General features: G+C 44.2%; 8 protein-coding genes across 17 annotated transcripts; 2 read left to right on the plus strand and 6 right to left on the minus strand.

Moving 5' to 3' along the window:
* Positions 1-12,632: 12,632 nt before the first annotated feature.
* On the minus strand, positions 12,633-40,773 carry PARVG (parvin gamma). Its single transcript, XM_075859822.1, has 13 exons — positions 40,657-40,773; positions 39,288-39,353; positions 37,721-37,785; positions 36,290-36,392; positions 35,184-35,324; positions 29,494-29,609; positions 28,135-28,190; positions 26,330-26,349; positions 24,773-24,834; positions 24,041-24,109; positions 18,287-18,388; positions 14,807-14,879; positions 12,633-13,039 (listed from the first exon to the last, which is right to left on the minus strand). Exons 2-13 carry the CDS (start codon positions 39,346-39,348, stop codon positions 12,954-12,956), a joined length of 954 nt encoding a protein of 317 aa, XP_075715937.1. The 5' UTR covers positions 39,349-39,353; positions 40,657-40,773; the 3' UTR covers positions 12,633-12,953.
* A 2,786-nt stretch (positions 40,774-43,559) lies between these two features.
* On the minus strand, positions 43,560-78,413 carry PARVB (parvin beta). 3 transcript variants are annotated; one of them, XM_075855965.1, is made up of 13 exons: positions 78,224-78,413; positions 66,661-66,750; positions 63,114-63,184; positions 62,010-62,112; positions 60,802-60,942; positions 59,854-59,969; positions 57,736-57,794; positions 55,591-55,610; positions 54,246-54,307; positions 54,090-54,158; positions 52,647-52,748; positions 49,669-49,741; positions 43,560-46,872 (listed from the first exon to the last, which is right to left on the minus strand). In XM_075855965.1, the coding sequence occupies exons 1-13, from the start codon at positions 78,336-78,338 to the stop codon at positions 46,796-46,798; spliced, it is 1,098 nt and encodes a 365-aa protein (XP_075712080.1). In that variant the 5' UTR covers positions 78,339-78,413; the 3' UTR covers positions 43,560-46,795. The 3 variants fall into 3 exon arrangements, with proteins under 3 accessions (XP_075712080.1, XP_075712081.1, XP_075712083.1); XM_075855966.1 differs by lacking the exon at positions 78,224-78,413 and adding an exon at positions 69,513-69,805; XM_075855968.1 differs by lacking the exon at positions 78,224-78,413 and adding an exon at positions 67,856-67,916.
* A 3,474-nt stretch (positions 78,414-81,887) lies between these two features.
* Positions 81,888-89,210, plus strand: YARS2 (tyrosyl-tRNA synthetase 2). The gene is made up of 5 exons (XM_075855971.1): positions 81,888-82,761; positions 83,706-83,873; positions 85,928-86,083; positions 86,292-86,462; positions 88,848-89,210. The coding sequence occupies exons 1-5, from the start codon at positions 82,022-82,024 to the stop codon at positions 89,005-89,007; spliced, it is 1,395 nt and encodes a 464-aa protein (XP_075712086.1). The 5' UTR covers positions 81,888-82,021; the 3' UTR covers positions 89,008-89,210.
* On the minus strand, positions 87,928-94,615 carry CDPF1 (cysteine rich DPF motif domain containing 1). 3 transcript variants are annotated; one of them, XM_075855974.1, is made up of 4 exons: positions 94,583-94,615; positions 92,813-92,925; positions 90,404-90,515; positions 87,928-89,756 (listed from the first exon to the last, which is right to left on the minus strand). In XM_075855974.1, exons 2-4 carry the CDS (start codon positions 92,923-92,925, stop codon positions 89,640-89,642), a joined length of 342 nt encoding a protein of 113 aa, XP_075712089.1. In that variant the 5' UTR covers positions 94,583-94,615; the 3' UTR covers positions 87,928-89,639. The 3 variants fall into 3 exon arrangements, with proteins under 3 accessions (XP_075712089.1, XP_075712087.1, XP_075712088.1); XM_075855972.1 differs by lacking the exon at positions 94,583-94,615 and adding an exon at positions 94,081-94,165; XM_075855973.1 differs by lacking the exon at positions 94,583-94,615 and adding an exon at positions 94,050-94,106.
* TTC38 (tetratricopeptide repeat domain 38) lies at positions 94,107-113,131 on the plus strand. The gene is made up of 14 exons (XM_075855969.1): positions 94,107-94,245; positions 95,775-95,852; positions 100,639-100,720; positions 102,305-102,476; positions 103,314-103,487; positions 105,944-106,019; positions 106,688-106,807; positions 107,232-107,291; positions 108,027-108,065; positions 108,455-108,536; positions 109,147-109,312; positions 110,156-110,315; positions 110,949-111,022; positions 111,605-113,131. The coding sequence occupies exons 1-14, from the start codon at positions 94,216-94,218 to the stop codon at positions 111,696-111,698; spliced, it is 1,407 nt and encodes a 468-aa protein (XP_075712084.1). The 5' UTR covers positions 94,107-94,215; the 3' UTR covers positions 111,699-113,131.
* Positions 113,132-113,885: 754 nt separating this feature from the next.
* Positions 113,886-127,803, minus strand: SAMM50 (SAMM50 sorting and assembly machinery component). Its single transcript, XM_075855970.1, has 15 exons — positions 127,643-127,803; positions 126,774-126,884; positions 125,056-125,157; positions 124,891-124,978; positions 123,779-123,885; positions 122,994-123,124; positions 122,649-122,736; positions 122,369-122,497; positions 119,683-119,754; positions 118,965-119,051; positions 117,660-117,730; positions 117,159-117,226; positions 115,324-115,470; positions 115,005-115,146; positions 113,886-114,078 (listed from the first exon to the last, which is right to left on the minus strand). The coding sequence occupies exons 1-15, from the start codon at positions 127,661-127,663 to the stop codon at positions 114,033-114,035; spliced, it is 1,410 nt and encodes a 469-aa protein (XP_075712085.1). The 5' UTR covers positions 127,664-127,803; the 3' UTR covers positions 113,886-114,032.
* A 5,965-nt stretch (positions 127,804-133,768) lies between these two features.
* Positions 133,769-204,616, minus strand: PACSIN2 (protein kinase C and casein kinase substrate in neurons 2). Of its 5 annotated transcripts, XR_012882304.1 has the most exons (12): positions 204,540-204,616; positions 163,276-163,412; positions 155,192-155,348; positions 154,505-154,740; positions 153,255-153,410; positions 148,477-148,652; positions 146,432-146,552; positions 141,564-141,685; positions 140,507-140,614; positions 137,328-137,518; positions 136,090-136,313; positions 133,769-134,906 (listed from the first exon to the last, which is right to left on the minus strand). XR_012882304.1 is itself a non-coding variant. In XM_075855975.1 (11 exons), exons 2-11 carry the CDS (start codon positions 163,333-163,335, stop codon positions 136,201-136,203), a joined length of 1,440 nt encoding a protein of 479 aa, XP_075712090.1. In that variant the 5' UTR covers positions 163,336-163,412; positions 204,540-204,616; the 3' UTR covers positions 133,769-136,200. The 5 variants fall into 5 exon arrangements, 4 of the variants coding, with proteins under 4 accessions (XP_075712090.1, XP_075712092.1, XP_075712093.1 ...); XM_075855975.1 differs by having other exon boundaries at positions 133,769-136,313; XM_075855977.1 differs by lacking the exon at positions 204,540-204,616 and adding an exon at positions 178,364-178,596 and having other exon boundaries at positions 133,769-136,313.
* Positions 204,617-215,750: 11,134 nt separating this feature from the next.
* Positions 215,751-237,021, minus strand: TTLL1 (TTL family tubulin polyglutamylase complex subunit L1). Of its 2 annotated transcripts, none has more exons than XM_075855981.1 (10): positions 236,951-237,021; positions 235,039-235,155; positions 234,004-234,212; positions 231,863-232,043; positions 231,353-231,487; positions 230,220-230,328; positions 227,835-227,978; positions 223,671-223,757; positions 220,126-220,289; positions 215,751-217,292 (listed from the first exon to the last, which is right to left on the minus strand). In XM_075855981.1, the coding sequence occupies exons 2-10, from the start codon at positions 235,149-235,151 to the stop codon at positions 217,163-217,165; spliced, it is 1,272 nt and encodes a 423-aa protein (XP_075712096.1). In that variant the 5' UTR covers positions 235,152-235,155; positions 236,951-237,021; the 3' UTR covers positions 215,751-217,162. The 2 variants fall into 2 exon arrangements, with proteins under 2 accessions (XP_075712096.1, XP_075712095.1); XM_075855980.1 differs by having other exon boundaries at positions 217,211-217,292; positions 220,102-220,289; positions 236,951-237,019.
* Between the last annotated feature and the right edge of the window lie 9,218 nt (positions 237,022-246,239).

Raw genomic sequence — 246,239 nt, forward strand, 5'->3', positions numbered from 1 at the left:
CAGTTTTCCCAGAAACATATGGAGACCCTCTTTGTCTCCATATGAGAGAACCACTGCAAAGAATAGTCTTCACTCTAGAGAACCATTGGTGTATGGGCATTACACAGATACCCATCTATTTGAAGAGGCATCTTGTAGTACGTAATTCCTCCTTCAGAGTCTCGGTAGTGGTAATGATCATTTATCAAGTAATCGCAGAAGGTCCTATCAGAAGGACCCCACACAAATCCTTGTCGATGAGGGATCGGAAAGAGGTTGTCCACTAATATGATTTTTGTCAAGGAATCACTACTTGAGCAATTCCCCAGAGTGAATGTTTATGGAATTGCTATACGAGCAATTCCCCAAATGCAGCTGGTGCCTGTCTGGATCAAGCATACAAGTAAATCAGCTCCCTCAAGTCTGTCACCACTCTGGTCAGCAGAGTCTAAGGCTACTCTATAGTCTTCACCAGAGCCCACCGCAAGGCAGGTTGGATTTGGCTACATAGAACCAGGGTTGCTTTTACAGAATACGGTGTTGGACAGGAGGTGAACTGCAGACAATACCAGAAGAGATAACCAGACAAGCCAGAGGGGAAATCAGCATAGTTCTAAACCAGGAGATACTAAAAGTCCAAATTGGAGCAGAATGTCCAAGTCAGTGAGCAGAGGGAAATCCAAAGACAAAGCTGAGGTCCAGTTCAAAGAGTCCAAACAGTCAAGGTGATACAGGGAGCAACCAGGCGCTTGATCAGACACATGTATTCACAAGAAAATCACAAGCAACGATGAGAAAACTGAACAGATTCAAAATACTCCACCCTTGGCCTTGATAGGACGCAGACAGAGAAATTAGATTATTGGCTCTGCATCAAAAACCAGGGCCACCCAGAAGCTTGTCTACTAGTCATGACAACCTTAAAGTGATGGACGTTTCCTAACAATTCTATTGACCTTTACTTCTAGTCATGAGCTTCTATCTCATAACTAATGATTCAAACCTCACAATGGTTATGACTAGAGATGAGCGAACTTATGATAAGTTTGGTTCGGCTGGTTCGCCGAATTTCATGAAAAAGTTCGATTCGGACCGAACTTGTTCTGACCGAACCTGTAATTCAAGAAAGCCCATAAAAATCATGTATAAGGCCTCATGCACACGACCGTAAAAACTCCCGTCATTACGGGTCGTAATTACGACCCGAAATAACGGGCCCATAGACTTCTATCGGCCACGGGTACCTCCCCGTATGCTTACGAGAAGGTGCCCGTGCCGTTGAAAAAGATAGAACATGTCCTATTTCAGGCCGTAATAACGGCACGGGCAGCCCATAGAAGTCTATGGAGCTCCCGTAATGACGGGTGGCTACATGTGTGCACCCGGCATTACGGCAGCATTGCTAGGCGACGTCAGTAAATAGTCACTGTCCAGGGTGCTTAAAGAGTTAACTGATCGGCAGTAACTCTTTCAGCACCCTGGACAGTGAATTCCGATCACAATATAGAGCAACCTGTAAAAAAAAAAAAAAAAAAAAAAAAAGACGTTCGTACTTACCGAGAACTTCGTGCTTCTTCCTCCAGTCCGGCCTCTCGGCCGTTGCCTTGGTGACGCGTCCCTCTCGACATCCGGCCCGACATCCCTGGATGACGTTTCAGCCAATGTGACCGCTGCAGCCAATCACAGGCCAATCACAGGCCAATCACATGCTACAGCGGTCACATGGACTGTCGCGTCATCCAGGGATGTCGGGCTGGATGTCAAGAGAGGGACGCGTCACCGTTGCCATGGTGACGCGTCCCTCTTTCGGCATCCAGCCTGACCTCCCTGGATGACGCGGCAGTCCATGTGACCGCTGCAGCCTGGGATTGGCCTGTGATTGGCTGCAGCGGTCACTTGGACTGAATCATCATCCCGGGAGGTCGGACTGGAGGAAGAAGCAGGGAGTTCTCAGTAAGTAGGAACTTCTATTTTTTTTACACGTTGATGTATATTGTGATCGGAAGTCACTGTCCAGGGTGCTGAAACAGTTACTGCCGATCGTTTAACTCTTTCAGCACCCTGGACAGTGACTATCTCCTGACGTCGCGTACCGGAAAATCAGTGACTCATAAGGTGCCAGTCAGTCAGGGAATTTAGCCGGGTTCGGTCAAAACGTGTTAAGCCGAACCCGGTGAAGTTCGGATTGTCTGCGAACCGAACTTTTCACGATGTTCGTACCGAAACCGTGTTCGGTTGTCCCGGTTCGCTCATCTCTAGTTATGACCATTGCCTATGATACATGAGAACTTCAGCACAAGGTAGTCTTCAAGGTTTAGATATAGGTTTATATTTAGAGAAACACACCAGTAGAGGTTTCTAGGCAGGAGTCTTCAAGAGAAACTAATAAAGAGGACCACTGTTTCCGATAGTGTGGTGAGCATAGACATCAATCGATAGATCAAAGATTGATTTGACGTTTACTACACTACAGTAAAGTATTAGCTTCACTTCTAGAAGACTATGACCACTGTGTGTAGACCAGAGATATTGGCCAGGAGTAAGGGCATCAATAGAAGTGCCTATAGAGTTCATACCATGAAAAGGACCATGACCAAAACTTTCAGAAAACTTCTCACATGTCATAGTGAATGTCATAAGTTTTGGTCGGTGGGGGTCCGAGCACTGAGACCACCACCAATCGCTAAAACTAAGCTGCAGAAGTGCTCGGGTGAGCAGCTTAGTTTCTGATTGGTTTTTCTCAGAAAGCCAATGTAACGGTGTACAGGCCCATAGACTTTCTATTGAGTCTGTACACCTTTACATCGGCTTTCCGAAAAAAAGCCGATCAGAAACCAAGCGGATTAGCGCTTCTGCCGCTAAGTTTTAGCGATTGGTGGAGGTCTCAGCTGTCGGACCACCACCTTTCAATACTTCTGACATTTCACATGTCACTATCTCAGAAGTTTTCTGAAAGTTTAGTTACCTTTAAAGATGAATTGTCTCATATGATAGATCATCCCTATGCCTTGTAGATGTGAGCCCTGTTCTGTCTTCCTGCCTCGCTGGTAGTACTATAGAAAATGACTATATTTACCTCTGTACCTCTCTGTAATCCTAGAATCCTCCAGAATTTCCCTCAGCTAAAAATATAATTATTTTTAAGTTGTTGTAACAGCGGCACAAAGATTTGATGTTGTGCGGAATTATGACCCTGTCTCAGACGGAGTATGTTATTCTGAATTCTATCACGAAAACCAGATTACAGCGTTTCTGAGTCTACAAAGGGATTCTGGTATGTGAGGTTGTAAACCACTGGTTTATTGGATTTTGGTATTATTACAATCTGCTTTATTGTAGAAGCGGAGAAGATCCTAAGTGTGTAACATCACATCATGTATTTCTTGTTGCTCTATAGCACAAGAAACTGCATGAAAATATAGCCGTTCTAGAATTTTCTAAAAGGAAATACATTTTTATTGGAAAATCTCTAGCAGTAAGTGTTCAATTTCCCTGCAGCGCCACCTCAGGGGAAAATAAGCATTACACAGTGCCCATTCATATAAATTTATTGTCTGTGTGATGCAGGACAGGACAGGTCCTCCAGAGAGAGAGACGCTCTTTGTAACCACTCTCCATTCTGGTCAAGAAATGAGGATCTGTACAGAGGATGCCCATCTATTAACTCACAATTCCTTAAGTGGGTTTATCCAAATTGGTTTTCTAGACTGGACAACCCCATTTAGAGTAATTCCACCACCAGATCTAACACTTTCTAGTTCCTGCTCATATTTTTGGTCAAGTAGGTGGGACACTGACTACATTCACTTCTGGAGGTGATCATTCCTAATGCTCCAACTTTTTGGCCAAACTATGATGGTTAGATTTGATAAGATTCAGTAAAATTTTGTTCTTGTCCTGGTTCTTGGTCTACATGTATTTGCTAACTTGAAAAAAGATGTGGTTTAATGGTCTGTTCTCCAACACCAGATACAGTATGGTCACCATATTGATAAGGGTTAGCTTTCCAAATTTGGTATAAAAAAAATTTAAAAAGTTTCTACATCTTGGCAAGATCCGCTTTCGAATGGGTGGTTTTAAAAAAAGAAGCAGCTTCAGATGACTAATAGAAGACTATTCGAAGGAAAATGCAATACCATTGTAGCTACATTTACAAAAGGGGCAATAAGACCGCATCTGGATTCATCTTTGGTGTTGTTCCATCTGGAGTTACCCCAGAAACACTTCTCTAAAGGCAATTTTATATAATCATAACCCAGATTGCTATTTAAATGTAAAATTGTTATATCCCCAAACTCTGCTTGTAGCCCAGAGGAACGACTTGGGTTGACCCACTTATGAACGCAGGGTGGTCTCTTGACAAGAGCAAAAATAATGCATTTTTATTTTAACCAATGTGTATGAGAAAATGAGGCGGAGAAGAACATTCTCCAAATTTTCCTAAGTTAAGGATACAAAAATCTGCAAGCTATTAGTATAAAAAAAAATAAAGGGGGAAGCACTGCAAGAAAATTAAACTATAAAAACGGAAAATCCCTCTTGAAAAAGAACATAATTCCCGTATTGTGTGTATATTGGCCCAACGAGATGTATCACATCCTTCCCACAAAGCAGACACCGTCCAGGGTGCGGTGAAGACCTCAGAGCAAGTGCCTCTTTGGCGTTAATTTGGATGCATTTAAAAAATATGTACCTGGGGTTAGAACTTTAATTGGGTTTGTATTGGAGAAGCTGCATGAAGCTGGTTAGCCACGGGATCCTCTGAAGATTGCTGAGGAACATTTCTGTAGGCCGGAGCCAAAGAAAACATTCCCTCTTCTAACATATGAAACAACTGGTGTTATTATACATTTTTATACTTGTTGATCTTCTCCATATCTCTGATCCTTTTTATTATTTTTCAGATTTTATTCGGCATTGGACGAGTGTTCTGTCTGGAAGAGTATCATGATAATATCAGAAAAAGCTAGTTTGAATTTTTGAAGAAGGATCAGAATGGAAAATCATTTCATAACCAACCCAGATGGTCTACTCTCTAAACACTCCGACAGGGAGACAAGAAGAAGAAATTAATTTCTTAACCAGCAATTTGTCCTCCAGTTCTAGATACTGTCAACAGTCTTCAACTTTGGACCATCTGTCTCAAAGTGGTGGTGGCACGTATCAATGCACACCACCAATCTTTGAAGAGTATGATGGAGATAAGACCGTGTTACCCATACCCTGAAACATTTTTTGCTAAGTAATGGCCAGAAAACATGGTCAGACTGGCCCACCAAATAATTCCCCATTGGGCCATAATTCTGTCCCAACAACCCAATGGCCCATCAGAAGACAACCCTATCTGAGGCTCACTTTAGGATTAGATCACTTGCCGTCTGGGCTATACTGAGAGACTACCTAATGAATTATTACTATGGGAAACTCACTTATTTTCTAGAGTTACCCTTTAACCTCTACTAGTCATTTACCAGAGCAGATTAACCTGAGAAATCAAGGTGACAACCAATATGACTACCATTACATGTTGTCTTCCAGTGTTCCCGGATTCCTCAAACAAATCTGTCTAGCTATATGTCCTCTGCTTCCAGCCAATATTCCATAAGCTCATCATTTATGGTCTACAAATGACCACCTTGCCCCTCATACTCCAAAGAGATATATATGTGATTGGAAAGTGAATTACCTAAACGGTCAATATAGTCATCGGAGGCGGGGGCTCATTGGCAGCTTTAACTTCCCACCTTGATGGACAACATAAGTACCCATGATATGGAGTCCATGAAGAAGAGATGCCAACCCTAGGTAGGCCCTAAACCCATTGAGCAATGAAACCACCACATTTGTAAGTAGGTGGTGGGCAAATTGCCCATTTCTTCTACAAAGGATCAAAGTAAATGTGTACTAAGCTCTAAGGGAGATGTAATAGCCTGGGGGAAAGGGGCAAGGGCGAATTTTGACTTTTCCGATATATTTTTCTGGTCCCATTCCAGAGTTTACAAACATAGGAAGTTAACAATATAACATATACTGTAAGTCATATATTTTGGTGCCTTGGGGGTCATTTATAGGTTTTATAACTTTCTGTCTGACACTGATAGAGTTAACGGGGTAAATGGTCTTCCGATGGAAATGATTTGTAGGATCCTCGGAGATTCCTCCAGACCTAACACTTGAGAAACCCTAATGGCACCAAGCACAAAAACATAATCACATTCAGAAACTCCCGTCATTTTTAATACGTTTGGAGTAGAGAATTCCATATGTTTTCCAAGAGACGTAACGTGATCGTTTTTAACAGGGCTGTAAATGTCTCAAGTTTTCGAACTGATTTTTCAAGTTCTGAAGTAATATTAGATTGATGTGCCAGAAGCTCTGCTCTCCATTACTGGTCCTGCCAAAGAAAAGACCTCAGCTTTTTTTTTTCTAATCTCCTCAGCCAAAACCCATACACTGCGTCCAAGCAGTAATACCGTATACACACTGCACAGGGAAAACTTGGAAACCGTATCTTCTTAATGTACTTTGCAGACAGGGAGTGGATTGTATGGTATAGCTTCTACTATAGACAACAAAGGAACCCGATACGACACATGGTCAATAAAACAGGCCCTGCCGGCTACGTGATGAATAATGAGAAATTATTAAAAGATTATGTTTGTCTTTCAAATTAAGAAATATCACTACCATCTCGTGAAAATAACAGCTACTGCCGGCATGACTCCTATGCCATAAATGCACATGCCGGATATTGTCAACAGTCAATTGTTGTGGTTCTTAGAGCTGGTCCACATGTAGCGGAATTGAGGCGTTTGAAATTGAGCTGCGGTACAGAATTTTATTCCGCAGCATGTCAATTGTACTTGCGTAATTGATTATTTGCCCCATTGAATTCAATGGGGAGGTAAATCCTGCAAACAAATAGCAGTTGTTGCGTTTTTATTTTTTTATTTTTATACTGAACACACCATAAATGACGCTATAAATTTGTTATTACGGTCGCGACGATACCGAATGTGTATATTTTATGTATTGAGACTTTTATTTTATGATTTTAAAAAAACGGTAGTGCGTATTTTTTTTTTAAATTAATTTTTTTAACATTAATTTATTTTTACTTTCTTATTTTTAAACTTTAAATGGGTATTCCAGTTAGTCCCTGTTCACATCACCGCTCGTTTCCGCTGAGGGGTTCCGTCGGAGGTTTCCGTCGGGTTAACCCCTCAGCGGAAAGTCAAACGGAAACCTCAGCTTCCGTTTCCCTCACCATTGAACTCAATGGTGACGGAAACCTAGCTAATGGTTTCCATCTGTGACCGTTGTGACAGGGTTCCGTCGTGTTGACGGAATCAATAGCGCAGTCCACTGTTTGAGAACAGAGGTCCCGTATCCCTCGTTTGAACCGAGCGGCAGGTCGTTCATGCGCACTGCCGCTCCATTCATTCTCTATGGGAGCACTGGAGATAGGCGAGTACAGCATTTGGCTACTTCCAGCGCTGAGCCATGTATCTAATCCTATCATATGTGATTCTGTCTGCGGCCTGTATCTTAGCCTATCATGTGTGATACAGTCTGCTGGGGCCATGTATCTAAGCATATCATGTGTTTATGAAATTAATAAATCAAATGGACTGCATGGGGTCACCCAAATAATTCTCAACTAGTTCCTTCCTGGGCAACCTGGTGGCTGGTTTTCCCTGTTGGTCCACCTGTGTTTGGCAGTATGACTTAGCATAATAAGGGGGGCACTTTATTCCCTCTCCTCTTTGCATGGACCTAATTATTTCTCCTGCTATGGGACCTAAAGGAGGAGGGGCCCCACACAGGAGAAGCAGCCACACAGTCAATGAAAATGTCAAATTCTTTCTGCCTGTAGCCACCAGTAGAGGGAGTCCTTTGCACACATATGTATAGTATTGAGTTCAATGAAAACCATATAAATCTATATGTAGTGAGCGCCACCTAGTGGTGGCTGCAGGCAGAAAAACATTTTTCATTTCACTCACCACTATCCAAATTTTCATTGCTGCTCAAGTTAAAATATTTAAAATAGAATATAAAAGATGAACTGAGATTGGACGTGACCTCTGCAACATTTCTCTAGTAGAGCCCCGATGGCCTTAGAGGAACAGGAAAGATTGAAGCTTTTCATCGTCTTTACCAACCAAATAAATAAAGACTTCTGTTTCGTCAGACTGAATTTTAATATAATGGGTAACAGATGGGGACGTCGTCCTCTCTGGCATGTGTAGCGCTCCACATGTAAATGTCACTGGTCTATTTTTATTCCCTCAACACGTAAAATATCCTGGAGCAGCGCGAGGCGCAGGACTGTCTTTTGTCTGCGTTTCATGAACCATGAATGTGAAGTTGATTGTTGTAAGCGGCCCGAAGCCTTCTCCTAGATTATATGCTGCATTACCCAACAGAATTAAACATGATCTGTGCTGTCAGGTACTGGCACATTCTTAATGTTTTCAGAAAATTACCCCTACTGGTCGGGTTATCGGGACGTCAGAAATTCAGGAGGAAAAAAAATAAAAAAACTTATATGTGAAAAAGGGAAGACAAATAGGTGGAAAATGTATGCAAAAATTCTAACAAAAAAGTGGCGGAATCCAGGATTAGAAAAACATGGCGGCTTTCTTCCAAAACCAGCGCCACACTTGTCCATTGGTTGTGTCTGGTATTGCAGCTCAGGTTCGTGGAAGTGAATAGGGCTGAGCTGCAATACCACACACAACCTGTGAATTGGTGGGGAGCGGTTTTTGGTGGAAAGAATTTTTTTTTTCTAATCCTGGACAACCCCTTTAAGCACCTAGTAAGCTTTTGACTGAAGGGACCCCTTTAAGGGGATGTGTGGGGAGAGGCATTACCTTCATTGGGCTAAGGACACAAGCAAAGGCTGTCCTATCCCATGGCCACTCTATTGATCTTGCCTACAGCACACACAATTACACAATATATACCTTTTGAAGTGGAGCCAAGAGATAATCGGCAGGAGTGATGCTATATGGCATTTTTTCTTAAAACCCATGCATATCAACCTGCATTACTATAAAGATTTACATTCCTTCTCTGCAACTGCTCTGCCTGAATGTCCGTCTTCACTGTAGTTTTGACATTCTATTCATAAACCAGGAAGACGAGGAGCAACAACTCCGAAACAGTGCTGTCCACAGATGGGGTCTCTGGTTTGGCCTATCAACCAAAGTCATGTATCAATGCTCCATTGATTTACAGTGCAGTCACCTATAGGTGGCACTAGAGAGACAGTTTTCTACCTCGGGATGAATAATGGTAAAGATCTTCCCAAAATAGAAGATTGCTGCAGTAATAGTAGCACAGTATAATTTATTTCATCCAGTATCATTGGGACCGGATTATGAGATTTTATGGATTATCGGATGATCATAGAAAAGACTATAAAACTCATATGCAGAGTAGAGAACTTTCAGGAAAACAACCCAAACGCTGTCAAAACTAAATCTGCTGCTAGAATTATGTGAAATTCTGTTCTATATTGCAGTTCTATTCTGGAATTTTACAACTTTCTGGACTTCAAGCAGCCAGATTAAAAGAATCTCACAGTTAAATGGTAAAATATTATTTTTATTATTGCTTACTGCAATTCAGGGATGGAGTTTATGGAACTACTGTTATATTTGCATTGTGTGAACTTCGACTGCCTGCGTCCACCACTATGGGGAGCCCACTGCATATGGATTTACACAGAATGGAAAAAACAACATGCAGTGAGCTCCGCCTGGTGGTGATTGTAGGTCGTACTACAAAACGCAAGAGAAGTTGTACAGTGCCAGGCTTCCTCCTACAAAGGGCCCCAAAGCAGTGGCAAACCTCGACCATTTTTACCTATTTGTCTAACTTTGCTGATGACATCAGGGGCACAGGCAGGGGGGGGTTTCCAGTTGCCTGGAAACACCCTGTGACCAAGGCCGGAAGGCCCTTATATACTATAATACTCAATTGTATCTGTGTTCTTAGGACGCAGATACAATTGACAGCACTGGTGAGGCAAGGGTCAGTGCCCTACCATCAGTGCCCTTCCCCGCCTTTCAGCGATTTTCTTGCGATGCAGGCGGCGCAATGACTTCATCGCACTGCATGTGTCGTGCCGCATGAGCAGGCTTGATCAGTAGATGCCAGGTCTGCAACGCTGTAGGAGAGGACGGCGTTGAATGGGGAAAGGTGAGTGTTTAAGCGTGCGGCACTACCTACTATCCACAGGGAGCAGTGTGTGGCACTATCTACTGAGTGCACTGTGTGGCACTATTTACTGGGAGAACTGTATGACACTATCTACTGGGGGCACTGTGTGGCACTATCTACTGGGGGCACTGTGTGGCACGATCTACTGGGGGCACTGTGTGGCACGATCTACTGGGGGCACTGTGTGGCACGATCTACTGGGGGCACTGTGTGGCACGATCTACTGGGGGCACTGTGTGGCACGATCTACTGGGGGCACTGTGTGGCACGATCTACTGGGGGCACTGTGTGGCACGATCTACTGGGGGCACTGTGTGGCACGATCTACTGGGGGCACTGTGTGGCACGATCTACTGGGGGCACTGTGTGGCACGATCTACTGGGGGCACTGTGTGGCACGATCTACTGAGTGCACTGTGTGGCACGATCTACTGAGTGCACTGTGTGGCACGATCTACTGAGTGCACTGTGTGGCACGATCTACTGAGTGCACTGTGTGGCACGATCTACTGAGTGCACTGTGTGGCACGATCTACTGAGTGCACTGTGTGGCACGATCTACTGAGTGCACTGTGTGGCACGATCTACTGAGTGCACTGTGTGGCACCATCTACTGAGTGCACTGTGTGGCACTATCTACTGAGTGCACTGTGTGGCACCATCTACTGAGTGCACTGTGTGGCACCATCTACTGAGTGCACTGTGTGGCACCATCTACTGAGTGCACTGTGTGGCACTATCTACTGAGTGCACTGTGTGGCACTATCTACTGAGTGCACTGTGTGGCACTATCTACTGAGTGCACTGTGTGGCACTATCTACTGGGGGAACTGTGTGGCACTATCTACTGGGGGAACTGTGTGGCACTATCTACTGGTGGCACTGTGTGGCATATCTACTGGTGGCACTGTGTGGCATATCTACTGGGGCACTGTATGGCACTATCTACTGGGAGCACTGTGACACTATATACTGGGAGCACTGTGACACTATGTACTGGGAGCACTGTGTGGCACTGTCTACTGGGGGTGCATCTACTGGAAGCACTGGGTGGCACATCTACTGAGTGCACTGTGTGGCACTATTTACTGGGAGAACTGTATGACACCATCTACTGGGGGCACTGTGTGGCATATCTACTGGGAGCACTGTGTGGCATATCTACTGGGAGCACTCTTTGGCACTATCTACTGGGAGCACTCTTTGGCACTATCTACTGGGAGCACTCTTTGGCACTATCTACTGGGAGCACTCTTTGGCACTATCTACTGGGAGCACTCTTTGGCACTATCTACTGGGAGCACTCTTTGGCACTATCTACTGGGAGCACTCTTTGGCACTATCTACTGGGAGCACTCTTTGGCACTATCTACTGGGAGCACTCTTTGGCACTATCTACTGGGAGCACTCTTTGGCACTATCTACTGGGAGCACTCTTTGGCACTATCTACTGGGAGCACTCTTTGGCACTATCTACTGGGAGCACTCTTTGGCACTATCTACTGGGAGCACTCTTTGGCACTATCTACTGGGAGCACTCTTTGGCACTATCTACTGGGAGCACTCTTTGGCACTATCTACTGGGAGCACTCTTTGGCACTATCTACTGGGAGCACTCTTTGGCACTATCTACTGGGAGCACTCTTTGGCACTATCTACTGGGAGCACTCTTTGGCACTATCTACTGGAAGCACTCTTTGGCACTATCTACTGGGAGCACTATCTACTGGGAGCACTATCTACTGGGAGCACTATCTACTGGGAGCACTATCTACTGGGAGCACTATCTACTGGGAGCACTATCTACTGGGAGCACTATCTACTGGGAGCACTATCTACTGGGAGCACTATCTACTGGGAGCACTATCTACTGGGAGCACTATCTACTGGGAGCACTATCTACTGGGAGCACTATCTACTGGGAGCACTATGCGGCACTATGTACTGGGGGCACAGGGTTGCACATCTACTGGGGTACTTGGGCACTATCTACTGGGGGCACTGTGGCACTATCTACTGGGGCACTGGCACTATCTAACTATCTACAAGGGTCACTGAGGCACTATCTACAGGGGGTAGCGTGAGGCACTACCTACAGGGGACAGTGTCGAGCATTATCTACAAGGGGCAGTGTGGGGCACTATCTTCATGGGGCACTACCTACGCTGATTTTTATGCTGCCAGTAGTGGTCAGCACATATCCACTAGCCTAGCCATTTTTTTATTCGAGCTTGTAATATAGAGGGCTCGACTGGTGGATAAGTGCTGACCATTACAGGTAGCGTAAAAAACAGACGGTAGTGAGAGTGTAGCGGAAGTAACTTTGAAAAATATGCATTTGAATACGCCCCTTTAAAAATCCTGCATTTGCCCCTGGACATATATAAATATATATACAGCCGACGACAACATGCAAAGTTACACAGTTGGAAGAATAGATTTATTTTCTTGGTAATGCAGCATATTGAGAGGTTGCTCGCTGCGCAGCTGCGCTCCTACGTGGTTTAACAACAAAATATATTTTTATGTATCTGCTCCTTTCTGTTTAGGCTCCGGGACTGGAAGCGATAAACCAGCAGCTCCTTCATCACCCTGATAAAAACGTCTTTCCATCTCTTCAAGGGAAACATCATCAACTCCTGTGAGTTTTATTTTTAAAAAAATATATAAAAAAAATATATAAAAATAAAGTAAAAAGATCTCATGTGCGGCGTCGGGTGACGAGATTTTATCCAAATCCAACTTCAAGAAGGTTTTGAGCTTTTTTTATGTTTGAGGAACAGGCTGTACAAGACTCGTAGGGTGGATTTTAAATCTCCATTCACAATCTCTGGGGACAGGAAGAAAAGAAAGAAGAAAAAAAAATAATTAGGATAAAAAAAAAAAAGAGTTTTATAATTCAGAGGGATATGTGTATATTGTTAGAGGAGATCTTTTATAGGATTCTTAGCTATTTGTTAGCTACTAGTTTCTTTCCATTAAGGTTGTTCCATTAACCCCTTAATCCCCTGCACCAGAAATGTACGGCGCTAAAAGTCAGGGCCTAACGCCCAGCGTTGGATATTTACGGTGCGGCGGTCGCATTGGCACACTGGTTGTGCCTTTGATTGACAGCTGCCGCCCCGCGATACCAGGCACGATCAGAGAAAACCTTGATCCCAGTTGTGCCGCGATCAATAGGGATCACAGCTTCCTAAGCGAGGAGGGCTCTCTTTGGCCTGATCATCAGTCCCAGGGTTGACATTTTAAGGAACAGCCTTGGGCCTAACAAAGGCCCCCAGGGCTGTCCTGTGTGAATGTTGGACAAACCAATAATTTTTTAATTTAAAAAACTGTTCTTAAAGTTATAAATCCTAAAAAAGTATTCCCTTTATCATTCCAACCAATGAGACAAATGTAAAACAAATTTCAGGGTGTTTATTGAATGACAGAAAGAACAACAATGGCAAAATTAAAAAAATTGCGCATCCCGCTTTTTTCTTTTTTTTCTTTTTTGTAGAAATTGCACGCTAATTTTTATGTACTAAAAAAACTCTGAACTTCAAAGAACAAGACCTCACACAGCAACGTGATGGAAAAAAATATGCTGTGTCCCGAAGTCCAAAATTAGCAATTCTCTTAAGAGGTTAAAGTGAGCCTCCACCTTTAAAGCACAAGTCTCATAAGATGTCCATAAAGGGTTCAACGATAATTTGGGGGAGTTGTATGCTGTGCTTATCATCCAGCTAAAAAGGATATTTTGGAAAAGTAATATAGGCCGCTGTCTGGCAATTTGCTGCTTGCAGCCAATGAGCATTGCGGAGAAAATTCCCGTGAATTTGGAAGCGGACAGATAGACAATAGACCATATCATTGCAAATGTCCTGTTCATATGGATGACAGGCACGGTTTACAGGTTTTGACGGTAGTAATATGGACTATCATCTATTAGCCAGAACAGAGAACAGTTACAAAGACCACCTCTCACTATTGAGGACATGCATCACATGGACAGCCCACCCAACCCCTGTTACGCCTGGTGTGGAGGCCGCAGATTCCAGGCGGGGACTAGTGGAGTGAGGACCGCACAAATGCAGGCGGCTCTTTCTATTCTGTTTAATAGTAGTCAGCAGAGAAAGAGCTGCTCGGCTGTTTCTGGAAGTCCCATAGAGTAGAATAGTCCCCGCCTGGAATCTGTGGACAACGGTCGCCGCACCAGGAGTCACGGGGGGTTGGGTGACCCCCGTTCTTGATATAGAGGCAAGTCTCAGAGCCTGTGAATGTGCCATAAATGTCTAAGTTGGAAATACCCCTTGAGGGCAGGAACACACTAGGCGTAAACACTGCAGATTTTCTGCAACGTATTCCATTGCGGAAAATCCGTAGCATAATACAATACTGAGCCTCTGAACAAATCTCATCCATACACAGCGGAAAAAATCCGCCCAAAAAAAGTTCATCAATTTGCCTGTGCTGTGTTTTTTCGGACGGAATGCCCTGCAGGTACCTGGGCGGATACGCTGTATACTTTTACACAGTGTATGCGGCTAGTGTGTTCCTACCCTTAAGGTGTTAATGGGAATATCTGACCCACAGTCAAGTCACATCAGAACATCACCTGTAGGATTAACAGCGTTTTCTAATATCCCTCCATTCGTGAGAAGGTCCATGGCAAGTGAAACATTCTGAATCTGTGGAGAAAATACACATACAGAATATAACAACTATATAATATGTAAATGACACACAAACATTTCTTGTGCAGTTTACCCATGGCCCCAATATTCAAGGACCAATCCATAAATCAGCGATAGATCTGTAGATTTGTAGTTAGTCCGCCCATGCAGAGCCAGACTTAGGGGTGTGACCTGTGTGGAAACTTAATGGGGCACCACCTGCCTCAGCCCATGGGGAACCACCAAAGCTTGGAGCCCAAATCCATGATCAGGGCACCTCTATGATCAGTGGAATACAGGAAGAAGAAGCTGAACATGATCAGTCTGAGAAAGGTGTGTATGCAGCTGGACACCAGATATTCAACTCCTAACAAGGGAATGTGTCATTAGAAAATTACTTATTGTTTAAATCAATTTGGACGTTAAACATATTTTTTAAGAATGTTTTGTGACTTTTTTTTAAACATTTTCAATGTCATCTATAATTTAAAAAAATCCTCACATCATGCAGTTTTTACTCTGGCCACTGAGCCTCACAAGACAGATCCTTCCTGTTCTGTAGAGATCACTTCTCAGCAGCTATCTCATATAGTCACAGGCAGAATTACACTGACAGGTAACACCTTTATACAGATAGCAGAGGTTTCACCATTCATAATAGACTGACCCTTCCTGTTCAGTAGAAATTACTTCTCACCAATCATCTCATTATCATCACAGGCAAGATTACAATGACATGTAACACCTTTATACAGATAACACAGGATCCACCATTCATAATAGACTGATCTTTCCTGTTCTGTAGAGATCACTTCTAATCAGTCATCTCATTATCATCACTGGCAGGATTACACTGACAGGTAACACCTATGAATAGGTAACAGAATCCACCATTCACAATAGGTGATGGACACAGCTCTCCTCCAACCCCTCCCTGCACAATGACCTCTGCACAGGTCACAGAGCATGCCCGCAACACTCTCCCATAGAAGTCAATAAGTCATCTCCAGACTACAATTTCCTATGGTTTTCTCGGCAACATTTCTTACTCCAGTCGCAATCACATCCCCAAGATGTTATCACTTCAGTCGCCCTAATCATTATAATTACCGACTGGTATCAGTCACGTTGCTCAATCTGTTCCGTTCTCCAAAGATTGTGTAGACTCCTCCAGACAACGAGGTTCTACCGCCCTTCCCCCCCTTGCCTGATTATATGATTTGCAGTCAGGGAATGAGCGTCTGACAGCTTGATTTGAGGTTTGAGTTCCTCTATCAGCGCTGATAGACAGGAGGGAGCTGTGGAATATTTAGATCTGCACAAATGTTTTGATTTGAGCGACAGAATAAATAAAATGTTTGTTCGGGAAGGTTTTGAGTCAGGAGAATCACAGTCCCCGCCGGAGGCTCATGAATGTTTCATCAATCAGGTGGAAATATGTAATTTATGTAAATCTCCCTGAAGAAGTCATCGGCGCTGCACAGAGAGTTTGTCTCAGTTTGAAGCTGAAGTGTCGTTCCCATATGACAACCAACTGAAGGATTATTTGTATAGCGTTACCTAGACATGTGTTCAATGGCAAGGTGCGCATCAAGATGGTCAGGAAGGACGAGTCTATAATTGCCCCTTAAAGGGACCTGTCATTTTTTTTATTCTTTTTTTTTTAGACATTTTCACATGGTCTTAATAGACTTGTATTCACGCACATTGGTTCCGGTTGCCAGCAGAGCTCACAATCTATTTTCCCTCTGGGCCCATTTTAACAAAAAACCCATCAACTTGTCAGTCTGTTTTTACCATGCTGATAGAAAAACATGGCTGCTTTCATTCCGAAAAAGCACCACTCCTGTCCATGGGTTGTATTTGGTATTGCAGCTCAGCTCCATTCAAGTGAATGTGGGTTCAGTTGCAATACCACACACAACCTGTGGACAGGTGTGGCGCTGTTTTAAAAAAAAAAAAAAAAATTAGCCATGTTTATCTAATGCATTATGTAAGGAGAATAATCTGGGTTTCTCAAACTCCATGACTGCTTGGGTTGGGTTCCATAATGGGATTACATTTAAAGTTGAGCGGTGTTTTCTGTGTCATACACTACACCCCTATACAACCAAAAGTACCCCCAAAGCTGTGATCACAGCATGGGCATATTTTGAATATGCCCTACACAGACATGGCATTTACCCTGTCCAGCATTAAACAAGCAACACATTGATATGAATGGGCACAGTGTAATGCTTAATGTCCCCTGTGGTGGCGCTGTAGGGACATTAAACACCTAGTGCCAGTTTACCCTCAGATTACAGCTGATCTCTGGGGGTCCAAGCAGCCGGACACTTTGTGATCTGCAGATTGTCAAGGGACCCTTATAACAAGTAGAGATTGTCCAAAGCGGAGTACCCTTTTAAAGCAGCCAGCTGTCAGATAGTAACTAGAAATGTGATCAAGCCCTGGCACCCTCCAAGTGACAGCTTTTCTCTCCTCCCAGGAAGTCACCCCCGTTTTCAAAAATAATGTGATGCAATGTAGTCACGCGTATCGGCTTGTCTGGGTCTGTATTTCACGGGTAGCCGTTCCGTTCCGGACCGCCGTGGGGGTCACATGATCCACAGTATGACTCTCTCTATCCTACAGAGTCTGCTTTAGAAACCAGAAGTCGGGCTCTCGATTCAAGAGTATGAGAGTCTCCGGTGTGAGTGTCATAGACTTACCTTGATAGTTTGACCTCCGGTTGCTACAGTAGATGATGTAGGATACAGAGAGTCAGACTGAGGATCACGTGACCCAATGGCGGCCCGGAATGGAACGGCTACCCGTAATATACAGCTCCAGATAAACCGATCCACGTGACTAAATTGCACTACAATACTTTTGCAAATGAGGAAGGAGGCAAAAAAAGCCAGAGTGCTTCTTTAACCTTTACATGGTGCCCATTGAAATCAAGCAAACACATTCCTTTTAGCCGTTCTCCCCTCTGATAATAGATGAGGATCTTGAATAGGGGATCCTGTCTATTAACTCAAAATTCCTTAATAGGGTATTTGAAAATCGATTTTTTTTTTTGCCCTATGTTTTATATTTTCGGTATATTTATGCAAACTGAAACGGGCCTTTATCTTTGATATGTATTGGTAAAGATGTGGAAAGTTCTGTTAAACGCTGTTTACATGTTTGCTATGCTCTGAATGTGAATTTGTATTGTAATACGGTATGATGTCTAAAATCAATAAAAAAAAAGATATTTGAAAGAAAAAAAAATTTATTTATTTTTTTACATCAGAACGCCTCTTTAATGTGAAACCCCAACTCCAAAAACCTATTAAATAAATGTAAAAATGTGAAACCTGCAATTAAATAGTTTTTTTTATTTTGACAGCAGTTTACATACATAAAGATAACTAAAGTAAAAACGAGCATGGTACCTTGTTCTCGTGTGATGCGGGCGTCAGGGAGAATGTAGAGAGGTTTATAAAAAAGCCTTCAAGTTGTCCAATCAACAGCAGCAGAATGACCCCATCAGAAAACTATAGGAAGGATAATATAGGAGGCAGTATTTATTATTATTTATAGTACTTATATTCTTGAACATAGGGGGCAGTATTATAGTAGTTATATTCCTGTAAATAGGGGGCAGTATTATAGTAGTTATATTCTTGTATATAGGGGCAGTATTATAGTAGTTATATTCTTGTATATAGGGGCAGTATTATAGTAGTTATATTCTTGTATATATGGGGCAGTATTATAGTAGTTATATTCTTGTATATAGGAGCAGTATTATAGTAGTTATATTCTTGTATATAGGGGCAGTATTATAGTAGTTATATTCTTGTATATAGGGGCAGTATTATAGTAGTTATATTCTTGTATATATGGGGCAGTATTATAGTAGTTATATTCTTGTATATAGGAGCAGTATTATAGTAGTTATATTCTTGTATATAGGGGCAGTATTATAGTAGTTATATTCTTGTATATAGGGGGCAGTATTATAGTTGTTATATTCTTGTATATAGGAGGCAGTATTATAGTAGTTATATTCTTGTATATAGGGGGCAGTATTATAGTAGTTATATTCTTGTATATATGGGGCAGTATTATAGTAGTTATATTCTTGTATATATGGGGCAGTATTATAGTAGTTATATTCTTGTATAATGGGGCAGTATTATAGTAGTTATATTCTTGTATAAAGGGGCAGTATTATAGTAGTTATATTCTTGTATATAGGGGGCAGTATTATAGTAGTTATATTCCTGTATATAGGGGGCAGTATTATAGTAGTTATATTCTTGTATATAGGGGGCAGTATTATAGTAGTTATATTCTTGTATATAGGGGCAGTATTATTTATAGTACTTATATTCTTGTACATAGGGGGCAGTATTATAGTAGTTATATTCTTGTATATAGGGGGCAGTATTATAGTAGTTATATTCTTGTATATAGGGGGCAGTATTATAGTAGTTATATTATTGTACATAGGGGGCAGTATTATAGTAGTTATATTCTTGTATATAGGAGCAGTATTATAGTAGTTATATTCTTGTATATAGGAGGCAGTATTATAGTAGTTATATTCTTGTATATAGGGGCAGTATTATAGTAGTTATATTATTGTACATAGGGGGCAGTATTATAGTAGTTATATTCTTGTACATAGGGGGCAGTATTATAGTAGTTATATTCTTGTATATAGGGGGCAGTATTATAGTAGTTATATTCTTGTATATAGGAGGCAATATTATAGTAGTTATATTCTTGTATATAGGGGCAGTATTATAGTAGTTATATTCTTGTATATAGGAGGCAATATTATAGTAGTTATATTCTTGTATATACGGGCAGTATTATAGTAGTTATGTTCTTGTATATAGGGGCAGTATTATAGTAGTTATGTTCTTGTATATAGGGGGCAGTATTATAGTAGTTATATTCTTGTATATAGGAGGCAGTATTATAGTAGTTATATTCTTGTATATAGGGGCAGTATTATAGTAGTTATATTCTTGTACATAGGGGGCAGTATTATAGTAGTTATATTCTTGTACATAGGGGGCAGTATTATAGTAGTTATATTCTTGTATATAGGGGGCAGTATTATAGTAGTTATATTCTTGTACATAGGGGGCAGTATTATAGTAGTTATATTCTTGTATATAGGGGGCAGTATTATAGTAGTTATATTCTTGTATATAGGAGGCAATATTATAGTAGTTATATTCTTGTATATACGGGCAGTATTATAGTAGTTATGTTCTTGTATATAGGGGCAGTATTATAGTAGTTATGTTCTTGTATATAGGGGGCAGTATTATAGTAGTTATATTCTTGTATATAGGAGGCAGTATTATAGTAGTTATATTCTTGTATATAGGGGCAGTATTATAGTAGTTATATTCTTGTATATAGGGGGCAGTATTATAGTAGTTATATTCTTGTACATAGGGGGCAGTATTATAGTAGTTATATTCTTGTATATAGGGGCAGTATTATAGTAGTTATATTATTGTACATAGGGGGCAGTATTATAGTAGTTATATTCTTGTATATAGGGGCAGTATTATAGTAGTTATATTATTGTACATAGGGGGCAGTATTATAGTAGTTATATTCTTGTACATAGGGGGCAGTATTATAGTAGTTATATTCTTGTATATAGGGGGCAGTATTATAGTAGTTATATTCTTGTATATAGGGGGCAGTATTATAGTAGTTATATTCTTGCATATAGGAGCAGTATTATAGTAGTTATATTCTTGTATATAGGAGGCAGTATTATAGTAGTTATATTCTTGTATATAGGAGCAGTATTATAGTAGTTATATTCTTGTATATAGGAGCAGTATTATAGTAGTTATATTCTTGTATATAGGAGCAGTATTATAGTAGTTATATTCTTGTATATAGGGGCAGTATTATAGTAGTTATATTCTTGTATATAGGAGCAGTATTACAGTAGCTATATTCTTGTATATAGGGGCAGTATTATAGTAGTTCTATCCTTGTATATAGGAGGCAGTATTATAGTAGTTATATTCTTGTAAATAGGGGGAAGTATTATAGTAGTTATATTCTTGTATATAGGGGGCAGTATAATAGTACTTCTATTCTTGTATATAGGGGGCAATATTATAGTAGTTATATTCTAGTATATAGGAGGCAATATTATAGTAGTTATATTGTTGTATATAGGGGACAGTATTATAGTAGTTATTGTATATAGGAGGCAGTATTATAGTAGTTATATTCGTGTATATAGGAGCAGTATTATAGTAGTTATATTCTTGTATAAAGGGGCAGTATTATAGTAGTTATATTCTTGTATATAGGGGGCAGTATTATAGTAGTTATATTCCTGTATATAGGGGGCAGTATTATAGTAGTTATATTCTTGTATATAGGGGGCAGTATTATAGTAGTTATATTCCTGTATATAGGGGGCAGTATTATAGTAGTTATATTCCTGTATATAGGGGGCAGTATTATAGTAGTTATATTCTTGTATATAGGGGCAGTATTATAGTAGTTATATTCTTGTACATAGGGGGCAGTATTATAGTAGTTATATTCTTGTATATAGGAGGCAGTATTATAGTAGTTATATTCTTGTATATAGGAGGCAGTATTATAGTAGTTATATTCTTGTATATAGGAGCAGTATTATAGTAGTTATATTCTTGTAAATAAATGTGTCTATAGGGGCTCCATTTAAAATGTTGATCAGGCTTAATAATAAAAACTATAAATTTACGTTGGTCATCCACATTATACAATATAGAAATTCTCCACTTTGTAAGATACAACATTCTGCACTCACTTATCCCTTGAGCTTCTTATTATATACAACGTAGTTTGATCAATGAACTTCAAATATTTCCTGAAAGGTCCTGCAGGAAATGTTGTATAATTGATGGATTTCTCCCTTCTCTGAATTAATTAGTAATTTACTGAGATTTCATCTGCCAGGGACTTGGCCTTACTTTGAATTGAAATTGTTGGTAATTTTAATGCATTAGATATATTAAAGAAAGAAAATTGTTTACTGAATCATTATACCGTTTGATATCAGCACAAAGAATCTCTGAAGACACTCATTTATACTTGGACAATGTGTCCTGGACTGGATAGATTAAATAGAACAAATTAATGTTGGGGGTTGTTCGGGATTCTTCTAAAGGAATCTACTTTTTTCCAGAAACAGCGCCACTCTGGTCCATGGGCTGTGTCTGGTATTGCTGCTCACTCCCATACAAGGAGCGGAGCTGCACAGCCCATGGTCAAAAGGGGAGCTGTTCCCGGAAAAACAAGAAGACCCCTTTCTCTAAAGCCGGCAACCCCTTAAAAGACTGGATATTGCTCATTAAAAATATGAAGGTCCTAAAAAGCAGTTCCTCGATACTTATTATTGGAAGCGGGAATGTTCTGGTTATGGACTATTGCCCCATAAACTCATCAACAGAATACAGTCAACTGTTTACAGCAGTCTGTATTCTCATACCGCCCAACAGTCCTGTCTTTCACTGGACTGTCCCACAAATGGGACCACAAAGAGGTTGGGTCTTGTGCAGATTTGCATAAAAAGAGGTGTTTCCCAGAAGTAACTGGGTGGCGCTTTAAGGGTTAGTCAACACAGAGTTTTTTTGGCGCTGATTTTGACACGGAAACGGCGTCGAAATCAGAGCCAAAAAACTGCCGAAATCACCCCCCATTCATTTCAATTGAAGGTAGAGGCATTTGGACGCTCGCAGAAAAAATAAGCGGCATATACTATGTTTGGCACGGCAGATTTTTTTCTGCCTGCAAAAGACTGTGTGAACAGGGCCTATCAGGACATACCGAATGTATGTATTCTGTCTATAGGAAGACAAGCACAGGCTGCCCTAAAACAGCACGTGTCTATTGAAAGGCAGTGAAGTCAAGTGGCGGTAGAACAAAGTGTAATTCTATTTTAATAACGTCACAGTTGAGTAACTTTAAAATGACTGCCGCATTTGTGCTAATTTTCTCTATTCACATTTATAGTGGTTTTCAAAATTCTGCTGGTTGCCCTTGGAAACAGACAGCAGTTAAGCTCCACCCTGCTGTCAGACATGTGGCTTAAGAGCTGAACTCCCACAAGACACTACTATCTGATGTAGAAAGCAAATGAATGGAGAATCGTGCAACCATTTACACAGTGTGTATTGTAGACTAAAAATTGCAGTTATATACAACTTCCAATGAACATAAAGGAGTTCTCCTATGAACAACCCCTATCCACAGGATAGGGAAAAGGTTTCTGATCACAGGGGCCTCAATGCTGGGACCCCTACCACTCATAAGAACAGGGGACCCATGTCCCTTGTTTGAGCGGAACAATAGTCGGCCATTTGCCCTGCCACTTCATTCAACTCTATGGGAGTGATGGAGATAGCCGAGCGATATACTCTATGTCTGCCAGAGCTTATAGAATTTAATGGAGCGGCAATGCACATGCTCGACCATTGCTCTATTCAAACGGGTGACATGGGTCCCCAATTCTTGAGATTGGTGGGGGTCCCAGCATTCAGACACTTATCCCCTATCTTACGGATAAGGGATGTGTTGTTTCATGGGAGAACCCCTTTAATATTAAATATGTAGGCAGAAAGCTCCCTCTACTGGTGGCTGCAGGCGGACAGAATTTTACCATTTAACTATATGGCTTTACAGCAGATATGGATCTCTATGTCAGGAAAACTAGAACTACAACCCCTATAAAGATACTGAATATGATGATACTAATCGTCATAGAATTTTGGATCTAAAAATGAAGTCATATTAGAAGGTGGACTGTCACTTTATGTCCTGCCAATTTCCCTAACCCTGGGTTTTGCAGCAATTCAAGATTCAGCCTAAAACAACTCTATATAAATGAATGAGGTAGTTAGGCAGTTTATCCCTAGCAACCAGACTGCCTGACATATATAAACTTGGCACTGTGTTGACAGCAGAGAAGGACGAAGCAACTTGGCAGCCGCCATGTCATATCACTCCACATCTCAGGATGCTGTATTTATCAGATTTGTCTAAAAATAAGGTGGCATATCCCTTTAAATATTGAATTTATATAATTTTCTCATCAATGTTACAGAAAATTTGATGAGATTTGCAACCAGAAAAAATAAGATCAATAAAATACATTTACACTTTACCTGAGTGTCCAGATCTGTCACTGTCAGACTCAAGTTGACCAACATTTTATTCACAAAATTCAGTATTGCCTGAAAGTAAAGGGAGTCACATGACATCATTACGACTATTCCAACATATATTCTGCATTCTTCAATCGATGACGCTCATCAATGCCATATGCTGAAATATCACTTTGACGTGGCTGTCTTTAAGTGAATGGCCACCTTTTTCCACCATGTCACTTTTAGGTTTATCATTCTGTTCTGATGCATTTCTTAATATATTTTTATAGCAGTTGGAGCACAATTTTCTTAATATAGAGCTCAAAATTCCTAGGATTAAACATAGTTAAATGACAAAATTCGGTCTACCTACAGTCACCTCTAGAGGGAGCTTACTGCATACTGTTAATATATTGAACTCAATGATAAACCTGTATACAGTAAGCTCCCTCTAGTGGTAGTTGCAGGAAGTCAAAATGTTATCATTTCACTCTATGTCACCGCCGATGCAAAGGGAGAAATCAATCAGAATAGTATTTTGGAGCTGTTTAGATACAAATAATGAGGTTTAAGAGTGGGAATGTTCTTTAAAAGCTGAAGTCAAATGGGTCAATTGCTCAAATTTTGTCATTTTTTTGTGGGATCTACGATCATTAAACCTGCTGATTTTGGTTTGTTTTGCCATGTAATGGCAAAATTTACATTCTAATACATTGATCAATGAAAATAAATGGTGAGAAATAATTTTACCTCCTTAACATCATTTATTTTTTCCGGATTCATTTCAAAAAGTTGATCAAATCCATCCTTCTCTAGAAAAGAATAGAAAAAAAAAAGTGTTTTAGAAATCTTGCAGAATTCAATAGCAATAATAATTATAATGGAGGACTGCCGGAGGGGTCATGCAGAGTGTAAAAACAGTTTTTAATACCTTATTATCACTATATTATCAGTGCTAGAACTGTCAGACCCTTGGCCAACAGTTACTTTGTTCCTCTGTCCCCATGACAACACTTCCTGTCTGTGCTTTGACCTTGTTCAGCCTGGTCATAGGGACACATTAAATAGCTCCAAATAAGCATCTACATCATAATCGTGCACACATAGCTGCTACTACCCATTGTTACATTGCTGTAAATGGTGATTTAGATTCATATAATGTCCCCATGGTAACACTGTACAACCAGAACACAGGAACAAAGTGTTGTCATGGGGGACGCAGGAGCAGAGGAGCTGCAGGGAACAGGCCTCTAATTTCTAGTATTGATAACGTAAGCAAAAAAGTAAACTATAGAAATAAAGAATCATTAAAAAAAAAAACTCTGCAGATTCCCGTTATATCCTGTGTTTCAATTAATCGCCATTTTAAGATCTCTGATTGCTGTCAGTGAATTGAAATATTTAACATCCAGAGGCTGCCAACCTGTCCTGATCATGTCCAATGGACAAAGGTGCACAACCCGTTACTCATTAAGTGAGAACTCTGACACATTGTAACGAGTCACACACCTATGTCAGTTTGGCATGATGACTACTCTGCAGTAACATTCATCTAAGTCATAGCAGTGTATTCTATGTTAGTCTTGACTATTGTGTTGGCTAAAACACACCTGCTGTAGCACAAATCTCTCTACGGACCTGTTAGTTTGTTACAATGTAACAGTTTAGGTTAAATGTATCAGCCTGGAGCACAAGTTGTTGAGCTGCTCACATAGTAATTACCAGTTGTGAGAAATATTAAAGGCTGTACAAGTTTTTTTGTCTCCGGTTCTAAACAAGAATGTTCAAATTCACCGACAGCAAGCAGAGATTTTGAAAACAATGAAGAATTGAAACACAAAGTATATTAGAAAGTTGTGTAACTCTTCATTATACAACGATTAAGCTTACTTTACATAAAACTAGAATACCCCTTTAAATGACACATTCAGCTCTGCTATATCTGTACGGCAATAGAAGTTTGTCGAACTTGATACCTAAAAAAAATTACCACTCCTCTGTACCCTTTCTCAAAATTCTTGTCGCCTTCAACAGTCGGCATAGAGGCATGGCAGTCTGACAGTTTTAATGTTTTTTCTGCCATTTCTCACATCTGTGTCGATTATTGTTTATTCCGCTCCGTCCCGCTGCACCCAAAACTGCATTTTTTAGCATCCAACATCGTTGCCAAGGCAACCGTGGACCGGTCCAGCATCTCACAATGAGACGCTTCTCCTTCCTGCGGGGTCAATGCATTTAGCTTTATCCAATCCGGCCGCATGTAAGAAGAAGCAGCAGGGGCCATGAATTAAACATAATATCACTTACTGGGAGCTGCGTCTTCATCGCTGAAAGGAGCCGTGGGAACGCATTCAAATGCAAAATGTGTTTTAATGAAAAGAACAAACAAGTGGAAAATATAAGTCAACAGGTCACAAGCTGTAAACATCATTTTATTTCTGCTCTCCTGATACAGGTATCATGAAAACAACGGCAGGAGATGAAGCTGAAACCTCAAACCTTAAAATCACCTTGGTTCTACAGTCATCATAAGTAACATGTAGCATCTTTGTCATATATATATCTTTCGTATCTCTCCTGTTGTAGAGTGGAAACCGTCAACAAGTTGCTGTTGACTGATTTTTTTACTCTTTTTCCATGTATCTGTTTTGTAGCTTGAGTGCATAATGTTGCTCTGCTGTGGGTGGTTCTGATTGGCTAATAATCACCTTAAAAGCCCCCCTCATCCTACTTATTAACACATGACTAAACAAGGTACAAAGACGTACATCCCATCAGAAGGGGTGCAGCTATAAAGGGTGCAGAGGTAGGAGTTGAACCAGGGCACAGTGCCTGAGGGTGCCCAAACGCCCCTCTGGCACATAAGACACCAGTATTATAAATAGCATATGATAGGTGGGTGGCCCTATGACTGATTATGCATTAGGGCCCAGGAGCTACAAGCTACGCCTAATGGGAACAGATTGTATGGCCCCTTAGACTCCGCCTATCAATTAGGCCACACCTTACTCTGGTATGACCATTAAAGGGTTAATCACAAAGTGTCCCACAGCGATCAGCTTTAATCTGCGGAGAAACCTGACAGTTTGTATTCAATTTATCTGCAGCGCCACCACAGGGGAAATTAAGCATTACATTGTCTGCATTCATATCAATGTCTTGTCTGTGTAATACAGGACAGGACGGGTCTTCCAGAGCGAGAGAGACGCTCTTTATAACCGCTCTCTACTCTGGCCAAGAAATGAGGATCCTGAACACACAGAATTCTCTATTAGGGTGTATGAAAATAGTTTTTCTAAATTAGACTACCCCTTTAAAGGGGTTTTCCCATAAAAAAAATTATCTGACTGGTGGGGCAGTCCCATAGAAAGTGAATAGTTCTGTGGCTGAGCATGCGCAGTACCGCTCCATGAACATAGGGGATTCCGGGACGCTGGTTTTTGTGATCATTGGGGGTACCAGGGGTCAGACCCCAACTGATTTAACATTTATCATCTATTCTATGGATAGGTGATAAATTATGTTTATGGAGAGAGTACTTTATGGTGCACGTCTTACAAATCTAGCCCCCTGTCCCTCCCTGGGTGTCCTCCTCTCAGTCCAGCAGCAATGTGAGTGCGATAGATAGATAGAGATAGATAGATAGAGATAGATAGATAGATAGATAGAGATAGATAGATAGAGATAGATAGATAGATAGAGATAGATAGATAGATAGATAGATAGATAGATAGATAGATAGATAGATAGATAGATAGATAGATAGATAGATAGATAGATAGATAGATAGATAGATAGATAGATAGATAGATAGATAGATAGATAGATAGATAGATAGATAGATAGATAGATATGGCATAGATATGGCATAGATATGGCATAGATAGATAGATAGATATGGCATAGATATGGCATAGATAGATAGATAGATAGATAGATAGATAGATAGATAGATAGATAGATAGATAGATAGATAGATAGATAGATAGATAGATAGATAGATAGATAGATAGATAGATAGATAGATAGATAGATAGGATAGATAGATAGATAGATAGGATAGATAGATAGGATAGATAGATAGGATAGATAGATAGGATAGATATTCTCACCTGCTTCTAGTTACAAATTCAATAGCTTTTTCAGTCTTCACCCCGGTTTTTGTTGGCTATGATAATGGACAGAAAACATCAGACCATTCAGCCAAAGAAAATGTCAAATTTAATTGGCACAGGAAGAAAACGCTGTCGCCAGTGACACGCAGAATCCTTCCTAAAACATGACCTTTAAAGGATTGGTTAACTATCGTGGAAAAATAAGCTTGGTGTAATTTCCTAAACAACACAAGTTCTGAATGTTTTTAACTAAACAAATTTAAAGGGATATTCTCATCTCGGACATTTATGGCACATGCACAGGATATGCCATAAATGTCGGATAGATGCGGGTCTCACCTCTGGGTATCACACCTCTCCCTAGCACGGAGTCCCCTGACCCCCGTCCTACCTTCTCTTGGTTTCATTGCCCTCTCGGCGACTAAATGAGGAGGTGGTGGGGAGTACGGTAAAGTGAGCTCGCTGTGCTGCGCTATTTCTGGAAAAAAACAACTCACTGTTTCAACTGTTTAAAAAAAACATGGCTGCTTTCTTCCAAAAACATTACCACACCTGTACACAACTTGTGTAGGATAATGCAGCCCAACCGTATTTACTTTATTAATGCTGAGCTGCAATACCAGACACAACCCATGGAGAGGTGTGGCACCATTTCTTGAAGAAAGCAGCTATATTTTTCTAATCCTGTACAATCCCTGCAACCAAAGTCGTGGGCCCACTCACTATATATATATATATATATATATATATATATATATATATATATATATATATATATACACACACACACACACATATATAAATATACATATATACACACATACATACATATGCACACACACATACACATAAATATATATACACATACATCTATGCACACACATATATACATACATACATACATGCACACACACACATCTATGCACACACACACATACATACATCTATGCACACACACACACACACACATCTATGCACACACACACAAATATATACATATACATATATACACACGCACATACATATGCATATATATTTATATTCTAGAATAGAGAAGTTAAAAAACAAGAGTTAAAAACTGAAGCTACCACTAGGTGGAGCTAACTGCAGGTACAAAACTTTTATTGAACTCATTGGCAGCTGCATGAACTTGTATGCAATCAGCTCCCCCTAGTGGCGGCTGCAGGTAAAGGGAATTGTATAAATTCACCCAATGATCATATAAAGGAAAGAAACAGGATCAATTCACTCCCCACTCATTATAGGCCCCGTAGCAGTAGCGTAATTGCCTCTATGGTAGGTACGGAGTTGAAATGATCTAGTATGGTAGAAAAGGAGTAAAGTAATCCATCTTACCTCCATAACAATCACTTCTACAGACACATTGGGAGGAAGATGTAGACCAGGCTGAAAATGACGGGCGAGGGCAACAAGCAGATGTAGTGTGGCAAGAAGGTCCTTGCTGTGGATCACTGTTTGGAAGAAAGATCTGTAGATCACATGGTCTAAAATTTCTATGTCTTGTTGCAAAAGAAAGGCACATCTTAAAGGAGACCTGTCGCCTCTTATGAAATGTCTGTTTTAGTAAATACTTGTATTCCCCATGAAATAACAATTGGGGAACATCTCTTTTTAGAACTCTACATTGTGCCGTTCCTCTGTTATTCCTCCTAGAAATTTCTGAATAAATTGACAATTGGGTGTTACTAGTTAGGGGTGTGTCCTTACACAGACTGACACTGACCAATCAGTGCTGATGGAGTGAGACAGTGCAGGGACACGCCCCTTCGACAAAGAGAATGGTAACACCTAGTGGTCAATTTATTCATGAATTTCTAGGAGGAACAACAGAGGAACGGCACAACGCAGAGTTAAAAGAAAATATGTTCCAGTTATTTAATGGGAATTACAATTTTCTTAAAAAATAGACGTCAGGAGAGGTGATACGTCATATTTAAGGAAAAATCTATAAAGTATCGTAAGGTTGTGTTAGCAGCGCTATCTATTCAGTAATGGTGTCATTGTCTGCCTTCCCTTCCTTGTCTCATCTCTGATGACCGTCTCATAGTACATGATCTAGTGGTGAAGCTTATATACTGTATTTATCATAGTGGACAAGACATTTAAAAAATTCTATATGACGGGAAGTTTAAAGGGTTTTTCCACTATCACTGCTGTTTTTTATATAGCAGTAAGTGGTATGAGTGCTGCCAATTCATCCTTGATCTGAAGTCCTGGACAATCGGAGACAGGCTGGTTGCTAGAGACAACCAAGTCTTTCGTTGTTAAGATTTGTGTGCCTAGCAACCATTGTCCCATAGAGATCACCTGTTCGGCTTAGAGTGATTCTCCACCTTATATAATTTTTAGGTCCACAACTCCGTGCTGATTAATTTCTTAATATATCTGTATAGCAGTCTGAGCTTTGTTTTTCTGAGCTCCAAATCCTCAACATAGAGTTAAAAGATAACATTCCACTGCCTGCAGCCACCACTAGGGGGAGCTTACATTATACGGTGTTATTATTGAGTTCAATGTATAAGAGTATGCAATAAGCTCTTAAGCTCCCTCTAGTGGTGGCTGCAGGTAGTAGCATGTTATCTTTTAACTATATGCAGGGTATTTAGAACTCTGTATCAGGAAAACAAAGCTCAGATCGCTATAAATATATATTAAGAAATTAAACTACACAGAATGTACTGGTACTAGAAGGCCGGGTTCACACTTAGCGTAAATACTGCTGATTTTCCGCAACGTATTTCATTACGAAAAATCCCCAGTGTAATACAGTAGCAGCAGAGTGGATGTGTAAAAAATATGCCAAAAACCGTTCATAAATTGACCTGCGGTGCGTTTTTTTAAATTTGACAATGTAAATTGTATATGCGTAATCGCCACTTTCTGTTGTGGGTTTTCCCCATTGAATTCAACGGGAGGTAGAACCCGCTACAAATAGCAGATGTTGCGATTTTTCCGCTGCAAAAATCACAACTCAGGAAAAAAAAATAAAAAAATTATACTTACCCAGAACTCTCTGCTTCTGCGTCAAGCCCGGCCTCCAGGGATGACGTTTCATCCCATGTGGCCACTGCTGCCAATCACAGGCTGTGGCGGTCACATGGGATGAAACGTCATCCCAGGAGGCCGGGCTGCAGAACATCAGAGGAACGCGTCGCCGTGGCTACGGGTAAGTATAGAAATTGCGGTTTTTCGGCAGGAATTCCCTGCGGCATTCAGGGCGGATGCATTTACACAGCGTATCCGCCCTGTGTGAACATACCCTAAATGACGTGTGATCGTTGGGGGGCCAGTTACCGATTTTGCATTGGGACTCGAGCTTTACGTTACGCCTCTGAGTGAGAGGGAGGGAGGAGTGATTTGTATAATGTCCCGGCATTTGTTTAGCTATATGGATGATATTTTTGTCTTTCTTTCACAATATTTTTGAGTTGAAATTCGCTCTGGGCCTGACGTAGAGACTGCGCGGTTGTCAGGGAAACTATAATTATCTGAAGTTCCATTGTATAATATCCTCGCTCTTTTTTCCGCTCGGTGTGACGTGACGGCTCAGCGTTCACATTACTGGGTGAAGTGAGCCATCTGTTGATCTGGATTTCGATTCATCTTTCATCCGTCTTTCCGCAGTTACATGTTCATTTCTGCTCGTCTGGATTTGACAGAAGACATTTCACAGCATGTTCTGTCCAGCCGTCCTCACTACATCTCCCTCTACAACTTTTATATATAGGTCTGCACCTATTACTGTAAGAAGACGAGGAACCTAAACCTCGCTCTATAGAACGGTCGCCTCTCCTGACACGTCTGTTTTAGTAAATACTTGTATTCCCCATGAAATAACAATTCTGGAACATCTTTTCTCAGAACTCTGCGTGGTGCCGTTCCTCTGTTATTCCTCCTAGAAATGCATGAATAAGTTGACAACTGGGTGTGTCCATTCTCCTTGTCAAAGAGGCGTGTCCCTACACAGTCTCACTCTGTCAGCACTGATTGGACAATGTCAGTCGGTGGAGGGACTAGGGTTGTCACGATACCAGAATTTGGACTTCGCTACTGATACCTCGTGTAGCATTTCGATTTTCGATCCTTTGCCAACAGTAATAAAAAAAAATAAGCTCTTCCATTTTCTGAGGTGAGGCGCGAGGTGTGATGAAGTTTGAATGTGCCTCACGCTAATAGTAATTAACCCCATCATGTTTCTCAGTCATAATGGACAACATTGGGTTAATGTGTGAGGTACATGATGGGGTTAATTACTATTAATGTGAGGCACATGGAGGTTAAATTCATCACACCTCGCATCTCACATTAATATGTGAAAGAAAGACGTTTTTATTTTATTTTTTTATAGCGTACACATCATAAATGACGCAAAAAAAAATGTTGTGCGGGTTATTACGGCCGCGCCAATACCGAATATGTGAATATTTTATGTATTGAGACTTATTTTAATGTTTATTGTAAAAAATGTGTATGTGTATTTTTTTTTTATTTAACATTACTTTCGTTTTTTAACTTTTTTATTTTTAAACTTTAATGTACTGATATATAGCTATATTACAGTACATTAGCCTGTATACTGATAGTACACAGGAAGTTGTTAGGACATACCCAAGTATGCCCTAACAACAGGAAATATGGTCAGACAGCCCTGGGGTCCTTCAATGGACCCTGGGCTGTCTGCCCATATATGGTATGTCCCTCAATCGCGTCAAAGAGAAGCGTCACAGGGATTCCCTGTGACGCAATTCAAGGGGCATCTCACCTTCTCATTTACCCCTTGAATTCTGCAGTCCGTTTTGATCGCAGCATTCAGGGGAATAATGGTAGGAGATGAGAGGTTTCTCTCCTCTCTGCCGTTAGAGCGGGGCTACAGTCATTGCCCCGATCCTGACAACAAGTGCGACCTCGATCAGCTCGAGGTGATGCGGCCGGCGCTGCACTAATGAGCGGCTGCAGCAGCACTGAAGACAGAACATGGGGGTGTTTTGTAGTGCGCCCGCCATGTTTTGTCTTCAGTGCCGCCGCTCATTAGTGCAGCGCTGGTCGCATCACCTCATGCTGACTGCGCACACTTGTCAGGACTCAGGAGCAGGGCAATGACTATCACACAACCACAGCCGCGCTCTCATACATTCATGTGTTACAATGCTGAGCTGTGCGGCCACACAGCTTAGTATCGAAATACATCAATTAACGGTATCGAAACAGTATCAAAGTTTTGATGCATCATGCATCCCTAGTAGGGACACACCCCCAACCGGTAGCACCCAGTTTTCAATTCTTTTAGAAATTTCTAGGAGGAATAACAGAGGAACGGCACGAAGCAGAGTTCCAAGAAAATATGCTGTAGAATTGTTATTTCATGGGAAATACAGGTATTTACTAAAACAGACGTGTACGCCCTTCGCCCATCTATAGACGAGTTACGTACATTGATGTGGGCAGCTGTATACACGTAGCAAACGTACACATCAATGTATGGGGATTCTATGTAGGGGCAGCTGTATAGGTGTGCTTCTTCAGGACGGGTTGCCCATATAGGGCTGATCTCCAAGTTCTCAGGTTTGGGACTGAATTTTTAAATAAAGTAAATTGCAAAAATATTTAACACTTCGGGTTCAATACAATAAACAGTAAAGTCTAAAACCTTAGAGACCCTTTAATTAGAAATTGTGTAAGCGTCGGACCCCGGTGGGAGTCAGCATGTTATTTACTTGAGCATCTGCCAATGTATGTTATAAAACCCAAGCTATATACAGGATTTCATCTCCTGGTCTCTGTTTATTTCCGATATCGCTTTAATGTACTATTTTTTCTGGCAGGGGCCGACTCGCCATTTGTGCGCCAGCAATTAACGTGCGTTTACGTGGGCATCTGCTGGAATCCAATATACTGCGAGTTCATATTAAATATTATTACTGCAGTGAGGCTTTTTAGTTCTGTAAATGGAGAATTGAGGATCTCGTTGTGACAAGGCCGGAAAAATTTCCATTTGATACTTCTCGTCCATTTACTGCTTTTAGCCGTTCGATATTCAAGGAAAGAACAAACAGTTCTACCTCCGTAATAACATATTATAACCATTTCTCGGCTCAACTTCCAATGCAATTTCCCAAGAAAACTGGAGCACTTTGCTAAGACACAACATGCACTTCTTTAAAACTCCTTTTTTCAAAAAAATCCAAAAATTTAGAAGATAGATGGGCGGAATCTAAGGAGTCCTGAGATGAAAATTCAGTACTGTTCATAGAAAGAAATCCATTGAGATGCACAAAATATTCCTGTAATGAGTTGGGCTACATCCACAGGGTTTCCACTAACTTCCTGGGGGGGAGGGGGGGGGAATAAAAAAGTTGTGCAACGCAAGTCCAACATGTTCAACAATGTAATCTAGCCCTCGCCCTCGTGTGACGAGGCGTAGATACAGTGGCGTAACAATCACGTTCACAGGGGTTGCAATCAGAGGGGAATGGGGCCCACATAGGGCCCACCCCAGATCCCCTCAGGCTGTTTGTGCCGCCGTCAGGACAATGCAAGCAGAACGCTGCCTGGTGTCAAGACTTTGTATACGCCGCGGGACAGACCAGGTCTGATGTGGCAGCCTGAGGGGATCGGGGGGCGGGCCTCCTGTGGATAAGAGATGACGAAAGAACAGTGAGTTTTTATATAGATCTAGGGAAAGACTGAACTAGGGGGACGTCTAATCGGAGGGGAGGGTCCGGGACAGGGGCAGATTTACTATTCTAATTGAGCCAGAATACATAAGAGCCTTTAAACCATTTTTTTAGCAATTCAAAAAAACAAGGAATGCTTCAAAGTGCAGCTCAATGCGGATATCAGTGAGGGAGGAAGTAGCTAACTTCTCCTCCTATGTGCAATTCAATACAAATCAATATTACTGGTGGCCTGGGACATAACACCATGAAAACAATGGCAAGACATAAGATTTTTTTAAAGGACAAATGTACCCGCTGAGACACAGACCCTGTTTAATACTCTGAAAATCCATAGTAACTGGTACCTACAGTTGACGTCCCATTTTAGCTCGCTTTCCTCCAGCTGCAGACATGAGGACACAGCTTCCAGTATCACTCCCAGCTTCCGTCTCTGGTTAACAGTGGATAATGTGATTTCTTCCACTTCTATTGTGATGTTTGCAATTTTTTCTGTCAAGGTAAAGCATATATACAGTAGATTGTCAGATTTCCCATATGCTTCATCTACTTGAGATTCTGTATAAAAAAAAAAAATTTGAAAAAATTGGGGAAAGTTGACTTTCTGTGTAGCCCTTTATATCAGCTAGGGGCCACATTTTACCAGACACAGCCTATAGACAAGAGTGGCTCCGTTTATAAAAAAAAAAAAAAACACCTCTATTTCTAGTCCTGGAAATCCCCTTTAAGACATTCAACTTCGTAAAGTTATTAAAAACTATATTCAACAATTTCTTAGTTATACATGTTAGTGACAACCAATATGGCCACTGTTTTAGCTATTAGAGGAGTTGCCACATTGTGTTTGCAGCCTTTTTTTAGCGGGAAATGACCACATATAATATTTTTAATATTGATAGATGCATAAAATGTCCTTCCTGTGTATGGGTCTGTTGGGTGCAAGCATATCATATTAGCTTTTAAAGGGGTGCACCAAACAAAGACGTGTATGGCCTATCCAGATTAAATACTATACAATTTCCAATCAGTGGGGGTTCGACCATTGGGAACCCAACTGTTTGGGAGATCTAGGGTCTCAATTGAGGTACTTTTCATCCCACGCTCCAAAAAACATCCTGATGGGTTAATAGGCTTCCTATGAAATTGGCCACCATGTGAGACAACCTGGGACAACCTATGGGGGACAACCTGGGTCTAGCGTTGAAGAATAAGTCGGTGACTGTTATATAAAAGTGGGGGGGGGGGTGAAATCTCAAAAATACCATCTTACATGCGCCAGATAGAAAGTTAAAACTACAAATGTAGAAAAGCGGAATGTAGAGCGTATTTCGTACATGGCGAGCGTTCTTAGGATTCTACATGGTAAACAACCTGGAGATCTCAGCCAAGTCCTTCCTTTAATCTCTATCAACAGCTTGAGTGCTGGCAGACAATGAGACGGGGTAAAAATATCTTACGTAAAAGGTGATGAAGAATCAAACCATCAAAGAGATCCTCATCCAAGCTCTTCACCACGATATGTTCCTGCTTTAACTCATTGTTGATCCAGTCCATAAGAAACTGAGGAGTAGAATAGAAACGTGTGAATCGGATATAAGAAAACGGAAGAAAGTCAATACAAGTCAATGGGCAGTGCGATCTTCAGTTGGGGGGCGTCTCTATCTTACAAGTCACGCATCCCAAAAAATTTACGCAATTTGCCGCACCCAGAGAAAAAGTTTGAAGCGTCTGGCTATGACAGAAGGTCACATTGAAGATATTGCGTTTTCATTCCCGGCCATTGTGAGACCATGAAAGGTCGATCACTTTTTAATTATATTCCGGACAAATTGTTATGAATACATTTACATTTCATTTCCTAAAATTTCCATTGTCCCAATTCTACATCTTGTACTGATTAAATGAGTCTGAAATTAGCACATGGCTTGTGACTTCTCAGCCTCCCAAGAGCCATAACTTTTTTATTTTTCTATTGATCTAGCCTTTTTTTATTTTTTTTTGGGGCGAGTTGTAGGTTTTTAATAGCACCAATGAATGTACCATATAATGTACTGGGAAACGTAAAAACAAATATTTTGTGGGGTGGAATGGAAAAAAAACCCGTAATATCCCCATTATTTTTTGGGTTTCGTTTTTACGCTGTTCGCCATTTGGTAAAAATAACAGTTTAACTTTATTTTGTGGGTCAATAAGATTACAGCAATACCAAATTGAGATAGTTATTTTTATGTTTTACTACTTTTACAAAAGAACAGCTTTTTTTTCAAAAAATTGTTCTGTATTGACATATTTTGAGACTAAGAACTTTTTATTTTTCCGTCAATGGAGCAATGTGAGGGCTTGTTTTTCGTGAAGCAAGCTGTAGTTTTTATTGGTAGCATTTTCGGTTACATATTGATTGATCACTTTTTATTTTATTTTTTGGGGGGACCAAAAAAAGTGCAATACCCGGCATTGTGAATTTTTTTTCCTACGGCATTCGGCGTCATCTAAGTGGTTAAATGGCCGGGATCGGAGTTATATCTGACCCGGGCAATTAAAGCAGAGTGTCAGCTTTAAAATACAGCTGACCCCCGCAGCGTATGGAGCCAGTAAGCCCGCTCCATACAACCTTCCTCCCTCTATGACGTACATATGCAGTTCTTGGTCTTAAATGGGTTAAATACATACATTTCTGCAGGACAAGGCTGCCACTAGGGGGAGCAACCTGAATACAGGCTTATACAGATAGTATAAAGGTCAATGAGCACTTATAAATCTGTCTTCAGTTTGCGCCTCCTAGTCGTAGAACTTTGTTTGACAGAGCGCTCTATAGTGTCAAGTAAAAATTGATGAAATTGCTGAATATAGAGTAATATACATAAACGTACATAAAATACACAACATACCGTCTTCAGTCCCTGAAGCTTTGTGTCATTCTCCGAGCTGGTCTGTAGAATCTTTCGCGCTTCGCCTGCACACAGGTACCATTTTAATAATGGTGTTTACATGGTGGCCAATATGCGTCGATCAAGGTAGATATAGGCAAGTCACTATAATAATAATCTATACATCCAGGCCATGAGACAACATTATTGGTTATGGCTGTGCTGGTTATTATTAGCGGTTTTATCTCATGAGGTAAACGTGTACATAGTCGCTAAGACAGAGAAGTTCCTCCATTTACTTATTTTTTTAAAGGCTTTGCACCACACCCAAAAATACCCTAATATCCCGCTCTCGTCAGGTGTATTGCCTAGGGTAACATTTGACTCACATTCAAGGGCGTAACTATAGAGTGAGGGACCCCATGGCGAGGTGTTGAATGCAACATCCCCCCCCCCCCACATGAACACCCCAGATCAGACAAAAAAAAGCCTTTACTAGCTGCCCCTGGCTTTTCTCCATTGCTCGCCCCGAATCACAACAGGCTGCCACTTTAGGTCCCCGATCCATAGAAGGTCCTGATGTTGGACGTTCTGTTCGGTGTCGCATACAATGTCCTGTTGCTGCCCGGAGTCTGCTGAGACAGCCTGTGCGGTCCGAGGCCAGCACCCTTACCCTTTGGCCCAGTCGAACTTCCTACAATGACGATCCTTATGGTACTGCTCACAACTGCACCCTGACCACCTCCGGCTGTCTCCAACTCAAAAACATTTCATAGCTCACACAGAAGACTACCAAATGCTAGTACATACACTTATAATACCCCGGCTAGACTACAACAAGACCCTCCTTTGTGTCCTGCCATTAAGCAGACAAAGACCTCTCTAATCTATCCATAACTCTGCCGTACGACTCATCTATCTCTCCTCTCGTTCCTGCAATGCCACACTCCTCTGTCAGTCCCTCCTCTGGCTACTCATCAACCAAAAAAATCCAATACAAAATCCTCACTCTAACCTACAAAGCCCTATGCAATTCAGCTCCGTCCTACATTACACGCAACCCCCCGCTCTGCCAACAACAGCCCACGAGGGACAATACAGGTCTCCATGCTCTTGTGGCGATCAGAAGGTGTCACTCCCATCTAGTAGAAGGGTTGGAGGTTATACTCCTTCATTTCCAGGCCCGACTCCAGGGAGAGAACTGGTGTTGCCCAGCAGCCACTCTGGATTTTGGATTTCTTTATAGGAAACTCAAATTGTATGTCCTGCTGAAAATGGCAAATATTCCTTTAAAACTGGTGTCTCATTAATTTTCATTAGAGCCTCCTACACTCTCCAACCCTTTTCGGATACATATTTCATTAAATAGGATCGCTCAAACCCTTCTCTGACCACGTATACAAGCTCCGCCCCATAGACTTTGCCACAGATAGGCACACCCCCTGGACTTGTTTGCCCCCTAATTTTCAAGCAATCAGCTAAACAACTCACTAAAAACAGTATGGAAAGTTGATGAATTGAATACAAATAATTAACTAACATTGATTGTGATTCATAAAAACAGTGACAGGTGCCCTTTAAATATTACCTGAGGTTGTTGCATCAAATAGCGTTTGCTGGGAGTCTCCAGACTGTATTACTGAATCCATTTGGTCTGTTGGAGAACAGAGTACAAACAATTAGAATCATCTTTACTACAATCCGAGACACATTCAAAGGGGGTAATTTCTAAAAAAACTGATGTAGCCAATATTTTTTTGTAAAAATTACGAGACAATAGTAGGCTTGCTACATTTATATCGCGTGTAGATGGTACGTTTTACCAATCTTTCACTTCTAAGGCATGATTTTTATCAAAAGTGTACCCCAACAATAAGCTGATGCCAGCGTGTCTCGCTGCTGTGACCTCCAGTGATCAGCTGTAATCTATAGGGGAATCCAAGTATTTAATTCCTCTTCAGCACCACCACAGGGGAAATAAGGCATTACACAGTTCCCATTGAAATAAATGATCACGTAATGTAGTTGGGGTCCTCCACAGCAAAAGGAACTCTTAGTAACTACTCCCTGCTTTGACTTCTATATGAGGGTCCTAAATAGGGGACCCCCTTCTATTAACTTAGAATTGCCTACTAGGTTTGTTAAAGACGACCCCTTTAAATTGTTAATGAGACAATCAGGCCACATACAACACTAGAGCTGAAGACACAGCGATCAAGGGTCTAGGTCCAGTCAGCCTGGCATCACACTGGACAGCACATCCCCCATAGCTGTATTATTAACATACGGCTGCAGGGTTTATGGTGCACCATTTTTAACCAAAGTACATTATAATGTGCTTTTTTTTTTTTTTTTACAAACAAAAAGAGACAATGTATAGAAAAACAGAAAAATCCCAGAATGCCCCTACAAAGTGGTTGTAAAACCCTGTACGGTCTTTTGAATTGGTTAGGATGTGTTAATGTAGGGCCATCCATACAAACCATGCCTAGGTCCATGTTTGCTGTCAAATGATTGGTTGAGAACCCTAGGCCAAATCCAGAAATTTAAAGGGGTTGTCTGCGATAGAAGGATCTGGCAATGATAACCTTATCACAAGGTGTCCCGCTGCTGGGACTCCCGCCGAGTAGCTATAATCTGCTGGGGAATGTGGTATCAAGTTTAACATTTCCCTGCAGCAACCCCACAGGTCAAATGCAGCATTACACAGTGCAAGTTGAAATCAATGAACTATCCATGTAATGCACTGTGTGCCGGGTCCTCCAGAGCAAGAGATGCTTCTTTGCAGCCGCTCACCAATCCGGCCAATAGATCAGGGTCCTGAATGGAAGACCCTCCAATCTATTAACTCCCCGTTCCCTAACAGAGCATTTGAAAATTGGTTTTCTACACCAGACGACCCCATTAAGCGAATATAGTTCAGCCTATTCCCGGCTAAACCTTTGTACAAGTCTTACCTCACCGGTCAGGAAAGTCTACATCAATTACGGGACGAGACTTTTAAGCAGCTGGTGCGTCCACGTCAGGAGACAATGGATGTTTTTCCGTTAGTACGTAGCTGCAATATCTGTGAAATGGTGTGACCTGAATTAAAGCTTGGTGCAGCCCCGTCACTTCCTCATCCTGTGCTGCAAGCGTTTCCAGTGACAGCTAAACAAATTGTGGTTGAAGCAAGATCACAAAACTTCCCCCTTCAGATGTAAATGAGAAGTCACCAGCGCAAATCTGACTGACAAATATAAAAAATGTAGGGTCGAAAAAAAAAACAAAAAAAAACGTAAAATTCCTTTAATCTGGCATCCATGGGACCTCATAAGTGTCGGATTATCAACTCTTCTGCATTATCAGTGGTCGTAGTAAAACTACTTGTAAGAAATCGAGAACTTTCCGAAGGACAAGCGCAATATGAAATGCTGTCGCTTCAGAGAACTTTCCCAATTTGATGTCTCTGCTCATTCTTTTATTCTGGTTTTGAGAAAGTTACCGGATGCCGGACTTAAAGGAATTTCACCGTACTACGACTTTGTTCTATATGTGATACATGGGATTATGCACATCCAAGAAGTAATAAAAGTTTGGTCTGAGGGATTGTCTACTCTTGGGACCCTACATCTTATAGATTAGGTTAGAAGCCATGAGAACACGTCTTGTGGTGTTCATTAATGACTAAGGTCTTAGGAAGCCAATTAGACCATTTTAAAGGGAACCGGTCAACAAGATCATGATGCTCTGACCGCAAGCAGCTTGACGCAGGGACAGGTCTGCCGATCATAATCAGCTGCCACATTTTAAGAAGACACCGCTTTAAAAAAAAAAAAGTGTTGAGACCAGAGTTGCTACCTAAAAATACAGGCCAGGGTGTAGTCACACATGCATTTTTTTTTGCATTTTTGCCACTTAGGTCTGGGAGCCTTAGACAGACAATGGCTTACTGCAACTCGGACATTATCCTCCTCTGACCTCCGCTTTCAAGTCTTGGGGCTGCACATGAAGGCACAGGTCCGCTGCTAAATGTCTCTGTGTCTCCGCTACCTTGCCCGCTTCAATTTCATCGCCAGCGCTAATCCGCCACTTGACCTAGTCCTGACACTGCAGACATTTCTTGGGCTGGGCGGCCAGGCAATGGTACTTTCCAAATAGGAAGCAACACGAAATGCACACATTGTATTATGCAAAATTGCTGTTGCCGGTAAAAAAAATATATATGTGCTTCGCAGTCTAAATACTAGCTGGGCCGGTTTTTTACTGGCCGGGCAGCAACCCTGGTCGCGGATTGTGTTATATGCCGAGCTCGAGGAGAAGTGTCTGTTTGATCGCTCCCCACTGGGTCACTTCGATTGACAGGTCTCTCCCTATACACAAATAGGACAAGACCTGTCAATAATAGTGAGCCGGGCGTGGGAAGCCAAAGGGGTGACACCCAGCAGACACTTTTCCCTGAGCTTGGCACATAACACTGGCCGCGAACAAGTGTTGATGCCGTGTTGTCTCTAAAACATGCAGCCGATTAGGATTGTCGCACTTCTTATGGCACCATGATCTTGGTAAGAAGTCTCCATTAGACCAGCATGACACACACGAAATTAAGGAAATGCATCGGTCTTTTCTTTATACCTTTCCTCCCTTTTGGATCCACTTCTGTCTTTGGCTCAAAACACGAACCAAAAAACTGCATCAAAACTGTGTGTGTGATCCTGGCCTTAAAGAGTATGAGAGAAAACCGGAAAACCTGTAAAAAAAACACAGGGAAAACACACAGTAAAAGGACTCCTTCACTCGAGCGTTGAATACGTCCAGCCGTTGTTTCAACGGAGCGTGTGAAGGGTCCGTGAAAGAATAGGACATGTCCTATTTTTTTGCGCTTCACGCATCTCTCCATGGACTCTAGTCTATAGGGGATCCGTGATAACGCATGCCGCAAGGGTGCAGCACGGATGTGAAAAACTGCAGATTTTTACATCCGAGGTTTGCTACATTCGTGTGAATCCGGCCTAATGAATCACTTGTATGGGTTGCTTCATGAAGTGTTAAATAATTTATTTATTCCGCAAACTACGTCAAAGATGGACTGATGCTTGAAACGGAGCGCGCTCCTTGATGTGTGGCCGTTTTGCTGAGCCAAAGAAAGAAAAAAAAAATCTTAGGTTACCGCCAGTGTTACAAGATGTCACCTCTTACAGTTTATTCTAGAAGGTCACAGTCAACATGAAGTATATTCCCATTGTGCTGGGACTACTTATGGAGTCACTCTGATGGTGGAGTATCTGTCAATGTCAAATCTGGCAGCTTTAGATCTTCCTTACCTTTATGTTTTGTTTTTTTGTAACCTTTATTTACTGTGAAGTGTAGAAAAAAAAAATCTTGCTACATGGAGCCCGTCATCAAGCAGGCTACTATACAAATAACATACCACCTGAATATCTAAACTTTACATCAGCTACTCACATGTTAGGCCCCTGTCGCATCACATACGTCTCTTTTAGATTAAAAAAAAGGATCAGATCAAGGCACAGGGGAGAGGGGGAATAAAAAAAATATGGGCTTCCCCTCTCCCTTGTGCCGTAATGAGAATATTAAGCCGTTGATAAGACTATCACATTGACAGTCCGTTTACAACAGGACACCATTAGTATCCTAATCAAGACACAGGATAACAACAGAGCTGGCAAAAGCAGATTGCTGACGGTTTCCATCAGGATTATAAATTTGACGATCGAGCCGAATGTTAAAATTAAAAAAAAAAAAAAAAAAAAAGTGTGTGTGTATATATATATATATATATATATGAATGAGAGTCGCTTTACTAACCTTAGCTTATAACTGGTAAAAAAAAACAGCAACCACACAATTCTTATCCCAGAACGTTGTATTTTATTATACTTTATCATCAAAATTCCAGTGAATAAATACATGGACGCTAAATACAATCGGCAAGAAGATCCAACAGTGACATAAATCGCAAAACAGTAGTGGAAATAAAGGTGGATCCTCACGATGCGACATTTAACATATGGGTTTCCACCAGGCATACAGGTCCATTAGTAATACACTATAGCTATATAGTAGTTCCGGTTTCTTTGGTATAGATTAGCAAAACTGCTATTAATAATAAAATAGGCCATCCCAGTATTAGAGGAAAAACCTTTACAGACATTGACATACGAAAAATTCAAGTTTTATGTAAATTCGAGCATTTCTTAGTAATCGCTATTTCTAGAAAATAGGTTGACAACCAATATGGCCGCCCCAGTAGCCCAATTTAAAAAGGGGTTGGACAGGATAAAATAAAAAAAAAATCATGGCTGCTTTCTTCCAGGACCAGCGCCACACCTGTTTATGGGTTGTATCGAGTACTGCAGCTCAGGACCATTAAAACTAACGGGACTGAGCTGCAATACCACACACAACCTATAAAACGTGTGGCACTGTTTTTGGAAGTAGGCCAGGTGTTTCTAATCCTACACAACCCCATTAAGTGGTAATATGCTGGTCGTAACGGTGAGGAGGATGGGCGTCCTTGCAGTCTCCTCGCTTAGGATAAAGTCATTGGGGCAAATGTATTCAAACCGGTGCAAATGAAAAGTAAAGCAGGTACTCCTGGCAACCAATCAGCATACAGCTCTCATTTTTCAGTGGGCCTTTTGAGGATGAAAGAAGCAATCGGATTGGATGCTATAGGCACTAGTAGATTTGATACATTTCCCTTATTGAATTTTCTATCCACAAGGATGGGTACGGTTTCTTCCTTGGAATAAGTGGAGACCAGGAAAGATTAAAAAAAACCAAGCAGAGGTCAAAGAGACTATAGGTGAGACCGATGTGGGCGAGCGCCCCAGAACGGCCTAACGGGCCAGTCTTCCCGTAGCATTAGTCATGGCTTCTGTAGTGGCTTGCAGGGAGAGAGGGAAGAGCAAGTGTATAATGGCAGAAAATAGGGGTACAGCTACATTGGCCAGATGGGCAGGAGTGGTGCTGCTGAGGGTCCGGGCCAGGGGGGCAAAGTTAGATGGTGGCACAGCAGTGAGCAACGGTGCCATGTTCTCTTGGCAGTTATCACTCCCTTGCAAGCAGAAATGGAATTACTTAACTTTCTTTTAATTACAGGTGTATTGGCATTTTCCTATAAGTGACAAAGTGCAGCCATATTGGTAGTCTTTTTTGCTAAATTTGCCACCAAAACAAAAATATATATTTGCGTGATGAGAATGGAGTGGACATTTTGCTCTTTGAAGTGTCTGTCCACCTCCGCTCACAATTTTACAGTTCAAAAAGAGGATTTAACTGTACAAAAAGTTGAGTCACTTTGCAAATATATTAGTTATCTTGTACTGATTCGGAGTTACAGCCTGTATTATACTTGAGAGCTGCATTCACAACTGTGAAGGCTTCAGAGCTGAAATCTTCCAGCATTCCTTGTCTGCTCAATGTCTGCACATTGTTTGCTTTAGTGTTTGTACACCGTACAGTAATCCGACGAATGAAAAACTAACTGCCCCCCTGCATTAAAGGAGCTCAGCTAAACTTTTCTTGGTGTGTTGGGCAACCAGCTTGATGACTGTTTCCCATAACCAATTGTGCTGCTCTCCATACAAGGTAATGCTAAATATTTACAATTACTTTTTAGTATATCACCACTGTTCAATAAGGCTTGGCTTGGATACAGTTGCCTAAATCTGACATTACAACATGCCGCAATGGGCTAGTCAATCCAGTGGCATCAGTGCCTATAGTAGAAAATAGTAATGCTGGAGATAAATAAACCATACGGCTGTCATTTATATAGGGAATTAGTCAAAATATTACTCATAAGCGTATGTTCAAATGCGGAAATCTCTACGACAATTTTTTTGCATTATGTGCGTGGATTTCTGCAATTCCCATTCAGATGCATGGGACAATTTCCGAAATTCTTGCAACAAATCTTCTGCGTGTTAATATTCCCGAAAGGGGAGGATGATGGCACTACAGTGGAGTAATAGCCAGGACTAATGTAGTGATAACCATTTTTGGTGTCACTTCCCTTCCTCCTACATCCTAATAAAAGGGGTATGGAGGTCTAGCCCGCTCAAAGACCCGGAAATATCTAAATGCTTGTTTCCATATTTTTGTATGTGTGTGTATATATATATTATATTTTATTTTTTTTATTATGGATCCCGACATTGCATATATACCTAGAACATGGTGTACAAAATTCCCAAAAGCAGAATATAAAAAAGAAAAAGTTTGAATTTTTTTTTTTTTTTCCTCCGGCTTTAGTAGTCACCGGTCACAACGAGGACACGAAGTTTAAAATGACGGAGGAAAGGAAATTTATGTCGGACAGGAAGACTCATCACCGGCTAAGTAATATCAAGACAGCCGTTCAATTATTCAGCGGCCACGGATATTAACGTAACCTGAATGTCTCGACTGCTTTATTCTCTTTAGTAATCCAAATTGTGAAGAATTCAAGCAGACCGAAATAAGGTGCAGACCAGTGTTGACAAAAAACACATCAATGTTCAGTAGAGTTCATTTACTTACATAAAAAAAAATCCAAAATTTTAGCAGATACTTAACAGTGACCGATCTTAAGGGCCTTGAAACCCCCTGAGATGTTGGTCATTGGTAAGGAGTTTTTGCAGCCATTAATTCTTACTCTCATAGTTTAGTTGAGCTGGACGACGACTGCAGTTCCCAGCAAGCCCTAAAGCAATGTGGCTAGACTCCAGGGCAAAAAAAAAAAAAAGTTTTCAGATTTCCCAAGAAGGGCAAAATGGGGAATTCTCAGAATCAAAGCGCAACATTAGTGTACGATATAGTTACAGAATGGCATATCTTTAAATTTGGTGGGAATCCGGGTAGGCAAATTTCAGGGTGAAAAAGTCAGACCCAAAGGGGTAACACATTAAGGACTCATGCACACGGCCATAGCCATGTGCACGGCCCGTGATTAGGGCACGGAGGGCCGTGGAGTGACATCCGCGGGCCGTATAATGACTGGTCTTATTTTTTTTGCGGTCCAGGCTCCCGGAACCAATGCACGGCCTTACATGGGGAGGAGAAATAAAATAAAAAACACAGAAGGCAAGTGTTTTTTCTCCGGCCGGTGTCTCATTCAATGTTCTTGTACTTTGTAAACAGGTTGTATAACACTCTCATAGTGGACTTCAAATCCAGATTTACAATGTCTGCAAATAAATGAAAAAAAATAAATAAAAATAATTAGATTTCGTTTTTTTTAATATATATTAAAGTTGACAACGGTCATTTGGATACCAAGTTGCAAAAAGTTCACATATCCTTACCTGTGGGAATAGGAACTCCGGAGACATTTTTAGGGCAGACCAGGGGGGTGTAAATACATATTATTGAAGGAAGCATTTTAGTCCCCAAGATCTGCTCAGCTACAGCAAGGGAATGGGTCTGTTTAAATGGAGAGAACCTATAGACTAGAAATACTATAAATGCCAACTTCTGGAGCCCCATTGGCAGGACATGAATTCCAGCCCCCCAAATTCCCAGAAATGTCCACTTTTGGACATTTTTGCATAATCCCGCACCCTTTGAGGTCAGTTACACAGGATAATCCAGTGAGTAATGGGACAGTTGGGGGGGGGGGGAGCGAATATTTTAATATAAGGAGGACAAATCCTTTAAGGCCGCTAAGCAGACATTTGTGGACTACCAACCTAATATACTTTTTCCACTCAAATGATAGCATTATAAACGGTCATGAAATGACGTAATTACCAGTAAGAAAAATTTTGCACAAATTTTTTTAATAAAAATAAAATATTGTAACAATGTAGACTTCTTTACGGTAGGTTATTGCAACTTTAATGTTTCCCTAAGGCCCTATTCACACGACAGGGATAAATTGGCTGTGTGGTGGCCGTTTATTTAACGGTCGTCACAACAATAGAGCCTAAATGGGGCTATTCGCACGGATGATTTTTTGGACGTAAACCGTGCCGGCAAAAGATGGAACGTGCTATTTAGGGCCGCTCGGCTCCCATACAAGTCTATGGGGCAGTGTAAAGCACGGCCGTCACCTGAATTTACTCCGAGTGACAGCCGTGTCTTCTGCCGCTCGCTCTCTCCTCCACAGCGCAGAGTGCACGTGAGGAGGAGGAGGAGTTTTGCCATTTTGCTGTATTCAGGGGGGCAGTGAGGCGCCATCTACATGGGGGGCAGTGAGGCGCCGTCTACATGGGGGGCAGTGAGGCGCCGTCTACATGGGGGGCAGTGAGGCGCCATCTACATGGGGGGCAGTGAGGCGCCATCTACATGGGGGGCAGTGAGGCGCCATCTACATGGGGGGCAGTGAGGCGCCATCTACATGGGGGGCAGTGAGGCGCCATCTACATGGGGGGCAGTGAGGCGCCATCTACATGGGGGGCAGTGAGGCGCCATCTACATGGGGGGCTGTGAGGCGCCATCTACATGGGGGGCTGTGAGGCGCCATCTACATGGGGGGCTGTGAGGCGCCATCTACATGGGGGGCTGTGAGGCGCCATCTACATGGGGGGCTGTGAGGCACCATCTACATGGGGGGCTGTGAGGCACCATCTACATGGGGGGCTGTGAGGCGCCATCTACATGGGGGGCTGTGAGGCGCCATCTACATGGGGGGCTGTGAGGCGCCATCTACATGGGGGGCTGTGAGGCACCATCTACATGGGGGGCTGTGAGGCACCATCTACATGGGGGGCTGTGAGGCACCATCTACATGGGGGGCTGTGTGTTGCACTGTATAGCGGCACTGTGTAATTATCTACAGAGGGCAGTGTGTGGCATTATCTACAGAGGGCAGTGTGTGGCATTATCTACAGAGGGCAGTGTGTGGCATTAAATTCATATATATATATATATATATATATATATATATATATATGTTTGTTTGTTTTTTTACGTTTTTTTTTTAAACAGAAACCATTAATAAAAAAGGTTCAGAATATATATAATGAATATAAAAACACACACAAATCAAGCTGGATTTGTTGACAAGTTTAGAGAAAGTCAAGGCTATACCGGGAATATTTAGGTAACCCTGACAACAGATTGAACCAATCAGATTGTTGTAAATGTAGCGTCTCAAGGGAAAAAGGAAATGGAATTGTCAAGCTTTGTTGTGAAGAGCAAAGTCCATTATCACATCGATTCATAATCCTCGCCACCTCAGGGCAACGTGCAAAATCTGAATAATAACCCCAATTTAAAGAGCAATTTTATTCCAAGGCATGAAGCCACAAGAGGGACAGAATAATGACAGCCACCAAGACATATGGGGGAGGGGGATTACATTCTGGCCTTGTAAATGATCTTCAGCAAATTACTAAAAAGATCAAAACCGTTTGTCAGACGCCAGGATGTATGGCGCCTTTTCCTTTTACTACAAGATAACTAACAAAACTGGAGCAAAGGAAAAGTATTGCAGTTGCCCATAGCAACTAATCAAATGACTGCTTTCATTTCCCCAAGGACCTCTGAAAAATGAGAGCTGGAATCTGATTGGTTGCTATGGGCATCTGCTCAGTTTTTCATTGACATCACTGTGGGCAGCCACGTTGTTGACAGTTTTTATTCGACAAATGCTGCGGTTTTGCACAAGAATCACGTACTTAAAAGGGGGACTTCACCTAAATATGACATGCTAGGAGACTGAGGTCTGTTACCCCAAACCCAAAAGATTCCCAAAAACAAAAAAAAAGGGGCTGCCCTGCCCTCTAGATGGTCACCACACAGGGGAGTAGCTAGAGTTAGGTGAGGTAGCAGACGCACTTGGCGCTGGTCCCCGAAGGGGCCCAGTGGTCACTCTTCCATATAAGAAGACACCAGTGTTCTAAATGGCGCATGGTAGGGGGGGGGGGGACCAGGAGCTTCAAGCTACATCTCTGCGTCCGATAATCCAGAATATTTGATTCTACATCAGGTCTCATAGATGCTGGATTAAAGGAATTTCACTGTAATAAGGAGGTCCATACCTTCCGGCCTTGCTTTTGGCTTCTTGAGACCTCCATCCTGCATCAGTTCAAAGGCAAAAGTGACATTGTGGACCTGCAACGACAGATGTTTTTTTTTTACATAAAGTGGCCTACAAGTGTAATTGTGATTTCTCGGAACAGCGAAGATTGGAAAGGAATGTTGTGATTTAAAAAGAGTAAAAACATTCTATTCGCAGTTTTATTTGTTGCTAGGAGACCTTGGTAACAAATATGGCTGCCATAACATCTCCCACATAGGTTGTCACCCAGCTTTTCGAACAGCAAACCTACTTCGTTTTGCAGTGATCTATGCCGATCCCATATCAATGTAAAACTAGGTATTATGGAAAAGCTGGGTAGTGGATTTACATCCCAGGGTGCACAGATCGTCTCCTTAAATCCCACCAATCAAGTATTACACAACTTAGAGGGGTTGTCTGGTTTAGAAAACCCATTTTCCTACACCCAATTTAGGAATTCTGAGGTAATAGAGGGGGGTCCTCTGTTCAGGATACTCAGGTCTTGACCAGATTGGAGAGCGGTTACAAATAGCGTCCTCCTCTAGAGGGCCTGTCCTGTATTACACAGACAACCCATGGTTTTGTATTAACACTGTGTAATGCTTAATTTTCCCTGTGGTGGCGCTGCAGGGAAATTAAACACTTACTGCCAGGTTTCTTACAGGTGATCGCTGGGGGTCACAGCAGGGGAACACTTTTTGATTCGCTTATTGTCAAGGGACTCTTTCTAGTAGGGTTTGTCTACAGCAGATATTCCATTTAAGTCACGTATGGCTTTAAAATATGAAATAAAGCAGAACATTATGGTGCGGTTCTCACAACATCTAGCGTCCTCCCCATGTCCCTCTATTGGTGTCTTGCTGTTACCCGAACAGCCGTGTAACTACCTGCTGGGACGCCTTTTAGGCACAGGCCTACTATGCTGGGCCTATTGGTAAACGCGGCCCGGTTACACCTCTTGTGCAAGCTATAATGGCGGTCATATTCGTTGCTACCCAGCATATTATATATATGAATAACACTAAGGAATGGCTACATACAACTTGACTGGTGATTGGTTTTTTTTTTATTATTATTTTTTGTTTTTGTGTTTTAAAGGGGAAGCGCTATAAATATAAAGCAGCAAACTATCAAGAAGAAAAATACAAAAAAGTCAACATAAGAACAAAGACAATATAAAATATAATCGAAGACGCTGATGAGAAATCTTCGCCGTTCACCTCAATTAAAGATAAACATGTTATTTTCTTGCCAGCTTCCATTAACCAGCATTTCATATACCGCCGCTCGCTCTTAACGTGATGTTCTGATTAGGTAGTCACACACTGAATGTCACCATTGACAAATTAAAATGTCACCCTGTGATTTATGAAAGTTTGTTGCAGATTCGGAAGCATAAAGCAGCGGTTACGGGAAAATATTTCATTTACATATATAATTTGTTTTACATTTTTTAGAAGTGTTTCCAAAAGATGTGCAAATACGAAGTCAAGGAAATTGGCCTTTTGGTCCAGAATGTTTTATAGGTAATTATGAGCAATATCGCTAGAATCCACCTTAAATTTACCTTTAATTAGGGCATATGGACGTCATAGACGACCCCCATTAGCCCCTTCACCATCCCAAACTATCATGAATAGTATATAATATTTGGTATTATCCCTGGAGGTCTAGATTTTAACCCATAAGTAGCCTATACCACTGTAGATAATGGATATTAATATTAACCACTTCATTACCTTCGACCACCAGAGATACTGGGTGTTAACTGCGAACGCTAGACCACCAGGAAGTATAGAAATAAAGACCCTGTAACGAGCCATGCACCTGTGTGTCCATCACATGACCAAAACCGAATTGTATCCACGGGAAGCAAACCACGAACGTTCGTACTGAATAACAAGCAGAGATCTTGAAAACCGTGCGGAATTAAATACAGAAAGAAGATTGGAAAATGGTATAACTTTTAATTATACAAGAAATAACATTAATTTGCTCAAACCGGACAACCCCTTTAAATTTCACCCTTTATATAAAAATATTGTCCCGTCACACTATGTGCAGAAACTCTCTTCTGGTATTTCTATACTTCGCCGTCTATATTTAAACACCAATATATGTCCCTCCTAAAATGACCAAAGTGAGGGAAGGGGGTCAACCGTGACGCATGGCACTAATAGTTGTTACACCAGGCACTGTACAGTAAGTTAAAACTTATTCATCTACTGTATTACAGGAGCTCAGCTGAGCTGTTAGAAATGTGTTTGTTGGCAAGGTTGCTGACGGTTTCTAAAAACATCTAGCAGAATTGTGAATGCAGCTCTGGTGTAATGACGGGGTAAGGAGACAGACAGGTGAGCCCTAATCTACCCACCACTCAGTCTCTGCCTACTTGCACGGCCCATCCTAGGCGACGGCGTACAACTGGGCGACGGTCCCTACGCTGAATATGTGCATGAGAGAACAACAGACAAGGGTACACAGAAGCTAAGGGAAATGGGGCAGTTGCCCACGACAACACCGTGAGCAACAAGAGTAGTGAACGAGCCGAGTGAAACCAGGAGTGTACGAGGTACCAAACGCAGAGCAGGAGCGTAGTCAGTAAAGCCAGGGTCAAAATGAAGCGGAGGTCATAAGTAATAGCTGGAACAGCAGAGCCAGGAAAAAAGAGAGAATCACAGGCAAAGACAAGAAGCAAATGAAGGTATACATAGACCGAGGGCGGGAGCTAGAACCGTCTGACCAGGCTGTGATAGGTTCTTCCACTCCTCAGCCTACCAGCCTGAGTGGTAGCAGATCGAGTCACTTTATCAGACCTAGGAGCAGGTGCAGACTGATGACCAATGGGCGTCGACACAGAAGCTGTGTCTGGCAGATCCTTTGCATCTGGAGTGTGATACAGGGCTGCTGTAGCTAACAAATCAGGTAATACAGAGTTACTTCTTTATACTTGCTTACCTTCTGATCAAAATCTTCTGGCGTCAAGAAGAAGTTGTGTAGTGGCACAAAATAGTCTTCCAGTAGTCCCATAAGGAGGACTAGGTAGACACCATCTGCAAACTGGAGACAAAATTACATGAAACCCTTGAGAAACCTCAATACAAAAATCTATTCTTCTGCAGCACCAGCCCTCCTCTTCTCTACCAGATGACACCCATGGCTTTCCACAGCATGAAGATCCAATGGTACCCATTGACAATATAGCCTGTTGCTAGGCGGCCGTCCAAATATTTAGGTGCTTGCAGAAAATATTCTATAATGAATCTTTACAATGGGAAGCTACTTTTTATCCAGAAACAGCGCCCCTCTTTTCCAAGGGCTGTGTCTGGTATTGCAGTTCAAGTGAATGGGGCTGAGCTGTAATTACAAACATTGTTTGCATGCGGTTACACCAGAGGGTTAATGCGATATAGGGAAATGGTCTAAATAGATCTTCCCCCAACTCCACCATAAACAGTCCCATTTGGGTCAGCTGAAGGGGTATATCATTTTTATGGTGCGGGGCAGAATAAGCGTCACCCAGACTCATTTGCCACTGCTTATCTCAGAGGAAGCAATGGGATCTCACCCATCCAAACCAGCTGTCAGGGGTCACCATGGACAGGAGGTTATTGACAACAAAAATCCCATGACCATGGCCAGCTTAACCCCTTAAGAACCAAGTGTTTTGTTTTTTTTCCGTCAACACATTCCAAGAGTTCTAACTTTTTATATTCTCGTCGACAAAGCTGTATGAGGGCTTGATTTTTGCGGGCCGAGTTGTAATTTTTATCTGCCTCTGGCATGGCCTAATAGACAGGTGACTGTCAGACCTGGGGGCTTTGACAGGCCCCTTCCTCTGTCAAACTCCTTCGGCCTCGTGCACATGTCCTTGAAGTATTTACGATCAGTAAATACGGCAAGGACGGGTCACGGACTGTCATTTATGGGCCGTGCTCACATTATAAAGTACAGGAGCACGGTCCGTAAATGCAAAAAATAAAATAAAAAATAGGACGTCCTATTTTTCGCGGGTCATTTCTACGGCCCGGACACACACACTCGTAAATATACGAGAAGGTGTCTGTGGCCCATAAAAATGAATGGATCGGTATTTTTATCCGGAATTACGGATCCGTAATTGCACATAAAAATGACAGTCATGTGCATGAGGCCTTAGATATTGTGTCGCTATTGACAGCGGCATCTAAAGGGGTTAAAATGCCTGTATTGGAGGCAACGTGCCAGCCAATGGCTGTACAATTCTGTCCTATTTTATGCAGATATGTCATAAACGTCTGAAGCGGGAAAAGCCCTAGAAGTTAGAAATGGACTTTGAATCAGAGTTTGGGGGGGGTGGGACAGTTTAGCTTTGCGCCCCTCCCCCACCCATGGACCACATAGAAGTACGGCACACATCACCTGCGTATCCAGTTCTGTGACCTCCAGGTTCAGTTTGTTCAGATGTTTATTAACAAACGTGATCAGTGACTGTAAATTAAGGGAAGACGTCACGGGTCCGGTCATTATAACGTCACAGGCTACAAAGTATTAAACGTCAGAGGACAAAGCACAAACCTTCTTCACAACGCTCAGCTTATCCGGAGCATGGTCGAAGAGAGTGTCAAACGCGTCACGCTCTGAGAAGAGAAAAGAAGGATAGTCAGTATTTATCTCCATATAAACTGCATTTCTACTAGAATCTCACACTGTATGATGTAAGCAGCGGTATGTAAAGTTAAAGGATAAAGAGAACGTATCCTTATCGGGGGTTTGAATCTTTGTTTTCCTAAGACTGCGCTCCAAATCCCCTGTACAGACAGTTAAATTACTACATTTTGCCTTCCTGCAGCCACCACTAGGGGGAGCCTGCCTGCATACGGTTTTATTACTGCGCAACGTCCTGTATAAATCGTATGCAGTAAGCTCCCTCTAGTGGAGCTGCATTTAGATCTTGTCCTACGCAGCAAGTATAAGGCTCCGACCCCTATGAAGATTTATTATAAAAGCAATCAGCACCTAATGTTGGACCCATCACAACCACAGTCCATACATTTTTTACTTTGGTGGTTGACGTGATCTGCTCCTCCGTCTATTACTCCTATTTACATTTCTGTCTTCACTCAGGCTCAGCCCTGTCTTCAATAAGATAACGACATGAGTGGGCAGGTCACGTCTTCCTAAAATATTGACATACTTATCTCCTCAAACACTCTGTGCTGCTGCGGAACCCTGTTCCAGTCTAAAGCTTCCCTCTGGTCTACATTCCACTCACAACCTAGAACTATTGTGCATCATAAGCAGCCCCCCCATCCTCCTTTGCAATCACATAAGTCAACAGGTCACTCTGCCTCTTACAAAATCAGTAAAACTCCTCTCCTGAAATGCTCTGCACTGCTTCCACTTTCCTTTGTTTCATTCTTCACATGCAACATCAACATATGGGTGTTCTAATCTTGTGGGATATCCTTAAATAGTCTGTGCTGCTGCTGGTTGAACTTGATTGACATAGGTCTTTTTTTCAACTATGTAACGATGCTGCGGGTCCCTGCTTCTTCCACTATAAGCATGTGAATATCAGCGTAACCTGACGATTTGGCAGGACCGGCCAACCAGCTAATGTGGATGGAGGTGTACCGGCTCTTCTCAGACGGCAGATGTCGGGGGAGAGACGGGCTGGCATTCAATATGGCCGATCCTTCGTTCTCACGCGAGATAAAGCAGCTGTCCAAATGTATCTGGCAGCGGTTTATTCCCCTCTCCTCATTTAATACACACGCATGCTCAGCCGAGAGTCAGACCGACAGCAAGCGAAGGTGTATAGACAGCTTATAACCATCAGGGCATGCTGGGAGTTGTAGTTTCACATGTAGTAGTGTGCAGACAAACAAGACAAAGTTAAAAACATGAAGTTCTTACTTACCAAATTTTCCCATCATCATCCTATATGGAAAGATTCAGGGAGAAAAAAATATATATATATTATAATAATTCTTGTATCTGCCGGTCTATGTCTAATAATATTTCCACCATTAGTATTACTAGCGAGGAGTGAGTGGATCCACCAGACGTGCGGCGCAGCTACAAAGAAAGCTCCCGCCGCATATGCCGAACGTCTCCATAGAGTCCCATTCACACGGCGTACGCCAATAGAGTGTCCTTGTAGTATAAAAATATACAGTATATACCTTTTAAATAATTGAATACAAATTAGAAAAAAAAAAATATTAAAAAGTGTAACTAAACTTAAAAAAAAAAAAAAAAACTTGACATTTCATGGTGACATGAAGTTTTGATCGGTGGGGGTCCAAGCACTCAAGACCCCCAAAGAAGAAGGGCTCGTGTGAGCGCTGTGCGGGTTACTGATAATCTTTCCTCCGAGCGGTATTCGGGCTCTATAGAAAGTTTATTAATCCATACACCGCTCCGCGGAAAGCCGAGCAGAAACGAAGCAGCAGAGATCTCACCCGAGTGCTTCTGCCGCTTCGTTTTAGCGATCAGTGGGGTTCTCAGCGCTCGGACCCCCACCGATCAAAACTTCTGACACGTCACTATGAAATGTCAAAAGTTTAGTTACGCTTTAGGAAAATATTTCAAAAAATTATAATTATGTCAAAATATTTTGTCATTTTTTGGTCATTAATTTAAAATGTATATACTGTATATTTTTTAAAATTAATATATGGTGTTTATTATAGAGCATTTTTCCGTTTTTTAAATTGTATACATTTTTTCCATACAACCGTGTCGCGTTATTCTCCGCTCTTTGTATCTGCCGTTGGCCTGGGGGGTCCCACAGGGGGTAACCAACACAAAAAAAAAAATTGCTCTTTTCATTGTGACCGAACCCCATTACTATCAGAACGTCGGCCTCGTCTCTGCGAGTTAAATGCTTTGGGCATACAGCACGGTCTCTATAACAGAAGCAGCAACCTGTGGATGTCATGAGCCACCTCACGATCAGCCGCTCATTATTACCGAGCCTCGGCACGCTGGAGAGGAGTTAAAAAGCAATTATATTTTAGTCACGTCTCGGTGGTTCCGCTGTCTCATTTCGGGGCCATAATTTTCAGGTTGTCAGTCACGGCAAATCCCACATTATTTGTTGTATGTAAAAGACGAAGCCGATGAGAGGAAGAGAGATAGTCAGACTACCCTGTACCAGCAGTGGAACAGTTAAATATCAATTTTCCCTAGAATAAATTCAGTACAATTCCTTTAATCCGGCATAATAGGACCTGGTAGGCGCCGGATTGTAATGGAGAGTGTAAGGGTCTGTGTAAACGAGCGACGATCAACGTGACAGGTTGTTGATCTGCGATCGTTTGCTCTTTTCGCAAGCATCTATGGATGGGGACGAGCGCTCATTACTCCGATCGCTCATCCCCATACATTTCTATCATGGCGGCAGCGCGTCGTTGTTTACATAGGGAGAGGTGCTGCCGAAAACGATAATATTTCATGCTGCATAAACGATACGATCAGCCGATGAATGAGCGTTTACTCGTACATCGGCCAATCGCTGCCCTGTTTACACAGCCCTCATATGAAAGATCGTTTCCCGATAATTGGCCCGTATAAAAGGGCCTTAAAGAACCCTAAATAAAATGGAAACACAAAGTCTGCGACTAGAACAATAGGATCGATTTACATGGTGCGGCCATATGGTGGTTTTTGCCACTTTTGCGTAATTGCTGCAAAATGGCGCAGTTTTGTGAAAATCTCAGCAAATACTGCTATAAGACCACACTATGTAGATAGATAGATAGATAGATAGATAGATAGATAGATAGATAGATAGATAGATATAGATGCTTTGTGAAAGAATTAGGCTATGTTCACATCACGTTTTTTGCCTCCGACGTATACGCAGTGAAAAGCTCCCAACGTACACGTTAAACATAGACTGTGGCGGATGCCTAACCGCGGCATCCATCATTCATAGACTATAATGATGTCCGTTTAACGTACACATCAAGAAATCTATTGAAAGTCTCATGACGCCGATATAGTTATAGGCACTGGGTACATGTTAGGAGGCTGCACAGTAAAGGACATTGGAGCTCACTCTGTCGTGGTCGTCAGTTCTTCGGTCACATGATTCGTCTGCAGGAGGCCTTCTCGTTTCTGAAACACAAAGGCCGGACATTCAGTAACCATAATGTTATCATAATGAGATCAGACAAACGGGGTTAAAGGGGTATTCCAGCCACAAACATAAGGTGTTCCCGTCATTCCCATGGAGTTTAAATGGAACGGCACGGCGCAGGCTTGACTACTGCTCCATTGGAAGGTTTCCTTGTCATGGTCGCTCAAGTAGTCGGACCCCCGCCGTTCTAACATTTATCATATTTTTATAAATATTAGTGGATGATGTACCCCTTTAAACCCTTGGGAAGGCATACTTTTAGTTTTTTCATAATTTTTGGGATTTTGTTTTTACGGTGTTCACAGCGTGGTACAAATAACATGTTAATTCTACTCCGCGGGTCAATAAGATTACGGCAATACCAAATTTATATTTTTTTTTTTATGTTTTACCTCAAAAAGCTGGTGCCGGTAAAAGTGAAAAAAAAAAGAGATTACTCACCTTTTAAATCCCCCTGCCGCTCCAGCGCCGAAATTCCAGTGATCCTCGCCAGTCCTGCAGCGATGATGCCAAGTAAATCATTCATGTGACCGCTACAGTGAATGGAGGCCCATGATTGGCTACAACAGTCACATGAACGAAGTCTCGGCATCAGCGCTGGAGGACCAGTGGGGACCACCGGAAAATCGGCACTGGAGCAGCAGGAGAATTTAAAAGGTGAATAATCTTTTTATTTCATGACATTTTTTTTTTCTGTCTGGTCTGATCACGGGTCTTGAATGACAGGGGGCATAGAGTGTGGCACTATCTACAGGGGGTAATGTGTGGGGCACTATTTGTATGGGGCACAGCCTATAGCACTATTTTCAGGGGGCATAGCGTGTGGTACTATTTTTATGGAGCACTGTGTGTATGGGATACGATTCACGGAGAACAATGTGTGGGGGAGGAGCGACCGACATTCATCTAATGTGTATGGCCGCCTTTACTAAAAAGGCATTGAAAATCCACATGTAAAAATCACGCTCCATGTGAGGCCGTTCCCACTTTTTACACGTGTTAACATGGCCGGTATTTTTGGGTGGGGAAGTCGACAACCCGACTGTGACATGGAGGGGACATAGTGGTCACCAGTTACTTGATTTTTTATTTTTTTTTAAGAAAATAGCCGCTCTGCGGGGTCAAGGAGCCAAAAATAAAATAAATTCTAAATCACGAACAAGGTAAATAAAGAAAAAACGGAAGATCTTACGCAACAAGAACAGACTTTGGAAAGTAATGAATCTGTGACTAGACGATGACCAGTGAGAAAACAATTGAGAGCCAAAAAGCACAAGACATTTTCAATTGAAAACCAATTTTAAAAAGCAATTTAACTGCAGGAATTATTGGAAGATTGATCGATCGTGCCGACTGCCGCGGGATTGGACTAAGGATCCGCTTTGAAAAGAAAAATGTATTTTGGATATTTTAGCGTTGGCCTCTGCTGCCATCTAGTGGTCATTTAAGAGCATTGTCCATAGAAATTCTAATGCTATACAGAGCTATATAGGGGTAGTCCAGTCATAAGAAATTGATGGCCTATTCTTAGAACAGGCCACCAATATCGGATCGGTGGGGATCAGACTACCGACACCCCCACCAATCAGCTGTTTTGAAGGGGCCGTGGCACTCGTACGAGCACCGTTTCCCCTTCATTACTGGCACTGCTTGTACTGTGAATCGCCGACACACTTGTAGCAGCGGTTCACAGTATTACAGCCTTCAAGTAATTGGGAAAAGGCTCGAATACTGTGAAGTTAAAAATCAACAAATGTATGTATCCCAAATTCGTGCCAATAAAAATTACAACTAGTTTCGCAAAAAAAAATAAAAGAAATAAGCCAACATACAGTTAGGCCAACGGGAAAAAAATAAAAAAAGTTATGGTTTTTGTAATGTGGCAATGGAAAAAACAAACACATAACGCTCAGTCCTGAAGGCCCAAAACGGGCCGGTCCTTAAGGGGTTAAAGGCTATATTCTGGTTCTACTGCGGTCTCCACCGTGTGACACTCATTTGTTTACATCATGAAGCAGACATGTGCGGTCGTCTTACCTTTACCACCACCACTTGCACACAAACATGCTCAGGAAGTCTAATGGGAGCTCGGAAGTGCATGGCCAATGCTACTAGAAGGTGCAAAATGGCGACCAAGTTCTTTCCATGAATTGCTGCAGGCAAATAAATAGAGAATAAATTATTGTGCATAATACATTAAAATTAAAGTGTACCTAACCGTTCATGTGACTTTTCAGAATAAGCCGTCATTTCTGGCCATTATATGACTTGTATGCATTTATTTTTTTTAGCAGTTTTCGCCTCTGCAGACTTTAATTCCAATTCTCCGTTTCTCTCTGAGCTAGTAGGCGGAGCCTAACTGCTATCATGTCATCTATGCACTGCACACATAAAGAGGAGAATCCTGCTCTTCTATCTGTATCAATCACATACATATCATATAGCAGTAATGAGCAGTGTAGCTGTGAATCCAGCACTGGCGTGACATAACTCTTACTAGAAGCTGCAGCAGTGTCCATGTGTCTCGCACGCTTCTCCCTCCTCCCCTCTCCATAGACTTCTATGGGCAGCTATTACCTGATCCTTCAGTGAGCTGCTTTTGATAGAGACGGATTTAGCAGTAAATTCAAAATGGGTGAACATTTAGGAGATAAGTGGAAAGAGAAACAATTTTCTCTGATAAGATATATTACAAAAAGTTTCTTATATTTGCTTGTACAATTGATTTATGCAACGTTGGTTGAAAAGTTAGAGACCATAAAAATTCTTTAAAAAGGAACAGTAAATGTAGAAAAAAAAAAAAACAACTCAATCTCCCCCTCTTATTCTATCCGGTCTTGTATAAAAAAAACGGTGATAAATATATTTTTTAAAAAACTCTGTGTCCCAGGATTTCAGCCATTGTCCCCTCCCCCTTCTATAATCGTACTATACAATATGTAATATAATGTAATAGGATGATCGTCGCCACTCCTATCTGCTTACAATCAACGTTCCACCGTATCGCCCATCCCTGCGGTCTCAGAAACTCTTGTATATCATCCAGGATGGTCTGAAGCTTCTGTTTCTGCCCAATCTCAGACTGCGTGACCTCAGCAACGTTCAGTTTGCTGTTCGCCAGCTTTTCTGCAAATAAAGGGCAAAGCCATCAATATTTCTGTATAATTTTAAGGTTATGGGGTCTGCTTTGTTCCAGAAACAGCGCCACTCTTCTCTATGGGCTGTACCTAGGATTTCAGCTCAGTTCACTTAAATGGGTTTGAGCTGTAAAACCATTAACGGACAAGAGTGGCGCCGTTTCTGGAACAAAGCAGACAATTTTTCCTAATCTCATACAACCCATTTAATGCAGTGAGAAAACGGTCATACCGATGACATAACGATCACAGTTACCAGCCCACATTAACATGACTTTCAGACTATAGGCAACTCAAATCTCCTGCAGCGCCCCCACAGGGAATAACCATTATTTGCTAAAACCATAACACCTACCCTATTCCACTAAAGAGTTTGCCAGGAAGATCTGGCAAATTTTAATCTTCCCTGCAAGTTTTCTGGCACATTCATATATTACATGGACAGCACAGATTTCAATGGTCATTTGTAATGCTTTGTCTCTCCTGTGGGGGCGCTGCAGAATAATTAAACACTTGCTACTGGGTTTTCCCAAAGATTTCAGCTTATCTCCAGAAGAATAGTTTTAAGTCAGGGGACCCATACAAAAAAAGAATGGAGAACGAATGGAGAAACATAATTAAAAGCCATAATTCCATCCCAAACTACTAATTCCAGGTGTAAGACCCAATGAAATTAATTAAAGTTTCAGGAATAGATAATCCAATTTTTCATAGCAAGAACAGACCAAGTTTCAAAACGGAAAAAAAAAATCATGTTCTAAAATGGGAGGTGCTTGAAGCTTTATTGGGTGTTTCTGGTCAGATCGGGGACAGGTCCTAAATGACCCGCGAGTAGAGATTCAAATGTTACAAGCTTCGTTGGACGAAGCTAAAAAGTCCTATCTCCCCATCTATTCCTGGAGACTGTATCAGTGTATTGACACATTTCTGTCCATTGACTCCCATTTATTGCAGCAAATGTAAAGCAAACACACCCCGCTGCACTGACAATACAGAAAGTGCGTGTGCATGTGCGTGTGTGTCCCTTTCCATTGAAATCAGTCTACACTCAGTCACCTAGAAGCTTCTGCAAGACTTGTCCATCATAAAAATCTTCCTCCAGGTTCTTCACTATAATCCGATCCTCCACGAGAACCTCATTAATCCAGTCTATTAGGACCTGTGGATGCAAAAATAAGTTGTGGAAGGTGCATGCAAATTTGGGTACATCGATAAGAATAAAAAAAAAAAAAAAAAAAAAGATTTAAAAAAAAAAAAAAGTTATACAGAAAATGTAACATTGGTTATACACCTTCACCTTGTTTTCCTTTTCAGAACAATTCCAATTAGTTCAAAATTCTTACGCCAAAAGAAGTTTTAGGCTGGCCATACATTTCGTTAGCGGTTCTTCCCGACTTCCCCATACACACGCACGCTCTGCTCAGGTCTTATCTAGTAACCAACAAAAGGATCGGTCATGTTGAAATTCAATAAGCCCGACCCTTCTCTCCTCCATCTGCCTTTGGAGGAGAATTGGGACACAATAGATGGTCGGCCGGTCCCGCCACAATCGGCCAACATACGTCTAATGCTTACGGCCATCTTTAGGAGATGTCTAATTAGCGAATCAGAAACCACACTTTCCTGCTCATTTTCCATAAGGAGACTCAGTATTCCAGGCCGTCTCCATAGCCAATCTTAATCCTGATCTGTGCTGATGAGTTCAAAAGACAGAAACAGATTGGTCTATAAATGGGAGCCTCTGGTTAGCCAATATCCAAGTCAGGTGAAGACTTTCTATAAGATGATCTCACTAGCTAGCCCATGGTCATAAGTGTGAGCCAGGGCCCACACAGCCAATCAAAAGTCCAGAGAGGACTCTAATTATTAGGCTGTAATTAACCCATATGTGACCTGTAACAGCCTTTTGGGCCTAATGACCAGAGGCTTGAAGGGGTTTTGATGGCCTATCCTGAAGATAGGCCATCAATTTATTAGGCCTGGAAATCCCCTTTTACCTGAAGCTCCTGGGCCCCAATGCAAAATCTGTACCAGGACCTCCCTAACTACCACGTACCATGTCCAAGACTCCCCCTGGAGTAAGACATGGACTTATAAGGTAACCATTTTAGAGAGAGTTTCCTTCTTCTACAACACAGTATAAACATATATTGTTCTCACCTTTATAAGTTCCTTAAACTTTGGTTCTTCTTTGGAGTTTGGGTCGATCATGGTCCGTTCTTCATTCTCCTCTGTACGTACATAAGACAGAGAGTCAGTCAGAGACATGGCGGCCTCTTCCGATAAGGAGGATATACATGGATACGACAGGAAGGAGAAGAACTCAAAAAGTCTCCGGAAAATATTCATAGATCTCCAATGACCTTGAAGCCGATGCTGGGATCTATTTCTAGCCCTCAAGTTCCATAATGGAATATATTGGTAAAAACATATTTTAACCCCTTAATGACTAGGCTCTCTCATTCCAAGAGCTATAACTTTTTTATTTTTGCGGCGACATAGCTGTATAAGGTCTTGTTTTTTGCGCGACAAGTTGTAATTTCAATAGCACCATTTTGTGGTACATAGAATTTATTGATTAACTTTTATTAATTTTTTTTCGGGGGGTGGAGGGGGAGGGGGAGGGGGGGGAGTAGGAAACAAAAAAAAACAGCAATTTCGCCACTTTTTTTGCATCCTAAATTTACGCCATTTACCGTGTGGTATAAATAACTCAATAAACTTTATTCAGCGGGTTGTTCCGATTGCAACGATACCAAATTTATATAGATTTTGTATGTTTTACTACTTTTACACAGCGAAAACACTTTTTTCAAAATTATTTGTTTTTGCATCTCCATATTTGAAGAGCCGTAACTTTTTTATTGTTCTTGCAATGCAGTTGTATGAGGGCTTTTTTTTCAGGACAACTTGTAGTTTTTATTGGTACTATGTTGGAGTACATGCAATTTTTTGATCACTTTTTAATCACATGTGCAGGATGCCCAGAAAACAGTAAGTAATAATTGCATTTTTTTCTTTTATTTTTTTCGGCGTTCACCGAGCGGGTTAAATAATGTAATAGCTTTATAGTTGGGGTCGTTACGGACGCGGCGATACCAAATACGTGTAACTTTACTATTTTTTTTGTTTTTTCATAATAAGGCATTTTGTAAGGGGAGAAAGTAGGTTCTCATTTTTTTTACTTTGGAATTTTATTTATTATTATTAAACTTTTTTTACTAGTCCCACCAGAGGACTTCACTATGCGATCCTCCGATCGCTTTTATAATCCACCGTAATACTTCTGTATTGCAGTGTATTACTGTCTGTCCATGTAAAACGGACAGGCATCTGCTAGGCCATGCTTCTGGCATGGCCTAGCAGGCATTAACTAGAGGCAGACCTGGGGGCCTTTATTAGGCCCCCGGCTGCCAAGGATGACACTGGCACCCTGCGATCATATAACAGGGTGCCAGTGGGGTGAGAGGGAGCCCCTCCCTCCAAAACCACTCAGATGCAGCGCTCGCTATTGAGCGCCGCATCGGAGGGGGTTAAACAAGCGGGATCGATAAGGATATCGATCTCGCCCATTCAAGCAGGTCTGCTTCCAACCCTCCACTACCTCTGGTAGCGGAGAACAGGGAGATTTAACTGCTCCCGCTTTGTTTATTTATTCCGATGCAGCGCTGTAAAAAACACCACTGCATCGGAATAAAGCCCATTCGTGACAGCCGTAAAAACACTAATGGGCGGTCACCAACGGGTTAAAGGCCGCTTTGGTTTCTTGACAATAAGCTAAATCACAAAGTGTCCTTCTACTGGGACCCCCAGCAATCAGAACCCTGGCAGTAAGTGTTCAATTTCCCCTATAACTCCCCCAGCCCCTATAACCCTTCCTGGCCAGTCTATTACAGAGGGGACATTGTGATCACCGGTGATTATTTATCCATTGGGAAAGAATACCACCATTGACCAAAGTGATCCTTACGCACCCTGTGAAATCGGACATTGGGGGTTAACTGCAGTCACAATTGTCTGTTTGGTAGGTTTGCGGTCCAATAGATGCAGAGCTCCAAATCTCGAGCATAAAAGTAGAGGTAAATGATAACATTCTGGTTGTCTTCAACCACCACTAGGGGGCGCTTACGGTATACTAGGCCATTATTGAGTTCAATGTATCAGCAGAATGCAATAAGCCTTGCGGTGGCTGCAGGCATCCAGAAAGTTATTATTTACTTCCATGTCTATGCAGGGGATTTGGAGCATTATATTAAAAAAAAGGGAGCTCCAACCGCTATAAAGATATATTAAGAAATTAATTTTAGATTTTTTTTAAAATGGTGTTCAAGAGTGGACAGCCCCTTTAAAGTGAATGATGCAAAATAAATGCATAGGAAGCCAATATTTATATCCGCAGCCTGAATGTCATCAGTTTTGAAAGCGGAGAAGTCTCATGTAGTACTCAATTTTGCCACTAGAGGGGGGTGAAGTCCACTCAAAAAAAATTAATGCAGACTAGCTGCACAATTTCTTAACAAGTCACATGACACATATCCCGTTAAAATCATGAAAATGTCATGTGGTTTGGTTTATAAGAATCCTGTCCCTTTTTCCCTAAAAAAAATTCGATATTGTTTTGGATAAAAATTGCATATACACGCGTGTTATGTTGCTTTATGAGGGCGAGGGGAGGGGGGGGTCTTAGTAATCATACAATGAAAAGTTCTGCAACTTCCTAATATAATTTCCTCACAGTTTTCAAGAACTCTGTTTGCGGTCAGTGTAGGAAAATAGATTTTTTTTAATCCAAATGTTGACAATGTGATATCCACACAGGTACAAAGAGAGATCTGATCTGATACACTGATCTTTGAATCACATGATTAGCAATGTGAAAAACACTGCAGGTATTAAAAACATGCAAAAAATGGCATAAAAATAAATAAATAAAAAATCGTACCATTTTCCAAAATAACTTCCTTTTTTTCTATGCCTTTTTTTGTTCCTGTGTGTGAAGGAAGCCGGACTGCTTTCTTCTAGAAACAGCGCCAACCTTTTACACAGGCTGTGTGTGGTACTGCAATTTTCAAATGAACTGCAATACCAAATACAGCCTATGGAAAAGGTTGGTGCTGTTTGTGGTAGAATGCAGTAATTTTTTTCTAATCTCCTATAACCACCACATTTCATCAGAAAAATGCCCATAACTAAATATCAGTTTTACCTCGGTCGGTAACACGATATTTTTATAGGTTGAAAAATTACATATACGGTAAAAATGGCAACCATTCTTTGGAATTAGTGATACTGGAGCATCTTTCCTTAGAACTCTGCATTGTGCTGTTCCTCTGTTATTCCTCCTGGAAATGTATGAATAACTTGACTATTGGGTATTACCATTTCCCTGGTCAATGGGGCGAAGACTAATGCTGTCCAATCACTGTGGATAGCGCCAGTTAGTGGAAAAACCTAGTTCTCAATTTATTACTACATTTCCAGGAGGAATAACAGAGGAACAGTACAACCCAGAAAACAAGCTCCAGAATGGTTATTTCATTGGGAATGTAAATATTTACTACAACAGACGACATGTGATGACAGGAGAGGTTCTTTAAATCACTTAGGCCTAGTTCACATCTGCGTATAGGGCATGATGGAACTGAACACGTCACAGAAAATCTGGTAAATCTAGATAAAGAAGTGGTCTACTGTAATTATACTGTACCGAGTAGGGTATCCTCCGGGTGGATGTCAATGGTGCTGGGGGACATTGGGGCGTTAATAGCATTTCTGCCTTCATCCTGGAGATCACTCACTGCAGGGACAAACAAATGAAAAATCTTTATTACGAAGAAGACCACCATGAAGAATACACACTAAGGCCTCCCACGTGATATACGGTCCGCGTGTCGGCCGCATTTCCCAGACCGAATGCACCGCAGGGAGCCGGGCTCCTAGCATCATAGTTATGTACGACGCTAGGAGTCCCTGCCTCTCCGTGGAACTACTGTCCCATACTGAAAACATGATTACTGTACGGGACAGTTGTCCCGCAGCGAGGCAGGGTCTCCTAGCGTCCTAGATAACTATGATGCTAGGAGCCCGGCTCCTTGCGGTGCGTTCGGTCCGGGAAATACTGCCGACATATGGTCCGTATATCATGGCTGAACACGCTCGGGTGAATACGGCCTAAGGCTACACTCACACGAGCATGACAGATTTGCGCGCTAAGGGGGAGATTTACTATGCGAGTTGCGTCAACGTATCAAGTCGTGGCACAAAAATTAGTGACTTTTCAAGCTGCTTTGGCGATTTTTTTTAGAAAGAAAACAGTGCACGCAGCTACGCAGGAGAACGTGGCAATCAGCGGCCTGATATATTTGCGCCAATTTCTGGCCTAAATGATAGTAAATTATAGCGGAAATCTACGCGAGCTCATAGCTGGAGTAGATTTCAGTTTGTGGCCCCTGACAGACCAAGATGCACCAAATTTAATAAGAGGCTTACACCCCTTAAAATACGCCGCACCGCTTACTCCAGAGGGCTTCTGTTTACGACTGTCGTAGAAACGCCAGTCTTAGTAAATCCCACCAATGAGGGGTTAGGCCCCATGCACACAACCGTAGTGGTCATCCGTAATTACGGGGTAAATTATGGATCCAATCATTTCTATAGGCCACGGACACCCTTTCGTATATTTACAGGTGTGTCCCGCCGGTAGAAACGATCCGCTAAAATAGAGAACATTTCCTATTCTTGTCTGCAACTGCGTCATGGATTTGCACATAGAAGTCTATGGGCACTTCCGCAATTGCGGACGGCTATGGATGTGCATCCATATTTGCGGACAGTAAAAATCTTTACGGTTGTGAGCATAAGGCCTTAACCAGCAACACAGAGATGTAGCAGATATAACATACACCGGGGTCACCGAGCGCTGCTTTTCGAGACGGTGTCTACAGGGGGATGGTAGATGTTTACATAGGCTTCTCCACATGGAGGGGATAGATGCATAGATAGGTCAGAGTGCCCCGCACCCACATCGCCCACCACTATCGCATCATGTGCTGTCCGTGCGCCAGAAAGTGATATCTACGCCATTTCTAGCGTAAATTAGAATAAATGTCTCACTAAGTCCCGCCCACTTTGGCTTTTCACTGCATACAAATGTATACACTTCCAGTGAACTCCATAATAACAGTATGCAGTAACCTCCTCAGCTCCCCCTAGTGGAGGCTACAGACAACCAGAATCTTATCATTTGACGCTATGGCTGTGTGAAGGGAAGCAGTGGGAATCGTATTCGGAGTGAAATCTCTTTGAGACGACCACCCAAAAGGCCACAAAATACAATGGTCTTTGATGATGGTGGTCCTCTCAAAGGAAAATGTATACAGAATGCAAAATTGGGCCTCATTTATCGAAACGGTCTAACCGTAAACTGTTGCTGCTTATTGCAACCAATCATAGCCCAGCTTTTATTTCTTAAACTGCACTGGAAAAATGAAAGCAGCACTCTGATTGGTTGCTATGGGCAACAAGGACAGTTTTACTGTTAGACTATTTTGATAAATGAGGCCTAAGGGGGAGATTTAGCAAAGACAAAAGTGGAGTAGTTGCCCATAGAAACCAATCAGAGTCCACCTTTCATTTTCAGAGAACCTTTGAAAATGAAAGCATAGACCTGATTGGTTGCTATGAGCAACTACTCCATTTTTCCTTTGCACCAGTTTTGATCAATTTCCCCCAGTGCGTTTAATGCAGTCAGCAAACATGTACAATAAAAGGGTGAAACCCTCAAAATCACGTCAGTGACACCGCTTGCTTACAGCAGGCCGTACTGAATTGTAAAACCTTCCATAAATTTCCAGGATCTGCAGTGTATTGTCCTGCCTGGTCAGTCACCATCATGGTCCCCTAGAGATAGAGAGATGGTTGCTCCGTCCTCCCCACCACCATTAAGGCTACATGCACACATTGCGGAATTTGGTGCAGAAAATCTGCATCAAAACCGCAGGTAATTCCGCAAGTAAAATCCGCATCTACTAATGCGTTTTTCACGGTTTCATCATACAGCGTGACACTGAGTGCGTATAGGTTTGTAATATGGAACCGTACGGCCCGTTTCACACTTCAGTACTTTGGCGCCGATTTTGACGTCGGAATCAGTGCCAAGAAACCGTCTCCTATTGATTTCAATGAGAGGCGTTTTTCTTCCCCCCCCCCGAGCAGCTTTTATCCGCACGCGGAAAAAAAAAAAAAAAGTGTCATGTCATTTGTTGCCGCGGTTCTGCCTCTGACCTCCCATTGAAAGCAATGGGAGGCAGAAAGAGCACTTTTTGCTAAAATGCAGCGAAATACGCTGCGAAAAACACAGCAAGAAAGTGCAGGCAGGTCAAAGTCTGCCTCAAAATCCCTGAAGGAATGTTGAGGTAGATTTTTTTTCTGCCTGCAAAATCCCCCGTGTGAACAGGGCCTAACCGGTAAGCACAGGGCAAAGAATAGAAATACCAGAATACAACCGAAACTACGGCAGCCAATCATAACCAAGCATAACATTCACCGAACCCTCCAAACCTGTCTTTTCCCCCTTCTCTCCTGCCCCGGCGGCCTCCTTCCTGCGTTTCCTGCACAGCAGCCCGGACATGTTGGTCCCAGATTGGGGTCAGCAACGTAGAAGAAGAGGGACAGCAAGAAGCGTGGAGTAATAGACTGGAGCCGGGTTATTTCTGACAGGGTGACGAGGAGGCCTTGACAGGAGCTGGTCAGTTTGGAGGGGTCTGGACAGCTGAAACCCTGGCAGTAAAAGAGGAGCCGTCTCCAGCTCAGGGGGGCGTCTAATGACTGTTACCGGATGGGAAGTTAGGAAAAATAACGGGACGATGTCCTATGGAGCTGCAGGGACTGTGGAGGACTAGAGGGTTACAAGTAGGAAAGACGTACGGAGTCACTGGAGGTGCAGACAACGGTGCCAGGAGCGGTGCCAGGAGCGGTGCCAGCTGCTATGCAGTATAATTAGTGCAGTGCGGAGATGCTGTGGTCTGTGCCCAGGCTGCTAGCTACAAGCTCTTGTATCTCAGTTATATACCGGAAGACTGCCATGTACTTAGAGGTTGGTACAAGTGTCTTGCAAAAGTAGTTAACCCTTAAAAAGTCAGAAGAAACTGGTTGTTCCAGACCGTATGTTTTTTTGGAAACCAGTATGCACAGATGCGGAGTTCTTCCCAGACTGTGCGGTACATGTACGGAGCAATTATGGCGTGGACTCTGTAGCTGCGCCCGCATCATCACCCGGCTGTAACTAATAATTGCAATACTGGGCATTTACTCCTTAGATGTCATGGTCAATAGCAACCACGACATCTGAAGCCAGCCACACAAGCCAATGATCGGCCGCAATCATTCGTGATCGATCGATCAATCAATCATCCATGGGATTATTCGAAAGAATGATCCCATCTGCAACAATAGAGACTGAACTGGCCCATCAGAGGGTCGGTTTTATAAAAATCGGACTCCGAGGCTGGTGCAAAGCGGCAAATGATCCAACCTGGCCGATCACATTTTCGGACAGACAGAAAACCGCCATTAGCCTTTTGAAAACGATCGTTCCAGTTAATTGGCCAAAATCGGCCGAATGTCATCTCAAGTGTACGGCCATCGAAACCCTTTGTCACCCAATTTGCGATCACAGGATCCTGTAAGGCCTCATTCACACGAGCGTGAATCACGTCCGTGCACTGTGCGTCGAAACAACGCACAGCACACGGACGCATTGATTTCAATGGGGCTGCTCACACATGCGTGATTTTTAACGCAGCTAGAGTCCGCTGTGTAAAACTCACTGCATGTCCTATATTGGTGCGTTCTCACTCACTTACGCGCCCATTGAAGTCAATGGGTGCGTGAAAACCACTCACCGCACACGGATAGATATCAGTGTGCGGTACGTGATTTACGCATCAATTCAATTGAAAATAATACTTAAAAAAAACAAGATGTGCTTTGCGAGTGCGTGAATAACGCATGCCACTCGCAAAGCACTGACGCATAACGCAACACACAGACCCGATTCACGCGCGTGAATCTGATACGCCCGTGTGAAGAAGGCCTAAGAAGTCTCCCAAAGCTGCCATAACCGAGTCTCAATTAGGCCCTGTACATTAAAATACATACCTTAATAAAGTTTGGAAAGAAAAATTTAAAAAAAAAAGAAAAAAATTACAAAAAAGAAAAAAATATGTAAAAAACATTTTCCATTAAAAAATGTTTTATTGAAAAGGGAACAAAAAAAACACGTATTTACTATCGCCGTAATCATAATACACAATAGAATAAAGGCAAGATTTTATACAAGTTGGCGAAGGACGTAACCACTCTCACCCCACCCCCAAAAAATGGCAACGTTATGAGTGTAGGTATATTTGGTAAAATTTTGTAGGAACATTACTAACCACGAAACTGGGCCCCAAGCCCTTAGAAGGTTTATGAAACATAATGTGACTCACAGATGACGCCCCTACTCATGTAAGATGGCCCAACCAAGTCATCTCACAAGAATGGGTGTCTGCTGCTTCCTGCAATGTATCTTATAAACAGCAGGTGGCGCCCATGTTCAGAAATAGAGGACCATAAAAATGCTTCATCTTAAAGGGGTACTCCAAATTAATGTATGGCATATCCACTGGATTTGCCATTCATTCTTCACCGAAATGCAGCAGTCAAAAGGTGGAACCCGCACCTCTTAGCCACACGGTGACCTTTCGAATCTTTCTCCGCCTGAATGTGGTGGTCGAAGATGGGACCTGCATTTATCAGACATTTATGGACTATCCTGTGGAGATGCCATAAATGTCTGCGTTAGGAAAATCAGGTCTGTAACGATTGGCATGAAAAATAAGCAACAGGAATTATTTTTCTCTGCATTACATAACTTTATAGCAGAACTCTGTAAATACTCCTGAAATACTCTGTGCTGCTATGAGATTCTAATTCTTCCCCTCTGTCTCACAGCATCCATTCATCTCCTCAGATCAGGACTCTGTCACATGCAGCCTTGTGCTCACTAACAAATCACATGATTGGACAGGTCACTGCCTCCCACAAGATCAGCTTACAATTCTCCTAAAATACTCTGTGCTTCTAATGCTTTCATTCTTTTCCTATTCCCGTCCTCACATCATAACACTGCTCTAATCTCATGCAGCCCTGTCCTCAGACTGCCTTTCATACGATGAGCACTGTTCTCCCGAAATACTCTGTGCTGCTGAGACAATGCTTCTTCCACTATCAATGTATTAGCTCCTACCTGCTTCCATTTCCCTCTATCATAACACCGCCTTCATCATGAGAGGACGTCACTGCTTCAAGATCAGCACACTCCTCTCCTGAAATACTCTGCACTGCTCGGGACCATCTTATCCATCCACTATCCATCTGTGACCTCCCACTTGTTTCCAGACCGCTCCTCACAGGGCACTACCCATCACATGCAGCCCTTTAGTCATCAGAGGGGACAGATCACAAGATCAGCTCACTCCTCTCCTGAAATACTCTGTGCTGCGTCCCATTGACTAGTCCACTTAATCTGACAGCAGGGAAGAGAACTCTGTTCTAAAGAGCTTTCTAATCGCAAAAATAAGTATTTATTTAAAAACGATATTTACTTTCCTGTGGGCGATTCGGGGAATTTGACAGTACGAAAAGACCAAGTTCTCCAGTATTTATACAGCAGAAGTGACAATGCAAATAATGTGTCCATACTGCTTCCTGCCGATAGCTCATCTCACTGGAACATGCTAAGCAGGGGAAAAATGGCCGATCATTTTAAAGGGACACTGCACCTAAAGTCGGAGACTCACACAAACGTGGAGTGATAAGACGAGCTGCTCAGATCAGTCACACATCCGTATATAAAAAGGTCTCCAGGTACGAAAACCAGCTATACACAACGAGCGGCCTGCAAACAACATCTCCGATCTCAGCTTCTCATGGAGGGGTCATGTTTTTCTGTTTTTGAGAAGGCGGGCTGAGGGTTAAGAAAGCTCCCGACGTAAACGCTTAACGTGTCCATAGGGCTCCATTAGCACGATGGAGACCAAAGGAGATTCCTTTTGGCCTCCGTCGGGCTGGTATGTCGTTATACTTTTTTTTTTGGTAAATGGAATAACGTAGGAGACTACAGTATTTCATCCTGAAGGATATAATAAAAAAATAAATTATACTGCGCGGGATGTTTTTTTTTTTAAATTATTATTACATGGGAGCCTATGCGAGACTGGTGCCACTCTACGTCAAACGTATACCTCAGGGGACTTCCAGAGTCCTCAGAAAGAGAATCAGGTAGCACTCAGGTTGGGGAGTCCGGGCCTGTGGAAGCCCCTGACGTCACTGTCCATACATGGACAGTGATGTCAAAAGCTTTCAACTACGGAGTCCTTCTGATGCTCGGGCCGAAGATTGTGGAACTGGGGAAGCCTCTGACGTCCTTGTCCATATACGGACAGTGACGACAGGGTCTCCTCCATGAGCGGAATCCCCAGCGAAAGCATTGCCGACGGGAGTCCGTCATCTTAAAGCTCCCAACGTCACAGTCCATATATGAACAGTGACTTCAAGGGCTTTCCCAGGACTTGAATCCCCGGCGATTCTCAACATTATAGCTCCTGATAGTACTGTATGTGTGTGTGTATAATCTCCTATACATATTTTTATGTATTAGGCCTGTGCATGGAGCCTGTACACTGGAACAAGGTCTCTATGGTTCTGTTTTACAGAGACACCAAGTGCCGCCATATGGTGCCCTCATACAACACGGCATTGCTTCTAGGGGAGAATACCTCCGCAATACGGCATGCGAGGGAACATGAGACTATTTTATTTTCCTGGAGGACTCTGCATGTAAGTCTGTGAGAAAAAATAACCTCTATTAGCCACCTTATAAAGTTTGAGGTACAGTACAGGCCCGTAACAGCCTAAGGGCGCCCTATTACGGAACCGGACATCACTGATCTGCTATACGGCCGTGTGCATGAGGCCTAATTGAATGAAACGCTCAGATCTGTGAGATAATAGTTTTGTGTATAGGAATCTTTATATAGTTACAGCCGCTCATCCACCCAGCAATTTATAGGATCTCCCCTCCCTGCCCCCAGGACGCACATTCCTCACTCCCTGACAGGCAGTAACCCTTACTGTGCCGCTGCCCAAATACAAGCATGCACAGGTCAATATAACTCCCCAGCGTCACACACCACAACACACGGGTTTACCGTTTTTTCAGTATCTATAAGTAGTAAACATATTTGAGACCCTTTAAACGGGTAAGCCTACAAATCCAAGGACGTACACAGAAATCATAGGGCCCCATAGCAAAACTCAGTGTGTCCACATCATTTCACAATATATATATTTTAAGCGTACGAGGAGTGTTTTACGCAATTTGACATTTAGGAGCATAAAGTAACAAATAAATGTAATGTGGCTCTGGTGCATTGTGGTCCTAATAAAAGAGATAAAAGGATAAAAAAAAAAAATCAGGGGTCAGGCACCCCTTTTCTCTGGAGGCATTGGGGATGTCATAAAAGTCAATAGTCGAAGAAAAAAAAGCTTTAGACCCTGTTCACACAGTTTTTTTGCAGGTGGAAATATCGGCCTCAAAATTCCATCAGGTATTTTGAGGCATATTTTGACCTGCCTGCACACTGTTGGCCGCGTTTTTCAGCCGTGGTCATTGAGCGCAGCGGATAAAAACCGCTGCGAAAACGGCTTTCTCTGCCTCCCATTGATGTCAATGGGAGCTCAGAGACGGAAGTGGCCGAAGATAGGGCATGTCGCTTCATTTTCCAGCTTCTTTTTAACAGCTCGTGGAAAAAAAAACGCCTCCGATTGAAATCAATGGGAAGCGATTTCGGGCGTTTGGCGCGGTTTCCGAATCAAAAACAGCGCTAATATACTCTATGTGAACATACCCTTAAAATGGTATGTCCAGTTTAGAAGGCCCATTTTCATATATCTGAATAGGAAATTTGTAGCGAATAGAGGCGGGTGCCCTGTTTAGGATCCTCTTCTCTTTGCCACAATAGTTACATAGAGCGTCTCTCGCTCAGGAGGACCTGCCTGTCCTGCATTACACATTGATACGAATGGACACTATGTAATGCCTAATTTCCCCTGCGGTGGCGCTGCAGGGAAATTGAACACTAAAGCCTCATGCACAAACATGTTTCAGTACGGGACAGTATTCCCGCGGAGGCAAGGACACCTTGCGTCATACACAACTATGATACTAGGAGCCCGGCTCCCTGATCTGTGTTCGGTCTGGGACATGCGGTCCGTATATCACAGCCGTGTGCATGAGGACTTACTGCCAAGTTTCCCCACATATTATAGACGATCGATGGGGGTCCCAGCAGGATAAAACTTTGCGATCTGTTTATTAGCAAGGGACGTGGTGCAGGTGTGCAGTGAGGAGGATCTGGGGTTTCGGGACCCTGTTTCTCGCGATCGGTGGGGTTCCCAGTGATCAGACAATTATAACCTGTGGATAGGTGATAATTGTTGATTCTGGGACAACCCCTTTAAATGGGCCCAAATGCCCCTCTGCCACAGAAGACACGAGCATTATAAAAGGCCCATAGTAGGTTGGAGCTTCAAGTTACGCTATCAGACATTTATTACATATTCTGTAATATGGTTATACCCCTTTAATTAAGTCAACCCCATTACCTGTGTGCAATGTGGTCTCTTCCATGTGCTGTATACATTTGCATGTAGTGAGCTCCCTCTAGTGGTGCCTGTAGGCAGGCAGAAGCGTATCATTTAAATCTATGGCTGTGTGAAGTTAAGCAGTGGTTTTGGAGCTCCGATCCCTATTAAAAAATAATTCTGAAAACAGACGTCACCTGTACCCTGCATTTCCTGATTTTTACGTCATCATCCAAGGAAAGGACAATCTAGAAATAAACAGAGCAACATAAAATGGGCTAAAATATATGGAGCGCGGCGGGCCTTTCCGGAGCACAGGGACACTCGTATAGTAATAGAAGGGGATAAAAATGACACATGAGACAGGAAGGGACAGAACAAAGGAATCTAGATGGGGGGGGGGGGCGACGTTCTGCGAGATCTGAGCCGTGACATGTTCCAGTTCTCAGAAGTTACAGGAATCTCAGACTAGACTGTGCCCTGTGTGTAGAGCAGAGGAATACAGTCTGTTCTCTGTTGTCAGCCATTTCAGACTGCAAGAGGCTAAAAATGGCCATAGACATTCGATTTCGGCCAATAATAATCTAATGTCGGGGGGGACTACCCAGCAGACTACATAGACTTTGTGGGGAAATGGACATGTAGGGTGTGTGTCCCCCCATAGTGTCTCTTGCCTAAAGCTGTGAAATTTTGGCAATACGCGCGCTCGGCCGACAGCTATTCCTGGCCGAGCATTCGTTGTGTTTTCAGAGGGGAGAAAGGCGCTGCTAGACTCCTCTAGCAGCTGCTTATCTCCTATAGGAAAAAAAAAAAAAAAGGATCGGGCAAGCGTGTTGAAATGCCCGATCCTTCTTTCCATCGACATCTGCTGCCGGGGAAGTCGGGACATCCCCATACGCATTAAAAAGTCAGCTGGTCATGATGAAATCATGAATTGGTTAAAATGCTTTTTTTTATTTAAAAAAAAAAAAAAAGACACATTTAGCGCAATGTGTGATCCCATCTCAAGGGTACGGTCCCACGTAGCAGCGTCCGCAAACAATGGCCGCATGCGGGTGGCGGGGTTTTCAAACAGATTGTGGATATGCAGTACGGGTGTATTCACACATGCAGGTTTAAATCAGGTTGTTTTTTTCCGGCAATTCTTGAAGACAAAATCAGGTGTGGATCATAAAGGAAGAGAAAGTATAAGGATGTGTTCACACAGGGCGGATACGCTGCGTAAAAGTACACAGCGTATCCGTCCTGAAAGCCGTAGGGAATTCCGTAAAAAATAAAAAAAAATGCTCCAAATTGTGGTGACGTTTTCCAGGCGGAATCTCCGCTGGTGAAAAAATTAAAAAAAGTTTATACTTACCCCATTCTCCGTTTTGATAGCGATCAGATATTCTGTTCTCTGTCCAGGCCGGAATAGGAAGTACTAACAATTTTATTCATTTAAAAAAAAGGGTTGTTTTTTTTCTGAGTTGCGATTTTCGCATCGGAATCGCATCTTTTCCACGCAAAAATCGCAACATTTGCTGTTTTTTTGCGGGTTTTACCTCTCAATTGAGGAAAACCCACAACAGAAAACCAGCGATTCTGAAGCATAGATTGCTGTGGATTTAAAAAACGCTGCGCAGGACAATTTATGAAAAAATTTTCGGCTGATTTTTTTCAGATTCTACTTCTCCTCCTGGTTTTGGTTTAAAAAAAACTGCATAAAAAAAAAACCTGTACAAAACCTGCAGGTCTGAATACACCCCGGTTGCTTTCACACATGCCGGTTTTCTATGCAGCTTTTTAAACCACAACCAGAAGTGAATTAAAAAAATAAAAAAGAGAAGAGGAAAAAGTAGAAGATTTCCCCCCCCCCCCCCCCTTTATGATCCTCACCTGGCATTAAAATCCTACATCAGGTCTAGTCGCGCTGCCCCCGCTCCACCCTTTATATTTGGGTTATTTCGTTTTATTATCCTTGTACACGATACAACGCCGCTCTGTTGAGCAATATACGGCAATACCACTCAGACGTTGCGAACTCATTCATTTTTACCTTGATTTGGTACATTTTTCGTTACGGTTGCGTTTCTAACCGCAACGTCTGAATGGACCCTTACATCTCTGAATAGTAAGAGTAACACGGTTATAAAAGTTACAGCAGAAGAGATATATATATATATATATATATATATGGGCAACATTGGTACCTCCAGCGGCGGGAGTGCCGGCTTTGTAACGTAAGATGTCACCGCTGTCGCCGATTTCTTACAAGTTCACACTGATATCACATATACAGCAGCCTGTGCAGTTAACTCTATCCTGCCTGCCCTAAAAATCAGCACACGGGGGTCTCTGCAGCAACCATTAACCCCTAAAACACCCGTCAGTTCACAGCGACATATCAGACAGCCCGTGAACCCATTCCTGGGAGCCCCCTCAACAAAACTCCAGTGTCACCCCCTTGACTCCTTCCTGCCCAGCCCCACCGTAATGAGCTCAATTTCTTAACCCTTTCCCTCCTGTCATCAGAACAGTCTGACCCTCTCATCCCTTTAGTATTATACATGCACTGATGTAATAGGGTGACCCCCCCATCTCACCTTCTTTAGCTTTCTTCTTCCTGACCAGGGTGCCCCCCAGCTTGCCCAGGAAGGATTCATCTTTCTTCATCTTGTGGCTCTGCAGGGTGGGAGACCTGACGGGGGTGGCTGACATGTTCCCCCTGGATGTGTGAGTGAGGTGGGAGGTTTGTCCTCATGTGATAATGGGAGACAGGAAGAGGATGTGGTGAACCTCACACTTATCAGCCGCCAATGGAAGTGACTGGAGGGCTGGGCAGGGAGGGGAGGCTATCCTGGGGCTTGTGCTCAGCTACAAACCATGACCAGATTGATGTCGCCAGTGTGTGGGTATTACTACATTCCTGTGCGATGCGATGCTCTGTGCCTGTGCCCCCCCCCCCCCCCACACACCAACTCCAGGTGTAACAATGTAAAACCTGCAACAAATAGCCAAGTGTTGCGACTGTTTCTGGCAGAATGACAGCTTTTTCGTTGAAAAAATCGCAACGCTTGCGAATTGTTGTGGGTTTTACCCCCCCCCCCCATTGAATTAAAGGGGGGAAACCAGAAAAGCAACGAAAACGCAGCATAAATAGACATGCTGCGTATTTCAAATCTGCACCGCAGTCAATTTATGAACGTTTTCACTGCATTTTTTTTCAACGCGTGGGCATGAGATTTTATAAATCACTTTGCTGCTACTGTAAATGCTGCGGAATTTCCACACACAATTCCGTTGCGGAAATTCTGCAGAGTTTAAACTATGTGGGAACCCGGTCTTAGGCTGGGTTCCCATATAGCGTAAACGCAGCAGAATTTTTGGTTGATTTTCCATTGCGGGTTTTCCACATTGAATTCAATGGGCATGCAAAACCCGCAACGGAAAGCCAAGTGTTGCAAGTTTTGGAGGCGTAACCTCAAAAATCGCAACTCCGGAAAAAAAAATCATACTTACCCAGAACGACCTCCTCCTCCTCCTTCCTGCAGTCCGGCCTCTTGGGATGAAGTTTCATCCCATGTGACCGCTGCAGCCAATCACAGAATCACAGGCTGCAGGGTCACATGGCCTGCAACGTCATCGTAGGAGGCCGGACTACGCGCAGAGAAGACGGAGGGGGTAAGTATGAGCGCTTTCTTCCGCAGCGGAAATACCGTTTGAAAAACGGCACCACAACGTGGTGCGATTTTTCGTACTGAATGTACTGCGGGTTCCAGGTCGGACACGCTGCGTGATTTTTATCCGACCTTTGGGAACTTAGCCTAAGGGTGCATATAGGTGTGTTTCACCTATATAAAACCACACAGACGAAAACCGCATCGCCATTCACAGAAAAACCACATGTGTTTTGGCCACAACACATGTGGTTTTTCTGTGAATGGCGATGCGGTTTTCGAAGTCCTATGGAGAGGCTTATAGGAAAAACGCCATAGCCAGAGCATGCTGCGTTTGGGAAAAAACACCACTGAACGCAAAATTGCCTTAAAAATGCCACAAATCAAAACGCAGTTGTATGTAGCGCATTTTATATTTTACTATCGATTTAAAGGGGTTGTCCACTTTCTGAAAACGTATGACCTATCCACAGGATAGGTCATCAATATATGATCGGTGCGTGTCCGACATCCGGACTCTGCACCGATCTGCAACTCTGGCTGCCTCCGTGCACCGAATGTTTGGAACGGGATGCAGTAGTTGGAGCCGGAAGCAGATGGCGCCGTACATTGCATAGTGGCCGTTCGGCGGAACTGCAGCACGCCTCCTATTCACTTGAATAGGAGAAGAGCTGCAACACTGCAGCTTGGCCGCTATTCTTTGACCGGAGGCATCTGCTTCCGGCTCCAAAGCCGGAGTGCCGGATCGGTGCGGGGTCCGGATGTTGGACACGCACCAATCATATACTGATGACCTATCCGGTGGATAGGTCATACGTTTTCAGAAAGTGGACAACCCTGTTAATGTAATATTTGGCCACACTGTGGATTTTTTCCAGCAGTTTTAGTGTGAAGCTTTAATTGTGGCAGAGTTTATGTGCACCTGCGGATTTACAGCGGTTTTTACAGCGTTTCCGCTGCGTAAATGCTGTACAAACCGCGACAAAACTCAACTTAGCGTATTTTTTTGCAGAATTTCTGCTGCCTATTAAAGTCTCTGGCCCAAACACGCAGCATCTCCGCTGAGAATACGCAGCATATATTGACATGCTGCGGATTCTGCACGACTTTTCTGCGTATTTTTTTAGCGTGTGGCTGAGATTTGCTAAAACATATAACAAATACGTCATGTGAATGGGGCAAAAAAGTGTCATTTTCAAGCAATAGCAGCGCAACTTTTTTTTTTTTTTAAACGATCCAGTCCAGTGACAATTTGGTATCGCCATAATTGTAATTCACCCGCAGACTGCACTTTTGCTTCTGTCAAAAAAACTGAAAACTGGCGGACGGAGACAAACGGAAAGCAACTGAAACAAAAGAATTACAATTGAAATTAATGGTAATTCTAACGGAACCGCTGCTTTCCGTTTTATCTTTCGATCCTCTCTTCCTCTAACGGAAGAACGGTAAACGTATACTAACGCTAGTGTGAACTTGGCCTAAAGATAACATGTCGTTTTTACCGCACGGTGAACGCCTTGAAAATGAAACCCAAAAAGCAACGGAATCCGTTTTATTTCTATTTCAGCCCACAAAAAAAATTTCAGTTTCGCAGCTCATTATGTGGTACAATAAAAACGACAACTCGTCCCTGCAAAAAAACACGCCCTCATACCGCTGTATAGACAGAAAATAAAAGTTATGGCTATTGGAAGACGGGGAGGAAAAACGTCTGCAGCAGCAAGGGGATAGGCCGCATGCACGCGACGGAACAGTATTTTTAGTCAGTAAATACGGCACGAACGGGCCGCGGAGTGTCACCCGCATTTGCGGGCCATCCTCTCAGTAAGGCTATGTTCACGTTTACACCCCGAATTACGCCTGAAAACTCTGCGTGTGAACATACCCTAAAAAGTATATGAGCACGGTCCGTAAATGCGGAAAAATAGGACATGTCTTATTCTTCATGGGTCATTTCTACGGTCCGGACATATACCCATAAATATACGGGAAGGTGTTCATGGCCGATAGAAATTAATGGGCCGCTAATTTAAATTACGGTCGGGTGCATGAGGCCTTAATTTATCACTTTTTTTTTTTACACATTTCCAATAAAACCTGGAATTGTTTTTATCCAACACCATATTCTGTTAATGAATAAACGCACGCTGCGTTTCAGGATTCACTTCACCACTCCAGCCTATATGTGGATACGTCCACCATGTATGTACCATATTCTCCTAAGTACTCCTGGAAGTCGCCACTAGGGGGAGCTTGCTGCATATGAATTTATATTATATTATTGCCATTGACTTCAATGGACGCTATATAAATGTGTGTGTAGTGAGCTCCCCCTAGTGGCTACTGCTGCCATTGTTTATGTGAGTCAGTTTGTGAGCTCTTTACAATGTCATTCTGATGGCGTTGTTAGTGAAGGTACTTTAGCTGTCATTTTGAGGGTGTGGTCTGTATTTATAGGTGGGGTTTACATTGAAAAAATGATGCAAGAGGAGGAGCACAAGTATTGGTGATTTTTTTAATGTTACTGTTCCTTTAATACTCGTAGCGCCAATCTGCGGAACTCAAGCGGTTGTGAAACTACAAATCCCAGCATGCCCTAACAACCAAAGGTTTTATTACTCCAGTTATAAGCGGTCAGGGCATGCTGGGAATTGTAGTTTTAAAACAGCAGGAGGTTACTTGAGCATCTGACTTGTATCCCAGCAGCCCCCGCGCTCATACAAGATGGCGGCGCCCATTATACACGCTCTCCGGTCAATTTCGTGGCTGTACCGGCCTCACACCCGCTGTCTGTCAAGTCTCTCCGAGCCGTTGGTCTCCGGGACACGCCGGGGCCTCTTTAAGGACGTGTTTCCGGCTGAGACCGCCAGGCTCCAGCTCCCGGAGCTCCTGTCTGCCGGTCCTCAGACCGTGTACTGCGGCTTTGACCCCACGGCGGATTCGCTGCATGTGGGGAATCTTCTGGCCGTGCTGGGGCTCCTGCACTTCCACAGGGCCGGGCATCACGTCATCGCGGTGGTCGGAGGGGCCACTGCTCAGATCGGGGATCCCAGCGGGCGTAACCAAGAGAGGGAACCGCTGAGCCCGGAGCGGGTGGAGGAGAATGTGCGGGAGATCCGGGAGTCGCTGCACCGGATCTTTAGTAATCACGAGGTGCTGGTGAGCGGAGGGCGGCCCGGGGGGCGGGTGACGGTGCTGGATAACGCCGCCTGGTACCGGCAGCGCTCGGCGGTGGAGTTCCTGGCATCGGTGGGCAGACACTTCCGGATGGGCACAATGCTGAGCAGACACAGCGTCCAGAGCCGCCTGAGCTCCCCCGAGGGCATGAGCCTGGCAGAGTTCACCTACCAGGTCTTCCAGGCCTATGACTTCTACTACCTGAACCACAAACACGGCTGCAAGATCCAGCTGGGTGGCACCGACCAACTGGGCAACCTCATGTCCGGGCACGACTTCATTCAAAGGTGAATGCCAGTGTTATGCGGGCACTAGGGCTGTCGCCTCTCCTGACACGTCTGTTGTAGTAAATCCTTGTATTCCCCATGAAATAACAATTCTGGAGCATCTTTTCTTAGAACTTTGCGTGGTGCCATTCCTCTGTTATTCCTCCTAGAAATGTATGAATAAACTGACAATTGGGTGCAACCATTCCTTGTCAAAGGGGCGTGTCCCTACAGTCTCCATCTGTCAGCTCTGATTGGACAGTGTCAGTCTGTGTAGGGACACACCCTCAACTGGAAACACCCAGTTTATTCAGAGATTTCTAAGAGGAATAACAGAGGAACGGCACAATGTAGAGTTCTGAGAAAAGATCTAGAATTGTTGTTTCATGGGGAATGCAAGGATTTCCTATAACAGACGTGTCGGGAGAGGGGACAGGTTGTCTATGTTCACAGGATAATCCAGCTCTGGGAGCAGCAACACATGGAATCTGGAATAATCTCTAAAGGGGTTGTCTGCCTAGTACCCCCTTTCTCTACACCGCTCCCCATATAGTGAGCTGATCGCCATGAGTCTGGTCCTGGAGCTCCAACAATCAGCTGTGATCCCTATTTCTCCCTGCAGGGGGTGCTCATGTGCCTGGTACCGCAGCTCCCTGCCATATGTGTATAGGCTGCAGTACAAGGCGCTGTGCCTGTGCCAAACCCTTCATTGTATTGATCAGCTTGACCCCCAACAATCAAACCTTGAGGACCCCTCCCCGTTGGCAGTTCTGTAAATCTCCACTAGGGGGCACCACCAGAGAGAATTTGGATCAGTCCTGAGGTTGCCATGTCTAATAGATGGTGTTGTGCTGCGTCGCCCTGCGTACACCCCGCTCCGCACCTTCTCACCCCTGTTTAGGTATTATAATGTTTATTATAGAGACATTTATTCAGTATTTACTTTGTGTCTGTTTTGTGCGCAGAACAACGGGAGAAGACGTGTTCGGGATCATGTTGCCGCTTATCACAAACACCTCCGGGGATAAGCTGGGAAAGTCCGCTGGGAACGCCGTGTGGCTGAACAGAGGCCGGACGTCGCCATTTGAATTTTACCAATACTTTGTACGGCAGCAAGACCACAACGTGGAGAGGTAACGTGTGCGGGGGAGGGGGGCACAAATTCATAGATTGAACAATTGCTTTACTACCTAAAATACGTTAATCTGATCAGCTGCTTATCACTGTATAATTATCTCGTTTCGATTCTCCATTTATTAAGATCTGATTGCTGTCAATGAATGGACACATCCAGATGCTGTATGTACCTAAATATTCACAGCTGCGGGTTTGTTACAATTGTATCCAATCTAGACAATCCTCTGTCAGGTAAACAGCCTAAGGCCCTGTTCACAGTTTTTTGCAGGCACATCTGGAACTTTGAGGCACATTTTAACCTGCCTGCTCACCATTTGCTACATTTTTCGCTGCGTTTTTCGGCTGCGGGCAGAAAACCCAGTGAAAAACGCTTTCTTTGCCTCCCGTTGATTTCAATGGGAGGTCAGAGACAGAAACGCGGGAAGAAAGAGGGGTTTCGGATGTTTTTTTTTTTGCAACGTTTCCGCATCATAAACAGCGCCAAAAAAAACTCAGTGTGAACAGGGCCTAAGACTCAATACTGATATACTACCTGTGCTGATGCATTGTAGCAAATGATCAGGTCAGGAGAGAGATTTGTGCTGCTGTTAAGGTGTTTCGTCTAGAACAAGGGTCAGCAACCTTCGGCGGTCCAGCAGTTGTGAAACTACAACTCCCAGAATTCCCTGACAGCCAAAGCCTTGGTTATTCCAGCCGAAGGCTGTCAGGGAATGATGGGAGTTGTAGTTTTTCAACAGCTGTTGCAGATTCCTGGTCTAGAAGATGGGCTAGAGAGGATACAATTGTACCAAACCTCCAGCTATGAGCAGGATTCAATCTTTTTTTGGTTTTCAGCCTCTGCATGTGAATAAGAAAGTTCCTTATTCACTGACAGCAGGCAGAGAAGCAAAGTATGTTAGAAAGTTGCAGAAGTTTTCTTTATACATAAAGTAGAGATGAGCGAACCGATTCGGCATGAATTGCATTGGGTCCGAATTTCTCCTCATGTTTTGGATTTGGAAATCTAAAACTTTTGGGGTTCGCGGCGCGCAAGTCTTCAAAATAACGGCTTACAATTTTACAAATTGGAGATAAAAAGAGAGAAGGGAAGATTTAGAAAAAAAAAATACCATACTCGTGCTGTCCTGGTCTTCCTGCTGCCCTCCTGAGATGACGTTGTTTTGACTGCTGCAGCCTGTGATTGGCTCTTTTGATCACATGGGACAAAACTACATAATCTCAGGAGGCCGGCAGGGGCGCGTCGCTACGGAAGTGGAATCGCAAGTGTCTGGATCGTCCTGTCTGACTCTTGGATACAGTCCTAGAAGACATCAGAGTCAGACGGGACGATCAGGGGAATTTGCGATTCAAGGCAAATTATTTTTCGAATAGAATTTCAGGGCCTATTTAATAGAATTGGCCCCGAAATAAATTTTTGGGAAATTCGACTCCTCTAAAGTGCATGCAAATATATTGCTCAGAGCGAACGCTGGTGGAGCCGTTACTACAGAGCAGAGCGCTCCTTACATCTCATTTTGCACATATGATTGATTTAAAGGGATTGTCTCATGAAGATCGCCCCTGTCTATGCGCCTTATTACAGCACATGGATGTCCGAACAGAGAGCGACTCTCAATCTGTCATTTGACATCATCTCACCGCTTCCTTCTTTTGATTTACTGTCTGTACAACGAATACTTTGCTGCAGTGCATAGTGGGAAGCATAGCGTATAGGCCCCTTCATTTCACATTATCGCTATACGTTACACGTAAGCTGAGACCGATGCCCTAACAGTGGCCTGTGACATATGCATTCGTCACCCATAGGCTCCCACGTAAAAAAAAAACAAAAAAAAAAACGTGTGTGCGCGTGCGTGCATATAATTTTTTTTTTACGGGATCCCGTTGTATAGAATAGCACAACGTACTATGCTCTTCTATACCCCCCCCCCCCCCCCCCAAAATATAATAGAATAGTTGTGGGCAGAGCCTTAGTATGTAGGTGTCACCGAACGTCATCGATGTACCCAGATGTAGAATTTCAGTGTTTTTTGCTTCTTTTGTTCTTCAGGTTCCTAAAACTTTTCACTTTCCTCCCACTACCGGAGATCGGGCACATCATGGATCAGCATGCCAAGGAGCCAGAGAAACGGTTACCCCAGAAGAGACTGGCAGCAGAGGTGACTAAGCTCGTCCATGGCAAGGAAGGACTGGAGTCAGCCAAGAGGTGAGGTGCCAGCGTAATTCGTGGATCGTACCCGATTCTGGGCATTGAAAGGAGAATACATAGCGTGACTCCAGTATCTTCGATGCAAACCGGTTCCCATAAGGAAGTATTATACCCTTCATGCCATGTGCTATTACCCTATGGTGGGAAAACCCCTCATAATGTAGCTCAGCATTGTGTGGCTGTAATATCTGTCTTTCTCCACTAGGTGCACGCAGGCTCTGTATCACAGCAGCATTGACGCCCTGGCGGCCATGTCTGATCAAGAACTACAGGAAATCTTTCAGGGAGCCCCTTTTGCTGAACTTTTTCTGGAACCTGGCACTAGGGTGCTCGACGCCTGTCTTAAAGTGTCTGCCATCTCAGATGGTGCTCGCGGGTAGGTATTTAGAAGACAAAATGATGCCCCCTATTGGCAGTGTTTTATAAGGCCAGAAGGGAACTTGATTGCTGGGGTGATGAGCATGAAGTAGGTCCACCATGTGAGCGAATGGTGTATACCCGGATCTTCCAAGCAGATGTGGAGAACATCCCAAATCTGGGACCTACAATTATACTAGTCCTTCTCAATGAATTAGAATATCATCAATCATTAATTTATTTTAGTAATTCAATTCAAAATGTAAAACTCATATTCTATAGATTTATCACACACACACACACACACACACACACACACACACACACACATCTGTTTCCAGCAATTTTTTCTTTTACTGTTGATTATGGGAACAGTTACTGAAAACCGAAAACGGAGTCTTTCAGAAAATTATAATATTATATAAGCCCAATTTTAAGTGATTTTTAATACCGAAATGTTGGCCTATTGAAAAGTATGTCCAGTATCTGCCCTCAATACTTGGCCGTGGCTCCGACTCGGCATGAATTACTGCATCAATGCAGCGTGGCATGGAGGTGATCAGCCTGTGGCACTGCTGAGGGGTTATCAATGCGGCGTGGCATGGAGGTGATCAGCCTGTGGCACTGCTGAGGGGTTATCAATGCGGCGTGGCATGGAGGCGATCAGCCTGTGGCACTGCTGAGGTGTTATGGAAGCCCAGGTTGCTTTGATATCGGCCTTCAGCTCGTCTGCATTGTTGGGTCTGGTGTCTCATCTTCCTCTTGACAATACCCGGTAGATTCTCTATGGGGTTTAGGTCGGGTGGGTTTTCTGGCCAATCAAGCGCAGTGATACTGGGGTTATTACAACAGGTATTGGCACGTTTGGCAGTGTGGGCAGGTGCCAAGTCCTGCTGGAAAATGAAATCCGCATCTCCATAAAGCTGTCAGCAGAGGGAAGCATGAAGTGCTGAGAAATGTCCTGCTAGACGCTGCGCTGACTCTGGACTTGATATAACACAATGGACCAACACCATCAGATGACACGGCCCCCAAACCATCACTGACTGTGGAAACTTCACACTGGACCACAAGACACTTGGATTGACGCCTCTCCCCTCTTCCTCCAGACTCCGGGACCGAGATTTCCCAATGAAATGCAAAATTTACTTTCATCTGAGAACAGGACTCTGGACACTGAGCGACAGACCAGTCCTTGTAGAGGCTTAGGAAACCTTTGCAGGTGTTTTTTGTTGATTCGCTGATTAGAGTGTCACACAACGAGGTGACAATCTTCTACTTTTACCCAATATTCTCGTTTTCTGAGACACTAAATTTTGGGTTTTCATTAATGGTTACCATAATCATCAACATTAACAGAAAAAATGCTGGAAATAAATCCCCCTGTGTGGGTGTCAACTTCTATTGGCTTTATAGGGGCTGAAAAGACCACTCAAAATTTTTTAGGGGAGGAAACACTGTTTAGCTTAAATGCTAAGGACACCTTTGAAAAAAAATTTAAAATGTTTATTTGCTTCCCAAATGCAAAATTAAGAAACTTTCTAAATAGTCTTCGTTAAAAGCGTCCTCTTGTTTTGCTGCTGTAGTAAAGAGTGCCATTACTAGCCGCAACTATACCCAGGGCGCCAACTACAGGATTGACCCCTTGCCTGAACGACTCCGTGCCTGATGAAGGTCATAACGACCAAAACGTCGCACTAAGTCATTTGCATTTTTCAAATAACATCAACATTTTCTTACTACAACATAGTGTGCCGAATACTTTTGTTCATTACGATTGGGTTGGGACCTTATTTGTGCACCAGTTAAGTCTAGTGTGATCTGAACCACTACGTTTCTGTACGTAGCTGGTTGTCCTGCAAATTCTAACACATCTGACAGCATACGGCTCCTGTCCTCTACTCTCTCCTCTCATTGTTTGAGATACCAGGAGGAAGTGGGAGGTTGTACACAGCAGAGACGGAGGAGAGGACCCAGAGTCTGCAAGAGGAGAGATCACACAAGCATCCCCAGTGTACAGAGAGACCGCAGGGAATCCAGGGACACTCTGCTGGGAAAGGAAGGGGGAAATCACACTCCTCAGCATCAGGGACTAGAGATCCTTCATGGGCTCTAGTAGGTGAAAACAGTACAGGGATGAAGCTGTGCTAATATATGATAGCTAGTGATGACAGCAGCATCCTGGACACATAGCCCTCACATCCAGCATATGTTACTGGAAAGAATACATCCACATGAGAAAGGTCTGGTTTACAGGTTGTAAACTGAATCTCAGGGGTCTGAGAATGAATGAAAAGATGAAGATTGCAGCCTGCAACTTTTTTAACTCCTGTCAACCACCGACATAATTTTTTTCCATGTCAAAGGCGGCCGTAGTCCTTAATGTTTGACTTTTGCTTTTCAGCTTTGACATATTGAGCAACGGGGGAGTAAGCTTCAACCACACGAGAGTCACAAACCCAGACGAGGTCCTCGTAGTCGGCCAGCACATCCTCAGCAACGGACTGTCCCTCATCAAGGTCGGAAAGAAGAACTTCTACATTGTGAAGTGGCTGCACCTGTGAGAGCAGCCGTCTGAAGAGGACGGACATTACTCTCACTAAGTGAGACGTTGAGCTCTGTAGATAAGGGACAATTTCTCAGGATGGGTTTTTAATAAATAACTGTATCAGTTGGATATTACTCCAGAACTTTCTCCAGTCTTCACTCCCCTCCCCCAATACCTTAATGACCCAAACCTTTCAATAAATGTCTATGGATGTCGCTTTGCAGCTCAGGCCTTATTCCTTCACATACATTTAAAGGGGTTCTCCAGCTATAGCTCCTGACAAACCAGCGGAGCCCTATCACAAGGTGTCAGATTTTGGTTAACGACTATCTCCATTCAGCGGCAATTAAACTTGACAGATCTCTGCTGCTTTGATTTAAGAATACATTTAGCTGGATTTCCCCTTTAAGGGGCGGTGCATGACAGAGGTTCCAAGAGAATCCCTGTGTCATGCTCCGCCCACTCTGGTTCTGCATAAGGCAGGGCTGCAGTCTTGTCTGAAATGTTCCTATAAAGCTCCTTGTGTAACTAATACTACAGAATTGTCCATTGATGTAGAGAAGAGTAGGATGTCTCTTCTCCTAGACCTTCCTCGTAGAAGGTACACAGCGGTATTGATCCTCTTGTTCGGTCTGAGTTTTCCAGAGATCACTTAGCCTGGGCCTTCCTCTTATCCAAGTCCTGCTGAATCTCTAGAGGAAAAGCGTCCTTGTTCTTGGTGACACAGGGGAGACAGAACCTCTTTGAGTAGAAAAGGCTGCAGTCCTAAAAATGAAGAGAAGAAAGTGATTGACCGGCGTGGGACCATCCCTAGGATTCTCGAAGATAAATTAAGAGCACAGGAAGTGTTATCAGGGGGTTCACCTCGCAGTCCCCTGATAGGATTGATCCCATTTTGGAGAAAATTACTCAAAAATCTAATACAGGAAAATGAAGCCTTAACAAGGTTCATCTCACAGCTATATTGACAGGTGGGGTTAGGCCCCATTCACATCACTATTTTGGCCGGCGTTTAACGTATGCGCCGGGAATAGTGAACGGCTGGACATCCATGTATATCTTTGCAAGGACAATAGTGAATCACATCTTTCCTTAGCAGTATGAGCAGAAAAACATTTCTGTTTTTGCTTGGAAACCATTAACAAGCTGCTGTTTATGGATCTATTCTTATTATATGGCCTGGTTGGAAATATATAGATGTAACCACATAAGGTGAATGGGAAATATTACTTTCTTACTATATGGATTCGATATGGACTGGGGGGGGAAAAAAAAAACAGCCATGTGCCTCTTTCGGGCCTCAATGTGCTGCACATATAGAACGACTCCAGATTATCTTGGATTACTTGTTCTGATAATTTCCTGTGGTTTGTTTGCCCTCCGTATAGCTATAAATAACATGGATTATTTACCGTGCCGACACAGACCACCTGCTTACACAGGCTGCAGGGAGAGCCCAGAATCAGGAACTTTTCTTTGTCCGGAGCAAATGGATCCCTCATTACGTAGCATTCCTCCAAGAGGCTGTAAGGAAACGGGACATCGGTGAGAGTGGGTTTGCCTGTTATTCTCCTAAAAGATTTGGCTGCTTTAAATCCCTTTTTTTCTAGAAGGGTCCCCTGATAAACTGATCACAGGATATCCCGCTGCTGCGCCCCCCAGCAGTCCGCTGTAATCTGTAAGGAAACCTGGCAGGTAAGGCCTTATTCACACGGCCATGTTTGGTCCGTACAGGACAGTATTCCCGCGGGGAGGCAGGGACGCCCAGCGTCACACAACTATGATGCTAGGAGCGCGGCGCCCTGAACTGTGCTCAGTCCATGAAATCTATCCGACACGCGGTCCTTATCACGGAGCGAACACGTCCATGTGAATAAGGCTTAAATTGCAGCTAAATGTTAGATAAACTTCTGACGTCAGACGTTTTGATTGGTGGGGTTCCGACCACTGAGACCCCCACCAATCGCTAGAACGAAGCAGCTGAAGCGCACGTGTGAGGGCTCAGCCGCTTCGTGTCTGTTTAGACTTTTTACGGAAATAAGTGTATCGGTGTATGGACTCGATAGAAAGTCTATGAGCCCGTCCTCCGATACATCGGCTTTCCGGAAAAAGCCAAACAGACACGAAGCGGCTGAGCGCTCACACGATACCTTCAACTGCTTCATTCTAGCGATTGGCGGGGGTCTCCGTGCTCGGACCCCGACCAATCCAAACTTCTGACATGTCAGAAGTTTGTCAAATGTTTAGCTGCACTTTAAGGAATATTCACACGAGCGTGTGCGTTTTGCGCGCGTTGCACTTGCGTGTGTCATCAGTGTTGGCTGCGTGATTTTCACGCATATGCCATGCTTGTGACACGCGGTTTTGAAGTTTAGAAAATGAAGTGCTTTTATTTTTTTCTTTATCTACTGTTGCGCGACACATGGAGGTGCTTCCGTGTGCTGCGCGAAAAACGGTCAAGTATAGGACATTTCGTGAGTTTTACGCGGCGGACATACGCTGCGTGAACATCACGGACTGTCTGAACGGCCCATTGACTAACATAGGTCCGTGCGACGCGCGTGATTTTCACGCGTAAAACACGTTCGTGTGAATAAGGCCTAAGTGTTACATTTCTCTGTCTGCAGCGCCACCACAGGAGGAATGCAGCATTACACAGTCCAATCAATGGGATGTTCCGTGTAATGCATGGACATGCTGGGTCCTCCAGAGAGAGATTATCTTTGTAGCTCTCAATAAGGCCTCGTTTAGATGGTCGTAATGTGGCTGCATTTTAGCGTCCGTTTGACAGAGAACAGTCCGCGCTGAATGTCCCTTTACAGATTCTTTAAAACCCGGTTATTTGATTAACTGGAAATACCACATTTGTGTAACATTGGCTCTGTAGACTGTTTATCGGTTGCGTTCAACCTGTCAGGAACCGATGAACGGAAACCCGAACAAACTATCGCTTCAGTTTGTTGATTGATTTAAATGATAATGCTTCAGTTTGTGTTGTTCCGTAAAGTTTCAGTTTTTTCCACGGAAACCAAAGTACCGTCGACTGCGCTATTGTTTCTGTAAAAAACAAACTTCACGGAACGGAAAAACACAAACTGAAGCATTACCATTAAAATCAACGGAAATGCAAACTGAAGCCATATTTTCCGTTCATCGGTTCGGTTCCTATGACGGAAAGGATGAACGTTTCCATAATAAGTTTTCCAATTTTATTTGTGCCAAAAAACCACAAAAAACAGGGAAGGAAACCATCAGCAAGTTGCTGTATCTGTTATTCTTAGGACTAGTTTACACGGCAGATTTTGCATGACGGGTCCAGAAGCGGATCTCTCCCTCCTATCGACATTAATGGGAGGTTCGGGCGAAGATCGAGCATGACGCTTCTTTTCCCGCTAGCTAAAATAATCAGCGGGAAAAAGAAGCGTCCGACTCCCATTGAAATTAATGGGAGGTGGAATTTTGTGGCGGAATACACCGCAAAATTCCTCCACGTGAACATACCCTAATTGTTAGTCCCCATTAAATACACAATGGTGTCCTGGTGCAGCCCAGCTCATAATACATGATCAATTCAACTATATAGCATTGACAAGTCATCAAACTAGATCTGGTTGTGTATTCATAAGCGTAGGGCATTCATGGTGATGAACCGGGCTGTCCGGGGAATTCACACAATCCATAAATTAGAATGAACATAAAGCTATAATAAGATCTGTGAACAGCAGCAGTTAGCCTGCTTGTTGATGGTTTCCAGCTCACAAAAGTAGAATCACAAACACTGTAGAACTTCTTTTACCACCTTGTTATTCACTTTTACTTACATAATGGATTGTGTATTTGGTGGTTTCTGGCCAAAGTAAGTATACGGGACGGATAACTTGCAGAGCTGACATTCAAACAATCCCGTGGGATTCTGGGAGTCATCAAGGTCCATCTATACGTGGAAATAAAATAGATCTGTGCAAACAAATTATAACAAAACAGAGTGTGTAGTAATGTTTAGTGGTGTGTAATATAAAGTATTTACCGCGGGATCGCTATGGATGGAGCGCGGAGTACATGTCATTCGAAACTAACAACCGGGCATTGTAAGTTATACTGGGCACAGAAAGGGCATAGTACATATGAATGGGTAACTATATAGTAGCAGGCACTGCACATACAGAGCCCCCAACATACCACACAATCAATACACCATTCCTTCATCAGGCCGCTCACTGGAACTATGGACTGCGGCATCTAAGTGGTTAAACATCCGGGATCAGCGTTCTCTCGGATCCCGGCCGTTTGTATGAAATGTCAGCTGTAATTTATAGAGGACGCCCACGGCATTTTCACGAACCCATGGACTTCAATGGGCACTTAGGTGTGTGAAAAACTCAGCAATGTAGGACATGCAGTGAAAACTCACGCATGTGTGAACAGCCCCATTGAAATCAGAGATTTCCAATGCGCAGCACACGGACGTTATTCACGTTCGTGTGAATGGGGCCTTATAGGGTTTTTTTTTTTAGAGATGGGGCGTGCTCTATTGAGGCCTATGGGAAATAGCTGAGCGAGCGTGCTCACTTTCCCCACATCTCATAGACTTCAATAGAGAGTGTGCGCACGCACTCATGGCCAACTCTGCCACAAATAGAGGGCCAGGTACCCCTGTTTATATTCCAGTAGCTGCCAGCTGACATCCGGGGGAGCTGCCTCATGAATGGAGGTGATCCTAGGTGGACAAGCCCTTTAATAATCTCAGAGATATGTCAGTAGATTGTAAACATATACTGACAAAGCGTCCCATTCTCACTCACAGCAATAACGTACATGTGTTTGACTACCAAGGACATGTAGATGTAGCAGAGCTCAATTTGCTATTTGGCGTAAATCCTTGTGAAGTCAGGGTGCGCTATCAATGTCTTTACCGAGGACTGCAGCTAAAACTACTGCATCATCTTATCAGAGCGAGTTATCCCTGAAACAAACGATGCAACAAGTTCAGCTCTGCTACATCAGTGCATACAAAATAAAAATACATAACTCGTTAAGGTATCGCATAGATCACATTACATGGAGATGCGTTATTTGCTTTGCTTCCTACCCCACTGCTGCGCTCCTGACTCTTCCTGTATCAGATCTCCTCCTACTGTGGGGGAGGGCTTTAGTGAAGCACAAACAGATTATCTCCAGCTGCATTCAGTGCACACTACCAGACTACCTGCAAGTATTTATCAGCATGGCACCTGTAGGTCTGAAGGACTGTAAGGTAAGTCCATACCCGCCTGGCACCTCTGTGCCCCTTACTATATAGGCTGCACTTTTTAGGGCAAGAAATTGAACTGCTTCCTTCCCTGCGTGGAATTATCATTGTATATAATATAATGACCACGTTGGAAGGGGGCAAAGTTCACCTTTTGCTAACAGTCAAGTGCCATGCTCCTCTGCATATAATCTTGCGACACCCTAGGGTGTCCTCTCGCCCCATTACCCAGACTGGAAATCCGCAAGATGAAAGGCTCCCGGTCTAGCGGACTTGGTGTGATCACGTTTTTACAGGATTGCCAATTCCGCTGCAGGAGAAACGTGCGGCCGCCCTCACCTACCTTGATGATATTCGCTGAATATTGGGACTGCTTCAGTTTCAGAAGTTCTTTAAACTCTGCTGGTTGCTGTTGGAAACAGACATCAGTTTAGCTCCACCCTGCTGTCAGACATGTGACCTAACAGCTTAGCTCCATCATATGAGCTCCCGCAATGCCCTGTATATGCAAAGTTACTCCATGTTCTGTCCCTTATATAGGTCACGCCCCCCATCTTAACGCCCTTCATTACATAATCGTGACCGCCACAGTGCCGCCTCTTCCCACCTGAGACGGTCATGACCCCATTGGCGGTTCGGTGACGGCAGCAGGGACCGTTGTCACAGTAGCTGCCACTCGCTCAGACACTGGGGGGGATTTATTATTAATTGATTGTTAATAAACAATTCCTTGAAGTAAGACGCGATGCATTTATTAATCTCTTAATAAATGTGTTGCATCTTTTCGCTAACTGTCAGCCACAATTGTGACATAAGGACCGTGCGTCATCAATTTCCGGAACCAAGGTGGAGACCCGTGCCAGGACCCGAAACGGATTACCTCCGCTCCTCCGAATCACACAATTCCCCTTCCTCATACAATAAAAAATATATATCCTCCCCTTACTGCTCCCCTTCACCTCTCCCCACCAGGTGCCCTCAGCATGCCGCACTCATACATGGTCCTGACGCCGAGCAGCTTCGGGGCCTTATATGTGACGCAGCACTCAAGGTCATCGGTGGTGCGTCCCATACAATGTCCTGACGCTGCCTGTTTTCCGCCGCACGCTGAGGGGAGAAGAGGAGAGGTGAATATACATTTTTTTTTTTAATTGTCTGATGGGGAAGGGGAGGCATCTCTTTGGGGGATGGGGGTCTGTTTTGGGGTGCGGCACGGGCCACTACCTGAGCATTGAGCTGGCGTAGAATTTCCGCCAGTTATAAATATATAATTTGTTGGATCACACTGGTACGGCACCATTTTTTCCAAAAGTGACGAGTGCGTCGAAAAATTTACAAAAGTCGCAATTATTAATGCAAATTTGAACATTTGAGCCCATTGTGTCCATTTTCTGGTGTAGAAAGTCGACAAATTCACCCCAGTGTGTGCGCACACGTACCGTGCAGGTAGCCCGGGGGTCTCCCGGACATTGCGGGAGGTTGGGATAGAGTCGGATATAATTGGATGTAAGACTTGTATGTTTATCACCTCACAGGCCTGGCAGGATGCGGGGATGACTCTCTCCACTACCAGCAATGAAGCCTGTAAACTGTTTGACGCCACGTTATATCAGGTAACACGTGATCCTGGGCCTCTGATTATATTAATGTCACATGTGACTGAAATCCAGGCAAGAACCCCGGCAAAAACTGGTGCCCCCCGGCCGAACGTCACTATGAACCCCCGTTCAATAACCGCCAAAGTCCTGAATCTCCAAAAGACACTAAGGCCTCTTTCACACGACAGTGAAAAACGGCCATGTGATGGCCGTCCTTTTAACGGCTTTCACATGGCCGTTTTCAGAACAATGATATTCTATGGGTGCATTCACACGGCCGTTTTTTTAAAAATAGGACATGTCGTATTTTTGGCCGTTTTAACGGCCTGACGGCCCCCATAGGAGTCAATGGATCCGTTTTTAACGGCTGTCAATACATGTAAGGGTATGTTCACACGGCCTATTTACGGACGTAATTCGGGCGTTTTTGCCCCGAATTACGTCTGAAAATAGCGCCTCAATAGCGCTGACAAACATCTGCCCATTGAAAGCAATGGGCAGACGTTTGTCTGTTCACACGAGGTGTAATTTACGCGCCGCTGTCAAATGACGGCGCGTAAATAGACGCCCGCGTAGAAGAAGTGACCTGTCACTTCTTTGGCCGTAATTGGGGCCGTTATTCATTGACTCCAATGAATAGCAGCGCTAATTACGGCCGTAATTGACGCGGCGTTCAAGCGCCTGCACATGCCATTACGGCTGAAATTACGGGGATGTTTTCAGGCTGAAACATCCCCGTAATTTCAGCCGTAACGGACGCCCTCGTGTGCACATACCCTAACAACCGTTAAAAACGGATCTGTTACATGGGGATTGGCAAGGGAACTACTAGTTCCCTTGCTGGCTATCGTTGGCATACTCACGTTTGCGGCGCTTCTTCAGGTGTGGTCACTCGTCTGTGGTCACTGGGGTTTGAAGGCGCATCGATGACGTCATCGCCCCGTCACGCTGCCTTGCCAGATCCCGTGCAGACGAGTGACCACAAGTGAAGAAGAGGAGAGACGGTGCTGCTCTCGTGAGTATGTTGCATGATCTACAGGGAGGCTGGTGTGGCATCTACAGGGAGGCTGGTGTGGCATCTACAAGGAGGCTGGTGTGGCATCTACAGGGAGGCTGGTGTGGTATCTACAGGGAGGCTGGTGTGGTATCTACAGGGAGGCTGGTGTGGCATCTACAGGGAGGCTGGTGTGGCATCTACAGGGAGGCTGGTGTGGCACGATCTACAGGGAGGCTGGTGTGGCACGATCTACAGGGAGGCTGGTGTGGCACGATCTACAGGGAGGCTGGTGTGGCACGATCTACAGGGAGGCTGGTGTGGCACGATCTACAGGGAGGCTGGTGTGGCACGATCTACAGGGAGACTGGTGTGGCACGATCTACAGGGAGACTGGTGTGGCACGATCTACAGGGAGGCTGGTGTGGCACGATCTACAGGGAGGCTGGTGTGGCACGATCTACAGGGAGGCGTGTGGCATCATCTACAGGGAGGCGTGTGGCATCATCTACAGGGAGGCGTGTGGCATCATCTACAGGGAGGCGTGTGGCATCATCCACAGGGGGCGTGTGGCATCATATACAGGGGGCGTGTGGCATCATCTACAGGGGGCGTGTGGCATCATCTACAGGGGGCGTGTGGCATCATCTACAGGGGGCGTGTGGCATCATATACAGGGGGCGTGTGGCATCATATACAGGGGGCGTGTGGCATCATATACAGGGGGCGTGTGGCATCATATACAGGGGGCGTGTGGCATCATATACAGGGGGCGTGTGGCATCATATACAGGGAGGCTGTAAATAGTGTCTAGGTGAACATGTGACCTTCCTTTGGTTGTTTTCAGGGGGTAGGGACAAAAAAAGCCTGACCAATGAAATTCATCGGTTTTTTTAACGGCCATGAAAAACTGATGCAAAATGGATGTCAAACGGCCATTAAAAACGGACAGACGGACTTGAAATGGATGAAAATTTAGAGACACATTGATGCAAAATGGCCATGAAAAACTGACAGTTGATCAGTTTTAAATGGACATTTTTTTTCACTGTCGTGTGAATAAGGCCTAAATCGTCCGGGTCAGGAACTTCATCTGTAATCATATATTGCAGTGAAATAACCAGTTGTTTAGTAATTTATTTATTTTTTTTGTTGCTTTGGGGTACGAACACACACGGCGTGTTCTGGGCGGAGGCGCAGCGTATCCCCCCTGAACACAGCAGGGAATGCCGTCTGAAAAATCGCACCATGTTGCGGTGCGTTTTTCCAACGTAAAGCAGCGCCGGAAAAGTAAAAAAGACAAAACTTTCATACTTACCCCCCTCCCTCTTCTCTGCACGCAATCCTGGGATGACATTGCAAGCCATGTGACCGCTGCAGCCTGTGATTGGCGTGGTCACATGGGATGAAACGTCATCCCAGGAGGCCGGACTGGAGAAGAAGCAGGGAACTCTTGGTAACTATAACTTTATATATTTTTTTCTTACTTGCGATTTTTGCGGCGGAATCGCAACACACTCCACTTTGTTGCGGGTTTAAGCTCCCCATTGAATTCAATGGGAAAACCCGCAACTGAAGAGTTGTGATTTCGCAGCATTAATTGACATGTTGAAGCTGGAGAAACCGCACCGCAGGTCAATTTAAGTGCGTTTTTTTTTTTTCGGCTGCATTTTTCCGCAGTGGGGACGAGATTTGTTGAAATCCCACCCACATTGCTGCTACTGTAATACGCTGCAGTTGCGGAAAATCCGCAGTGTTTACACGCCGTGTGTTCGTACCCTAAAGGGGTTTTCTTAGATTTATCATCTACACACATCACAAGAACGGGGGTCCCGAACCCCCTCTTCCGCCTCACTGCTCGACTGCATCGAGGAGGACATTGATTCGAGCTGCGGCTCCATTCAAAGCGTATAGGAATCACGGAAACAGACGAGTGCTTTGAATGGAGCAGCAGTGCGAGTGCTCGACCGCAGCTCCAATCAATGTCCTCCTCGCTACGGTCGAGCAGTGAGGCAGAACAGGGGGTTCTGTTCTCGTGATCGGGATATGGGTAGATAAAGGGGTATTCCCAGAATTGACAATTAATAGCCTATACAAAGTACATTACCCAGCAGGGGGCGATAACGAGCACAGGAGAAAGCTCTTCCTAGGCTATGACCATCTTGCCTCTATCCTAGGGGTGTAAACTGAAGCTCCTGGGCCCCAGTGCAAAATATTTAACAGGGGCCCTCACCTATAATGTGCCATTTATAATACTGGGGTCTTCTTATGTGGTAAGGGGCCTTCAGGTCCCCTCAGGCACTAGTTACCGGGTGCAGCTGCATCTACTGCGGTACCCCCCGCCCTATCCTGAGGCATGCTGGGAGTTAATAGTGCACCTATCGTTTTTAAAATTGTATTTTAATCAATTTTCTGAAAATGTATTTTGTACTGTTTGCTGTATCATGAGTTTGTCTCCATGTGGAAACGCGTATAGTCACATGGTCTGGATCCTTCTCATAGGGCCCCAGGCGGCCAGGCCTACATCCCATGTCACTCTTGGGGCCCATGCTCAGGAACATATCACGCTCTATTTGGACAAGCCGTATATTTAGTGTCGTATCTCGTCCTCCGATCAAGAAAGCCCTTCCAAAAACAAAGCTAGGCTGTGTTCACACTAGGGCGAGATCGTAACTACCACATTCCTAGCTGCCTGCAGTCGCCACTAGGGGGAGCTCATGGATTTATACAACTAGTACTGGGTTCAGGATATATATATAAATGCATGTGCAGTGAGCTCCCCCTAGTGGCCACTATAGGAAGACAGAATTGTATTACTTACCTCTATGGCTGTGTGACAGATAGCAGGGGATTTGGAGCTCTGTATCATAAATACACAGCTATGACTCCTATTTGGTGTATTTCTGGGACCGCAAAATCTCAATTTGGTGTGAATTATCACGTTCTAATACGAGTAAGGAGACTCGGCAATATGGAGTTCACTGTAGGCTTTTCTGCCTGAACTATCAACTATTGAACTATAGTTACATGACCTTTCTACACTGACGTTGTGTCCATACTTACGTCACATCATGCGGCAGCCATTGAACAATACATTAAAGAAAAAATCATGAGTGAAAAGGGGCCCCCCATGACCTTTACTTCCCTGGGGCCCAGACCGTTATCAGTATTATGACGCAACACCGAAACTAAGCTTTAAAGGGGTTGTCCAGAATTAGAAATAAAAAAAATGGCTACTTCTAAAAAAAAAACAGCGCCACACCTATTCATGGGTTGTGTCTGGTATTGCAGCTCAGTTCCACTGAAATGGATGGGGCTGAGCTGCAATGCCACACACAACCCATGCACAAGGGTGGCGCTGTTTTGTGGAAGATTTTTTTTTTTCTAATCCTGGACAACCCCTTTAAGTCCTGTCTGATAAACGCAGGTAAAATCTGCGCTTAATATTGTGTTATTTGATGCGTTTAGGTGCAGATTTTACGTTTTGATGCGGATACAGGACTGATGATGGGGGCAGGGATTGTTCTGCATTCCCTGTTACTTTCTGGCTTAGAATGGCTGATAACAGGGAACAATAAATTGCAATCACCGGCAAAGTACACACAGATAAGACAGACTGTAGGTTTATTGTGTTTATTCGGAGCATTCACGCAGCCGGCTCCAGCGGAATCATTAGTCCTATAGGACGGAGGACACGTTTTTTTTTTTTGGGTAGCACTTATTCCGCTTTCGAAACCGGCACTAGAAAAATATTGTCTCGTTGCTATGGGTAACGACCGTATTTTTATATATTTTTTTTATATGTAGTATGTTACATGGACAAATGACAAAACAATGGGAGGAATTGAAGGATGTCTGAAGAAAATGAAAGACGCAGATCCAAATTTTGGTAGGAACCGATATATAATCATAGAACACACGATATAATGTTATTTAAAGGAACGCTCCACTTTTAAACCACAAGTTCTAACAATTCTAATCAACATGACTGTAAATACTTTTTCTTCTCCATTCAGGTCTAAAGATAATATAGCAATTCTGCTCATCTCCTGTTACAGGAGAGCAGAGCATTGTGGGAGCTGAAAGGACAGGTATATAGAGCTCAGCTGTTCAGTCACATGACTGACAGCAGGTGGAGCTAAACTGTTGTCTGTTTCCAAGAGCAACCAGCAGAACTCCCAAATCGGCTATGAATATGAATGGATGAATAAAATAACTCAAAAGTGGTGCAAAGTTACCAAATTTGTAATGTAGATTTAAAGGGGTTTTCCAGTTTCACATTTCCATTCACCTTCAGAAATAATAATTATTTTCTGGTCATATCGTTAATATAACTTTCACATAACCACATTAATAAAGCTTAATCTTTTGTATAATAAAAATGTATGCAGATTTCTCAAATACTTTATGTTTCAATCTCTCACCCTTTTCGAGAACTCTGCTTGTTGTCAATGAATGGCAACATTCTAGTTTACATCCAGATGCTGAACAGGTACAGATTTAATTCTTCTCACAGCTGAGTTTGCTATAATTCAGTCTAGACAGTGAGTTAAACATCTCAGCAGTGCAAATCCCTCTCCTGTCCTGATTGTTTGCTACAATGTATCAGGGCAGGTAAAATATATCAGCCTGGGGTGCAGGAGATCGTTTAGACTGGATACAATTTTAGCAAAAACTCAGCTATGAGAAGTATTAGGTCTGTGCAGGCGATACAGAGGTTGCGGTCGCACCGGGACCCTAAGCTCAAAAGTTCCCATTGTCCGGTATGAGGAGATCAGTACTGTAAACGAGGCGTCATAGTGGGGGGGGGGGGCCTTTAACCGATTTTATATTAGCGCCCAGGAGCTTCAAGTTACGCCTCTGGGTCTGTACAGGTTTTCAGCCTCTGGATATAAACTAGAATCATTTTCATTCAATGACAGCAAGCAGACGTATTTGAAAAATTTAAGGAATTGAAACACAAAGTGCAAAACTTTTCATTATACAATCATTCAATTTTATTTACATTAAACCGGAACACCCCTTGTTATGCAGTGATATAGAAGTGGAGTATCCCTGCTGCTCAGGAATCTGGGAAAGCTGGGTGACGTCACTGTAATATCTGCTCTAAGGCCTCCCACAAATGAGTGTGTTTGGTCGGTGATATACGGTCCATATGTCGGCAGTATTTCCCGGACAGAACGCACTGCAGGGAGCCGGGCTCCTAGCATCATAGTTATATACGACGCTAGGAGTCCCTGCCTCGCTGCAGGACAACTGTCCCGTACTGTAATCATGTTTTCAGTACGGGACAGTAGTTCCACGGAGAGGCAGGGACTCCTAGCATCGTACATAACTATGATTCTAGGAGCCCGGCTCCCTGCACTGTGTTCGGTCCTTGGAAATGCGGCCGAAATACGGACCGAACATGCTCGTGTGAATCCGGCCTAAGAGTCGTATTTCAGTCATTGATTTATTATCATTTCTTTTTTAGTAATGGGACATGTGATTTGTAATGGTTTGGAGCTGATCGGCACCGGTCGTTCACCATTCATCGATAAGGAGTTTGAGAAGGAATTGAAAGTGATGTCAGATTTAGCGAAGACTCAGCCCCTGACCGAACGAGAACGGATACACGTTGCTGCACTTGAGACTTTTGCCAAAGGGTAACACCACTTTATCATTCATTTTATTTTCTGCTGCTTCTTCATATTCTCCATTCACAACTAAAGCTGCATTCAGAATTCCGTTAGCTTCTCCCGGAGTCTGATCATATCTCTCCCAGCAGTCCCTGCTGATTCAGCGTCTGTAGAGCGCACATTCTGCTCTCACATGGTGTAAGATGTCGTTTTTACAGCAGGCGCTGCCAGGATGGCGTCAGCACCAAACTAACCTGGGCAGATGCAGGGACCTCTTGGCTTAGGGGTATATGGCGGGTAAACATACCCTATGCTTTTCAAGACAAGGGTGGGGTAAACAGGGGGCTCATTGTGACCCTGTCACCAAGACCTACCTATACCTGGAGCCATGTAATTTTTCTGTATAACTGGGAAATGGCCCAAGACCCCTCCTGATATTCCTCCTGGAAGAGTGTGTGTGTGTGTATATATATATATATATATATATATATATATATATATATATATATATAAAATTGGATGTTACCTTTCGTGAATAGGGTGTGTCCCTACAGTCTGAAACTGTCCAATCAGTGCTGACTATGTCAGTGAGCAGTCCCAATTGACAAGGAGAAAGGTAACATCCAGTTCTCGATTTATTCATGCATTTCCAGGAGGAACAATGGAGGGATAGCACAATGCAAAGTTCTAAGTAAATGGTTGTTATTTCATGGGGAACATAAGTATTTACCAAAACAGATATATCAGGAGAGATGAGGTTCACTGTAAAGCAAGGGGGCGCTTCTATACATCTTTATGTAGATTTGTATTTGTGGTTTTAAAAATATTCCATTCTGTTTTTTCTTTTTTATGTCTTATGTGTAGAAACTTTCCAAAGACATTGGACATGTGGGAGCAGATCTTACAGGATCACCCCTTAGACTTGCTGGCTTTAAAACTCGCCCATGATTCCTATTTTTACCTTGGACAACAAACCCAGATGAGAGATTCCGTCTCCCGCGTTCTTCCATATTGGACTCCGCGTACTCCTCTGAGTAGGTCTGTCAGCATAACACGTACTCGCCTACTTTTAAGGCCTTATTCACACGGACGTGTCCGTTTTGCGCGCGCAAAAAAACGCGTTTTGTGCGTGCAAAAGGTCCGTATGTCATCATCATATGGTGCGCGGCTGAGTGATTTTCGCGCAGCCGCCATCATTATGACACTCTGTTTTTATGTTTACAAACAGAAAGGCACGTGGTGCTTTTCTGTTTTCATTCATTTATTTTACTACTGTTGCGCGAATCACGCGCGGCACCCGGAAGTGCTTCCGTGTGCCGCGCGTGATTCGCACGCACCCATTGACTTCAATGGGTGCGTGTTGCGCAAAACACGGCCAAATATAGGACATATCGTGCGTTTTACGCAGCGGACGCACGCTGCGTGAAATTCACTGACCGTCTGAACGGCCCCATTCATTAACCGCGGTCCGCAAAACTACTGATCCGATGCGGTCCATTTGCCCGCAAAAAAAACGTTTGTTGTGCATCCGTGTGCCATCAGGATTCACAGATCCGCAACAAAAAAATTAGTCACCAGCTCAGTCAAGCCACAAATCCAGACGTAACATAACTTGTCCCGAGTTTTTGCGCCCCCACACACACGGATCCGTGAAAACCACAGTCGTGTGCATGGGGCCATAGAAATGAATGGGTCCACAATTTATACGCGAAAATGTGGATAAATTGAGGACGCAAAAGCACGGTCGTGTTCATGAGGCCAAGTTAGCACGTTCTGGATCCAATGCAAGTGATGGGGGGGGGGGGGTATTTAACCTCATTCACATGCAGCAGAACGTTGCAGATTTTAAAATCCACAACATGTTTATTATTTGCACGGATTCCGCACAGAAAAGACGCGGATTAGCCCCTTTAAATTACAATGGGACTAATCCGCGTTCTGATCCTTTGGCACATCCGCAGCATAAATCTAATTTTCAGCCTCAGATGTGAACATAAGTGTCTCCTATAATCGCTCCATCAGATTGACCCCGTGCCTTAAAATGCACTTAAAGAGGCTCTGTCACCAGATTTTGCAACCCCTATCTGCTATTGCAGCAGATCGGCGCTGCAATGTAGATTACAGTAACGTTTTTATTTTTAAAAAAACAAGCATTTTTGGCCAAGTTATGACCATTTTTGTATTTATGCAAATGAGGCTTGCAAAAGTCCAAGTGGGCGTGTTTAAAAGTAAAAGTCCAAGTGGGCGTGTATTATGTGCGTACATCGGGGCGTGTTTACTACTTTTACTAGCTCTGGGCGTTCTGACGAGAAGTATCATCCACTTCTCTCCACAACGCCCAGCTTCTGCCAGATCACGCTGTGACGTCACTCACAGGTCCTGCATCGTGTCAGACGAGCGAGGACACATCGGCACCAGAGGCTACAGATGATTCTGCAGCAGCATCAGCGTTTGCAGGTAAGTAGCTACATCGACTTACCTGCAAACGCCGATGCTGCTGCAGAATCATCTGTAGCCTCTGGTGCCGATGTGTCCTCGCTCGTCCGACACGATGCAGGACCTGTGAGTGACGTCACAGCGTGATCTCTGGAGAACACGGCTGTGTCTGCACTGCCAGAAGCTGGGCGTTCTGAAGAGAAGTGGATGATACTTCTCATCAGAACGCCCAGCTAGTAAAAGTAGTAAACACGCCCCGATGTACGCACATAATACACGCCCAGTTGGACTTTTACTTTTAAACACGCCCAGTTGTACTTTTGCAAGCCTCATTTGCATAACTACAAAAATGGTCATAACTTGGCCAAAAATGCTCGTTTTTTTAAAATAAAAACGTTACTGTAATCTACATTGCAGCGCCGATCTGCTGCAATAGGAGATAGGGGTTGCAAAATCTGGTGACAGATCCTCTTTAAATGGCACCAAATATTTGGTCTAAAATAAGCCAAACTAGAGGTGGCTCAAGAAAAAGTGTCCAGCAAGATGTGCCAAATTTATCATACCGTTTGATAAATTTGGCGCATCTTCTGCCCGCCTGGTCTACTTTTTAAGATGTCTAATAATAAATATGCCCCAATGTGTGCAATATAAATACATATGCAGCTAGCTCCCCCTAGTGGCGGCTGCCAGTGGAGACTTTCGTTGCCGGGAGTCCTGGTGATCTTTCTTATTTGAGAGTATCGTGACATTACATTTCAAATAAACTTGTCCTACAAGACCCGTTAGTACGATATTTCGAGCTTCCTTAATGTTACAGAAGATATTTGTTGTTAACCACCCATAATTATGATGAAAAAAACACTTCGCTCGGGGAATCAATGTCCCCTTTATCATCTTGGCTTTGTTTGGCGCTAATATAAAATGTGCTTCTATCACTTTAAACCTCAATAACCGGTCATCTCTTCTCCGTCATCTGTACTTGTAAAATTCCAGTTTATCGTGTAGTTTCTGGACTATCAGATGCTGGATTAAAAGAATTTTCCCGTTCTCTCTCGTAGCTATGTGAAAGGCATGTACTCATTTGGTCTACTTGAAACAAACTTTTATGATCAAGCCCTGAAGGTGGCCAACGAGGTAAAGTTCCCTTAATTTGGGTGTTTTGTCTTCCCAAAATCAAGAATCATGTTCAGCATGAGGGGGTGGGGTGACCTGCCATTGTCATTCCTATTTTCTAACTCTAGAAGGAGCAACTTGGGTGTAAATTAAAGTAATACTCCGGGCAAAACTGATACTGTGTTATGCCTAGTGTAGGGCCTGGGGGGCGGAGCCTGACAGGGATTCTCTCGGGTGTTCTGTGAATCCCTTTGTCATGCCCCGCCCCCTCAGGCCCTGCACTAGGTATAACACAGTATATCAGTTTTGCCCAACTCTTATCTCTTGACAGGTCTGTTTCTGGGTTTTTGGGCCTCATCAGCAGAGAGCAGGGATCTGGTTATCTATGAGATGTTGTGGGTACGGACTCTCAAGCATTGTTTGAAGTCTCTACAGTCCTAATTTGAATCCGTTTTCTACTGAGGCTGTACCCACAGAACCTCACATAAGGAACCAGATGCCTACTATGTCCTGACGAGGACACAAAAGGGCGAAACTGAGTAACAGACCCCACTTGGCTGTTTCCATATCTCCGAATTACTTCAATGGAGAGGGGCGGCGCATGTCAGTGACTAATATCCCTCCAACATCCTATTGTATCCCCTTTTTAAGTTACATAATATTTCTCTCCTTTCCCTTTTAATGTCCAGGCTCTGGCTGTAGACCCGACGGACTGTTGGTCTGTGCACACCGTTGCTCACGTGTACGAGATGAAGGCCGATCTAGAGGGCGGTTTGTCCTTCATGAAACAAACTGAGAACAACTGGAAGGTAAGGTCACATTGTAGTCATCTGCTGGTTCATCATCGGAGTGGTTTATACACGTCTGTAAAAGTTCTCGTGGCCGGACCGTCAGAGGAACACAGTTTGTCAGTCTGCAGGATGTTCTGCAGCTTCTAAATCAAACTGCCTTTTTGGAATCGTGCAGAGAACACAGGGGTTAATTTTCTTTTGATCCCTTTCATTTTCAGGTTGTTGAGGGGCAGGGCTTCAATAAGGGGTGGGGCTTCTCCTGCCTGTCCTCCTACTGCAGACCGAGCAGTGGGGAAGGGCTCCTGCTGCAGTCAGTTGCCTTACAGATTTGGGGATTGTGATTTGGGAGAGTGCTTGATTTACAGTATTTTGTCTACTTGGTTGTTGTATAATGAATTCTAAGATTTTGCAGTAAAAGTGATTTGCTTGTGGTTCCTTGCAGGGCGCTGACATGATTGCCTGTCATGTCTACTGGCACTGGGCCTTATATTTCATCGAAAAGGTGGGACAATTTTCTGAAACTTTACTTTCCTAACTGGATAGCCATTGGCCAGGATGTTAATTAAATAGCCTGTAGCCACCACAAGGGGATATGCAATTATGCAGATAGCATTCAGTTCAATTGAAGCAATTGTATGCAGTGAGCTCCCTCTAGTGGTGGCTGCTGGAAGACAGAATTTTATTATGTAACTTTTTGGCTGTATAAAGGGAGTCTACACACAGAGCCCTAAACCCTACAGAGATATATTGTGTAACTTTGGCGCACTTAAACTAAATTAAATATAGTTATGGGTGCACTTTAACTCATCTGCCATAGACCACCAGATTTCATACCATCAGCCGCTTCACGATCCTAAACCGCAAGGAATATTGAATGTTAACCCCTTAACTACCCTAGAACTCCAGGGATATTCGATATTGACCCATAACCAACATGGACGTTACCGTTAACTCTTTCAGATCTACTAATGAAGCTACTATGTTGCATATGGAGGTATCATTTAGGGGTATTACTTGCAATTATATTTAGATATACCCACCCAATAAAACCACACCCATTGTCAGCCGCTGAGTAATCGTCCTTTTAATTGGTCAGCTTGACGTGGCTGATAACAGAGAACAAAAGATTGCATAAAAGTTACAGGTATAATTTAGACTTCCACAGCACTGTCTGTCTAGTATTTAATATGAAGAATCATTTATACCATGATTTAATACAATATCTGAATTGTCTCAGGGGGAATATGAAGCCGCACTGACCCTGTACGATGAATATGTAAGTACCGTGTGTCTCTGCCTAGGGAATGGAGGTGGTCTTAGATGGAAGACCCCTTATTTTCTGTGCAGATTGCCCAATGGTGAACTGATCGCTGGTAGCAGCGACCTATCAGGGGTAATGTAGTATTAATGGGTGACCAGAGCGAGAGTCACCCTATGCATTGGATCTGCTCTGGCTAATAGATGGGGGTGCCAAGTCCTTCTACAGTATTATGGATCTGGGAAACGAAGGGTCATGTGCCAGTGGGGGCACCAACAAGCCACTCTGCCTTGGCCAGGGTATTTAGATACAGGACTAGGGCAGCGAACGCAATATTTGCCCCGTGTGAATTAAAGCGATGATCTGTGCAAATGAGCAAATCCAATAATCCATCTCCTCTCCCACAGATCGCACCCAAATGTTTTGCCAGTGAAAGTATGCTGGATGTCGTAGACAATTCCTCTTTGCTGCATCGGCTTCAGATGGAAGGTGCGGATCACGACCATCAGACCTCAGGATCGAGCACAAATTCTTCCTACAATCTTGTTTGTGCTCATTGTCGCCCCCTGCTGAGTGATATTCTTCCTATGAGCGGCCAAGACGAGTGGGGGAAGGGAACTGACAACTGCTCTGAGCACTTTTCTGGTTTAGAAAAGCCGTTGTCACATTTCAGCCATTGCCCTGACAAAATAACGGCTCTATCTTTACTAAACTATGTCACTCACTTATTTTGCTTTCTTTGGACAAGACTATAGACTGGAACAGGTAGGAGGATTACGTTAGCTGGCTGTAGACAAATCTACCCCAAGGGGTATTATAAAGATAAAGGGGATTTTCCTCTAAATAGTAGACCAGTGAGTTCAACCAATAGGATTCCACTGATCCCGAAACGGGGGATCCCAGTCCCTAATTTAGCATTCACATTAAAGTGAATAGGAGATACTGAACCAACCGTGGTTTCCATATCTCCAATAGACTTTAATGGAGACCGACCCGTCATGTGGGCACCCATGTTGCCATGATCGTGAGAGTCTCCGTAGTTATGCCTCAAGTCCCTTAAATTTAGCACATAATTTCCATCATTCCTGTGCCCTTCTAGGAGTGGACGTTGGAAAACGATGGGATAAACTTGTCCAAGTTACCAAGAAACGTACCGACGATCACATCCTGATCTTCAACGACCTTCACTTCTTAATGTCTTCCTTGGGCTCCAAGAATCGTGAGATGACAACTCGGCTGCTCAAGTCTTTGAAGGAACTTTCTAAGTAAGGAACATATTTGACAAAAAAAGTGACTGACTTATCTCTTCTGGTCTGGACCCATCTACTATGGCCGGTGACGTATGAGTTGTTCTATAGAGCATGGTGTCTTTAATAAGCATCATCTCAAGAAGACGGTTGACTCATGGATCCAACTTCAATGTGCGATTTGAGGGGGTCCGATAACCCATATCTCCACCAATCCTAAGAATGAGGGTGCAATTCACCAACCACCTGTTTTTCACTGCATTGGTATCACAAGCGAGCTCATGGGGTTCCCCTTGTTGAGTGAAGAGGCCACAAAGTCCTAGTAATGGAGTCCATCTTATAGTCTCACGGCTCACAAGTGGAGGTTCAATGGAGGCATTATGAGGGGCCGTGAGACTCATGGAGGATGCTGGGCTTAAAGGGGTGCCCTCGTATGATGTCATCAGTTGATTGGGTCTCGATAAAGGCCCAATGAGAGGTCAAGTCTTGTCGTCTGATATCAATAAGTAGGACTAGACCCACCAGGTAGTCGGTGCACATTAATCTCAGGTTTCCAGGCCTCCGGTTAGTGATGGTAGAAGGAAGACTGGCGGAAGGGGTAATAGCAGGAGGACACGCGGGTCCGCTACGTGACTTGGGTGCTATATAGAACCGTGAGCCCCTTCAAATAGAGAAACTGTGGAGGTCCAAGTTCATCACACTATGTATTGTAATATGATTTTGTGTTGAATTTCCGCACTAAACAAGGGGCAGGGAAGGGTAGAAAATTATTAAAATGGTCATCGGGGTCTAAAGTCCGTATTAATGTTTGATTATCAGACATCAGTTGTAATTGATTCATGGTATATTTTATATTCTCAGATGTCCAGGGGAAAACTACCAGCATTCCCTGATCAGAGACCTGGGCCTCCCGCTAAGCCAGGCCCTTGTAGAGTTCGACAGTGGAAACTATGACAAGGTGGTGGAGCTGATGTGTCCAGTACGGTACAAGATACTGAATATAGGCGGAAGTGATGCCCAGGTAACGGCTACAACATTTTTTGATAGGATTTAACAAATTGACTTTCCAAGAAATAGAATTCTGTAATAATTATTTAATCTTAAAATTATAAAAAAATTTTTTTAAATAGGTTCAAAATTCTGTGCGGATTATCTTCATGTATCTTCATAGCGGTCAGAGCTCTGTTGTTGTGCTATAGAGCTCCAAATGGAGACAGAGATAAATACTAAAATTCTGGGTACCTGCAGCCACCACTAGAGGGAGCTTAAGAGCTTCCTGCATACAGTTCAGCTTAAAGGGGTATACACACAATAGCGAATAGGTCTTAATAAAAAGTATTAAAAAAATGATTAATATTTGTAATCTACATAAAGAAGTTGAATTGCAGCTTTTAAAAGAAAATCCCTGCCCCTAGTACCCCGTCTGATCCTCTTGCTACTGGCTACGTCCTGCCGTAGTTTATTTTCAGCCGGGCGAGCACACGCAGATGCCTTCTCTTCTTTCTAAGCGGACCATCAATATTATAAAAAGGGGACGGAGGAACCTGTAGAAATCGCGGACCTTACAGTAGGCGTTTATATGAACGTTTTATTAGGGTAGAGGGAGTTTGGAAGTGGGAAAGACCCTTTAATAACACTGTATTCTGTTTTCCAGAGAGACGTCTTCAATCAAGTTCTTATTCGGGCTGCGATTAACAGTAACACAAAATCCCATCACAATTTAGCCAGGTACAAAGATCTCCCCCTCTGATGTCCTAATGTGGATGAACCAGTAGGTGTAATAGCGCCCACCAAACACCCAGAGGTGCAGAAATGAATCACATATGCAAATGTGACTCCCCGTCTTCTGCATTTGCTATTGGTCAGCACTGATGGGGTTCATGTGACACCTTTTAAAGGGATTTTCCCAGAATAGACCTTTATCGTCGATCCATAGGATAGTCGGCAAGTGTCTAATCGCTGGGGGCCCACCCGTCATTAGAACAGGGGTCCTGAGCCTAATGTAGTGCAGTATATTGTGGGTTTTATAGGCTATTAGTTAAAACACCTGGGGTGCCATAACAACCGCCCAACGATCCTTATTTCGCCTCCATATTTTTATACGCAAGCGTGAAAGAGCCCTAAGGCAAAGGAAGACGCCACATGAGCTCTTTCGGTGCTCCTGATTGGCTAAGTGAAGGGCAGGGGGACACAGTCATATGTTGGGTACTTCTCGGGATAAGTGGGTGCTATGGCGCCCTCTATAGTTCTAGATTATATTAAGACGTTTCATGAACTTTTCCGTTTATAACTTTTGTCTTTTTTCTGCAGAAGTCTTTTGATTGAAAGAGACGTCTTGAGACCGAACTCCCCCCTGACGGAGAGGCTTATGAGGAAGGCGTCCGCGGTTCACACCCTCACATAGATCTTATACGTGGAATCCTTATACATCAGTGACGACCAATCAACAGCGTCTTAATAAAAAGCTTAAGTGTATGTTCACACGTGGCAGAATTGATGCAGAATTTTCTGCAGTTTTTCCATACATATGAATTGGGTTGTATCTGAATTTCTACGTTTGGATGATTGGGAGTCGCAAAATCGTCTGCAACAAATCTGCTGGGTGTGACTATACCTGTATAAGTAGTGCAGACTGAAATCAGACTCTGTCTTTGGGGGTTCAACCCCCATTAAATGAATATAATCTTATAAGGCCTTGTTCACACGTAGTGTAGGACGCGTTTTACACGCCGAAAAACGCATGCTTTAAGCTTCCCATTGACATCAATGGGAAACCGCATCGTAGTGCATAGGACGCTGTTTTGTTTTTTTACGCGTGGGTTTAAAAAAACACGTCGTGTAAAAAAAGAAACATCAGGTCAAATTCTGGCGCGTAAAACGCACCTAATTCCCATAGCCAATGGGAGTCCTACTTACGCACCCAAGAAACGCGCTGAAAATGCGTCAAACGCCTGTACTTTAAAAAGCTCTTTGCAAAAACGCTAGCGATTGACACGTCGTTTTTTTTTTTCAGCGCCGTGTGAACAAGGCCTAATCGCTGGTGAGTGTACAAACCCCCCCCCCACCCCAAATTAAAAAAAAACAAAAAAAACGCTGCTCAATGGGATTTGACTGCCAAGCCAGTGCCCGTTCCCGTTCACCCATATTGGCGGATGGTGATAGTGCCAGGTTGGCCTGTTAGGGCGTGCTCTAGAAATACTATTTTCCGTCACCACATTGAGTGACCAGTGGCCATAATGGCAAGTCCAAACCTGCTCTAACTCCTGAAATATGAATGGCAAAGTTGTAGTACGGCCAAGGTTGAGTCGTGTCAATGTAGTATTGGGCTCAACTATACCAGATTGTGCTGCACAACAGCCGCTGCCTCACAGCATAAGGTCCAGTTCACACAGGTTTTTTTTTTTGCGCTGATTTTAATGCAGAAACAGTCAGAATCAGCGGCAGAAAACCACCTGCCATTGATTTCAATGGAGGCAGTTTTTTATTTCCCGCAGCGTTTTTTTAGCCGCTCAGTGTAAAAAAAAAAAAAAAAAGTGTCGTGCGCTTTCTGGCCGCATTTCCGCCTCTGACCTCTTATTGAAATCAACGAGAAACAGAGAAAGTTGTTTTTTTTTGCCCATGACGCTCAATGACGAGTGAAGAACGTGGCGAGAATTTGCAGGCTGGTCAAAATCTGCCTCAAAATTCCCGAAGGATCTTTACCGTTTTAATTGGGAAGTAGAGGCGGGCTTGTTACTTCTGTGGATTTTCTCCAATTTTTATAGGAAGTTTTTTGTATAATCAAAATGCAAAGTTCTCTCGCTTTGTAGGAAAATAAAGTAAATTCCTTCAGTGTTTTTCGTTATTTTCTGTGATTGGTAAAAAGGGATATTCCAGACAAAACAAAGAAAAGCGAGATTCAGCAGCGTCCACAAGACCTCCCCCTAGTCCCACCATGTTAGGCCGTGCTAGTAACAGCGTCCTATAGAGTTGTGTGTTTTATGTCCCTGACACGATTATTCCCACAGCTCCTCATGTATACTAGTCAGGCTCCACCCCCTTGTGTCCCAAGTACCCAACCTTCCTTCTCCTCCCTTGTCCTATTAGCCAATCCTGATACAGCCGGAGTGAAGTGCCAGCCGATTCGGTATATTGGCAGAGCTTCATTAACCCATTAGACAGGAAATAATCTTCCTTTTCATACCTTGTAGCCCAAGAGGGAGCAGATTGATCATCTGTAAAGAGATCTTGTACATGTGACATTACAGCTTGTACAGGGTTAGAAACAGGCAGCCAAGCAGCTCACAACCCACCACCACACAGGGTGAGAAAAGCAGCTCACAGATCGCTAGTCCGGCTTCTATTTAATAAGAGGTTGTTTTTATGTGACAACCCCTTTAGGTTTAGGGCAGCAATTACTTTTTCACGGCACCGTAGAAAACATTTTCTGTGTATACTTTACCCCTATCCGTATTGCCCTATGTAGAGGTAAGACAATGGTGTCCTAGCCTCTGACCCCCCCCTCTATTAGAGCAGAAAGCCACTACAAAGACTGGACAGCCCCTTTAAATGCACCCACATTGCTTATGTAACGGATTCGGACACATTGATCTTGTGGTTTTTGGTTTTTTTAATAGTACAGCTGTTGGCATAAAATATAGCACATACATAAAGCTTTAGAGGAAGAAGCAAACCAAAATGTCATATTTAAATAGTGATGAGATTGTTTTGTGAAGTGCTGGTCTAGTCGATGGCCGAGTTACAGGAACCGTATTCCAGCGCCGAACTGAACGCCGTCGCATATCCTGCAACAGAGAACGGTTATAATGCACAGAAAGCGGACGACTTCTAATAGCAGCTCCCCCTATAACACGGCTGCACTCAATGCCACCTCTGTATGCAAATGTATCGCAAGGTTCTCAGCACGTGACATATACAGTAATCATTTTGGGGGCGGATTTGGGGAAACAGGCTGATAGCAGAGAGCGATAGATTGCATTATGCCATGTTGGTGATGGATTAAATGTTTTCAAAAGTTGCAAGGACGCAGCACTGGTGTTTTAATGGGAGGTGCAGATAATGATTTGAAGTGGATTTTATGGGACGAATATGGATAACCAAGCCTTATGATTGGCCATCAATATCTGATTGATGTGGTCCGACTCACTGGTCTATTCATGTAGCGGATTGGTGGTGGTACAACCCCCCCAAGGCCCCTGTCAATCGGGTATTAACGGCCTATACGAAGGCTGGGTCATCAATATTAGACCCTGTTCACACTGAGTTTTTTGCAGGAGGAAAATTCTGCCTCCAAATTGTGTTTGGGATTGTGAGACAGATTTTGACTGCACGCCGTTTTTCGCTCGCGCCCATTGAATGCTACGGGCAAAAAGCGAAATCCGCTTTCTCTGCCTCCCATTGATGTCAATGGGAGGTCAGAGGCGTAAATGCCCGAAGATAGGGCATGACGCTTCTTTTTACCACGAGACGGTTTTTCCGCTCTCGGTAAAAAAAAAAACGTCTCCGCCTACCATTGAAATCAATGAGAGCCATTTTCGGCCGTTTATTGGCGTGATTTCCGTGTCAAAAAACTTGTCACAAAACTCAGTGTGAACAGGGCCTTGCAGTTCTGGAAAACCCCTTTAATGGGGTTGTGCAGTTTGGGGGGGGATGGATTCATACTGATGACCTATCCACAGGACAACCCCTTTAAATATCCTGAGGAACATACCTGTCTCCACTCTGGACACCCATGGGGATGCAGTAATTTAGTTCCAGTCTGGCAATGTTTCCTAGTCTAAGCACGATGCCCGCGCCATAAGACCAGCGGATACTCTCGGCCAACCTGCGAATGTGCGCTCTCGGGCCTTCACCTGGGTATGATAACGGAGAAGCACAATGTAAAATTGTCCTGCAGCTAAAGGGAGGAATCCTCATAATAACACCGTGTTCTGGAATTTGCTATTTGAGGTCTTATCCAATACATTATCATTAGTCATCCAGGGGTCGGCAGCCATAATCTGTATTCCAATGTACAACATTTCTCATACCGTAGTTCAGGTTGCAGAGGTTTCCAGCATTTAGGAAGAAATGTGTCCTGAAGAGGTCGCCAAAACCACCGCGGCCAGGACGGAAGGGTAGCGGGGTGTACAGATGTAGACCCCCGGCCCAGTATGCCTCACCACCAAGATAGTCACCTGCAAGGAAAACATGGAACCAGGTCATAGGGACATTGATGCGAGTTGTCATTTGAATCCAACCAATGTCAATATCCTAACTGGACTGGATAGTGGCAGCCGTGGGTGTGGATATTGATATAGATGACGATTTTGTTCCCTACGGAGGTCCCCATTACAACACTGAACCACTAAAAGTCAAAGAACACACAAGTATAAGGCCCTGTTCACATCTCGGCGTCGGAGACTCCATCGCAGATCGTGACATATTTAAAGGGAAAAATACCACTCCATGCAACGGAGTCCAATGTCTCATTTTGAGTCAATGGGGGGCTGTCGGATGCCGGTGGTATCAGTCATATAACAAATCCAGCAGAGCGTTGTGGCTTCCGATATGAACTGCAAATGTGAATTTAGCCTTAGGCCGGGTTCCCATGGGTCAGATACGCTGCATAAAACCTGTATCCAACCTGGAACCCGCCGCACCTTCCGTCCGAAAATAAATCGTACCCCATTGTGGTGCGGAATTTCGTTTGCGGAAAGCAGCGCTTGGGGAAAAAAAAATCCATACTTGCCCCCTCCCTCTTCTCTGCGCGTAGTCCGGCCTCCTACGATGACGTTGCAGGTCATGTGATGCAGAGGCGTCATCCCAGGAGGCTAAACTGCAGGAAGAAGGAGGGCGTTCTGGGAAAGTATGATTTTTATTTTTTTTTTCCGTTTTCCGTAGTTGTGATTTTTGCGGCGTAATCGCTTTGCATCCTCATTGAATTCAATGGGGAAAACTGCAACGGAAAATCAACTAAAACGCGGCATAAACTGAGATGCTGCGCAATTAAATCCTGCACCGCAGGTCAATTTACGCCGCGTTTTTCTTCCGCAGCGTGGGCCGGAGATTTTCTAAATCTCACGCACTTTGCGGCTACTGTAAATGCTGCAGTATTTCCGCACTGAATTCCGTGGCAGAAATTCTGCGGCGTTTACGCTACGTGGGAACTTGGCCTAAAGGAGCCGCAGATTTCTGACCTGTAACCGATGAGATGTCCGCTATTGAAAGGGACATAAATGAATATATATTTCCTACGATATTAAAGTTTTCCCTCCCTGAAAAGAAATTGTATATTCTGAAAACAAGAAAAACTTATGCAGGCCAATGCAAAGATATGCAAACATTTGCAAAGCCTTGAATGGCTGTAGTCACTAGATGGCGCTGTTCTGGTTCTCTTTGGATCATGATATTAAAGGGTTATTCCCATCTCAGAAATTTATGGCATATCCACAGGATATGGCATAAATATCAAATAGATGTGGGTCCCACCTACCTCTAGAATGGGAACCCCTGACCCACGTCCTACATCGTCCTGCTGTCGCTACTCTTGAGCCACTGAGTTACCAGGTTCGGAAACAGCCGAGCGACTGAGCTATGCTGTTTCTGTAACTCCCATAGAAGTGAATGTGAGTTACGGAAATAGTGTAGCACAGCTCGACTGTTTCCGTGCTTCCGGCCACCTCGTAGCTTAGCGACAAAAGGTAAGATGAGGGTCGGAGGTTCCCGTTTTAGACAGAGGTGCAGGTCCCAGACATTTATGGCATACCCTGTGGATATGCTGTAATTGTCTGAGATTGGAAAACCCCTTTGACATTAAAACAAAAGGACGGTAACTCCATCTCATGCTCATTGACTAAATCAGAGGATGCGTCTTAGTACAGACCTTCACTCTGGGGTCCGATACTGTACATGCTGAATCCCCGCACACTTGTTGGTCCTCCCAAATAAAACCTAGAAAATAAAACACAGACAATAAACCAGCACAGAGTAAAGTCCTCAGCACCTCTCCTTTACCAGTCCCATGCTCTCTGGCGCTTCAATCCACCATTACCAAACAAATGGCGCAGAAAAGAAGGTTTCCGAGGCACCGGGCTCCATTAAAGATCAACGTTTATCTCCATGGCAAGCGTAAAAGTAATACATTAACCGCATTTCGGTTAGTTGGCCTCAAGCTAAAAAAGTGAGATAGGTCAAGTGGCCGCAATGTTTGGAACGGATGTTTTACTTTTTACGCTCGCCATGAAAAATAAACGTGAAGCTTTAATGGAACCCGGTGCCTCGGAAAGCGGATTGTGCTCCACTATGACATAAAACCGCTACTCAGGTAAAGAAAAAAATACCAATTAAATACAATACAAAGCCGCTCATCTCCTGTAACACTCACCGGTCCGCAATGCTGGACGGCTTATCTCCAATAGGAACCAGCATCCCGCCCCAGAGAGACGTGGACAGCACCTATAGAGTTCAACAAGAAAAAAAACAGAAGTCCCAATTTAAACAGAATTTTTAATCTCTAGATCCAAATTTCGCCAAGTACAGTTTTTTTTTGATACAGAGCTCCACATCCCCAGCTTTACTTCACAGTGTTAAAAGATTAAATTCTGCCTGCCAGAAACCACCAACAGGGGGAGCTCAAAGACTTTACGGCTTCCACTGAACTCAATAAATGTGTCTTCAACAGGCTCCCCCTAGTGGTGGCTGCCGGAATCCTTTGGGTATCTTCACATCACATTTTTAGCCGTATACGTCTGGAAAAGGCTCCCGACCTAATCGTTAAACGTAGGATGTGCCTAACAGTGACATCCGTCCACATAGACTAGAATTGTATCCGTTAAACGGACATGTAGTGAACTGGGGTCATGAAGTATCTGTTAAACGGATACCATTATACTCCACTCAGGCATCAGTTTTACGTATCCGTCGCCCATAGACTATAATGATATCCGTTTAACGTATATGTCGTTATGAAAGGCTATTAAAAATCCAACGTCATATACGTTAAACTTGTGACATATGCAATACTGTAACATATGTTACCCACAGGCTCCAATGTTATTTATATATATATATATACCCCCCGGAGTACACTTTTTTTACGGGATGGAATAGCGTAATTTACTTAGCTACTCCACTCTGAAAAAAATTCACCTGTGACCTCTGTCGGTGTAATGGAGCCCTACGGACACGTTTAGCATGTACGACAGGAGATTAGTTGCCCTAAGATTATATTATCTTTTGGATGTGAATGATGTCCTTTAAATCCTTGGTTCTCAGCCTTTAGGGGATACACGCCATGTCTCTATGGGGTACTCACACTGTCCGCATGCTGTGGTTTTATGGGCAGCCCAGTGTATGATCATAACCTTGGGGGTAGCAGGGTGGTCATATAAATACCATTTCGAGGAGAGGTCTTTGCATTGCTTGACCGGAGATTCCCGATTCGGTCATCTTTGGTACGCGAATATACTAGTCATGGCTGAAGCAACAACAGTGACACCTATAGGCTAACTGTAAGTATTACACCGACCTCCATCTAGAATTTAATGATCATCATTTTGCTCCTGTTGAGCAGGAGAAATATTTTTCTTAACCCAAATCTTTTAAACGTTCAAGAAAATTTATTTTTGTGGAACAAAACCTATATTTTGGTAGACTGGAACACATTAGTCTTTAATACATATCGTCTTACCGAGTCCCATGACAGCCGCTTGTTTATTTGTAGTTCAAAGTCTTCTTTTAAGAAGCTGACGTCTCCTCCGGTGTATCCAGCCAGCTCCTGCCAAGCACAAATATCCCCGTGACTCGTTACAAAGCAGAAATTAATGTGACGGCAACTTTAAAAGGTCACATGACACAAACTAAAAGTAAAGGATTCTTCAGAAACTATATGTAATAAAATTCCTATATGGCTTATAGTCCTAAAACCATCACACAAATGAGGCCTTCAGGATCTCTGCATCAGATATCTTCCCACTTCTGCTCCCACTCCCCTCTCACAGCGCAGAAAGAGAAAAGCTGCAGCTGCATCCCCCTCCTCCCCGTTTAATATTTACTCTATTACGGCAATTGTGTTTTAGGCCAAAACTATACAGTAGGTTACACTTTAAAGGGAAGTTCCAGTAAAGATTATCTTTGTCAGTGGAGTGTGACCTTGGACATCAATTTCTACAATGATGGCGCTTCAGTGCCTGGAAACGTTAGGCACGGTTTCTGATATCACAGATACAGGTGAGAAAATCCCATCAATCGGGGAACTCGGACTGGCACTGGTTTTCAGAACCAAAGAGCGCTATCGAAAGCTCAAATCCGTTTCGCACTGCACATGGATAGGGATTGTGGAGCGGGGACAACCCCCCTGTTATGTGACGGCTGGACATCATCTTTCCAGTGTTCGGAGTATAGGGTACCTGGTTGATTTTCAGTAAGGCACCCCTCTTTGGCAGGATTGTAGAGTTGCGGGAATCGATCATCATTGAATGCTGTGAATGAAAACATTAAACAAATCAGTAAGAAAATTTCACCCAATATTTGGAATACCCAACCTGCCAAAATGTAATAATCTGCACAGGTCGGTCGGGTCATTCATGTTTCTGTCGTCTATTACTTATTGTTGTTATACAGAGCGGCGCAGGCGAGCAGACGGAATGAGAAGTCTGGATATTTCCCCTATATATCAGGTATAGACGGAGTACTCCTTTAAAGAAACACTCCAGGCAAAACGGATACACTGTGTTATGGCTAGTGCAGGCCTGAGGGGGCGGAGCTTGACAAGAATTCTCTTTCGTGTTCTGTGATACCCTTGTCATGCCCCGCCCCCTCCAGCCCTGCAATAGGCATAACCGTATCGATTTTGCCTGGAGTGTTCCTTTAAAGGCCAAACTTCTGGACTAGACGAACAAAATATCAATATTTCCATTTGCTTAACCCCTTATAAAAGACCAGCTAAATGTTTTCGTTTTTTGCCTTTCAGCAGCCAAAACATTTTTTAATGACGTTACTATAGAACATCTTGTCTTACGTAGAAGAAATTGTATTTTATTCCTGCGCAGTTTGGTGGTTCAAACGTTTAACTTATGTTGTTTTTTGAGGCGTGAATAAAGAAAAAAGTGATTTTTGCCGTTGTTTTTCGGGTTTCTTTTTTTTTACCCCGTTCAGATTTCACTCTAAATAACCTGCTAAATAATTTGTTCGGGTTATTACAGTCGTGTAGATACCGAATACGTGTAGGTTTTTTTATTTTGTGACAGCTCCTACTTAGAGAAGGAGAACTCATTAGCCTTTACTACAGCGAAGACAAAAGACGTTGCTGTAGACTCGGGACCCGCACCGCCAAAAGACAGCGGGCGGTCACGAAGAGGTTAAACAACAATAAAACGAAACAAAAAAATAACAGTCATTTAACGCTGTTCCTGGCCACTTAACCCCTCAAATGCTGCGGTCAATCGCGATCGCAGCATCTGAGACGGGGGCGCCTCCCTCCGACAGCTCATCGGCGCGCCCACACCGCGATTGGGGGGCGCCGGTGGTCGTCATAGCAGCCCGGGGGCCTAATGAAGGCCCCCAGGTCTGCCTCTGTTAAGCAGTGTCTCTGGCACGGAAGCCTGTGAAAATGACGATATACTGCAATACATTAGTATTACACTATATTGTACCAGCGATCTAACGATCGGTGGTTTAAGTCCCCTGAGGAGATTAGTAAATGGTGTAAAAAAAAAGTTTTGATTTACATCTTCCATTACTCATGATACATCCAGAGCATCCTCTGCTGATTTGCATTGTGGGACATGTAGCGGTTTTGCCTGGACCGGTAAACCAGCGTACGATTAAACAGATCTTCCTGGCATTACATTACAGCAGCTCTGGTAAGAGGTTAGGAGTGAGTCCGTCAGCACACCGGACACTGACAGATCGCAGGCAGCAGAATTCTGAATGTAACATCAAGGCTTGGGCTACACGCTGACTCGCTGTTGGTTGCGAGTCACATGCGATTTAAGCTTTGGGACATCAAAGTCAGGCTGACACGACACAAATGAGTTGCGACTAACATTTAAGGCGTTTTCCAGTCGTAATAATATCTGATTGGTGGAGGTCCAACTCCCACCACCCCGCCGATTATTTGATTTGAAGGGGCCCCGGCGATCGCTGACGCACTTGTAGCGGCCGTTGACAATATTACAGTATTCACTTGAATAGGAGAAGGCCGTAATACTGTGAACCGCTGCTTCCCTTCAAAGAGAATATTGAGAGATGGATAATCACACTGTCCTCCCAAGCAGGCAGAGTTGGTCCTGGCTCTAGCTGCTCATATGATGCTGTGCTGAGGCCTCATGGGATTGATCGCATAAAACGGCGCTGAGGCCTCATGGGATTGATCGCATAGCACGACGCTGAGGCATCATGGGATTGATCGCATAAAACGGCGCTGAGGCCTCATGGGATTGATCGCATAGCACGACGCTGAGGCATCATGGGATTGATCGCATAGCACGGCGCTGAGGCATCATGGGATTGATCGCATAGCACGACGCTGAGGCATCATGGGATTGATCGCATAGCACGGCGCTGAGGCATCATGGGATTGATCGCATAGCACGACGCTGAGGCATCATGGGATTGATCGCATAGCACGGCGCTGAGGCATCATGGGATTGATCGCATAGCACGGCGCTGAGGCATCATGGGATTGATCGCATAGCACGACGCTGAGGCATCATGGGATTGATCGCATAGCACGGCGCTGAGGCATCATGGGATTGATCGCATAGCACGACGCTGAGGCATCATGGGATTGATCGCATAGCACGGCGCTGAGGCATCATGGGATTGATCGCATAGCACGGCGCTGAGGCATCATGGGATTGATCGCATAGCACGGCGCTGAGGCATCATGGGATTGATCGCATAGCACAGACGTAGAGAGCGCAGGGTGAAATCTATAATACAAGATGGTGATCAGGAGTAGACAAAGGGCCGGACTGCAGGGAAGGGAGTACAATATACATAAAATAAATGCAGAGCTGGATAGGGGATCCGATGAAGGGGGAGGGGGTTGTATTTTGCACGGACTATATAAAGTTGAATAATCCGGCTTACGGAGAGAGAAGACTTCAGCGAGTGCCCACTTTCCTCCCGAATGGCGAATGATGCGGTTCTTGCTAAACAACCGAGTTCTCTCCAGACTCCTTCCCACTTCAAGGTGTGACTTGTCTTCCATAATGGGAACTGTAATAGCAACACATGCGGACGCCTCAGTTATACGGATGATCAGGGGTAGAAGAGCCAGAATATAAGGCTACAGAGGGACAAACGGCACCAAATCCCTACAAATTCCCCCCTCCCACGTTATCCATAGATAGTCCTTAACATTCCTTACATTGATTTCGGTGGATACTCCTCGGTCGGTCTCTCGCAGCGAGCTCCAGGGGAACTGCCCGGTAACTTTATACAGGTTGAAGCAGAAACTGCATAAAGAGGAATATTAATGAGATTCTAAACAGAAGAACTAAAGGGCCTATTAAAGGGGAACAAGTGGTGCGGACATGATGGAAATGTAGGGGGATGAACGATCGTAGTAACAATTACTCGTCCCCAAACATTACTGATCATTGCTCCTTGTGATAGGAAATGAGCGTCGATCAGCGGGTTGTCTCATTAATTGGCGCTGGTTTTCATGGCCCGTGTAAAAGGACCCCAAGTCTTCTAATCTCCAGATTCTTACTTCCTTTCAAAGTTCCCAACTTGAGGTTTAAAGAACGACAGGCCATAAGACGTCTCCTTGGTTCCATATGAGAACTGGAAAGTCATTTTTTCAGCACGACCAAGAAGGTTGGGTAATTTAAGTCCAAGAACCTTAAAAATAAGAAAAATAAATTAGCACGGTGTTAATGACACTTCACGTCCCCAGGATGGATGTCGCCCCCTAGAGGCCTACTAATAAAAGAAAAATGAAAGGGTTGTTACGGAACTTTGATACTGGTGGCCTATCCTTAGGATAAGTCATCGATATCAGATCAGTGGGGTCTGACTCCTGGCACCCCTGGCCCATTAGCTTATTAAAGAGGCTGCGGCACTCCAGCCTCTACATTGCTTACTAAGCACAGCTCCGTACAGTCGGTAGTGGCTGTGCCTGGTACTGCAGCTCAGCCTCATTCAAATGAGCTGCAATACCAGGCACAGCCACTACCAAATGTATGGCGCTGTGCCTGGTAAACAATGAGAAGTTACAGAGTCGGACCCTCATCGATCTGATATTGAGGATAAGCCAGAAGTATTAAAAACCCGGAAAAACCCTTTCCATCAGCTTTCTGCTCCCATGTCAAGCGCTGGACATGCCTGGATGCCATGCAGCATGGGGCAGGCTGGGATTTTTGGACACCATGCCACTAATGCAGAACTACAGCACTGGTGAAGGATGCCATACAAACCAACCATCTTCCTGGCCGTTACTCAGAATATTTATTGCATGGGGCAGGGACTTTAGTGTTACTCTATTTGTTATCATACCATGCTGCCTTCATTGTTTCCGACCATCGTGTTATAACTTCCTGTTAATCGTCTTAACTCCGCGACTTCAAAGGTGACATCCAAGCCATTGGGAAGAGCGTCGTCATCTAAAGATGTGAAAACACAGACAATATTTTATTAACCCCATCATTTTATAGAAGCCTTAAATCCACCCTGGTTACTAACTGCACCTATTAACTGCCCACAAACTGACATCCTTGAGAAGAAGAGGGGCTGAATTATCAGGTCCCCTGGGAAGAAGCTCTGCAGGTCCCTCCAGACCTCACCTCTAATACACCCCCAGTAACGTCTTAGGCCCCTGAACACGGGACGGAAGTGCAGTGGATCACAGTCCTAGGGTAGAGGAGATATGACCAAATCTCATCCCCATGCGGCAGAAAAAATTCTGCATGGAAATCAGAGCACGCTGCAGACGTCCACAGCGGATTTCATGTAGAAAGGGTTCAAATCCGCAGCGCAACAGAATACCCTTACAGACCATTCCCAGGAAATAGCTCCCCCTGCTGGTCAGTGTAGATACATGGTAATGCTGACCCAGTAGAAGTGGGGGGGGGGGGGGGGGGGGGGTCATGACAATACCATTTTGATAGTCATGCCCAATGCCTGAAGGACAGTGAAGGTGATCTTGGGAGTGGTGGCAGTGAGAAAAGTTAAACTTTGGGGCGCCATGACACCAGACCAAGAGAGAAGTGACTCTCAGTAACATTTTAGGGTACACCTTGGCTCGGAATATAATAAAAGATGGTAGAGGGGCGCCTCCCTGATGTAACAGAAACTTTTCCACATCACATCAAATCTTTTCACAAACCGCCAACTATGGATTTCACCGCGCGGAGGTTCAAACAAGACAGAATTTTCAGGCACGGATTTAAAATCCACGTCAATAAGAGACGTCATTCATGGACGTGGATTTACACACCGCGGAACGTTAACTGGAAATCCGCATAAAACATCTGCAAGTAACGTACAGATTTCCGAAGCGGATATGATCCTGACCACACAGCGCTACACGAAACGCATTAGAACCCCCATAGGACTATGAAGAATCCAACCCTGGGCAGTGTGATATGTGATATGGGATATGTTCTCACCTTGACAGGTATCAACTAAAACTTCTACTTGTCTGAATATTCCCATGCGGAGAAGCTTCTCTCTGGCCTCATGCGCCTTCCTCATCACCTGCGAAGGGGAAATATAATGCATGGTAATCTTATATAATAGATCAGGGGGTCTAAGCTGAACGGTCCTGCACTTACCTCAATAAGATTCTTCGCCTTGAAGACATCAGCAATTTCATACATGAGAAGATCGTCTTTTGTCCTTCCCAGACCTTCAAAGTGAACGCGCTGAACCACAACCTAAAAATGGGGACATTATTATATTACCAAAAAAAAGCAACCAATGAATAGGGAATCAAATGTGCCATCAGGACTCTGGGAAAGCAGGGTGACAGCCCATGTAATGGTGGGCGGCCATATTGCTTTTGATCCAACTTGGAAACTAATAGAATTTTTAGAGGGGGTCCCTGTTTTAGATATACAGGGACCCCCTCTCTACTATTCAAATCCCACTGATAAAATGCAGGATTTATTTATGGGGTCATCACATGGTTATTTAGGGTCCGATCAGTGATCGCCACAAGGTGGCAGTGCTGCTCGGAAACCACTGCTAAGTTATTCCACACGTAGCGTAAAGACTGCGGAGAATCCGCAGCCTAATACAGCAGCACCAAAGTGGATGACATATGAACAAATCTCATCCACACGTTGCGCAAAAGAAAACAGCCAAAAAAACGTTAATATATTCACCTGTGGTGCGGTTTTTTTAAATTCCGCAGCATGTCAACTTACATTGCGGAATCGCTGCTTTTCTATTGCGGATTTTCCCCATTGAGTACAACGGGGAGGGAAAACCTGCAGCAAGTAGAAGACGAGATTTTTGCGTTGGAAAAGCTGCTATTCCGCTGCAAAACTCGCAACTCAGAAAAAAAAGGTATATATTATAACCGAGCTGCTTGACATCAGAGGGTTGCGTCGTCATGACTACGGGTAAGTAGAGGCTTTTTTTCTTTTAACCTGTTTTCCACAGCAGACATTCCGCTCGAAAAACACCACAATTTGGTGCGGTTTATCGGCCGGAATTCCCTGCGGGCTCCAGGGCGGATACACCGATTGCTTTAACGCAACGTATCCACCCTGTGTGAACATACCCCTACACGTCGCCTCAGTTTGGCTTTTTTATAGGGAAGGTCACAGTGGTTGGACCTCATCCAAGCGATATGACATCAATGTCTTTAGTGGGACAACCTGTTTATAGGGGGATTTCCTTTAGAGACATTTATGGCATCTCCACCGGATCCAGAGCTGGGACCTGCACCTATTTTAATAACGGGGCTGCCCCAACGTCTGTCTCGCCTGGTGAGTGGCCGCCACCTCTCCAAACATTCGCCATCTCGCCGGTCATTTTCCGTCTGGATGCAGTGGCCGGATGGGACAGATTGTCATGGGACCCTCGTTCTTACCGTACGTACCGGTCTCAGAGCTGGGACCCTCATCTATCAGACATATCCTGCGGCGGGAATACATCTAACAATGAACTTCACGGAAAGTCGGCTTGTGGTTTCATGTAGTGCTGCTTTCCGGTGCCCATACAAGTATTTCTAGGAGCTTCTATGTGACCATAATAGAGACGATTATCTTTTTGCCCACTTCCGAGCCCTACGTCGCCCGCGAAAAAGTGCATGTCACTTCTTCGGCCGTTTTTGGAGCCGTTTTTCATCGACACAATTGAAAAACAGCTCCAATAACGGCCATAAAATACGTCTGAAAATCAGGAGCTGTTTTCGCCTGAAAACCGCTCCGTATTTTCATACGTTTTTGGTCACTGCGTGTGAACATACCCTTATTATAGATTCACATGGAGCGGCCGATCTTCCCTAATTATCTTATACACAACATTTCACCGTCCACCTTACATCTTTATTCTCTAGGATTTCCTGCTTCTTCTGCGGCTCCACTTCCACCAGATCATTATCGTCACTTCCAGGTCCAAAATCCGGACCATCCATCGGAAGAGGATCCAGACTCTGCGGAGTAATAAACGGAGTCACTGAACATTAGCATCATTTATAAAATGTAGGAAATTTCCCATTTTTAGATTTAAAGGCTATGTTCACCCCTACAACCATATATTTTTTTTCTTATTGCTTTAAAACATCTAAAATAGAAAAAAATATATATAAATTGCCTAGATTAAACCTATTCTACCGTTTTGGGTCTACAGCTCCTATGCAGATCTATGTGTCTCCATGGTAACAGACTACAAACAAGCCCGGTGTAGTCTGATCCTGCGGTCACTCTCTTCTTGTAACTAGAAATGAGCGAACTGATTCAGCACGGATTTAATTCAGTCTGAATTTCCCAAAATTTCTGGATTGGCCGAAATCTGAACCGTTGGTGTTTGCGACACAAACAGAAGCCATATAACAGATTAGAAAATAATTAAAAAGAGGGGAGAAGAGAAGATCATAACACATGGGAAATTCCCTTTAATTTTGCAAATTTAGCTGTCAGGGTTACAGAAAAGCAGGGTGACAAACACCATGGAAGATGTAACGGCGGCCATATTGGTAGTCACCTAACATTTGCAGGGACATGTATAATTAGGATACAAAAAAGGATGAAATCTGAATAACATCCTGTGTGTATATATATATATATAGTCCTCCACACGTGTATACAGAAATATATTCACACCCCTCCACTTCCTGCTATACAGTCCGCGATTACATCTGCGCCTGCCCTACATCTTATTATGTAAAGATAACCCAGTTCCAGGCCTCACCCGAGCGTGCACCGTCCCCATCTCTCCTTTCTGTGTCTTTCTCCGGTTGAAGCCGCCGCGATGACCCCGGAGGAGAGCAGTCAACCAATCCTGGAGGCCGCCATGACACTTCAGGAAACCCCGCCCTCCTCAGCGTGTGATTGGCTGAAGTGGTAGAATACGACACGTGACACGTCTAACTGTCCAGCGGAATGAAAGTGATGGTTTGTCCACCGTCACTCGCCGTAGATTCGTCTTGTGGTTACCATGACAATGAGCGTTCTGTTGGGTTTACAATAGTCTTTGTGGTCGGACATGTTTGTTTATGTAAAAAAAAATGGTCTAAAATTGAAAGTGGAGCGTAATAAATTGAATAGTTTTATGTGACAGTTGTTTACACTAAATTATCCGATCAGGTTACAAACATCACGGGGATATTGCACTCACACTCGAAGTGCACCAATTTTGGCGGTTCCGAGTGGCTTTAGTCTTTACCGTAAAAATTCTTATGTACACTTTATATAATGTTTATTTCTTCAATTCTGCCGAATTAAAAAAAAAAAAAACAATTCTGTATACTGAAAACTTTCCACAATTTCTTCATTTACCAGTTCTGGCAGCCAAAATCCAGGTGTCCAAGTTTAGCAGCTGTATCAGTCAGCACCTCAGGGGCATGTGCCCAGGTGCAACAAGGACGCCAACGAGCCAGGGAAATTAGAAACAAGTTGTGACCTTAGCTCTATCAGTCCTGTAAACTTTGTCAGCGGTGGTGCCGCAGATGCTCTCCTTACTGTAAGCGGTGGTGCCGCAGATGCTCTCCTTACTGTAAGCGGCGGTGCCGCAGATGCTCTCCTTACTGTAAGCGGCGGTGCCGCAGATGCTCTCCTTACTGTAAGCGGTGGTGCCGCAGATGCTCTCCTTACTGTAAGCGGCGGTGCCGCAGATGCTCTCCTGACTGTAAGCGGCGGATGCTGCAGATGCTCTCCTGACTGTAAGCGGTGGTGCCGCAGATGCTCTCCTTACTGTAAGCGGTGGTGCCGCAGATGCTCTCCTTACTGTAAGCGGCGGTGCCGCAGATGCTCTCCTTACTGTAAGCGGCGGTGCCGCAGATGCTCTCCTTACTGTAAGCGGTGGTGCCGCAGATGCTCTCCTTACTGTAAGCGGTGGTGCCGCAGATGCTCTCCTTACTGTAAGCGGCGGTGCCGCAGATGCTCTCCTGACTGTAAGCGGCGGATGCTGCAGATGCTCTCCTTACTGTAAGCGGTGGTGCCGCAGATGCTCTCCTGACTGTAAGCGGTGGTGCCGCAGATGCTCTCCTGACTGTAAGCGGTGGTGCCGCAGATGCTCTCTTTACTGTAAGCGGCGGTGCCGCAGATACTGTCCTTACTGTAAGCGGTGGTGCCGCAGATGCTCTCCTGACTGTAAGCGGTGGTGCCGCAGATGCTCTCCTTACTGTAAGCGGTGGTGCCGCAGATGCTCTCTTTACTGTAAGCGGTGGTGCCGCAGATGCTCTCCTTACTGTAAGCGGTGGTGCCGCAGATGCTCTCCTTACTGTAAGCGGTGGTGCCGCAGATGCTCTCCTTACTGTAAGCGGTGGTGCCGCAGATGCTCTCCTTACTGTAAGCGGTGGTGCCGCAGATGCTCTCTTTACTGTAAGCGGTGGTGCCGCAGATGCTCTCTTTACTGTAAGCGGTGGTGCCGCAGATGCTCTCTTTACTGTAAGCGGTGGTGCCACAGATGCTCTCCTGACTGTAAGCGGTGGTGCCGCAGATGCTCTCCTGACTGTAAGCGGTGGTGCCGCAGATGCTCTCCTGACTGTAAGCGGTGGTGCCGCAGATGCTCTCCTGACTGTAAGCGGTGGTGCCGCAGATGCTCTCCTTACTGTAAGCGGCGGTGCCGCAGATGCTCTCTTTACTGTAAGCGGCGGTGCCGCAGATACTGTCCTTACTGTAAGCGGTGGTGCCGCAGATGCTCTCCTTACTGTAAGCGGTGGTGCCGCAGATGCTCTCTTTACTGTAAGCGGTGGTGCCGCAGATGCTCTCTTTACTGTAAGCGGTGGTGCCGCAGATGCTCTCTTTACTGTAAGCGGTGGTGCCACAGATGCTCTCCTGACTGTAAGCGGTGGTGCCGCAGATGCTCTCCTGACTGTAAGCGGTGGTGCCGCAGATGCTCTCTTTACTGTAAGCGGCGGTGCCGCAGATGCTCTCTTTACTGTAAGCGGCGGATGCTGCAGATGCTCTCCTTACTGTAAGCGGTGGTGCCGCAGATGCTCTCCTGACTGTAAGCGGTGGTGCCGCAGATGCTCTCTTTACTGTAAGCGGCGGATGCTGCAGATGCTCTCCTTACTGTAAGCGGTGGTGCCGCAGATGCTCTCCTGACTGTAAGCGGTGGTGCCGCAGATGCTCTCTTTACTGTAAGCGGCGGTGCCGCAGATGCTCTCCTTACTGTAAGCGGTGGTGCCGCAGATGCTCTCCTTACTGTAAGCGGTGGTGCCGCAGATGCTCTCTTTACTGTAAGCGGTGGTGCCGCAGATGCTCTCTTTACTGTAAGCGGTGGTGCCGCAGATGCTCTCTTTACTGTAAGCGGTGGTGCCACAGATGCTCTCCTGACTGTAAGCGGTGGTGCCGCAGATGCTCTCTTTACTGTAAGCGGCGGTGCCGCAGATACTGTCCTTACTGTAAGCGGTGGTGCCGCAGATGCTCTCTTTACTGTAAGCGGTGGTGCCGCAGATGCTCTCTTTACTGTAAGCGGCGGATGCCGCAGATGCTCTCCTGACTGTAAGCGGCGGTGCCACAGATGCTCTTTACTGTAAGCGGCGGTGCCGCAGATGCTCTCTTTACTGCGGTCATGCAGTGAGCAAGAAGGGTTTGGTACCCCGTTCTAGGTAATCGGTGGGGATCCCAGCAATCAGATAATCATCAACTCTTCAGTGGATAAGTGATAATTGTCCATTCTTGGAATACCCCTTTAAAGCGTATGTGGTGTCCTGAAAACCTGGCTGATGAATATGATTGGAGAGCGCAGCAGGTTTGTAAATGAGGCAAAATTAAATTTTAACCACACCGTTGTTAAGTAATTAGGGTACGGTCTGACATAGCGCCTGAAACCCTGCTCATTTGCAGTGGCCAATGCCTGCATGATTTTGCCAAGTATCGTGCGGCCACTTGACTCCTCACAAGTGGGGAGTCTGACCACACGCGGACGGAGGGGGGGGGGGGTTGGCGGTGTGTGTGTGTGTTTACAAGCAGTGTTTGCAGGCGTATTTTGGGGCATAAACACCTCGAAATACACCTTGAAAACCGCTACTAAAACACTGACAAACTCCTTCAATGTGAAAACCAGCATTTAGCTCAGAAGGACAACCCGGGAAACGGTACACTATTTTTTACTTATATTTATTCCTATTGTGGAATCCAATTGTTATTTATGAATAAAATATTGTTTTCTTACCTCAGAGTGCGGAGTAGATCCAGGAACCTTTTTTCATGTATCTTTAGACGTGTCTCTAGGACATGTTGGTTTATCAGTTTTAGGTGTTATTCCTCTTCAAAGAGCAATGGTCACCAATTTTTGGGTTTTAATAAAAGTGTGAATGAGTCTAATGAGACGCTTGTGGACTCACTTCACAACAGCTTTGCCCAATAACATTTTCTGTTACTCAGCAGCAACTCCCAGGTAACTTGACAGGCCAATAATTATCACAATAGTCCTGAAAGTGGCTCCACAGGTGGATCGTCCCTTCAGGCCATATTTACAATGTATTTTATGTCCATTAATGTTTGTCCTTGCAGCTGTTTTTGTCCATATATCACATACGCCGCATGTTCTATCATTAATGCTTCCTTCTTTCTTTCTCCATGCAGAATACCTGCTGTACAACAATATGGCCACGAGGGCAGCGCCCATATGACGTAACCACATCCTCTCCAGTCTAATCGAGAGGGGCAGCGGACCCCTGCCCCATTCTACAATATCGATATTTCCAAATAGCAAAAATAGAGACTGTAGTTGTGCCATTAATAGGGACATGTAGCTGAAGCTACGGCTAGATATGGACTTTTGCGTTGCCATTTTTGCTGTAGCCAACTAAAAAAGAGCATGTGTGAATCCAGCCTAAAAGTGAATACCTTTTTTAACTCTAAATATTTTATAACTTATACCAGTTGGAGCAGCATTTTCTTCATGAGCTCCAAATCCTCTGCATATAAATTTATACAATTCTGGCTGCCTACAGTCACCACTAGATGGAGCTCATTGTATACTATGAATACATTGAACTCAATAATAGCACAATATACATTAAAGGTGTTGTCCGTGCATTTGATATTGATGGCCTATCCTTAGGATAGATCATCAATATCCAGTCGGTAGGAGTCCGACTTCCCACACATCAGCTGACAAAATGGGCCAATGCGATTGGTGAAGCCTCCTCCTAGCTTACCAGGCACAGTGCCATACACATTCGTAGCAGCTGCGCCTAGAATTGCCAGTCCGATCCCATTCAAGTAAATATGAGCTGCAATCCCAGACAGTCGATATGGATGTGTATAGCGCTGTGCCTGGTAAACATTGAGAAGGCTGTGATGTTAGTCACCGCAGCCCTTTTAACCCCTTAATGACCGGGCCTGAAAAGACCTTAATGACCAGCTAAATTTTTCTGTTTTTGCCTCTCTGCGTTTCAGCAGCCATAACTTTTTTATTATTTTATTGACGTGGCTGTATGAGGCCTTGTTTTATGCGAGAGAAATAGTATTTTATTTTTCCCCACAGTTTGGGGGTAAAAAAATTTTTTTTTACGGCGTGAATATAGGAAAAAGCGATTCTCTGAATAGTTTTTTTTTTTTATCCCGTTCACGTTTCACGCTAAATAACCCATTAGATTAATTCTTCAGGTTATTACGGTTGTGTAGATACCTAATATGCGTAGGTTTTTTGTTTTTATTTAGTGTAGGGGAAATAAAATGTATTTAATGCAAAATAAAGACTCTTTTTGGCACTTTTTTTATTTATTTACTTTTTTTTTTTTTTAATCCCATCAAGGGATTTTTTACTTGTAATGTATTAGCATACTTCTGTATGCTAATACATTACACTGTGTCACTATGACACAGGCTGCTGATCGGGCAGCACATATTGTGCCCGAACAGCAGGCACACGGAACAGACAGCCCTGGGGTCCTTTGTAGGTCCCCAGGGCTGACTGCAGAGGAATTCCCCATTGTTTGATCGCATCACTGGAATCCCGGTGATGCGATCAAAGAGGGGAATTCCCTTTGATCTTGCCGCGGTCACGGACCGCGGTAATCAAAGGGTTATACATCTGGGGTCCAAATGTTTGCCGAGCCCAGCTGTGTTCAGGAGGCTGCTCTAAGATCAGGAGCTGTTAGTAACAGCTCCTGCTTAGAGGATGAGCGCTCACACGAGCGTTCATCAGCTTGATCTGCAGCGACGTCAAAAGACAGTGGGCGGTCGGGAAGGCGTTAATCAGCTGATCAGTGAGGGTGCTGGAAGTCGGATCCCCACTAATCTGATATTTATGACCCATCCTAAGAATAGGTCATCAATATAAAACGCCCAGAAAACTCCTTTAAGCTCCCCCTAGTGGTGGCTGTAGCCAGCCAGAATGATATTTAATCTATGTTGGCAATTTGGCGCTCTGTATCAGAAAACCAGAGCTCCGACCACTATAAAAGAAGTTGGACATTTACTTTAATTTGTGTAGTAAAAGCCCATACCCCCTGCATGTCCGACAGCCACTCGCTGAGGGAACACCAGTAAGGCCTCATGAACAAGACCATGCATTACGGTCTACATACTATCCACAACAACAGATAGTATAGGACACATGCTCTCCTATGGGATCATGCACACGACCGTGGGTTCCTGTCTGTGCATTGTCCGGTAGCCTGGACCGCAAAATAAATAGGACAAGTCATTTTATGGGTAGCATTTGCGGTCCAGGCTCCTTAAAGTCCATGCACAGTCCGTGATTGCGGACTGCCCACGGATGACACTCCTCGGGCCGTAATCCCAGACCACGCACGCGGCCACAGTCGTGCGGATGAGGCCCAAAACAGTCATGTGCAGTATAAACTTACGCAGACAAAATTGAAAAACAAAATTCAAAATGAGCAGACAAAAACACTCAGAGAATTCCAATAAAATATATTTGTATTCTTTTCATAGGATTACAGCCAAGATTCCTGGTGTGGCACAACTTACCCGAAATACCACAAATCAGCTTTGTGTACAGTTATTTGTGCTATAGTATGCAGTAAAGACTTTCCTCAACAACAGGTTTCCATTAAATGCATTAGAAACGTTCAACAATACATCATTATAAACCGGGAGTGCCCTCTGGTCAGCCGCTCCGTACAGAGGGGGAGGGGAGATCTGCGAAAAAGGACAGGAGAGGGGGCGGGTAGGACCACAAAAACAGGGGATCTACTCTGCACACCATGGATACACTAAATTACTTTAACGACGGCCCCTGGTCATAATCAACTGTCTGGGCTTGGGGCAGCCACCACCTGAGGTAAAAAAAAGCCAAAGTCTTCAGATACATTTCCGGAAGACATCTCCATGGACGCCACCGCCCAGACTCTTTCCTCCGAGACGTCGTGGAAGACGATTACAGTGTTTCGCTACAAGAAATCCACACAGAAGTGAGACGATGCTTACAAGGTCACCAATTTCCAAATTACGTATCACAACACTTTTTTTTTTTTTTCCTTAGTTTATTACTAAAAAAAAAATATTTTTTTTCCAGAATCACAGAATACTTAAGACTATGATACAGCAAAACTAGGAAGGATGGAAGGTCTAGAATTGATAACAGTCTTCAAGCATAGTCTGTCATGAAATCCACGAGACGACATGCGTTAAAAGGATTTTCTTCGGAATAGTCGAATGGTTTATATATCTATATATCGAGGCATAAATATGTAGATTTTTTTTTTCCCATATAGACACAAACGCACATTACTCTAACACAGCGTTTGGCTACTTGTACAGTAGATGACGACATGAAGAAAGTCTTGACACATATGTAGCCTTTGATTGAACTGGTAAAACTAGATCAGATCTGTCCGGCATCAAGTCTATGTAAGGTGGAGTCCAAGATGAACCCAAAAAGCCCTTTTCCACCATTACAAGCTCAAAATAAATAGGCGCAAGGCTCTCGGTAGGTCCAAGCAATACGATTTTTGTATATTTTTTTCCCTGTGTAATACTTTGTCTCTGACCCACAGGGAAATTGCCTAAAACTAAATATAAGAAGAGGTTTGCTTCATCGTACAGGACAGGACGCAGTGGAGAAGAAAAAACAAAAAAATGAAAAAAATTAAAATACGACACCTACGTATAATAAGATCATCCGTACAATACAAGGGAATGTTTCATTGGACGACAGGAGAGAATAAAGAGTTAAATACCAGAAAATAGTCCCTGATCAGCAATCATTTTGTTCTAGGTATTTATCCAGTGAGGTCTGAACGAGAAAAAAAAATAAATATATATATATATATATATATATATATATATATATATATATATATATATATATATACACATACATACATACACATATATATATTTATTTTTTAAATATATTGAGTGACACGGGCAGAAGACAGGATTGAGAATTATAGGTAGGACTGGCACATTAGGCAGCCAGGGCTAAAAAAAAAAAAAAAATAAAAATAAAAAAGGGAAAAAAAAAACAAATAAAAAAAAAAAAAACAGGAAAAAAAATTTTGAAAAAATAAAATAAATACATTTTGATTTTATTTTAATTTGGACAATGAACCCAGGGTTAAGTTATTAAACTCTGAAACAATTTATCGTAACAGACTTTTTTTGTTATTTTTTTATTTTTTTTAAAATTAAATACTATATTACTATAAGCTAAGGCCGGGCAAGTTAATTCTATTTATCATGCGGTTGTATCATGTGATAAAACCAAGCTTATAATTTATATGGGAGAGGAGCAGCAATCCCTCCTGTTGGGGGGGGAAAAAAAAATAAAAAATATCATCTATACACCCAGCTTTAAATAAGGCAAGAATCTCATTAAAAAAAAAAATACAGAACTGCAACGTTTAAAAAAATATATATTCCACATTACAGAAAAGGTCACTTCTAACAAGTCATATGGATACATGAACGCGCAGGATCAATGCAAGGCACCGTCCACAACAGCGACCAATAATAAAATTATTTTGAAAAAAAAAAAAAATAATTATTACAGCAAGAAAACAAGCAGGGGCTTGTGCCGATTTTGCACTTAAACGCAGTAGGCCCTTTTCAAAGCAAGCACAGCTGCGGCTGTCGTAACTGTGTCTATACTTTGAAAAAGAGGCGCAAAAATAAAATAAAAAAAAATTTACAATTAAAAACAAAAACATCAAGATTCCCAGTTCTACCGAATGTACGCAAAGTCATTGCTATGGTCAACTGCATCTTCCTTACATTGGAATATATACAGGTTATGCCGCATTCAACTCATCCCAGTGAACAGATTACAGGTTATTACGAGAACTAGGTGCGCACTAGAGGCGGGGGAAGGAAGTCGCTCCTGCGTCACTGCACGGACTCCACGTAGTTTGCAGGGTACAAGCCCACTTGTCCGCCATCCAGACGCCCTTTGCACCAGCCCTGTTCATCTTCATCTTCTATTTTGGTCAGTTCTTCTCCTAAAAAAACAAAAAGTTGAAGGGTCCTATAATTAATACAGAGATATGGATGGATTTCTATACAGGCTGTTTTTTATCATAGACTATCGACCATGCAGCTAAGACCATAAGCTCAGTTCTGAGATGGCCTGAAATCCAGCTCCTGCTGCCCTGCCCCTCCCTCATACTTTACACTGCAGCTCTACTTGTTCAGAATGGTTGCTTTCTATAAGCATAAGCTCACCAGAAAGTCCATTTGGAAACCCCTAGCTAAGGCTATGTTCACACCTGCGCTCGGCATTCCATCGTTCTGCTCCATTACGCCCAATGGGTTCGGTCAGGGTGTCCATGGTTTTACCAGAAACAATAGAGCAGCATGCTGCGCTATGGTTTCTGCAGAATCTGTAACGGAGGCCCAAATGCAGATGTGAACTAGGCCTAACAGCATATATGGTGGGGGAGGGTGCAGCAGGCCATAGAAATGAATGGTCGACCATTTAATGTGTACAGGCCGGGTCTTTGTTAGCGGCTCTCCACTCTGGCAAATTAAGGGGGTACTTGTGTTGGGGACTCCGCTCTATGAAGTTCATAAGCCCTAGTAAGGCGTATAAAAAAAATAAAAAAAAAGGAGTTGTCTTTTTGAGACAACCCCTTTAAAAAATTAACGCAACCTCCAGTTTTACCTAAAAATGAGGAACGCAGAGTTAACTTACCTGGTGCCCTTCGTTTCACTTGTTGTGCCGCCGATTCCAGGGCCCCCTCTTCTGTCATCCAATATGGCCGCTTCGCTTCAAAGACTGGTAATTGCACACTGTGCTTCGGTAGTCCGAGACACTCCCCCCTGCTATCAGATTGGCTAGAACTGCTCACGTAAGCAGTGCTGTCCAATAGGATAGCAGGGGAGAGAGTGTCTCGGCCTACCGAAGCACAGTGTGCACCCGGTAATCTGAGAATCATCTTGGGTGACAGAATCGGGGCCCGGGAATCGGCGGAAGAGAAAAAACGAAAATAGCAAACGGAAGAATGTCTCCTTACCAGCTTTGAAGCTCAGCTCATCCGTCTCCTGCCCCTCATAGTCATACAGTGCTCGGACCCGAACCTCCGCTCCGACAGCAGCATCTTCATCGAACGGGTTGCTGTCCCCATTGGCGTCAGTGCTGGCGAAGGGGTTGTTGGATTCGTCATCAGACCATTCTGTGGGGTAACTTTTTTCATAGCTGCTGACGCTGGAACGCAAGAAAAAAAAAAACGGGTAAGAGTCTATATACCTGGATGTAAAAAAATGGTGGAGCAGCTATAATCACCCTGTACAAAGAGCAGGCAGGCCAAGCCATTCTGCGGACAGCTTTGCACGTGCTCCAGCTTTGCAGATAAAAACAAAGAGGTTGGTTAAGTGAATAGCGCTCATGCATACAAATCTGCGTACATAGAAATAATATGGATTATGCCAGAAAGTGCAATGCTGCAATGTCCGACCTCTTCATAGGAGAGCAAATTCGGTGCAGATTAATCCCATAATAAATCTTTATTAAGGTCGGAGCTTAATTTTTCCTATTATTAAGCTCCGAATCCCCTGCATAGACAGAACTTTATCATTTAACGGTCTTCCTGGAGCTGCCACTAGGGGGAGCTCACTGTATACAGCTGTAAAATAAACCTATATGCAGTGAGCTCCCCCTAGTGGTGGCCACAGACAGAATTTTTGCATGGTTTTGTTAAAGCAAGCAGGGGATGCAACAGAACAAGAGAGCTCCATCCTTTATAAAGAATTAGGAAATAAATTAGCGCAGAATTTTGTACGATCACTTTTAACTATAATGCAGGGGGGCAATGCAATGGATTCTGATTGGTCCATAATTTATAAGAACTAGAATATCACATAAGGCTTATGGCTACATGGGCAACACAGACACATGCAGGCATATCGCCGTGGCCCCTTTGACAAATGCGGACGCAGCAGGACAACCCATCACTGCACTTGCCTGCAACATTGCACTAAGTTTATGTTACGGTTGCAGCCGTTTTGCGGATGGTTGCGATCCAAAATATTAGGGATGAGTCTGCTGCATGATATTATGTATTCTAGCTTGTAACAAGTTTGAATTACGATGCTATAAAATAAAGACCTTTCATTGTCTCGAGCTGGTGAGACCTTGGCAGTAATGAGCAGCGATCGCCCTAATAAAACTCTGTGCAGCGGACTGTAAGGTTCGGTTCCCACAGTGCAGATTTGCTGCAGATTTAGCATGAGGTTTTTTTTTAAAGCCAAAACTAGAATTGGATCCAGGAGAGGAGACCTGTTCGGCCTTTTATAGATTTCTTCTGTTTAGGTTCAGTTCCTGGTTTTGGCTGGAAAAAAAAAAAACTGCATTGAAAATCTGCAGCAAATCTGCACTGTGGGAACCCAGCCTTAAATGTGATAATATATAAAATACCAAACTCCATTTCATAGTCGGAATAGATTGAACACATACATACAGAAGAACTGTAAGATCCTGTGGAAGTGTTTTAACAAAGAAGAAAAGTAGCGCTTGGTCTCCAATGAAGAAAAGTAGTTCTTGGTCTCCAGTGTCCCCAACATGGGATTAAAAGGTATTCTACCCCAGCAGTAACATTGCAATATAAACCTTCTTTCTATCTCGCATACTTTTTCAGTATTCTGAATGCAGCCAGTAATGTAAATAATAGAGGTTTTCATTCTGGTTGCCATGGCTACGTCCAGTTACAAGTATATATGGACACATGCAAGTTCAGTCTATACTACATATACCAATAAAGAAATAGAACATATACATGTAACGTCCAACCCCTCGGATCCTGTGCTGGTATCAGTGGGGAAGGTTCAAGGGATTTGCCATAAATGTTAAAGAGGCTCTGTCACCACATTATAAGTGCCCTGCCTCCTACATAAGGAGATCGGCGCTATAATGTAGACGACAGCAGTGCCTTTTAGTTAAAAAAAATCATCTGTTTTTACCCCTTTATTAGCGTTTTTAGATTTATGCTAATGAGTTGCTTAATGCCCAAGTGGGCGTATTTTTACTTTAGACCAAGTGGGCGTTGTACAGGGGAGTGTATGACGCTGACCAATCAGTGACCAATCAGCGTCCTGCACTCCTCTCCATTCATTTACTCAGCGCATAGGGATCCTGCTAGATCACTATGTGCTGTCTTCTACTAACACATTAACAATACTGAAGTGTTTAGACAGTGAATAGACATTCCCCGGGATGTCTATTCACAATCCATGCACTTCGTTACTGTTTCTATGGTAGTTATAGCAGAGGAAGCGTGATCTTGTTGTAACCGGTCATTTACAGCGAGATCTCGCGAGATTACGCGTCCTCTGCTGTAACTACCACAGAGTAACGAAGTGCCGGGATTGTGAATAGACATCCCGGGGAATGTCTATTCACTGTCTAAACACTTCAGTATTGTTAATGTGTTCGTATAAGACAGCGCAATAGGGATCCTGCTAGATCCTTATGTGCTGAGTAAATGAATGGAGAGGAGTGCATGATGCTGATTGGTCACTGATTGGTCAGCATCATACACTCCTCTGTACAACGCCCACTTGGTCTAAAGTAAAAACACGCCCACTTGGGCATTAAGCAGCTCATTAGCATAAATCTAAAAACGCTAATAAAGTGGTAAAAATAGTTTTTTTTAAATAAAAAGCACTGCTGTTACCTACATTATAGCGCCCATCTCCTTATGTAGGAGGCAGGGCACTTATAATGTGGTGACAGAGTCTCTTTAAAGGGTTTGAAAAACATGGCTGCTTTCTTCTTTAAACAGCGCCACACCTGTAAATAGGTTGTATCCGGTATTGGAGCCCAGCTCCAGTGAAGTGAATGAAGTAGAGCTGCAATACCACACACAACCTGTAGACAGGTATGGCGCCGTTTGCTTGCACAAGGCGATAGAATACCTGTTAAAGCCCAGAATGTGGACACGGAGCCGTCAGACAGACCCTGTACTCCCCCACGCCAGTTTCCCGTTAATAAGCATCGTTAATAGACAACAGGAAGAGAAAATGTATGTTAGTGTCCGACGCTAGAGGGAAGAGAAGGGGGAAAAAAAACACGGTTAGCGAGAGAACAAGTGGACGGAAAAGAGTTTCATGCGTTGCGCTCCGCGGCTCCTCTCTCACCGCCCCTATGGACAGACAAGTGCAGACTAGAAGAGACAACAAGGAACATCGCGTCACCAACTTTTTCGTTTTACTGTCCTCCGTCTCAATGATACTGTTCGTCTCCTCCTCGTCCTCAAACGGGTTGTTACTTGATTGTGTTGACTGTACTGACTGGACACTAAGATGGCTATGTGGGAAGAAGAGAGCAGGCACATGAAACCACCACCTATGTACTAAACGCCAATTCTATACATTATATATAGGGCACGGCTCATATCAACACTCTGGTAATGTTCTATCCATAGAAGCTACAAGCCTAGGTTACCACGGTCGCGGTAAAATTAGGACATGGTCGGATTTTTTTGTGATGGTAACAGACTGTGCGACTTACGAAAACAGGGCAGTTGGGGGGCCATTCACTGTAATGCCACAAGTTTACCTCAACCGATCAGTGATCAAACACCGATGTGGAGCCCGGTTGTCGGAGATTAGAAAAACATGGCTGCTTTCTTCTAAAAACAGCGCCACACCTGTCCATAGGTTGTGTATGGTATTGCAAGTCAGCTCCATTGACTTCAATGGATCTGTAATACCAGAGACAACCCATGGACAGGTGTGGTGCTGTTTTTAGGAGAAAGCAGCCATGTTTTTCTAATCCTGGATAACCCCTTTAAAGCCTAGCTCGGCTTGTAAAACCACTTACCTCCGAGATGTCCCCATTTTTACTGTAAAAAGAATTTCACAGGGATCAATCAAGGTGAAATTATTAAAAACATAGTTTAAAAGGGGTTTGGACACTCCCTTTTTAATAGAAGGGTCCCTCAAAAATAAGTTGATCATAGGGGTCCTGCAGCAGGGATCAGCCGTAACCTATGGGAATCCGGCAGGAGGTGTTCAATTTCCCTGCAGCGCCACCACAGGAGAACTAAAGGTATGGTCCTCCAGAGCAAAACACATCCTCCGGGTAACAAATAAGGGTGCTGAATGGAGGACTCCCCTCTATTGTCTCCAAATTCCCTAATAGTGTATTGGAAAAGGAGTTTTCTAAACCAGACAGTCCCTTGAACTTGGGTAACAGGAGTGCAACAAAGTTTTTAGAAAAAAATAGAGTGAATAAGCCGAATGAGAAGACCCACCTGCTGTGTTTATTCTGTACCGACCCTTCGCCTGCTTGACTGATCCCGGTGAGAGTGACCCCCTCGCCAGGCTTCTTCTTCTCTCTTCGACTTAGAGTGCGGTTTAAGTCAGCAGACCATTCCTACAAGGGGTTAACCAAAGCGAAGATGAGCGCCTATTGTGCAGTACACACATCCCTCCCTTAGGGGTCGCTAGTGCACAAACAATGTAATACGGAATATCTGTCGGAGCCAATAAGCCATTTTTTATTTTCTTCCTTTGAGGGGGAAAGACAATTAAATAGAACGGTACGAGCCACATGCGGGTGGGCAGGAGGATGGGAGTGATAATGCGGTAATAAACGGAGTTACAGATTATGGAAAAAAAAACAACAACAAAAACACTGGACCGTGATGAACGCCACAAGATGAAAATGGAGCGCGAAGATAACCCAACGCCAGGTCGTCATGACAACACAAAATATTACAGAGAATTCGGCCTGAAGCTTTCCGGTCGTGTTACATGCCCCATTAACGTCAGTCTAAACGCTTTCTTCTGAACGGCTCCACGTAATGAAGCAGAGCGCCAAATCTTAAAAACGTACATATGTAAATGAGAAACATTGGTGGAGATTTAGGCCACATGCACACGATGCGTATTATGTGCCGATTTGCCACGCAGATTTTCCTGAGGCAAATCCACAGCATAATATCGCACCAGCAAAGTAAGGCTGGATTCACACGAGCGTGTGAGATTTGTGCGCGCAAAAGGTCCCTAACAGCTCCGTGTGTCAGCCCCGTATGATGCGCGGCTGTGTGATTTTCGCGCAGCCGCCATCATTATAACACTGTTTATATGTTTGTCAACAGGAAAGCATGTGGTGCTTTTCTGTTTTCATTCATACTTTTTACTGCTGTTGCGCGAATCACGAGCGTCTCACGGAAGTGCGTCCGTGTGGTGCGCGTGATTTTCACGTACCCATTGACTTCAATGGGTGCGTGATGCGCGAAAAACGCAGAAATCTAGGACCGGTCGTGAGTTTTACGCAGCGGACAGTCTGCACGGCCCCATAGACAAACATAGGTCCGTGGGAGGCGCGTGAAAATCACGCGCGTTGCACGGACGTATTATACGTTCGTCTGAATAAGCCCGAAATGAGATTTCAATTAAACTCATCTACACGTAAATAGATTTGAAAAATCGCAGCACGTCCATTTATTTTGCGTTTCCGCCTCAGAATTGTATCCGCACTGGTTTTTGCATCATAATGTTAGATCCGCACCTTAAAAAAAACAAACACAAAATTAAGTGCAGATTTTACCTGCGGAAATACCGGTGACAGTTTGAGTGACCGCGTTTTTATCTCATCAAATTCCTCTACGTGTGCATGTAGAATAAGGCCCTGTTCACACAATTTTTTTGGCCGCGGCAAAAAAATGGCCGAAATTGCCTCCTATTGATTTCAATGGGAGTTGGATGAGTTTTTTCCCGCGAGCAAAAAAATAAAAAAAATGCTCGCGGGAAAATGAAGCGACGTGCCCTATCTTGAGGTGTTTTCCGCCTCAAAAACCCTATTGAAAAATCAATGGGAGACGGAAATAAATGCTTTTTTTTACCGCGATTTTGACGCGTTTATCGGCAAAAAATTATCGCGGTTATTCCCTCTGTCTATTGAAGAACTGGCTAAAGAGAAAAAGGTCTAAAAAAAACACGTAAAAAAACTACGTAAAAAAAATCGCAACAAAACACGCGTGAAAAAACGAGTGCGGTGCAAAACCAATTAAAAAAAAAAACAAAAAAAAAAAAAAACGGAGCTGATTTTTCCAGGCAGAATTTTCTGCCTGCAAAAAACTCAGTGTGAGCAAGCCCTTACAAAGTAAAATCCCCTAGAATTCCGCGCCAATCTTATTATATTTATTTATTATGTAATATTGTGTTTTAGACAATTTTTACACCTTTTCGAAAGGGTCTAGAAAAAGGGTCAGAACAGTCGTCGTAAAATGCCCCAGATTCGTTAATGGCATGCGCCATCATTTTGGCGCAAAATATTAGTGTAAAGTACGCCAGCCATGATGTGGCATAAGGAAAAATATCTAAAATGGCTAGCAAGATGCGCTAAATGTATTACACGGATTAATTTGGCGAAGTTTCTGCCTGTCTGGTCAACTTTTATCCCGTCTCCCCCATCAGGTTTCAACACTTGAGTAAATTTGTTCTTCAATTCCCCCGTTTCACGGCATTAAAAAGTCACGCCATATTTGCGCAATGAGTTGGCGGGGCTTAGTGTAAGGGGACAAGGCCACCTGCGGCAAAAAAACAAACCACCTATAATTTATGCCAGAAATTGGTGATAATTATTGCTGAAATCCATGCCAACTCGTAACTGGCGTAGATTTCAAAAGATGCAAAAAAGGTATTTGGGGTGTACGAATATGCCCCCTAATCTGCTATTACAACTGTTGACCACAGTGGGGCAGAAGTCGGGGTTGCAGAGGTCGGCCCTTGTGCCTGAGGGGCCCACACGCCATCTTGCCCTTATGAAAACAGTGGCTCTCCCTACCAATTAGGTAACCAGGGCGATCTCACTAGACTATCGCACAGAGATCTGAAATAATTACTACATAACATCAGCAGGAGGCGCCATCTCATCCATTACATTCTTATTTGTGGGTTACAAGCAATTTAAAAATTGACATTTCCTTAGCAACGTAGCAACCAATCAGAGCTCAGCTTTTATGTCTTAAACTGCTCTGGAAAAATGAAAGATGAGCTCTGATTGGTTGCCATGGGCAACAAGGACAATTTTACTGTTAGACAGAAATATTAATGAGGCCTATATCTCACGCATAGCCATAGACCGTCACTGCCCGTTGTGGAACTACAAACACCAGCACAACCTTCCAGCATCTCAGCCTCATTCAATTGAATGGAGCTGCAATACCAGACACAGTCTATGCAAAGGTGTGGCACTATTTGTGGAAAGAAGTCTTTTCTAATCCTAGGCAACTTCTTTAACCCCTTCTCGCCGCAGCCAATGGTCAATTTTACATTTTCCCCACTTTCCGCCTTCCAAAAGCCGTAACGTTCTTATTTTTGTCGTCGACATAGCTGTATGAGGGCTTGTTTTTTGCGCGTCGCGTTGTAGTTTTTAATGGCACTATACAATAAAATATATATAATAAACAGGAAATCTAAAATAAAAATTCTTTGTGGGCTGGAAAGGGGAAAAAAAAAAAAAAAACAAAAAAAAAAAAAAAAATCGCAATTCCTCGAATGGTTTTTGGGTTTAGTTTTGTACGTCGTTCACTGCGCGGTAAAAAGGACATGTTAACGTTATCCTTTGGTTCGATACGATTACAAGGATAACAAATTTAGGCCCCATGCACATGACCGTGCTCGTAATCACAGTCTGTGATTACTGCCGCGGACAGTCACGCGCATTATAAAGCATGGGAGCACGAACCGTTAAAAAAAAAAAAAAAAAAAAGGAAGTCCTATTTTTTACGGATGCTTTCAACGGCCCGGGCACCTTCCCGTAAATATACGGGAAGGTGTTCGTGAGCCATAAAAGAGAATGGATGCGTATTATGATCCGCAATTAAGGTCCGTAATTGTGGATCAAAATTACGGTAGTGCGCATGGGGCCTTAAAGTATTTTAAAGAAAAAAAAAATACTTGTTAAAAATATTTTAGGTCGCCACGTTCTGAGAGCGATATCTTTTTTTATTTCTCCGTTGATGGAGCGGTGTGAGGGCTTGCTTTTTGCAGGGTGAGCTGTAGTTTTTATTGGTACCACTGGGGGTATATGTGACTATTTGATCACATTTTATTCCATTTCCTGGGAGCGGAGGGGTTCAAAAAACAAAAATTCTGGCCTTTTTGGGCTGTCCCCACTTTCTAATGACTTGGATGCTGCAGTCGCTATTGACCACGGCACCTAAGTGGTTAGACGTCTGGGATCTAAGTTCTCTCCGATCACGACGGTTGCAGTGAGGTGTCGGTTGTGTGTTGCAGCGGACGCCCGCTGAGCATGGAGCGCGCTCGCCCTTTGAGCCCGTTCCATACTCCCCCTTTAGCGGCTGTCACGTACAGTAAAGTCGCATGTCGCGGGGGGGGGGGGGGGGTTAAATGCCTCCTCATGATTGGGAAAACAATCGTTGACAGACGGGGAATCCTCACATCCTCTGGGCGCAGTATAGACACGGGCACGCCGTGACGGACGAGGAGCTATAGGTATCAGCCAGCCTTGTAAGAGAACATATACAACATTAAATCCCGTGAACACAGACCAAAGACCCATCTGCGGGGTATAGCCTCCTTGCGCCACAATCTATACCCATGGGCGCTGTGCCCACCACCCAATGAAACAAGCATGAGACGGATTATGCGGGTGACTTGGTGCGCTGCCATGTTGCTGCAGAAACCAGATAAGACACATGTAAAACGAGCCTTTACTTACTTCGTCCTTATGTCAGGCAGGCAAGAGAGACAGGAGGAGAATTATTAACAGTGCAACAAAAAATAAAATAATAATCAATAGCTACAATCACTTCTAATTTTGATATCGATAATTAAAATTTGTTGAAATATACTCAGGTCGGAAGCCATTATTAACCCATTCATGAGCAACGTCATTACACGTGGCGCCTAGAGCGGCGGTCATGCTCGCTGGGAGGAGGGGGAGGGGGCCACCGCTCTGTCCTTGAATTCTCTGCATTGCTGAGGGATCAGCGTGACGAGGAAGGTCGGGATTCTGTAGGAATCAGCATTTTTACCCTAGAGCTTGGCGGGATTACCCACAGGAAAGTTCTAGACGTGCCCACAATATAGACAGACAATAAGTACCCCCTCCCCTCCCCCGTGACAATCCCGATGAGCAGCTTCTCACCTCGAACTGAGGCCAGTTCATGGTCATTCCGGGCCCGTGATTGTTTCTGAACCACTTCAGGTCCTCCAGGACGTCGGCCGACTTTATGGCGTACTCCAGGTCTCTGTATGTACTGGCATAACTGGGAGGGAAAGAAAAATCAATTGCATTCCCATCATTTCTCACAGCGGTCACACTTATTAGCTCTGCCGTAAGTCACATGGGGTCAATACTGGGGGGTGAGGTGCACATTTATACATATACACCCCCCCGGGAGGGTTTAATATAGAAATACATCAACAGCAGCGGACAATCAATGGGGTCTTAAGAATGCAGAGGACGATCTAAATTGGGGGATGGGGAGTCTGTTCTGCAATGAAGCTTTCTAGTCAGGTTCTTGATGGCGAAGGCAAGGTTTACACCATGTCGAGCAGTATATCTATTTCTATCCATCCGTATATATCTATTACTATATCTATGCCTTCGTATACATCATTATATTCAATAAATCCATACCCATCCATATCTATCAGTATCTCTCTCCACCCATCCATATCGATCAGTATCTCTCTCCACCCATCCATATCGATCAGTATCTCTCTCCACCCATCCATATCGATCAGTATCTCTCTCCACCCATCCATATCGATCAGTATCTCTCTCCACCCATCCATATCGATCAGTATCTCTCTCCACCCATCCATATCGATCAGTATCTCTCTCCACCCATCCATATCTATCAGTATCTCTCTCCACCCATCCATATCTATCAGTATCTCTCCATCCATCCATATCTATCAGTATCTCTCTCCACCCATCCATATCGATCAGTATCTCTCTCCATCCATCCATATCTATCAGTATCTCTCCATCCATCCATATCTATCAGTATCTCTCCATCCATCCATATCGAACAGTATCTCTCCATCCATCCATATCGAACAGTATCTCTCCATCCATCCATATCGAACAGTATCTCTCCATCCATATCTATCAGTATCTCTCCATCCATATCTAACAGTATCTCTCCATCCATATCTAACAGTATCTCTCCATCCATATCTAACAGTATCTCTCCATCCATATCTAACAGTATCTCTCCATCCATATCTAACAGTATCTCTCCATCCATATCTAACAGTATCTCTCCATCCATATCTAACAGTATTTCTCCATCCATATCTAAAAGTATCTCTCCATCCATATCTAAAAGTATCTCTCCATCCATATCTAACAGTATCTCTCCATCCATATCTAACAGTATCTCTCCATCCATATCTAACAGTATCTCTCCATCCATATCTAACAGTATCTCTCCATCCATATCTAACAGTATCTCTCCATCCATATCTAACAGTATCTCTCCATCCATATCTATCAGTAGCTCTCCATCCATATCGATCAGTAGCTCTCCATCCATATCGATCAGTAGCTCTCCATCCATATCGATCAGTAGCTCTCCATCCATATCGATCAGTAGCTCTCCATCCATATCGATCAGTAGCTCTCCATCCATATCGATCAGTAGCTCTCCATCCATATCGATCAGTATCTCTCCATCCATATCGATCAGTATCTCTCCATCCATATCGATCAGTATCTCTCCACCCATCCATATCTATCAGTAGCTCTCTCCACCCATCCATCCATATATATCAGTATCTCTCTCCATCCATCCATCCCTATCCATCAGTATCTCTCCATCCATCCATATCTATCAGTATATCAGATAAGGATGGATGGAGAGATACTGATATACTAATAGATATGGATGGAGAGAAATACTGATAGATATGGATGGAGAGATACTATCAGTATATCTCCCCACCCATCCATCCATATCTATCAGTATCTCTCCACCCACCCATATCTATCAGTATCTCTCCATCAATCCATCCATCTCTATCACTACATTCATTCATCCAAATCTATCACTATATATATCCTTCCATCCAGATCTATCCCTACCTATCCGTCCTTATATCAATCCATCCCGATCATGTTGGTTTACTCTGCACCAAGAAAGTATCAAGAAATATGGTAAACTGGATGAAATTCTCTATTACCCTTCCAGATTGGACAGATCAAGGTGCTTTTCAACATCCAGGAGCAGGTCACGGAAGAAGCGCAGCCTCTTGTCCTCAAACTGCTGGCACTGCTCAAACACTTGCTCCATGTTTTCCATGTACTGCGGGGTGGCGCTGTCCAGGTCCTTCAGAGTCTTTTCATATCGCTCTTTGGACTGAGATACAAGGGAGGAGGGTGGATTAGTCATTAAAACGTCTTCACTTTCCACGCAGAGAGTGAATATTCACCTTTTACTACCATGTCATTTGCTAAGGGGGCACCTACTACATATTGTTTTAATATGGAGTTCAATGTAAAAATAGTATGCAGTCAGCACCCCCTAGTGGTGGCTGAAGTCAGCCAGAATATCAGGATTTAACTCTGTTATCTACATGGGGATTTAGAGTTCAGTATCAGAAAAACAAAGCTTGGACTCGGATAAAAATATATTAAGAAATTAATCAGCTCAGAATTTTGGACCTATTTAGATGATAAAACTAGAGTGCCCACACCCTTAAAGGGGTTGTCCCGATTGGACAATCCCAATTTATGCACAGGGTCTCTTGACGATAAGCAGATCACCGAGCTGGGACTCCCAGCGATCAGTTGTAATCTATAGGAAAACCTGGCAGTAAGTGTTCAATTTCCCTGCAGTGCCACCACAGAGACAATTAAGTATTACATATTGTCCTTTTATTCTATGGTCTATGTAATACAGGACATGCTGGGTCCTCCAGAGCGAGAGGCCGAGAGAGGAGGATCCTGAACAGAGGACCCCCCTCTATTAAGTCAGAGTTCTCTATTAGGGTTTGTGGGAATAAATTTTCTAAACTTGACGACCCCTTTAACCCCTTTAGGACCAGGCCACTTTTGGCTTTGAATACCAGATCAATTTCTTGATCCCGGCGCTCACAACATTTTTTTGTTAGACGTCACTGTATGACACTTTTTTTTGCAGGACGAGTTGCACTTAATGTAAAAGTAACAAGAAAATGTTACCTACATAATCATTTAAAATTTATATTCATTTTTATTTTCGCAAAAACGGCGGAAAAAAACAAACTTCCGCTACAATTTTTTTTTTTTTTTTTTTACCGCACACACTGATCATCATAAGCGATGCTATAAATTTGTTGTGCAGGTTGTTACGGTCTTGACGATAACAAACGTGTATATAATTTTAGGTTTTGAGGCTTATATTTAATTAAAAAAAAATTTTAGTGCCATTTTTAATGACATTTTTTTTAATTTTTAACTATAATGTAGTAGCATAGTACACAGGCAGTGTAAGTATGCCCTAACAACGGGAAATATGGCCAGACAACCCTGGGGTCTTTCAATAGACCCTAAGCTGTCTGCCCTTAAATGGTACGTCCCCCGATCGCGTCGCAGGGAACCACTGCGATCAAAGCGGGGTCACCATCACCCCTTATTTTCCATTTGAATGCAGAATTCAAGGGGGTCATCATGGAGATTTCCGGTTTCTCTGATCTCTGCCGTTACAGCCGCAGCACCGCTCTATTACAGACACGCTGTGCCCATGAGAATAGCTTGACGTGTATGCTCGTCCTGATGCGAAAAACGTTCTGCCACTTATGACGAGCAAACAGGTCATCTGTCATCAACCAGTTAAAGGGGTTGTCCACCTTCTGACAACCGATGAACTATCGGCCAGGTCATCAGTATGTCATCGGTTCAGGGTTTCGACACCCGGCCCCCGCATTGATAAGCCGCTCCGGTGGCCTCGGATGTTGTGGTGCATAATGCTATGTACGGAGCCTGGAAGCAGTTAGCGCCGTACATCGCATAGTGGCCGTGCTGCAGAACTGCAGGTCCAATCCTATTCAATTGAATAAAAGCAGAGCTGCAGTACTGCAACTCGGCCGCTATTCCGTGGCCGGAGCCAACTGCTTCCGGCTTGTACGTCCGGTGCACAGAGACCAGCTGATCCCGCGTGTCAGACCCCCACAGATCGTGTACGGATGACCTATCCGATGGATAGGCCACCAGAAGCTGGAAAACCCCTTTAAGGGGTTTAAAGTTTGTATGTATTCAACACTACACCATTTTATTACGAATGGTTCTGCATCGAATACAATTTACATTTCAATGATGAAGATCCCTGCTTACAGTCAGTGAATAGAAACATACATTATTTACACCCAGTCTGAAAACCTCTCCTAGTGAACGGGTTTTCAGCCTCTGAATATAAAACTCACTGACAGCAAGGAGAGAACTGAAAAAAATAAAAAAATAGGATACATTACAAAATTGAAGGACATTTCATTATACGATTTCATGAACGGAATCAGAACTGAAAAACGGACACCATAGCTTTCCGTTTGCATCATTATTGATTTCAATGGTGACGGATCCGATGCAACATTGTTTAAGGGTTCCATTGTTTTGACGGAATCAATACCGTAGCCGACTGTGGTGTTCATTCCGTCAAGACGACGGAACCCTTACACAACGTTGACAAACGGAAACGAATTTGCACCGGATCCGTCACTATTGAAATCAATGCCGATGCAAACGGAAACCCATGGTTTCGGTTTGGATTCCGTTCATGGGTTCCCCTGACGGAACCCAAGAATGGAGTCCCAACGCACATGTGAACGAAGCCTAAAAGGATTTTATATCTATCCACACACAAAAAAAAAATATATAGCAAAAAGTAAAAAACAAAAAACAGGGAATTCCTTTAATTCGGATTCCAACAATCCAGAAAGTCTGATAATCCAGCACAAAAATGAAAATATTGTGGAATTTCACAGGACCAGAAGCTAGGAGGCCTGACGAGGATGAGGAATTAGATTATAAAGCAATTAACTAATTCATCATTAAGAGCCTTCCACTGATACCAGCTCAGCAAAGATTACACCCAGGAAAATCATTACCCACAAATACCTGCCGAGCCGGATCTTTGTATGAAGGGGAATGAAATGTCAGGTTATCCCACATAATCTTATAAGTGGACACATCACTGCCTCCCCACAGGACCAGCACACATCTTTCCTGAAATACTCTGTGCTGCTGAACTCAGGCTTTTTCCTTTATTAGTCGGCAACCTATCACACACAACCCTGCCTGAGCGAACATAGTCCTATGAGTGGACAGATATCTGCCTCTCACAAGATCAGCATACTACTCTCCTGAAATACTCTGTGCCGCTGAGACAAATGATTATTTCCACACGTTCTCTTCCTCACATTACGACACCGCTTCTGTCAAATGCAGCCATGTCCTTACTAACATAATCCCATAATTGGACAAGGAACTGCCTTCCCCAGGATCAGCAAACTCTTCTCCTAAAATACTCTGTTCTGCTTCTTCCGCTATCAGTCTGATCTCCCACTTGTCCCTATGCTCTTCCTTACATAATGTTACAGCCCCTTGTCTTCCAGAAAATAATAGCATGAGTGGGCAGGTCACTGCCTCCCACAAGACCAACACACTCCTCACCTGAAATACTCTGTTCTGCTTCTTCCGCTATCAGTCTGATCTCCCACTTGTCCCTATTCTCTTCCTTACATAATATTACAGCACCTTGTCTTCCAGAAAATAATAGCATGAGTGGACAGGTCACTGCCTCCCACAAGACCAATACACTCCTTTCCTGAAATACTCTGTGCAGTTAAATATTCCAATACTTTGATTTTGCTACACTTTAAAAAAAGATGGAAAAATTGTTAATTCTATTAAACCTCACAAACACCTCATGGTGAGAAGGATATCCCCTCCTCCGATGTCACATACATTATTTACTAGGAGCTCTATGAATTATTTAATGAGATCCAATAGTTTGTAGAGATGTAGATCAGGATTCTCTTGCATAAAATCAAACAGTTCACCAGCCCTTGATGACGAATAACAGGCTCCGCACTCCTGCGATGTTCACACAGGGCGGTTATCTATCCAAGAGCCCGGAGGAAATTGCGGCAGAAAAAAACGTTAAAAAAAAAACTAAATAAAAAAAGCGGATTACTTTTTCCCACCCCCCACACCGGGCGTTGTTATAGCGACGCGTTCCACTGTTCTCCATGCAGCCCGGCCTCCTATGATGACACTGCACCCCATGTGACTGCTGGAGCCTATGATTGGTTACAGCAGTCAAATGGGATGATCCAAGTCGGCCGGGCTGCACGGAGAACCGTGGAATGTTGTTTCGCCATGGCAGCACCGGGGGGAGGGAAGGGGTAGACATTGTCTTTTTTTTTTTTTTATTAAATTCAAACCAAAAGTTGTCTTTTTCCTTTTTGCGATTTTGGCGGCAGAATCGCAGCTTTTACCTATAATATTCAAGATATTCAGATACAAAATGAAAAAAATAAAAAGACGCCGCCAAGACCCACTGAGGCCACTCCCCTTTTTAAATCTCATACAACCCCTTTAGGGGCTGAGCTATAGGGGGCCCGGCTTCAGATGTAGTAGGGACCAAAGAAGCCGCTGCCTCATAAGAAACCGCCATATGATAATTGGCACATGGTTACAGATTTTTGCATTGGGGCCGGGATCTTCACGTTACGCCTCTGGCTCTAAGCACTTCATAGACCGTAGTCTCCCGATCCCAGACGATCATTGCCGTTTTGCGTTGTTCTCCTACACGTATTTCTAAGAAAAGACCACAAATGAAATGAATCCATGTCACAATGTTGTCGCTGCAGATTAGAGTGTTTGCTCAGCAGGGCGTTCCGCATGTACAGCGCAGGGATACGCCCGGAAGATATACTGAGCACACAACGGTGAAGGAGAAATGAGCAGCCGTATCCGGTACCTTCTGAGAGTCCTGCTTGCTCTTCTCCACCTTGTCTTGGAGTTTCTTCAGTTGTTCGGGATTGAGAGCAGGATCGGCTTTGCTGTTTGTCTCCCTGGAGATGGCGAGTTTCTCCTCCTTGCATGCGGCATGATAAGCCTTCTTAGACCCTTCCACCTGGACAGGATACAGACAAAGGAAAAATAAAATAGTCAAATTATATCCGGTGCCTTTTTTTTCTTTTTCCAAAAGTATCTATATAGGGATCAGAGCTCCGTTTTTTTTTTTTATGGCTTGCCTTCACACAGCCAATATTTTGGCTGTAGCTACCACTAGGGGGAGCCTACTGAAGACTGATGGATACAACTCCTAATACATAGGCAGTAAATCCTTTAGCTCCCTCTAGTGGCGACTGCAGACAACGTTAATTTTAGGACCGAAAGGAAGCAAAGTATCTGCAGCTCTGTATCAGAAAAACAGAGCTCCGACTCCTATAAAGATAAATTATGAAACCCGCCTGTCAATGCTTCTGGTACCCCTTTGAGTTGAACTTGTGGTGGATAGTGGAATTTCCCCCACTTAAAGGGGTATTCCGGTTTTAAATAATTATGGCAGGATAGGGATAACCTGTGACTCGTGTTTGCTAACTCGCCGTCGCGGCACTCCCCATAGAATTCAATAGAGAAATAAAAGGAGCACGCAGAGGGTTTCCAGTTGCCTGGAAACTCCCCCCGTGTCCAGGGCCAAAAGACACTTACATACTATGGGACTCAATTGTATTTGATTCCTTAGGATGCGGGTATAATTGATATCTCTGTCGAGGCATGGAGACCATTTGTTCCCTTCCCCGCAATTCGGCGGTTTCTTGTGACGCAGGCCGCACGATGACGTCGCCACACCGCCTGTGATTTTCCGCTGGAGCAAGTATTGTCAAAAGAGACCAGGCCTGCATCCCTGGAGGAGAGAACCGCGTGGGAATGGGGACAGGTGTGGCACTATCTACGCTGGTTTTTATGCTACCAGTATTGGTCTGCACGTGTCCACTAGCCTAGTCCATTGTATTAGAGCTCGTGATATAAAGGGCTCGGCTGGTGGATACGTGCAGACCAATACTCGTAGCGTAAAAACCAGAGGGTAGCGGGAGCGCAGCAAAAATAACTTTGTTGAAACAGTATGCATTTGGAAACCATCAAAAATCCTGCGTTTGCCCCTGAAGATGGCCGTGCGACCCTCACCATTGAAATCTATAGAAATTACAGATATTAAGGCACCTCTTTCAGCTTCTTCGCCCATGGCTTCTGTGCTTTCCTGAAGCCATCTTCAGCTTCTTTGGTCTCCTTAAAGCCTCCCATCATCTGTTTGTGGTAGGCTTCCTTCTGCCAGTTCTTCACTTTCTCAAAGTCATCATTCATCAATGCATTCTTCACCTCTAGGTGGAGTTCACTGACTTTCTCCGCTTCGCTCATCGTGGCATTCCAGGCCTTCTCCACAGTGCCGTACTGAGGCCCTAGAAAAGGTGAAGTATTATTAGACTGTCGAATGCTGGGTGATTTCAGCTCGGAGGCATTTGTAAATGCTGCTCTGGAGGATTTAACTCTGAATCTGTACAGGATAAGTAACGTATGCACACAGCGACTCCACCAGCAGAATAGTGAGTGCAGCTCTGGAGTATAATACAGGATGTAACTCAGGATCAGTAATGTAATGTATGTACACAGTGACTCCACCAGCAGAACAGTGAATGCAGCTCTGGAGTAGAATACAGGATGTAACTCAGGATCAGTACAGGAGAAGTAATGTAATGTATGTACACAGTGACTCCACCAGCCGAACAGTGAATGCAGCTCAGGAGTATAACATAGGCTGTAACTCAGGGCCAGTACACGATAAGTAGGTAGCGCATCTCCCGTATTTCCGACACGTGAATGTGTTTTAGTATGACTCCCAGATTGTCTAACCTTTCTCCACGAGCTGCTTCCACCTCTTTGCCCATTCCGTCAGCTGCTGTGCGTAACCCTTTTCGATTTTCGCCCGCTCGTGAATACAGTTCATTAAATCATTGCAGAGTCTGTGCCCATCATCTATCCTCTTGACTGCACGCTTGTAATTGCCGATCTGACAAAAATAAAAACATATATAAAAATAGAGGGGGAAAAAAACAAAAACCTAAAATAGAAAATACTTTAAAGATTTAATAACATTAGCAATTACAAGGTTAAAGGGGGTGTCCACTTTTCACTCTCTCTCCGGTGCATTTAAAGTTGGAAAACTGATTTATTTTCTACTAGTCTAGATTCAAAATCTCCTACTGTTTGGTGTATACACCTCCTATGCGGACCTATGTGTCCCCATGTTTACAGATATAAACAAACCCTGTGTGTGGTCATGTGTTACTATACCCCCTCTGTCCCGTCTTTCTGATAACCTAAATATAGAGGAAGAGGTATTTGGAAGGTAGCAACCTACCTGCCTGCCAGATCATGAGCCATTTTAATTAGAAGGTCTAGCATCTTCTGAGCCATAACACGAAGAGTCTTCAGATCAAGTAATGTGAGAAAGAATGTTAATTAATGCAGATATGAATGTCAAATATTTCAGGTAACGACTGAAAGGGCTAAGAAACCCAAGTACGAGGTGCCTGCTACACAGCAACTGCATTGAATGGGGAGGGGGTGTAATAAGACTGAAAGTCTTATAACCTTGAACAGTCTTCTAGGGACAGGAGAAGTCCTGTTCCCTCATCTTTAGTCCTTCCTTCATGCCAGGACCCAACAGGGAAAAGCAAGTCATATGGGGAGGTGTGAAATCGCTCTGCTAAACAGTAATACAAAGCAGAGCGTGTATACCTGCCTATCTTGGCTCCAACAGGACACTTTTTCATCTTTTAATAAGTTACCTTATTGTAGCCTAGATTTAGAAGGGGCGTGTAACATGAGTCTGGGAGTTATCCGGTAGCTGCAATGTTATGTTATGAGCCCCCCCCCCCAGACATCGCTCCTTCACTATTCACAGACTAAAGCGGCCCTTGCTGATTGGTGATCGGGCTTTTACAGTTTTACCGCTCTGTTCTCTTTAATGTCACACTAATAGCACCAATAGTCATAAAATACAAGGACTATTCCAGTATACTACAGCACCGGGGCCCATTAACACCTTTGTCAATACTTTATCTAGTGCAATAAAATGAGTAAAGCGATTCCGCCTGCACATTTGTACTCAATCCACTAATTAAGTCAACTGGGAAATAACTCTGCCCAGATTTTTTTTTTCCCTCTCAGTGTTTCATCTGAAATGTTCAGATTGGCAAAAACATAAGTTGCTATTAGCAACACTCAACGCAGTGGTCTGAATTCTGCCAACAGGTATTTACCCCAAGAGGGGCTTCCCTGCTGATCACCATTTACATGGTACATATAGAGATAATGGAAACAAGTTACAGAATAATCAGTAGGTCTTGCTGGCTGGTCTTTCCTTCCCCATCTTTACCCTTCCCCCCATTTTTACCCACTTTTTCTCTTTTCCCTTCTGCCTTTACCACCTTCCCTCTCTACCCCTTCCTTTCTTTATCCTTCCCCCCCCCTTCGCTTCCCCATATTTGCACCCCTTCCCTTCTTTATCCTTTCCCCCCATTCCCTTCCCCATATTTACACCCTTCCCCATCTTTATTTTTTCCCCCTTCCCCTGCCCTCTTTACCCCAATTCTTTTCCCTACCACTCTTTACACCCCCCCCCCCTTCCCTTTCCCCAGCCTTCACTTTGGCTTTACCTTGTTTTGCCTTTCCCTTTTTCTCTCTCAGATCTTTCTAGGTTTGCTCTCCCTTTAAGTGGCTGCTCCCTACTACGATAACCGTCGTCTTAGCGCACAGTGGGACATTCTTAACATTTCTGTTTCGCGGAGTTGAGAGATTGTCAAATGATAAACAGAATCGGCTGCCGGGACCAGATCCCTATAAATGGATTTATACAGAAGGACATGAATCCGGTTGGACAAGTCTCCCTCCCGCTGGTTATGTAACCGCTTATCCCTGTATAAACACTCGGCCTATAGCGAAACGTTCTGCAGGATGAACAGAAAGCTCCTCTTATATTATATTCCAGCCCCCGGTTTCACAACGGAGAAGTGTTGGTGATCGAGGACTGTGTATTATCAACCTAAAGAAATTGTAAAATAGTCCAAATTCCTGCAACATAAAGTAACGCACAAGGCGGCCGTTAACCCCGCACCTCCCGAAACTCCTCGCCGCGCTCCTTAAATAGCATGGTTTACAGATTTGAGGAATTACTCAGACGTGTCCGGTACTGCTGGATCACGTATTTATAAATAGCCGCAAAGTAGCACTGATGGTTAACAAACAAGCAAACATGATGTTCTTAAAGCGCCCCCGTCCTACCAAACAAAGACAAAAACCATATAAAAGCAGCAAAAGCAAAGCTTCTTCTCCATATATTAATCTCTCGCTCTACGAAATTTCACCATAACATAAAAACGATTTACAAATTAAGAAATGGTTATCCCTGTGTCAATCTTCTGTAGTCTACATAATGCCGAGCTGTTGGTGTACCTGAAATGATGACTAGAGGGGGTCCAGCTACCGTACGTTATGCCACCCCATAACATAATCCCGGGAGTAGGACCGGTGTGATGTTCCCTTGTGAAGGCCTCTTCATGGCTTTGTCCACGTGGTCTCCAGTCCAACGTCCAGCCATCATTGCATCCGAGACAAAAGTGTCAGTCATCGCTGAAGAGGATAGACCTCCACTCCAGCCTCCATTGCCGTCTTGCTGTGCACCATGATATCCTTTGAGACCGGCGGCATGTGGTCAATCTAACACCTGTAGCTGGACGCCTGGCTCGTTGCCCAATGTCATGCAAACGCCTTCTGATGTTTGTGTCGACACTGGTTGCTGCCCTAGGCTTGGGATGTGACGTACAATTTCACTTGCGGTACAGAATAGATCTCTACGCGCCATTCTTCCAATTAGACGATCCGTTCATGCAGAGATTCGCCTCTGCGCACCTTTTTCTGTCATTAGCATTTGTTGTTGTTCTTCCAACCTCCGGGACACGCAACGTTGAACAGTGCTGACATCTCAGCCTAGACGCGTAGCGATCGGTCGGGGTGATAAACCATGGTCTCTCAGTTCAAGGATTCTGTCTCTCTGTTTGCGACAAGTGGCGATAACTGGCACGTCGACAAACAGGAGGCATCGCACAATCATCCCACACCAAGCAATCCGATTTTTGAGGTTTCACGTGGCTAAATATCTTTGCTTTTAATCTGGCTTTTATGCCCCGCTCACATGCCACAGATTGGAACCACGTGCTTGAATATTTGATAATTTGCAGGTCTTAGCGACACCTTCTACTTCCTCGATTTGCAGAACCTTAGGTCTTGTCCTTCTTGGTGTTGCAATGTCAATGTTGAGAAGTGTGTATCAAAACAGAAGCAAAAAAAGATCTACTAAATAAGTAAATTTAAAGAGGGGCACAAACCTCCAGAACCTCATCCAATAGGGCCTGGTAAGGACTGCTGGGTGTCCTGGTGCTTTGCTTTTACCACGTGAAGTAAGGTGCCAGTCCCAGGTGCCAATGTCTACTTAGCATCTGTGGTCTTTATGATTCATGATAAAAATACCCCATGGGTACCACTAAAATCTTAGTAAAAGGGCATGCTGGGGTTTTCAAAAACATGGCACGAATGGGGAATTGAAAAAAAATTCCTATTCACTATCAAGTAAACTTGGAAAATGGCTGACGAGCACTCGTTTTCTCCAGAAATCAATGGTTAGTGGGCGGTGAAAAGGGGCAGATCTTTGTAGTATCGGACTGTAAAAGTCGAGGCTCTTAAAAGTTGGCAGTGCCACAGGCCAAGAGGTGGGTAAAAAGGGATCACAACCAAAAGGTAGAGCAAAACAAACAGTCATAGATCAGATATCCCTGGACCACAGAAAAAAGCATCCAAAACAATACAGTCATATCAAACCATTCTCAAAAAGGTACCAGCCCATCCTGACATAACGGGTTAAATTTGGTACCGTAGTCCAGCAAGGAGAGTGGTTGATTGTTTTCTAACATACATGTAAACTAGAGAAGCGCCCATAATGACCTTAAAATGTATTCTATCTATATGAAGGAGACGCAGGAGCAGAAAACTTCATGGAGGTCATCTGAAAGAACATCTACACAAAAATAAAATGGGGAAAGGTTGAAGGGCAAGGGTTTAGTTGGAAGTAGGAGCTTCAATCTGCTTGGTGTCCACTGCTGGCAGAGAATTGGAGGAGAAGGTTTCAGGTGGAGCAAGCAGCCTCCCAGCCAGAGGTCAACTTAACGGGACTCAACCATCATCATTATATTGCTGTGACGATTTGCTCCAGCTAGGACCTTTTCACAGCAGACATTTTTGGATTTTTTTTATGAACTTTTAGTGCAGAAAAAAAAAAATCATCTACCGAAGGAGGGAAGAAATCTTTTCCTTTTTGTGAATGCTGCCCTTGTAGAAGACATTGACAAAATTCCATTCACTGCGACGCGTTAAAGGGCCATTTAATGCGTAAAGCGATGAAGTGAGAAGCAGACTTCACGGAAGAAACCATAACAGATCGTATCACACAAAAGGCTCTCCTGGGCCCGACGGCATCATGTGTGCGTTTACATGAATCTCTGTAATATTTCCCTTCAGCTTCCATTGAGAAAGCAATAGGCCTCATTGACATGCAGTGCTGACAGTGCAGCCAGTCATAGTCATCCAGCGGGTGGTGGCGGAGAACAGCCTGGCCTCTGTTGGGTGGAATCTGATCGCTGCAAAGTGAATAAATTCTGTGTGACCTTACGTATTTCTGCAGCCACAGACGGAAGAAAACACTTGTCCTATTGTGACCCCGTTTTCTCTTCCATCTTCATCTACTCAATAGTAGCTAAACAACACCTTCAAATAAGTGATGGTGCTTCCATGTGCATCGGTGGCATCTAGTAAGGATGGCATATAACCTATGGGCTTATCGGATTATCAGCTGAAAAATTGCAACCATAATCAGCCATTTTGGAGGCTATGTTGAGCTATGTTTTGTCACCCAGTCACCCAAATTGTATACATGTTTACACAGACTCCTCTCCCTCCAAGCGAATTTCTCTATCCATGTCTCTCAATTTGTCAAATAGTCAACATGCACCCTGGTGTATAACAAGTCAATCTTTCTATAAGGGGTTAAGTCACTACAATGGAGGGTATAGCCTTACAAGAAAACCGCTATTGAATAGTATACGAGTAACCAAACTGCATTGGGGTTCCCGAACTCACCCATTGGTTTTAGGTCGACCATCTACACGCTAAAAATAGCTGTCGACCGAACGCTCATTTGACTGACCGCTATTCCTCCCGATCCCCGCATACACATGTACTCTGAATGGGGAGAGGGAAGCAAGCTACTACCAGACACCTCAGGCAGCAGCTTATCTCCCCGGAGAACAAAAGGATCAAATCCAACAGCACAATCCTTTGTTTTCCCCAGGATCTGTAATCGGTGTAAGTCGAGAGGCCCCCATACACATCAGATGGTTGACAGATCCTGCCGAAACCATAGGTTCAGCCCTTCTCTACCCCCCCCCCCCACCAGTGGCTCGTTAGTTGTTGCTATACTACAACTCCCAGCATGCTAGGAGTTGCAGTTTGGTAACCGCTGGGGAGCCACAGGTTGCAGACCACCGCCTTGGATTGTAGTAATACAGCTAAATTCCAGGACACGGGAAAGCTTCCTATCACTCGCTAATAAGTTCCTCTCGGGGCGGAATCCTCTATGACTCACTGTAATTGTTAGAAGTTTCCTACAGAATTTCCAGATGACTTCACGCCATGGTTTTCCTGCTAGAACAATGCAAAGAGACAAGAGAACACGGCTCAGCATTTCTAAACTAATGAACAGCAGATGCATCAAGTTGGCAATTAGACCCGAGAAAGCAGATACCGCAAGGACAATACAACTACGAGGGGCTAAGGGCCAACGCTGAAGACAGAACGTGTCTGCTTAACCATTGATAGACGAGCCACCAAGACCCTAGTAGTTCTGGCCACCAAACTCAGGAATATGTCAAAGACGTCTGAGGGCGTTAAATTCTGGAGATAATTTTTTTTTATAAAGTTTACTGAAATGAGCATTTACTTTTATTTAAAGAGGCTCTGTCACCAGATTTTGCAGCCCCTATCTGCTATTGCAGCAGATCGGCGCTGCAATGTAGATTACAGTAACGTTTTTATTTTAAAAAAACGAGCATTTTTGGCCAAGTTATGACCATTTTTTTATTTATGCAAATGAGGCTTGCAAAAGTACAACTGGGCGTGTTTACAGTAAAAGTACAACTGGGCGTGTATTATGTGCGTACATCGGGGCGTGTTTACTACTTTTACTAGCTGGGCGTTAGGAATGGGAGTGTATGATGCTGACGAATCAGCATCATCCACTTCTGTTCTTTAACGCCCAGCTTCTGGCAGTGCAGACACAGCGTGTTCTCGAGAGATCACACTGTGACGTCACTCACTTCCTGCCCCAGGTCCTGCATCGTGTCGGACACATCGGCACCAGAGGCTACAGTTGATTCTGCAGCAGCATCGGCGTTTGCAGGTAAGTAGCTACATCGATTTACCTGCAAACGCCGATGCTGCTGCAGAATCATCTGTAGCCTCTGGTGCCGATGTGTCCTCGCTCGTCTGACACGATGCAGGACCTGTGAGTGACGTCACAGCGTGATCTCTTGAGAACACGGCTGTGTCAGCACTGCCAGAAGCTGGGCGTTGTGTAGAGAAGTGGATGATACTTCTCGTCAGAACGCCCAGCTAGTAAAAGAAGTAAAAACGCCCCGATATACGCACATAATACACGCCCAGTTGGACTTTTGCAAGCCTCATTTGCATAAATACAAAAATGGCCATAACTTGGCCAAAAATGCTCGTTTTTTTTAAATAAAAACGTTACTGTAATCTACATTGCAGCGCCGATCTGCTGCAATAGCAGATAGGGGCTGCAAAATCTGGTGACAGAGCCTCTTAAGACGTCAAAAGCAAATCTTAGAATCCTAAACTACGCAAATAGCTGATCAAAGAGAATGAGCCAATTTCAATCAGATTTTTTTTTAAAACATTCCACCCTCTTGCAACCTTAATACTGACTGATATAAAAGTCAGGAATGTTGCAGGTACCAGAACCAGTCGTGACCCATAACTTTACTCCATGTGACAAACAATAGAACAAGTAATCATAACTAAAACACAGGAACCCATAAGGACCGGAGATTTCTCAGATCGGGGGGGGGGGGGGGTGTTTCTGTAAATTAAATCACTGTAAGTGGCTAGCGCTGAAAGTTGAGAGCCGCGCACGCTTACAGCACAGATCAGAAAGTGGTTAATATTATAATGCTAAATTATCTGTATAACTAAAGCACGAGTAGACACTAGATCAAGTCGGACTGGGCCACCAGGGAGGCTGAACCCTCAATCATTTCCTCTGGAGAGCCCAATGACTCTCAGTCCAACACCGTGCTGGAATACTCCTTCAAGGGGTTATTCCCACCTTAGACGAGTACGGCAGATCCACAGGATATGCCACATGTCTGACAAATGCGGGTGACAGCTCAGGGACCGGAACCTATTTACAGAACAGTTGTCACCCAACTCGCATTCCGGCCGCTGCAGCAAGGTGGAGACTGAATCGAGAGTTGGTCGTGCATGTGCGCAGCTTCTATGGGAGCTATGGAAACGTTCGAGCAAGAGCGTTCAGTGGTTGACATAACCGCCATAGAAGTGAATGGATAGAGCTGCGCACGCGATTGACCACCTCTCGATTAACCTTCCGCCTTATTTCGATGGACATCTCCCCAAGTGGGATGAGGGTGGGGGTGACTCCCGTTCTGTAGATCGGTGCAGGTGCCAGAACTGGCGGCAGCTCCCAGCATCTATCAAAGATTTAGAACATATCCCGAAGGTAGGAAAAACCCTTCAAGAGGTGTGAAACAAGAAAAACTTGGGCTAAAAAACTGTCCCAATGTCATTACCTCCCAGAAGCTGTCACTGGACACTTCAACCCCAACCGCGTCGTCGTAGGTTCCAGACATGATTTCTGAAGAAGGAAAGCAGAGTTATATCCAATGGCGAAGGATCCGTCTTCTCCTCTTCAATAGACAGTCAGTTCCTGCAGAGAAGACGATGAGGGTTACTACACACATACCTGGAGATGGAACGTTCTTACATTTCCACAGTTTATAGACTTGAAGATTCTACTTTATATATTTCGGTGTAAACCTCTCCTGTAACTTTTATAGAAAGACACTGAGGAGTGTAAGTGGACTGGAGTTTCCGCAGAAGTTTTAATGGGATCTCTATAATGTGCCCAAAAACCTGTGGTCAGCACCCTCTTTTTTTCATAGAGAGACTATTTCAGTAAATACTTGTATTCCCCATGAAATAACCATTCTGGATCATCTTTTCTTAGAACTCTACGTTGTGCCGTTCCTCTGTTATTCCTCCTGGAAATGTTTGAATAAATGGACAACTGGGTGTTACCAGTTGGGGGTGTGTCCTTACACAGACTGACATTGTCCAATCAGTGCCGACACCGTGAGACTGTGCAGGGACACGCCCCTTTGACCAATGGAATGGTAACACCCAGTTGTCAATTTATTCATATATTTCTAGGAGGAGTAACAAGAGGAATAATGTTACAGAATTGTTATTTTTATGAGGAATACAAGTATTTACTACGACAGACATGTCAGGAGAGATGACAGGTTCTCTTTAAAAAGGGAAATCTACCCAAAAATCATGTCATAAGATTACCTTGATGGACTACATACATGGTCATCAATATCCAAAATTAAACAGCATCTAAACGCTTATCGATTTTTGCTATTTGAAATATTTGTGGATTTAATGGGGCTTCAATGCTGTATAGAGTGCCAATGGCCGATCCTTTATTAAACTCTGTGATTACCAATGGTGGTATTAACCAATGTGTGCGCCCTTTTACATCTGTTAGTATCGTTATATCCATTTCTGGGCAAGTTGGGTGATCAAAACGGCTGCCATGACTCCACAATGACAAATCTGCCTAGATATGCAGCAATATGGGTACGGAATATATATCACAGTATTCCTATAGGAGCTGTGCGGGCAGCCATATTGGTTCTGGCCTAGCTTTTTCAGAAACAAATAAAACAAAAATGTGGGAATCTAGTAGTAAATATTCAAGTCAGTAATACATGGTAGTGCCAAGTCATCCAAGGCATTAGACGCTCTTTGCAGCAGCCCTCAACGCAACGAATAGAGGGTCCCAAGTGTAGGACCCTACTCTAGGATGTCCATAAGACCTAATAGGGCATATAGAAAGGAGGCGTCCTAAGTAGTTAAAGGAATTATACAGAAGAAAAACATGGCGGCTATTTTCCAAAAACAGCCCCACACCTGTCTATAGGTTGGGTATGGTATTGCAGTTCAGACCCATTCACTTTAATAGAGTTGCACTGCAATACCAGACACAAACCATGAACAGGTGAGGCACTGATTCTGAAAGAAAGCAGCCATGTTTTTTTAAATCTTGTACAACCTCTTAAGAGATTGTCCAGTTTAGAAAACCCATTTCCATGCACCCTATTAGGGAAGGGGGTCCTCATCTGTTGAACAAGGAGCATCTCTCGCTCTGAAGGACCTGTCCTGTATTACACAGACAATCCATTGATGTGAATGAGCACGGTGTAATACTTCACTTCATCTGTGGTGGCGCTGCAGGAAAACTAAACACTGCCAAGTTTCCGCACAGATTGCAGCTGATCGCTGGGGGGGTCACAGCAGGGGGACACTTTGTAATCTGCTTATTGTCAATTAATCCTTCTATTGAGTAGGGACTGTCCATAGCAGAGAACCCATTTATGAATGTATTGGCTATATGGGTAACCAAGTCATAACCCAGCGAGACACTAGTAGGATCATTATTAGACACAGGATATGTACATGGATCTCTATGGACTAATCCTATATAAGTAATCAGTTCCCACACCGGGCAAATTTTAAGAAAATTTATGGCGCTACATGTGCTCTGATATCTTATGGATATTTATCTAAAACTCCTTTACAATGTGCCAAGGACACAGAATTCAGGTCACCCCGCTCGCCTGCAACCTGAACACGCAATGATTGAAAGTGACAGAACAGAACACTACGGCTTTGCACTGTAAGAAACAATTGTTTCCCCAGGTAAAGGAAAAGGCCGAAAGTTGGAATGGCAGCCAACCTTGCAATGACTGTTTACACTATGCGCGTACGGGAGGGAAAAAAAGGAGGAAGTTCTCAACAGGAGCACAGTCCACAAGACAGCGCAGGAAGAGTAGGTACTCTCCACACCACAAACCTCTTCTACTGTGTTACTGTAATAAGACTTATTCTGTGGGTTTTACATTTCATGTTCATTGTACTGAGCACTAGGGGTTAAATAGTTTTGCAATTAAATTTGCCAAATGCATTGCTCTCCATGTATAGAGCTCCCCTAGGAAGGGGTATGGACAGCTTTGTCTTGGTTCCGGCGATCTCTCATATTGCTATAGTTTTTGGAAGGTACTGGTTCTCCTTGCGGAGATCCCCAGATGTTCTCTGGGGAAAAAAAAATGCAAATTAACTCTACTCCAGAAGGAAGAACACTGTCTCTAGTCAATATAGACGCATTAAAGAACCTTGAGAGTCTCTGGTTTGGCTGAAATCCCTAGTCATATTACAAGCTTCTTTAATGGTTCGGACATTGACTTACCGGGTGGCTACCTACTTGTGGCACTAGCGAGTCAATTTTTTTTCATATTTTTATACAAAAGGTCCTGGAGTCAAAGCTTCCATGGGCATGGTAAAGCAAAGCACAGCCACCGTATGATGGAACACAGTCCCTATCATCATGTAGAATTAAGAACCGCCCCCCCCACTGCTCTGCAATGCAGACAATTCAAGCTAAGCCCCACCCACTTAGCTAAGGACCACCCCACTTACATTCGCCGACAAAGATGGAGAAGCCCAGAAAGTGAAGACCAGGTTTGTCCAGACAGATTTCTACTAGACTTTTTAGGCCAGGAGCTTGCAGACAGAATAATAGGAGTCTTCTGATAGGTTTCCTTGAATCATCATTGCTAGGTTTACCGACCCTTTAAATCCCACAGTGTAGAGTACAGGGAACCATTAACTGTCACTTCACCACGTCGTCAGACTTTATAAGTGCTACTACATTTTTACAAGCAGATATGGATAATCTGTCCCACAAGTGGTCCCTGGTACATGACTAAGGTAGTCCGTGAATGTAAACATTACCCAACCATCTGAACATTTCTATATCTATCCACCGAGACAAAAGATCCTAATTTATTAAGGTGCCACTTTAGTATCGAAACAAGAAGCAAAGTAACGGCAACAGCTTTTTTGAGCAAAAAAAAAAAAAGTGCGACTTTCCATTATTACGCCGTGTCCAATACTATTAAAAAAGGGGGTGTGGACTAAAAACGGGCAGGGTCAACAGATTCAATAACCTTCACATCAGAAAGTGGCGGAAATTCCAGCAGAAACACAAGATGTAAATCGTATCTTACCGATACAGGTTTTCTGACTACGACGGGTGTATAAAACGCCAGTCTTCGTACATCCGGCACAAAGTTCCTTAAAATTATGGTTGGACCCATCAGGAATTCAGGGGCCCGTAGTAAATAGAAAAGGGTGACATGCAAAGCAGCAAGCGCCTCACAGTCAACAGGTCCCACCTGACAGACTCCTTTATGACGGATGCCCTAACTGCACTCATTATCGGGCACCTTTATGGCCACTTTAAGGTCGGAGTGTGGTGCCAGGCTGAATGTCACACCCCCTGCAGCTTAACAATTCCAGATCAAATCGGTAACCATGGCAACCAGCTGTCAAATTTTAAGAACATCTACCAAAAAGTGTCACCCGATCTTGAGAGGGTCATTGACATTGTGCTAAAAAGACCTCTGGCTGTCTAGACAGCTGCCTGACATTAGTGCATTTGCTGCGCCTCATGCGGCTGCCAGACATAAAGGGCAAATAAAGTCAACGTTCATAATGAGCGGCGCTACAGGAGACATTCACATTTATATAGTGATGAGACCGAGACAATTTGAAGACACCTTTAATAGAATCGTCCTACACGACTGACCACGTGATGTAAATGTAACGTGTACTTCACTTATCTGACAATTATTGGCATCTTTATGTAAAGGATTTAGCTTTTTTTTTTTTTTTTTAAGTTCATGAACTTTATATTAAAAGCTTTGGGTTTATAAACATGTTCCCGTATTAAAAGAAGAAGATGGGGGGGGGGGGGGGGGATTATATAAATTTTAGGTTTGACCTTTGGGATCCCGCTATGGAGGTGCCCAACACACGTGAGCACGCATCCACTGTCACAGAAGATACGGAAGCAGAAGTCCCATGCACACGACCGTATTTTTCACCCGTAATTACGGACCCATTCATTTATATGGGCTACGGACACCTTTCCATATTCTTACGGATGGGCGTCCGCGCCGTAGAAATGATAAAACATGTCCTTTTTGTCCTTAATTACGGCACGGACTCCCCATACAAGTCTAAGGGTGTTTCCGTAATTACGGAAGCATTGCTATGCAACGCCAGGAGATCACCCTAGATTCCTCCGTGGTTTTGTTTTCTGGATCCGTAAATACGGATGGATGAAAAATACGGTCGTGTGCATATTTTTTCTGGAACATCTAGTTGATGCTATTTAGTGGGGGAAAAAACCTTTAAAAGGCATCTTAAAGGCGAACTCCATTTATCTAAGACCCTATGCACACGACTGTATTTCTCATCCGTAATTACGGACAGTATTTACGGATGGATGAAAAATATGGTCATGTGAACGGGGCCTAATACCCCTTGCTACTGTGCACGAACCCTTCATTCCTTTCTGTGTATTTTGATGCCTCCTCCTCTCCAGCCGACACGGACCAACTACCGGTGACCACACGGTCTATACATATAAGGGTATGTTCACACGGCCAAATTTCAGACGTATACGAGGCGTATTATGCCTCGTTTTACGTCTGAAAATACGGCTCCAATACGTCGGCAAACATCTGCCCATTCATTTGAATGGGTTTGCCGACGTACTGTGCAGACGACCTGTCATTTACGCGTCGTCGTTTGACAGCTGTCAAACGACGACGCGTAAAAATACAGCCTCGTCAAAAGAAGTGCAGGACACTTCTTTGGACGTTTTTGGAGCTGTTTTCTCATAGACTCCAATGAAAACAGCTCCAAAAACGGACGTAAAAAACGCTGCGAAAACGGCGTGAAAACGCAGCGAAAAATGCGAGTTGGTAAAAAAACGTCTGAAAAGCAGGGTCTGTTTTCCCTTGAAAACAGCTCTGGATTTTCAGACGTTTTTGTTGACTACGTGTGAACATACCCTAACAGTCACAATAAAAGTAGTCACCGGTAGTTTCAATTCTTACATTTCCTATACAAACTCCTTACAATTTAGCTGAAGAGTGAACTTAGTTTGTAGCCCCTCGAAACACTATCTAAAAGCCGTATAGTAGATGCCTTTTAGGGTTATCTTGTAAGTACATTTTAACAGCTATCCCTTAGACACACCAAGAAAAAAAATTTAAAAAATTAAGCCACAAAATCAATCTTTTAAAGGGTTATATCAGAAAAATGGAAATCGCTTGCCACCTATGCCCCTCTACCCAGCGAGTATTTAACCCTACAGTCCTGACTTCTCAGACTCCTGCATTCTTACATGGAAATATATTATGAGGGCACCCGGATGACACCAAGGACCACAGTGGGTGTATTTGAACCCACCAGTTCTGCTTTGATAGGACATTATACAGATAACCCTAACCAAAAGGGACCCCAAAGTGGACAGGGTCCCTTTAAAATGGGCAAATCTGTCCAAAGCCAATTGTAAAATAAAATTCAGTGACTTTATAGAAATAAATTTGAAGTCGAGATTTACTCTGGAAGGATTTAGGACCGTGTCCCTCATGTTTCACCCCCGAGATCTTCGCTCTCCACCAAAGACTGGTCAAAATATCTATCGATTTAACACACGGCTGATACTGGAGACACGAATCCGGAAAGCAGCCGCAAGAAACCAGGTCTACGAATTACTAGAATAATAATGAAGGGAGCGCGGGAGAGAAAGCGTGAAGCCGGGCACATCTGCGAACCCGTGTTATACCGGAAAGGATTGTGTGCAGAAAGCCTCGACATCCCCCCTCCATCCATCTAGCCTCCCCTCTAATTAAATCCTATTGACGCCAGATCAACCTCTGAGGGTTTAATTCACCTGATCTGGGTTTTAACACATTTAAGCCTTTCGGCACCACAGACGCTCCGAGCGGAGAGCAGCGTCAAGGTCTTAATATTGTCATGTAAATGATGGGATATGTGGGCAGGACACAGTGGAGAATAAGGGAAGATCTTCATAAGGCAACCCCTTACAGGGAGACTCTACAAAAAAAAAGTTCCTATTGTAATAATTCCTTATGGAGCCTTTCATATAGTCTAGCTGTTGCTTAGCAACACAGATCACAGCTGGCAGGTGACAACTCTGGATCAAAGGGGGTGCGGCTTGAGATAAAAAAAAAAATACAAAAAAATCAACTTGGGAGTGGGACTTAAAATCTATCATGATTTGGGGTTCAAATGTTGGTAAGTACGCCGGATCTCCACATTCTTTTTAGGATACAACCGAGTCAAATCATATTCAGCAAAGGGGTTGGCGACACAGTCAAAGGAGACCCCAATATGTTCAGTCTCATGCACTAGGGAAAGGAATAAGGTAGCCGAGAGAGCAATGGATGGTCTTGGTGAGTATTTATGTTCTCCGCTTTTCCGTTTGAGGTGAGGTAAGAGTGCATGCTATATGCGAATAAGTGCATCCTAATTGGCCAAGAGGAATCACATGACTGCCTCTACCGCACCATAGCAAGAAAGCAGCCGATTCGCCTATGCTAATTGGTAGAAGTATAAGCTCTCAAGTAGTTAATGGTGGGGTTGTTGGCTGCGGAGGGAGTGGAGTTCAGCAGGTGCAACGCAAGTGACAGCTGCAGTCCACAGGAGTTGCGTGCCATTCAATATACTCCTCTGGACTGCAGCTCAATAGTTCGAATTGGAAAAAAACGCACTACAAAAAGTCTGCGTGTAGCCCAAGCCTAAAAAGGTCGGTCGCCATGATTTTTTTTTAAAATCTCTTTTTAGCCGACACTCTTTATTTGGCTAGAAAACGGACACTAACGGGACAACATGCTTCAGAGACGTCAGAGGGGACATTAGCGAAAGGTTGTTTTTATTATGACCCAACCAGGCAAAATGGATAAACCCAAACTCGGCTATGAACGCTTGTTAGTGAACTTCCTCAGAATATTTATATTTCACGCTCCTGACTTGCGGTGCAGGGAAAGAAGAAGTTAATACACAATGCCTTACTACAGTCAAAGTAGCTAAAGGGGGTGCAGAGACCGTTGTCCTACGCAGAAAAAAGGGCACCCCAATATAATGCCACGTTTTACCACTCCGGACAGAAGGGTTTGAGGTTTGCTTCCAGACCCTTGGGCCAATTCCCCAACCTCTTATTTACGAATAAAGTAGTTCCTCTGATTACTGCAGAGCTTCTCGTCGCCCAATAGAAAAGGGGATGGCACCAACCAGAGCTGGGCACCCTCTCTCTTAGGCCCTGTTCACACAGTTTTTTTTACACCGTTTCTGCTGTGGAAACAGCGGCAAAAAACGGCCGAAATTGCCTCCCATTAATTTCAATAGGAAACGTTTTTTTAATCACGAGCTGAAAAAACACTCGCAGGAAAAAGAAGCGACATGCTTTATATTGGTGTTTTTCGCCTCAAAAACCACATTGAAATCAATGGGAGACATTTTTTAATGTGTTTTATGGCAAAAACTCGTTATTTTCCTTTGCCTGTTGAAGAAAGAGGCAAGAAAAAAAAGAAACGTCAAAAAATAGCCTGTGGTGCAAAACCACTTGCAAAAAAAAACAAACTGTGTGAACAGGGCCTAAGGGCCACACAGCAGCTATGATAGGAAATGGCAACTATAAAAACAATTGCATAGTAACTGTAGATAGAAAATAGAATAAAAACCTCCCGTTATAATGGATATAGAACAGACACGGTGAGATGTTCTCGCACTTAAGAGCATGCAAAGTATGGCCGGAGAGCTGGCAAAGATTTCATACCAGGGCCCAGGATCGTCATGCTATACACCTCTGGTCAGATCCAATAGAACTCCAGCTGTGAAAACTACAAGTCCCAGCATGGTCATGCCAGGACTTCCAGTCGCAGAACCCGTTAAGGTTTGCACATCTAGCAGACAGTGCCTGCAATAAGATAAAGTTATAAAAATAAAAGAGCAGCAGCCTGTGCCGTGAAGTTTTACGTTCGCCTGTTGTAAATGTAAATGCATTGGAAATGAGAGAAACGCGTGGCCTGGAAAATCATCTTCAGTGTACAATTCATTAAAAGAAAAGCCGTCTGCGGCCGCACAAAAGGATACGAAGCAACGAGTGAAACTGCGCTCAGATCAAGGTCGACCTCCCCGCCGCTGCCGCTCATTCAGGTACGCAGCAGCCTCCTCCGTACCTTTTCTTACTTTTCAAAACACATGTGCAGAACGCCCCAGGCCACCGGCGAGCAGCCATAGCAACAGCGGAGAGAAGAGACGGGGTCTTGTTGTACAGCGAGTGTTATAAATAGCCCAGAGGATGAAATGCCAACTGCGAGCTGCACTGACTCACCCATCACGCTGGAATGCAATTAACAATTTCAATAAACCAAAGTGGAGAAGAGAAGGGGCGTACGATGAAACACCATGAAGACGATACAAAGCTGGCAAGGTTAATGGGACGCGTGCCGTAACCGATGCTGGTCAGATTTACAGGTACCAATGCAACTTTGAGGGTATGTTCACGCAGGGCGGATACGCTGCGTAAAAGCACAAAGCGTATCCGCCCTGTGCGCCGCATTGAACACCGGCCGAAAGAGACCGCACCAAAGCGTTTTTTTCCAGTTTAGCTTTTACGTAGCGTGTGGATAAGATTTGTTTTATCTCCTCCACTTTGCTGCCATTGTATCATGCTGCGAAATTTCCACAACAAACTCTGTTGCGGAAAATCCGCAGTATTTACACGGTGTGTGAACTGACCCCAAGTACGGATTTCTAGCTACATTAAGTTTTCGCCTTCATTCACATGTCTGACAGTGGGGTGAAGCTAAACTGCTGTCTGTTTCCAAGGACAACCAGCAGAATTTTGACAGAAGCTATGGATACGTACGGAGGAAAAGACCTGGAAAAACTAAAAATCAGCCCACTAACAATCGAATAAACTATTTGCAAAATTACTCAACGTCTTACGAAAATTTTACGCCAAGAAATGTACAAGAATAACTGACTTCAAGCCATCAAAGGTGTTATAGGACTTGCATCCAAGTACTTAAACAGGTCCCAAACATTCAATGCTACCATATAGGTCATAAATTATCTAAGGTCAGCACAGTGACATCACGTCACACGCACCGGCTGTTGCGACAGCTAACAGTTGTGTTATAGAACATGTAAACCACAAGTCACCAAAGTCAGACCAGTGAGGATCCAGTAGCTTGGACCACCAATGACCTACAAGCGAAGGGGGTCTTATACCCCCCCCCCACCGCTGTGTAGAAGTTGCCGCACGTGGACTCTCCATTTGTGAAAACCTCTTCCACCTGTATAAGTTTACCGGTAACTTTTGCCGAAGCTCTACCAGCTCTATACTTCAGGTCGTCGTTGTGCGGGAAGGAAGAGAAGGAATGCAATTCCCATTTGAAGATCAGTGAGAAAGATAAAAATTCCGCAGATATTCCTTTTATGGAAAGAACTCAAGTCAGGAAAGGTCTGCCAAGAACATCCAGATCATCTAATTATAAGCCGTACCCAGGGAGTTCACGTAAATCAGTGATCTGGAACGACCAGAATTAGTCCGAGGAGAATTCTCACAAGAAAAGTCCATTGTACGATCCGAAGAAGATACACAGATCCCTGTACTGGCGGAAAGATCTACACACAGATCACCAGAAAACAGCCGGCCTAGATTCATCTCCGGGGTAAGAGCCGAGGACCATGCTGGCCGCTTACCCCGACCATGCTGGCCGCTTACCCCGGTCATGCCAAATTACGGCTTTAGACCTTTGTGTGTAAAATAGGAGAAATTTTTAACCCCTTAATATATGCCACTAATATGACTTCACGGCAGTCATTACAGGGGTTTTCCCAGCGCGTTTGCCATAAAAGTCACAGATGCCAGCCCACCCATCCCTAGAACGGGGCCCACTAAACTCTGTCCTATCTTGCTCGGCTCCTGCTGCCTCCCGACCGCTTCCCAATTAGGTGGCCGGGAGTTCAGGCCCTTTTACATCGGTCAATAAGTGGCCGGTGCAGCGAGCGCCGATCAACGAGACATCGTTGATCGGCGCTCGTTTGCTCCTGTCACACGGAGCTATGGATGGGGACGAGCAGTCGTTACTCCGATCACTTGTCCCCATACATTATTATCACGTCCCTGTTTACACACCAGGATGTGTTGCTGACAATGATAATATTTTGCTTTTTTAAAACGATACGACCAGCAGATGATCCAGTGTTTGCTCGTTTATTTGCCGATCGGTCCCGTTTACACTGGGCAATTACTGTCAACGAGCGTTATATGAACACTCATCTGCCCGATATTCGTCCAGTGTAAAACCCCCTTTACGGAAACAGCCGTGCTCGCTGAGCTATGCGGTTTCCTTAAAGGGGTTATCCATGCCCTATCGACAACCGGACAACTGATGACCACATGATAGGTCCATCAGTACATGATCGGTGCGGGTCCGACACCCAGACCCTGCACCGATCAGCTGCTCCGGGCACAGGAGGTTATGAAGTAGTTAAAGCCGGAAGCTTATGGCTCCGACCATTGCCGGCTGTCGATAGGTCATCAGTTGTCCGTGCCTGGACAACCCCTTTAATCCCATGGAAGTGAAGAGTTACGGAAATAACGTATCATGGCAAACTATGCGATTTCCTTAACGCCTGATGACCTAACCAGGAAGTGGCCGGGAGGCCATGTGAGCCAAGCAAGGTAGAACAGAGTATAGGGGGCCCAGTTCTAGAGATAGGTGCGGATCCAAGAGGTGGGACTCGCATCTATCGGACATTGATGGCATATCTTGTGTGGATATGCCGTAAAAAAATAAAATAAAAAGAAAGTGTCCAAGAAGTGTCGGAAATCCCCTTTAAGGTTACTCCTGCCACAGCGCTGTGTCGTAAGCCCGGCACAGGTGTCCTGTGCTGGCTAGAGCAGGTGCCGGGCTGTCTAAAGACAGCCAAGCTCCAGCTCTAAAGGCTGGGATCGGAGTTACCTCCGATCCCTTAACCCCATAAGTGCCACAGTCAATAACAAGGAATGCTGGAAGATTTCAACTCGGATGCCTGCAGAATAGTGAACGCAGCTCTGGAGTATTATACAGGTTGTATTCGTAATGCAAAGTAACAACTTTTGGGGTCATGTATGTATTGTATCGTGTCATTAGGCGGACAACCTCTTGATTTTTAAAGGGTCAGCTTGACAAGTATTATATGGCCACATGAGGGATCTACGATCTGATTCGTTCGAGTCATTAGACCCGAGGTTGGGCCGGGAATTTGCGGCCGAATTACAGAAAGTTTTGCATAAACGTTGCAGGTTGTGCGACATCTGTAGTCGGAGGGCCGCCCGGAACTGGTTAATGAGCAAGACGTCTCTACACCGTGTTGAGAATGACAGCCATAAATTTACAGCGCAGCCGCCACATCCAGACCTCTACACCGCAGAGCGAGTGAACAATAACCTTACTGTCCGAGCTTCATTTACCAGGGAAATATCTACACAGCCCAATTATACATTTCATGGAGGATTTCCATCGCAGTCAACGGATTAAAACATAACAAATCTATACGTTGCACGGGCAGGTTCATACATATAGCAGAAGCCTATACCTATACGTGGGGTCCCAGGGGGTAAAGGGGTGAGAGGCGAAACGACCAAGTTATATATGGCCAGCTTTTAAGGGGTTTCCCAATAAATATTGTATAATAAAAGGTTCCGAATACACTTTGGGTTTCAATTCCCGTACAATTTGAAAGATCTCCGCTTGCCGTCAGTGAATGGGAACATTCGTATTTAAATCCAGAAACTGCAAATGTGACCTGAACTAGCGTCTTATACACAGGTGCAGGGCTTGTTACAAGAAAGTTATCAACAACCCCACCTGTGTGAGCAGGACTAGGTCAGGTTTGTAGCCTCTGAACGTAAACAGGAATGCTCCCCGTCACTGATGAGCAGCAGAGATCTTGAAAATGGTGATGAATTAATACACAGACCTGACCTAGTCCAGCTCATAGAGGTGCACCATCTTTTTACCGTGTGGCTAATAACCGCTCCGCAAAACCGCACGTCTACGAATTGCCGCTGCACGGATTCTACGAATTTATTTCAACTCGTTTCACCCAGAAGCAGCCGAGCGGCCAAAACTGAAGCAATTGACCGTAAAAGGCGCAGAAAAAGATTTGAAGAAATCCCATTTCATTACGTGAAGCTCTTCCTAGATTAATTCTATTTGTCTGTAACAGACGCGGTCACGAATTCAACCCATCGTGCAGACGACCAGACACGTTACACCACGAGAAGGGCTCGACTTAAAGGAGTTCTCCAACATTAAAGGGTCGGTCACCAGACGCAGCCCATCCTAATAGACACCACTAAAAACCGCGCCAGTTTTCGGCCAGTAGAGGACCGCTACATCCGTACCTGGATAAATTCTAATCATTGTATGATTAAAAGTTCTGTAACTTTCCAATATGCGCTAGGTTTCCATGCCTCACCATTTGCAAGATTACGGCTTGCTGTCATTGAATGGAAACCTTGTTTAAATTCAGAGACTGAAAAATGTTCAGACCAAATACGTCTCACAGATAAGGGCTTGTCCACACACATCGGAATTGATGCAGAAAATTTCTGCAGCAATTCTGTTGAAAGTCAAAGGATTTCCGATGCGGCAAAAACGTGTCACTTCCTGCAGTTTTTACGGCAGAAAATGGTGCGAAAATTGCTGCGTTTTTCTCAATGCTGGAAGATGGAGACATCGCTTTATATATTCAGTGTCCGCAGGAGGGAGCTGATTGGCTGGACCAGTGATGGGCAATGCCCCCCGAGAGATAAAAACATCCGCAGCACAAATCTTTCTCTAGTTCTAAAAGTTTGTTGTATCAACCAGTATGTTTAGTTCATAGAGGACACATTGTAGCAAACCTTCAGCTGTGAAAAGCATTATTAGTTCTGTATAGTATTTCAGCATTTCTAGATGTAACAGGATTGTTCCCATTTACTGACCGCAACAGAGATCTTGAAAATGGTGAGAAATTGAAAAACAAAGTATATTAGAAAGTTGCAGAACTTTACAGCTTTATTTACATATGAGGCTGCCCGTCTTTATTAGGGGGTGTGGCTTAATTTGTCGCAATACGTAATGCATAACGTTTCCTGCATGCGTCGCATGCCGGTCAGACCTACAATTTTTGCCGCGTTTAGACAATGGCAGACACATGTATCTGTAAAGAGGAGCTGTCCCCTCTCCTGACAGGTCTGTTTTAGTAAATACTTTTATTCCACATGAAACAATAATTCTGGAGCATCTTCTTAGAACTCTGTGTTGTACCGTTCCTCTGTTATTCCTCCTAGAAATGTATGAATAAATTACATGGGTGTTACCAGTTGGGGGCGTGTCTGTACGAAGTGTCACTGTCAGCACTGATTGGACAATGTCAGTCTGTGTAGGGACACACCCCTAACTGCTAAACACACACAAGCTGTCAATGTATTTGTACATTTCTAGGAGGACTAACAGAGGAACGGCACAACACAGAGTTCTAAGAAAAGATGCTCCAGAATTGTTATTTCATGGGGAATACAATTTTTTGGACATGTCAGGAGAGACTAGAGTCCCCCTTTAAAATTAAAAACCCAAATCTAGAAGATTTAAAGGGAAACTGCACTCCCCATCCCCCGCACAGAATATTCCCCTAATGTGTTTACCTTCACAAATCCTCAGCGCACACAAGACATTTGCTCAATATATTCATTAACACAACCTACACACAGCAGATGGAGCCTATAATTCCGACTACTCCTCATCTTCAGGGGCGAAGCGTGGGGGGGAGGGGGCGACCTCCATCCGAGTTCCGACCACTCAGCTCCCCTCCCCCTGCACATATGAGGTGCCTCTGTTTACATTGAAAATTACAAGAAGAATAAAAACCAATCCCCCCCCCCCCTTTCACCTATGGCGCCCCTCTGCCAACAGACCCCTGGTATGAGAATCGGTTTCACCCTGGATCCCATCTGAGCAGATCCCCATTATGATCCACCGGCATGTCCGCCACAATACAGAATCCTGGACGAGAGGCTGATAATCGGATTTATCTCACTACACTGCAGCCAAAATAAACGGATTATGCGGCACAAGCTATTTATATACAGATGTAGCAGAGCTGAATTTGTCCTTTAACCCTTCAAGGCTGCACAAGCAGAAGAGTTCGGATAAAGAAACAGCTTTACTTGTAGTTCTATGTAAAGGCGGAAATAATCCAAGAGTGAGTGAGTGAGTGTGTGTTGTATATATTATATACACACACAGTAGTGCCGAGCTTGCTAATTCCACTGCTCCTTAACAGGCAAACCGAAACACATCACCATGCACCGTGCCAAATAACCAACCCGGCTCTGCTACATCAATGTAGTCTAAATCATTTCTAGCATCTCCTCTCCCCTGTAAACAGTGTCGCCTGCAGTTGGCAGCACAGCCTCTGTGTATTTTACCCTATGGGTAATAAAGGCTACTTCACCTGCATCTGGGAATGTATAAAGGGGGAGGGGGAAGAAAATGAGTGTGGGGGGGGGGGGTGAACAGGGACTTCTCCTCGTTACACCTGACCTGTGCGGAAGAGATAAATAATAGGATGGCAGATGGCTGCATTGTGGGTGACATTCAGGCTCCTGGTACTTACAGGCGGCTGCGGCTGGTGGCACGGAGCGGTCGCTGCATTATTGGCAATCAGCCTGCCAGCACCTGCATCATTCCTGCACCGCTGCGGTGACCCTTCTTGCCTGGGCACAATCCTCACGGTGCCAGTTTCATCATTTCCTGTGTGCAGCCGAAATCCTTGCAGCTCAGGGTAAGGTCATTCCTGCACACTGCAGCAGGAATTCCGCACACAGCCACCCCCCCTCCTCGCTGCCAGCACAGCGACATGTTTACATACTGCAGAAGAGCCCGCCCCGTCACAGGTAGAGCGACACAAGTCTACTCCACCAGTAAAAGATAGATAGATGAGAGATATGAGAGAGAGAGATATGAGAGAGAGAGAGATATGAGAGATATGAGAGAGAGAGAGAGATATGAGAGAGAGAGAGAGATATGAGAGAGAGAGAGAGATATGAGAGAGAGAGAGAGATATGAGAGATATGAGAGATATGAGAGATATGAGAGAGAGAGAGAGAGAGAGAGAGAGAGAGAGAGAGAGAGAGAGAGAGAGAGAGAGAGAGAGAGAGAGAGAGAGAGAGAGAGAGAGAGAGAGAGAGAGAGAGAGAGAGAGAGAGAGAGAGAGAGAGAGAGAGAGAGAGAGAGAGAGAGAGAGAGAGAGAGAGAGAGAGAGAGAGAGAGAGAGAGATGACAAGCATTTGTATAACACTGACAAAAAATAAAAAGGATGTCGATTTTAGTTTTGAATCTATTTTTTTAGGCCACACACCCCTGTGCGCTGACACCATCATACTTGATCCGGCGGAGTGTTGCGTCTCGTGTTTGTTTTTTCACGGATATCTCTTCAGTAACTAACACACACTTCTCTTTAAACCCCCCTCCCCTCCCCAAAGAATAAAAATCCACAGATTGCTTTTGTACACTTTAGTCTTTTTTTTGTACATGTTTTTATAGTGTATATGTGATCAGTATGGCCGAAATGTGACTTGAACAGAGGATAAGGCTAGATGCACACGTCACGTGGTTGGATGCGGAAAATCCACAGCCAAATGCAGGTAATTCCATAAGTAAAATCCACATGCCCGAACGCTTTACTCTACCATCTCCGGCAGCCTTATAGACAGTTAATGGAGCGTAAGCGCGTCCGTAGATCGAATGACCCAAACTAACCGCATTATAGGGACCAATGGCGCGGCTAGTTTGGGTCATTAAATCCGTGGTTAGACGCAAAAAAGCATCCGTATTGCATTTCTGTGAAACTGGCCTAAAAGGGCTGTCCCATCCTGTATACACCAGAGGGGTGTTCTCTGTTTGGGAGCCCCCTCGATTAGCGAGAGGTGGGAACCGTTGCAAAAGGAAGCCCCCAGTCTAATTTTTTTTTTCGTTTGTCCCATTGATGCATTTTTATTGTCTAACATTTGACGGCCCCTTTCCAGGAGCCCATCTTCTAGCTGTAGGGCACAGAGCTTGCAATCTACTGTAACCCTCGCCCACCTCAGTAAACGGAGAACAACTTGACACCATGACAGGGGGAGGCCGCCAGCCTGCAGGTCAAGATCATTACTGTTTACCCTGTTCTTGGAGTGCAGGAGCGATAAAAAGCCATACACAGCTATAAATATGTCACCACAATAGGGACCTTTGTCCTGTACAGTCAGGACCAGGAAGAGCTGAGCACAAGTCTACGAAGCTGCTGACAATTTAATAAAAGGGGCTGTTTTTAGAAAAACACGGCGCAATCACGAATCAACATAGAACGACCTCGGAGCAAGGTTGTCCGCCGAAAAGGGGAGACGGCAAAAATACACAGTCGTGTCATTCACCTCTACTACATATATATATATACACATACACACACACACACACAATTCCCCAGCACCATCAACAGCTTAAAAATAACATGAAACGGCCCATTGTTCTGGGTGACAAGTCCCAGCACGGCGGCACGGAGGGGGACGTTGGGATCAAGAAGTCAATTATGTGATTTTAGAAGTTGCTGGATGTCCTCAGAGATCACAGGAAGATTAAAGGGTTATTCCCGTCACAGAAAGGGTTGAAATTTCAATAGGATATGTCACCACTTTATCGGCGAAGGTCCGATTGCCGGGATGGGTGAAGAGGCCGCCCTTATTAGATGGATAAAAACTTGGGGCCGTCCTCTTTATAAAGTGATAAACCTTTATAAAGTTTATAAACCCTTTAGAAATGTGCCAGATTATCAAATATTCTGGATTATTAAATAGTTAAAAAGAAGTTAGCCAGGCAGCACACAATATCGTGGCTATAGTAGACAATGCGGCCCGCTAATAAAATGTTTTTGTCCCAAATACCAAAACGTTATCACCTTCAACGTATAACCCCTTCACGTCATTCTTTTTCTGTACCAATGGACTTTTAGACCGGGGGGGGGGGGGGGGAAACCTTTTTCTGCCAAGGGCCATTTGGATATTTATAGCTTCATTAGCGGCTCACACAAACTTATCAACTTAAAAATTACCCTGCTATATTTGGTCAAACATTTAATGAACTTACCCCTAATGTGATGGCTGGAGCTGCTTCTCTTTGGCGAGACGTGTCGGTGTAGGCTGCGGCTCGCGGCAAATGCATTTAGGTCCTAACTCTACTTGAGGCCTCAGCTAAATTTCTTAATATTAGGAGCAGGAGGAGAGTGGATGGAGCCAAATAGTGTCATTTACTACTAGTGAATGAGGTGGTGGCGGTTTGAGTGAGGTCAGTGCGTGCCGGCCCAGGAGTGGACCAGTCCAGTCACCTGACCTCTCGTCAGGTGACTCAGGTCAGGTGACTGGACCACTCCCAGGCAAGCACACACCGACCTCACTCAGACCGCCACCACCTCATTCACTAGTAGTGACCTCACTCACACTTCGGAGGAGGGCGGACGTAGCGGCGGTCTGAGTGAGGTCGGTGCATGCTGGAGGGCCAGACCAAATTATTTTGTGGGTCTTAGATGGCCGGCGGGCCTCACGCTCCCATCCCTGTTTTAGACAAAAGTGACAACTCTTTCCAGTCTTGGCAGACGGTCCCTTATCCGTCAACTTCTGCACTGGGGAAGGTTAAAGTTCACTGTGCCCCAAAATGGTTTAACAACCCCATAAGACTCAGGCTACACGGAGATTTCTGTAACGCAACTGAATGATCTGAGCTATCGAGTGACAGCTGCAGTCCACAAGATTGTATGCAACTCAATGTATTCCTTTGGACTGCAGCTGTAGCCGTCAGATTTGATGGGTAGCGCTCATCTTCCCATCAACATTACAGACACCACGACGTAACTCTTAGGACCCATTAGAAGTCAAAGTGTTGTACGGTGGATCCGGCACGGCATTGTGATTTCCGTTATAAACGCAGATGTGAACAAAGCATTATTGTACATATAGGGAAGCATGGTGGCTCAGTGGATAGCACTGCAGCCTTGGGGGACCTGGGTTGGAATCTGACCAAGGACAACCTGTGTTTGGTGGGTTTCCTCCCACACATACATAGCTCTAACATTCATTACCCAACATAACCATCGCAGAGTTAGAACCCGGTCTTACTCAACAAGTCAAGCACTGTCATTATTACAAATATATGTTTTAATGTTTACGGTGCCACAGCCCTGCCTGTGGGATGGACGTTCCTGTAATATTGTAGGAGAGTTCCACATTATAATTAAGAATTCACAAATCATATACACACCCACAGGTCTGGCACGCCCAGGAAAGAAGAGAAGATGAACCTGATTATAGAACACATGGAGGGACACGAGAGAACGTGACTACCGATATCACAACCTGCCCGGACGTGTGACTGGGACAGAAGGTGGAAGATATTGTGACCACGTCAGCCTTAACTTTTTGTTTGGCGACTTCTCCGTTTTGCTATGTCAAGGTCACTCGAAAAGTCCAACTACTGTACTAGAGCGTGACAACTAGAACAAGTAGGATCGGCACGGCACGGACAACATCATTGCTTTTCCTTCGTACAAGGTTTTCTGACATTACACCTCCGTTCACATGCCAATCTGTTCATAAAGTGGCAGTCACACCAGGACTAACGACTTTTTCGGCAGCTCCAACAATTAGCAAATCAGTTGGAGATGGACTAATGCTACCTTGAGTGATTAGAGGTTATCCCAGAGAAGCTACCACCATGTAATGTATGGAAAGCCAAGACCTCAAGAGCAAACTTTCTCCACAATGGCTAATAAAAGGGACTCCTAAACACGGGGCCCCTTCTCTACAACAATTATAGGCCATTACAGGGCAAATGGACCTCTTTTGTTCTAATGGGACAACCTTTACGTTGGTAGTAGACTTCAGATAGTTCTCAGCCGCATCAAACCATTCCGGCTCGATCAGCTGACAGTCAGTATTTTTGACATGTTTGCTCATCTCCGATGCAGCAGATGACAGAAGCAAGATATGCTAAAAATTTGATTTGCCATGTCAAATTTTCCTTCAGCAACTACTCGATTGTATTTGGAAGTTTTTGGTGCAAACCATTGATTAGACGTTAAGGGTAAACCGTGGTTCCACCACGTGATGTCCTGCCACCAGGGAGGTACTCAAAGCGTATGTAAAGCTGCCCCTGCACTTTAGATAGCGGATGGCCAAACACGCTTTCAGCCAACAATTATTCTTCCCGGCTCTCCCATATATGTGAACGTTCAGCTCGGCCAAGCAAGGAGGGGGTCTTCAATGGGGAAAAGGAAAATAAGCTGCTGCCAAACCCATCGTGCTTAAACCTTCTTTGACCCAACATCTTCCCTTGGGAGACCACCATACAGAGTAAGTTGTGTGCCGGTCATATCTAAATTGGCGGGTTCATCCAACCCTTAGTCCGTACATAAAGTGTAACTAAACTTTTAATGAACTTCCCGTGTCATGGTGACACGTCGGAAGATTTGATCAGTGTGGATCTGAGCACCGAAACCCCCATCGATCGCTAAAACAAAGCGTCAGAAGTGCTCGGGTGAGCGCCGTGCCGGTTCGTTTCTGATCGGCTTTTTTCGGAGCGGCGTACGGGCTCAATAGAAAGTCTGAGTTCATACACCGCTCACTCAAGGAAAGTCGATCAGAAACGAGACGGCACAGAACTCATCTGAGCGATTCTGAAGCTTCGTTTTAGCTACTGTTGGGGGTCTCAGCGCTCGGACACCCACTGACCAAAACATGTGTCATGTCAAAAATTTACCCTCCCTTTAAACGTTAACTTTGGAAACGTCTGCAGGGTCAAAACTGAAGTCCTCCACCCAAACCGGTGGTACATCGGACAACACATTTCCATCTGATGACCATAGTTGAGAAGGAACATGAAGACTACATGTGATAAATAAGAACTTTTTCAGACTATTGCATTAGACAAGTCCAGTTGGTAAAACAAATAGCCAGATGTAGCCTCAACCTTATTTAAGGACCTCAGCTACTAAAAACCTTTTCCAAAACCAACATCTACATTTGGTGGTTGACTAGATTATACATTTGTGTGGTATAGTGCTCTACAAGTTTTACCACAATAGGTGCGTGATAGAGGTATTAACGTCATACAAAAAAGTTACTAAAGGTTCCCGTAAAGCTGTAGACGTGTAATCTACCACTGTACCTCAACCTGTGCAAATAGCGAGGACTTCTATGTGACATTCACCACATCCTGACAGAAGATCGCCGTCATGTTCTACCAAACAAAATGCATAAAAAGTTAAGTCCTTAAGTTTTCGTCTTCGGTCAAGTAATTCTAACAATTTTCCGCCATGCCATAGTCTGACCATCAATGTGGCCACCATTACAGAAGAGTTTCCTCATCCAGCTTTTACTACCTGGCATTCTGTTAGTCTATCGGAGCATAAAACATTGGGTATTACCAACTTTTGTAATGGTGGCCATAATGGCGGTGAACAGAATTTTAGTTGACAGAAGAGGACATCCTAGCTGAAATAGTTGCTTGCAAAGGTTCTTCAATGATATTTATGGTAAAGGAGCTCAAGAAAATACTGAACAATCCTTATTAGAGGCTTAGCCTGAAGCTCACGGACCCTAATGCAAAAACATCAGTAAGAGGGTCCGACGACGTGCCGTTTATAATACTGGTGTCTTATGTGGCAGAGGGACCTGGGTGCGACCGGTACCTCTGCACCCCCTGTATCTATGCCCCTGAACATTAAAAGTAATATTACATATAATGGATCAGATTTAAGTACAGAATCGAAGACCGATCAGAAAGAACAGAAGAGAAGGGAAGGCTTTCTTTGAATTGGCCCACCTTTAATATAGGATGCACTACTATGGCCAACTTAAAAATAAAATAAAAAGTAATCGACCCAAGAATATGGAGTTCAGCCGCACACGGTCAACATTAAACTCAACGCTGGAGGGAGGGCGTGTTAGTGACCCTGTATGTCGATTTCACACTTGTAGGCACTCCAGGATAAGAAGTTGAGGCATCCACTTAATATTTTACTAACTGCGTGAATAATATACGAAGGCCGCAGGATAGCTCTCCCGTGTGCACTCAAGATCTACTTGGAAGTAAAGGAGCTGGAAAGAGGGCAAAAGGTCAGAAATGAGGGAAGATGGTGTGCCGGTGAGATGTTGTATTTCATAACCACAGTCGCGGGTCACAAGACTTGGCCTTGTTAAATAAAGCATCTACCACGTCTGGATTGTTTGGTTATTTCTAATAAAAAAAATATATCCCTATAGACCGATCTTTCCATTCTAGATGGGATTCACAAGAAAATACATAAAATCAGGGCTCCCAGACACCCCCAGGGGAGCAAACATATCGATCAGTCCTATTGACCTCCCACCGGGATCCTACCAATATGTGTGGAACAGGGGGGAGCTCATTTGTTTGGCCAGTTTAGGGCTAAATGATGACCAATTGTCAACTGTTGCCTTGTTTCACCAACACTGGCATCACGAAATTCTGTAAAAGCTTTGCGACTACCCGCCACTGCTCCCAAAATAACGACCTGGACCGTGCAGCACTACTTTGGAATCCCATTGCCGATTATCTATCGCGTCTCCCCGACGGCAGACATCAAGTGGGAGGAAGGATCGGGCAGGATGACTTTCAACATGTCCGATTCTTTGTTCCCGTGACATATTCCCCTTTAACCATCGAAATAAACACGCACGCTTGGTCGAACCGAGCGTGCATAAGAATGGTGGAGTCGAGAGGACTAGTTGACCAAACCAGACCCCCAAACATGACCTGGAACAAATATTTAAAACTGGCATTTCAATTTCGGACTTCTCTTCGTCTCTTTGATTACAATGCCCATAGGGGATGACATCCAGCTTGTTACAAACCCGAATAACATTTTTATGGCCCGACATAGGGCCAGGGTCTTCTACAGCAACCTGTATTCCCTAAAGGCCATTCTTACAGTGGTCTGTCCGCAGACTACAGACTGCAGCCGATGGCGACAGAGCTCCGCAACAAAAGATTTTGGAAATTTCCAAGCACCGCTTCCGTATACTGACCAGCTGCGTACACAGCGTCATCACATACTGAAGCATGAAAACTGCATTTACATTCCAACCTCTCCCAACACTTTCATGAAAAGGTCTCTTCTCTTATCGAGCCTTGAAACAGATTCAAGATATCTGAGCGCGCTGCCTCTGGCAAACTCTGTTCTAGTTTAAGAGATGCAGACATAAATCAAACCAACAGAGAAGAAACGAAGCGTCGCTCAAAAATTGGAATATAAAACTAACGGGGAGTACATATTATATCACGTCTACATTAGTTTTATCAACAAAGAAAGAAAACGCCTCCTCCCCGGTGAACAGGATTCTCCATGTCGAGAGCAAAATTTTGTATCCTCTCTCAATTCTGCCTGAATAAAAGCTAAACTACTGGGTTGGATGCCAATTGGAGAGTTAAAAACTGGCCAAAAAGATGCCAATGACCATACAAGCCAGTTATAGAGTGGTCCCACTTTTGGTCCTACATCAGCACCCAGATAGATCTCATGGCACGCTCCAGGACTTCCTGGTCCAGATAAGATAAATTAGCATATATGACCCACTTAAATGTCAGACCCAAGAAGGTTTCCAGTTAGATTTAGAATATAAAATTAAAAACTTTCCAATAAATTTAGCTTCCGTCATCTGTCAATCAGACATGTCTTAACATCTTAACATCTTCTCTGCATGAATTGGCGACCATACGTTACGTAGTCGTGCCAAGTCCTACTGAGGGGGAGCCACTGTTATTTAAAGTCACACGGAGCTATGGATGGGGACGAGCAGTCGTTACTCCAATCACTTGTCCCCATACGTTATCATGTCGGCAGCGCGTCTCCCTCTTTACACACCAAGATGTCCTGCCGGCGACAATAATATTTCACTCTTTTTTGAAGCTATACAATCAGATTATCGAGCGTTTGCACAGGGCAATTATCGGCAACGAACGTTCTGTGAAAAAGTCCTGGTGTTGTGGCCATACTTCAAGGAACAGTGTCACGAAAAAAATTTTTTTACATCAGTTTGATTTTAGTGTTTTATTAAAAACTTTTATTTATTTGTGTGTTTGTGTGTTACTTTTTTTTATTTTTGAACTTTCTTCCCTATGGGGGCTGCCATTTTTTTTCCATTTCTGTATGTGTCGATTAACGACACATACAGACATGGAATACGGCAGCTACAGTCCCATAGTGAATGCGAACGGGGCCCGTTCCATCCACTATGCTGTACGCCGTCTGTGTGGGAACGGCGCATGCGCCGCTCCCACACAGTCCAAGTTGAAGTGTGCGCCGTCCGGCGCCATTTACCTGTAGACCGGAAGTCGCGGCCGGACAGTAAGATTACTACTTCCGGTCGCGGCTTCCGGACTTGTGCACTTGGAGCGGCGGTAGCAGACGGAGCGGACGGACCGGAGGGAGCGGCGGCGACAGGAGCAGGTAAGTTAAGTGTTTTACTGTGTGTTTACTACTGTATGTAAACCTACTACACTGTGTGTTAGCTCAAAAAATGGCGACACACAGTGTAGGAGGTTACACCGTTCAATCCCCTCGTCTCTCCCGGCACTAGCCAGGATAAAGGAGGGGGGATTCTGAGAGCTCACTAGAGCGAGTGAGTTTTCTCAAATTTTGCAGCATAAAGCAATGTGGTTGCTTTACCACATGCAATGCTGCAATTTGGGGAATTGCTCCATCTAGTGACCAGCACTGGGAAATATTATAAATTAGAATCTAATTTATAATATTTCCTGACTCGTGGAAAAAAAAAAAAAATTAGAACAATGTTTAATCACCTATACACTAATTGTTTAACTAAAAAAAAAAAAATTTCTAGCGTCACATTCCCTTTCAGACACTAAAACACTGTTCTATTGTGTTGGATGAAACATGCTTAAAAGGGGTTGTGGGGGCATGGACAACGGATGACCTACCCACAGTATAGGTCATCAGCATATGATCGGTGGGGATCCTACACCCGGACCGATCAGATGCCCCAGTTGCCTCCGGGCACCGGATGTCCATGCCGGAAGCAGATGGCTATGATCACAGAGTAGCGGACGAGCTGCAGTACTGAAACTCTGCTCTTACTCAGGTGAATAGAACAGAAGTTGCTGTTCTGCAGCACGGCCGCCATGCAGTGGTCGGAAGCCATCTGCTTCCAGCTCCGAACTCTGTGCGCTGCATGTTATGCAGGGTATGCAGAGGCAGCCGTGCTGATCATATACTATTGACCAATCATGTGGATAGGTCATCAGTTGTCCATGCCTGGACAATCCCTAAAAAAAAACAAAAAAAAAATAAAAATCACAAAACACTAAATAAAAAGGGAGATAACATTTTGGAATGGGACTAGGTTTGTCTGGTCATTTTTAATGATTACCGACTTGATTATGCCAATCTCTCTCATCATTAGTGGGTTCTAGATCATCCGCCAAGCCATGATTCAGTAGCTATTTACAGATAGAGTTTATTCCAGTTATGTTGGTACAGCAATAACATCATGTTTAGCAAACACAAAGCAGAACATTTCACAAAAATAGCAAATTTCTGAACAGCCATATTACAATTCACTTCAATTCCAGTTGGTTTTTCCCCTTCAGGGTCCCTGAAGCGTGGCCAGGACTTCTACAGAAGACATCAAGTTCATCTTCGCCTCAGGGTTTGTGAAAAACGAGTAACCAATCTTATCCAGGAGACATCTTGATATGGGGCTGAAATGCTTCACGGGCCCGACGCCGTGCTCGCTCGTACAGGAAAGGCTGTCAACCATTAAGGGCGTCCACCCTCCAGACCGGAGGAGTTGCTGGTAGCTCTCAAGCCGTTGCACAGCTAGAATTACCAGTATGCTGGGAGTTGTAGTTTCGTAGCAACTGGAGAGCCACAGGATGGTGACCACTGAAGCCCTAGGACATGCTGCCCACCATGATCAACGTGATCGTTCTTCTCTGGTGGACTCAAGGTTGTTCCTGGACACATCCTTGACTACTCAACAACTTCAGGTTGCAATCCCCATAGCAGGCAGGGGGCGCAACCAGAAACAAAGGACACAACTTCAATCAAGTTTGTCATGCACTTCCTGTCGTTATCTAAGGGCCCTTTTACACGGGCCAATGAGCGTTCACAGATGATCATCGGCTGATCCTATAGTTTCTGCAGGATAAAATAATATTATCGTATATTATATTGTGTAAACCGGGAGACGCGCTGCCGACATGATCAAAATGTATGGGGACGAGCGATCGTAGTAATGATCGCTCGTCCCCATACTTTACTTGTGAAAGGAACAAATGAGCGCCGATCAACGCACTCGTCGTTACAGTCAAAATGGGCCGGTATAAAAGTACCCTAACGCTTGTTGGAGGACTCAATTGTTTTGCACCACAGGGCACCAGGCACCCATCGTAATATTGATGCAGTCCACAATGAGAGAGCACACTTTCCCAGTGGGGTGAGGAAGCGGGTACCCTCCTCTATAAGTGAACATACCCTAGGCTGGCATTTGAATAGCGGTCAGGTGTAAGGTGACGGAGTGTTCTCTATTTAATTACCACATCTTGTGCCGGTTAATAGAATTGATTGCTTTCTATTACCTGCTGCATGGAATTACATTATTCAAGAGGGAGAGTAAATCAGATAATTCCTCGGCGGGTAAAATAAAGTGAGTGGATACGGAAAACAGGCGGCGTCACGCGGCAGATAGCTGGCGCACCATTAACTCCTGCTCTGCCTGCCAGTACTAAATGTTATAGACAAGAGCCTCATGGATCCTCCAGGCACGATGTCACATTACAAATATCAGTCTAACTCAAAGTAATGAACGGTGCCCGCATGGACTGTAAGACGATGCCCGTGTCAGTGGCGAATCCATACTGCTGCAGGGTAGGACTGCAACGCTATGCGGGAAAGAAATAAAAAACGCCCGCAAACAGCTGACAGAACATTCAGACGGCTAAGTACTATAAACGAGATTAGAGCATCTCAAAATAGTGCACAAAATCTTAGCAGCACAACGAGGGCATCAAAGGGAAGAAGTGCAGACCTGGACAGCGGAGGCCGAATGCAAGGACGACGCTGCACGTAACCCCTACAGAAAGGGTATATAAAGACGGCTCTAATATACTGTATAGGGAGGGGGTGACCAATAGCAAAACAGAAGGGCAAATACAAAGTCTGGCATCATACTTATAATATAGAACAGGTAACTAAAGCCCCTATTACACCAGCCAATTTTGTCCGATGCAGCGAGCGACGATCAACGAGACATACAAAACATATATGGACCTCGCCTTTTAGAAATCTGGTGAACACAGGTCCATCTTCTCCAGGTCCTATATGTTTGGAAAATAGCTGAGGGGATGGTGTCGGCTGCAACCTCTTACTTCCGAACTTATTGTCCGGTCAACTGGAACGGCAGGAGGTGGGGCTTGTGTATATTTGCATATATAGGGGCGTTTCTATGCAGGGGCAGGGCTTAAACATGCCACGATAGACTCAAAAAATTGGGCCTCTGCTACTGTAAATATATATAAGTGATCAACCTGTGGCTGTTCAGACGTTACAAAACTACTACAACTCCTAGCATGCTCCGATAGCCTCGTGCGGGGACAGGGTATTGCAGTTTTGCAATACCGGTTGGAGACCACTGCTCTATTTTAACGAGAGAAGGGGTGGTACCGAATAGAGACCGTTACAAAAAGCTAGAAGATGTTTGCCTGTAGTTTGTGGACTAGTCTTAGGTGTCTTAACATTTTGCAATATGACTTTACTGTGCCTTTAAATAAGCGGAGCGCTTCCCACCTAGGAGACAGACCAGTGCTGGGTGCTTTGGTATGTCATTTTCGGGACAGGGATTTAGCATTGAAATTTTAAAGTAATTAATCCAATTAAAGGTACAGTCTCCTCAAATGCCCCCATGGTTTACGTCCTTGCAGGAGGGGAGGACCTCGTCTCCGCTGTCAATGCACAGATGTATCCTCTATAACCAGTAGCTCTCATGCTGTTGCTAAATTAATACTCCAAGCATGCTCTGACATGATGAGAGTTGTATCTTAGCAACAGCTGGAGAGGTAGAGGTTGGAGATCACCGCTCTATAACATGGCCAGGACGATCATACAATCGTCAGTAGCAGAACTAGCTTAATTTCTTTTAGTAGCACCCACTTAAGCTGGCCCAGCCCAACGGTACTTCGATGTCTACCATCTAGGGAAAGACAGAACAGGCCTGTTGGATTTCAGATTGACTCTAGTTTGTTCCACCGGGAGATCAGCGTCACCAGAGGTATCGGATAGCTGCTTATCCCATCTTGCAATCGAAGTAAAGATGCACACGGAGTTGATCCAAGCATGTAGGTTTATGAGGGGAAACGGGAAGATAGAAGTCATTGAACCGGAGCATTTGCCCTACAGCTATATAAGGTGTAAAGCGGTTTAGTATAATCTGGAGGGTGGCTAGCAATAGGGCTGGGCAATTACGAAACCGAAATTCAGCGCAATTAACCGACATCATTTCGGTTTTTTTCCATTGTTTTTCCCCGGTTTCAACTGCATCTGCATCCTCAGGACACAGATACAGTTGAATCCAATGGTAGAGCAAGGGGGCCGTAAAGGTCCCTGCTCTACCATTCACTACGTATTGCCGGGCGCTTACAGCTCGACGCAGACCGTTGCGAGGCAGTGATGTCATTGCGCCTGTCTGCACGGAGCCACACAAACCAAAGGAGCAGAAAGATCTCCTCCACTCGTCACATGGTTAGGTGAGTATGTATTTTATTAGGCACTATTGTGGATGCGTGGGGGCACGACACCGGGTGGAGGGCAGCTATAGGGGCACGACACCGGGTGGAGGGCAGGTATAGGGGCACGACACCGGGTGGAGGGCAGGTATAGGGGCACGACACCGGGTGGAGGGCAGGTATAGGGGCACGACACCGGGTGGAGGGCAGGTATAGGGGCATTATACTGTGTGGGGAGCACTATGGGGGCATTATACTGTGTGGGGAGCACTATGGGGGCATTATACTGTGTGGGGAGCACTATGGGGGCATTATACTGTGTGGGGAGCACTATGGGGGCATTATACTGTGTGGGGAGCACTATGGGGGCATTATACTGTGTGGGGAGCACTATGGGGGGATTATACTGTATGAGGGCAGTGTCAGTGGGTATACTATATATATATATGGTAGTATAGAGTAGGCTCAGGTAATAAATATTAATTCAATGGCGTTGCATGCAGATAGGGGGCGTGGTATGCAAAAAAGGGGTGTGGCCTAAATAGTTCATTAATTGTAATCGAGGTTATATGTTCAATTAATCGTGATTTAGGTCAATCGTCCAGTCCTACCTAGCAACGACTTCAGTTCCAGTCTTGGCGACCACCACGGACAACTGTGGTCATACAACAGACTGCCTGTCTCTGCTATACAGACTTGTTCGAGTTGCCACCCGTAGATACATCACGTCAGGGTGCAACCAACTGCGTAAGGGGAGGTGCGGGGAGACTACAGTGAAGAAAAAAAAAAAATAGGAAAAGACCGGATGGAAGCGTTTCTTTCCAGAAACCATGTCTGCACTTATACACGGACTGTACAAAGCACAAGCTGCGCCGAGCAACCATAATAGAAGGACTGCTCAGAATCAACAGTGAACACCGGGGGATAAAGTGTGGCGCAAGCTGCAATAATATTCATGTTTTACCCTCCGTTATATAACCGTACAGATGCGTTACAGTTCCATCCCCTCTGTAGACACACATTGATCAGCCTACAGGCCAAGACAAGGGGAAGCGAGATGATCATTGTCAGAACCACAACCACACACTAGATCAGTCAACTTGGAAGCGGCCGGACAACCTCAGAACCAAAAAGCTGAAGGGGCTGCATGGTTTTCGACAACTCTCCGCCGCCTTTAAGGGCATGTTTAGGCAAAAGTATAAGGGGGTCTCCATTTTCATAGGAGACGCATAGGCCTCATTTATCAAAACGAACAGTAAGGCCCTGTTCACACTGTTTTTTTGAAAGCAGAAAAAAAAAAAATCTGCCTCAGAAATTCCTTCAGGAATTTTGAGGCAGATTTTAAACTGCCCGCGCTTTTTTTCCCGCAGCGTATTTCGCCCATGGCCATTGAAGCTAATACAAGGACCACGTACAAAAAAAACGCAGCGAAAGATACTTGGAAACGAGCGCCGCAAGTTTTTTCTGCCTCCCCTTCAATGGGAGGTCAGAGGTGAAAACCGTGGCTAGAAAGAACACGCCGCTTCTGTTCCCCCGCAAGCTGCCAAAAGCCGCCCAGGGGAAAAAAAAACACCTCAGTCTCCCATTAAAATCAATGTAGGGCGATTTCAGACGTTTTTTGGCAGTAATTCAGAAGCAGCTTTCGCATCAAAATCAGCGCCGAAGAACTGGGTGAACAGGGCCTAAAACTGGCCATGTTGCCTATAGCAACGAAACAGAGCTCAGCTTATATTTTTACATAGCAGTTGAAGAAATGAAACCTGAGCTCTGATTGGTTGCTATGAGCAGCAAAGACAATTTTGCTAAATTAGGTCAATGGGGGAAATATATCCACAGGATTCCGAAATTTTTCTGGTGTGAAAACAGCTGCACATTTTGGCGCTAAAATGTGAGACTTTTTACTTTTCTCACCACTTTTAGAGTGGTGAAGAAAAGGGGTTGCACGTAGCCAAAGGGGACGGGCCTCCACCAGAACGTCAGATTTATCATAAAACTTACGCCAGAAACGGGCGAAAGCTTGGACGCAAAACTATACCTGCTCATAGCAGGCGTAGATTTGCATTTCTGCGGCTTGGACGGCCAGGAGATGCGGCAAATATATTAAAAAGTGTGCACTTAATATATTTGGCGCAATTTACTCCAACCTACATTCGTTTAATACTGGCGTTTGACACGCCAATATGAATAGATTTCCAGCACTGTTTATTATTTTGCACTTACTGCATAATAGTGATCCAACAGGAACCAGGCGCATAGGAAAACTAAATATTTGTATCCTCTCCTATAGTAACAAAATCCACGCAATCGGCTACAGTCACCAGTTACTAAACTTCCACTTTCAAGAGACGAAAGTCACAGGACGAAGGCGGACGACCCCCCCCCCCCACCCCCACCCAGAGCAGATTACACAGAATGAAACGGAAGGATATGAAAAAAATATATAACTCATGTAATATATACGTACTCCTTGTGGTTATCATATCCCATAAAAGTAACCCCTGACCGAACGTTGAACAATATGACCCCCACGGCGAATATAGTTCCCACCATCACTCATCCGATAAATAGGTTGTACATGGTTAAAACCAGCAACAAAAAAAAAAAAGACTTTCTTCCATAAAACAGCGCCACATTTATCCACAGGATGTGTGTGGTATTGCTGCACGCCCCATTTACTTCAATGGAGCAGAGCTGCAATACCAGACAGAGGTTAAGTACAGATGTGGCGCTGTTTCTGGATCACAGTAGCCATGTTTTTCTAATCCTGTACAACCCCTTTAAACAATCCAAATTTAAAGCATTTAATACTCATTAACCAAAGAAAAGTACAATAATTTTTATACCTGCCACAATCAATATAGCCAATATCTATATGTTATTAAAAATTGTAATAAAACTTGAAAGCTTTTTATTGAAATGTCAATGTTTAATGTCAACCTTTAAACACCCTTTTAGTTTAAGTATCAAAATAAACTACATAAAAAGACAAGTCACTTGTTACATTACTTATCCTGTATTATACTCCAGAGCTGCACTCACTATTCTGCTGGTGGAGTCACGGTGTACATACATTCCATTACTTATCCTGCACTGATCCCGAGTTACATCCTGTATTATACCCCAGAGCTACACTCACTATTCTGCTGGTGGGGTCACTGTATACATACATTACATTACTTATCCTGTACTGATCCTGAGTTACATCCTGTATTATACTCCAGAGCTGCACTCACTATTCTGCTGGTGGAGTCACTGTGTACATATATTACATTACTTATCCTGTACTGATCCGGAGTTACATCCTGTATTATACTCCAGAGCTGCACTCACTATTCTGCTGGTGGAGTCACTGTGTACATACATTACATGACTTATCCTGTACTTATCCTGAGTTACATCCTGTATTATACTCCAGAGCTGCACTCACTATTCTGCTGGTGGAGTCACTGTGTACATACATTACATGACTTATCCTGTACTGATCCTGAGTTACATCCTGTATTATACTCCAGAGCTGCACTCACTATTCTGCTGGTGGAGTCACTGTGTACATACATTACAGCCTGTACTATACTCCAGAGTTGCACTCACTATTCTGCTGGTTGTTACTGTAATCAGTCAACAAGCTTGTTGTCAGACACGCCCCCAACAGCTTAGATGAGCTGCTGTACTGCAGGGGGGCAGCTAGTTCTGATTAATGTACAGTGCCTGGTGGAAAGACAACACTTTCCAGAGGAGACATTATCTAAGCAAGACACTGAACAAAGATGAGGAAGGCTTAAAGGTTTCAGCTCTGAAGCCTGCAAAATTATTAATGCAGCTCTGGGCTATAACACAGGCTGTAACTCTGGCTCAATGGACGATAAGTGATGTAATGTTTATATGTAAAGTTGTTCAACTCTGCTTATCTGACCTTCAGCCCTGGCTGCACTTCCGAATGACCTTTCTATTCCTATGGAGGTACCTGCACAGGAAGAACTAGTCATTTATTTCGGGCAGTCGGAAATCGGCCAAGACTTTACGCCCTTTTTATTGGTTTAGGACACAAAATGTCCAAAATGTTGGCGGTCACAGATGAGCTCAACCTGCTCAGGCCAGGAATGACATCATCAGTTGATACCAGAACAGCAGCCGCATCCATTTCTGACTTTTTTGCAATACTGTATCTTTGCTTTTTTTCCTTTCTTTGACGTTTAACGGCACTTCACGTAGAACACAATGCGGATAATTGCTTTAAAACACGAGCACACGCGAGTACATTCAGCTTACATGGCACAAGCAAGGAATACAATTGCAGCAGAGGCTCAGCCATTGTTCTCTATTATGAGAGGAGCTCTTTAAACACACAATGTGGGCGCTACGGAAGCGACACCAACAAGTGTTCAAGCCATCGGAATGGAATACCAAACAGGTGCGTGTGTGAGATACAAGGAGCCATGGTTCTCGCTGTCAAAAAAAACAAAACAAAAAAAAACACAAACATGCACAAGGGGTAATCCAAAAACAAAAAAAATATTGAAATACAAAAAAAAAAAAAAAATACCAAAAAATAAAGTAAAAATTATTAAAACTTAGTAGGTCCAATTTTCCACAAAACACCCTCTATAGCAATTGGTCCAACTATAATTTTGTTGGTTATCTCATTGGCTATAAATCCCATTACATGTTGTTACGTCCATGGCCGGGGATCGCCGTTCTAACTCACCCCCTGACAATCCCGGCCATGGACACCTCTCTGCTCGGCGTCCTCCTCCCTCTGGCAGGCGCCGGCACGGTCTTCCGGGTCCTCGCGCCGTTCCCCGCAGGGCGTGCACGCCCGCGCGTGCACGGCCTTAAAGGGCCAGTACGCGTCCAGCTGCCAGTAATCAGCTATTAGCCCAAATGGCTGCTGGACTATAAAAATGAGCTCTGCCCACTGGTTCCTTGCCTGAGCGTTGTTGTATACCCTAGTCTGTCTTGCTAAAGGTCTCCCAGTGTTTTCCAGTTCCCAGTGTTGCCCGTTCCTGCTGCCTGTACCCTGTATCCCGTACTATCGTTACCTGCTGTAAAAGCCAAGTCGTGTCTTCCGCCGCATCCGCGGCGTCACCTGCCGTGAAAGCCAAGTCGTGCCTTCCCGCTGCATTCGCGGCGTCACCTGCTGTGAAAGCCAAGTCGTGATCCTGCCACTGTCTACTATTGCGTCAGGTACCCGTTTTGAACTATAGACATTGTTTTGTACCTAGTTGGCCAGCTGCTACCCGGTTCGGCCCAGTGGGTCCACACCGCGCGCCATGTGATTTTTTTGGGGGGTCAAGATGGCCATACATTAGTGATTTCAGCCAGCCGTTTTCTAAACGACTTGTCATGTACGGTTGGCACGGGAGCGTTTTCATTCTAGACGCCAAACAATTGACGATCAATCTTGATCTGTGGCCTGGTCTGGGATTTTTCGGATGGGATACAGTCATTTGGCACAAATGTCTTTCCGAGGTCTACACCTGACAATGACTAAAAAATCCAATACAGCAGATCAATTTTGCCACAGATGTCTGTATTCGATCGGAGTCTGTCTGACACTCGTTCGTATCCCGAAAAGTCGCCGATGGTTGGCAGAAAATTGTCTAAATCACCCTTTTTGGTCATCCAACATATCTAGTGTATGGTCAGGCAAAAAGAAAAAAGTAAGAGGGCCTGGTACATAGATCACAAAATATATCGCTTGTACAGTCGATTTTGAGGGAGAAAAGTAGCGCCACTTTGGTCTGGTATTGCAGTTCAAGTAAACAGGTTGAGCTGCAATACCAGACAAAGCCTATGAACAAGAGTGGTGCTGTAACCAAAGCAGACCCTTTCTTAGAACAAATCTTAAAAAGAGGACCGGTCACTAGCTTATTAATTCCCGATCTAACTAATCTAAATAGGCGCTTTGCTGCTGAGAACTAGTGATTTATTTTTTATTTTTTTTTTAAAACGTTTATTATTTGCAGTTAAGAGGATTTTTCTAAATATGGTAATTTAGCTATACTTGCCAAATGGGAGGCGACTCTTCACTCTGGGAGGTGTAATGTTTGCTGTATGACGTTGTCCAATCAGCATACAGTTTCTCCTCTTCCCAGCAACACAGTGTGATCATAAAGAGCGTCCAATCCCAATTGTATATTCAACTGGCGATATCTCCGGTTGTTTCACAGCTAGAACTCCTGGTGTCAAATGAAAGATCAGAATCTCCTCTTTCATATGCCACCAGAACCGCTGTTCTAGGTGGTCCACAGCCCAAGATATGGCTATTTGAAGTGATCCCCCTTCCCTCCAGCCTCAGACTCTCACACTGTGTGAAGCAGCTGCATGCTGATTGGACAGCGTCAGAGGCTGTGAGGTGGCTCCACCTCAGGAGAATCGCTGCTGTTACCTCCCACTTGTCAAGTATAGCCTCATTTGCATATTCAGAAAAAAAGCTCATAACTTTTTGAATAATAACATTTTGGGACAACATTTTTAGCTAGGGGATTGGGCATTACTAAACTAGTGACAGATCCTCTTTAAGGCTTCATTCACATCTGCGTCGGGACTCCGCTCATGGGTTCCGCCGGATCTTTCCGTCTGGGGAACCCACGAATGGATTCCAAACCGAAAAACGGAAACCATAGTTTCCATTTGTCACCGTTGTGTGAGGTTTCCATCGTTTTGACAGAATACCGTAGTTGACTGCTCTATTCATTCCATCAAAAGGACGGAACCCTTACACAACGGTGGCAAACGGAAACCATTTGCACCGAAAAATTTCATGTTTAACGCACAGGAGAGACAGAAGACTGCGCCTATGCAGCAGCATGTATGTCGCAGGCAGTGTTCAAACTCGAGCCCACAAAAGTGAGTGGCGGAGATGACCAGTTGGCAACAGCCTTACAACATCTAGAGGAAACCGGATTCAGCCACGAGGAGATTCAGTGGCAACAGCAGAATATACAGGGCTAAGAAGATTTGTGGTTGTCCCTCAGTGAATTCTTGGATTGTTGCTATGCAACAGCCTAGACCCATCCTGCCTAATAATTTATCATACAGAAACCTACAAGAGAGGACAAGGACCCAAGACATCACGATTATGGTTGTTGATAATTGACATGGGAATCTATGGAGTCTCCCTTTAAGGATAATTACACCATTTACAGGTGGAACATGTATAAACATGAGAACGAGTTAGGCTTTTTTTTTTTTCGCCGCGTCCTGTCCCTTCTCTGATCCGTGCTCTGCTCTATGGAGGATTAGTGACGTGAACACAAGACGACGATACAATCACATGACCCGGCACAGGCGTTACTTGCCCTTAAGTTTATTGCATTTTCAATAGTAAACCAAACAAACATCTAAAAAGCCTGAGGGTCGAGCGCATGTGAGACGGCTGATCCCTGGATTACACCGCCAATGGTCTTAGATCACAGCGCAATCTCTACAGGGGTTATACCGCGCATACAAGCAGCTTTAACCCCGTAATAACCAGGACATATCCAGCGACCTTGTTTATAGGACGTTAGGCTATGCCAGTGGACATTTCTAATACTGCACTATATCAGCCTCGTCCCCTGGAAACGTCCCTTCTGTATCGTAAAAATTACGTCCAATTAGGAGGAAGAGGCGTAACAAGGCGCTGTGTAGAATGGATCCCACCCCAGACCCCCACTACCTTATGGCACCCAATAGCATGGTGTCCTACGAGCACAGTGGATCAGGGGGTTAGCACTGTTGCCCTGCGGCGCAGAGGAGAGTCGGCGTAAGAGCAGCATCTGCAAACAGTAGGCATTCCCTGCATTTACATGGGTTTCCTTCTACACTCCAAAAACATATCGATAATTGACAACCACTTGGTAAATAGAAGCCGGCCCGGCAATTCGTTGGTCAATAAATGGTCAACCATGTAAAGCATAGACCAGGTCCATCAGAGCGGCTCCCCATTTTAGCTCACAGAGGGGGGTCTGGAGTGGGGAATACCCTCCCTTACATCCATATGTCCTAAGAGGGTATATGGAAAGGGGTTATCACTGCGAGAAAACCCTTTTAATTAGCACCCCTTGAAATTGGGCCCCTGTGTTGGCCTGAGATAGGTAAAATTAGAACGGGAAACTAAGGCTAGACTCACACCAGCGTTGCGCATCTCAGATGTGAAAAACAGCCGTTTTTCACGTGCAAAGTGCGCTCTCATATCTATATTTATATTATATACATGCATCACAGTAAATATTTTTTATAGTATGTACTATAACATTTTATTACTGACAATTATAGACTCCTCCTTGGCTAAAATTACTCCTTCAAAATACTAAGTGGAGTATTATAAAAATATGCAGCGCAACCTCTAATCAGGACAAATATGTTTACAGGATGGTATATACACACCTGGCAGTGCTGGTTTAGTGTACTATAGTGCTACGCTGGTTTTACAGATGGGCGTGCTGTAACTTTATGGACATTACATGTATAAGTGAGGCTCAAACAACAGCATAGCCATAGAGAACCTTGGGGCCTTCGTTCTGTAGTCCTCAACCAAAGTGAGGGGAGTGGGACGTACTGCAGACAGGTGCCAAGGACACTTCTGTTCGGAGATGGTTTGACATGAGGATCCTTGAGTTTGATTTTCATTATTAGGTGGAACGACATTTAGAATAAGATTCTCCAGGGTCACTCGGAGGAGACGGGGGAAGAAAAATAAACAAATCTATAAGATATATGGAATGGTCTTCAAAACTTGGAGAATTACACTAGGTTGCACGGTACTGTAAAGCTCTGCTGTGCGACCATTACCTGAGGCTCTCCAGCTGTTGTGAAACTACAACTCCCAACATGTCCGAACAGCCCAAAGCTGGCAATGCTGGAGAACCACAGGGTAAACACCTCTGATGAATGGTGATGAACATGTCCCAGCTCTACAGCTCCTTTCTTACAAGACCACCGTATCAAACCTCTCAGCCAATCAGCTGAGGATCCCGCTCTTTACCATGGATCGTATACTCGGAGACAGAGTGAGAGTAGTAGTAGTACCTGCCGCTTACCTTCATTCCAACATGTAAAAACTGGTGTCGCAGAACACGACGAGAAGAAAAAAAAAAGCCAAGGCTGACCCAATTGCTGTCCAAAAAAAGATTCTTGATGATGTCAGAGAATTGGGTTCACGTCCAAACATCACCCCATTTATGGCCGAACTATTGCCCGATCAGCTGAGGGATCATTTACTTCATGCAACTGAGGTTCAGAATACAGAACCGAAACGTGTCAGAAATTGGGAGAACATAAAGTCCATGCATGCCCGTATCCATACAAGGCTCCTTTAAGAGGCGGCTCTACAGGACTCCTGCACTATAAACACAAGGAATACCCTATAAAATAACAAGCACATTGCCACCATGTGTGACGGCAGATCAGCGGAGTTCTCCTGGAGAATGCAGCGAAGACTTCATACCAAGGTGATGACATCACTCCCAGCAAGGAAACACGGAGGGGGTGTACAGGCTCCAGATCCTTCCTACAACCAGTTGCTAACCAACGTGAATCATAATTTACAGTGTTACTGGGAGTGGAGACGCTGGTTGCTGCATCATCACTGGAGCCGGAGCCAAGTTTCACTGGAATAGCTCAGCCCTGGTCGTTGTGGAGGATTCTCTGTGAGGTTCCTTATATAAGAAGGTCAGAGAACGGTGGTCATTCCCAGAAGCATAAAATATACTTAGAGGAGCCAAACCCTTGTTCCTCAGAACCATCCAAGGTCCAAGTTAGGTGGGATTTCCCAAGTTAAAATGAAAAAGTGGTCATACAAGGGGAAATATGACACATCTGCCCATCCTCTTACTGCCCACCGTATGCCCCATATTCAAATGGGATATTATTGGAAATTCTGTGTTAAAGGCTGAATATTGCTACATGATATGGCCAAACGTCAACCCGTGAATGACCAGCTTAATAACGGAACAGTAGATGCCCATCCCAATAGTCACGTTAAAGGGTATGTCCACATTTCAGTTTATATATGGACATGATCTACATAGAAGGTTGAGTCACATTGAAAATACATTATATTACTTATCCTGTACTGGTCCTGAGTTACATCCTGTATTATACTCCAGAGCTGCATTCACTATTCTGCTGGTGGAGTCACTGTGTACATACATTACATTACTTACCCTGTACTGATCCTGAGTTACATCCTGTATTATACTCCAGAGCTGCGCTCACTATTCTGCTGGTGGAGTCACTGTGTACATACATTACATTACTTATCCTGAGTTACATCCTGTATTATACTCCAGAGCTGCACTCACTATTCTGCTGGAGAAGTCACTGTGTACATACATTACATTACTTATCCTGTACTGATCCTGAGTTACATCCTGTATTATACTCCAGAGCTGCATTCACTATTCTGCTGGTGGAGTCACTGTGTACATACATTAATTACTTATCCTGTACTGATCCTGAGTTATATCCTGTATTATACTCCAGAGCTGCACTCACTATTCTGCTGGTGGAGTCACTGTGTACATACATTACATACCCTGTGATAGTTTTTCCTGCACCAGATTACTGTACAGTGCTTGGTGTGAATATTAAAGTGCAGCTAAACATTTAACAAACTTCTAACGTGTCATAGTGACACGTCAGAAGTTTGGATTGGTGGGGTTCCGAGCACTGAGACCCCCACCAATCGCTAGAATAAAACAGCTGAAGAGCTCGTGTGAGCGCTCGGCCGCTTCGTGTCTGTTCTGATTTTTCCGGAAATAAATGTATCGGAGTACGGGCTCAATAGAAAGTTTATGAATCCGTACTCCGATACATCGGCTTTCCGGAAAAAGCCGAACAGACACGAAGCGGCTGAGCGCTCACACAAGCACTTCAGCTGTTTTATTCTAGTGATTGGTGGGGGTCTCAGTGCTCAGACCCCCACCAATCCAAATTTCTGACATGTCAGAAGTTTGTTAAATGTTTAGCTACACTTTAAAACTTTCGATAATGCAATTCACCAAATCAAACTCTGTTCAGACACTGAACCAGGTAGCCACACAGGGATATTTAATCTCCGAAGCCTCCAGAATAGTGAGTGCAGCTCTGGAATATAATACAGGATGTAATTCAGGATAAGTAATGTAATGTATGTACACAGTGACTCCACCAGCAGAATAGTGAGTGCAGCTCTGGAGCATAATACAGGATGTAATTCAGGATCAGTACAGGATAAGTAATGTAATGTATGTACACAGTGACTCCACCAGCAGCATAGTGAGTGCAGCTCTGGAGTATAATACAGGATGTATCAAACTGTACAATGGTGTTGAAAGGTGAATTGGAGGTCCACGGACTTAATGTGAGACCACACCCCCTCCCAATCTGGTGCAAGGCGAAAAAGGGGGTACAGAGCGGAGGGGGAACCTGTTGCTCGATATCATTTAAGTACCCAAACGTCTTGACGTCAGGTTGGACAAATGTCAGGCATCCAATGCGGATTGATGTACTTCAACTTTTTGGGTTGTTTTCTCTGATCGCTGAGGACAACTTGATCCTGTCTATAATACTTTATCCAGCCTGGTCTTAAATGAACACTCAAGGTAAAGCTCATACACTTATGCCTAGTGCAGGCCTGAGGGGGCGGAGCATGACACAGGCATTCAAACACCAAAGAGAGAATCCTTGTGTCATGCTCCACCCCCACAGGTGGATGCAAACCAATGACTATGCAACCGCTGAAACTTGAACGCCTCAAACTGGCAAATTGTCCTGGCCACATGACATCAGGGGCAGCCATCAGGCTACATGCAAATAAATTCACTAGCCTACTAGGCAGATAGCGTGTGGGAGAAATATTGTACATACAACTATCCACTATTTCAAATGTAATTCCCCTTTAATTGATACAACTACATCAATAAGACACACAGGACCCTGTGTAACACGACTTTACCACATAAACGTAGCAGAGCTGAATTTGTTATGGTGACGCAACGATCTTACATAATTATCACGCTCTTACTAGTAGTGTAAATGGAGGAACTCAGCTCTGCTACATCGGCTTTGATGGCAGAAGATCACAGGGCAGCCTGTTAAGTCAAACAAGGAGGGGGGTGAAGGACACAGAGCCGAAAATCCTATAAACAGGCAGTGAATGGGTCTCGGCAGCAGTCATTATAATGATCCAATCCTGCGGTAATGCTGCTGATGAACCGTAACGCAGACACGACACGGTGCAGACTACATACACAGCTCAACAACACCGCCATTGTAATGCCCGCTAATGTTTAACCTTCAACATCCCAATCAATCATCCTATAGGCACCAAAGGCTCAGCCGATTGATCAGTCCTGGGATATACATGTATACAGTCAATACACCATATCAGCCAGTAATCAATACCCTGGCCGCTCTACAGCTCCATTCATTAAAGGTATATGCCCATTTCCCATTGGTGGGGGGGGGGGGGGGTTCTGGCTGCATAATGGACCCATCAAAAAAGATGGACATTCCCTTTAAGGCATCAATGTCTTTTACCTGTGGCTCTCCAGCAGTTGAAAAACTACAACTCCCAGCATGCCCTAGGAGTCGCACAATTACTGGAGTATTACAGGTTAGACACTGATACATATAGTCAATCAACCATAGTATAAAAAAGCAACGACCAATCAGGTGTGAAGATTTCATAGGAAGCAAATATGGGGGCAAAATACGATGCAACTAACGATCCAATGATGGGGAAATATATTCCAATGTTTGTCGGTGTACGGCAGCTTTATATACGGATAAGCAGGGGTTAATAACCGCTAAAAGATTAAATATATATATATACATACATTATAATGATTAGATAGATCCAATAAAAGGCGCATACTGCAGGAGAACAGATATAATACATATAATAACCTCATAGGCAGGAACCACTGGAGAATAAAACACACATCATCATAATAATACACTATATACATTGTAACAAACCCCCTGCTCTCCTCCCCCACGTTCTGCTCACACATTACGTTCTGCTCACACATTACCTCCGGCTTCCCGGCTCCGCCGCTCCCCTCTCCGTTCCCTGTCAGGCGGGAGCTTCTGCAGCCTTCCCCGGCCACACCCAGATACCACGACTACCTCTAGACGATTGGTTTACGCTAAACCCCGCCCCGAGCATCTTATAGGGAGGCGGGGACCATCAAATCCAAGCCTCGGTTTCACGTGTCACGTGATAGGAAGAAAAAAAATAAGTTGGAACGCAGTCACGTGATTGGAAGTCATTGAACTTGGTATCAAAGCGACGGGGGAGGGGTCTATACAGAACGTTTATGTCGGGTTTTTAGTGTGTGGTTAAATAGATATAACCCCCCTTTTCCAGGGAGAAACCTTTACAGTGCCCCCACAATGACATATCAGAGACATTTCAAAGTCAATAACAGCCAGGGTGCCCCGATAATGACAACCAGAGTACACCTACATCCCGGGTGCCCCCATAATGACATTCAGAGTGCCCCCACAGCTAGAGTGCTCCATACTGACAACCAGAGTGCTCCAGACAGCATAATAACAATCAGTGTACACCCACAGCCAGGGTGCCCCCATAATAACAATCAGTGTACACCCACAGCCAGGGTGCCCCCATAATGACAATCAGCGTACACCCACAGCCAGGGTGCCCCCATAATGACAATCAGTGTACACCCACAGCCAGGGTGCCCCCATAATAATAAGTGTACACTCACAGCCAGGGTGCCCCCATAATAACAATCAGTGTACACCCACAGCCAGGGTGCCCCCATAATGACAATCAGTGTACACCCACAGCCAGGGTGCCCCCATAATAGCAATCAGTGTACACCCACAGCCAGGGTGCCCCCATAATAACAATCAGTGTACACCCACAGCCAGGGTGCCCCCATAATGACAATCAGTGTACACCCACAGCCAGGGTGCCCCCATAATGACAATCAGCGTACACCCACAGCCAGGGTGCCCCCATAATGACAATCAGTGTACACCCACAGCCAGGGTGCCCCCATAATAATAAGTGTACACTCACAGCCAGGGTGCCCCCATAATAACAATCAGTGTACACCCACAGCCAGGGTGCCCCCATAATGACAATCAGTGTACACCCACAGCCAGGGTGCCCCCATAATAACAATCAGTGTACACCCACAGCCAGGGTGCCCCCATAATAACAATCAGTGTACACCCACAGCCAGGGTGCCCCCATAATAACAATCAGTGTACACCCACAGCCAGGGTGCCCCCATAATTACAAGCAGAATACTTCCACAGCTAGGTTGTCCCATAATGAGAACCAGAGGGCACTCATAGTCAGTAACAGCTGAGATGTCCCAATAATCACAACAGAGTATCCCAAAATTGCAGTTGCAACCACTGCCCACATAAATAACAGCCAAAGTGCCCCTACAAGATGTGATCAGCCGGAGTGCCTCCATAATGATAGCATGTGTATGGTCCCATAGTGACGGAAATATATTTGTAATTTATTTGTCTCATTGCTATTTCTCTTTTCATTATCACAACTTTCATAACATTCATCCGACCATCAGCCGAGTCTTCCCCGTACGAGGCAATCTGCAATTATTCCCATTGTTGCATATTATACTGTATGAATATAAATACACACATATATATATATATATACACAGTATATACTTCACTCTTTTCGTTGCGGTCCTACGAACATTTCCATAAATTAATCCTTTAGGCCCTGTTCACACAAAGTTTTTTTGCAGGCGTAAAAATCTGCCTCAAAATTCCTTCAGGCCGTTTGCCGTGTTTTTCACCCGCGGGCAAAAAACACAGAGAAAACCGCTTTCTCTCCCTCCCATTGATGTCAATGTGAGGTCAGAGATGGAAACGCCTGAAGAAAGGGCATGTCGCTTTTTCTCAATGGGAGGCATTTTCGGACGTTTTTTGACGCGCCAGAAAACTCTGTGTGAACTACCCCTTAAAGATATGGCCTATTTTAAACGACCCTGATCTAGAGACTCTATAAGGGCCCCTCATCTGTTCTCCAGAGCCACTACTACACTACATGATGGGTGCAGTGCCAGCCGCCTCTCTGGGTGATAACAGGGGTAGTAGTAATAACTTTACTCAATGTGCACTGACCGATCCGTGTTGTAGGCCGTCAATGTTTGATCGGTGGTGTCCGACCTCCAGGACCTCCACCCATCAGCATAATGAAAGGACTGTGGCGCACCTGCAAATGGGATAAGCCGCAGTACCGGGCACAGCCACCTATTCGGACAAGCCGCTGTGTTGATCAACGGGGGTCTCGGCTGTCGGACCTCCACTAATCAACAGTACAGCCTATCCGACAGATAGACCACCAATGTTAACTTAATTTCCTCTAAATTAGGCCTTATTCACACGAACGTGTCCGTTTTGCGTCCAAAAAAAACGGACACATATGTCATGCGTTGCAGCTCCGTGTGAATACGGCTTTACATGTGGGTCGATGAGATAACTGCCGGCCACGAGCTTTACCATGCAGCCGCCATTGCCGCTAATAATCCCCCATCATCTCGCACAATCGGCTCGGCCAATCCCGTATGTTGATCTATATGGAGAAAGAAGCTGCCAAGTATCTGACGTGTAATAAATTCATGGAAATATCACATGAGACAAACACCATCTGTTAGGGATCCCTATGGGGAAGAAGAAACTGTCGTGGATGATCCTTAAACAAGACGACGTGTTACCCCTCCCAGATGTTCACAGATTATCAGATTTATCCAATGCAAAGTAATCTCGTGAATCACACAGAATATCTCGTTAATCTGCCCGTACGCTTTGCCATATCTTAAAGGGGACATCCACCTTAAAAACATCTTCTGAGATGCAAGGGGGTTTCTAGGGTGGGCCGGTGGGGCATGTGGCCTGGGTACTGGGTGCCAGGGGAGGCACCAACAATTCACCCTGACTAGACCAGGGTATTTAAGTACAGAGCTAGGACAGAAAACCTATCTACGACTCCCTAGATGATGTTGATGAGCTCAGACCCCAGCAGATTCCCAAATTAAAGGGACCCAAGATGTCCTATAAAGTGCCGCAAACCCCATGACCGTGTTTTCAGTGCACTATTCGCATTTTTATGGGACCGTGCTTACCTCCGTGTGTTTTGCGGATCCGTTGTCTCGTTCCGTAAATTATAGAATATGTCCTGTCCCTGTCCGTTTCTGCGGACCCTTGCCGCCATTCAAGTCTATGGCCTAATGCACATGACCGTTGTGATTTTGCGGTCCTCAAAATCACGGATCTGTTGTCTGTATTTGCGGTCCATTTCTAAGCAAAAAAAACTTCCGTAGTGCATCAGTATTCACGGATCCGCAAAAAAAAAAAAAGGAAGGCTGGAAGTGATGTCATCAGTTTGTCCCAACCCCCTGAGTAGGTCACATGATCTGCAAATACAGACAGTAAAATGCCATATCCTGAGTTTTTGCGGCTTCGACGCGGATCCGTGAACATCACAGTCGTGGACAGCACACGGAAGCCATTCGTGTGCTTTCCACATTTTGCGAATACGTTGGCAGGAAGCGCCCGGGAAATCCAATCACGTGACCTTCTTATGGGTACAGACCGCAAAATACGGATGACACACAGAAACAACGCGGCCGTAATATACGGACATACCGAACGGTTGCGGAAGCAACTCAGAGGCAATACGGGCACTAGGATCCGTAGTTTTTGGTCTGATCAACGGCAACCTTCACGTTCTTGGGGCCATTTTCAGCCCTAATGCCAGATTGGCAGCTAATTGAGCGTAAAGTCGGAGTGCTTAAATGTTTTGAGCGCAATCTCTTCATTCTAGAGATTGGGGGGTTTCAACTGGTATGACCCCCACTGATCGCCACTTATCCATAGACTTTGTCTTGTATTGTATTCATATGAATGGAGCTGAGCTGCAATACCACACACAGCCTGTAGACAAGAGTGGCGCTGTTTTTGGAATGAAACAGCCATGTTTTTCTCCTCTCATACAATGCTAAGCGCTTAACTCCCATCTTACATCTCCCAGCATCTACAATGTGACTGTCATGGAGTCGTCTTGTACGGCCTTCCAGCCGGGAACTCTGAGATTTTCGTCACTGCGTTATTTTTGTTCCTTTTATTGACAGATCTCACTTAACTTGCGTCCCGTCATCTCACAGCTCAAGCAGTTTATCTAGATTCCAGCGCAATCTCTGATGTGATCAAGAGACATTTTGTTCTGTAGCCTGGCAGCGGCGGCGGCGACGAGAGGAGATTCACGTGCGCCAGGGTGATGGAATAAATGAAATGAGCAGCTGAAAGGGACAGATGGTGCGGGAAGCCGGACGGTTACCACTCGCTGCTACAACACATTACACAAGGCATGGAAAAGGGGGACAGACGCCAGGACAAATAAAACTTTGGAAAATGTATTGTGGGAAGGGGAAGATTTGGGTGTGAATTGTGTTTTCTGTATCTCCGCAGCACTAATGATTATAATAATCGCACCATAGCGACCGGAGGGCTCCGCTTTGGGGAACACCTTAGGGAATTGTATAACGAGCAGTTCTCCGATATAATGGTATTATTGGACTCGCTCCCTTTACAAGTAATCCTGGAGTAACCCCGCAGGGAAGCGACCAATTTTAAATGACTTGCCATTGATCCGCAGAAGCGCCGTTGTCCTGGGGGAGCCGTGTAACTAGTAATCATGGGGCGCTAGATCAACACTTGGACACCCTTCCCCCAGGCATACAAATACCTCCAGTAAGATACAGACATACTGGGGGGGAATATATTAAGGGGTGACTAGACTTTTGACATGTCATAGTGACATGTTAGAAGTTTTGATAGGTAGGGGGTCCGAGCACTGAGACCACCCCCCCCCCCATCGCTAAAACGAAGCGTTTTTTATGGCCGTTTTTTGAGCTGTTTTTCAATGAAAAACGGCTCCAAAAACGGCTCAAGAAGTTCCATGCACTATTTTTTCGAAGGTGTTTTTTAACGTGGTCGTTTTTCTAATTGGCCGCTTAAAAAAACGCCCTTTCGGAACAGAACGCCGTTTTTCCCATTGAAATTAATGGGCAGATGTTTGGAGGCGTTCTGCTTCCGATTTTTCGGCCGTGCAATCTGTCATTTGGCTAAACCCCGCCCCCTTTCTTCGACACTTTCGGAAAAAAAAATCACAAGTTTTAGCGCCAAAATGTGCAACGTTTTTATGACAGAATAGCGGTAATCCACCCACTGTATATATATATATATATATATATATATATGTGTTTTTAACAATACTTGACATTATCCTAATTTTCTGTTCGATCTCCTAATGTCTTTGTTTTATTTTATTATTTAGGGTTTTAAAAGAGTAAAGACTCCGGATCTCGGGGCAGAGGATGAATAAAGATGAATGAAGGAAGCTAGAAGAATGGACGCTGCAAAACTAATGCCAAAATCCAGAAGAACCCAATGCACCAGACAAATCTGATGTATAAAATAGAAGCAGCTAAAGATGAGAACTAAGGCCTCGTTCACATTGGTGTTGGAGGCTCCGTCATACCTCCCAACTTTGAAGTATAGTAAAGAGGGTCAACTGATGCGGTGCGCTGCTGCCCCCAAACAGTATAATGCACCCTTAGCTACCCCCAAAAAATATAATGCCTCATAGCTTCCCCCAAATAGTATAATGCATCCATAGCTGCCCCCAAATAGTATAATGCCTCCAAAGCTGCCCCCAAACTGTATAATGCCCCCATAGCTACCCCTAAACAGTATAATAATGCCATAGCTGCCCCTACATCCAGTATAAGGCCCCATAGCTACCCCCAAATTGTATAATGCCCCCATAGCTGTCCCTAAACAGTATAATAATGCCATAGCTACCCCCAAATAGTATAATGCCTCCAAAGCTACCCCCAAATTGTATAATGCCCCCATAGCTGTCCCTAAACAGTATAATAATCCCATAGCTGCCCCCACATCCAGTATAAGGTCCCATAGCTGCCCCCAAATAGTATAATAATTCCATAGCTGCCCCCAAACAGTATAATAATTCCATAGCTGCCCCCACATCCAGTATAATGCCCTCATAGCTGCCCCACATCCAGTGTAATGTCCCCACAGCTTCCCCCAAATTCTGTATAATGCCTCCATAGTACTGAATAAAAAATAATAAGATAAATACTCACCTAACTTGTCCCATGACGAGTGGAGGAGATCCCTCTGCTCTTCTGGTCTGTGCTCGGCGTGGCCCGGCGCAGACAGGCGGGATGCTGTCACTGCTTCGCGCCTGTCTGTGCCGAGCCTCTCACGGGCAGTGCAACATAGTGAATGATGGAGCAGGGAGCTGATGGTTCCCTGCTGCACCATTGAATTTAACTGTACCTGAGTACTATTGGTGCAGATACAGTTTACCCCGGGACATGCAAATGGCCACCCGGGACAGCGGGACACTGCCCTGAATCCGGGACTGTCCTGCTGGATCCGGGACGGTTGGGAGGTATGGGCTCCGTTAGGAGCCTCCGTCGCAGATCCGCACTAAAATATCGGAAACAATAGTGCAGCGTGCTGCGCTATTGTCTCCGGTAAAACCACGGACAGCCCAACGACACCCATTAATTCAATGGGATCCATTGGGCACCAGTGGGAGGTTCGTATGAGCAATCATTCGCCCGATCATTGATCCGTGTAAAAAAGTCCTAATTACCTGGCTGCCGGACCCTCTACAATCCTGATAAGGGGACAGTTTTACTCCCATCCACTGGGAAGAAAGACTGTGCGAGCTCGTTGGTCAATTCACAAGGAGCCATGATCGATTATGTATGGGGATGAGCGCTCATTACTACGATCACTCATCCCCATAGATTTCCATCCTGTCGCAGTCAACTGCGCTATTGGTTCCGTCAAGAACAACGGAACCCTGTTACAACGGTGACAGACGGAAAACAATAGCTAGGTTTCCGTCACCATTGAGTTCAATGGTGAGGGAAACGGAAGCTGAGGTTTCCGTTTGCCTCTCCGTTGAGGGGTTAACCCGACGGAAACCTCAGACCGAACCCCTCAAGCGCAACGGTGATGTGAACAGGTGACAATAAGTTTTTCTTTACTCGTTTTGAAGTTGTGCAAACAAATCTCCCCCCTCGTCCTCCGATATGAAGTCAGATTCACATAGACATAATCTGAGGTCAGCTATTGTTCCCCTTTATCTGAATGATCTGAACTATTGTTATGGAGGCAGCAAAGAGTTTCTGTGTAAACTTGTGAATTAATTATTAGCCCCTCTGGGTTGACAGACGGCCCGCTGCGCACACACCGAGATCAAGGTAAGAGCAGATTTCCGTCACATTCCTCGCATATTTCCAGAACGCAGTTGTCCCGTCAGTACTTGTCATATCCACATGGATAGGAAGGAGAGGGAGGTCACATTTTATTCTCTAATTGAACATAGGGGGGGGGGGGGGGGGAAAGAAAATGATAGTTATGTAGTAAATGGTCTGGTGTCTTACACTTGACTGTCCCTTTAAGATGTATTTAAAGGGAACCCGTCATCTACACGAAGTGATAACCGCCATTATTACTACTATTATCCATATAGCATGTCATCTACTATTTACAGAGCAATCAGTACCATATGAATATAAATTAGGCCTTAGGCCCTGTTCACACGGTGGATTTTGCGTGGCGGGTCCTGCTGCAAAATCTGCCCTGGAACACTTCCTGCCGTAGGAGGGTAGACTCCTCCCTCCCATTGACTTCAATGGGAGGTTCGGGCAGAATAAGCTCGAAGATCGAGCAGGACGCTTCTTTTTCCTGCTAGCTGAGGAAACAGAAGCGTCTGACTCCCATTGAAATGAATGGGAGGCGGAAATCCCACCATGAACATACCCTAAAAACAGACAAAGGGTCCATCAACCCCCAGGTCCTCATGCTAGACCCAAGCAGATAGACCAACAGTGGACAGGGCTAAATGTATCCCGGGGGCCCCATGAATGACACTAGAGAAATTTCGGCTTTGATGGGGCGTGGTTTGTCAGGACGTGGCTTTCAATGGGGCGGAGTTTGTAAGGGTGTGGCTTGCAATGGGGCGGAGTTTGTCAGGGTGTGGCATGTGATGAGGCGGAGTTTGTCAGGGTGTGGATTGCAATGGGCGGACTTTGTCAGGGTGTAGCTTCCAATTGGGCAGAGTTTGTCAGGGTGTGGCTTGTGATGAGGCGGAGTTTATCAGGGTGTGGCTTGTGATGGGGTGGAGTTTATCAGGGTGTGGCTTGTGATGGGGCGGAGTTTATAAGGATGTGGCTTGTGATGGGGGCAGAGTTTATCAGGGTGTGGCTTGTGATGGGGCGGAGTTTATCAAGGTGTGGCTTGTGATGGGGCGGAGTTTATCAGGGTGTGGCTTGTGATGGGGCAGAGTTTATCAAGGCGTGGCTCACAATGGGAAGACGTCAAAATATACATTCCCTACATATTCCCTGTATACTGTACTTCAGTGAGGACAGTATAGAGGGAGGGGATTGCTTGCAACAGGGATCTCAGACACCAATGTTATAAAGCCTAGCTCACCCCTTTCATCCATACAAGACCCTGAAGTTAATCCAGATCCCACAATTCAGACCCCATAACGGACCCTCTACTACTCCTTGCTCGGCTTCTCATCATCAGATCCGGCCAGTGAGTAATACGGGCGGTTAACTTTTGGATTAATTCAGTAGATAACGGCTGATTAAAAAAATTGGTGCATTTTAGGGGGTGGAGGCAACTGGCTATTCGTGGTCAAATTAAGGGATCACCATGACACAAACTTAATATTTCCCTATGTCGGACTGTTTGCGACCCTCCCAAGCTGAACCTCACAGTCTTGTTTCTTATAGGGAAACTTGTCATGTAGCCACGGTAAAGGGCCCCCAGCTTCGGAGAGGGTGGGGGAGGGGATTGCAGTCAGATACGTACCTGTCCACATCACATAACACCTTTACTTGTTCTTTTCATTTCTGGATGTGGTTACACTGATCAGAGCCACTTGTGATTTTCTCACTTTTTTTTGTGAATAATGAATGCAATTTATTACATAACATTTGTGAGTTGTCGCTATTGTGTAGGTGTCAGCCATTTGTGTTGTTTAGCAGACTCGGCTTCCATCAGGACGTCACATCTGTTCCTTCCTCAGTAATAAAACCCGGTGCTCCCGGCTGATTCTCAAGAATTCAACTAATTAACCTAATTGCAATGATCCAGCCTCGCTAATGCTGCCGGTACGTAAGAACCTAGAGTACAGCGGTGGTTGTGCCACGTGGAAAAAAAAACGTACACGGCTTTACCACGAATTACCGCAGTTACGTTACACCTTTCAGCCAGAATATTAAAACCACTGACAGGTGAAGTGAAGAACATTGATCTGGTTACAATGGCACCTGACATGGGGTGGGATATATTAGGCAGCAGGTGAACAGTCTGTTCTTGAAGTTGATGTTAGAAGCAGGAAAAATGGAGAAGTGTAAGGATCGGAGCGACCGGGACAAAGGCCAAATTGTGATGTGTAGATGACTGGGTCAGAACATCTCCAAAACGGCCGATCTTGTGGGGTGTTCCCGATATGTAGGGGTTAGTACCTAGTAAAAGTGGTTCAACGGAGGAAAACTGGTTAACCGGGCAAGTGTCATGGGTGGCCAAGGCTCATTGTGCGTGGAGAGTGAAGGCCCGTCTGGTGCCATCTCACAGAAGAGCTGCTGTAGTACAAATTACTGAAAAACGTACTGCTGGCTGGGATAGAAACGCGTCAGAACACGCAGAGCATCGCAACTTGCTGTATTTGGGCAGACCGGTCAGAGCGCCCATGCTGACCCCTGTTGAAAGTGAGTACAATGGGCAAGTGTGCATCAGAACTGGACCATGGAGCAATGGAAGAAGGTGTACTGGTCTGATGAATCACATTTTCTTTTACATCATGTGGACGGTCGGGTGCGCGTGCGTCGCTTATCTGGAGACGAGATGGCACCAGGATGCATTATGGGAGGAAGACAAGCCGGCGGGGGCAGCGTAATGCTCTGGATAATGTTCTGCTGGTAAGAGGAACATGACAAAAAGTTCAAGGTGATGACTTGGCCTCCAAATTCCCCGGATCTCAATCCGATCGATCATCTGTGGGATGTGCTGGAATAACAAGTCCGATCCATGGAGGCCGCACCTCACAACTTAGAGGACTTAAAGGGTCTGCTGCTGACGTCTTTTACCAGATACCGCAGGAACCTTCGGAGGTCTTGTGGAGTCCATGTCTCGATGGGACAGAGCTGTTCTAGAGGCACGAGTGGGAACTACACCATATTAAGCAGGTGGTTTTAGTGTTATGGCTGAACGATGTATTGTCCTGTAAATTGCTGCTGATTTTTGGTGCAGAATCCACCGCAATTACGCCACTTCGGGATGTGGCCTCAGGATTTTTAATTCTTCATTCCGGGCCTCCTCCTAGAGGAATATAGGTCAAGGCCAGGGATGAGGCCTAGGAGGCTTGACACTAAACTGCTTTACCTGAAGTCATAGCATCTACCTGCAGCCACCTCTAAAGGGAGTTCAATGCCTACAGATCAATACAGCTCCCATTGAGATCAATACTAACTGTATAAATCCATATGCAGTTAGCTCCCCCTAGTGGTGGCAGAAAAGCCAGAAAAACAGAGCTCCATTTGTACAGGTATATTAGGCTCTGTTCACATCTGTGTTTGGGATTTCCATTGTTCTGCTCCGTTAGAAGAGAACCACCAGATCCATCGCATGACGGAAACCGACAGAACCCATTGACTTTAATGGGTTCCATTGGGCTTACATCATGGTTTCCATAGTTTTGCTGAACAGACAAATGCAGCATGCTGCGCTATTTTTTCCTTGGAATTTGCGACGGTGGCCTCTAATGAACCAGAGAAACCAGCCGTATACCGGTGGCCATTTATTTATATACTAAACATCACAGAGATATTCCAACCAGAACAATGAACTCCATCATCCAACATTCATCTCCTGAGGATGTCGGCACCAGAAAATTCTGTTAGAATTGTCATGGATCAGAGCTGGTCATAGATGTCAGAAATCTTCACCCAGTGATGTAGAAAGCGGAGGGGACAGCTGGATAGATGAGACGTGTATGAAGGGGGAACAGAGTTATATAATCTGACATGGAAAGTCCTGAGGACGTATAGTCCTGGTATTTCAAATGTAAGAAATGCTTATTTGTACTGATGTTGTGTTATCTATCAAGTCATCGCTAAGTTTCCACATTTATTGGTACATAGAAGAGCTACTGATGTAGTGGAGCTGAATTTGTCATTTTGCACATACCGTAATCTAGAGCCAGTGCATGTATACTTTTGTTTTTTATTGCTCCAATGCATCTGCGTTCCCATACTGCACCTCCGCGTACCTTCAACTTTATACATGGCATGCTCCAATGCATCCTGTATTATGGCGTTATTCACCCCAAGAAGCATTGCTTCTAGGGTAGAATATGGTGCATCACGGCAGCACACAGAGTGCCTGCGGGTCAGTAATACAGTCCTATAGGGCCTCTGCGTCCAGCTGTTCAGGAATTGTGCACCAACTTTCCAAATAATCTTGATTAAAAATATCCTGTTTTGTGTATACAGCTCCTATGCAAACCTATGTGATGCCATGGTAATAGACAACAAACTATATTTAGACTGGTCCTGCATTCATGTGTCGCTCCTCTCCCTCTGCCCCCTCTTCTTGCTAACCAACAAACAATAGAAGAGGGAACAGAGAGAGTGGATTACCATATGACACAGGTCAGTTTACTTTAGGAATGCTTATAATAATTCGGATCTTCAGCAGACGCAGAAAATAAAAAAAAGCCCTTTATTGTACATTAAAAATGTGAAAACCGTTTTTTAATATCTTATTTCTAGGCTGTGATCTGATCACTAGAAGTTACAGGCCCAAATCCCGAGGCTGCACTACTGAGAGATTCTGATGACAACATGTCAAATTCTGTGGACTTTTTGTGTATCCAAATCAACATATATACACACACAACACTAGTAAATATTGTTGTATTTTGTAATCTAACTGTATACAAAGTCTCCATGACAACAATGCACATAAAATAATGAGAATTGGATATGTTGCATCAGAATCTCTCAGTAGTGCAGCCTCAGGATTTGGTCCTAAAATGTAAAGTGATCATATTTCAGCCTAGAAGTAAGATATTCAAAAACTGTTTTCACATTTTTAATGTAGAGTAAAGGGACTTTGTTAATACTATTATAGTAAATCTTTTAATACATACAAGCATAAATAGATACATACACATTTCTATACTTGATAAGCATTGAAGATGTCTCAGTAGTTAGGATTATAGAGGAAGACATTTTTATACACACAATGAACATCCTGTCCAGTAATTCCGCTGGATTAAATGGCCATTGCAGCTATCAGCATGCATATCCTGCATTATATATGTGTCCAGATGAAATATAAATAGCTGTATGTTTTGTCATTTCCTGTGTCAGCAATTTCCCAATAAATTCTTCTTCCACAATCAATAACTTCATTGCTTCCGAGAGGCATTTCCTCTTACACTTCTCCATAAGACGTGACTTTTGCCAAAAAAATGCCCCTTTCTTCTGCTCATGAAAATTGTAGAACTTTCCTCCTAGAACAGCTACTTCCACGTTGTGGGTGCCGATCTCCCGGTCTCTTTTGTTCGGCTGCCCTTGTAGCCAAATGTCTGTCCTGGTCGGTTCCTCAAGTCCCGTTCTGACCCATCAGCCTGTGCAGCCTCTTCATCATATCTACAATAGGACATGACCATGTGATGTTATATACACACTAAATGGGGTATAGATGATATTATATACGATTAGCAAATGGTGGAACAGATGGTGGAATTCCCATACACACCATCTTAATTTTTCAGAGATTGTAGGGGGGGGGGGTGGGCGGCAGAGTGGAACAAGTCTTGATATGCGTTCCCTCCCCTCATCTTGTGTTCCCTTCTTTAAATACATCAGCAACCATTCTATACATACTTGCCTAATTCAGGGAGATCGTGTGAGTTATGCCAGTAACTAATAGGTCACAACTCCAACCTAATGTCGCTGAACATGTAAGAGTGCCCCATAACAGTTCCAGCCACGGTGGCCCATAACAGTTCCAGCCACGGTGGCCCCGTAACAGTTCCAGCCACGGTGCCCCCGTAACAGTTCCAGCCACGGTGCCCCCGTAACAGTTCCAGCCACGGTGCCCCCGTAACAGTTCCAGCCACGGTGCCCCCGTAACAGTTCCAGCCACGGTGCCCCCGTAACAGTTCCAGCCACGGTGCCCCCGTAACAGTTCCAGCCACGGTGCCCCCGTAACAGTTCCAGCCACGGTGGCCCATAACAGTTCCAGCCACGGTGCCCTCATCAACAGTTCCTGCCACGGTGCCCCCGTAACAGTTCCTGCCACAGTGCCCCCGTAACAGTTCCTGCCACAGTGCCCCCGTAACAGTTCCTGCCACAGTGCCCCCGTAACAGTTCCTGCCACAGTGCCCCCGTAACAGTTCCTGCCACAGTGCCCCCGTAACAGTTCCTGCCACAGTGCCCCCGTAACAGTTCCTGCCACAGTGCCCCCGTAACAGTTCCTGCCACAGTGCCCCCGTAACAGTTCCAGCCACAGTGCCCTCGTAACAGTTCCAGCCACAGTGCCCTCGTAACAGTTCCAGCCACAGTGCCCTCGTAACAGTTCCAGCCACAGTGCCCTCGTAACAGTTCCTGCCACAGTGCCCCCGTAACAGTTCCTGCCACAGTGCCCCCGTAACAGTTCCTGCCACAGTGCCCCCGTAACAGTTCCTGCAACAGTGCCCCCGTAACAGTTCCTGCCACAGTGCCCTCGTAACAGTTCCAGCCACAGTGCCCTCGTAACAGTTCCAGCCACAGTGCCCTCGTAACAGTTCCAGCCACAGTGCCCTCGTAACAGTTCCAGCCACAGTGCCCTCGTAACAGTTCCAGCCACAGTGTCCTCATCAACAGTTCCAGCCACAGTGCCCTAGTAACAGTGACAACTGCAGTGCCCCCATAACAGTTCCAGCCACAGTGCCCTTCTCTTAACCAGGGGGTGGTCATGATGCCACTGGTAGATTAGTGGTGGCAGCAGGAACAAAAGTGGGTCCCTGTTCTCTTCACTGAACCACCACCAATGAACCTGGAGTAATCTGTGAGAAAACCTTCTGGTAACCTCCCCTTTGTTTCGGGGGCAGTAAGCATGTATGGTTTTATAACAGGAAATTCCAGGATCATTTGAGCAAAGTTCCGGGACACAATGTAAGGGAGAGCGTTATAACAATTGTTAAAGAGGCTCTGTCACCAGATTTTGCAACCCTTATCTGCTATTGCAGCAGATCGGCGCTGCAATGTAGATTACAGTAACGTTTTTATTTTTAAAAAACGAGCATTTTTGGCCAAGTTATGACCATTTTTGTATTTATGCAAATGAGGCTTGCAAAAGTCCAAGTGGGCGTGTTTAAAGTAAAAGTCCAAGTGGGCGTGTATTATGTGCGTACATCGGGGCGTGTTTACTACTTTTACTAGCTGGGCGCTCTGATGAGAAGTATCATCCACTTCTCTTCAGAACGCCCAGCTTCTGGCAGTGCAGCACTGTGACGTCACTCACAGGTCCTGCATCGTGTCGGCACCAGAGGCTACAGTTGATTCTGCAGCAGCATCGGCGTTTGCAGGTAAGTCGATGTAGCTACTTACCTGCAAACGCTAATGCTGCTGCAGAATCAACTGCACGCTGTGTCTGCACTGCCAGAAGCTGGGTGTTAACGAACAGAAGTGGATGATGCTGATTCGTCAGCATCATACACTCCCATTCCTAACGCCCAGCTAGTAAAAGAAGTAAACACGCCCCGATGTACGCACATAATACACGCCCAGTTGTACTTTTGCAAGCCTCATTTGCATAAATACAAAAATGGTCATAACTTGGCCAAAAATGCTCGTTTTTAAAAAATAAAAACGTTACTGTAATCTACATTGCAGCGCCGATCTGCTGCAATAGGAGATAGGGGTTGCAAAATCTGGTGACAGAGCCTCTTTAAGGTCATTTTACATGGGCCCATAATCGGGTGATCGAGCGCTCGTAAACATACTCGATCCCGATCATTGACAGGGCAGCGATCAGCCGACAAACAAGCAAGTCGGGTGATCGGATCTTTTATGCGACCCAAAAACCAGTCGCTTGTCGGCAGCACATCTCCCCGTGTAAACATGGAATGTGCCGCTGATACAAATATATGGGGACCAACAATCATATTAACAATCATACGTCCCTATACATTCCGATCATTGCTCCATTTGAATGGAACAAACGAGCGCCGATCGACGTGTTGTATTCATTTACCGGGCAGAGAATTCCGGTAAACGACCTTGCTCCAAACCCCCCTCCCTTAATCTCATCGGCAGAATTAGGATGAGTTGTATGACTTGCCTGGAATGTTCCTTTAAATTCTTAAAGGAGACTTACCAGAAGAGAATAAAAACATCCCATAGTTTGGTAAAAGATCAATGTTAGTTGTAAGGGTTAACTGCCAGAGGGGAAAGAAAAAAATACGACACGCACAAGTATATGTTGGCCACGTCTTACAAGATTTCGTAGCTTCCGAGAGCTTCTTTGGGTGGGACTTTATTCCACTTGCAGTCTGGGATCTCTCCATTCGGGACAACGATATTCAACGTGTCATTGATGAGGTTGTACTTCAGGATACGATCGTTTGCCGTGCTGGACGTGAGAGACGGAGATGCGTTGACCTGTCAAATACAAAGAGTCAAAAGGCATTACCCAACATGGGTATTCAATACACGGGAGAGGGGGGGGGCAATCACGTGTTACATACAATCAGGGGTGTTACTATAGCCGGGTAAATGTAAGAGTCGCCCCAGGGCCTAAAGGTCCCTGTGCCACATAAGAAGACACCAGCATTATAAATGGCACATGGTAGGATGGGGCCCTGTTAGGATGGGGCCCTGCCCAGAAACTTTAGGGCGCATCCCTGCGTACAACTACTTTATTAAGATTGTGTATGTGCATTGATACATTTTCTCTACTATGCCACCCGTACCTTTAATAAACCCGCTACTTATAACTGGAACTGGAAACTCCCAATGGATCAACTATAATCCACCCATGGCACTGAGCAGTAGGTGCCCTTCTCCATAGGGACACCCCAAACCACATGCCTCTTGTGCTTAATTGGAAATCTGGGCCTGACAGCACCACAAGTAAAAACTGCCCTATATTTTGCTGCTTTTATCCCCTGTAGACAAAATGTATAATGCCAATGAATCAAAATGAAAAAAAAAAAAATGAAGCAACTTTGCAACTAGTCTTGATTAAAAATATCCTTCGTTTTGTGTATACAGCTCTTACGCAGGCCTATGTGTCTCCATGGTTACAGACTACAAATAAACGTTTTATAAAGTCGTATACAGTAGTTGTGAGATTCTTCTCTGCTTCTTGGTAACATACTCGGGGACAGTGGTGACTCAGCGGTCAGACAGGTCGGTGCTATTCACACATTGCAGGTTATATACTGTATCTCTGAGGACACTCCTAAGCTGCATTATTAACAGAAATCCATTCCCATATAGCCATGTCAGTGTGAGGAAAGGAGGGGGTGATACAGGCACAGAAACTTGAGCATTGTGAGAGGGGAAGGGTGAGAGCAAGCCTCACAGAGAACACCCACTGAGCTCAGAGCTTGCAGCTCTATAAGGAGAAATGTCAGAGATAAAAAATAAAAAATATAAGAAATCAATTAACAACCTTTCTAGGTACACAGACACATATCTAAAAATCTTTTTTTAGTTACATGAATAAGGAAAAAATGAACAACTGAAATATCACAATTAAAGGGTTATGCCCACCTTACAAAGTGATGGCATGTAGCCTCTGAGCTCTGATACCCCCACAATTCTGAAACTGAAGGGGTCGCAGCACTGATTTAGCGCTACGTCCCCTTCTAAGTTTTCCCTTCACATCTGAGTTTCCGGCCCCTTGGGTTTGCAGGGAACTGCAGCCGGCCCCATTAACTTGAATTGGGCTATGCTGCTGTTCCCTGCACCGCTGGTGGCCGGGGCGCCGCTTTTCAGGGAAAACAGTGAGGAGAACACAGCTCTAAATCACCGCTGCGGACCCTTCATTCCCAGGACGATAAGGGTTCCAGAGATCGGACACCCACCGATCATAAAGTTACGGCATATCTTAGCCCTATGTCATCACTTTGTAAGATGGGAATAACCCTTTAAAAACAACAACGCTTTGTGTTAATGGGAAATCAGATATGATCTGGCGTTTGCTCGTTCATCAGCTGATCGTTGACCTGTGCAATGATCGGGAACGAGCGCGCTTATGGACATCTAAAATGGCCTTAAAGGGAGTCTGTCACCAGAATGTCCGAGTTAAACTTGTAGAAAAATAAGTTTTATTAAGTTTATGCTAACGAGCATTTAGGTGCAATGAGCTTTCAAGATCAGTCTTCTGCCGAACTGGCAAGGGGGCGTGTCACTGCTGCGGACAGTGTAAGAGACGGGGAGAGGAGAGCGCGCATGCGAGAGATCAGTCTTGTACTTTGTCTGCCGAACTGGCTACTGGCATGTCTCCCCCTTGCCAGTTCGGCAGAAGATTGATCTTGAAAGCTGAAGAGTGAGAGTGAGAGCGTGCGAGCGCTCGCGCGCACTCTCTCCCCTATCCTCGCTCTTGCTGTAACACTGTCCATATCTGATTGGACAGTGTCTCAGCGATAGTAACACGCCCCCGTGCCACTACACGCCCCATTGACAGTTCAGGGGGTTATTTAAATATCGGGCGCCAAATATAACAGCATCGATATCTAAATAACGGAGGGAGGTAGAAAAATGTAAATCGCAACAGGGTTTGTGCAGCCCTCCCCATTACATGCTGCACGTGTATGGGGGGGGGGGGGGGTGAAAGGTTCTCTTTAAAGGTTTTGTTCAGTTTCAGCAAACGAATGTTATTGTTTTGTATAACTAAAAGTCATAGGCCCCATGCACACGAACGTGCTTTTGCAGCCGCAATTCCCCCGAAAATCCACGGGAGAATTGCGTTCCCATTCATTCCTATGGGGTCATGCACACGACTGTGGTTTCCATGGTCCATGCATGGCCCAGGAGCCCGGACCGCAGAAAGGACAGGCATGTTTTATTACGGCCGTGTTCTGCTCATAGGAAATAATGGACGTGGCCATGTGCACGGGCGGCTCACGGGTGACACTTCGCTGCTGGCCGACCCGAAAATCATGGCCGTGCACATGGCTACGGTCGTGTGCATGAGGCCATACATTTTTCCCAATATACTTTCTGTAATAATTACTTGTTGTTCTCAAGATCTCTGCTTGTTGTTATTCAGTAGGAACATTCATTATTTACTTTCAGTGGATAAAATTCTGTCCATGGTCATGTGATGGACACACAGGTGCTGGGATCGAAAGAAGACACAGCTCCGATACACATACTGTAACTGTAACGAGCCCCGCACCTGTGTGTCCATCACATGACCATGGACAGAATTGCATCCACTGAAAGTAAATAATGAATGTTCCTACTGAATAACAACAAGCAGAGATCTTGAAAACCGTGAGAAACGAATACAGAAAATATATTGGAGAATTGTATAACTTTTAAATTACACAAAAAAAGAACATTCATTTGCTGAAGCTGGACATCCTCTTTTAGACTGAAGTCACTGCCCCATTGGGTGACTGATATTATGGTGCAGCCCAAGCCTAAATAGGGGAGGACAATTCTCACTTTTCCAACCAATAACCAATTTACATGCCAACCAAGACACAAAGGTAAAATCCATCTCCTCGTAAAGGGGCTCGACGCTTTAAGGAATCTCGGTGTTAAAAGGGTCCCTTGATAATAAGCAGATCACAAAGTGACACCCTGCTGGGACCCCAGTGATCAGATGTAGTTTGCTTTAAGTGTTCTATTTCCCTGCAGCGCCACCACAGGAGAAATTAAGTATTACACAGTGTCCATTCATATCCATGGGGAGTTTGTTTAATACAGGACAGGACAGGTCCTCCAGAGAGAGAGACGCTCTTTGCAACCGCTCTACAGTCTGGCCAAGAGAAGAGGATCCAGAATACAAGGAGGCCACTCACTCACCTCAATCAGCCAGGGCTTTAACCGGTCGTCAATGATGATATCGTAACCATAACACTCAAAGCAATGCTTGTCGTTATTCATCACTGGCTACGGACAAAAAAGAAAAAATATAATAAATAAATATATTAAAAAAATAATTATCTGCTTTACTTTTAGAAATAGCGCCACGTGTGTCCATGGGCTGTGTCTGGTATTGCAGCTTATCCAACTGCAATACATGTCACACCCATGGACAGCCTTGGAATAAAAGCACATTCTTTTTTTCTAATCCTGGACAACCCCTTTAAACAAAATTAAAAGATATGTTATTTTTGGGCCACAATATAATATTCAGACATCTCATACACTAGTGATCTGCAACCTTTGGCTCTCCAGTTGTGGTGAAACTACAACACCCATCATGCCCTGACTAGCATTGGGAGTTTAAGCTTTACCACAGCTGAAGAGCTGCAGATTGACTGCTGTCAAACACCATCATAAATGACCAATGATAAACATTCTGCACGGTGAGGTATACATGTATCAGCAATGAACCGGTCATTAGTTCCAGTCATTGACTACACTCTTAACATGTATGTCCAGATCTGACCGATATTCTTCATGTCTATAACCCAATAAAGAGCACTTAATCTCAGGTTTCATTTTACTAGGAAACAGCGCCACTCTTGTCCATGGCTATATTTGGTATTGCAGCTCAGCCAAACTCACTTGAATTGACAATAGTATATACTTTGCTTTATTACAGATTAATCCTGTGAAACTTTAGAGAAATTGGGGCTTTGATTTAAAATCTCTTGTGTATACAGCTCCTATGCAGACCTATGTGTCTCCATGGTTACAGACTACAAACAAACCCTGTGTGTAATCTGATCCTGCCGCCTTATACATCTGTCATGAGCCAATTTTAAGGTCTGCGGCATTAGGAAGAGAAATCTGATGTAATGACCGCAATGTGATCCTTGATATTACTCTTCCGAGACCATAAAGCACGTCACATGCAGCCGTGACCTGCCGAAAAGCTCAAAAATGCTAAGAGCCTACATGAGGGTTAATATTCCACGTTATAAAGGACGGTTATTAACCCTTCACAACCAGAGGATCGGGAGCGAACTCTTGTACGAGGGCCAAGGATCTAGACTTGAGATGGTCAGATTCCCGTGGAAGTCTCGGGCTATGTGCCTGCCGCCAGCTTTCCCTGGCACAAATCCACCAGACAAGAGATTGTGGTTAACACACTAGACAAAAACACCAAATCCTGAGATTTCTAACCAGTGCCGTCTCCCTGGGATTTGGGAACGGTTTATTTTCCATCCACAACTTGGGACCTGCTGCATAACCCTGAGCGATGGGGATAATGTACTGCAAAAATTAAAGGGACTACTTCTAGCGTCCAAGAGATGTGATAGGGGTGTAATTCTATGTTTAGGTAGATTTCCGGGTCTAGTTTACCCCTTGAAGTCTACATAACGGAAATGAAACCGAACAGTCTCTGCCGTGCAGATAAATGCTATTTTTTTTTGTTCCTTGGTTTTTCAATAGGATGACTGACATGAAGTCCTAGAAATGAATATACTGTACCTACACACCATGACCATCATAAAGAAAGGTAGTGGCACCACCACCATCATCATCATCGATGTATCTCTGCAGCAGGTTTTGGAAAGTTTAAGAATAGTAAAAAGAATAGAACAAATGAAAGAAAATCCTGGAAGAAAACCTGCTGCAGCCTGCAAGAGAACTGCAACTGGGAAGAACACAAGACAATAACCCCAAACACATATAGGAAAGGCTGCGTTCACATCTGCGTCGGGACTCCGTTCATGGGTTCCGTCTGAGCTTTCCATCGGGGGAACCCATGAACGGAATCCAAACTGAAACAAACAGAGACTATAGGTTTCTGTTTGCATCACCATTGATTTCAACGGCGACGGATCCGGTGCAAATGGTTTCCGTTTGTCACCGTTGTTTAAGGGTTCCGTCCTTTTGATGGAATGAATGGCGCAGTCGACTACGGCATCGATTCTGTCAGAACGACGGATCCGCAACAAAATAAAGAAAATCCTGGAAGAAAACCTGCTGCAGCCTGCAAGAGATCTGCAACTTGCAAGAACATAAGACAATAACCCCAAACATATAGACAAAGATATACAGGAAAGACTTATAAACAGCAAGTCTAATATCTAAGAGGGTCCACGATGACAGTCAGCCCATGTAAAGGTTTTTTATTACATATATATCACATATACTCCGGTTACATTATAGGCTTCATTGTATTTTCTCCCACAATTGGCCCCATTCCATATGCCCAACCCAGTAATTTGGGGCATGTTTCTTTGCTATGATTCAGAACCCACAGCTGTAAATGATTGTAGACCCTGCATTTATCTGTCTCCACTTACACAAAACCCATGTCCGTAAGTTACAGGTAACCACATAATACGTGGGCAGCTTATAATTATATTCTACAGACTGTTTACCATCGACCGCGTAAACCACGTATAATAATATTCTGGTGTCAGACCCATGTTCTTCCAATGCTCCCTAGTGCGACAAACTGCATTACCGACTATTATACTGGCGCCACCTGCTGACAGCTCAGTGGTAGTGCAGTACATGTCATTTACATTAATTTCGTACATTTTTTGTACATTAAACACAGTCAATTTTGCAACTTATTATTTTGGTTAAATAAACGCTCCATGTAAAACTTGCATTGTGTTATACCCAGTGCAGAGCCTCAGCGGGGTGGAGCGTGACACGGGAAAGCCAAGTACAGCCCATGTCCTTTACTGCCCCCTAAGGCTGCACTAGGTATAACACAGGGTATCAGTTTTGTCTGGAGAGTTCCTTTAAACATGAAGGCCATGTTACGCCGTACGGACCCTTTGGTTTCAGTGGGAATGACAGCAGAACAGGTAACAGATATGGCCGGACACTGCAGACCTTTCATTCTAGAGATCCTGGGGGTCCAACCTCACAAGTTCACACTCATGTTATATTCTGAAAGGTGAGGGACATGAGAGATGAGAATATACTTTATACACCTACCCTATAAGTTTACCTCAGACATAGAGCCAGCAGCTCTAACTCCCTCTTTAACGTGTGAATAACTTGGCCAAAGATAGAATAGATAGATAGATAGATAGATAGATAGATAGATAGATAGATAGATAGATAGATAGATAGATATGAGAGAGATAGATAGATAGATAGATAGATAGATAGATATGAGATAGATAGATAGATATGAGATAGATAGATAGATAGATAGATAGATATGAGATAGATAGATAGATATGAGATAGATAGATAGATAGATAGATATGAGATAGATAGATAGATAGATAGATAGATAGATAGATAGATAGATAGATAGATAGATAGATAGATAGATAGATAGATAGATAGATATGGGATAGATAGATATGGGATAGATAGATAGATAGATAGATAGATAGATAGATAGATAGATGATAGATAGATAGATAGATAGATAGATAGATAGATAGATAGATAGATAGATAGATAGATAGATATGAGATAGATATGAGATAGATAGATAGATAGATAGATAGATAGATAGATAGATAGATAGATAGATAGATAGATAGATAGATATGAGATAGATAGATAGATAGATATGAGATAGATAGATATGAGATAGATATGAGATAGATAGATAGATAGATAGATAGATAGATAGATAGATAGATAGATAGATAGATAGATAGATAGATAGATAGATAGATAGATAGATATGAGATAGATAGATATGAGATAGATAGATAGATAGATAGATAGATAGATATTAGATAGATAGATATTAGATAGATAGATAGATAGATAGATAGATAGATAGATAGATAGATAGATAGATAGATAGATAGATAGATAGATAGATAGATAGATAGATAGATAGATAGATCAGTATTCTATGGCTCTGTCCCTCATGATTTGCAGTGATATCACTTTGCTCCTGTTATGTTTTCTTTTTCATAATTGGTATAATTGGGATTTTGAGCCGTCAGACTAATGACTTATAATGAGACTAATAACCTCACTGGTATCAGCGGGCAGTCGCAGCCCTCCTCCCAGCCGGGCAGCGGTGCCCCCATGCCCTGAGAAGTGCCCGTCTTCCCTGATCAGCGTAAATGACTGACTCACCGCTACTGCCTTCAGGGACTGGACAATTATCCAGTGAATTTCATCAAACAGTTTCTGAGTGACTTCTCGTCCTCTCGTGCTCTCCAGGTACAGACGCAAATTACTGACTGTCCATTTCCCGCCGTGGACGTGATTGTAGTCATCCTGGAAGAGAGAAGAGCATCTCATAACCCAGCGAGGAGCCGCAGGCATGGCAGTAATATACTGGAAGAAGACGCAACCCTGCGCTATGTCCACAGCCGGGCTCCCTGGATATATTATCATCGCTTTGTAAGGCCCCGTGCACACGACCGGATACGGATCAGGTAATTATGATGAAATTGCGAACCCATTCATTTCTATTGGCCACTGACATCTTTCTGTATATTTACGGACGTGTGTCCGGGCCGTAGAAGTGATCCACAAAATATAGAACATGTCCTATTCTTGCCCACAATGGCGGCACGGACTCCCCAAAGAAGTCTATGGCGCTTCCACAATTGCGGACGGCTACGGATGTGCATCCGTATTTGGAGACAGTAAAAACCCATACGGTCGTGTGCACCAGACCTTAAACATTGATGCCTCGTTCAATGTGTGCGTCTCTTCTAATCATTTAAAGGGACCAAATAAAGAAAAAATATTCTGAATTATTGGATGATCATAGAAGATTTGATAAAATTATGTGGTCCGGTCAAAAATGTCAAATATTCAAGTATAACTTTGTTTTTTAATCAGAGGAGTTTCTTAATTTGTTATCTGCTTCTGATCTTGGGAAATTCCACCTTAAACAGCAGTTCTGTGCTGGAAACAAGTGCCGGACTATCAGACTTTCTGGAATATCGGATGCCCCTTTGTCAATCAGGAGCAATCCAATAATAAAGCAGGGAAGCTGCGAGTCGTGCTATTCCCCTTCACTTGTATCTGCAGAATACAAGCCACAATTTGTGGCAGCCTGTATTTAGCATCTGGCATCTGTGCATTATGTTAAAATTCTCTCTGTCCACTGATTGGCTGCAGATAAGCTACGAGGAATATAAAGGAGTTCTCCAGTTTAGACAATCCTTAGAAGGGTCCCTTGACAATAAGCAGATCACAAAGCCCCCAGCGATCAGCTGTTAACTTGACGAAACCTGGCAGTAAGTATTAAAGAGGCTCTGTCACCAGATTTTGCAACCCCTATCTCCTATTGCAGCAGATCGGCGCTGCAATGTAGATAAGGGTAACGTTTTTATTTTTAAAAAACGAGCATTTTTGGCCAAGTTATGATCATTTTTGTATTTATGCAAATGAGGCTTGCAAAAGTCCAAGTGGGCGTGTTTAAAAGTAAAAGTCCAACTGGGCGTGTTTAAAGTAAAAGTCCAACTGGGCGTGTATTATGTGCGTACATCGGGGCGTGTATTAGGTGCGTACATCGGGGCGTGTTTACTACTTTTACTAGCTGGGCGTTCTGACGAGAAGTATCATCCACTTCTCTTCAGAACGCCCAGCTTCTGCCAGATCACGCTGTGACGTCACTCACAGGTCCTGCATCGTGTCAGACGAGCGAGGACACATCGGCACCAGAGGCTACAGTTGATTCTGCAGCAGCATCGGCGTTTGCAGGTAAGTCGATGTAGCTACTTACCTGCAAACGCTGATGCTGCTGCAGAATCAACTGTAGCCTCTGGTGCCGATGTGTCGTCGCTCGTCTGACACGATGCAGGACCTGTGAGTGACGTCACAGATCTGCACTGCCAGAAGCTGGGCGTTGTGAAGAGAAGTGGATGATACTTCTCGTCAGAACGCCCAGCTAGTAAAAGTAGTAAAAACGCCCCGATGTACGCACATAATACACGCCCAGTTGTACTTTTACTGTAAACACGCCCAGTTGGACTTTTGCAAGCCTCATTTGCATAATTACAAAAATGGTCATAACTTGGCCAAAAATGCTCGTTTTTTAAAAATAAAAACGTTACTGTAATCTACATTGCAGCGCCAATCTGCTGCAATAGGAGATAGGGGTTGCAAAATCTGGTGACAGAGCCTCTTTAATTTACCCACAGCGCCACCACAGGGGAAATTAAGTATTACACAGTTCTCATTCATAACAATGTGGTGCCTGTGTAATGCAGGACAGGTCCTCCAGAGCAAGAGACACTCTTTGTAACCGCTGTTCACCCTGGCCAAGAGATGAGGATCCTGAATATAGGACCCCCCCCCCTCCTCTGTTAACGCCAAATTCCCTATGAAAACATTTATTTCTTCACAGGACACCCCCATTAATTTATTTGCGACTTTGCTGCTTTATTACAGTTTACAGCTTGTATTCAAGTCAAAACCACCGCCTATAGTCGACATTGCTGGATATTCGAGATGTCTCCATCCACACACAGCAATCACTGGTATATTATTATATCTCCTTACCCCATGTTTCTGAATAGCAACATTCGTCAGATGCACAAACATATTGTCCAGCTCGCTTGTACTAGGGGTGTATTTTACAGTGCAGAAACGGCAAAATCCAAGCTTGTACCTAGAACGGAAAGAGTGTTACTTGATGTGGTCTCAGCAACTGAGTGCAGGGCCTGAGGAGGCGGAGCTTGACACAGAGATTCTCTTTTTGGTGCTTTTTGAGGGGTGTCAAGCACCGCCCCCTCAGGCCCTGCAGTAGGTATAATACAGTGTATCAACGGAGTGTTCCTTTAATACTTTTAGTAGGTATTGATAGCAATTCTCTAATATATATTTATTACCCAAATTAATTCCTTTAGGACAGCTGCAAGGAATTAAAATTCCCCAAACTTGCCTTCCTGACCACAGTGGCGCATTCAGGGAGGTTTTCCATTTGTCTGGAAACCCCCTGTGACTAGGGCCAGACTCATTTGTATCCACGTCCTTAGAATACATCTGACAGGTGCTGGCGAGGCAAGGGAACCATCGGTTCTCTTCCCGGCCACCCCCCCCCCCCCACTTTTCTTGTGATGCAGGCGAGACCAGGCTTGCATTGTTGGAGGACGGCGTGGGAACGGGGACAGGTGAGTATGCTTGTTGTGGAGTGGGACACTATCTACAGGGGGCACTGTGGCACTATCTACAGGAACACGGTGGAACTATCTACAAGTGGCAGTGTGTGGCACGATCTACTGTATACCGGCCCTGTAGAATTATCTACATGGACAATGTTGCACTTTCTACAGGGGGCAGTGTGTGGCACTATCTACAGGGGGCATTGGATGCAGCACTATGAGAAGTGGCCTGCACATGTCATAGAGAGGGAACCACCTCTATGGGCCAGAACGGAGAGCGACCGCCTCCCATTCTGGTAGAGTCGAGCCGTACTTGTATTACAAGTACGGCCATTCACGTGAATGGCCACCATGTAATACTACAGGGGATATGCCGGCATCTCCTGGTCAGGGATACCATGAGCGAGACCCATGGCGATTAGCTGATCACTCCAGATGCCACATTCTGAAAGGTGTTGTCTCAATAGAGACAACCACTTTAATATCCCAGTTTAGGAAGATAAGTACATTCTTTCACGGACCATTACTTACATGTAACACTTGAGTGGCCGGTAGGTAGTCACAAGTACATAAAGACGTAGATCAAATTTCTTCCCACCGATCAACAAGGGATTATCAATATATAAAGAGATGACATAGGCTTCCTTAGAAGACTGTGACACAAATCTGAAAGATATAATAATCGTCATACATTTACAAGTTCGGATACACTGCTGTTGAATTGTGAAAGGATTATTCTGCATAAATATGGGCAGCCAGATCCCACACCAACATCCAACTCGGCTTTTTGGGCCAGAAGGTTCCCTTTAAATTATAAAATTCTATCTGTCTGCAGCAACCACTAGGGGGAGCTGAGGATCTGAATGCATAAAGGTGTTCCTATTCTGTTTCTCTGCTGCAGTAATAGTGACTGAGGGTGAGTTGCAATACCAGGCATGGTGGGTTTGGCCAACTGTCATCTAATGCGCATGGCCCTTTAAGAGTATCGCAGCGGCAGCAGATCGTGTGTGTAAAAAGATGGGGGACTCTTCTATTACTCACGAGGAAGTCTTGCTATCTCTCGACCACTTCTTAATCTGGGAGAGCTTGTTGATGAGAAATATTCCTTTTCCCTGGGCTTTTCCACAAGGTTTCATGATCCAGGTACTGGACGAGTTTTTCCTAAATTCTTCTACAAATAAGTTATAATCAGCTGGAAGCATAAAGGTGACCGGCACAAAATCTACGAGAGAAAACAGACGCAAAAAGATTAAAATAATATATTTTCAATTATTTGCTCATTTCTTGAGAGCCCGTATTACCCATAATATTATAGCGGTTTTCTGGCAGACTGACCCCTCCAGTCATCCATCATACTCGATCCTTCTATACCCTGACGGCAGATGTGTGGGTAATGTATGGCAAAACTAACAACAATCCCACCAAAACTGGCAGGATCGGCTGGCATTAATCTAATGTGTACGCCAGGAGGAGAGAAGAAAGGACAGGGACATGTTTATGTATCAGTAGGTGACCGGGTGACTAGAATACTCAGCTCTATAAACTCCAAAATGGCTGACTATGGTTACAATTGTCTCCTGCCACAGTTAAAGGGAGAGCAGCTCTGGAGCACAAACCGCTGCTGTAACAAGGGACATATTTGTAGACTAAGGCCTCATTTACACGAGCGTAATATACGCGCGTGCGACGCGCGTGCTTTTCACGCGTGTCGTACGCACCTATATTACTCTATGGGGCAGTGCAGACGATGCGTGAATTTTGCGCAGCGCGAGTGCGTTGCGTAAAACTCACGACATGTTCTATAATCGTGCATCACGCACCCATTGAAGTCAATGGGTGCGTGAAAACCACGAAGGTCGCACGGAAGCACTTCCGTGCGAACTGCGTGATTCGCGCAAGAGCTATCAAACTGAATGTAAACAGAAAAGTACCACGTGCTTTTCTGTTTACAAACATCCGAACGGAGTGTCTTAGACATGAGCGAACCGAACTTTACCGGGTTCGGCCGAACACGTTTTGACCGAACCCGGCAGGAGACAGTCACTGTGCAGGGTGCTGAAAGAGTTAAACTGATTGAGCACCCTGGACAGTGACTTCCGATTCCAATATACGTGAACGTGTAAAAAAAAAAAAAAGTACTGACTTACCGATAACTCCCGGCTTCTTCCTCCAGTCTGACCTCCCGGGATGACAATTCAGTCCAAGTGACAGCTGCAGCCAATCACAAGCCAAGCACTGGCTGCAGCGGTCACATGGACTGCCACGTCATCCAGGGAGGTGGGGCCCGATGTCAAGAGAGGCGCGTCACCAAGGACGCGTCACCAAGGCAACGGCCGGGAAGTTCTCGGTAAGTACGAACCTCTTTTTTTTTTAAACAGGTTACTCGATATGGTGATCGGAATTCACTGTCGAGGGTGCTGAAAGAGTTACTGCCGATCAGTTAACTCTTTTAGCACCATGGACAGTGACTGACGTCGACTAGCCTCATCTCTATGATGGCGGCTGCGCGAAAATCACGCAGCCACGCATCATACACGGATGACACACGCAGCTGTCAAGTGGTTTTTGCGCGCGCAAAACGCTGCGTTGTTTGCGCGCGCAAAAACGCAACGTTCGTCTGAATCTGCCCTAAGGGACAGTCATGACCAAGATAATTTGGTGGAAAGGCTTCATGAGTACGAAGAGGCACTGAAGTCATAACCACTAGGTATTCGAGAACGAAGGGAAAGATGAAAAGCAGCTCGGCAGTATAACGTCGCGTCATCTCAGCCGGCACTAGTAATCCGATTATTCAATAAACACACTTAGTCTTCGTTCCCATCTGCGTCGGGGGTCAGACCTTTCCGTCAGGGGAATCAATGAACGGAAACCAAATGGAAACCATAGCTTCTTTTTGCATCACCATTGATTTCAATGGTAACGTCTCCGTTGCTAATGGTTTCCGTTTGTCTCTGTTCTGTAAGGTTTGCGGGTTTTTTTTTGGTAGGATCAATAGCGCAGTCAAACAGGAGTTTGAATGGCGCGGTGGTCGAGCATCCGCGCTTCCGCTCCATTCAAAGTCTTTGGGTCTGAATGACTTTCTGTCGGCCCCATCGATATTGAAGCGGGAAAACCCCTTTAAATGGAGCTCAACCAGCAAAAACGAGCATATGACATGGGAACACATGACGTAGGTGACTGACCTAAGTACAAGTATTTGCCATTTTCGTCCTTCTCGGCCAGGGGGCTGCCCTCCTTTTCCAGCTCCTTTCTGTACCTCTTGATGTTCTTCACCATTAGATCCTTCCTGGTGAGCTCATAATGATTAGGAAAGTGATTGACCAGTTGGTCGTCAGATAAGCGGAACCCGGTCTCCACGCTGAAGCAGTTTCGGATGGTCTGCACGCTCATCCTGCAAGGCGACATACAGGGAATGAATGGGCACAGCCAGCACCCAGCTATATGTGAGCGGTCCAAGGCAGAGGAGGCAGCTATAGAAGAATCATCCCGATGACCCATCCTTATAGAAATAAAGCTTAATCATTGCCTAGTGAAAAGTTCTGCAACTTTCTAATATAATGTGCGTTTCAATTTCCCACCACTTTCACAAGCTCTGCTTGTTGTCAGTGAACAGTATCAACCAGAGGCCTCAGCGGTCATGTGTTGTATTTCGTGTGATTTGTCACTGTTGAGCCCTCTGATTGGCGGCGGCAGTCACATGCAGAGGATTTTAAAATACGCACCGCATGTCAATTTACGTGCAGAAAAAATCCGCACTGTGTAGATGAGATTTATAGAAATCCTGTTTACTTTGCTGGAACTGTACGCTTGAAAATTTACCGCATGAAAATCCGCGCTGCAAATCCGCACGTAATACGTAACGTGTGCATTCAGCCTAAGGGTCAGTTCACACAACGTTTTTGGCGCTGATATTGACTTGGAAACTGCGTCAGAATGGGTGCCAAAAAACGTCCGAAATCACCCCCATTGATGTCAATGGGAAGCAGGAGGGAGCCCCATTCTGCTCTTGCTATAGGAAACAATATCCTCTATCCCCATTACCATGAGTGGAACTGCTGGATCTCCACGGGACCTTAAATATTCTTTAAGGAGCCGAGTTCCCCTTTAATGCATTTTCCGAGCTTTTAATCCACGTAAGCCGGAGTTCTTCTTTAAGTTATTAAGACCGATTGATCGCACATCCTCAAGTACATCTCCGCCTATAGCGATATTCTTACCAGTAGAAATTCCAGTCATCGTTCTCCGACACCTGGATCCATCCTCGCTTCTCCAAGTTATTAATCAGCACCGACTTCTCAATGTCCGTCACCCACTTCAGTTTACCCGACATGACCCTGAGTGACAGAGAGAGGTGATCCATTACTTTATGGTATACTGTACAGGACTATAGGGGTCAGTTATCATACAGGTGCTAGGACATACATGAGGACATACTGGAAAACCCAGAGATAGCGGCTGACATCATGATTGTTCCTGACAACTATTAGTCTCGGTTCGTCATGTTTGGCCTTCGATGAATGCGAACGTTATATCAATAGATGTGGGAGATAAGCGGTGCCAGACAAATATGGCTCCACTTATCTCCAAGTGAAATAATTGGAACGGACAGGGAAAAAATCCAAACTGGGGTTGTCCGCTTTAGCCGATCGCTTTCTATATTCCTTAGGGCGTATAGATGAAAGAGAGGGGTGTCTCATTCCCCTCTATTAGCCAGAGTGCAAATCTGCGGCGAAGAGTGTCTGTCTGGGAGAATTCAATGAGAGATGTGTAATGCTACAGAGGGGCGATTCTATAGACAGTGCCCCATTACCAGGCAGAGAATACCACAAGATGGAGAACCCCCCCATTACCAGTGCAACCAACAGAGTGCCCATTTACAAGTGCAAGGTGGAGCCCCCATTACTAGACATAGAGCCTTTCATTAACAGTGCCAACCAAAGAGAGAGTACCCGCATTACCAATGCCAGAAGATAATGCCCTCCATAAAAGTTGTCAGATGGAAAACCCCTACCTTACTAGTGTAACCCACAGAGTGCCCATTTACCAGTGAAGGCGGAGAGTGCTCCCATTACCAGAGAGAATTCAACGCCAGTTAGAGACTGCCCCCATTACTAGTGCCAACTAGAGAATACCACCATTAACACTGACAGAGAGTGCCCACATTACCAATGCCTGTCAGAGAATCCCCCCCTAAAAGGTGTCAGAAGGAAAATCCCTACGTTTCTAGTGCAACCCACAAAGTGCCCATTTACCAGTGCAAGGCGGAGAGTGTTCCCATTATCAGACAGAGAGTGCCCGATTACTCGTGCCAGGCAGATAATGCCCCATTAACAGTGCCAGATGGAGAACCACCATATTACCAGTGCTTTCCACAGAGCGCCCATTTACCAGTGCAAGATGGAGAGCGTTACATTACCAGTGCCAAGCAAGATAGTGCCCAAATTAAGAGTGCTAAGCAGAGAGAGCGCCTCCATTACCACTGCACGCTGAAGAGGGCCCCCATTACCAGACGTAGAGTGCCCTGTTAATAGTGCCAGGCAAAAAGTGCCCCCATTACTAGTGGCAGCCAGAAAGTTCCCAAATTCGTCATGCAGAGCAGAGTTTACTTCCATTACCAGTGCCAGCGAGCGAGTTACCCTTTTAATATTGGTAGGCAGAGAGTCACCCCGTAAACATCCCCTAAATCTAAAGGCCCTATTAAACTGGCCCATTTCGGCCGATGCAACGAGCGTCGATCAATGAGACAGCTCGCTGATCGGCGCTCGTTTGCTCCTGTCACACGGAGCTATGGATGGGGACGAGCGGTCGTCACTACGATCGCTCGTCCCCATCCATTATTATCACGTCGGCAGCGCGTCTCCCTGTTTACGCACCAAGATGTGCGCTACGTGTGGACCATTTGGCGGAGCGTATGCTACTATTATTTGGTTATTGTAATAGACGGCTGTTCAGTCACCATATACGTCCGGTCAACAAGGGGTTAAATCTGTTATTATGTTTCCTGAGATATTTTCTTAGCATCTGATCATGTGGCGGTGGGCGTCCGCATACAACTATTATAGATTATAATTGTACGAAAGAATAATCCCCGTAATGTGCCCCCGTTTTATTATCCCCCTATATACTCACAGTGGAGATGCAGCCCTGCAGCGAGAGGAGCAGGTGCAGCTGACATCCACTTCCGGGTCGTCTCCATGGTAACCGACAAAGCCAGCTCTGTCTGTAGCTCAGTGTAACTCCTCCCCCTGCAGTCATCTTATAATATCCAGCTCTGTAATAAGACGAGAATGCTCATGACCGGTCCCAGTTCTGTTTCTTATATATTGTTAAATAGACTGGCGCCACCTGGTGGTATTTAGGTTTAATAGCAATTAATAAAGTTCTACAAATCTAATCATGTACTCACAGTTATAATGTATCAGATATATTCACTTATGGGTCCTTAAAGGGGATTTCCATTTTTTAAAGGGTTATTCCCAGCTCAGATATTTATGGCATATCCATAGCAGCCGCGCCCAGCTGGAGAACGGGAGGTGGCAGCGCAAGCCCGCGGCTCTATTTAATTCTATATGAGTTACGGAAATAGCCGAGCATGCTTCATCAGGCGTAACGGGGATCGGGCGACCTCCGTTCTCCACATAGGTGCAGAACCCAGCCCCAGAGGATATGCTATAAATGTCTGAGATGGGAATTACCCTTTAATCATTGTATAATAAAAAATTACCATAAACTTTGTGTTTCAAGATTATTGCCAACAGTCTAAAGTCCCTTTGACACTGGGCGATTATCGGGCCGTTCATAGAACGCTCGTTGCCGATAATTGCCCTGTGTAAACAGGGCAGCGATCAGCAGATGAACGAGCAAACGCTCGATCATCTGCTGATCATATCGTTTTAAAAAAAAGTGAAATATTATCGTTACCGGCAGGACATCTTGGTGTGTAAACAGGGAGACGCGCTGCCGACATGATAATAACGTATGGGGACAAGTGATCGGAGTAACGACCGCTCGCCCCCATCCATAGCTCCGTGTGACAGGAGCAAACGAGCACCGATCAAGGATGTGTCGTTGATCGGCGCTCACTGCACCGGCCAAAATCGGCCGCTGTAATAGGGGCATAAGGCCCGGGATCCATGGTGATAATGTGCGGCAATTGGAGTAGATTGCCTTGCTATATCGTAGGTGATTGCCCAAAATATTAGCATATGGCTACTTGCCGTTTTCATTCCTGCGATTTCTGATCACAAAAATTTCCGGAATTGTTTTATCATCATAGAGCCCGGGCCCATGTCCCGACTTATCACATGCGATGTGTTGCAAAAAAATCTGGAATTAAATCATTTCGAAAAATGGCGTGCAATAAGTAAATTATAATGTTATTGCATAATATCGAATATAGTCTTAATATAAAACTATGGAGGTAAAAAAAACAAAAAAAAAACCACAAAAATACTTTTTGCAATAGCAGTATCATGGTGACAGCTCATCGCATGGACAAACGCAATTTCACGCAACCCTATAGTTATACATTAGAGTTAACTTCGTAGTCGTGAGATGATTGTGGTATATCGCCATAGTCTTAGGCGCACAGGGCCAGCTCTATAGTCCCTAACATCTCCCCTCCTGTCATGGGTAGAAGGATCGTGCCTGCTGGAGTTTTTAACATGCCCAATTATTCATCCCCCCGGGAGATGAGCTGATCTTAATGTCCCTATTGAAATAAGCATGCATGTCTACGAAACCGGAGTTTGCATTTTAGTATTTGGCCCCTAAAACTCCCACCGATCATGAAAATGAAGGGGCACCTGAATTGCAATACTAGACACAGCGCCTAACACTGTTTCAGAGAAAACGCCTTAAAATGGGCATGTAGTTTTTAATGAATAGATGGAGATAAGCGGCGACCAGGCACTTCGGGCGCCCCATATCATGTGGGAAATTACATTTTGAATATGTCAAAATGCAACCTGTCTATTCCCTGTTTCTCCAGTTGGATGTCCACATAGATTGCTGGTGGAACAATGGGCGCACACTGCTGACAAATGTCTTATATCTATGGCAGCGTTGGAGCTTCCAGCCTGAGTGACATGTTCAGAGGCTGCAGGAAGGTTGTGAATGCTTTGTCCCTCGACGACAACAACCCACAGGGGGAGGTCCGGGCTGTCTCCACCCCAAGACTTGTAACTCAGTAAAGTGAAAGGAAGCTCATTACCATCGCTTGCAAGTGACGCTGCTGTGAGTACACTCCATACGAGCTCCTATATACCATGCACATTATATATAGACATATATATACTATGGATCATGGCGTAACACTAAAATCCTACTGTTCTATCCCTTCTAGGGCAGCTGTCGCTTCAACTAAAAAAAAAAAAGGTAAATTTATGTCATTTCCGAAATTTTGCCAAAATTTTTTATGTGTCTTGTAGCTTTATATACTATTATGTTTGCCTATACTGTTTGTCGCTGGCATTGTACCATTACATCTTCTCTATTCTGTCTGGGATGGTTGTTTTAGATCTGCCTGGCAATGACAGGGTTAACCGTGTCGCCCTATGATAATGCTTCCTATTTAAATTGCACGTTGTTAGTTATTTGTATTATTATTATTATTATTATTCTGATGGTGTTTTACCTCAACCCTAAACAGTAGTCTGGTGTGAACGGAAAAATAAAACAGTCATTATGTGATAATCACCTCCTGACGACGCAGTTTCCCTTTGTCCTTTGCAAAACAATCCGTCCGCACGTGCGGGAGGTTCCTTGTCCCGCGTCCCAATGTTTTTATATTACACTATGTTATTTATAAGACTTCGAAAATAAAATCTGTGACAAGCAGAGCTACAAATGCAGCCTTGTGGGGACATGGCGACTTTTTTTTTTATATAGAAGCGATACACGGTCGGATTAATTATTTTTTTAGCAGCGTATGGTCGCTTTTCATTAATCGGTTTTTCCATAAATTAAACCAGGGCTGGCCTCAGGGGTATGCCACCTGTGCGGTCACTGCACTTGCTGAAGAAAGCCGCAGAGATGGCCTGGTAACAGAGGTGCGACCACCACAAATTGTATAGCAGAGTTACTAGCTGTATGGTGGTATTATTTGAGCACTGTATGGTGGTATTATTTGAGCACTGTATGGTGGTATTATTTGAGCACTGTATGATGGTATTATTTGAGCACTGTATATTGGTATTATTTGAGCACTGTATGATTGTATTATTTGAGCACTGTATGTTGGTATTATTAGAGCACTGTATGTTGGTATTATTAGAGCACTGTATGGTGGTATTATTTGAGCACTGTATGATGATATTATTTGAGCACTGTATGGTGGTATTATTTGAGCACTGTATGGTGGTATTATTTGAGCACTGTATGGTGGTATTATTTGAGCACTGTATGATTGTATTATTTGAGCACTGTATGTTGGTATTATTTGAGCACTGTATGGTGGTATTATTTAAGCTCTGTATGGTGGTATTATTTGAGCAGTGTATGGTGGTATTATTTGAGCACTGTATGGTGGTATTATTTGAGCACTGTATGATTGTATTATTTGAGCACTGTATGTTGGTATTATTTGAGCTCTGTATGGTGGTATTATTTGAGCACTGTATGTTGGTATGATTTGAGCATTGCATGGTAATATTATTTGAGCTCTGTATGGTGGTATTATTTGAGCACTGTATGGTGGTATTATTTGAGCACTGTATGTTGGTATTATTTGAGCACTGTATGATTGTATTATTTGAGCACTGTATGGTGGTATTTGAGCACTGTATGGTGGTATTATTTGAGCACTGTATGGTGGTATTATTTGGGCACCGTATGGTGGTATTATTTGGTCATTGTATGATGATATTATTTGAGCACTGTATGGTGGTATTATTTGGTCATTGTATGGCGGTATTATTTGAGCACTGTATGGTGGTATTATTTGGTCATTGTATGGCGGTATTATTTGAGCATTGTATGGCGGTATTATTTGAGCACTGTATGGTGGTATTATTTGGTCACTGTATGGCGGTATTATTTGAGCATTGTATGGCGGTATTATTTGAGCACTGTATGGTGGTATTATTTGGTCATTGTATGGCGGTATTATTTGAGCACTGTATGTCAGTATTATTATTGGAGCGCTGTATGTTGGTATTATTTGAGCACTGTATGATTGTATTATTTGAGCGCTGTATGGTGGTATTATTTGGTCATTGTATGGCGGTATTATTTGAGCACTATATGTCGGTATTATTACTGGAGCGCTGTATGATTGTATTATTTGAGCGCTGTATGGTGGTATTATTTGGTATTATTTTACAGTGTGTCTAATAAAGTTTTCCAAGGTTTAAGGGCGCATTCACTCATTCAGATAAACTGAATTGTAGGACATAATGGGGCTATTTAGTAATTCATATGGAATCTGAGAATATTGTGGCATTCTCCATCGGATGCCCTTTTATCATCGTGCAATACAGACGCAACATACGTTACCACACAGACACCAGGGCCTGGGTGCGACTACTCCCTCTGTACCCCTGGTGCCATATTATGATCATTAGAAAGACTAATTATTGGTCATATTGGACAAAAAAAACAAACAACTAAATATTTAGAAACAAATTTAGGATAAGGAGAGAAAACAAGAGAGGATAAATTATTTGGATAAATTAATGAGGGAGATTTACCAAAACTAGCACAATGAAAAAGTGGTGCAGTTTCCTATAGTAACCAATCAGATTTCAGTTGTCATTTTTTCAAAATAAAAGGAGCAACTGCTCCACGTTTTCCTTGCTCTATTTTTGCTCAAACTCCTCCTTATTGCTTCACACATACAACTTTTTTTTTTTTTTTTTTTTAAAGCCCGAGCCGTGCTTTCTATCACCCAAGTGCATAAAAAGTGCAGAGGTGCCACAGAAAAAGTGCACATGGATGCGGTCTATCGGATCGATGATCCCCCCTCGCCGAAGCTTAGGGAGACCCAAACACACTCCTAAGCTTCTACCTGGGCTGCCACCCCAGGAGCCTGCATCAAGGTTGCACCTCCCCTCCGAAGAAGGGAGGCTGGGTTGCAGGGGAAAACGGAACCAGATGGCCACACATTTTCCCCCTAGACCTCAAGAGGGTCCCAAAAGGGCTCCACATCCCAAAATACTTGTGACAAACACACAGTGAAAAAACAAAATTAAATAAGTGGATGTGCGCTGTGATACAGCCTGGACATCTCCCAGCTAGAAGGCCGGGAGAGTAAAGGTGTGTGCTCAGAAGTGTGAAAGAGAGTGCGTGCAAATGTGCCTTCACTCAGTGGGATCCCACCCCCAGTGAGTTAGGGCACCCCAGGGTCACCAGCCCTGGGGCACATAGCAACTCGGGCTTCCAAACTACCCGACCTCCTGACCTCGATCCGGCGGTCGCCTGGTCACCTACAAATGGTACCTTTAAACCAAATGCGTACACCAGAGCGCTGACCGTTGTGGTTCCCTGACCTCACCTCGGCGTTCTGTCATCCCCCTACGATGGTCCAAACTTCCACTGGCGGGGATGATTACTAACCTCAGCTTGAGCAGGTACTACACTTGATCTTAGCCAACAGGAAACTGTCTCTCTAGTGCCACCTATAGGTTACTTTCTTGTAAGTCAATGTCAAACCCATAAAAGAGCCTAAAAACATGTCAAGGGATGTCAGTCAAACCAGAGACACCCATCTGTAGACAGATGGAGTGGAGCTAATTTGCATACTTTTCAAAGGAACCATTGCCCTTAAGACTACCTACACCAGCTGGATCTCCACATGGAGAACCAGTACCTTCTCAAAGTATAATTTAAGGAATCTCACTTTGCCAACCAGAAACCTATTTTGTTCTGATGAGGAGCAAGAATCTGGGGACAGCTGTCTACAGATGGGTGTCTCTGGTTATGCTGATAAGGCCCTATGCACACGACCATAAATTCGGCCGTAATTATGGTCCCATTCAGTTCTATCGGCCGTGGACACCTTTCCTACCGCTACGGAAGGGTGTCCGTGCCGTAGAATTGTGCCTGGAAATATGGAGCATCTCTGTTTTTTCATGTTTTACGGGCCGTGCTCCCATACTTTCAATGCTCTATAGTGGGCATTGACTTACAGGGTATTCAACTATAGGTAACTGTAGTACAGAATATAGTAGTTGTATTTGCAGTCTAATGGTTCTGCTATAGGCTTCTTATTTTCATCACAAACCCCTTGTAAAGTGTAGGAACATGTACTTAGATTAACACAACAGCCGTCAGACGGACTCGTGTATTTCAATGGGGCCGTTCACACGACCGTTGTTTCAACGGAGCGTGTGAAGGGTCTGTGAAAAAAATAGGACATGTCCTATTTTACTGCGTGTCATGCATCCTCCATAGACTGTAGTCTATTGGGAACCCGTGACAAAGCGTCCCACACGGGTTCATCTCGGATGTGAAAAACGTTGTTTTTCACGTCCGAGGTTGCCAACGCTCAGGGCCGGCGTCAGCACTCTACAAACCCGGGCAAGTGCCAGGACCCACTACCCTTTGGGGGGCCCACTCAGCCGCCGGGTGCTGACGCTGCCGTCATGGCTTCTCCAGGAGTGGAATCCCCGGCCAGTGTGTTGCCGACGGGATTCCACTTCTAGAGGGAGCACCTGTCAGTAATGACTGTCCATATATGGACAGTGATGCCAGAAGGAGAGAAGGAGTCCCAGACAGAGCGCTAGAAGCGGCTCTGCTCCAGGACTCCGTCTCTGGGGAAGCCCCTGACATAACTGTCCATATATGGACAGTGATGTCAGGAGCAGAGCAGTGTCCCAGGCAGAGTGCTATTAGCCCTATATGGACAGTGACGTCAGGGGCTCCTCCTGAAGCGGAATCCCCGGCCAAAGTGTCGGCAATGCTCTGATTGGGGATTCCACTCCTAGAGGGAGCCCCAAAGGTGCTACCTACAGGGAGGGGGGCTTCTTGGCACTACCTACAGGGAGGGGGGCTGTGTGGCACTACCAGGGAGGGGGCTGTGTGGCACTACCCGGGAGGAGTTCTGTGTGGCACTACATGGGTGGTGGGGCTGTGTGGCACTACCTGGGACGTGGGGTTGTGTGGCACTACCTAGGAGGGGGCTGTTTGTCACTATCTACAGTGGGCACTAAATTTAAGGGGTACAAACGGGGCCTAACTCCTTTATGGGGGCATAAACAGGGTCTAACTTCTATATGGAGGCACAAAGTGGGCCACTAAGTCTGTGTCGCCCAAGGGCCCACATAAAACAGAAGTTGGTCCTGCCGACGCTCGTTTGCATGTAGCCTCAGAGTATGTTCACGCGGCTTATTTTCGGACGTTTTTCGGGCAGTAAACAGACGAAAAACAGCTGAAGAATAGGAAGCAGAATGCCTCCAAACATCTGCCAATTGATTTCAATAGGAAAAACAGCGTTCTGTTCCGACAGGCCGTTTTTTTACACGGCCGTTTTGAAAAAAGGCTGCGTAAGAAAACGGGCGACAAAATGAAGTGCAGGACACTTCTTGGGACGTTTTTGGAGCCGTTTTTCATTGACTCTATAGAAAACAGCTCCAAAAAACGGCCGTAAAATACGCCGCAAAAAACGCGAGTGGCTTAAAAAAAAGTCTGAAAATCAGGAGCTGTTTTCCCTTGAAAACAGCTCTGTATTTTCTGCTGTTTTTTGTTAAGCGTGTGAACATAGCCTTACTGTGTCACTTGTTTTTAGAAGTGGTGGCGCAGGACTCAGCTCAGGCTGCCACACCCAGACATATCCTGGTGGTTCGTGCGCCGTCCTGCAGCAAATCTGTAAACAACTAATTTCTGCTTTTGAAAATGATCCGTGCTCTTCTCACTTCTGAAAAAAACCTGTGATGACGCTTCACTGGTCTGTTCTTTTTTTGACATTTTCAGTTCCAGTTTTCCCTCTTTGTATTCACCGTGTCATTATAAACCTTATTTAAAGGGCCACTAACCCTTTATTCAGCAGCTTATAAAACGAGCTGCTATTATCAATCACTTATATTTATATAAATGCTTCAGGAGGTTTTAGATGTGGGAACGTGTGAGATTCCTGGTCTTTCATCCCACGTTGTCTGTAATGGCTGATAACAGGGAACAATAGATTGCATTTAACTGTATAGATACAGGAGATAGGATAGACTTTAGGTTTAGTGTTGACCAACCTATATAATGAAATGTGTTGCAACTTTTTATATATGTTCGATTTCAATTCCTCTCCATTTTTAAGATCTCTGTTTGCTGTCAGTGAATTGCAATATTCTCGTTTACATCCAGAGCCTGTATACTAATATAGTTCTAATATTTCTCACAGCTAAGGGTTCACTAAGATTTTATCCAGTCTAGTCAATCCCCTGGGAGCTAAACAGGCTGAGACTTATAACCTGCAGTGATACATTACAGGTGTAATACGGTTGCTTATTTGTGCCCGTATTGCGGATGCAATGCCCGGACCTCCCGCCGGTCATCAGAGACTTAGTTAAAGCACCATAGGCTTCTATGATGCTCTAACTCCCGTTCTGATGAACCACGGGACGTCCTGGTGTTGCCTCCGTAATTAATTACATGAGAAAGCGGCCGAAGGGCAGATTCACACGTGGCAGATTTATTGCAGAAGTCTTATTAAGAAATAAGGCTAGCAGAAATCCATGCACATGCTGCAGAAACATCCCTGACCAGACGAATGGGACAAATTTTTAGTACCTGGAATTTCTGCAACAAGTCCGCTACATTTGCGGGGGGGGGGCCTTCTCAGCTGTGAGAAGTGTAGTATTAGATCTGTGGGAATCTAGATGTAAACAAGAATGTTTCCATTCACTTACTGCAAGCAGAGATCTTGAAAATGCTATATTCACATCTGAGTTGTAGCTTTGGTTTATAACGGAAGCCACGATTCAGTGAAGGATCCGCTGTCCATGGGCATGTACGTGTCCCTCTGACCCATAGACTGTAATGGAGAGAACAGCGCGCATGCTTGGCCGCTCCTCCCTTTCTCGGCTGCCGTTGGCTGTTTTTGTTGGGACAACAGGGATTACTGGACCACAAATAGGTGGGGGTCCCAGAGGTCAGACCTAAACCTATCAGATATTTATGATGTTTTCTATGGATACACCATCAATGTCAATGGTTGGAATACCCCTTTAAGGGGAGGAGTCTACTTCCAGGGTGGATGTGGGCTGTTATGTGGGCATTCCTACTTTAAGTAGTCAAGGAGTGCACAAGGATGTGGCTTTAGGAGTCACAAACAAGAGGGACAATGTCTATGAATGCTTGTGTAGAGGTGGGTGACCCCTCCACATCCCTCCCTACCTCTGGATGACACAGCGCACCAACGTGGCACTTCTTAAAAGCACCAATATCTCACTAAAATAATGGTACAATAATGTGAGAATTGTCACGGAGA

The sequence above is a fragment of the Rhinoderma darwinii genome, chromosome 3 (assembly GCF_050947455.1).
Source record: "Rhinoderma darwinii isolate aRhiDar2 chromosome 3, aRhiDar2.hap1, whole genome shotgun sequence".
Taxonomy (NCBI): domain Eukaryota; kingdom Metazoa; phylum Chordata; class Amphibia; order Anura; family Rhinodermatidae; genus Rhinoderma; species Rhinoderma darwinii.

What these genes read in the sequence shown, in the direction of transcription:
- SAMM50 (XM_075855970.1), bottom strand. Translation starts at nt 127,663, where the DNA reads ATGGGGACGGTGCACGCTCGG. An exon ending in GAAACAATGAAGGCAGCATG is followed by an intron (nt 123,125 to 123,778) that starts GTATGATAACAA and finishes CTTATTTTTAAG; the next exon opens with GTTCTTGGACTTAAATTACC. An exon ending in CCTTACTGAAAATCAACCAG is followed by an intron (nt 119,052 to 119,682) that starts GTACCCTATACT and finishes TGTGCTTGGCAG; the next exon opens with GAGCTGGCTGGATACACCGG.
- YARS2 (XM_075855971.1), top strand. Translation starts at nt 82,022, where the DNA reads ATGGCGGCGCCCATTATACACGCTCTCCGGTCAATTTCGTGGCTGTAC. An exon ending in GGACTGGAGTCAGCCAAGAG is followed by an intron (nt 86,084 to 86,291) that starts GTGAGGTGCCAG and finishes TTTCTCCACTAG; the next exon opens with GTGCACGCAGGCTCTGTATC. An exon ending in ATCTCAGATGGTGCTCGCGG is followed by an intron (nt 86,463 to 88,847) that starts GTAGGTATTTAG and finishes TTTGCTTTTCAG; the next exon opens with CTTTGACATATTGAGCAACG.
- PARVG (XM_075859822.1), bottom strand. Translation starts at nt 39,348, where the DNA reads ATGGATTCAGTAATACAGTCTGGAGACTCCCAGCAAACGCTATTTGAT. An exon ending in ATTTGATGCAACAACCTCAG is followed by an intron (nt 37,786 to 39,287) that starts GTAATATTTAAA and finishes ACCTGTGTGCAG; the next exon opens with GCGAAGCGCGAAAGATTCTA. An exon ending in TGACAGATCTGGACACTCAG is followed by an intron (nt 18,389 to 24,040) that starts GTAAAGTGTAAA and finishes TCCTTCCTATAG; the next exon opens with TTTTCTGATGGGGTCATTCT.
- TTC38 (XM_075855969.1), top strand. Translation starts at nt 94,216, where the DNA reads ATGGCACCTGTAGGTCTGAAGGACTGTAAG. An exon ending in AAACTGAGAACAACTGGAAG is followed by an intron (nt 106,808 to 107,231) that starts GTAAGGTCACAT and finishes GGTTCCTTGCAG; the next exon opens with GGCGCTGACATGATTGCCTG. An exon ending in TCTTTGAAGGAACTTTCTAA is followed by an intron (nt 109,313 to 110,155) that starts GTAAGGAACATA and finishes TTATATTCTCAG; the next exon opens with ATGTCCAGGGGAAAACTACC.
- PARVB (XM_075855965.1), bottom strand. Translation starts at nt 78,338, where the DNA reads ATGTCAGCCACCCCCGTCAGGTCTCCCACCCTGCAGAGCCACAAGATG. An exon ending in TCACAGAACTGGATACGCAG is followed by an intron (nt 52,749 to 54,089) that starts GTGATGTGTGCC and finishes TTTTGTCTCCAG; the next exon opens with TTTGCAGATGGTGTCTACCT. An exon ending in CAGAAGATTTTGATCAGAAG is followed by an intron (nt 49,742 to 52,646) that starts GTAAGCAAGTAT and finishes CTGTCGTTGCAG; the next exon opens with GTCCACAATGTCACTTTTGC.
- CDPF1 (XM_075855974.1), bottom strand. Translation starts at nt 92,925, where the DNA reads ATGGACCTTGATGACTCCCAGAATCCCACGGGATTGTTTGAATGTCAG. An exon ending in CCAAATACACAATCCATTAT is followed by an intron (nt 90,516 to 92,812) that starts GTAAGTAAAAGT and finishes GTTTCCTTACAG; the next exon opens with CCTCTTGGAGGAATGCTACG. An exon ending in AGGTGGTCTGTGTCGGCACG is followed by an intron (nt 89,757 to 90,403) that starts GTAAATAATCCA and finishes CTTCATTTTTAG; the next exon opens with GACTGCAGCCTTTTCTACTC.
- TTLL1 (XM_075855981.1), bottom strand. Translation starts at nt 235,151, where the DNA reads ATGTCGGGTAAACTGAAGTGGGTGACGGACATTGAGAAGTCGGTGCTG. An exon ending in GATGACTGGAATTTCTACTG is followed by an intron (nt 234,213 to 235,038) that starts GTAAGAATATCG and finishes GTCGCCTTGCAG; the next exon opens with GATGAGCGTGCAGACCATCC. An exon ending in CTCGGAAGCTACGAAATCTT is followed by an intron (nt 217,293 to 220,125) that starts GTAAGACGTGGC and finishes GTCCTATTGTAG; the next exon opens with ATATGATGAAGAGGCTGCAC.
- PACSIN2 (XM_075855975.1), bottom strand. Translation starts at nt 163,335, where the DNA reads ATGTCTGGAACCTACGACGACGCGGTTGGGGTTGAAGTGTCCAGTGAC. An exon ending in CCAGTGACAGCTTCTGGGAG is followed by an intron (nt 155,349 to 163,275) that starts GTAATGACATTG and finishes TATTTTTGTCAG; the next exon opens with ATCGGCAATTACAAGCGTGC. An exon ending in TGAGCTGAGCTTCAAAGCTG is followed by an intron (nt 136,314 to 137,327) that starts GTAAGGAGACAT and finishes TTGTTTTTTTAG; the next exon opens with GAGAAGAACTGACCAAAATA.